Genomic DNA, 275,797 nt, shown 5'->3' with positions numbered 1-275,797 from the left:
AGCTTAAGCAAGCAACAACAGTCTGATTCACATAAAGGAGGCAAGGACAAGAGATCCTTTAAACAGCTTACAGAACATGGGAAAGGTATTAGGCAACCCTATGAGGAATACCATGTGCTAAGACTGAAAGGTAGTTTTCAATCCAGCTGCACCAAAATGACCTCACTACAACATGGGTTGTAGTCAGCATAATAGCATGCTCCCTCTTCAGTGGCCTTAACATTAGTCTCAGAGGATTGAGGAAGATCAACCCACCCACTAGAACAGAAATGAGGAACCAATAGTGCCTCAGCTTCCCTGAGTCCAGTCAACTTGGCTAATGGCTAGGGATTCAATGGAAAAGAGATTCACTCCAAACGTTAGGAAGAACTTCTTGATGCTAAGAGCTGTTAGATAGTGGAATACACTGCCTTGGAGTGAGGTGAACTATCCTTCTCTGAAGGTTTTTAATCAGAATTGATGGCTATCTGTTGGGAATGCTTTGATTGGCTATTCCTGCATGTGTGAATAGGATTGGACTGGATGACATAAGGTCTCTTTCAACTCTATGAACAAAATTAACAAGCTGAACAAGAGATATCAACTTCCATGATTCTACAGCAATCAAAGAGACCAGTGATTCACAACCTGTGGTCCGTGGAACTAAAATATGGTCCACGGTCTCACTGTTACTATACTGTTGCAATGAGAGCGACTGGTCTTGCTCATATGGGTGGCATATGTCCTGTATCAGAAACTACAGCTGATGTGGTCTATCCAATGTAATTTTCTGAATCAGCACCCCTAATAACCAAACCAGATCTAAAATGGACCAAAATCTGATTCGTAATCCTTTTGGTACTAATATTGGAGGGTGGTCCCTGGTAAAAGTGGTCCCTGGTCAAAAAAAGGCTGGGAACTATTGGTATAGATGCACTCTAGGACACTCTCCTTTTTCACTCCCACTCCTCCCCCAAATCAATGTGTTCCCACACCAGATGGGGCAGCTGGGGAAAGTTTGTCTGCAAATTGCTGCCTCACAAGCAAAGTTTTAAAAGAAAGAAGAACTGCTCCCTCTGCCAATATGGAAAGCATTTCCCACCATCTCCTTCCCCTCACTGTGTTTCCCCAAAACAAGAAACAGCAGCAGCTTTTTAAGAATCTTACACGTTTATTCAAAAAGATGTAGTACCCCCCATGGGGGAGAGGGGAGCACACATCGGGACAAAGTTGGCAAAAAAGTCAATCAAAAATACCCCCAAAAATAAAGACATCCCCTATTCCCAGGGGAGCAGAATTTTTGGTATTGAATTCTTATTGAGACATTTAAAAAAAATTACATGGCTGGGCCCTGGGGAGGTAAGCAGCCGCTGTACAGTGTCACCGCTACGCAAGACAGCCTGGGCCCCACACCTACAGCTAGGAAGGGGAACAGGCAGGGCAAGTTACTTCTTGGCTTTTGCCGAGTTGCGTGGAGGAGTGACCGGGCGCCCTCCTGGGTTCAGGCCACTGAACTGGCCATATTTGCCCTTGTTCTTGTCAGCTGGTTTCAAGATCTGCAAGTTTGGAGGAATTGGGGGAATAGAGAAGAAGAGAGGGAAGATTACACATTGGGGAGGGAGGGATGACACATCTCTTGCAACCCTACCTTGTGGAGAAAAGATCCATCTGAGCATCTTGTTGACAAAACATTCACAGTGATGAAACTCTGAGGCCCCTTCCACAAAGCTGAATAAAATCCCACATTTTCTGCTTTGAACTGGAATATATGGCAGTGTGGAGTCACGGCCCTTCCACACAGCCCTATATCCCAGAACATCAAGGCAGAAAATCCCACATTATCTGAGTGTGGACTCAGATAACCCAGTTCAAAGCAGATATTGTGGGATTTCCTGCCTTGATATTCTGTGATATAGGGTTGTGCGGAAGGGCTCTCAGATAACCCAGTTCAAAGCAAATATTGTGGGGTTTTCTGCCTTGATATTTTGGATTATATGGCTGTGTGGCAGGGCCCTGAGTCAAACCCTTTGTCATGACTGTAGCTTTTTAAAAATATCCTAGAACAAAAGCTACAACTCCATTTCAGCACCAGACTACGCCACCTGGAAAACAGCCATCAGCTTAATGCTTTAATCCTCATCCTATTATAGCCAGGCTTATTTACATGCAATTGCATTTGTCCGCATCAGTTCCTTGCTACTTTCCCCTCTCATTCCACTAGTTTTTGGTTGTACATTCCATGAAGACAGGAATCTGGATGTTTCTGAAACACTATAAATATAGGTGGCAAAAGGCCACCCGCTCCTCTACAATAAAAAGTTGCTGATTTAATTTGGGAACTTCTATTATGCTGCCTAGGTAATTTCCTGAAGATACTAAGGAAAAACAGAGGAAGCAAATAAAAATAAGGACAAACCATTAAATGGTATAGGAGGTTTGGTTTTCATAAAACAGAAAAGGGGGCCTTATTGCAGAGGCCCAATTGAAGCATTTGGAAAATCTAAGCTATGGAGGCAATTTCCAACCCTGCTTCTTCCGCACCAGATTTCTTTTCACTGACAAGGAAGAGCTCTTCAGCTGAAGGGAAAGCAAGAACTTATACCAAACGAACACAGTAATCCACATAAGCTCCACTGAGCAGAAAACCATAATGGCCCTTGGCAAAATGCACCTTTAGTTTGGCTTCACATCTTGTCTAGTAACCTGAGGAGGTCAGAGTTGGGGAAGACATGTCCATCATAGCTCTTCACCCCATTTCTCAAACCCCCAAAACAGCTTGAGTGAAATTGGCAATGCATTTTAGTAGACTTTGCTAAAGGATTATTTCATATGATGTTCTCCCTAAGATACATTTGGCATTTTACTACATTACAATAAGAGCTTTCCACTAAGATCTAAAGTTGCAATATCATTTTGAAATACGAATTATTCCCCTCTCCCCGCCTTCCCCCTTTTGCCCATCCCTCAGCATAATGAATTCAGTGGAAGTTCATTATTGTGAAAGTTTGAATAGTTTTTTCAAAAAATACAATTATAATTCTTTCGCTTTTAGATTGCACATCCAATCTCTCCTCCAATGACTTGGGATTTTGAAGAAAAAAACTGGAAAGTAAGACAAGCATGACTGATCTCCTTTGCAAGAACATTAACAAACCACATAGCAAAATACCATAATTACTGTAACTTTCCAGGACTTGGCTACTTCAGTATCCCTGTTCACCTTGTGTACAAGGACACAATTTTGATAAAGAAGCCATTGCAAAGATAAGGGATGTTCAAAGTTATATCGAAAGGGAAGTACATGTTCAGCGTTTCCACACACTCTGCAGAGTTCTCCAAAAGGATACTTCCCAGCCACACCCAACCAGAATTGCCACTGAGCATGGGATTTTAGGAGAACAAAAAGCCAACCTTTTGAGCACTATTTGGCATCTAACACAGGATACTGCATCATTGACACCTTGGCTTGTTTACTACTTTTTTCTTGCATGTGCTCTCTCTTGCTTAATCTTTAAAGGCATTTTCCTTATTGATTATAACAGAACTGGGATGGAAAGTAGGTCTGGTACTACTGATACATGCACAGGTGACTTGCAAGTAAATGGGCCAGGGCTATCTGATCCTCAGAGGTCAAAAACAACACAAAATGGCACACACCCCACCACAACAGTGTGAATGGTTGCAAACTTTGGTGAGTGATGGCATTTTCCCAGGCTAAAAATTATTTAAAATGTAATCTTAGGATGCTAGTAAACCCCAAAACAGACCCTGAAAGGATGACCTCTACACACCTTGAACTAACAACAAGAAGTGATATGGGGATGACCAAATAGGACACCCTGTTGAACAGTCTTTACCTGGAAGGAGCACATAAGAGTCTCGTCCACACTCATCATTGCACCAGCATTGTCAAATTCGCCACAGTAGTTTGGGGCAGAAAAGAGTGTCACCAGCTGCCTTTTGGCAAAAAACTCATATCCATCTTCTACGACCTACAAGCAGACATGGGGAAAGAGGAAAAGGAGGAGGAATTGTTAGTGAAGTTGCCACATAAACCCATTCACATCCTCTGCAGATCCTACTTGCCCACTGTTCAAAAACTCTAGTTTTTCCACAGAGCTTATTATTATATAAATTCTCCAAGATCAAAACTTACTTGCTCTCAGCTTTTACAACTAAAAATCTATCTTTGCTGTGCAACCACCACCAGCCCTACGTTCAGTAATAAGAAGAAAATATAGGGATTTTTTAGCAACCATGGCAAAAATTATTATGAATTTATATAGTACCAAACTTCCCAAAGAGTAACTCCACATCTATTCCAGTGCTGAATTCCCCAAGCCACACATGACGCCTGGGCACCTCCCTCATACCACAGATGTGGTTTCGCCGCCCTCCCAGTCCCCACAGCTGCTCCTGTGCTCTCACCTGATGCGCTCGACAGATCAAGTCCAGGTCATGTTTGTGGAGAAATTTGGCGACAACCTCCGAGCCAAACGTGAATGAGACCCCACGGTCATTCTCGCCCCAGCCCTGTACATCTTTATCAGGATCAGACCAGAGAAGATCACAGAGCAGACCCTGGTCGGGTACGTCTGTGGGTCTCATGATCCGCCGAATCTGTTCCATGGACTGGAGGTCAGGCGAGAGACCTGGAAGATAAGATGCCATCAGACTGCCAAGCGGGAGTAGAATGGTAGTGATGTCCCATCAACCCATCCATACAATATATTCTCAAGTAGTCCAGAGTTGTATTCCTTTGCTCAATTTGGTCCATTTCCACAGAGTATTGAAAATCTGTGTGATATAATGGGCTTTGATTTGGGAGTTCTCAAGTTCATGTCTCAACTCAATCATGAAGCTCAGTGGCTGACCTTGGGTGCAACTAACAGTCTGACCTACCTCACAATATTGTTGGGAGAAGTGAAAAGAAGGAGAACAACACAAACTCCTTGAACTCATAGGAGGAAAGGCAGGATATAAAAGTGACTGTAAAACAGCAAAAGCCTGTATGTTATGATAATTTGCTGGCCTAGGACTTTGGAGGACTACTGTTTGAATCCCGGTTCAGTCATGGAAAAGCAATGGGAGACCTTGGACAAGTCACTCTCTCTCAGCCTTAGAGACAGGCCATGGCAAATCCTTCTCTGATCAAATCTTGCCAAGAAAATGCTGTGATAGGTTCATCTTAAAATTGCGAGAAGTCAGAAAAATCTTGAAGGCTCACAGTAGCAAAAACAACGCAACAACAGTAAAAGGCCTGCATATCTATATATAATTTATTGGCTAGAGTTAGGGGTAAGTAATTTCCAGCAGTAAAATGGAACCTGATTTCCTATTCCTTCAAAACGGCAAGTAAAGGAAAATTCTCTGCAAAGGTTGGTCTTGTACTAATTGCGTCTCTGCCTGGCCTCATGCATTCCTGACCTACACAATACTAATATTAATTGGCTGCCACTGACGCAATCTTAGTGCAGCCAGGCAGGCTGGCTTTAGCAAAGTGTGCCAGAACTCTCTCTCTCAAGTAAAGCAGGTGTCTGTTCTACAGTAGTGAGTTGGCTCCCATCCATCTGATAGCCACTGTTTGCATCAGACTCCACCTATTCATTTTAAAATAAAAACAATGGAAATTGGGTAGGACTGAGGTCTACTGGTCTCTCCTTTCAATATGTGGTAAGTGGGTCCTCTGTCTTGTAGTACCAAAGCAAACTTAGAAATGTGTGGCCATCTGCATGCTGCTTTACTGAACCTTTCATGATCCCTTGCCACTTGCTTGGCTAAGGATGATTGGATTCACAGTCCAAAGACATCTGGAGGGCTATGTGACTTCTGTCACAACCTGACCTAGAACTCTGCAACAGTGTTTTGTAAAAGGATGACTCTAGGAGTCGGACATTGCAAGGGGTTGAGGGGATACTGCCCTTCTGCAGAATCCCCTTTTGAATTACAGCTTTGTGTTTCCTTGTGGAGAAAAAGTGGGATATAAACAAACAATGAGGATGATGATGATGGTGTATAGGGAGCCCTTGGCCTCCAGAGTGTTTTGAACTCAGGACAGGGCTTTTTTCTTTCAGGATATAATCTAGTTAGCATTTTAATAAATGCCAGGGAGGGAGCATTTTTAATAATAATGATGATGATGATGTTTATTTGTAACCCCGCCACCATCTACTCAAAGGGCTCACAAAAGGACTTCAAAGTAACATACGTCAAATTATACATAACCTTGTAAAACAACAATATAAATCTAAAACAACGAACACACATAAAACCCCATCTGATAAAATTGTAAAATTCATAAAACACAGTAGAACCTGCAAATAAAACTGGCTATCTACAACTAACAAACCAAAGTGCCGGAGTGAGAACAATAGCTGAGTTCTCAATCTGACTAGGATTTACACACAGTCAAAAGCCTGTCTAAAACGTTTTTAACAAAGAGTTTTTAAAATGGGGGACTCAAAATATTTTTGGTGGTCTAAAATTGTTCACAGAGAATGGCACTATGCCCTCCTTAGCACACACAGCATTTTCTTTCACCTTATCTTTTTTCAGACTTTATACTGCCCCCCAACACACAAAGGACATAAAATCAAAATCTAGAAGATCTCTAGGCCCTCCAAAATGTCACTTGCAACATTTGTTCTCTTCCTGTTTGCACAGATTGTAAGCCATTTGGAAAGGCTCTAGGACACATTAATAGCTCTGCGCGTTTTTTTCTCCAACCCACCCCCTGCCTACCCTCATAACCCTTATCTTTTCTTGGGCTGGCTTACCTCCATGGCAGCAGAAAATCTTCTCATCCACAATGGCAGCAATAGGCAGACAGTTGAAACAGTCTGTAAAGGTCTTCCAAAGCTTGATGTTATAGCGTCTTTTACCTGTGAAAAGGGGACAAGTAGGCTGTTAGGAATTGTGAAAGTTGAAGTCCAAAACACCTGGTGGGCCAAAGTTTGCCCAGGCCTGCTCTACAGTGACCAAAAACTGACATAGGGTTAACTTATATCTGCCTATGCCAATAACAGGATGGCAATCCAGGGAAACATGAGAGAAGCTTAGTCACTCAAAACGGAAAAATACAATAACCTTTTCCAAGCCAAGATTGTAGTGTTCTCTTGATGAGCAACCTACAGGTCACATGGAACCCGTGGACATTGGCTATCCCAGGTTATGCCCCGTACCCATCCCTCACCCATGTTACACCCACATTCAATCAGATTTATTATTATTAGTATTTTATGCAATTTTCCTTACAGTGAAAGAGTGAGAACAATAATTGTGGTAGAAAGTTGTAGAATTTAGACAGACAGTGTGGGATAGGTTAGAAGGGTAGGGAAGGGGAGGATATGGGGATTGGATAAAGAGGTGAGGGGTGGGTAGGGGATAGGATGTAGGGTAGACATATGTGAGTTGCACTTCCGTTCAGTCCACAGAGGTGTAATTGTCTGACTTCAATAATCTTTTTTTCTTTCTTCCCTTTTGGGGTTCTTATTCTTCTTTCCCATAGAATTTATATTTCCAACTTGATCAGGTTTAGATATGATAGCTGGGCTAGGGCAGCCAGGGAGTTCAGCAATAACTGGAGAGCTGCATGCTTCTCAAGCCTAGTATAGGGGGGAGTGTGTACATGGGCAAACCACCCAGAGGATTAGATGTGGCCCTCGGGCTATACTCATTTCTCTCCAATGTGAAGAGCCCTGACTCCTTCATAACATGGATCTCCTAAAGAGCTAGCTATCTTGCACTTACATTCATCATAGAAGCCATAGATGCGGTTGATGCTGGCACATTCGTGGTTTCCACGCAGCAGGAAGAAATTCTCGGGGTATTTAATCTTGTAGGCCAGGAGTAGGCAGATGGTCTCCAGTGACTGCTTCCCTCGGTCCACATAATCACCCAGGAAGAGGTAGTTGCTCTCTGGTGGGAAGCCTCCATATTCAAAGAGCCGGAGCAGGTCATAGTATTGGCCATGGATGTCACCTGTGGAAGGTGGAAGCAAAAGCCATGAGAAGTGAAGATGACATAAGAGTAAATAGTTTAAAACACTTAGTACCATGCCATTTTCTTCTTTGTAAAATGAGAAGAAGCTTGAAAAAGTGACCACTTTGGGACCAAAAATCCATAGTTCTTCCAACCACTGGTCATGTTGGCTAGGAGATTGTGCAGTCTTTTCATTCCAAGTGGGCAAAAGACATCCACTTACCACATATCTTGAGTGGGGCTTCCAATTCCAACAAGATGGGCTGGCTCAAGAAGATCTCCCGTGACTTCAGGCACAGACCCCGGATCTCATTTTCTGTCAGCTGTACATTCTTGCCTGGGCGTGAGCCTTGTACTGCAAAGGAAAACACAGCCATGCTTGTTGATAGTCCAAATATCACTCCTGGTGGCTGGTCCTCCACAATATTTTCCCCCTGGTGCCTTACACATATTTGTTATTTGACTCTACATCTCACCAAAGTTATCACTTTCTCAAAGACAATAACACATTTGATCCAGGAAATGACAAGAGCCATGGAAACAAACTACACTCTTTTAAGGATCTGTAGATCCAGCTCCCATTGTTAGCCCCAGCTTCTGCCAACCTAGCAGTTTGAAAACATGCAAATGTGAGTAGATCAATAGGTACCGCTTTGGCGGGAAAGTAACGACATTCCATGCATTCATGCCTGCCACATGACCTAGGAGGTGTCTATAGAGATCACCGGCTCTTTGGATTAGAAATAGAGATGAGCATCACCCACAGAGTCGGACACAACTAGACTTAATGTTGGGAGAAACCTTTACCTTTACTAGATCCAGCTCCTCAAAACTCACCTACTCATGACCATCTCCCATAAGAGAGGAAACCTCTGGGAATATTCATCACATGGAAGGTTACACTACATCTGTGCATTGTTTACTTTAGAGCTGTTATGCTTTAACGTCCATGTGACTCACTGCTGGAAGGAACGTCAGTGGTGTTCCTAATTTTATGCTCCAATTTTTTGAACAGATGAACCCCAATTCACTCAGAAACCTGTTCACAACTACGGAAAGCCTTTCTTCTCTAAGCATCCCCCAAAATGATACATTGTAGCATCCATTATTCCCAGACAGTCCCGCATATCAAAGCATCTTCTAAGGCAGGGGTCAAGATGCTGCTGGACTATATCTCCCTTCAGCTCTAGCCAAACTAGATTGATGAAGAGAGAGAGAACAAAATGTGGAGGGCCATCCTATGCCTGCCCCTCTTGAAGGAGTTTAGGCCAGTCCTTTCCCTGCTGCCCTCCTTTCAGCTATTGTGTGGTGGAAAGGGGGCAAATGCAGAAGGGGAAGAAGTTGCTGCATTTTTTAAAAACGCTTCTAAAATTACTATTTTAGAAGCTTTTTGTCTATGTTTTAGCAATATAACTTGTTTCACTGCGTGTTATTAGTAAAATTCTGTGAGACCTCGTTTAGAGATAAAGGCAGAAGAGAACCTCCAATCAATCTGCCAATAGTACAGCTATTGTTATCCCTGACCAACACGGCTATTTACAAATAGTTTTGCATATCTGGAGGATGGCCAGCCTGGCGAGACTGGCTAAACCCATTACACCGGCCAACCCAGCACCCTCCAGAGGCCTAATTAGAAATCTTATTCCCTCAAGATACTCAGTACAGCAGGAATGTTTTTGAGATAGACAACAGAATAAAGCGTGGAGAAAAACAAAACCTGATGACCTCCTCTGCTCCAGTATTCCCTGCCTTGAGCCATGTTCATGATCAAGAGCAGCTTATTGACATAAGCTGAATCAATACGCAGAGCGGGGCAGCGGGAGGGGGGGCACACGATTTCACTGATGGCTCAGTTTTCCCACTCTCCGGAAGAGTCTGACGCCGGGCCAATCTACACCGAGTATTTAATGTAGTTTGAAGCTACAGTCTACAAACTGTGGCAGCTACACAACAAGTGTCATCAAAAACATGCCAAATAAAGCCCTTAATACACATCAGTGCTCTGTAGTTTGTGTAATCACCATCTGGGCCTCAAATGGGTTCCAGAATTTCCTATATGCACAGAGAAACGACTTTCTTCAATACCAGTTTGAAACTGCATTAAATGGTCAGTGTAGTTGTCCCCACAGATAACTATAGATGTGCAGCTCCAGAGAATGAACATTTGGAGAAAACATATTCTTTCCTTTCTTGGGGTGAGGGATGGTGAGAGGGTAAAGAAAGCAAGCTGTTTTCTGAGAGCTGTAGTTTCCCAAAGCAACATCTCCAATCCATTTTTACCCTGTAATCTCAAAGAAATCGCTCTAACAAACTCGGCAAAACTATACTCCACCTTGAAGTAAACAAGGATGCCCTAACTCGAACCAAGGCTTGTCTATCTCACAGAGACCTTGGCAGATTCAAAGCTACAGAACCTCTGCAAAAACTGGACAAACTTTGGTAAGCACAACTCCGGCAGTACAACCGATGCCCATCCTCCACGCCAACAATAAGTGAATGCACAAAAATGTATAGACTTACTACAAACAAGAGAAAACTTGAATTCCTGGGTATACTAAAGCTATCAAATATTAGAAGAATTGGGGAAGGGGAAAAAGAGAGCCAAATCCAAAGGAGGTGCTTAAGAAAGAGTGCATCTACATTGCAGAATTAATGCAGTTTGACACTACTTAAACTGCCACGGCCCAATGCTATAGAACTATGGGAATTACAGCTTGGTGAGGTACCATGAAAAAATATCATTCCCTGAATTCCACAGCACTGAGACATGGGCAGCTAAACTGGTATCAAACCATTAATTAATTCTACAGTGGAAATGCACCCATTGTCACAACAGTTTTGTTTATGTATTTGTGCAGGTGCTGCAGGCTATATTTCAAAGGAAGGAACTGGCCAAACCACCCAAGTTATACCTTGCCTAAGAAAACGCTATGAAATGGATAGAGTTGACATAAGTCAAGTGATTTGAAGGCATAAACCAGGGGCCCTCAAACTGTTGGAAGGCCAGATTATAATTTGGGGGGAAAACCATGAATGAATTCCTATGCACCCTGCACATAGCTTATTTGTAGTGCACTTAAAACAATACAATAATTAAAATGAAGAACAACCTTAACAAATATAAACTTGTGTTTTAATGGGAAGTATGAGCCTGCTTTTGGCTGATGAGATAGGATTGTTGTTGTTGTTGTGTGCTTTCAAGTCATTTCAGACTTTGGTTGACTATGAGCGAGGGCTGGGTAAATGATCTTGGAGGGCCATATCTGGCCCCTGGGCCTTAGTTTGAGGACCCCTGGCATAGAGAAACATTGGTGCTCAAGGCCCTTCCCATCTATATTTACTGGGGTTGCTGTCTCCTGGGGAGCTGGCCAAAAAAGTCAAACTCAGACAAGGCCCAGCTGCACTACAGATAACTTGGACCGCACTGGTGGCAAATCATCTTTTTTTTTCCAAAAAAGTGTGCCTGAAGCAAAAGCCAAGATGCCTGTTTGCAGCACTGAGATCCCAAGAAAGGAGTTTGGAAAATAAAAGGCTGAGAGAATGGGGCACAGGAGCCATGTTTAAATACACAAGCCAACAAAATCAAGCTTTCTGTAGCCATCAGAAATTAGAGTAACACAGTTTACATCAATGTTTATATTGATTTTAAATATGTCTTTATTTTACCCCCATCATGTCAACTTTTAAAAACATGACGAATGGTACTTTACATCAGACTACTGTAAAGCCTCGTCATTTCACATCATACTCGTGTAACACAAGCCAACAAGTATTTTTCATCAGATATAATCTTAAGTGCAGTTTTTGCGATGAGGCTAATAGAATAATTGACAAATTTACACACTGATATTAATAGAATCTAATTGATATCAGTGCATAAGTGCATTATTAGCCTCATCTCAAAAACGACACGTAGTAGAGAAAAAATAAACACAGAACTGAATTCAAAGCAACTCTATAAGAATTACCTAAAATTGTATCTGATGAAAAATACTTGTTGGTTTGTGATATTTGAAAGAATGCCAGATATTAAGGGAGGGGCCAGGCTTGTTTTCTGTGGCTCTGGAGACTGAGACACAATGGAGCAATGGATTCAAATTGCAGGAAAAGGTATTCCACCTAAATAAACATCAGGAAGAGCTTCCTGGCGGTAATAGTGGAATATGCTGCAACCTGAGGGTGTGGCGGAGTTTCCTTCTCTAGGGGTTTTTCAGCATTGGGTGGATGGCCATCTGTCAGGAGTGTTTTGATTGTGTTTTTTTTTCCTGCAGGCAGAAGAAGCATGAACTGGATGGCTCAGAAAGCACCATAAAATAAATTAAGTCAATCAATTAATTAATTAATTAACTTTAGATGTTAACTAGTTACCATGTTAACTATATTTTTTGAAGCAACTTCCTATTATTAATGGCAATTTTAGTTAAGTTTAAAGAACACCTGAATATTATAGGCAGCTACTCTATGGCACAGAAGGCTATCTTACTTTCTTTTCATAGAATCATAGAGTTGGAAGAAACCTCATGGGCCACCCAGTCCAACCCCCTGCCAAGAAGCAGGAAAATTGCATTCAAAACACCCCCGACAGATGGCCATCCACCCTCTGTTTAAAAGCCTCCGAAAATGGAGCCTTCACCACACTCTGCGGCAGAGAGTTCCACTGCTGAACGGCTCTCACAGTCAGGAAGTTCTTCCTAATGTTCAGGTGGAATCTCCTTTCCTGTAGTTTGAAGCCATTGTTCCGCGTCCTAGTCTCCAAGGAAGCAGAAAACAAGCTTGCTCCCTCCTCCCTATGACTTCGCCTCACAAATTTATCCATGGCTCTCATCATATCTCCTATCAGGCTTCTCTTCTGCAAGCTAAACATGCCCAGCTCTTTAAGCCGCTCTTCATAGGGTTTGTTCTCCAGACCCTTGATCACTTTAGTCGCCCTCCTCTCTTCCATTCTTCCTGTGAAGCCCTCCTGGAGTGCAAACTTGTCCGGGGGGGGGGGCGCTTTGGCTAGGGGCAGCCCCCTTAAAGGGGCCCCTGGCTGGAGGACAGAGGGAGTGTACCCGCCCACTTCCGGCTCGCCTTAAGGCTTGGGGACCCTGGGGATCTCACCAGGCCTTTGGGCTTCTCTGCCAAAGAGGGCGACTGCCGCCTCGCCAAACTGCGACTCCTTAACACTCCAAAGCATTGGTTAAGCTGGGGCCACACCGCATGCACTCCTCTGTGTAGATGCACCCATTCCCATAGATGCGTAATACGCAGCAGCCCCTTCTTCCCCAGAGCCATGATGTTTCCCTAAGCGATGAAGAGGGCCGCCTCCACGCCCAAATCCCCCCAAACCGCCTCTGCTTTCTGTGCCTAAAGGTGGGAGTCTTAAAGGAAGCTTCACCCATACTCAAAACTCTCCTCGCCCTCCCCCCAAAATGGATGCATCGATCTACATTGTAGAATGAATCCAGTTTGATCCCACTTTTAACTGCAGTGGCTCTGGAATCCTAGGACTGGTCGTGCCGCGAGGCACTCCTTGGCAGAGGAAGCTGAGAAAGGCCTTTTGCAAGCGACGACTCCCAGAATTCCAAACCATTGCGCCATGGGCGGTTAAAGCGGGGTCAAACTGCGTTAACCCTGCAGTGCAGAGGCACAACAACAAGGAGAATGTCTGCCTCCGCCTCTCCCCCTTTTGGGGCACATTCAGGGGGCGGATGAAGCTGATAAATATGGCCTTTTCAAGCGAGGACTCCCAAGATTCCAAACCACTGAGCCCTGGTCGGCTAAAGCGGGATCAAATTGCGTTAACCCTGCAGTGTAGAGGCACCACAACAAGGGGAATGTCTGCCCCCGCCTCTCCACCTTTGGGGGCCCATTCAGGGGGCGGATGAAGCTGATAAATATGGCCTTTTCAAGCGAGAACTCCTAGGATTCCAAACCACTGAGCCCTGAGCGGTTAAAGCGAGGTCAAACTGCGTTAACCCTGCAGTGTAGAGGCACCACAACAAGGGGAATGTGTGCCCCCCCCTCCACCTTTTGGGGCCCATTCAGGGGGCGGATGAAGCTGATAAATATGGCCTTTTCCAAGCGAGGACTCCCAGGATTCCAAACCACTGAGCCTTGAGCGGTTAAAGGGGGGTCAAACTGCATTAACCCTGCAGTATAGACACACCGCAACAAAGGGGAACGTCTGTCTCCCTTTCTCCTTCTTTTGGAAGAGGATGAGGCGCCCTTTTCGTTTCCCTTTGGCCTGGAAAACTCCCCCAATCCGAGGCCCCAAATACACTTATCACACTTGAGAATGAATCCACTTAAAATCCGGTTTCTGGCTCCTGCAGAATTCTAGAGTTTGTAGTTTAGTGAGGCTGTTAAAAGCTCCTCCCTAAACTACAAACCCCAGAATTCTGCAGGAAGCAGAAACCGGGTTCAATGTGGATTCATTCTCTAGTGTGATGAGGTCTTGAGTGGCGTTTCAAACCGGTATGGAAGAAAGTGTAGAGACACGACTCCATAGGAGGAAAATCCTGGAACCAGTTTGACTGCCCGCCATGGGGAAGAAGACAGGAAAGAAGGAAGGAAGGAAGGCACAACCCAATGGAAAGAAGAGACCGCGCACCAAAGTATGGGCTTCCTACAAGAGAGAGAGAGAGAGAGAGAGAGACAGACAGACAGACAGACCCAAAGGGACTGGTGTGTGTGTGTGTGCGCGCGCAGGAAGGGCTTCCTTTCTCTCGCGGGTGGGAGCTTGTTCCCAGGCCGCCGCAGTTGGAAAGCGAGCTTGGATCCGCATTAAATATCCAGTGGAGACGGGGCTTTGGGGGAGGGACAAGGCGGCTGCTCAGTGCTCACCTTCCAAGAGGCGCCCGATGATGGAGTCCAGGTTGAGCTTCTCGCCGTCCGACATGGCGGGAGAGGAGCGTCTCGGGGCTGAGACTGAGCCTTCCTTCCTGCCTTCTTTCTTTCCTTCCTTGCTGCTGTTTCCTGGGAAAGAGGGAGCGGCCGGGGAAAAGGCAAGGGCAAAGCTTTCCGTCCGCGCCTCCTTCTCGCCGAAGAGCCTCCGCAGCCGAAGCGAGGGAAGAAGGAAGAGAAGGAAGAGAAGGAGGGAGGAAGTGGAAAGGAGTGACGCTGCTGCTCTTGCTCCTGCTGCTCCTACTCTGCCAACCACCTCCTCCTACTGGCTGGAGGGAGCAAGGCTTTCCTGCGATTGCGCCAGCATTCTCTCTCTCCGCTTCCTCCCAACACAAGGAAACAGAGACACAGGCAAACCTGGGCCCTCCAGGTGTTTTGGAATTCAACTCCCAGCCTTCCTCACAGCCTCAGGCCCTTTCCTTAAGCGGCTGGGGGGGGGGGGGGGGAAGGGCCTGAGGCTGTGAGGAAGGCTGGGAGTTGAAGTCCAAAACACCTGGAGGGCCAAAATTTACCTGCGCCTGATCTACACGGTGTAAAGAAATATAGGACCAGGCTGAGCACCACACCTGGCCCTGGGCCAGAAGGTTGCCAGCCCCATTTTGGAATGTGTTTTCAACCTGGATAGAGATGATTCACTCTGTGTGTCATTCAGAAACCATGTGGTTGTTGCAGGGCGCCTTTGAGTCAGCTGATGGGGACCCTAAGGCAAACCCATCATAGGAGTCATAGGAGTTGTGGTTTTGCAAGGTCTTCTGCTGTCTCTGCCTCACCAAACTCCCACCATTCCATAGCATGGCGGCATGGCGGTTAAAGTGGTGCCAAACTGCGTTCATTCTACAGAGTAGATAAGTTGTTCTCAACCTTCCTAATGCCCTGGCCCCTCAATACACTTCCTGATGTTGTGGTGACCCTCAACCATAACATTATTTTTATTGCGAATAATAATAATAATAATAATAATAATAATAATTGTTGTTCATTCGTTCAGTCGTCTCCGACTCTTCGTGACCTCATGGACCAGCCCACGCCAGAGCTCCCTGTCGGCCGTCACCACCCCCAGCTCCTTCAAGGTCAGTCCAGTCACTTCAAGGATGCCATCCATCCATCTTGCCCTTGGTCGGCCCCTCTTTCTTTTGCCTTCCACTTTCCCCAGCATCATTGTCTTCTCTAGGCTTTGCTGTCTCCTCATGATAATAATAATAAACATTTATACCCCGCCACCATCTCCCCAAAGGGGACTCGGAGAGGCTTACATGGGACCCAGCCCGAACAAAAATTACAATATAACAATACAAATTGCAATCAAATAAACAACATAACAGTAAAATATAAAACATCAAAGCATATAAAACAATATACACAAAACATAGGAACTAAGCATAATGACAGACAAACAAAGGGCGGGTCGCATGTACATAAAATGATTTAAAAACTCCGGGTGAGATAAGGGGGCAGAACTAATTGTAAGGGTGAACTCAGAGAGAGATAGGAAATTAAGCCAACATTCGTAGGGGGGGGGGGGGGGGACTCCTGAGATAAGAACATTGGAGGAGCGCTAGCATAAAATTATATGGCTACTCTTCAAAAGCGCAACGGCAGAGCCAGATCTTAAGACTTTTTTTAAAGTTTCCAAGGTAGGGGCTTTCCTAATCTCTCCGGGCAGTGAATTCCAGAGCCACAGAGGAGAAGGCTCTCTCCCTTGTACCCACAAGGCGAGTCTGAGAGACTGGCAAGGGCAAAAGGGGGCCTTGCCCAAGCATGAAGCCGGGGGGGGGGGGGGGCTTGAGGGGCTTCAGCCCCCCCCCCCCCCGAAATTCTCATGGTGGTTCGCAAAAAGGTGCATTATTTAAACTGTTATGTTTATTCATATCATTATCTGATCATCATGCTCAATATATCCCATATACATGGGGGTATTGGGGTAACGATACAAAAGGTTTGCTAGGGTAGACCCTCTTTCACTCAGATTCAGCCCCGCCCCCCGAAACAAACTCAGCTCCCCCCCCCCCCCCGAATCGAAATCCTGGATACGGGCCTGGCCTTGCCCGAAGATCAAAGCGTACATAATACACTTCCTGATGTTGTGTTGACCCTCAACCATAACATTATTTTCATTGCTACTTCATAACTAATTTTGCTACTGTTATGAATCTATATAAATAAAAATGTAATGTTTGTTTGTGGGATTAACAGAACTCAAAAACCACTGCACGAATTGACACCACATTTGGACACAAGACACCTAACAACCCAATGTAGGTCCTTCACCCAAAAAAATTTGATTTTGTCATTTGGGCGTTGTAGTTGCTGGGGTTTATAGTAGCATCTTGAGACTGAGAGAAAAAGATGTTATTATCAGCTTTCATAGCCCAAATATATGTAGTAGATGTAGCTTTTTAAGGTTATGCTTCCATTGTCTTTCAGTCTCAAAGGTGCTAAGATATCTGTTTGCAAAGGGATATCTGGCTGATTCAGATGGGGTTTTTGATTGTTTCATGAAGTCTCCTTTTTCTGTCGTTGATTGCAGTTTTGTTGTTGTATTTGTTCTATTTACCAAGAAAATATAGTCCAAAATATAGTCCAAAACAGAAGGAAGGAAGAAGGGCAGAGGGCTAGATAGAAATCTAATGAGTAAATAATACCTACACCAAGGTCGTGCTCCAGAAGGATGATACAGAGTGCAGCTTGTGCCGATGGGAAGAGATGGGAAGAGATGACACCATCTACCTGTTGATTCTTCCCCAGCACCTGTGAACTCAGAGACAACATCTGGTGGGGTCTCCTTGTGTGCAACCCCTTCTGGAAAGCATTGTGGGTAGTTATCCTGTGTTTTCTTTTTGGGGAGTTGTTTTCTGCTCTCTTCCACTGTGTCATGCTCCCCACCCCCTTTGCTTTCTTTACTACTACCGTCCCTTGCATCAGGAAATGGTTGCGGGAGGAAATGGCTTGCAGAGCGTGTGGGGAACTCAGTCACAGCAGCAGCAACAAGGGGCATAGTCATGGGTGCAAGGTATTGCTCGGCTCAGAGGTGATGCCCAGGCCTCAGCAGGTGGCATGAAATAAAGGACCTGTCAGCAGTAGGGTCTACAAGTAAGATTTGAAGGGGAATATGTCGGACCCCTCTCTTTCAGCAGAGCTTCCTGAGGACAATGTAAACCAAGCTTTGGCTGGACTACCAGATGCTTTTGATTTCTCCCTGCGGGACGATGCCAGCTCCCTGGGCTCTGACTCTGAGCTGAATGGGATGCCTCCTTATCGCCAGACAGATCGCTTTGGCTTTATTGGGGGCAGCAGCCTCCAAAATGGGTAAGAGAGAAACTTGGGGAAATTAATATTTTGGACTACATTTCCCAGATTTGGAAAGTTGTGGTCCAAGCTCTGGGGGCCTCTATTGCTCCCCCCCCCCCACCACCACCACTCTCAGTTTCCATGGGCTTCTATTGCAAAGACTATTGGGATGGGAGGAGTGTGTGGCTATGATGTGCACAAGACATAGCACTTGAGACGAAAAAGCTAGTGAATATTCTCCCTGCTACAGGTTGATTGTATAGTTCAGACATGGGCAAACTTCACCCCTCCAGGTGTTTTGGATTTCAACTCCTACAATTCGTAACAGCCTACCAGCCATTAGGAATTATAGAAGTTGAACTCCAAAACACCTGGAGGGCCAAAGTTTGTCCATGCCTGGTATAGTTGCATCCATCTTCTGTTTTTGGAACTGACAATGACTTAAGAAAGAGTTAGTTCTTCCATTAGAGTTCTTCAATGACTGTCCCTAATGAGATTTCATCCAAACAATTTAGACTATAACATCCATAAACTCCAGCCAGCAAGTTGGTGGTCAGTGATAATAAGATTGGGACCCAAAACAATTGCAGGATATATGGTAGACCTGACCTTGTGCTTAACCAAAGCCACGTTTCTAATAGAGATGCCAGCTTTATAACGGTTTTTATAATGATAACGTTAGGAAAGAGGGGTGCTAAAAAGAAGTGACACAACCCATAGACTTCATATATTAAGCTCCAGGAATTGCTTTAGGACTGTGTTAACTTTACATCTTTGTTTTTTAAATGTTAAGTTGGATTTGACTGGCAATTCTACAAATCAGAACCCTTCAAGACACTTTGTCATTATTAGCTCTGCACAAGTCCTGCAAACTCAGGACTTATTTAACGAAGGGTGCATATACACTGCAGAATGAATGCAATTTGATGCCACTTTAATAGCCATGGCTCAATGCTACGGATTCCTGGCATTCGTTGTTTGGTGAGGGACCAGCATTATTTGGCAGAGAAGGTTAAAGACCTTCTCAAACTACAGTTCCCTTTACTCCATAGCACTGAGCCTTGGCAGTTACTTCATCACATCTGAAGATCTTATCTAATTCTTCGTGGTTATCCTCCCAAGACCTACTGTTCATAAAAGAAATAAGTGAAAACTAGTCAGTGAAGCATTTTCACATATAGACTCAAAAGTCAGAAATGTGACAGATAAAGATTTATTGCTTGACAGAATTCATATTTTCTTGTCACAATAGCGTTCAATGATTCAAGTAGCTGTAGGAAGGAACATTCTGGTTCTGTGAAAAGCCTGTCCCTCCCTTTCTCATTTGAATATAACTCTTTTGGGTTTTCTGTACCCTTGGATATAGTATAATACAAGAACTTTTGCAGCAGCATTACGTGTGTGTGCATGCACACACACACACACACACACACATTCAAATGCTAGATTGCTTCCATACTTCTTATATCACTCAGTTCTTAACAGAGATACAAAGGCTGGGTAGGCTGAGATGGGAATGGGACCCAAGATGAAGATTTGGCTCTGCGAGACAGAAGGAGAGAGGTTCGCAGAAAGCGCCTTTGCCTACCTACTAGCTAACTCTTCCTGTTTCAGCAATCCCACGCAACCACATCCTCTCACGGTGTCTATGGTAACTGATGCACCATAGCAACAGGGGTGGTGGTTGCTGTGGTTAGAGACAACATTTTTTTTACTCTTCTGCCTACATAACATGGAAACATGCAACAGATTAAAATGTAGCCTTACCAATCCCCATCATGTTTACATCTACACGTTGTAAATCCAATTTTGCATTATGGCTCTTGCAGCTTTACCAAAAGTACTGTAGAAACTGTAGTTTACTGTGATTCCTTGGTGCCTTGGCCCCTGCTTCTTGTGGAAGTGCAGTCCTGGGTTTCTCTGGAGAAAAGAGATTGTGGACTGAGTCAATGAAAAGCTGTGGTGTGTGGGTAGTCCATGGCACGAAGAAACAAAACGTATTGCAAGCTACCTTGCATGCTTTAGGGGATCTAGACCAGAACTTGGGAAAGTTACTATTTTGGACTGCAGTTCTCAGAACTCTGCCCGCATGGCCATTTTCTATAATGGGTGAACATTCTGGAAATTGCAATCCAAAACAAAACAATGCCAAGCTGTGCTCTGAACTTGTTTGTGAATTAGAGACATACATCTTCATGGTGAAATCTACAGGCTTGAGCTAGTATCACTTTATTGGGAATACAAAGAGTTAGATTGCAATGTATTGTCGAAGGCTTTCATGGCTGGAATCACTGGGTTGTTGTAGGTTTTTCAGGCCCTATGGCCATGTTCTAGAAGCATTATCTCCTGACGCTTCACCTGCATCTATGGCAAGCATGTATGGCAAGAGACGTTACAACCACTGAGAGTGCTTGCCATAGATGCAGGTGAAATGTCAAGAGAGAATGCTTCTAGAACATGGCCATAGAGCCTGAAAAACCTACAACAACCCACTGTTAGATTTCAACTGCCCTATGTATTTAAACTCATCACACACCATCCTTAATCAGTGTTGACCAGGGGCAGATTGCAAGTTTTCAAACAATACAGTAATGCATTAATTCATGCATGAAATAAATAAATGAGGCTAGATGGTAAAAGATCATAGGATGGTACATTCAGAGATAAGAGGTGTTTTTTATTTACTTGAAAGTCACTCTAAATGAGACCAACATGAGTTCCAAATGAGCCTCCTTGGTTATTTTGTAAATAGGGCCGCTATAGCCAACTAAAACATCCCTTTTGGTTCTACCCACAAGGAAGGCATGTAGAGAAGGGCCATTTATTGTCATCAGTAAATCAGGCCAGTCTGACAAGGAGTCTGGGGCAAAACTTGGAAACATGGCTTTTTTGAAAGATAATTCTGATAATTCCTTGGCTATGGTTCCATAGGAATTTGAAGACTTGGATGTTTAAACAAGCCTTTGAGCATGTCTAGCCCCAATGGTTTGCAATTAATGATGCAGCACTGCACTTTCATCCCATGCCCTTGTTCCTTAGCTACAATTTGCAGTATTGCATTCCCTTGTCTTGTTTACACTTTGGCCATGTCTTATGGCAGTTGTCATCGTAGGTTATTGGGCATTGTTCTGAGTTTTAAATTGTTGTTTTATGTGCTATTGGTTTAACTTTTTGTATTGAACTGTGCGTTTATTTTATGAGTTGCTTTTAGGCATCTTGTGTCATATGTAAGCCTCCCCAAGTCCCTTCAGGGAAATGGAGGCGGGGTACAAAAATAAAGTTGTTGTTATTATTGTTGTTGTTTTTAGGCTGGTGGCCATGTTGTCTGGGGATTTTGGGAAATGTAGTCAAAAAGAATTTTTCCAGGACTCAAAACATAGGGAGAATCATCACAGACATCCAAGAAACTATCTGCTCAATAGCCATCAGCTCAACTTCCAATTAAAAAGTAACATTATCAGCAACATTGTAACCTGATAAATAAATCATAAGTAACATTATTGCTTGAAACACTTCCAAACTCTGGAGTCCTACTTGGCAAAGTGTTAGAAGAAAGTACCCTGGAAGAGAAAGAACGGGAAACGATTGTCTCCTAAGACAGTTCAAAGAGAAGTCTTCAACCTTGTTGTTATCTCACCCACGTGCAGCTTAGGTCAAGTCTCTGTTGAGATCATTCGGCACCGAGAGACCAAATGGCTGGAGATGACAACACACTGGGAGAAAACCATGTCCCGGCGCTACAGAAAAGTCAGTAAGGCTCAGAGATTATTTCCATAACTAGCCAATTTGCTGTACTCTGGAGCATGGATCACATTATGATCCCATTATGATTATAAAACGGCTTTAAAAAGAGCTGCTTTTTACCTATGTATATCCATCTGTCTCCCCCCCCCCCCTTCTCTCTTACACAGACATACACACATAACTCCAGCAGTTCAGCAGTGTGCATTGTATGACAGCTAATCTGTGTGATAATTTGTGGCTTAGTTGCATCCTTCCCTCCATCCCATCCTCCCTCCTTCCCTTCCATCTGTGCCTGCTGATGGCATCCATGCCAGTGGGGCAGTGATTTTGCTTTGAGTTTTACTCTGAATTTTAAAGGAACAATCCAAGGTGCTGAATCAATTTTGATTATTGGGTTCAACTCTCTGGACAACTCCTTTAAAGTTCAGGCTGAAACTTGAAACAGATTTTCCATCCTACTGACATGGAAATCACCAGCCCCTATAGCTCCCTCCCTCCTTTCCAGAAGTATACTTTTGCAGCTTGTCCCAGTCAGTAGCATAGCAGCTGCATTTTGATATAAACTAGGTACAACATATTCTAAGGTGTCAACATGAAGTTTGCTGTTGTTGAGTGCTAGCTATCCTGGGATTTTCTTGGCAAGATGTGGGTTTGCCTTTGCCGTCCTACTGGAGCATAATTATAATCATGGCCAAATTGTCTCCTCTGTCAAGAAGGTAGTGAAACTGGCATATATGGCTCAGCTAAACTAAAAGTAGGCTGTGTCATAGATGACACATGGGCATTCAGTGGCCATACAGGCATTATAAGCACCACTGCACTGTAAACCTCACCAGTTTGGCCAGGGATGGGAAGCATGAGGCCTCCAGATGGTGCAGGACTACAATTCCCAGCATTCTACACCATTGACTGTGCTGGGTCAGGTTGCTAGGATTTGCAGTCTAGTTGAATGGAAGGGCTAAACAAATCCTGCCCCTACTTCCCTACTTTACAGAGAGAGTAATGCCACACAAAACAAGCTGAATACCACTTCCCTGGTTTGAGGTCACATTGTGTTGTTTTTCTGGTCAGGGCTGGCCTTCCATTTATTGGTCTAATCCTGCCCATTACTGTTCCTGTTAACCACTTCTGCATTTCGACAGCTTCAAATCCTATAATGGAGAAACAAAACCGGGCCATCAGCATACTGACAACACTTCTGCTCAGTGGTTTAATGTGGACTTTAAAAGACATGGGGAAAAAGATGGAACTATCACATTTGTTTGTAGCCCAAATGTTGGCTGCCTTTGTGTTCATTGGGAAACTTTTTGTGATGGGAATATATGTAAGTTCAATGTTTTGTTGATAAGATTTGTTGTGTCAGGTAAAACTGCAGTGCCGAAAGGGGATCCCTTCATCTGTACGTGCCCGCTGTTGGCCTTTGTTGTGTGGAGGGCAGGCCAAAATGGAAAGGAACCCTGGAAAGTACCAGGTGAGGTCATATTTCATATATTTTTACACACCAATTATTATTTACACAATTTGTTATTTCAGCTTCTGGCTCTCTCCTGTTTAACTAAGCACTTTCCCAATAAAGCTTGATTCCTTTTAGTTTTTTTATTTTGCGGTCCACTACCATGATCTTCTTAATTGGAGTTCCCTTTATAGCTGATGTTTTTCATATTTCACATTATCGTTGCATGACTGCCCTGTGAAAATGCATTCACCCAGCCCACAAAATGGTAATTGCTCATCCATTTACTGAAGAATACTGTGCAGTAAAATTGTATGGAAACTTATTTGGGTGTTTATACGCCTGATTTAATTCAGAGGAATTTGCTTAAGTGAACATGCAAGAGATGAAGCCTGTGTACTATATTGACCAGAAGAAAACCATGGTCTTCCTTTTTATATATTCCTCTGTGTATAGCTATTTCAGAATAAAGCACTTCCAAGATAACTTTAAAATGCAACTAAAGACAAATCTTGAAGCAAGCACAAAACAGTCAGACATATAAATTGAAAGCAGCAGCAGATGAAAAGGCTAGCACAACAATTATGATAACATGTTGCATGAAACAAAACATTTGTAAAGGTCTGTGATGCAGAAAAGAGTTCTTGAGACACAAGGGCCCCTTCCAAACAGCTATATAAAATCCATATTGAACTGGATTATATGGTAGTGTGGATTCAAATAACCAAATTCAAAGCAGATATTGTGGATTATCTGCCTTAATATTCTGGGTTATATGGCTGAGTGGAAGAGCCTGTGGACTCCAATGAAAATGTATGATTACTGAGGTAGATTGGAAGGGGAAATGGGTGCAATCTCTCCTGAATCAGCAGGTCTCCTCCATACGCCACCTCAAACATGTTTTGTTGTTCTTGCAGGAACTGTGTGAGGGACCTGGTGATCCTCAGTGGGTGGAGACCATCACAAAGGACATTCACCGACAGTTTCCTTTTCACGAGATGTTCCTCTCCCCTGAGGGGCCTGGGTGAGCAAGGGCTGATGGGCTTGGATAAAGAGGCAGGTTGGTTTCTGAAGAGACTCCCATGGAGTTTGGGAGTCATCGGAATTAAGTAGTTGTCCTTCCGGCAGATCATGTTGAAAGACATTGTCTTTCATATAACATTACTGCCATTGTATGCCCTTTGAAATGAAAGGATAAAGTTGGAGTAGCCACAAGCAGGAATGTGTCCAGGGAAGGGTGATCAAAATGACCAAAGTTTCGGAAACTAAGCTTATGACAAATGGCTTAGGGAGCTGGGTATGTTTAGCATAGAGAAAAGAAGGTTGAGAGGGTAAATGATAACTATGCCTTTGACAGAAAACAACACACAAACATACATGCACTTTTCCTGTATTCCATACCCTCTAACATTTCACAGATGAAAACATGCATCCAAGCAACATCTAAGTGTGAATCACGATAGCAAAAGTTGGTGAACCACTATCCTAGAGAGTATGATTTGCTGCTTGGGCATGTTTTGAGCCTCTGCCCCAAATACCTTGGAAGTGGAAGACACTTAATACGGGGAAGAGATGTGTAGTTACATCCCTTTGAAATTCTATGAAGATAAATGTGACCTCAAGGCCTCTGGAAGCTGCCCACTCTGATGTAAATGATGGAGAAAGTAGATAGCCCTCAAATGTCACTGGAATAACATGCTACTTATGCAGTGTAATTGGCACCCCACAGGAATCCTGGAGGCAGAAACAAGTTAAATAACTATGGTAGCCCCTTATTTGTGATGGATTTATTCCAAGTCTCCTAGAAGAGGTTTGAAACCACCATGGATAGTACCAAACCCTATGTATACTATGTTTTTCTTGCTGTGCATACATATCCATGATCTACTTAACTAACAGATGTATAGCATATACACAGCTGGCCCTCCACATTTGTGAGTTTGACTTTTGTGGATTTGATTACTCGTGGATTTGATTAGAATCTCCCTAAGAATCTCTGGGTCCTTTGGTGCAATTCGAGTGGACGTTGCCCATATAATCATGTTGGAGGACTTAGAGAGCCCTAGAGAAAAGATTGGGTAGGAAAAATAGCAGTTTTTTAAAATTTGCATTTTCCCCACTTTCCTAAGGGTCCTGTGCCCCTAACCCCAGAAAATGTGGAGGACTGGCTGTATTCTTGTCCTAGGAGGAATGGTGCTAAATTTCACCACACCACTCAGAACAGGGCACAGTTGAAAACTTGCTTATTTCTGGAATTTTTCATTTCATATTTTTGTACCATCATTTATCACAAGAAACTGAAATTTCAGAAATCAAAACTGAAGGTAATGGAAATTAGTTTGTGCTTTCACTCTATAGCTGGAAAGTGGAAAACAACAGCAGCAGACCCCTGCCCCCCCCCCCCCCAAACAACTATATACAAAAATAAATATCCCTACAGCCTGTGCTACCTAGTACACAATACCAAAACTGTGCTACAACCAGATTGTGTAAATATTTCTTTGGCTTCTCTCACAGCCTCTGAACCTACTTCCCCTTGATATACAGTACTGGCATTTGAAGGTAGGCAGGGGAAGGTCACCTGCTGGAAGTGCCAAAGTTTGCAATTCTGCTTCTTCCGCTTTCTACCCAGTCTGCCAAGTACAGGAAGTGACACAACAGACCCAGTCTAATAAACAACATGTCATCTCCTTTTTGTTTCTTTTCCTCTAGAGGGAGCCAAGGCACTTTAATCCTTACACCTTTTTACAATAGATGTATACAATACTCATATTAATAATGCATTATATGCCTGATATATAATATATGTGTCACTGATCCATGTAAATTTGTTTGACTGGTTGGTTGGCTGTTTTCTAGATTGTTTCTTTGGCTGTTATTTAACAATGCTTTTGATTGATTTACTAAGGGTACAATCTGATACCATATTTTCCAGGAGTAAAAGGATTTGAACTTCACAGATCATATTCCTGAGTAGATACACATTCTGGAAATTGGTTGAATAGGAAAAGAGAACTAAATCACTGCTGGAAATCCTTCCAAATGTTATTGGACTGCAAGCTCCAACAATTCTCACTATGTTTGCTAGGGCTGGTGGGAGGTGCAGTGCAACCACATCTGGAGAGCCACACAGTTCCTTCCCATGGCCTAAATCCAATTGCTAATGCCACTTTGGACAGATTCAATGCTGAATGAAAAGTAAACATGCATGTAAATCCCATTCTATTGGGTTATGCTATGTCTGGATTTAGACCATAGGGGGACGGGAAGCTGCCCGACAGCAGCAGCTCCTCGGGATCTCATTAAGTCTTTGTCACCACCTTCTACCTAATAGTTTTATCTGGTGATGCCAAGGTTGACCCTGGCCCCTCTGGTGCAAAACAGGTGTTCAGACACTGAATGTCCATGAACATGGGAAACAATCATACCACTAGGGCCATGCGCAGAAAGCCCACACCTTTTCTCTGCCCTCATCAGGGTTGCACTTTCCCAAAACATCCATGGCAAATTGGGGCAGGGACTGGGAAGGAATTCCTTTGGCAGTTTAGTCCCATGGGAGTTGGATTCTAAGGAATGGAGGGGATATAAACCCACTTAATTACTACAGAGTTAACAGTAAGGCATGGTTTGGGCTAAGGAATTCCCCACTCCTAAAAAAATCTTGGTTGCCTTGGTCTTCTTAAATGTAAACACTGTACCTAGTAGTTCTTCCTATATCAGCCTCTCCATAACATTTTCTGCTCAGGTCCTTTTAAAGGGGTCTACCTTATTGGGAGAGGCCCTTCTCAGTGGTATCATGCCATCTTTGGAATGGAATTATGTTGGGTTCAGAATTCTTTGCTAATCTAAACATATTAATCAAATCCCTTAGTTTGCTTTCTAATTTTATCTACTGCTTATCTGCTTTCTCATCCTGCACTAAGTGTTTGACAATTAGTTATTTTTATTCTTCTGCTCTATCCTGGGATTTAATTTTATCAAGGTTGAAATTAATTAAAATGTTTTAACTAAAAATGAATGGTGGCAGTCAGAGATCCTTGTGGGATATTGAGAGTCCTACTATCTTTTTCTGACCAATACATCCTACTATCATTTTCTGACCAATACATTGAACAGATCCTTCCATGCTTTTGTGCAACTGCAAGATACCAAAGTGAAACAAAGCATCATCTGAAATGTTCCTTCTGGGTTGGTAGTACACTGCCAGGAGTTCAGCAAGCAAAGAACACCCATAGCCTTCAACTTTCAGAGTTGGCAGAGCCCGTCTTTTTTAATCCTCTGCTGTCTCGCCCTTTTCAGCTGCTTTTAAAATGTCACAGTTCTCAATCTCTTCTTCCTCCTCCTTGCATTTCCCCCCTCTCTCTTCCTCCTAGATTACTAGATTAGCTGCAAAACTGAGTTCAAATCACAAAAGTAATTCACACTGGATTGACTGAACAGACAAGAATATTCTCCTTCCCAGACAGTTCAGGCAAAAGCAAATTGCTGCAGACCAAGCACTGTGTGTTCTTCCTCCATAATAACATTTGCTATCTTGACCATACTCTGAAATTGCTTAACTCAAGTTTAATCTGTGAAATTTTGGAAACTTACAAAGTCCTATTCAGAATAGTGTGGTAGATACCCTGACACAATAAACAAACGAGTGACCCAAATTCTGCCTAGTGAATGTAAATGATACATGTAAATTATATATGTGCAGACCAGGTGCTGTAGGCTGTATTTCAGAGAAGGGAACTGACAAAACCACTTCTAAATCTTCTTTGGCCAAGAAAACCCGACAAACTTCATGGGGTCACCATAAGTTTACAGACAACTTCGAGGCATATACACACATATTTACTACCTTTGTACAAATCATTCTCTTTCAAGCTATTAAAAGATTTTGGAATAATCTAGCAAAAATTGGGTTGCAAAAGATTTTAAAGAATTGGAGGCCAAAAGGAGAAATGAAAAGCAGTAAAGCAAAAGAGCCGCAGCCAAAGCAAGTCATTACAAGGGCAGCACACATCCCTCATTCTCAGTTTTAAGTGTTCTTAAAACCGTATTTATTTTTTAATCTTCAGCATAGAAAATACACATTGAGACATCACTCATGAGCTTAAGAGCTAACACCTTTTGTGACATTTTTAAGATGCTTAATTTTCAAGTAGCTGCTTTGTAGTTTGTACTGTAACCTCACAGATATTTGGGATGCACACAATTCTGGTAAAGCAAAAAAAAGGCATTCAAGCAGGAAATAAGAAGACAGACTGGAATATTTTAAGACACTGAAGAAGAAGCTTATGTTTGCTGGTGAGGCAAGGTCACACTTTGGGTCAAATAGAGGACACACAAAAAAGAATATAATAGGGTTGCTGTTGTTTGATGTATGGTGGAGCCTTAGACAAGGACGTGTCTATTCTGGTGAGGCTGTAAAACCCTGTTCCTTTGCTTATTTGCAGGCAGCAAGGGCTTCTGCAGGTGATGAAGGCCTACACTGTCTATCGTCCCCAGGAAGGTTACTGTCAGGCCCAAGGGCCACTGGGTGCCCTGCTACTTATGCACATGCCCCCAGAGGTGAGTCTCATGCCTTTCTCTCAAGAACTCTATAGGTGTTATTATTCCTCCTTTTTACAAAACAATACCCCAGTTTTCATCTTTCTTACCAGTCAGTATTGGTTCACACTAAATCAAACAATGGGGCAACTTCAGTAGGTCTCCAGACTCATTTTTTTTTCCAGTCACTGGGACCCACAGAGGGCTAAAACTGAACTTAAAATTCCCCATTAAAATTAAAAGTGTCTGTAAATCCACTTCTGTATTTGAAAAAAAAAATGGTATTATTCTATGCTTAATAGTTTGGGGGGGGGGGGGGGCGGTGGCGGTCTATGTCCTATTTAAATGGTTGTTGTTTGATTTTGCTAGAATAGGTGCATGTAAGGGAGATTTTGCCCAACATAATCTCGGTTGTACTGTATAGTTTGTGTCTTCTCTGTTTGCCTACAAGTTTAACTGACAGTGCCTAATTTGTCCTTCGCAGCAAGCCTTCTGGTGTCTGGTGCAGATCTGTGAGCACTACCTGCCTGGATACTACAGCCCCAAAATGGTGAGAGATTCAGAGGAGGAGGAAAATTCCCCCTTTGACACAAAAACTGGGTAGCTGTTTTATTGATGTATGAGGAGTGTAGTCAAGGACATTTGACCCTGAAGAAGAGGGTGTACAGCATTCCCTAAACCAGCCCTCAATATCAATTGTGTATAGTTCCCATCAACCTCCTCCCAGAAGGCCAATGACTGCTTGTTAGAAAGGTTATAGTCCTACACGTATGGAAGGGTCCGGGTTTGGGAAAGCTGCCTTAAACCAGTCCTTTGAAGAAAGTTGTCAGATAATGGCAGGGAAGAGAACAATTTCAGATGATGGAGGGATGGGATTAGCTGGGAGGTGAGGGAGATAAGGCTTGTGTGCTTTATAAACAAGTGCAAGAAAAGGCAGAAATTCAGGTGGTTTGGTGGATGCCAGGGTCCACACACTGCCAACCCCAGAAAACCTTCTGATAGGTTTGCCTTATACCTTTGAGATGACATTAAGGAACACAACGACAAACCTTTCATCAGCATGGATAAGGGATGAAGCATCTCCTCTTGCATCTCTGTCTATATTGTTCATTCTAAAGGACATGGGAAGGGGATGGATTACCTTTGAGGATGTACAAAAACCATATTGTTTACTGAAACTGTTTCTTCCCTTCTGCAGGAGGCCCTGCTGCTGGACAGTGAGGTGTTTGTGGCCCTCCTTCGCCGCCTGTGCCCCAAGGCCTGCAAGCACTTGCAGAAGCATGGGGTGGACCCCTTCCTCTACCTGCCAGAGTGGTTCCTCTGCCTCTTCACCCGTACTCTGCCCTTCCCTGTTGTCCTCAGGATATGGGATGCCTTCCTCAGTGAGGGTGAGTCTTAGCCTGCATTAAAGCAGGAAACCAGGCGCTCAAGACAAATAATTGCTGGAATGCTTTTGGAGACATGGGAGAGGAGGAATAGGAAGGAAACGAGTAGAACGAAAAAGTGCCTTTATTTGAAGAAGTGGTTCCTGTGGGTGGAGTGTTATTTTCCAAACAGCCTCTTCTGTTGGAAAGAGGATGAGGAAGAAATAAACACTGGAATGGGTGGTGGGGTTATATGGAAAGGGTAATCACACTAAGCAGAAGGTTCTTGTAGACCAAGGGAGGAGCGCATATGGCCTGCCAGATGGTGTTGGTCCTAGCCAACAGAGCCATGGTGAGGAATGATGAGTGTTTCAATCCAACAACACCCAGGGACACATGTTCTCCAACTCAGCTTTCAGCACTCGTTTTTGGCATTAAATCATATGGATACTTGAAATAAGTAAATAGATTTACAGTTAAAATTAAATATAATTATAGGAAAACACAACATTTTCTGGGCTTTCGTTAAGCTTCTAACAGCTCAGCAATTAACCATTATAGTAGATGTTTAAGAAACTGTGCAATTTAATAAAACACTAATTCTTCTTCCTTAAAGCAGCCATAATATCAAGGATTCATATTAAAGATAGGATGTAACTCAATTTTTGCTCTTTGATTAACCAGGCTGTAATTCCACACCTCTCCATTCAGTATCACACATTATTGCTGTAAAGTAAGTTTTATAGGTTGTAGCTGATGCAACAGATGTTATATAGCAGGGAAGCATTCCAGTTCTTTTGCTGATGGGTCACAGCCAATGGTAGAACCCACCGTAACAGTAGTCCAATTTCCCATTACTGGTTAAATGGGACCCCTGAACAGGAACAAACTCTATCCAGAGGAAGTCCAAGAGAAAATATATATAGTGCTAAAACAAGTAAAGAAACAAAGTTCATGTATATGATCTATTTCTTGACTCCATAACAAGCAGGTTGATTATGGAAAATTAATTCCCCCAGTCCATTCTCAGCATTCATATCTTTTCCCAATTTCAGACTGATGAGCTAATGTAAAAATACAAAATAATGCTTTCTGTGCTACTGCACTGCTGTTCACATTTTGTCATGATGCTAACAAGGACTCCACAACCCATCTGTCTGGTGGCAGAAACCCAACACACTTCAAGTTCTAATTATTTCCATTGGTAAGGTAACAAGCCGGTTCTTGAAGTAATCAGGTAGAACTCCATACATATTCATTGTAAGGAGAATTCCACACATTCTCTTTCTGGACTGCAATAATAAGTGTTAAGCTTTTGTGCGGACAGAATAAAATAACTACTTTATTTTGTAAAGTAATATTTCTTGATTGTTATCCATAAAAAGGATCATTTCTCAGTGGGAACATATAATAAATACACAAGATTTAGTTATATGAAATAGATTCCAGGTACATTTGTATCATCTCTACCTAAAAGACTTGGATAACAACTCTGGAGAGCTGCTCCTACCAGTCAACAGACAATAATATTGAGCTAGAAGGAAATATAATGTGATGGCTGGTGTAAGGTTGCGTCCTATGGTCTTTTCATACTTTAATCTGTGTTCCTGGTGTGCCTTCTGCAGGGGTCAAGGTACTGTTTCGTGTGGGACTATTGTTAATCCGCTTGGCCCTGGGGTCCTCAGAGAAACTGCGTGGATGTGCAGGAGTAGTAGAGACCCTGGAGAAGCTGCGCAGCATCCCAGCTCACCTTTTGCAAGAAGATGCATTCATGGCTGAGGTAAAAAGGACTGAAAGGCCTGATTCCATCTCCACATATATTGGTTGCTTCTGATTGCCTGTAACACAGTTACTTGATTGCAAACTATTGTCATGTTTTCACACACTTTCACTTGATTGATGCAACAAGTAATGAGCAGTGCAGCAGGTTTCGTGTGGGACAAAGTTACAGCATTGCAGTGAGTAACAGCAATGGGTCACTTTTCAAACACTGCAAAAAGTAATTGGAATTAATTGCATTTAAAAAGTAAATTCTGGCCACTGGGAGTCAGAGAAGTCTTGCTGATCTCAAAATCTACCAGTAGATTAGCATATATCTTCTACTCGCTTCAGCCTTACATCCTGCTTTTTTTTACTGGCCTTTTTTCCCTGTTCCTTCTTTGCAACCCAGTCTTGATTCTGATACAGACAACCCTCCATATTTGTGGGTTTGAATTTTACAGATGCAATTAATATGGACTCTCTAGGAATTTCTAGGTCCCCCGGTGTGACTTCATGGTCAGCTTCCACCAAAGTTTGACCACATATTTGTGCTGGGGGACCTGGAGATTCCTAGAAAGAACATAGGAATCATATTCAAGAATAATCAAATCTGCAAAAGTCAAACCTGCAAATCTGAAGGGGTAAGTGTAGTCTGTAATTTTGTAAGCAGCCTGGAAGAAAGGTGGGATATAATAAAGGGATGGATTGATAGCTTGTGAACATTATGTGGCAGTGAGGTGGGGAGGTATATTCTTTGCTGATACCAACTCATCCTCAGCCTGCCATCCAGAAGGATAGTCGGTATGGTGAGGATCCTATTGGGATCAGGGACAGAGAAGCTAGCAGAGGAGTCCTTGGTCACCTTCTGTAACAAATGTGCTAAGCACTTCAAAGAAGCAACCACTCCTATTTTCTAACACCATAGTTATTGCAAAGTCTGGGGTGATTTTTTATTTGTGTTTTTCCACTTTTGCAAGAGTCCTGAGCTCCAAACACAAGAGAATTTGGAAGGCTGGTTGTTCTTTCCTTAGCACTGAAGATTTACAGACTATTCTACTGGAAGTACCTCTAATTTTACACCAATGTCCTCAGTTCCTAATTTTTTCAGTGTTACAGATTTGACCCCTCTTTCTGCTTTCTTCCTATATGGCAGGTTCATGATGTGCCCGTCTCAGATCGTGATCTGGAACGTGAATGTAAAGCCCAACTGGTAAAGCTACGTAAAACCCGGCCTGAATTCCAGTACAACCCAGAGTATCGACTCCCTGGTTCAAAAGCCATCTTTGATGCCCATCAACTGGAGGAGGCAACTAAAGGCACAGAAGCCAACGAAAGCCAGACCCATACTTTCTACATCCCTCAGATCAAAGTGGACCCTCCTCCTTTATCCCCCAAAGGACACAAGCAGCTGGAAAAGGCTTCTGAACTGCAGGGCCAGAATAAGCGGCAGACAAGGAAGAAGCCAGACACACGTGGAAAGACCTTCCATGTCACTGGACAGCCAGCTGTCAGAAGAGAAGAAAGGATGGACCCAAAGGGGAAGTCTTCTTTCTACTTGGAGACCTGGTTCTGAACTGAGTCACTGTGGTGGAATAGGGACTCTCACCAGTCACTGAGTCCACTTTTTTAATGTGTGGGGGAATCTGTTCATAGGGAGCATGAGATGCTTGACCTTAGAACTCATTTCTTGAAAAAAGAGACAATAAGGTTCAACACTTTTCATTTTGTAAGCCATCCATCTCCTTTAGGTCTAAGTGCTTGAAGTATTGGGGAGATAGAAACAGAGAACCCCATCTTTGGTATCTTTTATGGCATTAGGCGTATGCAAATCTAGCCCTACAGGTTTTAAAGAAGTCCTCAAACACCCTGTGAAGAACATTTTCTAGTATTAACAAACCCTCAACTCAGGTCAAGATGCACAGAACTCAAAACCATGGGACAGAGCATCTGCAAATCATCTATCCCAAGTAAAACAACAAGAGCAAGAACAAAATGACCCTTTTGCAGCATCCACAATCTGTTGCCTGAGGCTGCCACTTCATTCTCCTTAATGGTAGGACTAATTCTACAGACTTCTTTTACCTTTTGAATATGATATGGCCAAAACTGGTGAGGGTCAAAAGGTGGAAGATGTGAATTTCATTCTCAGGCTGTCCATGTTTTCACCATATAATTCACGATGACTGATATATGAGACTTCTCTTAGTGGGAAAAACATATTCTGGGCTTCCTCAGGGGCTATACTTATCCTAACTTACAAGTATCCAACCTTAGCAGTGAATAAAGGCTGCTACAGCTGAGAATAAACAAAATCCAAACAAAATCCAACTTGAAGTGCACTGTATTGCTCTCAGCAATAGCCCAGGTCTGAGGGCCTGATCCCAAGGAAGGACAGAAACAGAAATACATACAATTCTATTTCCCTGATTAGACGAGGAATAATAAACAGGCTCCAGAAATTTTAATGAGTGGTCAGGGAGCTGAGGCACCCCAAAAAATAAAACAATAAAACAACTATTCTCATATATATAATAGAATACAACTATTCCGGACTGAGTGATGTGAAGGGCATCTGTCTGGGAATGTTTGTGTCTAGGGCAGGTGTGTGCTTAAGGTAAGGCAATCTATTTGATATTTGAGCAAGGTGGGGAAAGTGGGGAGGAAACAGATAAAAGTAGGCAGGAGAGAAGAAATTAGAGCTCCCTGTGAATCACTGAAGTTGAAAATAAGGGCTTCTCCTCTGCTTGGTTGGCTCCCTGAAGACTTCCTATTTGTTTTCTTAGTTTGCTGAAGTTAATTGGATGCAAACCACTTTTGCACTTTGAACTCAGTTTGCACCAATGAAAGTAAGCTGAGGGCAAAGGAGGAAAGTGGAAATAAGAGAGAAACTGGTCTATTAATGTAGGGTGACAGAGGATTGGGTTGTTGTATGTTTTTCGGGCTGTATGCCATGTTCTAGAAGCATTCTCTCCTGACATTTCACCTGCATCTGTGGCAAGCATCCTCAGAGGTTGTGAGGCCAGTGATTCCAGCCACGAAAGCCTTCGACAATGACAGAGGATTATTCGGAACTATCCTTGCCAAGTTGGGACAGTTGGAGGATATGGGTAACAGTAGCATCATGTCCATGTAGCTATTTACTTACCAAACTAGCAGGCAGTGGCAACAGTGTCTCCAAAACAATTGGGGTTTGACCATGAAATTTGGGATCTGTAGTGAAATCTATACACCTTCATGTGATAGCACAACTGGAATACATAGAATAGCTATCTAATCTAATTAATTGCTCCAGTGCAAGGCAGCCAACCTCCTCAAAATTTCCTATTCACAAAGAATATGCAGGAAAGTACATGTTTGCTTTGAGGTAGAGCTTGGGAAATCACTTTTCAAAACATAATCACTGACAGTAATCTAATCCCCAAAAGTAGAACTTTAAAGGTCAGTCACTTTCTCATTTCATGAAGTTAACTAGAATTCTTACAGTTTCTTTAAATAGTTGTATAGCACATATATTGAAGAACTAATTATAATTAGTTATTTGTACCAAGTGAATTCAAAGGCATACTTACAGAAGAAATAAGGCCAGACCACTAGCAAGAGGAGTTGCTAGTATCACTTTTCTAAAGGAAAGAGAGCCTGCCCTAATGCACTCTGGCCTGCAAAAATGCCTTCAGGTGACCAAATACTGCAGTTACCTAAGCCCTGAGAATGATCACAAGTTATTTTATTGTCCACCTCACACCCAAGTCTTGCTGTTTTTTTTATTTTTAATTAAGTGAAAGATTGTTGTTTTGGTTGCAGCAGAAAGCTAATAAAGGACTCCAAATGTGAGAGGCCTTCACATAAGAAGACTCTTTGCAACTAAAGTAGGTGTGGGGTTCTTGTGTGTTTGTGTGTGCCTTCAAGTCACCTGATAATTTATGTCATAGCATTTTCTTAGGCAAGGAATACTCAGAAGTCAGAAGTGGTTTTGGCAGTTCCTTCTTCAGAATTATCTTAATGTACACACAGGCATGTTTCTTATTTTCTTTCCTCACCCAACTCTAAAGTCAAGCCCTGTTTAATATTATAAAGATCAAAAGAAAGGAATGATTTCAGAGAGTTCCAATTGCTTTCTAATTGTGCTTCCCTGGAGCCACCTGTGTGTCCATGGCTTCATTTTTGACAGCCCTATCAGTTTTTGGGGCTTTTAAAATGCACTGAAACAGTTCACACAGGGAGAAGGGAAGGAAAGCACGTGTTTTGCATGACTGCAGGGATATCCAGTCATGCAAAGGTGTACATTTTTGGGGTGGAATAGGGTTTTAAGCAGACCTTTTAAGGATGCTTTTCTGCTGTTAACCCGATTCTGCCCACACTTTGGCTAAAGGCCATTTAGCCCCCCCCCCCTCCTTTATCCTGGTTTCTTTTGGGTTTTTAGCCATGTGCAGAAGGGCCCCTAGCCTCTGGGTGGAAAAAAAGCAGAATACTGGAAAAATAAGCATTAATTTAAAAAATCCAGAATGATCCATCAATCAATATCCCTTCCCAACAACAGACCAGCTTCAATGGCAATGTGCTATTTAAATAGCTTTTTCCTAACAGTGGGAGGCCAGCAGTGAGGGGTCTGACCCAGCTTCTATTTTTAAAGACTGTAATAAACAATCAGTAACTAAAAAAGACAGAGAGGTACTGTAAGGCATGAGTGGAAATGCCTACTGTGGGAACAGGTTTTATAGTGTGCACTCCAAGGAATAAATGAGTAGGCAAATGGACTGTTGTGGCTAACACTCAGCGTGGCCTAAGAGACCTTGTGGCCACAGGGAAATGAGAGGGAAATGCTGCAGCTCAAATAACATGCAATATCCGTTTCTTCCAATCCATTCTCTCTCATACCAGCTGGAAGCAGTGCTCAAAAGAATTTTCCCATGTGAGCATCAGACATAATAGTTGTGGAAAGGAGAGATCTGAAAACCAGTGTAAAGTTTGTCTAAGTGTCCTACATCTGATGCATTACCTTCATAACATCCCCTGATTGAACCATTTCCTCATAGTTATTTTTAAAAGATAACCTGCAGTGGGGTAGCAAACAGGATTATTTATTTCCGCCTGCGATAATCTTCCTCTCTTCCTCCAATAATGACACCACAAAGACAATGACTGTGGTGATGCTGTTCTTTCTCCCTCTCTCTTTCAGGAGAAATGTTGATATTCTTGTCAGCAGTAACTGGTTTAGCCCCTCGTCAGATTATAGGGAAGAGAAGAGAGACTACAAAGGGCCTGCAAGGATGCCCCTCAGATAATCCCCTCCTCAGCCTGGCCTGACACCTGCACCTGTTCAATTCCCCAACAGCATTAGTGTTCAAACAGGATTAAATCCAGCCTGCAAATTACATGAGGTTTGAACATCAGTGCTCAAGCCCAAGACAGTCTGAGCATTATGTGGATAAATGAGAGGCACCCATGGCAGACTAGAGTTCCAGTTGTTCCAGTATAATAATAATCATCATCATCATCATCATCATCATCATCATCATCTGCCTCTCCTTGTGGCTCGAGGTGGATTACAGAATAATTAAAACACATAAACATTATAAAAATACCACAAATACACATATTGAAATGTATTTCTATAAGATACATATTAAAACGCATTTCTATAAGATACATATTAAAACATATTTCTATAAAATAGATATTAAAATAGACAAAACAGAGATTATACAAAAGACACGCTTTCAAAATTCATGTTTAAAAGCTAGCTGGGTAGGCCTGCTGGAAACGATAGGCCTTTAGATGGTTTTAAAATTCCAACAGCTCATTTAGCTGCTGGAGCTCCTTCGGTGGGTCATTCCCGAGTCTTGGGGTGGCTGATAAAAAGGTCCTGAGGGTGACGGTTGCCAGTCAGGTTCTGGCTGGTTGGAGCAGACACCCCCTCAGAGGACTTAAGTGTTCAGGGCTGATTGTATGTGAGAAGGCAATCCAGGAGGTAAAGCAACCCAAACCAAATAGGGCCTTAAAGGCCAAAACCAACATCTTGTACTTTGCCCGGAAACGAACTGGCAGTGGAGTACTTTAGGATAGGCGTAATATGCTCACTGCTAGATGTTCCTGTGACCAGTCTGCCTTACGTATTTTGCACCAACTGAAGTTTCCGAACTTGGTACAAAGATAGCCCACTATAAAGTCCAACCTTGAGGTTACTAGTGCGTGCACTGCCATCTTAAGATCCTTCAAATCTAGGAAGGGGCGCAGCTAAAGCTCAGTAAAATCACACAAACCATACTGTGCATACAAAGCCTCAATGCTGAACCTATTGTTGCTCCAAAACAAGGTCAAGTAAATGGACATTTCCTTTCAAGGCATTAGCCCCAGCAAACAAGTGCGGTCTTTCCTTGGCTCTCAGGAAACTACAAAAAAGGGCTTCACCTGATCTCAGAATGAGTTGAGACAATTGGACGAAAATGAACAGGGAGCATTCCCTCTGCAGAGCTGAGCTAGCACTGATTTCAGTCTGATGACTTTAGACAACTTGAACAAGAAATCACTGCTGTCAGTATGTATGTGTGTGTGGGTGTGTGTATAGACCTCACTTTTGCATACATTCAAACTATTTTATTGAAAGTGGCTCTATATCAAAAGAAAAATGTATGCACAAGAAAGATGTAGCCTCTCTCAATCCAGTTAAACTCGGTTAAGAATAATGGAGTTGTGTAATTACAGTCTTGGAAAGGAGAGTCTAGGGCTGTTTAAGTTATTTGTTAAGAGGAATAAGCATTTTTTGCCAATGCACCAAGGACCATTATTATGTTTATTTCCACTGGATATAATTGTTCTTTCTTTCCTGGAAATGTTCAACGGACTGACTTCAATCCATAGATGATCACTGAGTAGTAGCACTGATCTGGGTTGCAGTATACCATTATACTGTGATGACAGTTGCTTGGTTCCATGTTTGTCTCAGCCTTATCATACAGCATCATCATGCTCCTGATGCTGTTGTGTTTACAGTCATTGGGAATGTGATTTTTTTCATGCTGAAAATGATCAATCCTTTCTCACTATGATTTAGTAGCTGGTTAAATGGACTGGTTACCCCTCCCTTGGGGATGCCAAGGAAGTCTTCAGCAGAGAATCCTCAAACTACTCCAATGATTGGGAAAGAAGGACAAGACTTCAAAAGAAATAACTGTGGTGGCCCCTCGGCTCTGGAACGCCCTTCCCATGGAGGTAAGATCAGCCTCCTCGCTGATGGTATTCCGAAGAAGACTAAAAACTTGGATGTTCAAGCAGGCATTTGGCTAATTCGGTGCAATGAATGTGTTGATTACGGATTGGTAATATGGATGATGCAATTGGACCACGATTTTAGTTAGATGTATTGGATTGTGATTTCATGTAATATTGTGTATTATGTTTTTTATGGTTTTAATTGTATACTGTGCACTGTATATTTTGTTGTAAACCGCGTTGAGTCGCCAATTAGGCTGAGAAACGGCGGTATACAAGGACAGCAAATAAATAAATAAATAATAAATAAACTGTGTTTTCCTCTTGAAATACTTTTTATTTTTACACACACACACACACACACACATATAGTGCTGTTACAGTGCAACAGTACAGAAACCTGAACTTGTTAACCATTGAAAGTCATCATTTGATGTCTTTACTGCATGGGGTATTCTTATTCCTGTACAGTGTTGCAATAACAACAATAATAAATCATGCAACTACTTTTTTAAAGTTATGTTTAAGGTAATAGTGTAATAGTAGTATGGTATCATTCTGTAGTCTAGAAAAAAGAATTTCTGGACTCATGTTTTTTTTTTTAATGTATTCTCTTGTTCCCTGTTTCTGGAGATTCTTTATGCCCTCCTTTGTTCTGAGACTTGCATCTAAGGTGGAGGCTTGATGTGAGTCCTGTTGCTATTTAACTTCAGCATGTCCTCCCTTTAACACCTCCCTTGTAAGTGATAAGATTAGATTTCATCACAGCAGCTGATATGGTTACAGGTGGAGACTGCTGTATGTTTCAAATTTGCTAATAATTATGTGCCACTTCAGAGTTTGTGTGTGTGTGTGTGTTTGTGTGTCAGAAGCAACTTGAGAAACTGCAAGTCACTTCTGGTATGAGAGGACTGGCCATCTGCAAGGACATTGCCCAGGGGATGCCCAGATGTGTTACCATCCTGTGGGAGGCTTCTCTCATGTCCCTGCATGGGTAGAGCTAACAGATGGGAACTCACCTCGTCTCATGGATTCTAACCACCACCTTCAGGTCAGCAGTATAGCCGGTGCAAGGGTTTAACCCACTGTGCCACTGCAGTTCAGTCATTGCAGGTGATAGAATGAAGCTGGCATTTTTTTCCCTTAATGCATAATGCAAGGCAAAGCAATGTTGGCAGAAAGATTCCACAATAGAGGAAACTGACATGAAGGCTTCTAGTCCCAGCTGGGAGAAAATTCTTCAAAGATGCAGCTACCATACAACCAACACAATAAAATGATGCTCTCTCCTGTGGAGTTGTGGAAAATTTATAGACTTTCCATAATTATTGACTTCTTGTCAATATGTTTTTTTACCATGGGCTACACAACATTCTTATGTCATCCATCAAGATCATTCTTTGATTGCAAAAGGGATTGCATTTTTCAAGTAGTCAAGACATAATATTCTAAACAACACATGTTCCAGCTAGTGCAACAGTCGCTATCATGTTTCCTATGTGAAAGTAGTAGTCCTGCCATTTTAAAAGTAAAAGTATTCTGAATGCCTCCCTTTATACAAATATGTTAGCAGTTGTGTGCATTGTTTAAAGTGGACTCTTCAGGAAATGCTTCACAAAAAGGAAAATCAGTCTGTTTAGCAAGCCTTGCAAATGCCGATTTATTATCAGTAAATATTTGATTTTTATATATTGTCGAAAGCTTCCATGGCCAGAATCACTGGGTTGTTTTCCAGGCTGCATGGCCATGTCCCAGAAGCATTCTCACCTGACATTTCGCCTACATCTATGGCAGGCATCCTCAGAGGTTGTGGATTTTATTCTGTATTTTATATACCTATATACCCAGGGTCATGTAAATAAAAATCCCAGGCCGAAAGAAGTCTTGAGTGGGAAAGTTTAAGAAGCCTTAGTCTAGACAACATGTCAAAACAAAAGGGACCAAATTCCAAAAGGATGGTTGTGTTAGCTTGTGACAGCAAAGCAGTAAGCACAGAAATTATTGGGTTGTTGCAGGTTTTTTGTGCTATATGGCCATGTTCTAGAAGCATTCTCTCCTGACGTTTCGCCTGCATCTATGGCAAGCATCCTCAGAGGTTCTGAGGATGTCTGCCATAGATGCAGGCGAAACGTCAGGAGAGAATGCTTCTAGAACATGGCCATATAGCCCAAAAAAACCCTCAACAACCCAGTTATTCCAGCCATGAAAGCCTTCGACAATACACAGAAATTATTTTTGGGTGACAAAACTGGTTGCTGTTCAGGGATGCATTTAATATTTCAACCTATAGATCTACCACAAGGTGTCTCTGTCCTGTGCAGACGTGAATCGTGTTGTGGTTTTGATTTGGGTGGGGAGCTTTGCAATGGTTTAGGCCGTAGTTCTTTCCCTTATAAGGTCTTTCTGCAGCTTGCTAGGTCTCTATACCTTATTTCTTCCACTCTCTGCTATGTAGATGCCATGCTGCCAATACAGAACATTGCATTGTCACAATCCCAGTTACTGGCTCACACCTGTCATACTGAAAACTCTTCACCTGAGCCTCACATTACATCTGAAGAATGACTTGAAGGCACACAACATGCATCATCTCCCATCATACAGGAGCTCATAGAGAAGATTCTAAAGTTCTAATAATCTAGAACAGGGCTCTCCAGTTGTTTTGGACTTCAACTCCCGCAATTCTTGGCCTCAGGCCCCTTCCTTTTAAGCGGCTGAGGGGGAAAAGGAAAGGGCCTGAGGCCAGGAATTGTGGGAGTTGAAGTCCAAAACACCTGGTGTTTACCGATCTAGAACAGTGGTTCTCAAGTTCACCTTACTTCTGAATTCAATGTGCAAAGCTAGTTTGCATACAGTTAAATCAGGAGGAGGAAAGGAGAGATAGGCTCTTGCCCTTCCCCATAGGCTCAGACACTTTGAATTCAGTTTGCATCAATTGAAGTAAACTGAGGACAAAGAGGGGAGGAACAAACTGGGACCTTTTAAAAGCAGCTGAGAAAATCCGGCGATCGTGTCCGTTCCTGCCAAACTAGGATGACTGGAGACTCAGGGGTGAATGTGGGAACTTGTGGAACATGTTAGATATCCTTTATGTATGTTTCCGGATTGTAATTGAGAACAGATCTCTGCTTTTGAGAATAGGAATCAGATGGCCTCAGAAAGGGCTCAAACTATGGCACCACATCTGGCCTTTCTGATTGTGTCACCAATTCTCTGTGATTCATTGAAAAGGTCACATTCATGTCAATGGGCATCAGGTTAGATCTTCATCTGCTAAGTGGGGATAATCCCTTCTCCAAACAACAACTTGAAATGCAAAGTGTGGATTTAATAAGAGATTCACTTTAGCAATGAAGCATGTTTTTTGGACAATTTTGAACTGGACAAAAATGAGGATGCATTCCAGTGCTTTAAATCAGCTACTATCTGATTTTTGTTATTTATCTGATTAATAATTAACTATATTTTTAAAGATGCCATGTTAATCGTACATGCTATTGATATAGTCCAGTGATGTTTCTAATAGAAAGAAGTTCTTAAAATTAAACATTTAATGGAGGAATCAACAAATAGTGCTGTGGGAATTGCTATAGGTAAAGATAAAGGTTTCCAATTGACATTAAGTCTAGTTGTGTCCGACTTTGGGGGAGGGGGTGCTCATCTCCATTTCTAAGCCGAAGAGCTGCCGTTGTCCATAGACACTTCCAAGGTCATGTGGCTGGCATGACTGTATGGAGCACCATTACTTTCCTGCTGGAGTGGCACCTATTGATCTATTCACATTTGCGTGTTTTCAAACTGCTAGGTTGTCAGAAGCTGGGGCTAACTGCTGGAGCTCAACCTGCTCCCTGGATTCAAACCACTAACCTTTTGATCAGCAAGTTCAGCAGGTTTCAAAGCTTTTCTAGGAAATTATTTGAATGAAATGTCTGAAAATGGCTTAGGGTGCAATCCTGTACTGAGGATAAGCTATACTGAATATGTGGAAGTGTTGTTGTTGTATCATTCCTGAGTTATGGTGATCCTAAGGTGAGCTGTCTTGGGAGTATTTGTGGCAGAATTTGTTCAGGGTAGGTTTGCCTTTACGTTCCTCTGAAGAGTATTACTAACCCAAGGTCACCTAGTGGATTTCCAATTGAATGCGGATTTGAACCCTGGTATCTCAGGCTGCATCTACACTGCCATATAATGCAGTTTAACAGCAATGTAGATAGGGCCACATTATATGGTCAGTGTAGACTCACATAACGGTAGTTTAACGGCAGTTTAGATGGGACCTCAGTGTTCTGGTCCTGTACTCAGACTGATATAAATCTTTAAGTACAGGGCAGAACATGAATATTTCTATAAATAAATCTGAAAGTGATAAGTTAGACACAGTAGGTGAGCAGATACCATTATAAATGGTAGCTCTCATAGAGGGAGGAAACAGCTGTGACCATACAAAAGCCAAAACCTCTAGTGCAGGCATGGACAAACTTTGGCCCTCCAGGTGTTTTGGACTTCCCACCTTTCCTAACAGCCTCAGGCCCTTTCCTTTTCCCCTTCAGCCTCTTAAGTGGCTAAGGTAAAATGATGTCACATCCATCTGGCAAATGTGAATCTCCATGAACATGTGGAGACCACCTTTTGAAAACCACTAGTCAAGAAAAGCATGACTTTGTTAGAAGTCAACCCTTCCAACAAGTGATATTCATAAGCATTCATGTAATGGCACACAGGCAACTCAGCGGTTAAATTGAAGAACCATGTCTTTAAACTGCCAAGGATAAAGACATGCCACTACAAAAATATATTTGGTTAGCAGAGGATGGTTGTTTCTTTGAAGTTGAAGGTGCCCATCTACTCTCCCTTAAAAACCTCTTGTTTAAAACATGTACCCAAGAGACAAAACAAAGTAGTCTTCTTTAAAATAACATCTCAGGTTTACTAACAAACGTCTTGTATATATTCAGGATACAAGCACATAGCCCAACGTCTTTAAGCATGTAGATATAGTCCAAACTGTATAACTACTCACTGAAGTCTGAAAGGGGACAAACTACATCCACCTCCATTGAGGTCTGAAAGCATACTGTATACAAAAAATGGAGTCCTATGTCTGAAGCCCCTCCCACACCAAAGAAGAACAGTTACATTGGCAAACCAAAATGTACATGCAATATAGGTTAACAATTATAAATATTTACAGTTAGTGGAGGCTTGGAAGGTTGCTATTTCCAACATACCATGGCATGAACACACCAGACTTCTCTCGCACTGAATGCAATGTGAAAATAAATTTCAAATTACCATCTGTTACCAGTGATGAATTCAGAGCCCCCACTGTCAAAAGAATAAAGGGTAGCAAGTCAAGAGTATATTCATAGGACATCACAAAAGAAAAAAAAAAGAAAAAAATGGCTTGAGATTGTTAAAAAGAAGTTGGGACCACAGCTGTGAGGATCCTTTTATCAATATCCTCCACCCCAAATTGAGCTCCTCTTTGGACATCCTCTCAATTTTCAGAACGAAACTGGATATGTAGAATGACATTCACTAGTCCTAAACTTGGGAATACTTTTGGGGCCAATCAAAATAGGTTAAAAACAGCCATATGATTATGGATGTCAGGGTGGGAGGAGGTCTTTTCTAATTCCAGAGAGGCCAACAGAGCCAGAATTTGAAAGAGGAAGAAAAGGCCATTAGGTGGGAGGCAGAAACAGCCACTAAAGTGTCACTTTATCTGTCCACTGGTGAAGTTACAACCTGGGAAAAGTGCTAGGAAAGCTGATAAGAGCACATCATAAAGCAAAGTTCCCTCCTGTGTGGGTTTTTAAAAATCACATACTATGTTGTATACATGGAATCTGTTATCTTATCTATGCTGTTCCCCTTTATACTTCCCTTTGATAAATCTTTGAGAGAGAAGTCAGAGGAAACTGTTCAGTTCCGTGGAAAGAGCATGGCAACTGCAGAGGGACAAAGTGGCTCAGTGCTGTGTCAGGGCTCTTTTGCATCACTTGGCTCCCATACACCAGCCCCTCCTTAGCTGTCCATCAAGCTGGATCTAACTTCAGTGAAGTTATAGGGTTTGAACAGAAACAGATCTTGTCCTGGCAATGCTTAGCTACACTATCTTTTTGCAACTTCCTTCACTCTTTCTCCTTTATGCTCCCTTTTAATCCTTTCTTTAATCCATTCTGTTTTGTGAAATTCACTTTACATTTCCTAGTCCCATCACTCTTGTGATGTGAAGTTTTGTCAGTAAAATGTTACTGAAGAATCTAACATTCTCTGTCACACACACACACACAAATGTGTGCACACATCTTGTAGCAAGACATCCTATTAATTTGCCCTCCTTCAATCACCATCCAGTCTCATTCATTTAGAAACAAAAATGCCTTTACTGTTTCACAATTGATATTAATAATTGGACACTTCACTCAAAATGAATTCAACAGAGCATTTTGATTGTTTCCTGCTGTGATAGGACTCCTTCCCACTGTATGTGATCATACATGCCTCTTTTGATATGTACTTTGAAGTCATTTCTGGACTTGCAAGTAATGCAAAAGCTAACCTATTGCATGGTTTTCTTGTGTGTGTGTGTGTGTGGGGGGGGGGATATTTAGAGGGGAGATGCCTTTGCCTTCTTCTGATACTAAAAGACTGTGCCTCCCAAAGGTCGCCTGATGGATTTCCATGGCTGAGCAGGGATTTGAATTCCAGTCTCCAGAGTCATAGTCCAACACTCAAACTGGCTTCTCAGATGTGTCAGTACATAGTATAATATATTAATGCCATATTGGTGTACACACTTGATAATAAGGCAAGCCTGCATCTGAATGCATTTTTTTAAAAAAAAGTTTTAAAATACTTGTATGACTCTAGGGCAAAATAGTTCCTTGCTTCAGTGACTTCAAAAAAAGCAATTGAGTATTTGGTACTTGGCAGTCATCCTTAAATAGTATAACATGAAAGAGATGGGAAACATGCGACCTCAAAAGGCAAGCACCGTCAGGACTAAAACAAATGCCATGCAAAATAAATCTCATGAAAAATAAGAGAAACACAATAAGAATTTCACCTCTCTCTGACCCTTTCCAACATATATTTTCAATTATCAACTGCTCAGACTAGAGCAATATCTAAGCACAGCCTTCCATAAACATTGTTTTCTCATGCACTTAGGAGTAAATCATATTGAATCCATTGGTATATATTTCCGTATAAACATAATACCCCGAGGGCACCAGATCCCTTCTGATCTTGGAAGCCTAGCAGGGTCAGCCCTAGTTAACATTTGGGTGGAAGATTGCCAATGAATACTAGGCGCTGTGGGCTATGTTTTAGAGGATGGCAATGTCAAGCTATCGCTCCATGTTATCTTCCTAAGAGAACTCTACAAAGTTCATGGGGTCGCCTAAAACCAACCGGCAACTTGAAGGTACATACTTATACAGAAACATGGGCATGGATAGATTATCCAAGAATATGGGAAAGGAGAATGACTTGGTAAAAAGATCCGTGGAATGAAAAACCATGTAAAAAGGTATTGCGCAGTAGGAACTAATAATCCAGATGTTAATGCATGAAAGGAAGTAATGCCAGAAAGCATCACTAAACAATCAAAAGTTAGAGTAGTTGAAATTTTCATTTCAGTTCTAATAAGAATCAGGTAAAGCTTTTTCCTCACCTTCTGTTGAATACCTTCAAAAATGTCATGAGCAAATACTAACAAAGAAACTTCTCCAGCTCATAAGAATTCTATTGGAGATGTTTCCTACTTGGTAAATAGGAAACTGAAATTGTTCTGTTTTGGAAAATTGGTTGTTATTAAAATAAAGAAGGATGAAACAGCAAGGTTATTTAAAAAAAAACATGAAAAAAGAAGGAGGACTTCTAAGTTAAAAAAACAAACCAGGATATAAAATAGAAAAGAAAGTCAAATATTTGAGTGTTACAATGCCAAATAGTAATGCTAATCCTTTTCAACATAATTATGTTAAGATTTGGAATGAAGTGAAACAGGATTTTCAGAAATGGTCCACTCAGCTTACCGGGTGCGGCTGTTACGGCACAGAGAAGAGTAGAGTTCTTGGAGGTCCCCATTGTGTGCAGCGGCTGGTTCTGTCCTAGTGGCAGGCAACCCTGGTGGTTCAAACCCATTGGTTCCCAGGGAGATAGACCTGAAAGAAGACCTGGTCTTCCATCTGGTTGGGTGGGGGGGATAAATGCAACTTCTGGGAGCAATCCTATCTCTTGTCTTTCCTGATTGTGACACACCCAGAGCCCTGTTAGATTTGTACAATGCTTAAATGGTTGTACAGTATTTTATCTGCTAATTTTGTCACAACTATAAATGGACTGCAATGGGTCCTATATCCAGAAGTTTATTTATTTATTTATTTATTTATTTATTTATTTCGAGCACTTCTACCCCGCCCTTCTCAACCCCCTAGGGGGGACTCAGGGCGGCTTACAAAAGGCACAATTCGATGCCTAACAGTTCACAAAATACAATATACAAAATACAATATAACAACAACAATTATAACTAGTTAAAACAATCAAATTAATACAATAGCAGCAATAAAATAATCTTGTGGTCAACATTCACCAATTCATAAATTCATAGTCCATCCAGCATTATCGTAGTCCTTTCCTACTCTGGTCGTCATTGCCCTTTATCCATCTGCCAGCTTACCCAAAGTTGGAGGAAGTTGGAGTATGAGATTTAGATTTAATTTATATTATGATTTTAAAGAAACATTTTATAAATGGTGTTTAACACCAGAAAAAATGAACCAAATATATAAAGGGTTTTTTGAATATATGTTGGAAATAAGAAGGAAAAGAATGAACATTTTATCATATGTAGTGGACATGTGAAAAAGCAAAGAATTATTGGATTTTAACACACTTTATTGAGAAGATATATTATACTAAAATTCAATTTAAACCAGTTTTTTTTCCTTCATGAACTCATGGAAATCAACTGGGAAAAATATGGAAAAATTATTCAGTATACAATAGCTGCAGCTAGAATGCTTTTTGCATAGAAATTGAAAGGACACGAGATGCCAATGCGGGTGGAATGGTTGATGAAACGTCATGATTATGCAGAGATCTAACAAAGTTTTTAAGAGGGAAAAATTGTAGACATTGTAAAAAAAAGGCATTTAATTATTGAATAATGGAGTAAAAATGGAGCTTGGAATTAACTTTAGACTTTGGTTAAAATAAGTAACTGTGCTTATATGTAGAAAAAAATATTTAAAATAGAAATATGCACTGGTGTTAAAAATGTTTCTTTTTTATAAACTGGAGAGGGGAAAGTACATGTAACATCTAAACACCATGTAACACTATTTTTGTTCCTGGGATACAAATGCAATTTCCTAATTGGTTCTATCATTTAAAAACTTGGAAAAAGTTTATTAAACTGCAAAAACTTTGTTTTTGCAGGATGTCCTGCAGCACATTTTGCTATAGTTTTTCAGTGACTATTTCATAGAATCCCAATCAATTCACATAATTTGTGTCAGCCATAAAAGTGAAGTTTTTGGAGTATAACAACTACTTTCAAAATAAGTACTGCACAACTAAACAGGAATAACACTTTCAAACCAGAAACAGAATTTTTTTTCAAATTTTGTTACATAATGTAATTGCAATCTGGTAACTTAAGGCCCTTCCAGACAGGGCCCAAAATGTGGGACCTGTCGAACTTTTAACAGAGGTGTCTACACGACACCTCTGGTAAAAGAGAATTAAAAGAGAATCCAGTGGTTTATGTGTTCTGTTAATCCCACAAACGAACATTACATTCATGGATTTGAAGTTTTGAGTCTGTTTGTGGGTCCTTCCCAGAAACTGGGTACGTCTGAGTGGAATGTGGTTTGATGCGTGATTGATGGGTCCTGATGGTCCAATGCCAGTTAGACAAATGAGATGCTGGCCAATGGACAAAAGTTGTTCAAGGCACAGTTATATACAATGGAGGATTCATAGAGGGGTCCAGATAAGTACGATAGATGAGGCAACATGCCCAGGATGAACTTTTAGATAAAGGTGAGAAAGCTTTGTGTGTCTTCATGAGAAAACCCATTATGTGTTCTGGGATTTTCCCAGGGTATTGTGAGAGGATTATGGTAATTATGAAGCCATTCCCCAAGGTCCTAAGGTGTGACAGAAAACATTCTAAAACATTTCAAGAGAATTCAAGAGAATTCTTTGGAAGGCAAGGTAAAATCCAACATGTGCCAGCTGTATATCTCAATGGAGCCACTTTTGGGGTTTAATTTTTGATAACATAGTTGTATAGGCTGGGACAAAAGTCCTCTCCCTTCACACCAAACCCAGTAGAAACATGTTTAATTGACACGTGGCCTGACCGTGTCTGTATATGTTGCTGGTTCTCCTGCCCCCACCTTCTGTCGCAATGGGCACAACTACTTTGTTGTTTAAGGCTTCTGCATGCCCTCAATCAAGTCCTGTGTTGTTAAACCTTTTATATTGCCTTCGCTGAAGCAGAAATGGGGGCGGATTGCAAGTTACACAACCAGTTTGGTTTTCTTTAACCCCATTGAAATCGGATCAGAAGAATCAGATTGTGGCTTACAGACAATACTACTTTCTTTCGGCTTTCATTTGCTGGCTGAGTTGATTCTTTACAATTTTGAAACAACAAATGGCCGGGGTGTTCCACTCAAATCAATGCGGGATAATCAAACAAGAGCTTGAGCCTATATAGAGGACTTAGAAGATTTTTAGATGTCTGACAGGTGGATAAATGGTGGAATGTTAATGCCCATGTACTATCCACAATTGTCTACAGGTAATGACTAGCCAATGACCTTGGGATGTACAGTATTTTCTTGCCCTGCTGAGACATGCCTAACAACATAATAGCATAATCCTAATGCAGACACCATTCTCCATGACCCAGTGCCTCCTCCCCCACTACCCTGCCCTTGTCCGATACAGATATAATTATTACAGTCTGCCTTTATAGAGCTGCTGCAAGAAGTGCTGTTCCAGAGATCCCATTTTAAATCTCATCAAACATACTAAAGCTCTGTGGAAATGCTGTGTAGTCATGTTGTTATCTGAGGGGATTGGACCTAAGTTGCCAGATGTCTCATACTGTGAAGGTTGTATCCTTTATTTAAGGGCTGCAAAGCCTGTCCTGTATGAACAGAATGCCCCAAATCCCATAATTTGGCTATTGGTGAAACACAATATCCCCAAATAACACAATATAACAGTGGTTCTCAACCTGTGGGTCCCCAGGTGTTTTGGCCTACAACTCCCCGAAATCACAGCCAGTTTACCAGCTGTTGGAATTTCTGGGAGTTGAAGGCCAAAACATCTGGGGACCCACAGGTTGAGAACCACTGTAATATAGGGTGTGAGTGTATGGTGAATGGAGACAGTCTCTGCCCTTTCCTCTCTAGAGCTCAATGCTATGGAAACCTAGGAGGTGCAGTTTTACAAGATTTTTATATTTCCCTGCCAAAGAGTGCTGGGGCCTCACAAAAGTACAACCCCCAGGATTCCACAGCATAGAGGTAGTTAAAGTGGGATCAAACCACATTAATTCTACAATGTAGAGCCAACCTAGCAGTATGTTCAGGCTGGTGGTGGTAAAGTTCCTTCCCTTGTAATGGCTGTTGGTCTGCCATCCTGATATTTCTAGGGTTTTGAAGTCTCAATAGATTTGAGATCTCACAGGAGCACTGAACATTCAGGAGAGGCTGCCTCTTAGTATTACTTATGGCCAGCATTAGCTTAGCCTCCCCCACATGTTCTGGCTGGTTTTGACTATCCCTTGTTATTATTATTTTGAAAACTGGGCAACCCAAATTGTCCCTGTTGTCATGCGCAGGGGTGGAGTGAAGTGGTGGCGTGGTTCTGTTTTCATTGGGTACATGTGCAGGCAAGACGATGGGGCCATCCCCGGCAAGGGTTTCCTTTAATCCGCTTGCTTGTTTACAAAGCGAGAGGGGAGCAAGTGCACAAAAGCAAGAAAGGATCACAGGCTGTCAGAGCGTAAAGAAACAAATGGCAAGTGTTCCTCCAAACAAAGGATAAAGGCAGTTCCCAGCCAATGGGGCCCACAGAGCTGTCTTTGTACACAGGGCCTCAGGTGCCCCCGCACCACACACAACCGCCTGCAACAAGTGGCAGCTGCAGCACATGCTTCCCCAGGGCTACAGGCAGGAGGTGTGTGTGTGGGAGGGAGGGAGGGAGGGAGGGAGGGAGAGGGACAGGAGGAGCCTGGCTTGGATGCTAGAGCTGCAGAATCTGTAGGCAAGTCATTCAGCACTAGCAAGGGACTGTGGGGACAACAACGGCAATGAAATCAGGTTCACTTATGTGAACCGTGATGGAAATGGTTACTTATCTTTTTTAAAAAATGATCACCCACAAACATAACAAAGAAAACTTTCTACAACAGGCTAATATACAACAGTTGTATTATAAACACGCAAATTTTATGCACCAGTTTCACTTTTTCTAAGCTCTGTACCAATATAGATAGGACAGTCCCTGTTACCAGGTTCACAACTCAAAAATATGAAGAAAATGAAATTTTTGGATGCCGGGGGGTTGAGTGGGTGGGTGGAATGCTTTAGCAGAGTTCATTCTGATGGTGGGGTGTCATGGGGAACAAATTCCTGGGTGCTTTTCTAACCAATGTCACTACACTAGTGTCCTCATTCTTCTGGGTGTGGAGTCTCTCTTTGGTCCATGTTTCCCTAGACCTGGACCACTTTGGCAGGGACAAACATGATCAATTCTCTGCCACCCCACTTTTACAACTGCTGTAAAAAATGTTCCGGTTTTTCTTTCTTATTCCCACTCTCCCCATTTGTCCTCAGTTTGCTGCAATCTGATTCCAAATTACTTCAATTTCTGAAAACTATCCCCCCCCCCCGAGCCACTGTGTTATCGAGTCACGGTAAACACCCCCCCCCAAGCTTTATCATTTAGTAAGAGACTGCAAATAAATATATGTTTTTTTCCCTTTTTATTTAAAAAAATGTGAGACATATATTTCAGTTCTGCAAACTCAACTGTGAGGTTTATATTGGCAGAAGATACTTCTAATATTAGATTACAAGATGGATAAGAACCAGGGACAGATGCACATACCTTGCCTAAGCACTGAGTTCAAGTTCATGATCATACATTTTTTATTATCGCTCCTTTACCATTCCCTATTTGAGTATCACAACCATCCTCTGAATGGTAATTTGAATCAAGGTATCTGTTATATTGTGTTAATATACCAATGTGTGGTAATGATCTGAGTACCGAAGTAGAATGGCATGAAACCAGGGTCTCAGCCACAGAAACTCACTGAGTTACCTTGGAGAAGTCACACTCTCTTAGCCTCAGAGGAAAACAATAGCCAATGCACTGTGAGTAAACCCTGCCATGATGGGGGGAAGCATGAGTGTGCGTGGTGTGAGCGGCTTTCTCCCATATCATATATGGCAACATGGGAGCTGTCCTGTGTTGTTCTGCTGTCAGCATGCGCCGGCTCCGCCCTCCTTCACCCATGGAGCCGGCACGGTGTCATATGATGGGAGCTGGCTGGCTCCATGGGTGACTTAGGTTAAAACCAGCACATGCTGCTGATTTTAGCCCTTTGTGATGAGGTGGCTAATGTGATGAGGTCCTTAGATGCTCTAACCAGCATATCCAACAATGAGAATGCTAGAAGCTGAAGCAGAAGGAGGAGGAGGAGGAGGAGGAGGAGGAGGAGGAGGAGGAGGAGGAGGAGGAGTTTATTTTTCTACCCCGCCTCCATCTCCCCAAGGGGACTCGGGATGGTTTACATGGGGCCAAGCCCAGGCAACATACAATTAAAAGCAAAACAACAGCAAGTTACAAATTAAAATGACACAAAACAGCATAACAGTAATAATGGTGTAATATAGGAATTACACTACCTTTCTGGGAGCATACTTTTTTTATTTCTCCCATTAAATTATGTGTAAATACCCCGTAACTCCTTTGATCTTTGTTAGACTCTTTTTCTACCCTATTCCATTTATCTCTAATCTCACTCTTAATTTCTGGAAATGATTTTAGTTGGAATGCCTCATAATATAGCTCCAAATTTGATACTCCCCATCCTAGCTCCTCTTGAGAGGGGTGTGTGTGTGTTTTCTAGATTCTTCTCTTCAAAAATCCAATCTTTTAAATGTTTGTTCCATATATTAAGTTGAGAAGAACTTGAAATAGATACAATAATTTTGAGATTAAAAACATTTTAGCTGCTATTATTTTGCCCATAATACCCAAGTTCTTATTCTTCCATCCCTTTATTATCTTGGATATTTTCTTCCATGGTACTTTATGATTTCTTTCTACCATCTTAACTATATTTTTGTATCTCTGCTCCTAAATATTTTAATTTCTTTGTGCCCATACCTATTCCTGTCACTCTACCTATTTCCTTTTTTTCAGTCTTATTTACCTCTAAATACACGATTTCAGATTTTTTTCATGTCAACTCTCAATCCTGAGATCATTTCATAGTCTTTTAGAATAATTTTCACTTCCCTTATCCCTGATACAGGATCCATTCACTATTATATCATATGCAAAGAGATTGGTTGTAACATGTTCTCTACCTATTTCATATCCTTCTATTCTTATGTTGTTCCTGATTCTGTCTACTAAAACTTCTATGCCTAGCACAAATAGCAATGGTGAAAGCGGACAACCTTGTCTAAACCCTCTTTGCATTGGGAATTCCTCCAAGATTCCTTTATTTACTCTCACTATTGTTTTACCTTCTCTATGGATTTCCTTTATTGCCTTTATGTGTGTGTTCCCTAATCCAAATTTCCTCATTGCTTCCCTTAAGAATTCTCAATTTATTGTGTCAAATTCTTTGAATACATCCAATTTCAAGAATGCCAGTTTCTTTATTTGGCTATGTCCCAGCATGTTTATTATATTCCTAACTGGGTATCCAATATACCTACCTTTAACAAAAACCATATTGGTCCTCCTTTATAGGTTTAAGTAGCGTGTTTTCTGATCTCTTTGCTAATATTTTTGCCAAAAAATTATAATCTTGATTTATTACACTAATTGGTCTATCAGAGTCTGTGTCCAATCTTTTTCCCCCCTGTTATTTCAGTAATACTATAATTTTTGCTTTCCTCCGTGTATTAGGGGCTTTCTCTCCCCCTAGTATATTATTAAATAAGTTTTGCATTTCTGGTGCTAATATTTCTATTGTTTCTTTATTTAAAAAATGGCTGTAAAACAATTCAATCCTGATGCTTTGGCCTTTTGAAGTCCTTTCACCACCTCTTTTATTTCCTGTATTGATATTTCAGTATTTAGTAATTGTTCTCCTCATCTGTTAAAGTTATATCTATTTTTTCATCCATGTATCCTTTCTTGTGTTCTTTATATAGCTATTGATAACATTCTGCAAATATTTTTCATATCTCATTTGAATTTTTGTGGTCTTATTCCCTTATCCTTTGATTTCTTCTACCCTTTTTGTTTTTCATTCCTTTTTAACAAGATAATTTGCAAATCTTTTTGTTGAATTTATGCGAAGTATCTGAAAGTAATTTTGATTAGTATTTCTCTCTTCCATACTGATATAAGGTCCAAACTCTCAAACTTTTTTTTTCTTCTCCACCTCTATCTGAATTTTTTATTATCTTAAATTGTTGTTGATTTTGAAGGGTTCCCAATTCTGTAATTAATTCTCGTCTATTTGCATTCCATTGATTTTTCAACCACTTTTCCTTTAATGTACAGTTCCCTTATAACAGCCTTAGCTGCATCCCATACTGTACTTATTAATTCTGAGCCCTTGTTTTCATTAAAATAGTATTTAATATGCTTTTTAATATAATCCCTGTCTTCTTTCCTTGTCATGATTAAATTGTTGTATTTCCATATTCTGTTTTTCTGTTCATTATTCATTTCAAATTCTATAGTTAGTGGTGTATAATCTGATATCCATATTGCATGTGTTTGGATATTATATTATCATTATTTCATTACAATAAGTAATCTATGCACATATATTTTATGTCTTTTAGAATAAAATGTAGATCTGGGTTATTTGTTAATTGACTCAACTCTTTATTTATAAACTCTCTCTTAATATACATTTATTTATCTTAAGTTATTTATTTTGGCTTATGTTCATATTGAAATCCCCTGGTGCAGTTTTTCTTGCTCATAAAAGACTTGGAGCTTCTTAAATACTTTCTCCAGAAATTTTGCTTGACCTCAGTTTGGACAATATTTATTTGCTATTGTAAATTTCCTACTATCCAATTTAAATTTTATGAATAAATATCTCCCCTCTTTGTCTTTAATCGGGTCCAGAATCACAGAATTTAGATTCTTGTTCATTATTATAGCTACATCTCTAGTCTTATTAGTTCCTCTAGATTCTGATCTCATTTCCCATCCTGAAGAGTTCAAAAGTGGTTTTGTTTTGTTTGTTTTTTGTCTCATTTTGCTTTTTGTGATTCTTGAATGCGCGTTATATGTACCCCTTCTTTCTTGGCTAAGTCCATTAACCAATATCTTTTAATATTTGATACCAAACCATTGGTGTTTAAAGACATCAGTTTAAGCATTTTATCCATTCTCTTTCAAAGACATTTTTTATTCTGTGCCCACATATTTTTATTTAATTTGTGGTCACCCCCCCCCCTCCCAACCCGGTGAGATGTAGAGCTTGAAAAAACTCTGCTTTGTCACAAGTTATTTAGATACAACCATTAGATCCAGGCCTTCCTGAAAGACGCTGATTGTTGTATGTCAGCCTGTTCAGCCTGTGATTGTGTCTAATGGTCAGGGTTCTCTGGATGATGGGAGTGACAATGAGTTTCATGTGTCTAATGATCAGGTTGCTGTGGAGGCAGGGAATGACAATGTGGTTCATGTGTTCAATGGTCATGTTGCTGTGGATGCAGGGAATGACAATGTGGTTCAGGATCAAAGTGATTCCTCTGATGGGAATGTTCTTGAAGGGAATGGGGATGATGGTCTGTTCTCTAGGCCTGCGTTGCTACAAGAGGATTCTCAAGGCCTTGAGCCTGGGAAAGGCTCGGCACCTGGTCCAGGTGCAGAAGTTAATGAGCCCTTGCACAGAAGAAGTGTTTTTAGTCAGCAAAGACAAACAAATCAGGCTCTCAGGCGCTCAGCCAGATTGCAGCAGAGGCTAGGAGGGAACCCACTGAGAAAAAAAAAATCCTTTCTTGGCTGCTTGGGAAACACAGTAGAGATAGTAGGGATAAAAGTGCCAAGTACAGAATCTATCACCAGACGAAGCATAGTTGGATTTAGGGCAAGTGCCTTGGAATTTATTGCCTTGGAAGTTCCAGTATCTATTTTCATGGATTCTTTTGGGACTATTCTCCTGGACTATCTGTTTCTATCTACCTGCCTACCTAATTGGATTTACCATTTACTGTGGATTACTTTTTTTAACTTTTATTATCTTCAATGAACTGCTTGCTATTTTAATTCAGCTGTGTGGTGTTTGATGTCAGAGGGGATCCTATCCTGCAGTGCAACACGGGTCTACTGTTATATCGGGCCTGTGGGGACAGACTCCTGGGACTGCTTCCACAGTCCAATTCATTCCTCCCTCCTGCCTCCTGGCGCATCATTGGTACATTCCAGGAGGTCTGCAGAGAGGCATCTTGTTGTTTTTAGGGGTTTTTTTTTGGGGGGGGGGTTCTTCTGTGTCCACATGCTCTCCCAGATGGGCAAAGCCCAATGGGCAAAGCTTAATTTTTTTCCCCAGAGTAGGGGGACTTAGACCTGCTTTGTGGCAGGTTTCTTTAACAAGCTCTGAAGCAGGTTTAAATATAATCTGGAAGCGCCCTTGGAGAGAAGAGTGGCCATGGTGACTACAGCTCACACTTTTCTTATGATAAATACTTCTTAACAGTTCCTATGGGATCTCATTACGCTTCTTGGCAAGCAGGGGTGATGAGGTTGCTAGTGGCAGCTTTGCTTGCCATGATGACACTGTTTCCAAGGCTGCAGCACCTCTGTAATTGCCCTGTTTTTCTGGAAGGGTGCTTGTTTTTAACAATTGTAACATAGACAGATGTTTAAGAGTATTGTACACATGGAAGAGATTTATATATATATTTACTTATGAACTTGCAGGAAGCTGTTAAAGGTAGGGGAGCCTTGGCAAACAAAAACAAAACAAAAATAAGAAAGCTCTACCAATTAAGCCCTTGTAAGCCCAATCCAATGTATATAACATATGTTCAGTGAGACGTACTTCTAGGAAACTGCACAAAAGAAAGTCAGCATAGCGTAGTAGTTTGAGCATTGGACGATGACTCTGGAAACTACAGCACAAATACTTGCTCAGCCATGGAAATCCACTGCATGACCTTAGATAAATTATACTCAGAGGAAAGCAAGAGAAACCCCTCTCTGAACAAATCTTATCAAGAAAACCACATGTTAAGTTGGCCTTAGAGTTGCCATGTTGGAAATGACTTGAAAGCACATACGTGTGTGCGCCCAAGAAAGTAGCCTTCATCTTCACCTGATGCTTATAATTACATTAGCCCAATTTTGGACTGCAGGAACCCAAGTGAATGTTGCTCTCCTTGAACTCAAAGACATTGGGCAGTTTAATGCCATGTAAACATGCCCTGGAGTTGCCCCACATCCGATAGATTAGAGACACTTACTGGAAGTTGCTGTGAATTTTGAATAAAGCCAGATTTGCATTTGAATCCTGGTTTTTGTCAGTGTGGGCAAGCCAAATAAGTGAGTTGCTGTAAGTTATTTCACCACATCTGCAATCCCTTTCAGGAAACAAGAAGGAAAAGTTTAGTACCCTGTGGGCTAGTGTGATTCCTCATTATCATGATGTTTGTGCACAAGCCAGAAAGGTGTGCTGTGCTAATTGAACTTAATAATCCCTTCTCTCCAATTAGGGAGATATAACATAATAACACTGTAGCTTTGATACCACTGTGTTAAAAAATTCTTTCTCTCTCTTCTCCGTTGTGACAGTGAGTCAAGCAGTAACGAAATCAAGAATAATGGTTCCGGAATACTTTATACCATCCTACAAATAACTGATTAAATGATGCTTTAGTAAAAGAAAAGTAAATTTCTAGCTTAAAGGAATTCTGTGTTAAACTTCTACCCTGTAAAAGTTAGAACACGAGTAGTAAAAAAATACTGTTTTAATCTTGATTGTATATGTTTTTAAATATATGTATTTCATTGTGCAGTGGACCTTTCACATTTGCTGGGGTTAGGGATGCAGCAGTCTCACAAAGTGGAAAACCTGTGAATTAAAAAATCAGTTTTTTTTAACTCAAGAGAACACCTTTCTAGGAATCCACTAGAAATTGGCTATAGAATCACACTGGAGGACCTACAAATGCCTAGAAAAGTGACTCTAGGTATCACTAGTTCCTCCATCCCAACACTGTCACCAGAAGTTGACTATAGAATTGTGCTGGAGGACATTGAGATTCCTAGAAAGAACATATGGATCAAATCCAAGAATATCTGCAAAAGCAGAGTGGTGACTGTATTCTGTAATTTCTTGTTGTTATTGGGGGGGGGGGTTTGGGGGGAGGGGGGTTCTTCTGCGCCTGAAAGAAACGTGGGATATGAAGGTGGATGGATGAATTGTGCACATTATGTAGCAGTGAGGTTTGAGAAGTCTGTCCTTCTTTGCCTATACCAAGTAATTTCAGCTTCCCACTCAGAAGAGTTATTCTGTTTCTCTAACAGGACGCTGTTAGAGAAAGTAGCAGTGGAGTCCTTGGTCACCTGTAACAAATGTACCAGGCACTTCAAAGAGGCAGCCCCACTTATTTGTTCAGGACCTTATTTGTTTAGTTTTACATGGTCTGGGGAGATGCCCAATAATGCCATCTGCTGAGTGTTCTGGTCACCTTCAGCTGTTTTAGTCTGGTGGGAAATATCTCATCACACATGTAAGAGCTAGGAGAGGTAGACTGACTAGGTGGATCCTGGAGATAGTAAATGCCTATGTTTATTGGGGGAAAATATCTGTTGCACCATCTCTTTCAGAGGACTTCCTGGACCTAGAGGCATGTGTCAACTACCAAGCTATTGCTCATATAATGCCTTGTGCAAGGTGTTTCATCATGTGATTGCTGGGTAGCTTTGGCCATTCTTGGAGGAAACAGATTATCTAAGCCCAGTTTCAAGTAAGGATGTGATACTTAACCTTAGTTGCCCTGAGTGACAACATTCTCCAGGCGAAAGACAGGAGAGTGCCACAGTATTGATTCTTCTGGATCTCTCAGTGACCTTTGATACTATTACTGATGTGCTTCGCTGTTCTGACTGCAGGATGGAAGAATATGGCACTAGGTTACAGTGGTTCAGCTTTTATCTACAGCAGTGGATCTCAACCTGTGGGTCCCCAGATGTTTTTGCCTTCAACTCCCATAAATCCTAACAGCTGGTAAATTGGCTGGGATTTCTGGGAGTTGTAGGCCAAAACACCTGGGGACCCACAGGTTGAGAACCACTGATCTACAGGGTGATTCCAGAGTTTCAGTGGGACATTTCTGTTTAGTCCCATGACTATAACTCTTTGGTGTGCTGCAGGAGTCCTTTCTATCCCCCATGATCTTCAACATGTATATGAATCCACTGGGTGAGATCATTAGGAGAGTTTGGTGTTGATGACACTCAGCTCTACTTCTCCTTGTTTTCAGAGTCAGCTGAGGCTGGACTTCTGCCTAGATGCTGTAATGCACTGGATTGAGGCCAATAATTTGAAGCTGAATGGAGACTCTGTGGATTAGTGACCACAACCTGCCCTCTGGATGGGGCTGTACTCTCCCACAGGAGCAGGTGCAGGGTTTTGGAAAGCTCCTAGATCCATCTCTGACACTCAAAGACCAAATAAACTTCATGGCTCAGAATCTGTTATCACAAATCAACCATTTTAGCCATTCCTGAACACGGATAGTCTGTTGAGTTTATACACTGGTAATCTATCAGATAGGCTCCTGCAATGCACTGTATGTGGAGCTGTCCTTGAAAATGACAGAAATGGCAGCAAGTGCAAATTCAGCAGCTAAAATATTGCAAATAAATCATATTTCATTGGAGTATTTGGGACTTGCTTTCAACAGTTTGCCATCTTTGGCCTTTCCTGGACAAGAATAATCTGTCCAGATCATGCATTAGTACTCTCACAGTTAGACTTCTGCAGTGCACTTAATGTAGAGCTGCACATGAAAATAATTCAGATGTTGTATCTACTGGACAATGCAGCAGCTAGATATACTGTAAATGAATAGCTCCCCTTGGGCCTCATCACACTTGAGCATTTTTTCACTTCAGTCCATTTTAAATGCTGTGACTGCCTCCTGCAGAATTCTGGGGCTTGTTGTTTAGGGAGGCCTAAGGCTTCTCTGGATGAGCCGTTTAAAGGCCCCTCCCTAAACTACAAGCCCCAGAATTCTGCAGGAGGCAGTCACAGCATTTAAAATGAACTGGAGTGGGAAAATGCTCAAGTGTGATGAGGGCAAGTGAAAAATAAACCACACCTGTTCAATTTCTGTCTGCTATGTATCTATTAAAACCAGCAGAACCCTGCAAGAAAGAAAAGATGGCAACTCGGGGTTATCACATTTGCTGATCTTTTACATCGGTGGGAAATGATAGAAAAATTGGCTTTTGTCTGCATGGCAAGATCTGCTGAAATAAAGGCAATTGCCAGATGCCCTTTAAGTATTTTATGGGTCTGCTGTGAAAAATGATGTATTTGGTTGGAACTAGTGAGCAATAACAGAATATGCCTGGCTCTTTGGGCATGAAGGATCATAGATCATTAATTTACCAAGTAATCATGTGCTGACTCTACATTGCAGAATGAATGCAGTTTGATATCACATTAACTGCCATGATTTCATGCAATGGAACCCTGGGATTTGTAGTTTAATGAGGCACCAGCACTCTTTGGCAGCGAAGGCTAAAGAACTTGTAAAACTGCAATTCTCTCGATGAGCCATGGCAGTTAAAGTGGCGTCAAACTGCACTCATTCTACAGGGTAGAGGTACCATCTGTCTAATATTTGCAACAACAGTCCTGTGAGATAGCTCAGCATTTTTACAGTTTTATAGCATATAATATTGGGCAAAGTCTTTAAACCAATCATTTCCCCACTGGATCACAATAATTTAGTTGGCATATAGTGTTGTAAAATGCAATATGGAAATGTGTTTTCTATCCAGAAACTGAGCAAGGACTTGTTCAAGGTTGCTGCACACAGAGGCAAAGACAGTCTCCTGAGCCAGATAATGAAACTGAGATCTGAATTCCTTTCAGACCACTGCTGACTAATAGAGCCAACCTGCACCATACCCCTTAAACCAAGAATAGAGCTAAGGAGGCTTGGTTTGTAATTCCACTGATGCCATGAACCTGTAAGAAGAACTCAGTGCCCTTCCTCTCTGCCTCACAGTCTTCCCCCTCCCCATAGTCCTTGAGGGTCATGCTTGGGACACAGCAGTATTATATGCAATGCTGGTACTCACTGATTGTGGAGACTGTGCTTGTCTTTACCAACCAAGGCTGCCATCTAATTTTCAACCCAGTCATATGCCAAACTTCCCTCCTTCCCAAAGAGTAAGATTTGCCAAGTTTTGCCAGCATTTTGACCTATGTGGATGCTGGTCATTTTCCCCAAGAAGCAAATGTATAATTTATAATTATCAAATAATTCCTTGTTTTTCCTAATGCAGTGTTTCTCAACCTGGGGGTTGGGACCCCTGATGGAGTTGCGAGGAGGGGGGGCTGTCAGACTGGTCTCCAAAAACCATCAGAAAATACAGTATTGGATCAGAATGCTCTTTGAAGGTAGGTGAACTATAAATTCCAGAAACTACAACACCCAAATGTCAAGATCTATTTTCCCCAAACTCCATCAGTGTTCAAATTTGGGAATATTGAGTACTCATGCCAAGTTTGGTCCAGATCCATCATTGTTTGACTCCACAGTGCTCTCTGGATGTAGGTGAGTTACAACTCCAAAACTCAAGATCAATGCCCACCAAGCCTGTAGCCGGGGGGGGGGGGGGGGTGTAGGGGTACAACACCCCCCCCCACCGAAATTTTTCAGGTTAAAAAAAACCTGGTTTACTCATGAATTTTAACTGGTTAACCAAATCCCCATGCTAAGTCTATGAGATGCAAAAAATTAAGAGTCCCTCCAGAACTGCAAGCACTATCTCAAATGAATATTAACAATTTATTCACACTGTCATTACTTGCAGCAATAGCCGATGTAGCAAAGCAAACAAGTTGGGGGGCGGGTGTTGAATGCTCTCATTAAGGAGACCAGACTTGGTGGAGGTGGTTGACAGGGGCGGAGCTGCAGGCTATTGAAGGCTGCTCTGCCCCCTGCTGTGCCCTTTGCTTCAGCGTGAGCTAGGAGGCAGGTTTCAAGCCCCCCACCCCAAATTTCAACCCTCCTTCCCGAAATTTTTTTCTGGCTACGGCGCTGCTGCCCACCAAACCCTTCCAGTTTGGTTCGATTCCATCATTTGTGAAGTTCGGAATGCTCTTTGATTGTGGTGAACTATAAATCCCAGCAACTACAACTCTCAAATGACAAAATCAACCCCACCACACAACTCCACCAGTATTCAAATTTGGGTGTATCAGGTGTTTGTGCCAAATTTGGTCCAGGGAATGAAAATGCATCTGTACATCAGATATTTACATTACGATTCATAACAGTAGCAAAATTACAATTATGAAGTTGCAATGAAAATAATTTAATCCACAACATGAGGAACTGTATTAAAGGGTCACGGCATTAGGAAGGTTGAGAAACAGTACTCTAGATGGCCTGATGTGTTGCTGCATGTGCTGCTGAGACAGGAAGGGCAATTTTAAATATATTTGGGCATGTTTTCATGGTTTGAGCAAGTGCATTCCTCCAGGCTTCTTATTCCTTGCTCTTCTACAGCCTGACAAAGAAGAATAGTATCCGTTGGAATAGGATGGGAAGCAGATGGACATACAGTCTAATATGTGACAGCTTTTGCACACTTCAGTAGTTTGGCTTCTTTTCCTTATCTCAGTGGTGAAGAAATAAATTTCCACCTTTATCTTTGCTAATGCTGCCAATTTCAAAGAGTGCTAACAAAAATTCCTTGTCTGAAATTATCGGGACCAGAAGTGTTTTGGATTTCAATTCCTCCCACCCCCGCCCCAGATTTTGGAAGTTACATATACATAATGAGATATCTTGTAATGGGACCCAAGCCTAAACACAACATTAATTTATGCCTCATATACATCCTATACACATAATCTGAAGGTAATTTTATACACAATAATTGTAATAATTTTGTGCACGAAACAGAATTTTGTGTGCCATGAACAAACAGAAAGCAAAGGTTTAGCTAACTTAGCCATCCCTGTGGTCAATTTTGGATTTTGGAGTATTTCAGATTTTGGAATTCTGGATAAAAGATACTTAGCCTGTATTAATTCGTAGTATTCCAGCCACTGCAAAGAGCTATGATCATATAACAACAGCAATCTTATTTATATCCTATCTCTTCCTCAGATCTGGAACTCAAAGTTGCTGGGAATACTAAATGTCCTTCTAATTTTTACATTCAATGGGAAGTTGCAATGTCAGTTTTAAGTGAAATATAGTGCTATAATTGTGTAGTGTGGATGGGCCCAGGAACTGGACCTAATGGGACTCTAGGGGTGATATAGTTTCATCAGCTGAGCAGAAAGAAAAAAAATGTGTTGATCTTCTATGTTTAAAATAAGGTTCCATTTTAAAATTATCTCATTTGTTTATATTTAGAGTGAAATGATTGCCTGACAATTTGAAGTTCAGACCTCCTCCCATCCTTTTGACTTTAACACCCAGAAGTCCCAGGCAACATAGCCTATAATAAAGAATTGTGGGAGTTGTAGTGCAAAACATTTGGAGGGATAAAGTTTCCTCACCCAAATTATCCATTAAATTGTTAGACACAGCCTTTCTCTTAGTAATCCAGCGTGACCTACGTGGAGGTTCTCCCATTTTCTTTTCATAAGTAACCCTTTGAATAGCTCGTGGTGAAAACCCGGCCACTTGTGCAAGGTTTCCCAATGGCAGTTTTGTGGCTGAACATGATTTGCACCTAGCTGTCCCCATCTGATTCCATGTAAAGTTACTTTGTTTCTTCAGCATTAGGTTAATCATGTTATTGCATCAAAAGCTTTAGAAACATGTCCAGTTCTGTATACTTTTATCCTGTCCTATAATTCAACCTTTATGTCAAATGAGATAAAGTTTTAAAATCAGAGGATTCCCCAATTTAAGTGTTAATTCACCTAGCCAATTTTCCCTCTCTTTGCCTAGAAGTCAGGTTGGCCTTCAGCCCTCAGGTCAGGAACATTTTAGTCCTTACGATGTAAAATCATCTGTCCTATGTAACCAAAGGAATAAGAGACTTCCCTATTCACACTGAGAAGGCAGTGCAGTCTTAAATTTGAGCAGACTGCCTTTATGATGTGTCCAGATATGCAATTTGCTTTGACACTGACAGAATCCAGGGCTGGTTATAGCAGCAGAAAAATCCTAGTATAGCTAGCTTAGCTCTCCTTATTTGCTCCCCAAAGCTACCTGTGCCTGACCGCCTCTACAACTGCATTGAGGGTCATTACTAAGCTTGAAGACATTTGTCTAGAGAGCTTAGTATGTGTGCCTTGCCTGGGATTACATTCTGTTTTGGGAAAACTTTGGCTTCAAAACTTTCCATTTCCTCACAAGGAGTTTCTTGTGCTCATTGTGTATTAGGCTCTTTTGTTGTGAATGAGCTGCAAAGCAAGTGTGGATCAATGTACTGTTGGGACTGGAGAGTATCCAACCATGCAGAGAAGCAGAATCCCATTTGCAAATCTCTAAACCTTATTCCCATGGTCAAAGCATCCAGGAGGTTATATAATGGCCTTTTTCTGGAAAACTTCAGTCAGCATTTTAAAACTCCGAAAGCTGCCTCACTATCTCAGTAACCCATCTCTGACATGATCTGTATTGTGGACATTTCAGTAGAATTGTACAAAATCACAAGAAAACCATTTGTTACTTTTTGAAATCTCTGTTTCTCTAATAGTTTTTACAGGGGTAGCTAAAGCAAAGGTCTCCAAAGTGTTGCCTGTACATTTCTCTTCTGATGGTGGCGGTTGCAAGTTCGGTGACCACTTAACTGGTATTTTAAATTATTTTGTGCATAAGAAGACTGGGTCTAGCTATGCATTGAAGCAAAGCATTGGCCTTCAGCCACCGATTGTCTTTCTGCCCTGCATGTAAACCCACAGGCACATTTAGGAAGTGAAGGTGATGGAAAGCTGGAAGCTGGCACTTTACTTTGACAGCTTTTCCAGCTACACATAGTGGTGGTGAAAACTTTACTAGTACTGCCTCTTGGGGCTTAACTATAGCAGCCGGAAACCAGGATTCTGACAGCCGGACACATTCTCTATCAGGTTAGGGTGCTAAAATATAGATTATGTGGGATGCATCCATATCCTCCAACATGCCAAAGGTGTAAACTGGAGAGGTATAGCCAAGCAACATCAGATTTGGGTCAATATTGTAAATGTTACTAATGGGGAAGAACATGCAAGCAAGGAGAAGCTGCAGCAGTTTGCTGTTGCCTGAGCTTCCTAGAAATACAAGACTCTGTCAACTCTCGCCCCTGAGTTAATTGAGTGTGAACTGTTTTGGACTCAATTTGTAGCAGGTAAGCTAAAGAAAATATGGGACTTGGGAGCAACTGGGACATTTTACAAGCAGCCAAAATAGTAGGATGACAGAGGATAGTCTCTGCTGAATCAGGACTGTTGGACGGCATGTGGATGTGTTAGAGGTCTGATGTGAGAGCATGGGAGGCGCTTGGGAGTAGTTTTGTTGGAGAGCAGGCTGCACCTCAGCTTTGAACTCTAGCACTCAAGCAATTTGTCGTTTAGTAGTAGCTTACTTTCTATGAAATGAGTTCTAAAATTGGCCAATCCCCAGATCCCATTTGATCTTGGAAGCAATTTTTTTTTTTGCTATTTTGAGTTCAAGAGAGAAAAGGTTACTGGGGAGTCATGTGGTCTTTAAACTAAGAGCAATCCATTGTCAGGGTCACAAAATAAGGGCATATTTCTAAATATCAGTCAATTCGTTTTATATCAATGTGGCGATTCATTCTATAATATCAGCCTGATTTCTATTGCTAATTCTAACTAAAGAAGACCCACTTTTTGTGCCAGGAGAGACTTGAGAAACTGCAAGTCACTTCTGGTGTGAGACAATTGGCCATCTGCAAGGATGTTGTACAGGGACACCCAGATGTTTTGACATTTGCATTATGTATTTTGTTGTGTTTAATTTTCTATTGTTTTGTATATTATTCTGTTGTATTATTTCTGGGCTCAGCCTCATGTTAGCCACCCCAAGTCCGCATTGGGAAGATGGTGGCGGGGTATAAATAAAGTTTTATTATTATTATTTTACCATCCTTATCATGTGCCCGCATGGGGAGCTGGAGCTAACAGAGGGTGCTCATCTGCACTCTCCCCAAATTTGAACCTCAGACCTGTCGATCTTCAGTCTTGCTGGAACAAGGGTTTAACCCATTGCACCACTGGGGGCTCCAGTAGACCCACTGAATCAGTGGAACTAACCTATGTATTGAGTTATCATTCAATAATTAATCAAATGGGTCTTTTTAGCTGGGGCTAACCCAGCCCTCCTAATGAATGACAGTCTGTACACCAAACATGCAATCCTATCAGCAAGAAATCAAAAGATGACCTCACAACCTCTGAGGATGCCTGCCATAAACGTGCATGAAACATCAGGAGAAAATGCTTCTGGAAGATGGCCATACAGCCCAGAAAACTCACAGCAACCCAATCAAAAGATGGTTGTTCCCATTGACTCTTCCTTCTTTCTTTTTCCTTAGATTTTGACAAGTCCCAATAGCTCTTTTCCACAAAAGGCTTTGTCCTATATGCTAGATGCCATGTTCTCAAGTACTGTATTTTTGTTTATACCTAATTGTCTGATGATTGTCTAATAGCTAATGATATCACCTTGTAACTTTACCCTGGTAAGTTTACCAGAGCCTGCTCCCTGTGATGTCACAAGTCCTCAAGCCTTCAGTTAATATGGCCTGAAATCTGGTGGGCCTGGGATAGACCTATGCTGGCAACCCTAATACTCTGATATTCCTCACACTGATTTCCCAAGTGTCTGATTGTACCTCTACAAATATCCAGAAGGCATCAGATCTTACCTGATCTTGAAGGAAGGCAATGGCGTATCACATCTGCGTATGCCTTGCCCAAGAAAACCCTGTGAAATTAATGGGGTCACAATAAGTTGACAAGTGCCTTGAAAGCAACAATGAAGCACACTTCCACTGTGTACACGGATACTGACAGAATCTAATTTTAAAGAGCATAATAGTTAAAGAAGCTAAACATATTTCAGACTATTTTGCAAAAATATGTAAAGTGGTAGAATATAACTTCCTTAAAGAAAAGTCTGGATCGTCTGAGATCATATAACTGTATTAAAAATAGAACAAAGGTCCTGCTCATTACCTGTCCTTGTCATTGGCAGCTGTGTATACTAAACAAAAGAAGACAGGCTTTCCCGTATATAGCAGTGGTTAAGGCAACTGCTTATACTGTACTGACTGCCACTTCTGTTGAGCACAATTATATAAGAAGAGCTGTACTGAATCAGACCAAAAGACCATTTCATCCAGCATTCTGTTTGCACTGCGGCCAGTGAGAAAAAGCCACAGGTCACAAACGAAGGCGCACAATAACAACAAAGGACAAAGTGTGATTACACCCTCCTGCTCAAGTTTCCCAGCAGCTGGTATTCAGAGACATGCAGGCATAATGGAGCAGATGTGCTCCTTGGCTTTAATTCTTCAACAGATGATTTGGTACCAGTGGCAAAAATGACATGGACAGACTAGAGACCACCTATACTACAAGAAATAAACGCAGTCAGACATGTTTCAGTAAAACATTGTTTAAAAAAACTAGCAATATGCATATGAGAAATAAAACAACCAAGTAAACAAAAACATTTTGAACCTTCTACTGACCACTAGAAAACTTATTTCAGAAACACACCTAGGGATGATGTTTTCCTTTTACCAACCTCCACTTTTCTTACAATTTCCATTTAACAGCCAGATATATACTTTTTAAAATATGCAATGGATAGTTGGTGAGGCAGTGAATCTACTTTCCTTGCTTTCCATTTTGCTCTCCAGGCATACTCAGTAATGGATTCTGGTGGCAACAGGTTTTTATTACAGACTGCTGTCACCTGGCACTGCAAGTCTGTTTTTTTCCCCCAAACCGCCGTCATCATCCTAACAGTTCCATGATGCTAAAAACTTTCAGCAAGATAGTTTCTTTGTCAGAGGCTTTGTCAACTAAGATATATCTGTACTGCCTCTGGTACTTCAGATATTGCTTGGGGATGTATAATGTGAAAAGCAGTTATTGTGGTTTCTCAACATTGGCTTTGATGGATTGAGCAACTGACAGGTGCAATCCAAGGATCCAATGTGTGTTCTCCTTTCCAATTTAGCCTTCAAAATTAGCGCATAAATTTGTCTACTTCCACCATAAAGTTATCTAGGCTATTATGGGAAGCAAGCAGGATATGACAAACAAATGCTGATAAAGTTGAAGCAAGTACATTTATGTCCCTTACTTTTTGTTTCCTTGTTCTCCTCCTTCCTATTTTCCCAAGATACTTGATGCAGCCTCATAGCCAATATACATCTAAATTAGTCAGCCAAAGAGTTCAATAGCAAACCTTGTAGTTTGTGACTGAGTAAGTTTGACATTGATGTACCAGTGAAAATAAAATTGTTGAACTTTCAGAGAAGAAAACTGAAACAAAATGGAAATGAATAATACTTTTCTTCTAAGCAGTGTTGTGGTCATTTGCTTTCAAATCATTTATGATTTATGGCAACCTTAAGATGAACAAATCATGGGTCATTCTTGGCAATGTTTGCTTAGAGGGCATATGCCTTTATTATCCTCTGAGGCTGAGAGAGTGTGACTTGCCCAAAGTCACCTGGTGGGTTTCATGGCCATTCAGGGATTCAGAGTTTGAGTCCATGGCTCAGTCTGGTACATCAAACCAGCTCTGAAATCCTGATGCTAAAAGACTGCAATAGAGTAAACAATGGAAAAAGATTCATGCTGCACAAATCTTAAAATCTTATTTTAAAACCAAATAATAATAATAATAATAATACATAATAATGCACTTTTTAAAGTGTCAACCATTGGGTGTACATTGTAATGTTTATTTGTTTTAGCTTTTATGTCTTAACAGGTGGTTCTTGTTTTTTATTTTGATTTTGATGCTTAATTCCTTTGGTGTAAGTTTTCTGTTGTTACTCTCAATTATTCTGTATTATTTTTATGTGTCTGTACCCATTTTGAAGCATTTAATGTTTGTCCTTTTTATGTGTAACTCACCCTGACTCACAGCTTCGAACTGCTAACCTTCTGGTCAGCAGCTTTTCCTGCAGCTAGTGGTTTAACTGCTGTGCTAGCGCAGCAAAGAAGCAAAGGACTGGGTTTCTTTCTGATGGTGACATGCCAGAAACACCCCTCCCCCCCCCCCAAATTAGTAGGGGTCATAGTGAGCAAGGCCACCACACAGAGGTAGTTTTATTTTGCCATAATCATAAACATACATATACCCATCCATCTTGTCATATCTCTGTCCACACACACACTACCAGGTAACTCACAGTCATTTTCTCTTCACACATGCACAAACATATTCCACATTGCAGTTTTCTATTGTCTTCCAGGAAGGCTTTTCCCAACCCTAACTGCAATGTGGGAGTTGTGACGTGTGTATGCTAAATCTCTTCTAAACAGCTACAACCAGGTATACATCCCAGGTCACGCGCCAGTTTATGCTTGGAAGAAGGCAAGCAAACCAGCTGGATAGAAAGTCTGTGTTGATACATGCTTTAGCATGCATAAAAGAATTCATATAAGAAAGAAGTCTAATTAGTGCTCAGTGTGTTGAAAGTTGAAATGGATTTCACCTCCACAGTCACATTGAAGAATTTATATGGGAGAGTAAGTAAATTCTCAACACAAAAGGATATTTGTTACCTTACACCAGAACTTCTCAGCCTCAAATGGAGGAATGGCAACTTCTTCCTCCTAACGCGCTAGGGACTGGTAACGTATTTGTGCCCATTTGCAACAACTGTGCTTTTCTTTCCTAGAAACTCACCACGGACAGGCTGCCAACCATCACTTGATATGGCAATCATTTGAGAAGAGAGGAAACTATATTAGTGCTTAAAGTGTAGAAAGAGCCCCAGTGATGGAAGACGTCTAACGGACATACACTGGAATCTTGCAGAGGCAGCAGGAGAAAAGTGGCTGCAAGTCAAAGGGTTGGGAAGAATATCAGGCATTGGAGAAAGAGGCTTCTCAAGCTGGCAGGTTTTAGCCACCTTACCTTGCCAACATTGTTTTTCCTTGTCCATGCCCCCCCCCCCCCAAATAAATTTCCCATCTAAATGATCCATGTGTGGAAACAGTTTTGGCAGCAGCAATAACATTAATTATTTGCGTGTGTGTGTGTGTGTAAATTTTTATTGTGGTATATGAGAATAAACAGCAACATACCATCTTCAAAATTCAACACTCAAACTACAATACCTCCCCATTGCCACCTGTGAACCACCACCCATGACTTCCGATACCACACCAAATTAAACTAGTATCTAACAAAAAACTGTCCTTATCATGACACTAATTAATCCCCTGTTTGGCTATTTCAAAATCTCTTTTAAATACCCAAAGACCAATCTCAATTTTCTAGCAAATTCAATTTTGTTTCCTCCTCTTATGCCACTGGAGATCTTGGCCATTTGGATATACTCTACTATAAGTATTAAGTACGTGGTAATGCAGCATTGATTTTTTGCCAATTTTCGTGAGCTGTTCTGAGTCCCCTTCAGGGTGAGAAGAGCCGGGTAGAAATGGAGTACAGTAGTCTCACTTATCCAACATAATTGGGCCGGCGGAATGTCGGATAAATGAAAATTTCAGATACTAGAGTCTCCTACTGTTACCTGTCCAATGCTGCACTAGACACCTAGAATACTAACAATGGGGACTCAAAGACTTAAGGCAAGGCAACGCCTCAGGGCTAGAGAGGCCCAGCAGGAAGTGCCTGGATATGGAAGAGGAGCGTGGAAATCACAGAGAGAAGGAGGGAGGATGCTTCCACTTCTCATCCTGAACTCTTTCCCCCTTTTCCTCCCTCATCCTCCTTGTCTTGCCTTTTTCACTTATTGGGAATGGAGAGAGAATTGGGGAGTGCTCCTTTAATTGAAGGAGAAATGCTGGAGGAAAAGTGGGGTGCCGGATAAGAGCATTGGATAAGATGGATTGTCAGATAAGCAAAGGTCGGATAAGTGAGACTCTACTGTAAATAAATAAATAGTAATTTTATTAATTTGTAAATACTAGTGACTTTGTTATTGCTGCTGCTGTTTCTGATTTATGGGAACTCTAGGACAATGTTGTCATGGGATTTTCTTGGCAAGATTTGGTCAGAATGGGATTGCCCTCCATTTCCTCAGAGGCTGAGTGAGATTGACTTGTCTAAGGTCACCCAATTTTTTTCCATGGGCGCGAGGGGATTTGAACCCTGGTTTCTGGAATCATTATCCATTGTTCAAACCACTACAGTATGCTGGCTCTGCTAGCAACCTTGTTACTGTGTGCCTTCAAGTCCTTTTTGACTGATGATGACCCACAGGCAATCCTATCAAAAGGTGTTCTGCAGCTGAGACTGTGTGACTGTCCAAAGTCACTCAGTGGGTTTCAATGCCAGAGTGGTACTCCAGCTCTCAAACAACTACACCACACTGGTAACCTTAAATGACATCAAATACGTAATACATAAGGGGAAACCCCACAAGATAGCACAAAGAAATTCAATTGCAACTTCAACCTTACTTCCCATCAAAGAATCCACCCAGGGCAAAATTTCACAAACATTCAGGATGTGGAAAGACATGCAAATAGAATGCTCAAAAAAACCAATGGATTCCATCTCAGGAGATCCCATATAAAGATTTTTTTTCTCATTGTTACATGCAAAAGGCATTTAAAGGTATACTATAGAGTTAGTTTCCTTTTACATCTGAAAACACTGGAGATATTGGGAAGTTTAAACTGTTAATTTCCCAACGTTTACATCATACTTTTTCTGATGTTGATATACTGGGTATTTAATCTGCTGGTAAATTCATCTGAAGGACAAGGTAAAAATTTGAATAATGACTTGATGGCTCTACAAGTTGGAAAATGTTCCCTGCCGAGTTAAGATGGTTGGTGACTCATTGGTGAACCCGCAGTAGTTTATGGGTATGCCACATTTATCTAAGGTGCCTGCAGTACCTTCAAAATGATTTACGATGGTGGAGACTTTTATAGCACTTTTTAATGAGTTGGCACCCAAGAGACCAGAATCTTAAAGACCATGAAATATAAGAGCTTCTACTTGTGACATTTCTCTGCAGAGCTCAAACTGCCTTCCAACAATTTGGTAATTAGCAGTGAGCTAAATGTTGGCCAGAGATCCTGAACTCATGAAACTCAAGTTGTTTGATACATAAGCCTCTTTGGTGGTGTGGCCACAGCCTTTATAGAATCATAGAGTTGGAAGAGATCTTGTGGGCCATCCAGTCCAACCCCCTGCCAAGAAGCAGGAAAATCACACTCAAAGCACCCCTGACAAATGGCCATCTAGCCTCTTCTTAAAAGCCTCCAAAGAAGGAGCCTCCACCTCATTCCAGGGCAGAGAGTTCCACTGCTGAAAGCTCTCACAGTTAGGAAGTTCTTCCTTATGTTCAGGTGGAATCTCCTTTCCTGTAGTTTAGTCTGGTTTAAGTCTTACACAATCTCTTTCTAATCCCCTACCTAAACTGTGAGGTTCACTAAGTGAACAGGAGACCCTGGTGGCACAATGGGTTTGGCAGGAATGCTGACCAAAAGTTTGAATCCGGTGAGTGGGATGAGCTCCCATCTGTCAGCTCCAGCTTCTCATGTGGGGACATGAGAGAAGCCTCCCACAGGATGGTAAAACATCCAGGCATCCCCTGGGCAATGTCCTTGCAGACAGCCAATTGGCTCACACCAGAAGCGACTTGCAGCTTCTCAAGTCGCTCCTGACACAAACAAAAAAACTAAGTGAATCTGGGTACACCTCTATCTCCCAGTCTTATCTATCTGCCAGGATTGTTATGAGGCAAACTAAAACAGCAAAAGATTCCCTATAATAGCAGCAGGGGCAAAACTGAAAGACTGATGTTAGTATGAACTTCTGTGGATTCGAGTTTGCATTTCCAGATTCACTACTCTAATACAGACTTCAAGTTCACATACACTTACATAGCTAAATCCTTTATAAGTCTCTTCCAGAGAATTAGGCTTGGATCTGGATCCTAAATTTGGTTTTCATCTCTGCCTCTGTGAAATGGGTTTACTGGTAGTACGCAAGACAGGAGCTGTTTTAATGAGCCTCCCTAGCTTTGTGTTTTTTTCCTCCTCTATCCTGCACATTTTTAAAAAGAGGCTCCTTATTGCACCTTAATGCTGTACGGCATTATCTCCATTCCCTTTGTGCTGTTTTGGAAACTCTTCATTGCCTGTTTACATTATCTTAGATTGATGACCAGCCACTCTGCAAGTGACTCTCCTTGAACAAAAATGGAAGCTAAGTCACATACTTAGTAGGAGCCTCCTTTGTTAATCAACAATCAAGTCAATTTTGGGGAACCCGATGATTGAGAGCCTTTTAAGACACCGCTGATGAAAGTCTTGCAATCTCAAGGCAGCCAAGGCTTCCTTGAGAGCATCCAACCACCTGGAATATGGCCTTCCTTTTTTCCTTCTGCACTTCCTTCCTGACAGCAAGGCATTCTTGTATGTTCATAGAACTGAAAGAGATCACATAGGCCTTCCAGTCCAACCCCATTCTGCCACACCCAAACACCCAATAACAGATGACCATCCAGCTGTTTAAAGGTACTATGGAATAAGTTTGTTTTCTGCTGCTCTAGACACAGTGTACTGGATTTAACCTGCAGAAAAAATGATTCCACTTAAAAGTTAGGAAGACCTTCCGGACAGTTATAGCTGTTTGACAGTGTGACAGCCTTGGAGTGTGATGGGAGTCTCCTTCTCAGGAAGTTTTTAAACAAGAGGTTGGATGGCCATTGGTTGGGAGTGCTTTGTGTATTTTGGGATGGTAGAATGGGGTTGGGCTAGATGGCCCTTGGGGTCTCCTCCAACTCTGTGATTCCAATTCTATCTTGAATGTGATTTGTCCAAGGTAGGACAGACTCAGTGAAGTCAGCCTGGCTTCAAGAGAGGGTTCAGGCTTGGTTCACCCTAGGACCCACTGAATTGGTCAATGTTAAAATGTTCTGAGGGAGCCCTGGTGGCACAGTGGGTCAAACCACTGAGCTGTTGAACCTGCTGACCAAAAGGTTGGTGGTTCAAATCTGGGGAGCAGGGGGAGCTCCCACTGTTAGGCCCAGCTTCTGCCAACCTATCAGTTTGAAAACATGCATGTGTGAGTAGACCACACTGTGGAAAGGTAACAGCACTCCATGCAGTCATGCTGTCCCACATGATCTTGGAGGTGACTATGGACAACACTGGCTCTTTGGCTTAGAAATGGAGATGAGCACCCCCCCCCCCCCCCAGTCAGACATGACAAGACTTAATGTCAAGGGGAAACCTTTACCTTTACTTAAAGTGTTCTGTATATAAAAAACTCCTCACATTAACCATTTAATTCAGTTTGAAGCTGGCTTCAAACTCAGACAGCCAGACAGGAGACTCCCACAAAAGCACACAAAAGAAAGTCCATAGAGACCTCATCCCACGCTGTCTGGGCTCCATTTCCATGTGCTTTGGAAACGGAGTCCTGTGAAGGCCATTGCATGACATAAGGGCAGTTTCCGCAGAGCATGGAAATGGAGCCCAGAATGTGTTTTCAGGACTAGGTTGCTACCTGACTCCAAATGGCAAAGGATAGTTTCACCAACATGTGTGGTTGACATCTTCAGAGGATCTAAGACTGTTCTCTCCCTTTCCCTGGCTTTCCTTTCCCTGGTTGGATGAGATCCTAAGCCCCTTCCGCTCAGCTGAATAAAATCCCACATTTTCTGCTTTGAACTGGAATATATGGTTGTGTGAACTCAGATAATGATAAAGGTTTTCCCCTGATATTAAGTCTAGTTGAGTCCGACTTTGGGGGGTGGTGCTCATCTCCATTTCTAAGCCAAAGAACCTGCTGTTGTCCGTAGACACCTCCAAGGTCATGTGGCCGGAATGACTGCATGGAGTGCCATTACCTTCTCGCTGGAGTGGTACTTATTGATCTACTCACATTCGCATGTTTTCGAACTGCTAGGATTTGAACTGCTGAGCTTTCGGTCAGCAAGTTCAGCAGCTCAGCAATTTAACCAGCTGCATCACCGGGGGCTCCCCATGGAGGATACTCAGCCCCTATTCCTCTTTACCTGCCATGGCAACCTCATATGCAATCCTGGGATTTACAGTTTTGGGCAAGGGTTCTTAACGAGGAGCTCATGGACCTCAGGTGGTCCATGAGCTTGCACTGAGAAACATCATTATTTTGTCTGGCCTCTAACTGAAATCTAGTATTTCCTTCTCACCAAGGGCTCCATGGGAACTCAGGGCCCTTCCACACAGCCAGAGAACCCAGAATATCAAGGCAGGAAATCCCACAATAACTCATTTGAACTGGGTTATCTGAGTCCATACTGCCATATATTCCAGTTCAAAGTAGATATTGTGAGATTTTCTGCTTTGATATTCTGGGATACAGGGCTGTGTGGAAGGGCCCCTAGGCTTTGTGTAATCCCCATCCAGGAGCCTTTCCACCCAGTTCTATATCCCAGAATATCAAGGCAGAAAACCCCACAATATCTGCTTTGAACTGGGTTATCTGAGTCCACACTCAGATAATATGGGATTTCCAGCCTTGATATTCTGGAATATGGGGCTATGTGGAAGGGCCCCAGGTTTTCCCTTGTCACCCATCGTGGTTTGACTCTGTTTGAAATGGTCAGTGTTGAAGGCCCCTTGGTGGGGGTCCTTTGGGCTTCGAGGGAGGGCTCGGGCTTGATTCGCCCTGGGACCCAATGAATGGGTGTGTGTGTCAGGAGCGACTTGAGAAACTGCACGTCGCTTTTGGTGTGAGAGAATTGGCTGTCTGCAAGGACGTTACCCAGGGGATGTTTTGATGTTTTCCCATCCTTGTGGGAGGCTTCTCTCATGTCCCCGCACGGAGAGCTGAAGCTGACATCTGCATTCTCCCCGGATTGGAACCTCTGACCTGTCGGTCTTGACAAGGGTTTAGCCCATTGCGCCACTGGGGGCGCCTTGAATGAATGGGTGAGGGGGCGCCTTGCGTCACCCGAGAGCCCCCGACCCATCTTTCCTGGAGAGGAAACCCCGCCATCCTTCTCTTGTTCCCTATGGAGCGGGATCCCGCCCCCTCTCCCCCTCCCTTCCCCGTAGGAGGAGCGTGGACCCCCCCCCTCGCCTCGCCTCCCCTTCCCTTCGTGGGCCCATGGCCAGCGCGGGCGTCTCTGGTGCCGGCGAGTGCCTGCCCGCCTCTTGCCCCCCTCCGTCCTCCCTCCCTCCCTCCCTCCTTCCCTCGGGCTCCCCGCCCTGATGCTGGATAAGCCTCCCCGGCGCCGCTCCACTGGGCATGCCCGCGCCCTTTCTATATAAAACCCGCCGGCGCTAATCCCGGGACAGTCGCTGGGCTCCGGTCTCCCGCTTCCCCGCCCCGCCCTGCCCTTGCCGTCGGATTGGACCGGATCGCGCGGCTCCGTCCCCTCCGCATCCTCCGCCTTCGCAGCGCGACCTCGAGGTAAGAGAAAGGAGAAGAAGAAGAAGAAGGGGCCCGAGGAGGAGGAGGAGGAGGAGGAGGAGGGAGGGAGTCCGGGAGGGTCGTGCTGCGTTTCCCTCCCCTTCCCCATCCCCAGGGTCGCCTGTTGCGCGGAGAGAAAGGAGGCACCACGTGTGCGTAAGTGTGTGTGTATCTCTATCTTTCTACATACAATGGCTCGGAATGGCTTGGGAGGCTGCAAGTGCCTGCATACAAGGGGGAGGGGGAGGGGGAGGGGGCGCTGGGTTTGGAAAGAGCTCCCCCTCCTCTCCTCTCGCTTGGGAGCGGGCAACCTGTCCCGGCCCTTCCTCCTTCCCTTCTCCGGGATGCCCTCCGTGCAAGAGGCGCGCGGCGCGCGGCGCGAGGACGGACGTGCGGGAAGGCAGCGCGAGCGTGGCGCGCGGGGGGCAGGGAACGGGGGCTTCTCCGGCTCGCGGGGTCCCTGCTTGACCCGTAGCCCCGCCTCCCGGGCTCTCTCCGCCAATCCGCGGGCTCCCTCGATCTCCCACTCCTCTCCCCCGCCCTCCCTTTTTGTAAAACCTGCTGGGGAATCCAAGCATCAAGTTCCAAAGGGAAGGGTGAGACGAGGCTCCCCAGCGGCAGTGCAAGGGAAGGAGAACCTGCTGCAGGGGTTTCTTTCACACCACCACCACCACCACCACCACTACTACTGTGTTTTAGCGCGATTGTTCCACTTCGCCACTGCCATGGCAACATCCTGTTGAATTCTGGGGATTGTGGTTTCCTAAATGAGGATTCTAAGGGCCTTCTGCCTCCCAAGCAAGGCTTTCCTCGCTCTTTTGGTCCCAGGGACCCTTTCTCAGGATGTAGGTTTATGGCGCCCATCATCACCATGCCCCACAATAGTTTGTACACAGCAGGGATGTGATCACGTGTGACCTGGCGTCAGATCTTACAACTACCATCATTTCACAGTATGGATGAATGTAAAGCGATGTTGCAGGTTATACAACAAATGCCATGCATTCATAAGAGAAGGAAATGCTAGATTTTAGTTAGAGGTCAGGCAAAATAAAGATAATACGTTGATGTTTTTCAGTCCAAGCACATGGACCACCTGGGGTCTTTCTCTGGGCCCCCAAGAGGTCCATGGGTCCCTCGTTATGATCCCCTGTCCAAAACTGTAAATCCCAGCTTCAAGCTTCTGAGATCTTTCTCTGGGCCCCCAAGAGGTCCATGGGCCCCTTGTTAAGAACCTCTGCCAGCAACTAGATCCAAGGATTGCATGTGGGGTTGCCCTGGCAGGTAAAGAGGAATAGGTAGCACAGCAGGTTAAAGCACTGAGCTGCTGAACTTGAAACCTCGTGGGCCATCCAGTCCAACCCCCTGCCAACAAGCAGGAAAATTGTATTCAAAGCACCCCTGACAGATGGCCATCCAGCCTCTGCTTAAAAGCCTTCAAAGAAGGAGCCTCCACCGCACTCCAGGGCAGAGAGTTCTTGCTGACCAAAAGGTTGATGGGTTCAATCCAAGGAGCAGGGTGAGTGCCCACTGTTAGCCCCAGCTTCTGCCAACCAAGCAGTTCAAAAACATGCAAATGTGAGTAGATCAATAGATATTGCTTCTGCAGGAAGGTAACAGCGCTCCATGCAGTCATGCCAGCCACATGACCTTGGAGGCATGTACGGACAACACCGGCTCACCCCCCCCCCCCCACGCCCCTCAAGAGTTGGACACAACTAAACTTAATGTCAAGGGGAAACCTTTACCTTTACTATCCTCCATTGACTGAAAAGGATGACTACTACCAGCTGGAATAGGCTAGGGAGGGTGGCATAGATGGGCATGTAGTCTAAGGAGTGAAAGCATTTGCAGTCCAGTGAGTAAGCCTCTTTTCCTTACCATTTATCTCAAACTCTTTATGAACCATAATTGCTAATGTTGCCATCTCAAGGTGTGTTCATAAAGGTTGAGCATCCCTTGTCTGAAAAGCTTGGAACCAGAAGTGTTTGGGATCCCCCCCCCCCCCCCCCCGGTTTTGGAATCTTTGCATATGCATAATGAGATATCTTGAAAATCGGACCCAAGACTAAACACTAAATTGATGTATGTTTCAAGTATACCTTATAACAGGTACAGGCAAACTTTGGCTCTCCAGGTGTTTTGGAGATCCAAAGTTTGCCCATGCCTGCCTTAGCATGAAGGTAATTTTATATACTATTTTAATGATTTTGTGCATGAAGCAAAGTTTGTGTACATTGTACTATCAGAAGGCAAAGGTGCCACTATCTCAGCCACAGAGATAGACAGTTCCATATTTTATTATAAATAATATTTATTTATTTATTTATTTATTTATTTGCTGCATTTATTAACCGCCGCTCTCAGCCCTAGGGTGATATAATAGCACTATCACAGTGTAATGTAATATGATAACGTCCCTAGTGTTATTGTTCTTTAGAGTCTAAAGAAAGACAGGGAGGTATGCTTTAATGGGTGGATATGCACATGTTTGCCTGCATATCTGTGATCCTGACTTCCTGTCTTATCCTGAATGGGTTTGCCATTTGTCCTGCATACAGATACGTCCAGAAAAAGGAAGGGATGCCTGCATTTTCCCCATCTCCCTTACTGTGTGATAGAAAGGTAAAATGGAGGTGTACACACCATGAAGGTGAACTTGGGGTCCTCACAATATAGTTAAGAACAGTTCCCATCATGAAGGCTGCAGATGTTGGGAAATAAAAGTAAGCAACATCTCTGAGGACTTTGGATTGGGAATCAGTGGTCAAGAGCCTTTCTTCTTAAACTGTGGGCCCCAACTCCAAATGGGGTCTCATTAGTGAAATGTTGGAATCATGAAAACATTGGCCACAGTTAAAGGCTTCTGAACACCACCCAGTTACACAAATCTCTTAGCAACAACATCCAGTGTTTACAGTGGATTCTGCAGAAAATTGTTCAGCTGTACTTCATGAAAAAAGAAAATTAACCTGTTTAGCAAGCCTTGCAAATGCTGATTTATCATCGGTCAATGTTTGAATTGTATACCTGTTTTATATACCTACTAGCTTGGGGACCCAGTGGTGCCCGGGTTATTTGAGAGGGCATTGCCTGTGCTTTAAGTGTAGTCTTATGTCCAATGTTGGCTGGGTTCAATGGGTGCAGGTGAACTACAGCTTCCATTTGCAAGTCCCATTGTCCATGGTCTACCATCCTCCAAACTGCACCAGGATGTAGAATGGGTCATGGGTGCCAAGTTTGGTTTTGATCAGTCATTGGTATGCATCACAGTGGTCTCAGGAAGTGAGTGAAGGTACTGCAAGTTCCGTCCTCCACGGTTCATCGGCTCAGAAACCTTACCAGGACTAGAGTGAGTCATGGATGCTCTGTGTACCAAGTTTGCTCTTGATCAGTCATTGGTGTGAGTCACATATAGCAATATTCCTTGGAACCATGTAAAAATTAATTGGGTGGAAAGGGATTGCAAGTGGAAAAGATTTAAGAATCCTTTTTATACCTGGAAGACCGATGCCTGCATTCTTCAGCCTTGTGGCTTCTGAAAATGTAGAAGCTACCATAGAAAAGGAGAAGCAGCTGTGCACCCTAGTAGGAAGATCACTGCGGAGGTTTCACCACCTCTCCAGGCTCCGAAAACCCTACAAAAGTCATTATGATCCTTGGAAGTGGCACAAGTCAAAGTCCTGTGAAGCTATTGGAGGCTGGAATTGGTTGCTTATTTCCAAATTCAAAACAGAGCTAAATTATTCAGATGAATGAAAATATGACATTTGAATGCTTTTGCATCAACAAAATATTTTCTAAATACACCATATTGCATCCTGCCTTATTTGTCTGAATGATTTACCTGTGTTTTGAATGTTCATGCAAATAAGGAGTGAGAAATAAGCAACCAACTTCAACTTTGTTGAAAATGTGCTTTTCCCCTAAGCTAAGGCTGGAGAGAGGTCCATCTGCCAGGTGCTTTTGGACTGCAAAACCTATGAACCCCAGTGTGAATAGCCAGCGGAGAGAGGTGCCAGTAGTTAAGGCCCATAGATGACTAGCCATCCCTATGTGGTGAATTTGAGAAGGGATGGGGATTACTACTTAAAATTCTTCCCATACTTGTTGTCTAACTTTCCCAAACTGGATCAAAGTAGCTATTTGCCAATGATTAATTATGCTACCCCCTCATAGCTGCCAACTTCGAGGAAACCATTCTAGTGTTTATATATAAATGATTGTCATACAACGTTTTCTGTATATAATACATTGATATAGTGGAGAGTGGGTGGTGCTAAAGCTTAACTTCTGATGCAGAAATATTTTTAAGGGAGAACAAAATATGTCCCTTAGCTTACACAAGATAAGGCAATACACAATTTTATTATCTGTCTCATCTGATGTTATTTCAAAAATATAGAAGATGCTGCGTATTGTAAAGAGTTGAACACCTCCATATTGTAAGACTGGGTAACCTGTTATCTTCCAGGTGTGGTCAAACTATAAACCCCGCCCTCCCTGATCATTGAAAAGATGTGGTGATTAAGGGAACCAGTGCCTAAACAACTCTGAAGGGCCACCAGTTTCCATTCTGGCAGGGTAATATCAGGACCATTTACCACCTCTTTTTAAATCATATGTAAACTGGCTTTTAGTTTGAAAGTGTAGTAATGATTCAGAGAGAGAAATAGGTTGAGACAGTCAGTAGGAGTCCCCGATGACGCAGTGGGTTAAACCCTTGTGCTGGCAGGACAGATCAAATCTGGGGAGAGTGGGTTGAGCTCCCTCTGTGAGCTCCAGCTCCCCATGAAGCCTCCCACAAGGATGGTAAAACATCAAACATCTGGGCATCCCCTGGGCAACGTCCTTGCAGACGGCCAATTGTCCCACACCAGAAGTGACTTACAGTTTCTTAAGTCACTCCAGACACACGCACACACAAAACTAGTCAGCAAGGATTTGGTCAGTTGAGCACTAAACTATTGAAAAGTATTTTTGAAGCATTGTATTTACTGGATTAAAGACTACTTCAATCACCAAAAGGTCCAACACTTAGCTGTAACTAGAATCAGCAGCAGCATCTCACTTTCCCCCCTGTTTGTGTCTTAAGGAGGCTTATAACCATTTATTCTGAAATAATTATATTGTTTTTTACTCTCTCTCTCTCTCTCTCTCACACACACACACATATATAATGCATTATTATAATTTGTGTGACAGTTCTATAATAGTTACTTCCCACATATTTCTCAGCTTGAGAATCTTTTAACCAAATTACCATATGCTTTTATATCTGTCCCATTCTTTCAGTTGAACAGCGCATTCTTCCAGTTTATGCCTGGTCAGAGGCCTGAGTAAAAACTTAAACTCTCTTTGAATAACACACAGTGGAAAAGAAAAAAACAAAAAACAATTCAGTCCTAGGTACAGACCTAAATTGGAACTGTCCTTGGAAATGGAGAGGTATTACAGAATAGTCTTTTTAATTGCTGTACAAACCGGTCTGCTACTATTTCCCAAAGAAACATTGACATTGAGAGGGAGCCTTCTATATTACTTATTACTGAGAAACTGCAGCTGGCAGGTTACCTGAACATGCCGCAGGATTACAAATTGCTTCCTGTTAGCGCTTTAGATAACAGTCAAACAATTGAGCTTAGTCATAAAACAATATTCCTTTTTCTTCAAAAGGTGGTTGTAAGTAGCAGCTTTCCTGTGGAAATAAAGATATTAAAAATAATAAGACTTTATTTATATTCTGCCCTGTCTCCCTGGGGGGACGGGGGACGGGGACGATCAGTTGCAGGTGCTTTTGTAAGTTGAATGAGAGTTTCCATTCTTTTAGTGCATAGCAAATGGACATATAAAGCTGTTCTATTTATTTATTAGTTACATTAACAGCCAAAATTTCGTGAACTTGATACGGAATGTATCACTCTGTTCCACACTTCCTTTTCATAACAGCTCTATGAGCTATGTCTAGTTAGAGTGACTGGCTCAAGGTCACCCAGGAAGTTCTGTGGCAGATTTGAATTTGCATTTTCCAAAGTTTCAAGACTTTATCACAAGAGGCAGGCAAGGAGCCATTACAACTGGACATCCTGCTACATAATATGATGGGTCCTTTTCACTTCTGTGCTGGCATGCTGTCCATAACATGATGTCAGTGGGCAGGATTCTCCTCCTCTACCATCACTATTCCAAAAGTGCATTTATATATCTATGTATGTCTATAACCCTATCTATCTTTTCCAATTTCTAAAATGCTAGGATTGTGCAGATGCACTGAAAAAAAAAACACTACCAGATACGCTGAGTGGGGAGTAGTGGAGGAAGGGAACGTTTTGTGTTAATCTGATCGCAGGACAATGAAGTGGCAAACTGGCACACTTGGTACTAATGAATAACAAAGGTGCTCAACTCTATGTATCCATTATTTACATTAATGTGCTAGCTGGATTAGGTAAAGGTAAAGGTTGTCCCTTGACATGAAGTCCAGTCATGTCTGACTCTGGGTTGTGGTGCTCATCTCCATTTCTAAGCCAAAGAGCCAGCGTTGTCCATAGACACCTCCAAGGTCATGTAGCCGGCATGACTGCATGGAGCACCGTTACCTTCCCATCGGAGTGGTACCTATTGATCTACTCACATTTGCATTGTTTCGAACTGGTAGGTTGGCAGAAGCTAGGGCTGACAGCGGAATCTCAAGCTGCTCCCCGGAATAAAACCTGTGACTTTTTGGTCAACAAGCTCAGCAGCTAAGTGCTTTAACCCACTGTGCCACTGGGGTTGCAATTACAAATCCATTTTAGGACACATCTACACAGGCACTAACATCCAGCTTGAAGTCAGCTCAAGAGGTTGTGCAGACCCCTACCAACCCCAATGCAAGCTCCAACTCGCATCCAGCCAGATATAACATGATTCTTAAAAACCTCAGCAGAATTCCTGATTCCAGCTATAAAATCATCTGCATCCCTCCTGTGTATAAGCCAGGCAAATGAGCAAGCCAAATGCAATTAGGGAAAGGAATACCTCTTCCCCAGCAATGAAAGCACAGCATTCCTATGGGAATAATCATAATCATAATAATTTATTTATAATCTGCTCTATCTCCCCAAGGGGACTCAGGGCTGTTTCCAGCAGAAATAACATAGTGGTAATCATTCAGTACCAAAAACCACAAGTAACAAGTCAAACAGTGGGTAAACAAACTCAAATCAAGATTATAAAACAGCAAACTTAAATAAACATAATGCCACACACACATGTACAACATAATAAGCTCAAACTCTTAAAATAAGACTAAAACATTAAAACTAGGATGGTATGTAGAATCTAACAAGCAATGGTAGGTAGGGAATGCTAGCTTTTACAGCCTTGTCATGCTATGAAGCAAACGCCAGGGAAGCTATTTGCCAGGAGGTAAGAAAAAAAACCTTGATTTTGATTGAATCAGGAACAGAATATGGAATATAGAGATGTCACAACTCTCTGGGGACTCCTTTGCAGCTTGCAGCCAGTTTGTGTGGTGCCTCTGTAGGCACTCCAGCATGAACTGGATCTCCATAATCCACATTCTGTTCTGTTATGGATTAATTGCCAGTCTGGAAGGTTCCTTACTCAGGTCTGCCTACTCTGGGGAAAGGGGCACTTACTCCATCAGAGACATAGGATTTTAAATCCCAGAAGCACTAGCCAGCAAAGCTGGTTGTAAGATATACGAGTGATTTAGGCGCTCTTAACTGGAGGTGGTTCTATACATCTCAAGCCTGTATCTGAGGCTGAGTTATGAACTTTTCCCACTGAGATATGCATGATTTCTTGTATGTTGCCTTTCTTTCAATGTCAGGTTCAAGATGACTCCCAATCAGAATCATTTAAAAACCCTAAAAATAAAAACCTTGAAGCAATTAAAACCATCATATTAAACAGTATAACTAATTTAAAAGTTTTTAAAAATACATATCCCAGTAAGAAGCCTTGGTCAGTCGAGCTGGTAAAATATTTGATGTTCAAACATTTTCAAACTTTATTGCCCAGCTGTCTCACAGTTTGATTTGTGAGCACTCATCTTCTATTTCACTGAAGTTATCAGTTTGATTTATCAGGAGCCTCTGTACCTTTTAAGAGTTTGCTTCAGGGAAACCTGCTTGCAGTTATATCATATCTCTATTGAGAGAAGCTGAACTTCTCTGGGCTGTGTTTCTTGGGTTACTTTCGAGATAATTTACAATACAGAAACAATCCAGTCTGGTCCAGTATAAAGCAGATTATAAAAGCATCTTAAGTTTAAGCAAATGTAAAACAGCCTAGGTATAATAAAATACAGTTTGAAATACCATAAAATCATTTCATTTGGAAACCAGAGAGTATGTTTTAAAGCTTCCTCGAAAGTAGCCTCAGATGAAGCCAGTCATTCCTCTCTGTCGCTTTCCCTCTGGAGGTAATTCCATAAGGTGTGAGAGCCATCACTGAGAATGCCATTTCTGCTTCTTGTCAATATGCCAACCATATCTGTTAGAACGTCTTATGTGAGCACTTTCAAATATAGTGCAATCTCTACATGCTGATCATTTAGAAAATAATCAGGGTATCCTGACATAAGATTCTTGTTTAAATTTACTTGGCATCATTACAGAAGAGAGCTAAAATAGTTTGGGACGCCCCATAAAAGTCAATGTCGTAATACTAAAGTAAGTGATATGCATGGATTGATCCTAACTTCCACTTCAGTGTGTAAACACAGCTGGAGTTTTTGAAAGCACAAAAATGATTACCTATTGAAAAGACCAGGGGAAAAAGAAAAAAAACTAGCAACCTTCTATTTTTGAGCATCATTTGCAATTCATTATGTTCAGTATGTCTCGTGCAACAACTATGATGCATTATTTTTCCCCAGTCTCTGCATTTTTACAATGGTGGTGTGTACTTGGACTAACAGGATGTCCTAGTTTTAGCATCCTGCTATCACACTCACTATTTCTTGCAGTAAATAGAGAGCATCGCTGGTATCCTGTCTTTAGAAACAACCCACATTGTTTAAAACTTTCTGTCTATAAGGAAGAAAATAAATCCTATTGGACCCCAAACAGCTTGCCTTGGGATATCTGAAACAATGACAGGTACTTCCTGTCATTGTTTCCTGTGGGAAATCGATTGCACTTAACTGTGAACATGAGAGCAACCTGCATTTGAGTCAGATCAAAGGGTTCTGTACTCCAGTATCCTGTTTCCTACACCAGCTAAATAAGATGAATATGGTATAAGATGTTTATGTTTGCATATTAAAGAAAGGCCTCCATTCACCCCACTGCTGTGGCCCATAGAGGGAGAGCGGATCTGGTAGCACAACCCTCTCTAGCTGAGATACCAATAGCTTATGAAACTGGCCTCAGAGGGAGAGAAGAACAGACTGTACCTGCTATACTGAATCCCCCTCCCTTTCTGCCGTTCTCTTTTCCTTGTGTGTCATGTCTTATTTAGATCTTCTGAGCATGGAGAACTGTTTCACAAGCAGGAGAAGAAGAAATATCTCAGTATCTGGCACACAGAAATATATTAAAGTTGACTCCTCATAAATCTATGGATTCTACATCCACATATTCAACCATCCATGGGTGGATGATTTTGCTGTTTTATATGCAAATGTGAGTAGATCAGTAGGTACCGCTTCTGCGGGAAGGTAATGGCACTCCATGCAGTCATTCTTGGAGATGTCTATGGACAATGCCGGTTCTTCAGCTTAGAAATGGAGATTAGCACCACCCCCCCCCCCCAGAGTCGGACATGACTAGACTTCATAACAGGGGAAATCTTTACCTTATATCAGGGACACCATCTTACTTTGCCATTGGGACTTGAGCATCTACTCATTTTGGTATCCTGGATCAAACCCACTGTACTTCTAATGCTGTAGTTAGCCAAGGTTATTCTTGTCCTGGGTGAATTTGTCGAATATCCTTTTAAAATTATCCAAGACAACAGCTGTAACAATATATTGCGGCAGTAAATTCCTTAGTTTAATGATGTACTGTGTGAAAATACATGTCTTTGGTCTGTCCTGAGTTTCCCACTCAGTGAATGACCTTCGGTTCTGGAATCATGAGACAGAGCAGATCTTCTCTTTCTATGTGCAGTTTAAAAAAAAATCTAGACTGTATGAATATATTGCAAAGTTAACGCTCCAGTAGAAACACAGTTATACAGAGTTGGCAGGAACATTCGCCAGCATTTCTCTGCAACTAGTAAAGGAAACTTTCATTTCAAACTAACTTTAATCCTGCCTTATGTCATTTTTGGCATTTACTGGTAGTCATACATAGTAGACCGGAACTGGAAACTTCTGGTTTTCAGTGATTATTTAATAGCCAATTCAAACAGATACCACACCGATTTAACACAAACTTGAGATTATTTTGTAATGGATAACAACTTCCTCTGGCAGCTGGAATGGTACAGGCAAAATCAGATGTTGACAAGAAGATTAATTTCATCATGTATACATTGGCTGCAGGAATGCCTACATCAGTCCGCTCTTTGCTCATAAAGAACAGGATCTTTTAATATATTACAGGCACATTTTCTTTTCTTTTAAAATGTACTAATAAGTTAATGGAGTAATTAAATTAAACAATCAATCAATCATGTCTTACCCCTAGCTATGCAAAAATGATATTTTGCCTAAATTTGAGTAATAAATAGAGCTTCAATCTTCAATTGATTAGGGCCCTTCCACACAGCCCTATATCCCAGAATAACAAGGCAGAAATCCCATAATATCTGCTTTGAACTGGCATATATGGCAGTGTGGACTCAGATAACCCAGTTCAAAGCAGATATTGTGGGATTTTCTGCCTTGATATTCTGGGATATAGGGATGCGTGGAAGGGCCCTAATTGTTAAGATAAATCAACTAAAACATTAATTGCAATTTAAATTTTGATTCATGTTTAATTAGTGGAATGCACAGCAAGTGAAAGCTTAGGCCCCATCTACATTACCATATAATGCAGTTTGAACCAGGCATGGGCAAACACCCTCTAGGTATTTTGAAGTCCAAAACACCTGAAGGGCCACAGTTTGCCAAGCCTGTTGTAGACTCAGAAAATGTAGATTTAACTGCAGTGAACTGGATTATAAGAGTCTACACTGTCATATAATCCAGTTCAATGCAGTTAATCTGCATTCTGAAACTGGATTATATGGAAGTGTAAATGGAGCCTTAGACATTTAGTACCCAAAAAGGTGTCATGCTGTTTAAAATGTGCCAGACCTTTCTTATTGCAACATATTTGATAGAAAAAAGAAACATGACGATTTTTTTTCTAATTTGTATCCAAAAGATAGTATAAAAATTGCTTTCTGAATGGCAGGCAACTGAATTGAAAAATGATGAATGACTGTTGGTGTAAATGCTTCTGTAAAACAGATCTTGAAGTCATGATATATCCAGATATAAAAGGGAGGATTCCGTAATTCATGGATTTGATGAGGAAACGGCAAGCGTTGTTCTTCTAACAAGAAACAGGAACTTCATTAAGCCTGGTTGTTAATTGGTGCAACCAGAAATTGTGTCCCCTTCCCCAATCTGGAGATGGAGCCACAGATATGAAAGGACAAGTTCCGTTCTCTGTCCAATTACACTGACATTAGTGGACAGTAAATAGCCTTGCACCTGACAATTAAAAAATTATGCTAAGACCTTCGTGTCTGTTGGATAGGTATGCAGAGTGAAAGGGGATAAACTGAAAATTAAAGAATGATTTTAATTAATTAATTAATTAATTCATAAACCATATTTATATACTACCTTTCTCAGCCAGGAGACGACTCAGGGCAGTTTACAAACGGCAATATTCAATGCCCCCAATAACATAAAATATAATTAAAACATTAACATATAATATAAACCATATAAAAATAATAAAGACAATAAAATTAACCCGAGAAAATGCTTTTCTAGGAATCTCTATGTCCTCCAGGGCAACTCTATGATCAGCTGCTGTCAGAAGATAAGCTCATACTGAAAGAACTATTAGTATAATGCCACGGTGTTAAACTTTGTGTTTTTAAAATCATTACAACTGCACCCTTGGTTTGCTTTTGACATGATAAATAAATACTGAAGAAACTAGAGATTTCTAGAGAAAAATAGTCATTAAATCTAAGGGATTACATTTGCAAAAGTTAAACCCTCAAATGTAGATGTAAGGTGAGCCCCACCCTTAGAGCTCAGGTACAATTGCCTTCACTTATGAGCGTTGCGGTTTCCCTGGAATCAAAAGAGACCTTGGAGCCAACATTAATGCTTTGCTGATGGAAATAGCCCTTTGTGTTTGTAACCAGATTCTGAGCACTTCCCAGGGATTTATGAAGTTATATGGTGGAAAGCAGGTAATAATAGGCGGAGTGAAGAGGGAGCACAATGCAGACTCTGGGAAAGTTTGATCGGCTGAGAGCCAGCAGGTGTTTTTGCCTATCTCTTCTATAGTTCTCAAGTTGCGGAGGGAGGCCCAGAAAGGGAATGGGAATCATAGTGCGGCTAATAAGAATATACTGACATTAGGTTATTTTCAGGGCAGATATGGGAATGGTTGTTCATGCAGCTCCTATCACAGAAAAACACAGCTGGGTTTTATTTGTATGCTTGCGCAGCTTCTTATGGGTGTGTCAGAACTGTGTGTTGCCCTTACCTTATCTATAACATAATAGCACCAGGAAATAGGGAGGATCCTGCTAACTACCCAGCGCATAGCAGTGTAGCTCATCTTGCAGGCCACGTGCACCCTTCTTCATGTCTTCCTATGGAGAAGCCCAGAAAGTTTACCTGTGTAGTAGTGAAGTGAATCAGATGAATCAAGGAACACTGCTGTCTTAACTTGGGGTGCATCTAAACCAGGCATGGACAAGCTTGGACTCTTCAGGTGTTTTGGACTTCATCTCCCACCATAAGTTTTGGACTTATGGGAACCACAGTCCAAAACACCTGGAGGGCCCAAGTTGACCCATGCCTGATCTATACTGTAGAATTAATCCAGTTTAACTGCCCTGGCGCATAACTGTGGAAACATGGAGTTGTAGTTTTAGAAGGTCTTTAGCCTTCTCTGCCAAAGAGTTCTGGTGCCTCACCGAACTACACATCCCAAGATTCCAAAGTATTGAGCCAGGGCAGTTATAGTGCTGTCAAACTGCATTGTTTCTAAAGGGCACAAGCCCCTTTGAAGTGTTACGTGTACAAAAAGTATATCTGAAGAAGTGAACTGAAATCCACATAAGTGTATACTGAAAGAAATCAGTGTGTTTCTCCCGTTTGTATTCTCTCTCCACCCTTGCCTTTTTGTTTCATATTTACGGTATATTGCTGTGTTGTGCAACAATGCACAATGCTGGGAAAGGTAGTTCCACCCATTACTGGCAGTTCTGCAACATGAGAAGCTGTACCTGCTAAAATATTCCATTCTTCACCATTATTAAAGATACAAGTGGTTTGTAACATATTAAATGTATCACCTCAGGCTTAGGTGGCAGTAATGCAAGTGACGGCAGGGAATCTAAAGGATGAGAAGGCTGTCTGGGTCCCAAGCAAGAAAATGGGGGCCATGACATTACATTGGGAGCTTACAAGATAGCAACATGGCAGAGTGGAGGTAAAGGGAAAGAGAATCTCTGAAGTTCTGTAAAAACCCAAAGCCTGTAAAAGTAAGGGTTTTTGTAATTTTAAGTTCTAACCTCCTTCAGCCAGAAAAGCCACTGGCTGTGTTGTCTGAGAACTCTGAGAGCAATACGACAAAAATGTAAATTTCCAAGCTCATAGCAGTTCACTCCAAATTTGGGTAGTTGAATACTTTATGTAAGTGGAGTACTTTGCATAGAGTTACAGTAGCTTGCAACCTTCTTGTGGAAGCACATTTAAATTTGGTGGGAACAGCCAGGGCTGTGGAAGAACTAGAACTTGCAATCATTTCCATTCAGTAGTTGGGAAGAAGGTATAATAGGATTGTCAGCTTCAAGAACTGCAGTTTTTATTCTGTGTGACTGAAGGAGATGGCCATTTTTGCTACAACTATGTGGCCGAATATCTTGCTTTTTAATCAAAGCACTTTTCAGACTCAAGTAAATTCTTTAATAGAGTTTTGATTTTAAGCTTTATTCTATATTCCATATTGGAGCCCCTGGTGGCGCAGTGGGTTAAATGCTGAGCTGCTGAACTTGCTGACCGAAAGGTTGGCAGTTCAAATCCTGATAGCGGGGTGAGCTCCCGCTGTTAGCCCCAACTTCTGCCAACCTAGCAGTTCAAAAACATGCAAATGTGAGTAGATTAATAGGAACTGCTCCAATAGGAAGGTAACAGCAGTCCATGCAGCCACATGACTTTGGAGGTGTCTGCAGACAACGCCGGCTCTTCAGCTTAGAAATGGAGATGAGCACCCAGAGTTGGACATGACTGGACTTAATGTCAAGGGGAAACATTTATCTTTACCTTTGCCATATTTTCTGCTGTGGTCACATCTCTAGCATTTTAAAGCATCTCTGGAGTACTATTTAAGCAGACAACGGATGTGAATCCATAGCTCTTTATGGGGAAGGCATAGCATATTGTGTGTGTGTTTTTTTAAGTTCGTGAAGATGAGATGATCATGCCACCATCATTGCTCATAGTGTTTACTCACACTTCTTTTATTTTGCTGTCATCTCTGATCAATCAGCTTTTTTGCAGACCAACTTGCTGACTTCTTTCCTCCATCTTCCATGAAATGCTTCAAAAACCTGTAGATAGCTGGAAACAATGAACAGAGCTGTGTGCCCACATCAAGGGCAATGGGGGCTCTGTCATACCACTCTCAGCTCTCTGAAAGATCCCAGAGTGCTTGAGTTTTGCTTTGGGTATTTACATCTGTGTCTGTGTGTCTCAGGTTGGCTCTGCTCCAGCAATGCCCCAGGGCCCAGAGCAACTGTTATCTAGTGGGACAGGAAAGCCATTGACTGAACAGATAAAGGGGGCCTTGCATGAACCTTGCATGAGCCAGTATAGTAGACTGAGGCAAAGGGGAGGGAGGAGGGTGGGTAAGTATGTTAGTTTAATCCTAACCTCATTTTTTTCATCTTAATCTTCTTGAATAACTGGGAATTTCACAGTTCACTGATCCTCAGGGAATTGCTCAACAAACAGCGCAGGCTGAATACACAGAGCACGGTCTTTGCCTGGTACCCAAACCTTTTCAAAATCCAGGCACTCACCCACCGCCCACCCCGGGCATGTGCTGGCCGCAAATTGTTTTCTAACTTGTGCCATCCTTCCTGGTGGAACCACTACGGATTGCTAAGTGCACAAGTCTTGGACTGTTTAATTGCTTGTCAGCACTCCAAGGCTGCAATCCTAGACATACTTCCTAAGAGGATAAGCTGTATTGGATGGAAGGGGACTTACGTATAAGTAAATGTATATAAGATTACACTGCTAGAAATTCAAACGCTGCTCTGAGCCCTGTGGAAACAGAAAAGGAGGTTATGTATGTCACACATTTAATTAAGTGGTTCATTGAACACTTTTGTGTTCTAACCTGCTTTCAGATTGTTGTTAATTTGGCTGTTTTTATATGATGATTGGTGTGATTGTGTTTTATTGTACTGCTTTTACAGTATATATATCTGTTTTTAAATCGTGTTCTGGTTCTCCTATTCCTGGGAGAAAGGTGAGAACATAAATAAATGAGAAAAAAGATGGAATGGAAATGAATACGTCTTGAAAATGGACACCGAGTTCTCCTTCTGTGATGCATATGCATTGATACTTGTAGTCACTTCGGTTTTTTTGCAAGGTTTCCTCCAGCAACATAACTAAGATGGGCAGCTGGTTGCCTTGGGGACAGATCTTGAGTAGGAAGCAAAACAGGCATCACAGATCATGTTGTATATCAGCAGGGGTTTAAAGAGTTATGCCAACCCCACTTAGTGTTTTCCTTTCTGTGTGGGGTAAAGCATGATTTCAGTATAAAAAGTGAAGATCACAGGAACCTTCTTGCTTGTTACTTTAATTGGGGCAACAGATTAGGCGGAAGGGTTGTGCCATAATGTCTCCTTGGCTTTTGTACTAGAACATGTGTTGCTGCAGAGGCTTTGCATCATGACAGTTAAATGGCCTACTCATACAGGAACCAACTAGGGCTGAGATCTCAATCTGAATCACAATTGGTGTAAAATAACTGACTTATTTCTCTCCCCATTTCTCTTGCAGCATCTACACCCTGAACGATGGTAAGTTCAGACCTTATTATGGATTTCTTCTTTTCTTGCATTATCTGACTTTGTCTGTCTGTCTAATCATCTATCTGTCCTTCCTGATATCTAGACGGGATACCAGGGACTCAAATGTCTTCTGTCTTTAAGAACCTTACTATCCAAACTGAGATTTCTGGATCTTTAGTCTAACATATAGCAACTTCCCTCAACCCTGTGTCCTTTAGGTTAGATCACAAATTCTCTCTCCCTGACACCACAATCTAAAATCCAGCATTGGGTTTGGAAGGCTGATACAAGGAATTAGGGAAAACAATTAAAATGATGATCCTATGGATATTTCCCTGGGAAGCAATCTTTGCAAATTGCCTTGGGATGCACATGTTTGAATCCTACCTACATCTCTGTACATCCATTTACCTCACTGCTATCCAAAGGGTGCTGTGCTCCACTCTGCCGGAAAATGGAGAGGTAGTTCTGTCTCTGGTTCTTACATAAATAGTTGACATAGAAAGAGCTGGTCTTTTTGCCTTCTGATTTAGCCAAGGCTTAGTTGCGGTTTATGGAGAATGATGCACTTGGCCTTTAAATGTTTTTCAAGCAATTGTCCGACTCATTTATTTCCCTTGTATTTTCCCCTAATGGTTACCCAATACAAATGAAATTGGTAGCATAATGTTCACTGTTCCAGAAGTTGTCTAGGATCAGCTTCTATTCTATTTGAAAATAGAAGTGGGGAATTTATTTCAAATGTGCCTGAGTGGTAAGGCTGCATGTCAGCTGTTGATGTGGCCAAGGCCCAAAGTTAGCATGGCCACCTCTCACATACTACTTTCTCTTAAACACATAATTCATACAGTACATGAGCAATGGGTTCAAATTACAGGAAAGGATATTCCACCTGAACATTAGAAAGAATTTGGAGACTGTAGGAGTGGTTCAGCAGTGGAACTCTTTGCCTTAGATTGCAGTAGAAGCTCCTTCCTTAGAGGCTTTTAAGCACAGGCTGGATGGCCATCTGTCAGGGGTACTTTGATTGTGCAGGGGGTTGGACTAGATGGCCCATGTGGTTTCTTCCAACTCTATTCTAGGATTCTATATACAAATCCATACCCACTATTTATATATGGATGTGTGCGTACTTACGTAATAATAATAACTTTATTTATATTCCAGTACCATCTCCCAAAGGAGATGGTAGCTTACATGGCAAAAAAGTGCAATCCAGAACATATGAAACACACAAAAGTTTGCACAATCAATGAGCAACACCAAATAACATAAAATAGCAACCTAACAATACTTAACAGAATATGACTCAAATTCAAATAAAATAACTAGTGACAACACAACAATACATTGAAGTTAAAAAGGAGCTATACAAACCAATATTGTCCCAGCCACAACCCAGATTAAAAAATCAACATTAAAATGACAGGGGTAAAACTTTGTTCTATTTGGGTCATCCAATTTAGATGACGCCTGGCCAATTATTGAAGGCCTGTTTGGATAACCATGTCTTCATCTCCCTCCGAAAGGATGCTAATCCATTCCCTTTTTCTCTGAGCAGCTCCCTCTTTCCTTCTGTTGCAACTGTGGTGGCAAACAGGGAGTTGTTACTCATAGAGCTTGAACCTTCCCAAAGATCTCAGATCTTTTGAGCATAACACAGTTATTGTGATGTGATTCCACTTCAACATATGTGACTGCATTCTGTAGCATCCCAGGGGAGGGCGCTAGAATTATCTGACTGAAATTTCTAAACCCCTCCTCTTTGAACTGCAAATCCCAGGACCACAGTAGTCAAAGTGGAATCATAGCATTATATTTGTGTAGAGGGAAAGGACCTCCAGTTCTGTCCACCTCAGCTTCTGGGCAAAACTTCCAGGAATCATCACTGGTAAGCCAGTGCATTTCCAACCTTTAAGTCTTCTGTAGAACTGTTCTGTCGCCGCTGGAGCCAAAATTAAATGCTTCTAAAAGAGGATGCAAGGCTTGCGTCCAGCGGGAAGCCTGGGAGCCCAAGAAAGAACCTTTAGAGGAATTTCTCCTATTAAACAGGCTTTAGGAGACTTAAACTTAAATACAACAGTCTTTATTAAGGAACAAGCAGGAGTTGTAAAATTTCTAAATAGTCTATTGGCTTTTGCAGTCTTGTTTGCAGGAAACAGGCACTATCTTCAAGAATCTTTGTTTAACAGAAAAAAATTCCCTTTAAAGCTCCTCCCAGGCTGCTGTGAACTTAAACCTGACTGGTTTGAGTCTGCTACTGGCTGAACTGCGTCTCAGAACCAAACAAACGTACCAGCAGGCTTGAAATCACTTAACTGAAGATGAAGAGCTGTTATTCCCTCTGGAGGTCCTCAGGGCTGTAAAGCTGTTCCCTAGAACCCTTTGGGAATCTGTAGAGGCCTTCAATCTGTTCTTCCCCAGGAAGTCGTTCTTCCCCAGGAACTCTTTAAAAGACGAAGCTTTTGCACAGGAGGAATGTCTGTATGCATCCTCTGCCTTGGCTTCTCTTGCTGTAACTAACTAAAAATGGCCCTTTCTCTCCAAAAAGCAAAAAAGGGGGCGGGACCAGGGATCCTAACTATAATTGGCAAGTGGCTTACCCTATGATTGCAGCCTATAACAGGAAGCCACCCTGCTGCAAAATCCCAAGCCTGGGATTGCAAACAAACATTAACTGCAAAGCAAACAAAATAGGAGCTCCTGGTACAGCTGTACCAGCACAAGCACTGTAGCTCAACATCTCAGCCAGCTAAAGCAGTGATGCTCCTATATTCCTTTTTTGAACCAACTTCTTCCCTTTCCCCTTTGTACAGTTATCTCTGGATCAGATCCACACCGACCCACCTCCCACCCCCAAGGAGCTGGACTGGGCCGAGCAGGGGTTCCTACCTCCCCTGAGCCCTCTGCGCTGTGCTTGGCGCCGGGATGTGCCTCTGGACTGCAAGATCAGCCCAGAGGATGCTCAGGCACGTGCCTGGACAGCCTACTACTATGACCTCTTGCAGTGCACCCTGCAGCAGGAAGGACTCCCAGAGACCATCGATCTCACCAAGGAACCCCGAACAGGTCAGTGTTTCCAGCACAGAAGATTCTTCAAAACCTGCAGATGTTTTCCCACTTTAATCCCAGTGGTTGTTCACTCAGAATGCAAGTTATTTGTTCTCTGATAAATGCTGAAATGAACATTTGAAGAGTTTCCCTTAGTGAAGGGTTTATCTCCCCCAGACATACAAATATTATTAACAAAGCATTGCTGCACATTTCGTGCAAGTGCCACACCAGAAAAACTAGTTTGTGAGAATGAAGGGAAGGGCTAAAACTTGTGTGACAGCATGGATTCCCCCCCTCCCCCAAATAATATTAAATATATATCTACTGGGACTGAAAGCAGCAGTTATGTCAGAGCAGGGGGACCTTGGGATAATCCCCATCTCACAAGCTTTTTTGTGTGTAATTTTGGTGGTGTCATATTAAATTATGAGTTTGCAGAATATTGGATATTATGTATAATGAATATATATTGGATATAATATGTAACAGATATAATATCCAACAATGTATGAATATAATGTATAATATATTAGAAAATATTGGCATATTGGAGAAATAAATCTCCATCCTTTAGCACACTTAATGTATCACTTCTGGGAAGGAGCTGTATTCAAGCACTGGCAGCTGAGAGACACCTCTTAAGTCCCAATTCGGCCATGATGTTGCCTTGAGGCCTTCTGTAAGCCTCTCCCGCTTGCTCACTCTTCCTGTTGGGTCATTTCCTTTCTTCACAAGGTTAAAATCACATCTGTGAGAGGAAGTGTGTGCTGGGGTGCTCTCTCTGCTCCGGTGCATCGCTTTCCCCTAGTTTTTAGCCCTTGAGCTGTTGAAAGGCAACTTTTGAAGTGAGCAATCCCTTATAATCAAACCATTTCCCTGCATGACTTAGAACCCCTAGATGCAGGGCTGCATCATGTTGCCTATAGTCCCTGGATCATCCTACCAACACCAGTTTCCCAAAACCTTCCACAAGCTTTTTTTTAATGTAATCAGTGCAATTTTAAGTCATTTTTTCTTCTAAATATTCTGAAAGTCCTCCAAATTTGTGAAAATACATGAAAACACCATACCCCCACAAGCATCTCAGAGCCCCATATTACTTTGAAATATCTGTTTTCCTCTTCATTCCCTCACAAAACAACAAAAGGTAGTAATATGATGTTATTTCTTCTCACCACTTTGAGATGGCTTATAAATGGAAATTTTTGGACTTTGGATGAGTAGGTGGTTATAGTGAAGGAACTGGCCCCTGGTCCTCATGCAGCTACCCAGCCCTGCTTTAAATATAGGCATACTTCAGTTTTAAAAGCCTCTGAAAAATACATTTTTTAAAATAAAATCTTTTCACAGCTAGCCAGCCCTGTTTTTTTCTCTCCTCCTTTTTAGCAGCATCAACACTGGGAGTATGGAGAATAGGGGCTAAAGAAACAAAGGCTTACAGTGTTTGACTGCAGCAGCATATCTGTACTAAAGAATGCAACAAAGCTTGAGCTGGGAAAGAATGGGATTGTGCTCTAGCCAATCCTGTTTTAGCAGTGCGTGCCTGCCTACACAAGGCAAAGTAAACAGCAACTGCCTCCAGAATCCTTTCTAAGTATGCATGGACAGCAAAATAGAAAGAAAGAGAACAAGATAAGCTTGCCCCACCAGTCACCCTGGCTTGTTAAACAAACATGTTTTGTCCACAAAATGAAAATCATAAGAGAAGCAGAGACTGTTGAAAAAAAAAGTCATCCCTGGATGCATTTTGGAAGGAGCTTTCATTTGGTCTCTAGAAGGTTTGACATGTTTTTGTCTACTTATGTGGTTATTCATTTCACATGTATATATTTTAATTTTGAACAAAACGTTTGCTGAAACATGCCAAACTAAACTTCTTTTTTGTGGTGTTAGCACCTATCCCTATTCTTTCCATATAATTTCTGTCCCTGGTACCAAAGGTTTTGTTAAAAATCTAATGTCCAGGAACACATTGATTATGTTAACTGAAGTATGCATGTATAACATCCAGAGAGGATTCTTAGAAAGCACTGAGATGATGAATAATACTTTGGAGAGTGGAGTTTGCAGTCCATTAACATAAATATTATTTATTTTATTTATTTTATTTCCACTTCTTTCACACCACATGTCACTTCTTTTCTGTTGCTGACCATGTCACATATTCTGTATCAGAAACTAGAGTTGATGTGGTCTATCCAATGCAATTTTCTGAATCAGCAGTTGACCAAAAACTGATTTGTAACCCTTTTGGTACTAATGTTGGAGAGGGGCCCCTGGTCAAAGTGGTTCCTGGTGAAGTGGCCCTGGTCAAGTGGTCCCTGATCAAACTGGTCCCTGGTCAAGTGATCCATGGTAAAAAAAAAAAAAAAAGGTTGGGAACCACTGTGTTAGAGCATTGTCCCTCCTGCACAGTGGCATTTCACAGAACATCTATGTCCTGGGACCTTTTCACACTACGTAATTACAGCACTTTGATACCATTTCTACTGCCTGATTCTATTTTATGGAATCCTGGAATTCTGTAGGAGGGAGCCAGGGAAGTTATAGTAGTATCAAACAGGGCTGTAGCCAGAAAAAAAATTTGGGAGGGGTTGAAATTTTCGGGGGGGGGGGGTTGAAAATTTCACGGGGGGGGGGGTTGAAACCTGCCTCCTAGCTCACGCTGAAGCAAAAAGTACAGCAGGGGGCAGAGCAGCCTTCCATAGCCTGCAGCTCCGCCCCTGTCAACCACCTCCACCAAGTCTGGCCTCCTTAATGAGAACATTCAACACACACACACCCAACTTGGTTGCTTCACTATATCGGCTATTGCTGCAAGTAATGACAGTGTGAATACATTGTCAATATTTGCCTGAGATAGTGCTTGCAGTTCTGGAGGGACTCTAATTTTTTGCATCTCATAGACTTAGCATGGGGATTTGGTTAACTAGTTAAAATTCATGAGTAAACCAGGTTTTTAAAAAAATCTGAAACATTTTGGGGGGGGTTGAACCCCTAACCCCCCCCCCCCCTCGCTACAGGCCTGGTATCAAAGTGCTATAACTGTGTAGTGTTAAAAGGGCCCTAGGATGGCAGACTTAATTGCACCAGTTCTGCCTTTAAATCTTTGGATTGTGAAATTTACAGAGAGGCAACATTCAGATTTCAAGATCCAATTATAAGGAGCAGCCTGCTGATTCTACTCTTATCTTTTTCAGGGTTTGGGCCATCAGATATCACCATCTGTGTCTTGGGCTCCCCTACTTCATATCTGTCGGTACTTCTAGAAGGTGGCAACCAGTGTCCTGGTGAGTTCCATTATAAAATCATATCTGCATCAGGTGTCTTCATATTTTTCACATTAACAATACTTCTATGTAGCTGGTAAAGAGCTAAGGAGCCTTGGAGTGCCCTATACCAACTAACAGGACAACTGCAGATAGCCACAAGCAGTGTGTCCTCAAAGCTTTGTTTTCTGCTGGAGTAACTTGTCAGGAAAACAACTATTCTTTCTGTATCTCCAAATACGTGACAAAATCGCACTGTGCTCTAAACCTGGTGCTTCAGATTCATCAGTACGTTCTGTCTCCGGCATCTGCCTGGTCCAAGATGTCTATCCATGCATGCTTTCTGCAGCCTCTCTTGGGCAGCTGCTATGCCATATTCCTGGCGTTCCTCCTGTCGCTTTTCAAAGGCGGGGACAGAGCTGGCGGTAACCAGAGCTCTCATGGCAGCTGAGCTGCTCGGATTTCTTTCTGGCCAAGGTGCCTCCAGCAGCATGGGGCAGGAATGAAGCAGAAGGTCAGCCCTCCAGCCTCCCACGCTAAGGCATAATCCCCCCACCAATCAGCAGTCGCTCAGGACTCCAAATTCTTTATTCAAATCTATGAATGGGGAGCCAGCTCTTCTTCTAGAATTCTGTGAGCTACCTCCTACTCAGAGTATATGCTCAGGAATGCAGTCTTTGAGTTTCAGTGGCAAAATAATTGAATTAGCAACGGTTCTTGTATGGAGTACAGTTCTCAGAATCATCCAGCCAGCAGAGTAATCATCCAAGTGCATTAGATGTTTGTTTGTTTTTCTTTTTGCATTAAGGAGTAGGTTATAGCCTGGTTATTGATTGTTTCAATATTTATAGCACTATTCCCTGACATTAAAATGGAGGAGATGGCAACAGTTGTTTTATTTATTTTTTTACCAAACCTTGGGCTTCCTATGCAAATTATGAATGGCTTAGTTTCCCCCATGCTCTGGGAACAGTATAAAGAAATACTGATGCTGCAATGAATAATGTTGAAATGCTGTTAATGAGATAATACCTGGTGGTGGCTCTGTTTCCCTCTCCCTGCTCAGTCCCTCTCAGTTCAGTGGTGCCTTATTGGAGAGCATGGCCGAGTAACACCTTCTGGAGACCAAGAGCAGGACAGCCCCTCTTTGCTAGCTCTGAGACATTTCTCAGGGCTGATAATTAGGCTGCTGATGGGACCAAGAACCTGTGGAGTGCTACCTCTCTCAGCTGCCACCCATTATTTTGGTGCATGTATGGCACAGGCTGCTAAATTCACAAAGTAGTCTGGGAAGAATTCAAAGTACTGACTATGATCTTTCATGTCCTACACAGCTTGGGTCCAGATTATCTGAAAGATGGTGACTGTATCCACATTGCAGAATTATAGTACTTGGATGCCACATTGACTGCCAAGGCTCAATGTTATGGCATTCCAGAATTTGTAGATTATGAGACATATACCCTTCCCTGTCTGAGTTCTGGTGCAAAACAAATCACAAATCCCAGGATTCCATAGGATTGCAGTTAAAGTGGTGTTAAAGTGCTATAATTCTGCAGTGTAGATGGTTTCTGCATTTTCCTATATGAGTCTTCCCAGGTTTCGGTGATGCTCTTGTCTCACTACCAATACAAGTATGTTTCATAAGGACGTGTAAGAGAGCCTTCTCAGTGGCTACTCTAAAGTTTCCCCCCTCGTGGGAATCTCCTCTTTGCTCTCTAAATAATAAATAAGACTTTTTTAAAAAATTAGAGAAGCCTTTAGCTCTTAACTAATATGGCAGAGGCTGTCTAGTGGGATTTGCTGAGCCTTAGTCTTTTATATTTCCAGCTGTTTTAGCTTTATGCTTTTTAAAGAATCGTTTGTTTTTAACTTTTAGATAAAAAGATTTAGCTGTAATATGTTTTAATCTGTTGTACGTTGCCTTGGGTTCTGTTTTATAAGGAGTCACCCACAGGACTGTTTTTGCAAGGGGCAAGATTTTCTCTGGTGTAAGACTTCTCTCATAACACGTGTGTGGGCTTGGTCTCCTCTTTCTCTGCTCTCTAGGCAACATGCTGCTGTGCCTGTCACCAGCCTGGCTCTCCAAAGTACCCTCAGAAACCCACCCAGGAGAGTCCTCTTTGCTGGTTTTCAAGGCTGTGACCTTTGATCGTGGTGGCCGCACAATGCTAGAAGAATTTGCACCCCCACGTCACGTCACTTACTTCACAGGCTACTTTGGGCCATGCAAGGTGCAGGGCCAATCAGCAGCAGAACTCGCCCGAGACCTCGACTGCCCCACGGGGGGATCAGGAGAGCTGGCTCGCCTGCTGGAGGACAAGCTGCTGACCCGACAGCTGATGGACCAGCAAGCACAGGTGGCAGTGCCCCCCACCTTGGCCTTCACCTTCAAGCGGCCATTGCCCCTACGAAGTGTGACAGAGGAACAGCGTGTTCGCATGGTCGAGCTGAGTGGGCGTGAGGGGCAAGACAACCTGCTTCAGGAGGAAATAACTGCCTTCTTGCAAGGCACTGCCATGGAAACCTACAGCCAGGTGAGGAGCCTTGGAGAGAGATCTAGGCAGGATGGATGTTACGAAAAGCCTTGTTGCAGAGCTGGAGTAGCACACACCATACATCCCATATCTAAGGTCAGCTATGCATGTGGCTTGGCAGCTGGCTATCAGGGTGGGCAAAGTGTAGCCCTGGGGTGCCAGTGGCCCCATAGGATTGTTTTTGAGTGCAGTGGCCTCTCAATTACGTCAAACTTTGTGGGGTTTTTTTCTCACCAAAATGAAGGGGGAATTTCCTCTCCTGGGAGCTGCCATTGATTTGCCTTTGAAATGGGTTGCAAAGATGCTTGGAATAACTGAACTTTTTTAAAAATTTGGGTTTGTTTGATGTTTTGTTTTTTTGTTTTGCTATTTGCATTTTTGGAAGCCTGTGCAGTTTCTAAAGTATTTCAAGAGAGAAAGTCAGTTCCTAGACCCAATGTATTTGCCCATCCCTGCTATTGATCAATGTGGGGAATGTCTTTCAGCCTAAAGATCAGGTTCAGTGCCATAGACACTTTCAGGGGCTGCTTCCCCAGTACCCTGTTGACCAAGTCAACAGGGCAAGATTTGAAATATCAACAAATGTAAAACTATTCACAGCTTTGAGATGTGCATTCTAACCTTTTAGAGAAAGAAAAATGTACTAAACTTTGAAAATTGCAAGATAATGGAATTGGGGAAGGGACATGACCATCCAGAAAACACTATGAGGGCCAGATTTACTGCAGGGCCTGAGATTCCTCACCACTCCGTAGTTATAGATCTCTTGAAGACAGAGTTCACTTGCAAAATGACTGTCTCTGTTTAAGCCCTGTTCTCTGCTGTGCTTCCAACAGGTTGTGGTGAAGCCATCAGGTTGGCGCTGGAATGGAGCCCAAGCTGTGTCATTCCATGCCAAGGCAGAACATGGCTGTGTCCTGCAAGCTGTCCTTACACTGCTGGAGACGCTAGAGGAGGAGGAGAGCATCTTGCTGGAGGCCTTCATTCCCACAGCTCATATGGTCCAGCCTAACCCTCCCAACACAAACAACTCTCCATGTAAGGAGATCTTTTAGTTCCTCCTGAAATGTCCTCCAACCTAGGGCTCAATAACTAATAATTTTATCCTTAAACAAATGCTTCTTCTGATTGATCCCATTGCATTTCTTTGTACTCTCCTGGTCTAGAGAGCTCAAAAGAGATCATAGAATCATAGATTTGGAAGAGACCTTGTGGACCATCCAGTCCAACCCCCTTACATCTTACAACTACTTTCCTCCCTCTTGCACTTTACTCTCAGCGTGCTTTTCTGATCTATTATTTCCACCCCTTGTTCTGCCTCTGCAATTCCAGGGAGAGTTTCTCCACAGACCACTTTGGCAGTCCGGATATGTGCTGTTGTCTGCAGATCCCGAAAAGACCAGCCTCTACTGAGCAAGGTAACAAAGGGGAAGCCTTGAGTTCTGTTGGGAATTAGTGGTTGGGAGAAAGGGAAAGACAAGAGAACCAACATGGGCAAAAAACCTATATCACTTTAAGTTAGGGATGTGGAAGTCTTTTGTTCTGTCTGCAATCAGAGCTGGAAATTGAGTTGAGAGGATGAAAATGCAAGTCTTTGTCTCTAATTTTTAAATGTCTTGTGGGACAGACACCAAAAAAATAAGATTAGTAGAGTCATAGGATACAAATTATTATTATTGTTGTTGTTGTTGTTTTCTTCCTCTTCCTTTTTTATTGGAACTGGGCTAGGTTTTATCTTCAGCTGCCAAATTAGCAGCTAAATTTTGTCTAGGATTTCCACCTGGACAAGAAATCCTCTTGTAATGTTGGGTTGGATCCACACACAAAGTAGACCTACTTTAATCAATGACACTTAAAGTTGCAATGATTAGATTGCCCCAGTGATTTTTATAGGTTTCTCCCAAGCGTGTTGAACCCTTTTTGGCATCTGGACCCAAATTCAAATTTGGGAAGGGCTTCAAAAGCCATATTACAAGTGCACATAAAGTAAGGCTAAAATGGTGAGGCAAAGATTAAATTTTGAAACCATGATTTTTTTTTTCCTAGCGGTGTTATTTTTTTTAAGTGGGATTTTTTTTTTCAGGAAAAGAAAAATATGCAATATTAGCCCTCTTTATAGATTGAAAGTCATTTATTTACTTTGGAAACATGAAACGGATTATGTGGATTATGCTTTAAAAAGTGGATTATGGATTGGATTGGCATAAAAAATATCATGTCCAATTTATTAAAAGTACCATTTATTCCCTGTTGAATCAAACCTAATTATAAATTGAATTTATTTTTTAAATGTTATTTTTGTTACAAACGGAGCCACAATTTCCTGAACTATGAAAAGTACCCAAGTGATAAGAAGCCTCTTTGCTTCTGTCAGGAGCAGACAAAAATAAATAAGGAAACAAATTAAAGAGAAACCAACCACAAGCATATAACAAAGAAACCTGTTTTGTCACCTTTAGTTCTCCAAAGTGCCAAGTAATGTAAGGTACTAATCCCCAGTAGTGTCAGATACTGTACCTAGTTTTATGTAAAAGTCTACCTGTTCCATTTGTAGAAATAATGTGGGGCAAGTATAAATACAAAAACTTTTATCTTAAAAACTGTATTCATCATTCTAAAAGAAAAAAAAATGAGTCAACCTTTTCCTCCCAGTTCCCTGGAGGGAATGAAGGGCTTCTGAAAAAAATGGGAAAATGTGTGTGTTTTTTCACTGAAGGTTTCCAAGGATTTTGTGTATGTTTTGAGGCCTTCCCATTTCTAGTAGAAAGAGTAGATTGTCAAATCTCAGAGAGCAGGAGTAAAGGTAATTTTACCCAGTTTTTACATTTTTCTCCATCACACAAACAGAGTTCAATTAACTGTAATGTATATCTACTCCCAGTGCAGCAACTGCCCAGCCTATACATCATATTCCAGTTCCACTAATTTCAATAGGTTAAAAAAAAATCAAATAATTGATTAGAGACAGGAATGGGAGTTTTCTGGCTGATGGAATAATCCAGAGTATTCCCATTCGCAGGCAACTCTAAACATGACTATATCTGGGTTGTTGTAGGTTTTTTCGGGCTATATGGCATCCTCAGAGGTAGTTTGCCATAGATGCAGGCGAAACGTCAGGAGAGAATGCCTCTAGACCATGGCCATATAGCCCAAAAAAACCTACAACAACCCAGTGATTCCAGCCATGAAAGCCTTCGACAATACAATGACTATATCTGTGTACATACAATTACAATCCATTCGTAAACTTGAGACTACTGGAGATGGAAGAGACAATTGGAGGCCGCTGCTCAGAAAGATTGTATTCTTTTTTGGTTGTTTCCAGGTTGTGTGTGGTTTAGGCCGGGCAGACAAACCACTGAAGCACCAGGCCACTATACCCCAGACTCTGGAGACCAGCCTGCGGCAGTGGGGTTTGAAGGATGAGTCCCAGATTGCAGCCATCTATGTGCAGATCAAGCAGAAGGCTGAGGCAGCCATGAAAGCCTTCATGGATATGGAGGCTGGCCTGTCAGCTGAACAAAGAGGTGGTCGCCGAGCACAAACTGACATTATTGGTGAGCTTTCTGAGTCAGTCATTACAGAAAAAAATATTTTTGGATGCTGAAGTTTTGTTTCATACATGGACACAGGGCTTTCAGGGTGGCTTGGTCAACATTTCAACAGGTTCTTGAGCAAATACATTTAAGGAATCAACACTGGAGAAGTTCTTATGGTCTGTGTTCTAGGGACAGGCTCACATCAGTGTCCTTGAAGTGGTCACAAGACCTAACTGTGTGGCTGCCGCTTGCAGGAATTCACATGGAGTTCTACTTATATTGGACATTTATTTATTTGCTTAGTTACTTATTAGTCACATCTCCATGCCATTTTATGGCTTACAACAATCATATGAATTCAACCAAGCTGGGAAGTGACTGTCTCAAGGTCGGCCAGTGAGATTCATGGCTCAGTAGGACTTAAGAATATGGATTTCTCAAGTTGCTCTCCACACAATGGAATGCTCTGAAACTTCTCACTCCTGTAGGTTAGGGATCCTAAATTCCACAGCCCTGGAATCGTGCCCCTCTGGAATTTCCCTTGGAAGTAGTTATGAACCTCTCTTAAATTCTGGTTCTTCATAGCCTTCTACATATTCCTTTCGGATTACATTCTCCATCCACAAAGCTTCAAAAATCCACTTACCATGAGGGACCTCTTGACTTATTATTTTTGAAATTACTGTTTTAGCTGCTGCAAATGCCTGACATTTAGTATAGCAGTGGCAAATGCCTGAACAATATCTTTGGACTATCGGTTCCCATGGAAATTGTTTTTCTTTACACAAATGAAAGACAGATAAGACTTGGTTGCCACTTCATTTTGATCTCACAGAATGTCTCAATTTATCAGAAACTGATAAGCTCCTTCTTTGGAAGCTTTTAAACAGAGGCTGGATGGCCATCTGTCAGGGTGCTTTGTGGATTTCCTGCATGGCAGGGGCTTGGACTAGATGGCCCATGTGGTCTCTTCCAACTCTATGATTCTACGATGATTAAGAGATCCTAGGTACAAAATATCTTTCTAAACCTTGTGATTAATCTTGAGGTCTGCAGGGATCCCTCTACTTTCAGATACAGTATAGTGTCCTAATGATTAAAGTTTCTTTCTGACAACACCAGAAGAGAGCTATTGCCTTCTCACCGTACAGGCTTTGGAGGCACCTGGTATGTCACAGTGGAGAAACGAGAAGCTGGGTTTATGGAGCTTTGGGACCTATACTTTTTTTTCTTACAATAAATCCCAATTCCAGCTAGCAATGCTACTTTTGAGAGTTTATTCATTCACACACCTTCTCTTGAGATTCCTGGAAGAAGCCATGGGCTCTGATTTTGTTGCGCAGCAAGCGGATATTCACCACGTCCCATGCACAAAACTCACAGACAAGACTAGAAATGAACAGGAAAAAAAATCTTTACTCTTAATAGCAGAGATAAAATACAAACTTGCAATGTTGCATACAAAAAACAACAGTGCAAGAAACTTACATAGTCTCTGTAAGTAACACAAAATAAGGCATCTTAAGTCAAATGAGAAAGCATACAGTTATACCCTATCGGGTGTGGTCCAAGATTGCTTGTTGGCCTATATTACCAGATGCTCATAATAATTACCATCAACACACACTTTTTATTCAACACACACACACACGGTCCTGCTACAACTTACTGTAACAGATTTTGCCTGGGTTCACTAGAATGTGCATTGACACAGCTAGGCCTTGTGGGCTGACAGGATGTTTTCTTCCCTCATTTTCCCAGGTGTGGATTTTCTCCTGAGCTCAGAGGAGCAGGTGTTGCAGCTGGTGGCCCTAGAGATGAACTCGCATCTATGCCTGGAGACCTGCTCCATCTTCGAGTCCATGGGCCGGGTGGTGGGCTCCCCGCTGGGCGAGGTGGCATGCCCCCTTGTGGAGACGATGCTGCGCCGTGCACAGTGCCACCTGATGGAGGGCAAACACGTGCTGGTGATTGGGGCCGGCGGAGTCAGCAAAAAGTTCGTCTGGGAGGCAGCCAGGGACTACGGGCTAAAAGTAAGATGCGGAAACCGGACCCTTGCAGCCCCTTGCAGGCTGCAGGATGGACTAGCTAGAGAAGCACCAAACCCCCACAGCCCCTGTCCATATCATATAAGCATACCTGGTGTCACCTAAGCCCAGAGAGGGGAGAAAGCCAGAGAGACCCCTTTTACATGCTATAAAGGGCTTGCTCATTTTATTTCAGGGTGCCGGCCTGTGCCAATTCTGGCATTGGTTCTTCCCCAACCACATTTTCCAACTGTTCTTGAGGCTGGCCATCATTATCAGGATGACTTTGAGCAGGGCACTGGAGGGCCCAATCCAGAAGCAATCTTCTGATGAAAGAGTCATTGGGGATGGAAATGAGTTCTGATCAGCGCTTGTGGATTTCAGGCACAGCCACAACTGCCTCTTTAACATTTCCTCTCCACCAATAGCGCTAAGAGACAAATACAGGGCACAGCAAATGAGTCCACCTTGTAGATTCTGGATCTTTTGGATCCCTGCTTCCCTCAAGTACCAGCTATTTGTGGAATGAAACATCAGTGGGTGGTTAGTTCCCCTCTCCCACTACTTTAGTAAGGTTTCTGACCTTGAAAAGCAGCCTGAGAAGTAGAAATGGATGCTTCTCTCCCCTTGTTAAGGGCTTGTGACACAGGAACCTGATCAGGGAAACCGGGTGGGGCACCTAGTGCTGAGTAACAAAGAAATATCCAGGCTGCTTTCTCAGTAAAATCCTCTTGACTTCCCTCCATTTTCACAGTCTTCCCAAACACCTGGGTTTTTTGGCCTTTTCCAAACTCTGGATACAACAGTCCCTTTTCAAAGGGTTGGGATATTACTACATGCTGACTGTTCCCTCCTTTAAAGGAGATGAGAAGACAGTTTCAAGAATGAACTGCTTTGGGGGTCTTTCAGCCTCTACATCATATTTCTAGGGCTCACAAATAATTTAGGTTGAAGATGAAAGGAGGGCCCTTTGAGTAGATGGAAGACTACCGGGGGGAACAAATGAGGAAAGGCATCTGGGGTTGTGGTGGGAGTATGGGTATGCAATAAGAACTAAGTGGGTAGAAAGGGACAGAGAAAGATCAGCTGGTGGTTTAGGCAATGGTTGTCGCAGAAGCAATTCTCTTCATTGTCCTCGAGGCCCAATTGTGATGATGCCAGCTTTCTCCTCTGAGACTGAGGGTTGTGTTTGTCCCTCTCAACTCTGTCCTCTTAGACCCTGAAAGGGTCACATTGGCTACACATATGCCACAGTTCACATCCAACAGCCGCACCTCCACAATGGGACAGTCTGTACCTTTATCCAAGGTCCACTTGGAAAATGGCTTAGTACTTTATAAAGGGAGGGGGAAAAATCTCTATTTGAACCGACTCTGTGCTCTGAAGTTGCTGGATGTCCATGCTAAAAGGCAGCAGCAGTGAACAGTTATGCCTGTCCCACCATCCACTTGCTGCTTGGGGCTCACAAGAGCCAGTGAGCTGAATGAAGATACCTCCTTGGTCTAATGTGAATCCAGATAAGTGGGCTCAGAGGAGATGGAGAACAGAAGTATGGCCCTGCTGTCCATCCCCCCATACAACTGGCTGGCTCAATTTCTGTCTCAAGACTCTGCCCCTCCCTATCTCCCTTATACTGCCAGCCTTGGTCTTGTCCCAGCACTTCATTCCCCTCCTCCCAAATTTGGGGACAATGGATCTTCAGTTACTGCAGAACAGGGAAAGCTTAGATCCCATCTCCCCCCACCTTACCTCCCCCAAGTCTGTGGGTGGTGGAGGAATGGGCACCTTTCCCAAGGTGGGGAACAGCTGCCTGCGGACTGTGCCCTCTTTCCAGTGAGCTACTCTGATGTGCCTGGTTCGAAGGAGCTGGCCTCCTCTGAAACTGTCAGTAGTGATGCATCTCTTGATTTTTCTCCCACCTTCTCTGCATCTCTACCCTTTTGTATCTTCCCTTCCCTCTTCCCCATCCCCGTTTCCACTCCACACCCTTCTCTCCCTCCCCTCCTCCCTCTTTCTTTCTCTTTCATCTTTCCCTTCCCCAGATCCACCTGGTGGAGTCCGACCCCAATCACTTTGCCTCCCAGCTGGTGCAGACCTTCATCCACTATGACACCACAGACCACAAAAGAGACGAGGAGCATGCCCAGTATCTGCTGGGGCTTGTGCAGGAACGGGGCCTGCACCTGGATGGCTGCCTCTCCTACTGGGATGACTGCATGGTCCTGACAGCACTGATGTGTGAAGGGCTGGGTTTGCGCTGCAGCTCTCCCACTGCCATGCGTGTGGCCAAGCAGAAGAGCCGCACTCACTTGCATTTGCTGCGGCGGCGCAAAGAGGGGGCCCGTTGGCCCTCAGCAGCTCTCTATGCTGTGCCCTGCTGTCACCTGGAGAGTCATGCTGATGTGGAGCGAGCTGCCAGCCACATCAACTTTCCTGGGGTCATGAAGTTAGAGTATGGGGCAGGAGCCGTGGGGGTGAAGCTGGTGGAGGATGCACAGCAGTGCCATCTGCACTTCGACAAGATTTCCAGGGACCTGCAGGATGACTCTGACCATCCAGGCATCGGGCTGGGCTGGGGCAATGCCATGCTATTGATGGAATATGTGTCTGGAACTGAGCACGATGTGGATCTGGTGATATACGAAGGGAGGATGCTGGGGGCATTTGTGTCTGACAACGGACCCACCCGAGTACCCAATTTTACTGAGACGGCAGCCTGCATGCCCACCTGTCTGCCCCCTGACCGTGAGGCACAACTCATCCGTGCTGCTTACCAGTGCTGTTTAGGCTGTGGCCTCACTGATGGTGTCTTCAATGTGGAGCTCAAGTTGACAGCAGCTGGCCCCAAGCTCATTGAGATCAACCCCCGCATGGGTGGCTTCTATCTCCGCGACTGGATCCAAGAGATCTATGGCGCCGACATCATGCTGGCCTCTGTCATGGTTGCCTGTGGAGTGGCTCCAATCTTGCCTGCCCGCTCTCGTCCTCGCACACACCTGGTGGGAGTGATGTGCTTGGTCTCGCAGCACTTGCAAGCCCTCAAGTCCACTGCCAGTCTGGAGGCACTTCAGGCCCTGCATGAGCGTGGGGTCATCCGCCTCAACCTGCTGGATGATGAGCTAGTGTCCAGCGAGTATGAAGAGCCCTATTGCAACGTGGCCTGTGCCAGTTCTAGTCGCCAGGAGGCCTGCCTCAAGCTCCTAGGCATCTGCCAGGTGCTAGGCATCGATTCACTGCACTACCCTGTCACCCATTTCCTTTCTCATTTCAAATAGCCATGGAGAAATGGCTCCCTCAGTCTGAAGCTGCGCTTGCGCATTCTCCAGCAAGGGAGCCTTGCCTATCCCACCTGTTATCCTTCCCTTTCTCCCAACTCAACACTGGGGGTTGCACTACACAGATACCCTATATTCCTTAAGTTTTTCTCAAGTGGCTGCTGTCTCCCTCAGGAAGGAGCGTGGCACCATCTGGTGCCATCTCTGGTAAGTGCCACACCCACAACACTCCCACCTTCGAATGGGCTCATGTCCTCCTTTGTGGGGAGGCAGAAGACCCTCATAGTCCCACCGTTTTTCAGCCCTCTCTTTGAAGTCATCTTTCCTCTTTTTTCAGTTCTGGTTAATTTCTCTCCACATTAGTTCCTCAGTTGTTCCTTCCTACTGTCATTAATACAAACAAGTTCCAGTCTTTTCATCTTCTCTTTCTTCCACTGGGGAAAGAGTGTTGGTTTCTAGCAAGGCAGCCCTTGCAGCAAATGTATCTCACACTTCCAAGATGAGTGGAAGAGAGGAGCTGAGTCAGATCTTTTTCAGATCTTCCATCGACCAGTATACTTCTCCAGTGATCCTACAAGAACAAAGGAGCATGTGCTGAAATGAGCACTAGCTTTTTCCTATGTTGAAATCTGGTATGCAAATGCCATCTACTTTACAAACAAGCCCCCAAGCTTCTTGGCCAATCTATTGTAACAGAAGGACCATATGCAAGTCCTATAATAAATAGGTAGTACTTACAGAGTAGTAGAATGTAAAGCACATTAAAAGTTAGTTTTACTGGCTCAGCATTTAAAATCCCACAGCTAACTTCCACTCAAGAGCTAAAGAGCATATACAGGTCTGTGCTCATCGGATAATAAAGAGCAATAGAACAACTCTGATTAACCACTAACATACTTGCTTAGGGAGGAGAGAGGCCATGATGCAAATTATTCCTGCTTGTGAAGGGAACCTGCTATAAATAAATAATCTCTTTGCTCCTGCAATGCCCCAGAGACCCTGTAGTAGGATATCACTGTGACAACTTCCAAGCATGTTGAAATAACCTATTAACATAGACGTTCCAGAGGAAGACAACAGCACCAGCACTCTTGACTTTCCTTAAAATATAAAGCCTTCCAGTGTAACCCCAATGCCTCTGAAGACCCTACACTACAAAGAAACCATAGTGCCGGCACTCCGGACCATTTCTGCAATAACAAGCCATGACCTTGCCGCTACTGAATTGCAATGAAGTAGCCAGGCTTTGTGCTTAGTCTTAGCATCCCCAAATAAGTAATGTTACTTAGTACCAGCATCCTTAAAAATGCCTATAATTGGCATGAAGAGAGAAGCTAAAACAGTGCTCTAACTGGTATAGTGGAAGAGTCTCTGTCTTTTTAATAGCTCACAGGCTCCCTGCTTCTTCCATAACAAGTGGAAGAGAAATGGCAGGATAGGGCATCTAAAGGGCCTTGGAGGACAATCCTGAGCCTTGTGAGGCTTGAAATGACAGACTATGATCCCTTTGAGGGAGAGGGGAGGCAGGAACTGGGAACCCCAGGGTGCCCATGATTGAGTGACTAACAGCAGGACCATTAGTTAAGTATGCCCTCCTAACATGGGTTCATGACCCTGCCTGCCTTCCTGCCTATCCTTCCCCCACTTGTGTAACCAGGCAGGCATAATAGTTCCTCCCCCCAATAAAATGCCTTGTAAAAATATCCAGGCTACAGAGGTGTTATTTGCACCTGCTCCCCAGCTCACCGTCCAGCACGCAGCCATTTACAAGCAGAAAAGAAAGTTGGTGGAGAAGACTTGCTGAGCAACCAATGGAATGAAGAGAAGACCCTTCATGACCTTTGTGGACTTGTTTCCTTCAGGGAATCATCCACGCACTTCCACAAGTAACTTGCCCTAAAGGGGGTGAGGGGAGGTGGGCAGAGGGTGTTCCAGTGTGATTGCCCACCATCTTACATGAAGAACAATGGCAGTTTTCATTTAGCCCTCTGGCTTGGAAACCCTTTTAGCTTTGATTCCTGGCCTTCATAGGGTGTACGTTCCTCATTGAAGTGATTAGAGATGTTGGACTGGAAAGAACCCCATACAATTGGGAGGAAGACAAAACTATTCCCCTTTTGTCTTTGTAGACATGCAACACTTTGCAGACATATTCCCTCATTTCATCTATGGTTCTTCTCTAAGAAGGTGGGGAGTGACATTTTGCAATGTGGAAGTTAGAGATAGCTTTCCAGGCACTGCCCCCGGTTCTGCTTTATCCCACACAAGCTTAGTAAGAAATGACCTCATGGGAAGAACCAGTCTTCTCAGCTTCTTTGGATGAAGCCTGACAATTTTAGGTCGCAGAGAACCAAGACTTCATTCACCAGAACTGGCCCAAAGGTTTGCTGCCTTCTCTCCACAAAACAATCTTTTAAAGCCTAAAGTGCCTGTGAATTCTAAAGATACAAAGTGACCAGTGAAGAAAACCAGGCTATGTGAGTGGAATGGGCCAAACAAAATTGGAAGAAATTTAGGCAAACTTGCTTAATTTGCATTGCTGTCTGATCGTGAAATAGTTGCCTCATGTTGTCATGACATCTGCAGAGCTGAGGGTTGCTAAGGAGTGTGAGGAAAGTGCCTAAGCAGAGAACTGGTGGGAGAGTAAAAGCACTAAAGTGGAGAAGGGCCTCCTGGCAGAGCAAATGGAGAGGCGAGAAAAGAAGATGAAGGAATTGCCAAGCTTCTGTTGATTCAATGGGAATGCAAGAACTTCCGCACTTAGCACCCTGCAGCTTTAATCGTTTCCTTTATAAATTTGGAATTGGATGTTTCAACATCCTGGTTACTGTCATCCAATCCTTACTTCTTCCCTCATGAATGCCAACCTGATAGCTTCCTCATAATGAATGAAAACAGTTTTCTTTAATAATCTGGATATTATTCTAAATTGTCTAGCCCCATACATTTTAATAGGTATAAGAACCTCTGGTCTGCAGGTCTAATCTCACAGAGGTGCCCAATCCAACCTACAGAATGTATCCCCAAACAGCTCTTCCTGTCATGGCAGCGAAAAGACATGATTCTTTAATCTACAGCAGCGGACAGTGTGGACTGGTTAATGTCTAACCAGATGATGATTCTAGAGACATTTTCTCTTGGTTCTTGATCTCGGACTATAGTGGCATTCAGATCACAGCAGAATCTACTACGCAGCACTTGTGGATAAATCATTTTCTTAAGAGAGCTATTTGAAAGAAGATCATGATGGATAGTGGAGAAGGTTTTGCTGTCGAAAATGAGCAGTTCGCAAGTTCAGTAAACCACAGCAGCTAAATGACACCTTGGCAGGATTAATCCCAGAGGTTTCTAGTTGCTTTTCAAAAATAATGTATTAGAAAACAAATTAATTTAGAACCAACAAAAAGCTTGGAACAAAGTATAGAGTACTGACCCATGGAATCACTATGTTAGTAAGCCTCTTCCACTTCTAAAGACCTCAAATACTGTAGAGAGGGTTCTCAATTATAGGAAGAAATCTCTACCAACATCATAGTCCAACTTTCTTAGCAAGAAAATATATGGTACTATACCCCAACTTCTCTATTAAATCTGTATGGTGTGCGCACCTATGCCCTACCCTTTGGTGCTTTCAAGTCATTTCTGGCTTATGGAGGCCCTAAGGCAAGCATGTAGGGTTTTCATGACAGAATTTGTTCAAGAGAGTTTGCCCTTGCCTTCTGAGGCTAAGAAGGTGTGACATGCCTAAGGGCACCCAGGAGGCTTTCATGGCCAAAGCCTGGTCTTGCAGTGTCCTAGTCCAACATTCAAACCATAACACCTGCTGGCCCCCCTGAACTGCCAAATGCTAATTTCTATAGCTCAAAACAAGTTTTTAAGCCTTTCAAAAAGAAAAGGAATATCAAGTGACTGCAAGAGGCTGACCAATTCACAGCTCTGGGACAATTAGCTTCCGCCAGAGCTTTGACTGCCAATGTCTGATTTTGCAAAGTAAAGATACATGGAGTGAGACTAAATCTGGGCAATGACACAAAGACTAACATCAAGAAAGACAACAGCAAAGTCATGGCCAGTTCCAGGTCCTGGAAGGTTTTAAAGGTAAGTCCTAAGAATTGAATCTGGAAGATAAAAGGAAGCCAGTGCAGTGGCCTAAGCACTTGATGGGTATGTCCACTGCCTTAGCTTTCATTAGGAGATGTGCTGCACCATCTTGCCTTAGCGTCCTAGTAATCTACATGAAGAGCCCCACAGAACATTACATGTAGTCAATTCTGGAGGTTGTCAAATATTGCTTTAAAAATGCTTTTCTCAAAAACAGACTGGCTGGGAATTCCCCCCCCCCCCCCCCCACCATGACCACCATTGTTGGAATTCAGTTAAATGCAACAGTACTTTTAAGACCAGTCATCCATATTGGATGTACATCAATCTCATCACAAGCACTGCAACCCTTTCCAACAACTGGGAACTCCTTACTTGTTTCCTCTTAATCCATTCAATCAGCCTCCAGATACCAATTTAGGGACCAGTAGCCACTTCCATCGTAGCTATGAATATGTATGTTCATGTATATATACTCCAAAGGTCTCCCAATATTTTCCTATAGCTGTTTAACAGCATTACTGTTAAGTGGAAATTCACACACTAATTCCTGTAGAGTTGATAAGCACTCTCATGTCCATCCTCTGAGCATAAGCAAACAAAATGGAGCAAGACCATTTGAGACCTAGCCCTGAAAACCCAATTCCACGGGATCAGTGGTCTGAACCTTTGGTCTTCTATATGGGAATTTCAACTCCCCGAAGCCCTGGCTAGTATTGCAATGGCCATGATTCAGGCTGCTGGAAGCCGAAAATGTCTGGAGGACCAAAGATTGAGAATCCTATGTTACAATGTTATTTCAAATTAATGGTGTGATTTCCAGTATCAAAAGCTGTAGAAACATCCAGCAAGGTCCATGGGGAGCTGTGTACCTGTAGAAAGAGAATCCACCAAGCATGCTAAAAGTCTTTCCCATCCCATGACAAAATAAAAAATCTATCTGAAAATGGCCAAAAAGGGATTTTATCCAGAAATCTGTGGTCCAATTGAATGTAGAACAGGAGTATAAGAAAACAAAGCTAGAGAACACATAAATAAGCTTACTCAGGAAAAGTATGGGGGCTTTGTAGGATAAGAAGCAAATACTGGTAGCTCGTGTTACAAGAAAACTTTATTTGAGTAAGAATTGTATGAAGTAGAACAAGTTGTCTGGAGAAATGATGAAAGATGCACCTCTAAACTAAGGAGGCACAAGCGATGCATATTATAGTCTAGAGGAATCCAGTTCTTGCAACGTTATCATTTTTGTAGTTACATCTGTGTGTTTTAATTAAGTTTTTCAAAGGAGATCAAATCAAAATACTGTCTTATACGACAGTTCTAAACACATCTACTTAAGATTTTCTAGAAAGCATCATGAAGCAGACATAAATCTTTTTGAAATAGGATGTTAATGTGATATCCCTCAGGTTATTCACCTGATCTTGGATTTGGAGGATATCTTGTTTTTTGAAGCATTTACTATACATGTACCTCCACTTGATGGTTCTAACATCCTGTGTTGCTAGGAATGTTTTATCATATTTCACCTTTAAGGAGGTAAAAAAAGAGAGGGTGTGAAAATGACTAGAACTGAGTCCCATGCAAAAACACGCCAAGGCTGTAGGGCTGAGCTTAGTTACATCCAATAGCTTCCTACTTTTAACCAGTCTCTTGTCTCTGATCATAGTTTGGTGGTATTAGTACAAGTATCAGATGCAGAACCCCTATGGGATGCATCGTTCACATGCTGCTCTAATGTTAATAGCTGTCTTCAAAAATGCAGAAAACATCACATCACGTGTTATGTGAACATGTGCATGTCTTCAAGTTGACTTATGGCAACCCCATGAATTCCTTAGGCAAGGAATACTCAGAAGTGGTTTTCCCAGCTCCTGCCTCTGAAATAATATCACTGAGATTCAAGGAAGCTTTCAAATATAAAGACTAATATTAAAACTAATGTGTTGCCGAAGCCTTTCATGGTCAGAATCACTGGGTTGCTGTGAGTTTTCCGGGCTGTATGACCATATTCCAGAAGCATACTTGTCAGGAGATATTGCTTCTGGAAGATGGCCATACATCCAAGAAAATTCACAGCAACTCATTAAGAGTAACATTCTTAAAATTAAAACATAGTTGGCATGAATTAAAAGGTAAGAAATCAAACCAAGAAAGCACATGCTATTATTTACATTATTATTACTTTACATCACCAAGGATCAGAAGAGCTGTAAGCAGTTGAAAGCAACTGAAGCACAAAGAGAGTATTGATGGAATTTTACAGCACTAGACATAGCTATGAAAATTCACTTCCCACCTTGTTGATGATTAAAAACAGCTCAAATATCACTGCCACGTTCTACAAATGGCAAAGACTAATAAGAATTGATTCAGCTAAATTCCTGTTTATTGTGCCTTTCAAGTATAGTAATTTGGAATGCATTTCTCTGTGACAGAGAATGTCTAGGGTTTCTGCTTGTTGAAATCTTGTGAACAACCACCCAGGGTCTTTCCTATGGGGCTGGAATACTATACCTAAGTAATCTGCCACACCTGCATAGCTGCCTCAGTCATGTATAGTTCCTGGTCTGAGGAACTATTACCTTGCAGAAATAGATCCCCTGTGGAATTCTACCTATGTTATAAACACTGCTTATATCTTATTATTGCTTGTGAAAATATATAGCACGCAGCATCTCAAGGGTAGAATCATATACAATCACATCTCAGTTAAGGAAGTAGATTATATTCCAGGGCATTACTTCTTTGATAGAAACTTGGTACCAGACTCAGAAATATGGAATGAATAGCAATAGGTACCTATACCATCCGACAGCTGAAACTATGTACATGTGAAATGAAGCAATGTGAAGAGGGTTCAATAAGTCAAGAAAAACATTTTGAACTTTCCAGAGAGCATTTAAAAGCTTCCAAAGTGCACCCAGGGAATGGAATTGGGTTTTTTCCCCCTAGCTTCTACTTTTTTGTGCCATTTTGGTAAAAGAGATCTATGTTTCTTTAACATGCTGGGAGTAGCGAGTGAGGCAGTCTTATCTACTCTGTCCTTTTTCTCTCTGTTTTGTCATGCATACTCAACAAGGGATTCTGGAGGCAATGCTGTTTAGCTTGTCTGTTGTGGGCAGGCATACGTGGCTACAGTAGGATGGGCCTAAGCAAAATCCTCTTTCTCAACTCAAACTTTTTATTGTATTGTTTACTGCAGTCAGGCTACTGGAACCTGGTACTGGAAGTCAGTGTTTCTCTAGCTTTAAAAAAAAGCATCCAACTAAACAGATAACAAGAGGAAAAAGTGCCCAGAATTAAAACTTTGTCAAAAGAAGTTTCTTATGTCAGAAGCTTTAATTGATGTATACTTGTAGCCCTCTAGATCTTGAGAAACTGAACTCTCAGAAGCCAATTCACCACAGCCAAGAGTAAGGGATGCTGAAAAGTGCAGTGCAACAATAACAACCCCAACCACTGAATTACACTATCATCTTTCACTGAAAATCTAACACATGCTAGTCCATCGACTATGTAGACATTCGCTTGCATATAGTGCTAATCATTCACATGACCAGTTCCAAATCTCACTTCTCTAACACAAAAGGTAAGCCTCTACCACTGCCCCACATCTTAAACATGATCAGAATCCAAACACTTTCTAAACTTCTGACTGACAGCCAAATGCAAACTTCATTCACCTGTAACCCTCTGGTGACTTTAAAATAAAACACAATATTTTTCTAATTTTTTTCAAGCAAGTTCAAACTACTTGGTCTGAGGCCAAGTTTTGTGAGCACTGGTGTGATAAGCTTATGCACACAAATGGAGGTTTAAGAGTGGTGAGAATTCCCAGCAAACTTGTACATGGTGCAGAAAGGAGACAAGAAGAAACTAGAGGTTTATGTGTAAGACAACAAAGAAGACGGAGGAGTTTCAGGAAGTATGTGGCTGCAAGGCATGGCCTGAGGAGCAAGAGTATAAATCTTTGCATAGGCCAAGATTGAAACACCATTGAGCGCTATAATAGAGGAATGCATGGGATACAAATGTAAAACACAGCGCTTTCAAAGTACCATAATATGTGGCCATGGTATCAACTTCAGCATTCATGAATAAACCATTGCTCCTGCTTCATGGCAGCCTGATTTCATGGACTATAAGAGTACAAATGTCATTCAAAACTGAAGCCTAAAGAAATAAATTCCTTGTTAAGTCTACAAGATTGATTTAGTGTTTCTCTATTATATCTTTTGAAACGTATCCTCATTACTGCTGCTTTTGACCTTAGAAATTGTCTCTGGGCAAAATAGTCAAAGCAACTCAAAAACCAATGTGATTCTAGGTTGCATGAATACCTAGGAAGTTTAGGAAGCTACATTCCCACTTTATTTAGCTTTGGTCAGACCTCACCTGGAATTCCGTGTCCAGTTCTGAGCACTGCAATTCAAGAAGGATATTAACAATCTGGAATGTGTCTACAGAAGGGTAACCAAAATGGAAAAGGGTCTAGAAGCCAAGCCCTATGAGGAGTGGTTTAGGTAATTACGTTTAACACAGAGAAGATAAAGTTGAGAGGCAGCTATGTTTAAATATGTGTCACACTGAGAAGAGGGCAAGCTTGTTTTCTGCTGCTCTGAAGACTGGGAGACGGAGCAATGCATTTAGACAGAGGGAAAATAAACTCCTAAACTTTAGAAAGAACTTCCTGAGGATAAGAGCTGTTCAGCAGAAGAATATGATGCTGCCTCGGGAATGTGGTGGGAGTCTCCTTCTCTGGAGGTATTTATTCAGAAGCCGGTTGACTTTAATTATGTATGTTCCTGCATGGCAGGGAGTTGGACTAGATCAGTGGTTCCCAACCTTTTTTTGACCAGGGACCACTAGACCAGGAACCACTTTGACCAGGGACTACTCTCCAACATTAGTACCAAAAGGGTCATGAATCGGTTTTTGGTCAACTTTAGATTCGGTTTGGTTATTTTGGGTGCTGATTCAGAACATTGCATTGGATAGACCACATCAACTCTAGTTTCTGATACAGAACATATGCCGCCCAGTAGTTGCCATCTGCTCGCCCACAGAAAATCATATTTAATAAGCCTTGGCACTATAAGATGGTTTTGCAAGACCAGTTGCTCTTGATGCAACAGTGTAGTAACAGTGAGGCCATGAACCATATTTTAGTTCTTACAGGCCACTGGTGGTCCACGGACCACAGGTTGGGAACCACTGAACTAGATAGTCGTTATGGTCTCTTCCATACCTATAAGTATATTATTACTCAGAAATAATCTTCAGTAAATTTAATGGGGGTTATGTCAAGTTGTGTATAGAACCAGAACCTTAAAGTACTTACGCTTATTCTGGCTCTAGTACAACTCCACTAAATCCATTCAATCAATTGCTGAATTGTAAATCAACAATAATTATCAAGATCCTATCAACTTACTCATTTTCACATGTTTGCAGAACTGCAGCAAACTGTTCTCACATATCCTCAATGGGACTGGACCTGTTAACAGCGTTTAGAGCAGGGGTCCTAAAACTTTTTAAACAGAGGACCAAGTCACAGTCCCTCAAACTGTTGGAGGGCTGGATTATAACTTGAAAATAATATGAATGAATTCCTATGCGTACTGCACATATCTTATTTGTAGTGCAAAACCCACTACAAATAAGTTTGAGGACCCCTGGTTTAGAGAAACAATACAATAATTAAAATGAAGAACAATTTTAAAAAATATAAACTTATCAGTATTTCAATGGGAAGTGTGGGCCTGCTTTTGGCTGATGAGGTAGGATGATTGTTGTTGTGTGCCTTCAAGTCATTTCAGACTTAGGTTGACCCTGAGTGAGGGCCAGGTAAATGACCTTGGAGGGCCATATCTGGCCCCCGGGCCTTAGTTTGAGGACCCCTGGTTTAGAGAATCACAGAATAATAGAGTTGGAAGTGACTTCATGGGCCATCGAGTCCAATCCCCTGCCATGCAGAAAAACCTACATGAGAGGTTCGGTTGTTTATAGAATCATAGAATCATACAGTTGGAAGAGACCTTGTGGGTTATCCAGTCCAACCCCCTGCCAACAGGAAAACTGCATTCAAAGCACCCCCAACACATGGCCATCCAGCCTCTGTTTAAAAGCCTCCAAAGGACACACTATCACACTCCAGGGCAGAGAGTTCCACTGCTTAACCAATTACTAATCCACTTAATAGTAGCATTGCCTAGCCCACATTTGACTAGTTTGTTTACAAGAAGGTCATGGGGGACCTTGTCGAAGGCTTTACTGAAATCAACATATGCTACATTCACAGCATTCCCTGCATCTTAGGATCCTTGTCCCCCCTCCCTCCCCTCCCCTTTCCCCCCTAGTATTCTTCCATTCTGGAGTGTCCTTAACTCCCCGGGGTACGCAGTCCAGTAGTTGGTCAAGTTTCTTGTTAATTTCCCCTAGGTGGTTAACACCTAGGTGGTTAAGAATAACTTATACTGTGTTTCATAAGCTTGCACATATGGTGGGAATGGTGAGAGTTGAAGTCCAAAACACTGGAGGGCCCAAGTTTGCCCATGCCTGTTCTATAGTACTTTACTTAGGTGATCCCTCATTGTCTGAATAGGATAGTCTTCCAAGATTAGTGTACTGGTGGTGGGTCCGCAGGTGACTGTGGAGCCCTATTCTTGATCTGCATGTTCTCCCGCAGTGAGGGCATTCGTTTCCAGGTGGAAAATGGTCCTGGTCGGGGTTGGCTTGACACGTCTTCCTCTTGGCATGTTTCTTTTGCCCTCCATTTGTGCCTCTTCAAATTCTACAGCACTGCTGGTCAAAGCTGATCTCCAACTGGAGCACTCAAGGGCCAAGGCTTCCCAGTTCTCAGTGTCTATGCCAGACTTATTAAGGTTGGCATCTTTAAATCTCTTTTCCTGTCCACCAACATTTCGTTTTCCATTCTTGAGTTCAGAGTAGAGCAACTGCTTTGGGAGATGGTGGTCAGGCATCCGGACAATGTGGCCGGTCCAGTCGTGTTGACATTTGTCAATGCTGGTGGTTTTTGCTTCTTCCAGCACGCTGACATTTGTCCGCTTGTCTACCCAAGAGATTTGCAGGATTTTTTGGAGTTAGCGCTGATGTGACGTCTGTAGACAGCCCACGTCTCGCAGGCATATAGCATGGTTGGGAAGACAATTGCTTTATAAACAAGCACCTTGGTATCCCTACGGATGTCCCGGACCTCAAACACTCTCTGCTTCATTCGGAAAAAAGCGGCACTCGCAGAGCTCAGGTGGTGTTGTATTTCAGTGTCAATGTTGACTTTTGTGGAGAGGTGGCTGACTAGGTAGCGGAAATGGTCAACATTTTCTAATGTTACATCATTAAGCTGTATTTCTGGCATTGGAGAGGGATTGGCTAATATAAAAATGGCATAATCAAGGTTTGATTTTTGCATTGTTACCATATATATAGACTAGCCGTCCCCTGCCACACATTGCTGTGGCCCAGTCTGGTGATCTGGAAAATAAAGTAATGTGAAAGTGTTGGTTTCTAATATATGTAATTTCATTATGCTTGTGGGTAAACAGTATTTGATTATATTTTCTCACCCTGATGACGAGAGTTGGATTGGATGGCCGTAAGTATTTTCTATTGGTCATAGGGGTTCTGTGTGGGAAGTTTGGCCCAATTCTATCGCTTGTGGGGTTCAGCATGCTCTTTGATTGTAGGTGAACTATAAATCCCAGTAACTACAACTCCCAAATGTCAAGGTCTATTTCCCCCAAACTCCATTTGTGTTTCTAGTTGGGCATATGGAATATTTGTGCCAAGTTTGGTCCAGATCCATCATTGTTTGAGTCCACAGTGCTCTCTGGATGTAGGTGTACTACAACTCCCAAACTCAAGGTCAATGCCCACCAAACTCTTTTAGTATTTTCTGTTTGTCATGGAAGTCCTGTGTGCCACGTTTGGTTCAGTTCCATCAACCCTTTGGGGGAGATAGAGAAGAACAGAAATAAAGTTTTATATTATTATCATCATCATCATCATCATCATCATCATTGGTGGAGTTCAGAATGCTCTTTGATTGTAGATGAACTATAAATCCCAGCAACTACAACTCCCAAATGACAAACTCAATTTTTTGAGTGCTTGTCACTCCTTGGGTTAGTAGGTGTCTTGAGGCCAAATTTGGTGTCAATTCGCCCAGTGGTTTTTGTTATTCTAGTCCCACAAACGAATACTACATTTTTATTTATATAGACTAGCCATCCCCTGTGGCCCTCATGGGGGTTTCTGTATGGGAGGTTTGGTCCATTTCTATCATTGGTGGGGTTTGGAATGCTCTGTGATTGTAGGTGAACTATAAATCCCAGCAACTACAATTCCCAAATGTCAAGATTCTATTTTCCCCAAACTCCGCCAGTGTTCACATTTGGGCACATTGAGTATTTGTGTAGTTTGGTCCAGATCCATCATTGTTTGAGTCCACAGTGATGTAGGTGAACTACAACTCCAAAACTGAAGGTCAATGGCCCACCAAACCCTTCCAGTATTTTTTGTTGGTCATGGGAGTTCTGTGTGCCAAGTTTGGTTCAATTCCATTGTTGGTGGGGTTCAGAATGCTCTTTGCTTGTAGGTGAACTATAAATCCCAGCAACTACAACTCCCAAATGACAAAATCAATTTTTGGAGTGAACGACATACATACATTGGGTTGTTAGATGTCTTGTGTCCAAATTTGGTGTCAATTCATCCAGTGGTTTTTGAGTTATGTTAGTCTCACAAACGAACCTTACATTGTATTGTCGAAGGCTTTCATGGCTGGAATTACTCAGTTCTTGTGGGTTTTTTCGGGCTATATGGCCATGTTCTAGAAGCATTTCTCCTGACGTTTCGCCTGCATCTATGGCAAGCTTCCATTGTATTGTCGAAGACTTTCATGGCTGGAATCACTAGGTTCTTGTGGGTTTTTTCGGGCTATAGGGCCATGTTCTAGAGGCATTTCTCCTGACGTTTCGCCTGCATCTATGGCAAGCATCCTCAGAGGTAGTGAGGTCTGTTGGAAATAGGAAAATGGGTTTATATATCTGTGGAATGGCTGGGGTGGGGCACAGAGCTCCTCCCTGCTGGAGCTAGGTGTGAATGTTTCAGCTGACCACCTTCATTAGCATTTGAAGGCCTGGCTGAGCCTGGGAAAATCTTTTGTGGAGAGGTGTTAAGATGTGCCTGGTTGTTTCCTCTCTGCTGTTTTGCTGTTGTAATTTTAGAGTTTTTAAATACTGGTAGCCAGATTTTGTTCATTTTCATGGTCTCTTCCTTTCTGTTGAAATGCCTCTAGAACATGGCCCTATAGCCCGAAAAAACCCACAAGAACCTAGAACCTTACATTTTTATGTATACGGCTTCCCAAGCCGTGGGTGGTGGGATCCGTGGATACCGGGGCCTGGCTGCAAACCGGAAGCTGGTGGCGCGCGAGAGCCCCGCCTCCTCCTCTTCCCTCTTTCTGATCCGCGATTCCAAAATGGTGGCGCCTGCTGCCGGGGCGTGGGCGGGGCCAAGCGTCCTGGGCGGGGCCTGGGAGTGGTGACGTAGAGAGGGGCGGGGCCGGGCGCGCCGCGGGGGCAGCCGGGGTTCCCTCGCGATGGCCGGCGTCTTCGACCTCGACCTGGAGACGGAGGAGGGCAGCGACGGGGAGGAGCAGACTGAACTGGGGGGCCTGGTGAGCCGAAGGGAGGGGGGGAGGGAGGGAGGGGGGGAGGGGGGGCCTTGGCTCCAGAGGCAGCAATGGGGCTTCCTCCGGAGGAAGTGGGCTGCCCGGGGAAAGTTACTGACCCTCCTTTTCCTTGGCGCTGATCTCTCCCTCTCTCCCTCTCTCTCTCTCTCTCCCCATCTCCGCCTTCCAGGACGTGGACCCAGATCTCCGCTGCAGTGGCTCCGAGTGAGTACACCTTTGCTTCCCCTTGGGGTGCATCTGCACTGTAGAATTGATGCGGTTCCACAACACTTTACATACCGTGGTTCCAAACTATGGAATCGTGGGAGTTAGTTTGATGAGATCTTTAGCCTTCTCTGCCAAAGCCTTCTGGTGGCCTCACCAAACTACAACTCCCACAACTCCATAGCATTTGAGACATGGTAGTTCAAAGTGCTGTCAAACTACACCAAAGGCCTCATCACACTAGAGAAAAAGTCCACTTTAAATCTGCTTTCTGCCTCCAGCGGGATTTTGGGGTTTGTAGTTTAGGGAGGAGCCTTTAACAGCCTCGCCAAACTACAAATCCCAGAATTCTGCAGGAAGCAGAAACCGAATTTTAAGTGGATTTTTTCTCAAGTGCAGTGGTTCTCAACCTGTATGTCCCCAGGTGTTTTGGCCTTCAACTCCCATAAATCCTAACAGCTGCTAAACTGGCTGGGATTTCTGGGAGTTGTAGGCCAAAACACCTGGGGACCCACAGGTTGAGAACCACTGCTCTAGTGTGATGGAGAAGCTAATCTATAGTGTAGATGCACCCACACTGGAAATCGTCTATACACCACTAGATCTTCCTATCTAGACGTACTTGGTGGCGGGAATCTCAGACTTCTCTAGGATGATGTCAAGGCAGTTCAAGAGGTTTTGAACTAGTTTAACTGTGTAGTGGAGATATGCTTTGAGCTCCTGTCCAGAGAGGGAAATGTACCCCCAATTCCTTTAGCAGCAAATGCATATTTTTTAAAATACAATGGATGTCACTGTGAGATAATGGCACTTTAAATTGTTGCATAAGCCAGATGATGGGTCAGCACTGAGAAGGAAGGGAAACAAAAACAGGATGGAATGGGGAGAGGCCGGGAGTAATTAGGAGCATCATCATCATCAGCGCCTCACTGTGTTACTCACTAAGGCTCCTCTGTTTTATTTGTTTGGGTATTTAATGCCCTAGCTTTCTTTCGGTATAGGACTCCATGGCATGTTAAAATATAATTAAAACCAAAATAGATATACAGTGTTCCTTCACTTATGCGGGTGTTATGTTCCAGGACCACCCGCGAAAAGTGAAAATCCACGAAGTAGGGACGCTACATATGTATATCAAGTTCCGAGGGTGAGGCAGAAGCAAGGAGAGATTTAAAGACCCCGCGCACCTTTTTTTTGCTAGCTATTTCTGCTTTGCTTTGCAATGTATAAATTGTATAAATATGTGAGAGGAAGCCACAGGGAGGAGGGAGCAAGCTTGTTTTCTGCTTCCTTGGAGACTAGGACACGGAACAATGGCTTCAAACTACAAGAGAGGAGATTCCATCTGAACATGAGGAAGAACTTCCTGACTGTGAGAGCCGTTCAGCAGTGGAACTCTCTGCCCCGGAGTGTGGTGGAGGCTCCTTCTTTGGAAACTTTTAAGCAGAGGCTGGATGGCCATTTGTCAGGGGTGATTTGAATGCAATATTCCTGCTTCTTGGCAGGGGGTTGGACTGGATGGCCCATGAGGTCTCTTCCAACTCTTTGATTCTATGATTCTATCTCTCTTGATTGGCTGCCTCTCTCCCAAGGGGGACGGTGAACCCCCTTCCACACTCCATCGTTGCCCAGAGGCAGGATTAGAACGCCACTCTGGGCAACGGCAACCATTCATAAACTGGGAGGCAAAAACCCGCGAAACAGTGAGTCCACGAAAAGTGAAGTAGCGAGGGAACACTGTAGATATAGCTATAGATAGATAGATGCTTCTAGTCCATCAGATTGCCATGGAGTTAGTGGATTTTTTTAAAAAAAACTCTATAAACAACATGGTTTGCATTCCAGATAGCTATAGGAAGAAAGTTAATAGAAATGTTTCCTATCAACATATCCTCCCACTAGCCCCTCACACACACACGCCTCATCACACTATGTTCAGAAGGTGATCCTTTGTTTCAGGAAGTCTTTTCAGAGATCAATAGGATTTTTAGGAAAAGGGGAAGGATAGGGAGCTTTATTCCCAGAATTTTACTACCTTCATGTGGATTTTAAGTGCTTGGATGCCACAAATGTGTGCTATCAATCTCCTGCCCTTTGAAAACCCCAAAGGCCTCCTTTCAGGGGGCACCTCCATGTCTTGCCCAGTTCCCTTTTCAGTTTCCTTGTCTTCTTTCCTACCTTCAGCCTGGTGCCAGGATATTATGAAGAAATTGAAATCTCTGAGCACATTGTCAACCATGGCCCAGAGCGCATTGGACCCCACTGCTTCGAGCTGCTGCGTGTTTTGGGCAAGGGCGGCTATGGCAAGGTGAGGAATGGACTGAAGGGGTAGGAATGGGAAACTGTACCACATTAAAGGTGCCCAAGATCCCATTGCCATTCGGGATGTGCAACTCTGTCGCTTTAAAGCAGGTGTCCTCAAACTTTTTAAGCCAGAGGCCAGTTAACAGTCACTCAAACTATTGGGGGCGGGGGCGGGGGGTGGACTATAGTTTGAAAAAAACTTGAACTGATTCCTTTGCACGCTGCAGATATCTTATTTTTAGTGCAAAAATAAAAAACACGAAAGAACAATACAATATGTAGAATGAAGAACAATTTTAACCAACATAAAATCACCAGTATTTCAAGTGTGGGCCTGCTTTTGGCTGATGAGATAGTCAAGTTAATGAGGATTGTTGTTACTGCGTGCCTTTAAGTCATTTCAGACTTAGGGTGACCCCAAGTCTAAAGTTTAGGGAGGGTGGCGGGTAAATAACCTTGGAGGGCTGCATCTGGCCCGTTGGCCTTAGTTTGAGAACCCTTGCTTTAAAGCCTTCAGTGCAATGGACTAGTTCAGCAGGAAGGTAAAGGGGGCACCTTGACATGGAAAAATGGAACAAGAGCACCTCCTCATGGCCGGAATTGAGCATTGCCTCCAGATGCCAGAGATGAAAAGGGCAAGGCCTTTACCTTGTCTATGTATTGTATGTCATCGTTTGTTCATTGTGTATAATGGACTTATATGTGTACTGTAATCCACTCTGAGTCCCTCCGGGGAGATAAAGAAGAATATAAATAAAGTGTATTATTATTAACTGTGCTCCTCCAGGTGTTTTGGACTTCAACTCCAAGAAATCCCAGACAGCTTACCAGCTGTTAGGAATTGTGGGATCTGAAGTCCAAAACATATGGAGGAGCTCACTTTGAGAAACTCTGGTTAGATGCAGACAAAGGATTTAAGATGCCAGACTTTCTGGAGACTTCCAAACTTTTCTCATTCACAGAATATAATATAGTCAATGTCAGGCAGCAAATAGAGGTTCACATGCTGGTAGGCTCTTTCATGAAAAAAGATTTCTGTACATATACAGCAGAAGGCTCAGCCAGAACACTCTTTTTTCAGTGTGGAGGCAGTGTTTTATATAAGGGTGTTTGCCACCCGAGGCTGTTTTTGCAATAATTGGAAGTCTCCTAAGGCTCCCTGGTCTCTTCCACCCTCAAACAAAATGGTGAAAAGGGGGATTTTCTACTTCTTAAACTTTCCAGTTGTGGTAGTTGTGCTGTGTGTATTTTAGGATCACAGCCCTCCTAAAACCCAGTTTGAAATAATCATAAAATGCATGCCTTGCTATGTCCATTATTTATTGATTTATTGATTTATTTTCAGATTGGTGTCTAGTGAGCCTATGCAGGTTCCTGAAAGCTGAAAAGTAGCCCCAGAAGCAATATAAAATCCCACCCTCATTTTTGTTCATACTTGTTCATATTGAGGTGCATTCAGTCCATCCCATAGCATAGACATGTGTCTTACCTTAGCAAAAAGTAGGCCAGAGCACTTCTCTGTCAAATAACAGATTAGCCAATACCACCAGCACTGAAACTACCAGTTACCAGTTGTGTCACAAATTGTCCTCATTTAAGAAGGAAGTGAGGCAGACAAAATAAGAAAAGGGGGAACAGAGAGAGAATTGGACGTGTTGGCTAATTCAAACACAGATTGGCTGCACCACAGTGATGAAGATATTTATTCTATTTCCACTCATTCTGTAAAAATAGAAGGACTCATTGTATGCCCACAGTGACAGTTTTGCCACCAGTTTTGCAGATCAAATTGCTTGTGTCTGGTATAAACAAGACCTTATGTGTTTATGGCTCTCATTTTAAGCTTGGCATTTAAGGACCCAGAGGTGTCTGGTTTTATTTGGGTTTATTCCAGTCAGTGTGGAAAGCACAGTGAGGCATGTAGCAACCACCATTTGCAGCTGAGAGTTCTGTGAAAACCAGCTGGATCTTTAACTAAATGGGATTATATGTGCATAATTGAGGAAGAGCGTTGTGCCAGGTGGCTTAAAGTCACAGCCATTTGATCTTGACTTCCACCACCAAACCTGGGTGTGAGTGATAACTGGATGATCCTGTTACTATCATGTTTTCAAGCTTCCTTTTTAGATAATCAACCCGCAAGTTGTCAGTATGCTTGGGATATTGTTGATAATCTGGATCTCTGTTAATGCAGATTTCATCCTAGACATGACTTTGTAACTTTGGCAAGTAATCTCTACTTAAAAATTAGTAGATGAGTTTGCACATAGATTATCAGGTTACATCTTTTAGACTCCTCCATATCAGTGACAGTGGAGAGAGTGCTCCTTAAGTGGCACCATTCTTATTAAGGACGTTCCAGCATATGACCAAATGCCCAGAGCTGGCCATGCCATGCTGAAGTATCCTTCTCAATACTTCTACATTAGATTCACAGAGACACAATGTGGTGCAGTTGATCTGTTGATGACATCTGGTTCTACTCCTCATTGAGCATCTCTGCTTACTTGTATCTGACTGTTCCTGGGCCTGGCTGTGAGCAGTCAGAAAGAAGCTAGATCTAGACATGACCAAGGGTTCATCTACACCAGTGGTTCTCAACCTGTGGGTCCCCAGAAGTTTTGGCCTTCAACTCCCAGAAGGAGGCGAAAACACCTAAGGACCCACAGGTTGAGAACCACTGCTGTACACTGTAGAATTAATTCACCCTGACCCAACTTCAACTGCCATGACCCAATGCTATGGAATCCTGGGAATTGTAGTTTGGTGAAGCACCAGCAGACTTAGGCAGAGAAGGCTGAAGGCTTTGTCAAACTATGCCCCCATGATTCCCTAGCATTGAGCCATGGCACTTAAAGTGGTGTGAAATTGTTTTAATTCTACAGTGTAGATGCCAACCCGCCACTTTTCTGTTATGAAATACTGAGATGAATGGCTCCAAATGACTCCAATATTCTCACAGATAGATAGAATACTGCACTTTGGGATTGCCTTTTGCTGAAATTACTCTTGCATTGAAAGTTATGCAAGGAAAAGTAACTGGTGATTGGGAAATTGGCAAGATTGGTGCCTATAGTTGAGTATTTATGGATTCTTCTCCAAGAATTATTTAGTACATGGGTGTTATGACTAGATGTCTACACTGGGGCAACTATGGATAGAATGTACAGGATCAAGTCTCTTTAATTTAGATCCATGACATACTGATGCATTATGGATTGGTTCTGATAACTGATGGATCTATCAGAGGTTGAAGAGGCGATTATTGAAAAAATCTAAATACACAACAGGACCTTCAGGTATACTAGTACTTGACTTCTGTGGCAAATAGCTGCTCTTTTCTTATTTTAGTGGCTGAGCTAAAGGGGGAGGGGTGCAGCTGTTTTGCACTATTGATTTTATACTAGCCAGAAAATATTCCATAAAATCTGTCTTATGATCCTGATCTTGCTGCCTTCCTTGGTTTCCGTTGTAGGTATTCCAAGTACGGAAGGTGCAAGGCACAAATGCTGGGAAGATCTTTGCTATGAAAGTGTTAAGGAAGGTAAGTTGTTTGTCCTGCTGTTGGTATGTGTTTTTCTTGTTACGTACCCGACCTTGAATATCAGTGATTTCAATGGCTCAGGGTAGTCCCGACAGATGCAGATCAACAGATTATATCCTTATGTTCATGGTTGCTATGGCAGTGTAGTGATCAATCTTCAGCCAAAAAGCTTCTAATCGTCAGATGGCAAATTCAGCACTACCTCTACCATTCCACTACCATGGCCTTTGAAAGTCTTATGAAGGGTCAACAGAATCAGATTTTGTTGACCGTTGTTTCTTCCCCTGTAGGCCAAGATTGCCTGTAATGCCAAGGACACGGCCCACACAAAGGCTGAGAGAAATATCTTGGAGGCCATCAAGCACCCATTCATAGTGGACCTCATGTATGCCTTCCAAACTGGTGGCAAGCTCTACCTCATCTTGGAATGCCTCAGCGGTATGGAAGCCAAGTCCTCTTTACTTCAAGGAGAGGGGTGGGACTCTTCTGGTGCTTTCATTCAACAGGCTGGAATTTCTGCCTTTTTATTGTTGAAGGTGGGAGGACAGACTGCCCTCAAGCAAGCTGATGTTGTCTCTTTTCTGTGTGTTTACTAGGAGGGGAACTGTTCATGCAGCTGGAGCGCGAAGGCATCTTTATGGAGGACACAGCCTGGTCAGTGAAAATGCTACCATTGTCTGTACAGGGATAGTCAGGATAACTGGAGCTTAGCTGCAGGCTTTCACTCTAGTATTTTGCACTCACCAGAGCTGGGAAAAGATGATAAGGGAGGTAGTTGGGAAATGTTAAGAATCCACCTCTTTGCAAGCTGATCCTTATATGCCAATTGCACCACCTCCATTGAGTTTGGATTAACTAACGTTGCTGATATAAATAGTTCCCAAAACAGTGTGAATGCTTTAACAGCCAGTATTCTTGATAGAAGGAATCCATTGGCTCAAACTGATTAAATAAGTAGCAGCCAAGGGAGGGGGATTCTTAGATGTGAGAAGCCTGTTCACGTGATCTTTTTGGCCTTTTCAATATAAGATGGGAAGGTAAACCAGAAATGGTTACTCTTTCCATCTTTTCTTCTAGTGTGGATTGCTTGTTTGAATAATAATAATAATGATAATGATAATAATCTTTGTTTATATTCTGCTCTATCTCACCCAAGGGGTCTCAGGGCGGATTACAGAACACATATACAGCAAACATTCAATGCCATTATACAATTAATCATCTAGCTTTGCTAGACTACTAACTTTAAAGATAGTTAAATTAAAGTCATAACTGTAGTCCCTCCATTCTTTTTTTAACACCGAATGTACATAATTTTGTAGTTAAGAGAGATGTCAAAGGATGCTGGTCATCTTGTCTTTGTTACATTGCTGAATTACCTATAGTCTTACATGTATTTATTTAAAAGTCAATTCCACTGGATTTACCAGGGTTTGTTTGCAACTGTGTGTGAATTGCAGGCTGCACAGATTTTATTTGTGCTTGAATACCTTTCTAAAGTATATTCTTAAGCACTGCAACTTCACTGTATGAGCTTCTTTTTCATGGGTTCGACACAGAACTTGAAAAAGTGGCCATTATGTATGGGGAATTCTGGGAGTTGTTGAAAAAGTAACTTTGCTAAGGCAGAAATGATGTTCTGTTGTTCTATTGGAAAGGCCAAATCTGAGCAATGGTTTTGTGTTATCCCCACAATTTGCCTGACTTAGATGGTTGCAGGCCTTTGATTATCAACTGCACTACAAGATAGAAAAGCTACTGTGTGGAGATTGTAATGCAACCAGGCACAAAGTGCAGCCTATAACCATATGTCACTCTTGAAACCCCCTCAAATCCCTAAAAAAATAGATTTTTTTCTCAGGAGGTTTTTGCCACTCAACTGTATTTTACTTAGGAAGACAAATTGAAAAGCCATCACCAACCAGGGAATGGAAGAAAAGAAAACATTCCCAAGTAAGGCAGCTCTGCCCACTGTTGTTGACCAGTGAAAGAGGGTCATTGTATTTGTGTACAGGAGCATGTTGTTATTTCTTCCTTGGGCCTGATAGGGAGGAGTTACAGCTCTTACTAATGCATGTAGTTGTTCTCATGCAGCTGATTCCTCTGCAGAACATCCAGAAATTTGAATGGTGCTGAATGTGGAATGGTGTTTGGTGATCCTGGACATGCTAGTCTGAAAATCAGATTGCTAAAAATGCATGACCTTATCTAAAGACACAAGTCCATTAAATTCATAAGGGATTTGTAGGAGCTACATTGGGTTGAAGTATGAGAAATGAAAAAGGTTAGTCTTTTTTTAACTACAGTGCCCAAACTCTTCAGAACAATGGCTTCAAACTACAAGAAAGGAGATTCCACTTGAACATTAGGAAGAACTTCCTAACTGTGAGAGCCATTCAGCAGTGGAACTCTCTGCCCCGGAGTGTGGTGGAGGCTCCTTCTTTGGAGGCTTTTAAACAGAGGCTGGATGGCCATCTGTTGGGGGTGCTTTGAATTTGATTTTCCTGCTTCTTGGTTGGACTGGACGGCCCATGAGGTCTCTTCCAACTCTATGATTCTATGGTTCTATGATCTGAAAGGCATGGGTGCCTTGCCCTCACTGGTTCACATTCCTGTGATCATCATAGGTTTTCCTCTTTCTGAAGCTGAAACTAACTTTGAATTATGAAACAGGTATTTTCCCCCTATAGCTAAAGTTATGATAGCCCTTTGTTCCAGTCCCTCTTTTTTGAGAGCTGGTTGCTTCATTCCCATACCCCCCCCCCCTTTGGAATACTCTCCATTCCCAGACCTTTTTTGATGGATGTCAGGTTTTCTACCATTGCAGGACTGCAAGCACATTCAGCACTACATGGGTTGCTTGTGCACATGCTGTTGACCAACACTTTCCCCTTTCATCCCCATTCTTCCAGTTTCTATCTGGGCGAGATCACTTTGGCCCTTGGCCACCTCCATTCAAATGGCATCATCTACCGAGATCTCAAGCCGGAGAACATAATGTTAAACAGCCAAGGTATGAAAGCCCGATTTGCAAAGGGCAGTGGAATACTTTGGATTGAGTGTGGCCTTTCCTTCTCTGTGTCCTTAGCCAAAGCAGCAACAGCATCTCATCTTTCTTGCTTCCTCCCTCACAGGACATATTAAGCTAACGGACTTTGGCCTGTGCAAGGAGTCTATTCACGATGGAGCTGTCACCCACACCTTTTGTGGCACCATAGAGTACATGTACGTGTCATGGGCTCCTGAACGTCCTTGGCAAATTGACACTGGTTTTCTCATTGTTGGAGATTAGTGGAGGTTATCTGTGAATTGATGGTTATCTCCTCCTTCTCTCTGTTTTGCCTCATTTTAAATCCAGGGCCCCAGAGATACTGATGCGCAGTGGTCACAATCGTGCAGTGGACTGGTGGAGCCTCGGTGCTCTGATGTACGACATGCTCACTGGCTCGGCAAGTCTCAGTTGTGTTGCGTTTGAAAACAGAGAGGGAAGCAACAAATTGCAGAAATGAAGCCGTACAGTGGTGTGTGCCTGGGGCAGGGAGAGACTCTAGATCAGCAGCTCCCATTGGATCAATGACTCAGCTTTAGCAGCCAGTTTTCTGTGTGGGTCAGCTGGCCTCTCTTAAATCGAAGTGCAAATAATGTTGTCCCAGCGTTCTTATCAAGAGTATGTACATATTGTGAACAAAGGCAACATATCACTGCTTGCCTGAAAAAAAAGGTGGTGTACTGCTCTAAAAGCAATGTTTAGCTATTACTTCCTTGATCTTGTGAAAGACACCTTTCTGGAACACAGCTTTCAGAATTCCCTCAGTCAGTATGGTCCAGTTATGAAAATTGCAGTGCATAATCCAAAACAGACACTTTTCCAAGCTTGGGCCTTACTGTGCCTAGCTCTGGGCCCAGCAAAACCCAATGGCTACACATAGTATTCTTTAGAGATAAAAAGTAAAGGTTTCCCCTGACATTAAGCCTAGTCATGTCCAACTCTGGGGGGTGGTGCTCTTCTCCATTTCTAAGACAAAAAACTGGCGTTGTCCCTAGATGCCTCCAAGGTTATGGGGCTGCATGACTGCATGAAGTGGCATTACCTTCTCGCCGGAGCAGTTCCTATTGACATTTGCATGTTTTCAAACTGCTAAGTTGGCAGAAGCTAGAGCTAACAGTGGGAGCTCACCCCGCTCCTCAGATTTGAACCACTGACTTTTTGTTCAGCAAGTTCAGTAGCTCAGCGGTTTAACCCACTGCGCCACCGGGGGCTCCCAAGAGATAGAGATAACATAATAGCTCTCTAGAGATAACATTCCTTTATCTCTAAGTCTATGCTGAACCCTTTGTGTCCTTGCAGCCTCCATTTACGGCTGAAAACCGCAAGAAGACAATTGACAAAATTCTGAAGGGGAAGCTGGTGTTTCCACCCTACTTGACACCAGATGCTCGTGACTTGATTAAAAAGGTATGATTCTGTCTGTTGCTTGACTTGACTGCACTGGGCAAATTAAGATTTTTACTTTGTCAATTCTATTCCTAATTCTCATTTTTGGGCATTTTACTTTTTCTATAAAACCATGGATGGGCAGTCTTTGTACAATCTCAGCTAAAGTAATGGTTCATCTTCAGTTAACAGACATTTTGTATAAATCATTAATATCTTCCTACATGGCTTCTTTTTGTGACCATATTTGTGGCATTTAGGATGCTGGCAGAAGTTGATCTTAAGAGTCACACTAAAGGACCTAAAGATTCCTGGAGAGACCATCTTAATCAAATCTGCAAATAATCAGATTCACTAAAGTTAAACCTACAAATGTGAAGGGTCAAGGTAGTTTAATGTAGACATCTTATACTGGAATTCAAAAGAGAGATCCAGTAACTCCTTGCACATCTCTCCCTGCCTCCATGGCATAACCACAGTCTGATGCACTAAGCTGCATCTCCACAGCCAATCAGTGGCTATAGGTAGAGTGTCCAGGCATCATTCAGCTGTGGTCACACACTAGGAAAAAGAAACAGTTTTCATCCTTTAGGACAGGGGTCCACAAACTAAGACCTGGGGGCCGGATACGGACATTTACCTGGCCCTCACTCAGGGTCAACCTTAGTCTGAAACGACTTGAAAGCACACAACAACAATCCTATCTCATCTGCCAAAATCAGGCCAACATTTCCCATTAAAATATTAATAAGCTTATATTTGTTAAAATTGTTCTTCATTTTAATTATTGTAGTGTTTTTAAGTGTTTCTGCACTACAAATAAGATATGTGCAATGTGCATAGGAATTCATTCATTTTTTTTTTCAAATTATAATCCGACCCTACAACAGTTTGAGGGAGTGTGACCTGGCCCTCTGTTTAAAAAGTTTGAGGACCCCTGCTTTAGGACCTCCATCAGTTTCTCTGGAAGTGTGAATCAGATCTTTTGGATGCTGTTGTCTTCGGCCATTAGGATCATGCCCAAATGCAACAGAGCCCCTTTAGTCCCAGTGCAGTCAGGTTGTCATAATGAAACTCTAAAAAAAGAGAAAGCCGCATCACCAGCATACTGAAACTTTATGCAACACCAGAATATTTTGTAACATTGGCCATTTAGTGCACATGTTGGCACCAAGTAGTATTTATTTATTTATTTATTTATTTATTTATTGTATTTATATACCACCTTTCTCACCTCTGGGGGGACTCAAGTTGGTTTACAACATATGAATCACAAAAATTCAATGCCAACATACAGTAACACAAAGAAATCATAATAACTAATTACGACATGTAAACTTTGACTTAAAATCATTAAAACCATTAAACATAAGACATAAAATATAAACGACCAGAGAAAGCATTAAAATAATCCTAGTATAAATATTAAAATTACATAATCCAAAAAAAACCAAACAAAAAAACCAAACGTACACTATAGCCATTTTGATTGTCATTCCACATGTTACTGATTTATTCTTTGTATGTGGGCAGACACACTCCACGACTTGGTGCATGTTGTTGCCTTGTCTTCATTGCTAGAGAGGACAGTGATATTTGCATACTTTGCGTAAATTTATGGACACCTGTATATGTTAGAAGGGTCACAGAGAGATTCAGGCTATTCCTACATTGAATAACTCCGATCAGATTATAATGAAAATTATCGTGATGTGGTCAGGTGTGAAAATTTGGCTTTAATCTAGGCTACTGAAGAGTCTCTAATTGTATGGCTTACCCAAGGCAATATTTCCACACTGTGTCCTTTCCTTTTCCCAGTTCCTCAAAAGGAATCCCAGTCAGAGAATCGGAGGTGGACCAGGTGATGCTGCAGATGTTCAGGTAAAGTGGAAGTGGGAGCAAGGAAAGGAAAAATGGGATTTGCTCTGGAGGGATATTGTCCAAACAAAGTAGGGAAAAATACAGCCATGACCAGGTATGTGTGTTTCCTGCAGGAACTGAAAACATTTTAGAATCCTGAACTTTTCCTGGCTTTTTTAGAAAGCATGATTCTATTTCTCATGGCGATAGAGCTGGCTTTAAAGTATGTGAGCAACAACCTTTATGGTGTCTGCCTAAATACTTTAGAAGTAGTTCATGTGCAATTCACAGCAGCTTATTTCCTTAGCCTTATATGGTATTCTGTTGCTTGAGGCTCCCATCTAATCTGAGGTCACTCAGAAGAAAATTACATGCTTTGAACAAGCACATAGCAAAACTCTCCATGGACTGTAGAGCTAAAACTGTTCTGCATAACATGTTACAGTTTTACCACAAAAGGAGTTTTGTACCTTAGAATATAAACACTCATACATCTGATCCAGTATCTCTGTGGTGAAGTAGGAGCAGATCACATTGTCTGAAATGTGCAGGTAGGCCTTGATTGTATACTTGAAAAAGTGCTGATTTGTCTTTGGTCAATGAAATACTAATAGAGTGGTCTTGGAATAAACCAACCTTCTGCTTTGCATTCACTACCTATTTAATAATGGTAGGCTCCGTGCAGCCTTTCACGTTTGTTTGGCTGCTCCAGCTGTTAGGCAGCAAAGAGAATATACAGGGACAAAGCTGAAGTTTGCTTTTCCAAATCTCTGGAAGATAGCTTTTCTGTCTGGAAATGGATAGTTATGTGCACCATCTTACAGACCTTCAGGGATAAGTGCAGCTGGTGGCTGAAGAGATCTGTGCATTTCAGCCCTCATTGATCTTGTTTACCTTTCAGAGGCACCCATTCTTCCGACACATTAACTGGGAAGACTTGCTGGCGAAGACCACTGATCCACCCTTCCGGCCATCCCTGGTATGGCCACCACCCTCATTCTCCTCTCCTTCCACCCTATCTTTAGAATATCCTGTATTTCAACCCAGCTGTTGACTGCATAGGTCTTTCAGGCTCTTTTAATCATGTTTTCAATTTGGCTAATTGTTGTGGTTTATAAAGCTGAGATTAAGTAATACTTACATTCTACCCTATTTTATTTTATTTATTTACGACATTTCTACCCTGCCTTTCCCACCCCGAAGGGGACTCAAGGTGGCTTTACATAAAAGCAACAATTAGATGCCCTAAAACACAATGTACATGTAAATAAATATTAAAATAGATTTTACCTCCATGTTACCCAGAATACACTAAGTCATTATGCCTGCTCCCTTTTATGCCTTTGCAGCCTGCATTTTCCCCTTCCCTGCTGCTTCAAGTTGGCCTTATTTCGGTACTGTGCTTAGTCCCACTATCAGTACGCATGAAAAAATGAAGAATCCCGCACTGAAAAACATTATTGATGTTAGTAAATAGCTTTGAGGGCCTCCTGGTGGCGCAGCAGGTTAAATTACTGAGCTTCTGAACTTGCTGACCAAAAGGTTGGCAGTTTGAATCCGGGAGCAGGGTGAGCTCCTGCTGTTAGCCCCAGGTTCTGACTACCCATCAGTTTGAAAACAAGCAAATGTGAGTAGATCAATAGGTACCGCTTCTGTGTTCCATGCAGTCATACTGGCCACAGGACCTAGGAGGCGTCTTCAGACAACACCGGCTCTTCAGCTTAGAAATGGAGATGAGCACCACTCCCTAGAGTCGGACATGACTAGAGTTAATGTCAAGGGGGAAACTTTACCTTTACTTAAATAGCTTTGACTCTTAAACCTTTTTTTCAACACCTTATTTTGTTTGCTATATTTAGCGCTACCCACTGTCCCTTATTTCATATTGCCTTCCTACATGGTTCATGTCATACTTGGTTAATTTTGTCCTCCAATCATTACCTGGTAGTCTAATTTTGATGGACAGTAGTGCAGCTTGTTTCACCATCTGTAGCCAAGAGAACATCTCACTGGTTTACAGGTAGTTATTAAATTGGGCTACAGTTTCCAATTAGTTCAAAATGAGTGGGTGAAAAGGTAGTGTGCTTGATGAGTCTGCATGGAGTGATCTTTAAGGTGTCAAGGGAGTCGTCTAAACTGGAATTGTGGCGGATTAAAAAAAATCTGGTGCCTCTACATCCCTGATGTGTCTGTTTACCAGTTCCACTTGCCGGTTCAGCAGTTAAGACAGTACAGTACCTCCCTCCTCTACCTTGGCACAATTGCAGGTTTACTTCCTCATTATATACTGATTTCCTCTTTCTCCTTCCCATTCACAGCAATCTGATGATGATGTTAGTCAGTTTGACACCCGTTTTACCCGTCAGACTCCTGTGGATAGTCCGGATGATGGCTCCCTCAGTGAGAGTGCCAATCAAGCCTTCTTGGTAAGAGATGCTCACAGGAGGGCATCCCTGACAAGGAAAAGTGGCAGCGGGGGGGGGGGGGGGGGTGGCGGCAGCAGAGATCTCTTTTCCATCATGATTTGTGTGTGTGTGTCAGTAGCAACTTGAGAAACTGCAAGTCGCTTCTGGTGTTAGAGAATTGGCCGTCTGCATGGATGTTGTCCAGGGGACGCCCAGGTGTTTTGATATTTTCCCATCCTTGTGGGAGGCTTCTCTCATGCCCCTACCTGGGGAGCTGAAGCTGACAGAGGGAGCTCATCCGTTCTCTCCCTGGATTCGAATCCCCAACCTATCGGTCTTCAGTCCTGCTGGCACAAGGGTTTAACCCATTGCACCACCAGGGACTCCTCATGACATCCATCATGATATAAAGCAAAGATGGATAACCCTTTTTAAATTGAAGAACTGGATGTTTTGATAGCTGATCTTTTAGTGAGTGTTTGCCAACAATGGTCGAGGCAAAAAAATGGGTGGGTCATACAAACACATTCTGGCTGGAATGCTGTTAATAAGGATGATGTTACATTAGGGTTCTAAAGCAAAGGCTCCAGTTTCCTATCATGTGGCTGGCTCCTGCAGAATTCTGGGAAATGTAGTTTAGGGAAGCTGAGGACCTTTGTGGCTGAGAATTCCAAAGGCCCTGCCATAAACTACATTTCCCAGAATTCTGCAGGAGGCAGCCATGTAATAGGTGAATGGGAGCACTCGCTTTAATAATACTAATGAAATATCGTCCGATGACATAGACTTCCAAAGCCTTCAGTTGTTGTTGAGTGTTTGTCCTTTTTGTCCTAGGTTGAGAAGTAAGTATTAAATACCTCTTGGTATCTATTGCTGAAGTCATTTCCTGGCTGTGGTAGTGAGACAGTAAGTCTAAGGAGGTTCATAGAAAATGTCCCCCTGCATCTCTGATTCCTCTGTATGGAGGGAAGAGGGGCAGAAATAGGCAAACCTGTCCATGTGATGTAAGAACCTGCCTATATATGTGTGTAGGTATCCTGAATCAATGACGTGATTCAAGGTATCTACAATTTATGTTTTCTGACAGTACAGCCAGCCATACAGCCCAGAAAACCCACAGCAACCCAGTGATTCTGGCCATGAAAGCTTTTGACAACATCCTGAATCAAGCTTGAAAAGACTGACATTTAGAGCCAGTTTCAAACCTGAGGCTTGTCTTTATCACAAGGAGGATCAAGCCCCTTCCCTCCACTGTACAAGATCAAAGGCCTGCTCCTTCCAATGCTACTTGGGGAGGGCAGGAAGCTTCTTTCAAAAGCAGGATTGCCTTGCAGATATGGTGGCATTTTGGGATAGACCCAGCAGCCCTACATGCTGGATCTAATTCTTGTGGTTCCTGCTCTAATGTAAAGGGCTGTAGTGTGACCAAGGCAGGACAAGATTTAAAACGACTCACGAGCTGTAGTCCTGCAGGGTTGTAGCTGTGTTGACCAGATGTTTCTCCTGCAGGGATTTACTTACGTAGCCCCATCGGTGTTGGAGAGCATTAAGGAAGGTTTCTCCTTTCAGCCCAAGCTGCGATCACCACGGCGACTCAACAGCAGCCCCCGCACACCTGTCAGGTAATCCTCAAGTGAAGATGAGCCAGGAAGCAGTCTAGACCCTTGAGACATATTTTTTACGGGATTGGCACTTGGCAGGTTGAAAGCAAAGGCAGCTGCATCCTTGTTTATCAAAATAAATGACTAGTATCTTACCTCTAAGCGATTTTCTGGGCCATTTCTGGGCTGTCACAGAGGTACAGGACAGGGAGGTGTGTAAGTGGCTACATGTATTTTCCACCTAACTCCATAATATGTGTTTGTTTGTTTGTTTTTACAGCCCATTAAAGTTCTCACCTTTTGAGGCCTTCAAGCCAAGCACAGCAGTGGAACTCATGGAGCTGTCGGCGCCCCCTCTTGTGCCTATAACAGAAGTCACCGCCCCATTACCCATCAAAACACCTTCTGGCAACAAGAAGAAGAAAGGGCGAGGGCGGGCAAGGTAGTTGGCATGCCAAAGAGACCATTGGATGGACTGCTTGCCTGCCAACCTTGCGGAGTGGGACTCTCTCTCCTTGCATGGGGTGGGGGATAGTGCTGTTCCAGAGTGTATGCAAATCCTGATGGGGAGCACATTTCCTCACCATCCACACGCGCACAGTGCTAGGGCCCACTCCCCACCCCAGCTGCCAAGGTCTGTGTGGCATTGGTACTTCATCCATATAAGGAATAATCTACACTGAACTGGATTAATGAACTAATCCAGCTCAGTATTTATTTTTTTTGTCATGTCTGGAGCGACTTGAGAAAATGCAAGTCGCTTCTGGTGTGAGAGAATTGGCCGTCTGCAAGGACGTTGCCCAGGGGATGCCCCGATATTTTGATGGCTTATCATATGATAAATTATGATAAGAACCAAAGGATCTTAGGACACATAAAGGAGGCTAGCAATAGTCTCTTGCTGTCATTATAAGAAGGTGAGTGGGGCTAGGGAGCTCTTGGCTTTTTTAGTCACAGCAAGGACATCGTTTGGTTTCCCTCGTTGCTGCTGTCTCTCTGCCAGTTCAAGGTTTAACAGCTTGTCAGGCAAAAAAGAATAATGCTGGCAGAGCAAAAGGATCCAATTGGATGCTTCTGTGTAGAATTTGGACCCCCTCTGGGAAACATTTTTGCTTGCCTTGCTTTTTTCCAGCATCCACCCAAGTGCCAAAAAGGACATTTCCCTCCCTTTACATCTCTCTGCTGCAAGATACTGTAATCCAGACCCCTCTTTATTTGGCCTTTTTTCTTCACCTCCTCAGTACGTCTGAATCTGAACTTGTTACAAAGGAAATCATGGTGTCTCAGAAAAGGAGCAGCTTCTTGCACATCTTAAGTGACTTCTCACAAGAATGGCTCCTGTGATTTGCATGAGGACAAAGTAGTATAATCACAATGAAAGAGCCATGGCCCATGCTCATATGCTTCATTCATCTATCATCTCTTCTATTGCAATCGTCCTTTCACCTCTGCTTTATTGTTCTAGAGCAAAAACAACACCATCAACAATGAGTTAGGGGGTCAGTTGTTTTGATTCAGATTAACAAGCCAGTGACAAGAAATGGGAATTAAACCAAGCGAGGAGAGCAGCCCTGCTTTCTCAATGGGGCTGCAGTCAAGCACAACCTGAGTTCATCGTTGTCTGTGGAGGAATCCAACTTTTTTTTAGAGAGCTGTGACATGTGCAGGCTTGCCACTGTCTTCCCAAGTTGCAGTCCCGGAGAAAGAATGCAGATCACTGAGCAGGGTTTCTGCTCTGCCTTCTGTTGCCTTGGAGGCCTTGTCCTTCTCCTCCTCCTCCTCTTCCTCCTCGGACTCCAATTCCACTTTCTTTTCAGGTGTTTCAGGGGTGGCACTCTTGTCGAGCTTTTCCTGTTTTTCTTCCTCACGTTCACTGCCTGCCCTCTGGAGGAGCAACTCATTCCACTCCTCCTCCTCCTCATCATCATCATCATCATCACCGTGCTGCTCCCTAGACTCTTCATCACTCTGATTCTCCTCTTGGTAGCCATGGATCAGCTCCTCACTGTGTGCCTGCCCCCAAAACTCCTGCCAGCGGAGGACCAGGGCCCTCATCAGTCGTTGGGGGTGATACTGTCCTTCTGACTTGCGGTTCAGGTACCGCCATGCTAGAAACAGCAAGATAAGAAGTAGCAGGAGCAAGCAGACCAGAAGACTCACAGTGATGTTATCCCTTTTGTTGCCATTGCCACTTTTCTGTGCGATTGCACTCCCGGCCTCCCCAGGAATCAGCAGGAAGACAGCCAAGAGAGCATGGGTGAAACTGAGCCTCTGCAGAAAGAGTTGAGTCAGGATGAATCACTGTTCTGCAAACTGGAGCTATTTGCTCCCTATCTATCTAATGATAACACTATGTAACACAATTTTTGTTCTTGGGTATAGATGTCATTTCCTAATTGGTTCTATCATACAAACATGGAACAAGTTTATTAAACTGCAAAAACTTCATTTTTGTGGTACATCCTGCAGCACATTTTGCTATAGTTTTTTGATGACTATCTCCTCGAGTCTCAACCAATTCACCAGTTTGTGGCAGCCACAAAAATAAGGTTTCTAGAGTATAACACCGCACAATTAAACAGGAATAACACTTTCAAACCAGAAACAGGTTTTCTTTTATTTAGTATAATTGGTGTCTGCTACCACATAGCAGAAAGATGGGATAGCAGAGCCTTGTGACTGCTTGGAAGAAATCTTTATTAAAAAGCAGCTAATTTCTTGAAGCATAAATGGAAAGGAAAAGTGAATGTGGCAGCCACCTTTAGGACTAATTGGTTCTCATGTGAATGTGAGCCCACTTCTTCAGATGCAGTACAGAGTTACATTAAAGACTGAAAAGCATATTTGAGTGGGAAGGTGAGAAATTACTTTTAATTTTTTAATTACTCTTTTATTTTAATGTAAGGGGGAAGGGATAATTTAGTGGGATTTTTAGAGGAAAACTTGAGTATGTTTAGTACTGTTTATTATATGAAAATATATGTGTGTGGAGAGGGGATTGTGTAAAGTAAAATTCTTATACTCCATGGAAATTATTGTAAAAGCAACACATATTTGTACAGTTGTAGGAATGGGATATAATATAATACTATTCAGAAAGATGCAAATCATACTTTGTGTTTGACAATACAGCTCTTCAGATCTTTACAGTGGTTAGTGGGGATGTGTGAAAGTAATACATCTGCTTACATCTCTGGGCTCAAAACTGAATGAAAGATGTATAAAACACCAACCGTTACAAAATGTAGAGCAAGGGACGTGATCTGCACCTCTCTGGATCCTATTATATCGTATCCCACTCTCACTACTGTATAAAGATGCTTTTCACCTAGATACTTTAATGTCAATGTGTACTGCATCTGGAGAACTGGCTTTATGTCTATAAAAGTTCGTGCTAAAATTAAAACTAAATTAGTCTTAAAGGTGCTGCAAGGTTCCCTTTCTCCTTTCAACCTCTTTCCACCTTTTTATGTTGGAAGCAATCTGGTTTTTACCTCTTCCCCACCTAGTTGCTGATGCTAAGCAGAGCTCCAGTTACAAAAAATAGTAATGAAAGAAATTCCAAATGTTTTGCCCTTTCTGAGATGTTTATTGAGCTGATCTTAGAGGCTTTGCAACATCCCTCCAGAGCACCATGTTTGCGAGTTGTGATTATTTAAGAGGAGAGCGAGTGTATCCTGACACAAACTCCATCTTTCTGGTTGTATCCCGTAATACACAATAACCCTATGACACTCAGGTCTATTAGTGCACTAACAAAAGGTGTCCCAAGAAAAGCTTAATTATATGATAAATTATGGAGACAAAGACTCAGAATGTGTTTATTGGGGGGGGGGGGGGGGGTTGCATTATTTTGTTAGTTCTGAGGAGGAACATAGTGCTCTGTAGAGCCTTAAAGTCACATCTCTAGTCACGAAAAGTCTTCTTTAAGATGGCATTGGTTCCTGAAAACACAGGAAATATGTGAAATTTGTATTTTTTTTCTCACTGCTATAATTGTAAAGAGATGGAAAATTATGTTCTCTGAAGAATAAAAATCAAGATTCTCAGGAAATTGCATTTGTGTTGCAAAAAGCTAGATTTCCTGTTCTCTCCATGGAAAATAGTATCAACTTATGCTTCAATAACCTAGGTGGGGGTGGGGGTTGGAAGGGTTGGGATATTTTGGCTTTTGCTGGATGAACCAGCAATACAAGGCTCAATGAGAACAGACTGTTACCATTAATGTCACAACATCCAAATGCATCATGACCCTCTAGGTTGGAGAGGTTCATGTTGTGTCAGCTGGGATGCTTGGACAACCTACGGCAGTGGTCCTCAACCTGTGGGTCCCCAGATGTTTTGGTCTTCAACTCCCAGAAATCCTAGCAGGTAAACTGGCTTGGATTTCTGCGATGCACAGGTTGAGAACCACTGACCTAGGGGGATAAGTCTCTTCACACTACACAGTTACAGTGCTATGAAGCAATTGTAACTACCATGACAACATCCTATAGAATCCTGGGATTTGCATCTTTTTTTCCAGAGAGCACCTCATCCTATTACCAACTGCAGAATTGCATGCAATATTGACATGGATATTGAAAGTGCTGCCAGAGTTTTACATCAGTGCAGTGTGAAAGTGCTTCACATGTGGAAACACAAGGGTAGAACAGTGCCATGCCGATCTGCTGGAATAGAGAAGCAGGGACTATCATGGCAGATGTTGCCATGATATCACTCATTTTATGGAGACCTTGGTGGCTGCTTACACTGGCATTAAGGGGAGTCTCCTTTGGTTTTATCTTCAATACTTTATCTATCCTTCCATACTTTATTTTCCAAATAACCCAATGCTTGCTAAATTGAGTGTCAGTGTTGAAAGCAAAATCAATCTGTAGATAGGAATGCAATCTACCTAGAAGCTTCACAAATTGCTTGGTATCTTAGTTATCCATACACTTTGGCATATATTGATCTCTCTCCCCCCCCCCCCCCCACTCAGTATGGTAAAAGCTGTTTCCACTCATTCTGAAGAAAGTGTCAACATTTGAGCTGTTTTTGTGTTGCAGGACCTTCAGTCTTACTAATGTTCAGTACTTTTCCGCAGTAGAAAAGATTGTTGTGGTATGTCAGGCACCTTGCATTAGCAAATGAGTAACTCCTCTTTTGTAAGGCACAAGCACACCAAAGCCCCAGTGCTAAAATATTTTTTCTTTGCCTAATTCCACACCCTGTTAGCAGATTAAAAACTCCAAGAAAGCAGTTAGCTGTACAAGACCCAATCTCTTATCTCAAAGCTGTGTGAAAGTGCCCCATTCAGTCTCTGCTACATTTGCTGCACCATGGAGGCTAGGAAGAATGTTAAATTGCTCATCTCTCTTGCTTTTTCTTCCTTTGCAGCAACTACCTTCTTCCTTCACTGTGTTTTAGCATCTTGAGGCTCAGCTGCAGTGTGTGCTTTAGCATACACTCACATGAATGAGATGGTCTGACTGATTCACGTAGCCCGACATGAACTACAGTTCTTCCCACTTGAACATTGGGAAGAACTTCCTGACTGTGAGAGCTGTTCCGCAGTGGAACTCTCTGCCCTGGAGTGTGGTGGAGGCTCCTTCTTTGGAGGCATCTGTCGGGGGTGCTTTGAATTCAATTTTCTTGCTTCTTGGCAGGGGGTTGGACTGGATGGCCCATGGGTTCTCTTCCAACTCAATGATTCTATAATTAATCCTATATTATTGGTTTAGACGAGATAGGTCTTTTGCGTGAACGTTGTCTCTTCCCACTAGTAGTTCAGGAAGAATGCTTTGGCACCTTCTCAACCAAGGTGTTTTCTTACCTCTGGCTATAGTAGATGGCAGAATTGCAAGATGTACTTCCTTACAAACCTAAGTGGTAGCATGCTCAAGACAGGACAGGTGAGCAGCCCTAGTCTTTTCCTGACAAGGGCCACATTTACATAGTGCAAGTTGTTGAAGGGCTTCTGACAGATGCACCTGATGCCCATGATGGACGGAAATAGAGAAAGGAGCTAGTCAAGCTGTTTCTTTTGTTGTTTCTGCCATCCTCTCACTCTCATCCCTCCTTTCTGGGACACGATCCAATCATCTGTGTGGGCCTTTTAAAAAATACCCTTGAGAAATCAGTTGAAAGGCTAAAGCTTGGAAGGCAAACAGAAACCTACTGGCAAAGGGAATAAGGATTGAAGAGTTGTTGTTTTTTTCCTATTGAAGGCAGAATTCCAAAGCAAAAATGTCTAATCTTATCACACAAAGGAAACAGGATGCAGTGTGTGTGTTTTAGGAGCTCACTGCTTCCACACACAGGAATTAAGACTATGCAGTGCCTAAATGTATTTCTATTGTATTAAGTATTCTTCATGCTGCCTTAAATCTTAAGAATGGTCAGAAGTAACAGATTTCCCTCCATGGTAGCAAAAAGAAATCTTCTATAAATCACGACTGTGCTATAAAAACCACTGCGTATTTTTTTTCTCATGTTATCTTAAGATAAGGGGCTGAGTTAGCCAAGATAAAAGGAACAGTACTTACTAACTAACCAGGAATGATGCCAGCATCTTAAGACTTTAGGAACATTCATCAGCCGTTTCTTAGTTCTTATCAGTTCTTCTGCACCATAGCCCTTCTTAAGCTTTCCCTACCTACCTACTAAGGAGAAGAGAGGCTTGGCATACCTTCTACTTGAAACCAAAGAACCTGAAGTAAGAGCCAGGTAGAGAGAGGCTAGAGGACTCAAAAGGCTTAACCAGATGTTGGTTCATTGTTGGCAACTACTTGTGGGGCGATAGTTTCTTTCCCTTGGATGTCTTTCCCTTGGATGCACCACAACCTGCCTTTGCTGCATCAAACAAATTTCTCTTCCTTCCTCTAAATCCCTCCCGTTTTCAAATTCTCCCAACTGCTTGAGACCCGGTCACTTACCATCATCGAGAGGGATGTGCTTTTCTTGCTGTCGTACTGCCTGAAGCCTCGAACAAAATGAATCTTTGCAAGTGTGCGTGTGTGTGTGTGTGCAGAAAGGTGTGTGTGCACGCTTCCTGCTTGTGCTCATCACACCATGCAGGGGATCTGATGCAAAAGTTTGCTTAGCACCTTATACTAAGAACTACTTACCTATCATCTTGGGAATACTTCAGAAACTATTTAGGGAGCAGAATAATGTATCTAGTTTAGCCTGAGTTTCACTAGTAGAACAACTCAGATGAGTTATTGAGATAAGCCTTAATTGAAAAAGGGAGTATTAAAGGAAGAGGCAGGTTGACTAAGAGAATCAAATAAAAACTCAAGGAATAAAATTGTCTACACAGTACCTATTTTGTTTAAATACAAAAGATGTCAGAGAATACAAAAAAAGACTTTGGATAGCAACTAATGTTTAGTCCACCTTAGTATTAGGCTTACGTTATAACATTTGTTTCAATGTCCCTCCCTGAACTGTGCTAGTATAATTAGAATAAAGGAGGTAGTAGGTATCATGGTAGTAGTGGTTTGAGCATTTGGATTACAACTCTTGAGAGCAGAGTTTGAATCCTTATTGGGCTATGAAAAACTAGTAGGTGACGTTGGGAAAGCCACACATTCTCAATCTCAGAAGACCTTGTGACAATGTTGCCTGAGAATCATCATAGGTCAGAAATGATTTAAAGGAACACAACAACAACAACAACAACAACAACAACAACAACAACAACAACAGGTAGTGAGTAGTACTTCAACTAATGACAGCACCAAAAAGGGAACTAGTACTTTATTCCTTCCAAACCCCATGGGGACAATTGTAAGGGGCAGATGGGAAACTGTGTCTATAGAAAAAACTAATCTAAGCACTGTAGCAACTGCTCAGGAAGACAGAGTCTAGAACAGGAGTCCTCAAACTTTTTAAACAGAGGGCCAGGTCACAGTCTTTTAAACTGTTGGAGGGCCGGGTTATAATTTGAAAAAAAAAAAAGAATGAAATCCTATGAACACTGCACATATCTTATTTGTAGTGCAATAAAATAAAATAAATACAATAATTGAAATGAAGAACAAATTTAACAAATATAAATGTATTAGTATTTCAATGGGAAGTGTGGGCCTGCTTTGGCTGATGAGATAGGATTGCTGTTGTGTGCTTTCAAGTCATTTCAGACTTAGGTTGACCCTGAGTGAGGGCCGGGTATTCGGCCCTCGGGCCTTAATTTGAGGACCCCTGGTCTAGAACCAAAAGGGGTAAGAGAAGCCATTAAACAAACCCACAAGGGGTGGTCAGATGCTATAAAAATAATGATTGCTAGTTTCTCACCATGGTTTCATATGCAAACAATAGAATCAGAAAGTGGTATTCTACTGAGATTGTGGGGGCTCTCTGCTCACATTTGCATTCACTCGGCAGTGCAGTTTCCTGCAGGCTCGGCATCACAGATGAATAGCACCAACCGCAAACTTCCTGCCGCCCCCAAAACAACCAGTTCTTGCTGCTTTTGCTCAGGACTGAAAGAGCACTGCACCTGCCACTTGCGCTCCTGTGGAAATTACAGCCTGCTCTTTGTATCCATTTTGTTAAGAACTCATAAAGGATACTGCAAGAAGCTGGACGCCAGAAAAGGCATGAATCTCTATGCATTTTTGCCATGCTGACACACACACGCATGTACACACTCCTCACATAGAGGGCTGTTGTGAGATTCTAATTCAGGGTAAGGTGGAATATTTCCACTTTCCAGGAACAGCTCCTGAAGCAGGACACAAATCATGTTTTAGCTGTTTTTATAAAGAGCACAAAACAAACAAAACAGCAGACACAAGAACACAGGAAGGAATACAATAGACAATGGAGGTAAAAACAATCAATGCAGCAGTAGCTAATTTGATTCAAATTGACTGCTAGCCAGAACAGGTGCTCTTCAGCAGCTTAAAAAGCATTAAAATGAGTGGGCAAAACATGACCCAAGGGTTGTTTTTGCAATTTCCAAATCCCCATACTCCAAAAGTAAAAAGATGACACTATACACAATAGAACATCTCAAAACACTAATTTTGTAAAACCACAAGTAAACTTCTGACCACTTCCAGATTTCTATTTTCCTGAAATCTATTTCCCTAGAATTTGAAGAGGAAGAAGGATCACGGGGGAACCATGCAGTTTTTCAAGTACCCCAGGCTCAAAACATGATGGATTGTAAAATAAATAAATAATAATAACCCATACTTTCATCTGAGTTCAGAAATATAGTTGGGGCCAGTACAGACCAAACAGCACTGAAGCTCCATTCTTCCATCAAACCAATGTATGCAGGTAGATATGGCTTAATGTATGCACATGCACATACACAAGAACAAACACAGAGTCAACATCCTGTAGCAGCATCTTGAACCTAGTAAAGTTTCCAAACACTTTGTAAAGAGGTAGCCAGGAAAAGAAAGCATTTCGCAATAGCTTAAGCAAAATATGGCCAGGTTACGTGCAACAGCTGCCACATCTGCTTTCTCAGCCACCATCTGATCAGCTAAGCTCAGTGTTAGCCTCCAGGCTGCAAAACTAATTTTTCAGACAAAAGAGTTCCCTACAAAACAAACAACATCCTGCCCGAATGGACAGGGATTCTGCTTGTAGCTCAGTCCACGATTCTCATTGGTTTTCTGGAATCTAACAAAAGAAAGAGTTGGGCATCACCCATGACTTGCACAAATGCTAAGAAAAACCAGCATGTTAAACATCAAGGGTCAAAGGTTGATGAGCGCAGTTTTATTGAGTCTTAGTAGATGTTTTATATTCATATGTTTTACTTATTGTACTGTGTTTATGTTTTGTTTTTAAGGACCTTGTGCCATGTGTAAGCCGCCCCGAGTCCCTTGAGATGGTGGTAGGATACAAGAATAAAGCCTTCTGGGTCTTAGAAGCAAACTAGGAATCACTTAGAATGACAATGTCCAAAGGAGTCCTCTTCCAATGACAGTCTCACTGCAATCAGCTGCTGAATGTAGAAAACAAGTAGATATGCAGTCACTTGTTGGACCGCCACCCCCATTTTCCTAATGTGGCATATAGCAAGTTGTGAAGGGTTATAGGAGCTGTGGGCAACATTTGGAAGGGAACACACTTCCTCTTCCTTTAGAACCAATGGAATCTCCCTTTTAAAAAAACCACAACTTCTCCAGAGAACCATTATAGAACAAAGAATATCACATTACACAGAAATTTTTTTTACAAACAAATAGAATACAGCTTGTTATGAAGCATTCGTAAATTTTCCCAACTCAGTTTTGCAGTTCAAACTCAGGCTATTTTAATCAAATCAGAATAGGCAAGAATTAAAACATGTTGTCCCTATCCTCTGAGTGTACAAATGGAAATATATCAATTAAAAGGGTGAAATCAAGCTGAAATCTGGAGCACACTCACAGCTCACCAGTCAACCTGGAGTCCAAGTTAAAACAGATCCAAGTGATTATTATTAACTGCCAAGAATTTCACTTCATTGGTCACAACAAACATCTGACATCTAACCCTGTTGAACTCCAAAACACCTGGAGGGCCGAAGTTTGCCCATGTCTGTTATAGACTGTACTATAATACGGTTTCATCTCCATGTCTTTAACTTTACTTATGTTCCAAATCTGACACAGCGGAAGAACACTTAGAACATTCTAGAAATTTCCAACCTCAATGTCCATTAGCCCCTGCCAGAATGGCTAACATTCAGGGTGATGGTTGTTGGAGGACACATTTGGAGGACACACGATTGCCTACCCCACCAAAAGTGCAACTCTCCCCCATCCCTGTTTATTAACGCAATCTGCTTTTGAAAACAAATCTGGGAAGGGTTTTTTCTGCTGAATAAAGGAGCTTTTCAGCAACACTGTCTCCTGGCCAGCAACACAATGGAGGACTGCTTATTTCATTCAAAAACAGCAACATGCCTGTTAAGTCAGATTAAAAGTAGTGGAGGAGAGGCTTATTTTCAAGAACAACACGAACAGCCAATAGGAAATCTTGAATGATTACACGTTTTGAGGAAATGCAAACCACTGCATTGAAGCAAAGCGAGCCAAGCAATTTTCCAAGTAAAGAAAGTGAATAATAGAAATTCAGGTCAGAAAACCATGTTGTTTATTACATACATGCAATGGTTCACATAAAAGCCCGATTTCCTGCAAACATACAAAAATGTCTATGTACCTCCTGACGTGACAGTGGGAAAGAGGTCTGGTTTCTTCGGGCAGTTTATCTGCTGCATAGCGCACCGTGTGCTTCCCATGTCATGACAATGTCGGTGGAAGTGTGATTCGTGGTTTGGGAGGAGGCAAATGTTCCAGCTAGGGGCCTCTGCTTACCTCGCATTCATCTCCAGGTCAGTGGGAAGCAAGGAGAGGGCAGCAAGAGACTTCTGCACAGACCTGTGGCTTTATAAAGACTTTTATTTGGAATGAAAATATAGATATCAACCCTGAACAGTTCCTCCCCCCCCACACCCCTCACCCTCTTTAATTTAGTTAGAGCCTGCTTCACTTTAAGGGCTGTGGAGAGGGCTGGAGGAAATGGGGGAGAGAAAGAGAAGGAAAGAGAAGTGTGGTCCCAGAGGCAACAGGCTTCGGACTGTGACTGGATGGCAAGTTTCTTTCACAGTCGCGGCCCAATGGTCATCTCTGTGGTCTCTTTTGCAACAAATGAGGTTGAGAAATCAAAGTGGAAGAAGCCTCCACAGGATCTTAGTGGCCCTAGCAAGGGAAAGGAGACGAGAAGAGGCATGCCCACCCCCCAGCACTGAATCATAGGAGGCACTCGCTTCTAACAACCATGCCCACCTGCCCCAAGTGATTGGGAAGGGGGGATGCCAGCCTTCTCCCCAGTGGAGGGGCACAGGCATAGCAGACTGGGCCACGAGCCAGTCCTGATCCCCACTGGGAGGACATGCAGGCCAACTGTAACTGTGGAAATGGGACAGCATACAGGGATTCTGACAAATAAGGCAAAGGGGCAGATGTGGGGAGACCAGCACATTGCCCCTTGGATAGTATGTGGTGGAAGGGTGACCATAGGAAGAGGAGATTTGGTCCCAGACAAAAGCCAAGATAACAGTCCCGGTAGCAGCAAGAGAGGGCGCTGTCCCAGTCTCACACCACAGGGCACAGAGGATGAGGCAGTGTAATGGGATTACTGGCAGCTCAAATAATGGGGGGGGGGGTGAAGCAGGAATGAAGATCCATGTTGATGAGGTCTCCTCCTCCGTGGTAGGCAAGGCCCCTAGACATCACCATTCTCAATGCGGCTCAACTGCTCTTCTAGCCGTGCAATGCGTTCACCCTGGGCAACCACGAGCACTCGTAGGGACGCCACCTCACGCAGTACTTCTTCCATAAGATGCCCTCCATCCTGCAAATAGGAAAGTAGTGTCATGCAGATCTTTTAGCTGACCCATAGTCCCACCTGCTCAGCTCAAGCCTGAAGCATGGGGTTTCAACTGGCAAAATTCCACCAAGTCAATATACCCTATATACTCGAGTATGCTGCATTTCCCATCCTCGGTTTATACTCAAGTCAATATGTTTTCCCAGTTTTTTGTGGTAAAATTAGGTGCCTTGGCTTATATTCAGGTTGACGAATACTCGAGTATATATAGCTCTCAGTTTCATGCTCAGGGAAGAAGAGGGGAAGAAAGCCAAGCTAGCAAACTTGATCAACACTATGATGCACCCTGTACTTGAATCACACAGAAACTATAGGAAGGAAGGAGGCTGGTGTTATTTATATCTTCAAACAACACACACCTCTCCAGACATACTTAATGTACACACGGTTCTCTGCCTCCAAAAACCTGGCCTACCAGGCTCTGGTGTCAACATTGACAAGAATACCTTGGTGAATGTGGCAAGTTTACCCATGCAGGGCAATAGAGGTGCACACTCTAAGTTATAGAAGCCTAAACCAGTTTCCTTCTGGCAACCAAAATTACATCACAAACAAGCAGCATGAGCACAACTCTGTTCCACACTGCTTCTGATACTTGGTGCTACTCAATCACTTTTGCTTCCATGCCCATTTTCAACCCCTTTGGAACCCCATGTTTGGCATGACAGAGAAGCCCCCACCATCCCTGGAAACTCTGAGGCCCAGGCCAGCCCTGAACGTACCCCACTGGCAGCACTCATGTTAACGGCAGGCGTGGCAGCAGACTGAGACATGGCACTGGGGTGTGTGGCACTCAGCCCGGCGCTAGGGGTGGCAGCAGGGCGGTTCTCCTGCAACAAGCTCCTCCGGTTGACTTTGAAGTCCCGTTGCTTTGTGGGCACATAGGCTTCGCGCAGCGAGATGAGGATGGGCCCTGCAGTCTTGCCTGACACCCACTCCTCCGCTTCCATAGCCGCTTCAGGCCCGGCTGTGTCAGGATACAAGTCATCTTGGAACAGATCTGACTGCAAAGAAATTGCAAAGTTAGCACATCGTTTGTTTGATCTCCATGCGCAGATTGAGGAAAGATGGGTTTTTGGACAACATCCACAATTCCCTAGATAGCATGGCAATGATTCTAGGAGATGTGACACACACACACACACACTTTCCCAAAACTTTGCTTCCTTCTGGTGAAATACAGGAAGCAAGGTAAGGTACCAACAAATTTGCAAGGAGATTATTCACTAGGACTAAAACTGCTAGCCAATCATAAGTGTTCAAGGAGAGATCTAGTGTGCAGATATAACGCATAGACTGATATAATGCAGTTTCACAATGCAGATTAACTGCATTGAATTGGCATACATTTTTATTTATTTATTGAAACATTTATATTCCGCCCTTCTCACCCCACAGGGGACTCAGGGCAGAGCACAACATATATATGGCTGATCTAATATTGCCATAACCGAGGGGCAATCACTGAGAAAGCCCTGTCTCTCGTTCCCGCCAAGCACGCGTGTGACTGTGATGGGACTGAGAGCAGGGCCTCCCCAGAAGATCTTAGTCTTCATGGTGGTTCATAAACAGAAATGCGTTCAGACAGGTAAACTGGGCCAGGGCCATTTAGGGCTTTAGAAGCCAAAGCAAACAGGCAGCCAGTGGAGCTGATGTAATATGGGAGTTGTGTGCTCCCTGTATGCTGCCCCAGTTATTAACCTGGCTTCCTCTCGTTGGACTATTTGAAGCTTCCGAACCGTCTTCAAAGGCAACCCCACATACAGAGTAGTGCATCGAGAGTGTGGTCCACCATGGCCCAAAATGTTCCCAAAATGACTAGAAAAATTATGATATCAAGCCCTTGGAGAATGAAATAGCTGAATGAAATCTGGTGTTCATATTCAAGGAACTTTCATATTCAGGAAATGTAAAACTCAACCATTAAAAAACATAATAATCTTATATTGAGCATATGAAGTACACCTATCAAATGCTGTGCTTTAAACAGCATGTCCTGTAGCAGTTATTATATAATGAGATTGGAATATCCCAGTTCAAATCGTAAGCTTTCTTTTAGATAGCTTGAAGGAAGGCAGCCTATGGATACACAGGAAGATTTAAAATGGGGGTTTGTATGTTTTGGTTTTCCATACGCAACAGAATAAATGAATAGATTAATATATATCTTTGCCTGTATATCTATCTGTGTTTTATTTTCATTTCTCTCTCTCTTTTCTCTCAGTGAAAAACTTCTCAAATAAATCCACTCATGTACATTACAGAATGGTGGGGATAGTGTACATTAGGCAGTCTGACTATACTATTCAACTGCCAAGTGTTATTTCTAAATTCACTCAGATAAATACAATGAAGAGCAGGGTGAGGCCCCACCCTGGGTCCACAAGCTTCATGCACACATTCACTGAGCCTGGTTAGTCACGTCACCCTACTGCCTGCAAAATGATTCACAATGTTTTTACAAATTGTGGAAACACTCACACACACCACCTAGGGGTCACCGGGGCAATTTCACCATGTTTTGAGGGCATCTGGGTTTGTTTTTGAAGGCTTTTTCCAACTAGGAAATGACCAGAACTTTCCAATTCAGAGAAAAGGCCACACTTCATTCTAAACAGGTCAAGTTCCCCCAAAAGTGAGACTGTTCTCCACAAATGGCACTGGGGAAAGTTTTTCCTAAAGTTTAACTAAAAATTGACTGCTCTTGATCTTCTGCAGAGTCTCAGTTCTGATACGGTATGTAAAAAAACACACACACAGACATAGATATGAAGCTTGCAATCCCAACACCCTGACCCAGCAAGAAGCTGCAGAAAGAGGCCCTGGGTGGGGAAACCAAATTATTCTTTCAAACAGGCACAGCAACCTCTCCTGAAATCAGGAGTAATGTGTTCAGTATTCCTTGGTTTGTGGGGAATATATGTGAATGAGGCTGTATGCTCCATCCCAAATTTTGTTGACTGCACAGAGTGGCAATGACTTTTGTTTCATGATTCTCACAGAGAACTGTCAAACCAAGCCAAAGATTTCTTTACAGCCACTTGTAAGTACATGGATCTCTGCTCCCAAACAGTGGCAAATGAATACGATGTAACTGAACAGGAAAGGTAAGCCATTCCTTTCCTACAAGGACTCACCTTTCTTGGCACTGTCATGATAATGGGTTCACACTTGCGCTCATGGAGTTTGTAGAACCTGGAGAAACAGAGAGAAAGATTGGTAAGTAAAGCATTGAGTTGGTGAAACAGGAACTACAGAAAGCACACCATCAGTTACTTGGCCTTTGGCTGCCAGTTATTTTGGCACCTACGTGCTTCTTATCCTCCAACATCTCACTGCAAATACCTGGCAATCTCACACTTGTTGACATCCAGACTCCGCTTGGGCATCCATCCCATGCCGCGCTGTGGATCTTTGCTCGTGAAGGTGTTCAGGAAGTGGATGTAGGGTGCTTCCGAAGTGATCTCAAAGTATCTGATACTCGAGTCTCCCTGGAAAGAAATGGCTTTTATTGCAGCTGATAAAGGGTGTTGTTGAGCAGAACGGAGCATCAGTGTGAATATGTCAGGAGAAAGCAACTCTGGCAGGGAAAACACACAAAATAGCAAAAATGCCAAACAAATCCAGAAGTGACTTGTAAGTATTTTCTGGTTTTGAAAAAGTGTGGTATTTGTTTGTTTTTTTTAATGATATGACACTTAGGAGAACCTGAAACTCTGGAGCTAGGCATCTACCTAGCTCCAGAAAGGCCAGTCCAGGGGATTCAGGGGACATGAGCCCAAAGGTTTCAAAACATCCATCCCTGCCTCAGATCTTGGCCAAGACTTCATTGGAAGCTCAGCCAACATAGAAAACACAGTTTCTCAAGGTCAAGAAAAAACTACTCAGATGCCAACAGAAATGGGAGTGAAAATATTCAACACCATTTTCAGAAGTGATAATTATATGATACTAACAAAAAGAATACCTCTGCAGCTTCCCCCATCAGCCTCCCCATGAGAAAGCATACCTTGCCACAGACATAGACGATATTGGTATCAGGATCATAGAAGGGCAGAAGGGCCCCATTGCTTGAGTCCAGCTCCTGCAATGCCATGGGCTCCTCTAGATTTTCCTGCAGCACACACACACAAACACACACACCAAAGAACAATTATGCACATTACACAAGTGTGGAAAAAGTATTTGTAAGTCTAAAAATCCATTCTAAATTTGACAAGAGTCTTGGGCACAACCATGACAGAGACTAGTCAAAGTTCAATCTATAGGCGACCACTCGTAGCCGAGTATGATTGTCTTCTAAGGGTAGACAGTCTTGGTGATGGGTCCATAACTGACTGTAGAGACCTATTCTGGATCCTCATGGATTTTTGACGTTTGTAGACAATCCATGTTTTGCAGATGTACAAGATCTTTATAAACAAGCATCTTGGTATCCCTACGAATGTCCCGGTCCACAAACACTCTCTGCTTCATTAAAAAAACATGCTGCGCTCACAGAGCTGAAATGGTGTTGTATTTCGGCACTGACGCCAACTTTTGTGAAGAGGTATCTGCCTAGCTAGAATTGTCAACATTTTCTAACGTTACGCCATTAAACTTTAGTTCTAGCATTGCAGAGGGATTGGTTGTTGCCTGCTGGTAGAGCACTTTGGTAGAGCCAAGCTTTTCATATGTTACTGCAAAGGTTATTAAGTGACTTATAGGTCTTTCCTCTGAATGAGTACAGACTACATTATCATCAGCATGTTGGAGTTCTATAACAAAGTTGTGACCTTACTTTTGGCTTTCAACCTGCTGAGGTTAAAGAGTTTGCCATCCATCCGATATGTCATTTAAACCCCAGTGGGAAGCTTTCCATCAACAAAGTGTAAAATTATAGGTATTAAGGCGGGGTTAGAATTGGGGCAATAATGCATCCCTATTTGACAGAAAAAAAATAGTAAAGGATTTCTGGGTGCTACTTATTTACACAAATCTGTTAACAATAACATGCAGTGCTTATAATGGACTGTGCAAAAAATGTTTCAGCTGTATTTCATTAAAATAATAAAACCAGCCTTTTTGGCAAGCTTTGCAAATGCTGATATCCATGAATGTTTTATTTTTTTACCTATTTAATGAACCTATATACCAAGGGTTGCTTAAACAATTATTGGGTAGAAAGGGGTTTGTTGTTGTTCATTTGTTCAGTCGTTTCCAACTCTTCGTGACCTCATGAACCAGCCCAGGGCAGAGCTCCCTGTCGGCCATCACCACCCCCAGCTCCTTCAAGGTGAAGCCAGTCACATCAAAGATACCCTCCATCCATCTTGCCCTTGGTCGGCCCACTCTTCCTAAGAAGCCCTGGTATTTTCCCTGGTATTGGGGCTAGGTCGACTGGTCTGTGACTTCTGGAGATTCTTCCTCTTTTTGGCCTTTTTTTTCTTTTGAAGAGCAAGGCAGAAGAAACTAGTCTGGGAATCCTCGAAGGCCACATTCAAGCCACAGGTTTCACATCCTTGCTTCATAGCCACTTCCAGGCAGTATCTGCTAAACTATCACTGTCACAATCAGAAAAATACTGGAAGCATCTATTAATCTGGCCAACCCACCATTCATTGTTCTAAATCATGGGATAAACCTCTCCAAACACAGAGAACAGAGGCTTTCTCTCTTCGGTCATTCCATCCAGCTCCATGCATGGATGGATGATGCAGCAGGAACATCACATTAAAAGCAACCCTGTTCTTGTCCTCCAGATTATTACATTTGAGCTGATACCACCCGAGGTTATTCTTTAAGCCATTACTATTTTCTTCAACCTCGGTTTCTAAGAGAACCATCCCACTGCAAGGAGGGAAAGATAATGTAATTATACCACTTCCTTTCCATAGTGGAATAGCAGGAAGAGCCAGGAACAAAGAGGGAGGTTCACTTCCATGCTTAACAGTGAGGCCCTTCCTGCAGAATAAAGCACCTCAGGAGATCCTAGCCAAATTTCCCACTCACCGGGTCCCAGAGTGCCAATTGCCGTTCACTCATCCGGCTGAAGCCTGTGGTGAAGATCTTTCCATCAGCCAAGAAAATAGCCCTCATGGGGCGTGCTCCATCATGGGCTCTCTCCTTTTCCTGTAGAGTGAAATGGATACACAAGAGGTGAAGCAGGCTCCCTAAGCGGCATAGCTTTTCCACAGGGCTTTTTTGCTCCAGTATTCGCCACACTGCAAGATCCAAACAGGGTTATCTACCAAAAAAAGGAGCCCACCACCATATTTTCAAATCCGCAAGATTCAAGGATATCCTTGCCCAAAAAGAGATTGCAACCACACATGTTAAGCTTTCAGCCTTCTCAGGAGGAACCAAGAGTGAGTCAAGGTAGATCCAGGAGTAAATCCCAGTAAAAATAAAGATGACCTTCCAGGATACAAAACTGTAGTTCAAAATAGTAAATTCTCTACAACTATGTACAGAAGATGCTATCAATCAAGGACTGGCTGGAGGAAATGTTACCTTCTATATGAGTGAACATGTGGAATAGTGGGGCTGGGCTTAGCACAGCAGACTAAACGGTTGTGCTGCAGAAAAATCTTGTCAATTGGAAGGTCGGCAGCTTGAACCCAGGTGGGTCGAGCACCCACCATTAGTCCTACCTCATCTGTCCACCTAGCAGGTTGAAAGCAGAAATTTGAGTAGATAAAATAGGTACCGCTTTTAGCAGGGAGGTAATAAAGGCAGCCTTAAAAAGACATAGATCAAAGCAAAGCTCCTCAGCATGTAAGAAGGAGCGACACCACACACATACACTCACACACACACCTGGTGGCCAGAGTCAAGCACAGCCTCCAAGATGCCAGAAATAAGATAGGAAAACACTGCCTTTACCTCTCTTTGTGTTGTCTGTCCTTGTTAATTGTATAATCTGCATTGAATGTTTGCCATATGTGTGTTCTGTAAGCTGCTCTGAGTCCCCTTTGGGGTGAGAAGGGTGGGGTATAAAGACTGTAAATAATAAATATAACATCTTATATTCCTTCGAAAACAGCCGCTGTGGGAGAGGGAAGCAGGCTTGGAAGGATCTAGTGCAGCACTTGTGACATAAACCAGTATTTCCCTACACCCAGGATTTCTACCAAGAAAATTCTCAGATGCTGCAATGTTGTCCTCATTTTTATGGTTTCCATTTTGATGGACGTGCTTACATATCTGTTTTTTTAACATGCTGCAGGGAGCTAATGAAGCTGGCTTGTCCACTTTCTCCTTTTGTCTCAGTTTTGCAGTTTAAACATAATCAGTAATGGATTCCAAAGGCAGCTGCGATTTACCTTGCCTGTTGCAGGCAGGCCCACACAACTACAGTAGAATCCAAATGCTTTTTCAACACTATTGAATGGTATATTGCAGACACATTGCTATAATCAGACACCAAAATGACAGTGTTACTCCAGTCCTCCTTCACCATCATCCCAGTGCCAATACCACTTTTAAAAAAAACCCTTCCAGCTAAACAGGAAAAGGAGGAAAAGGTGGGCACTGGTCAGGTGGAAAAAAAGACTGTGAAAAGCAATTTATTTATGAGAGGCCTTGTTAAATGAGATATGCCTGTAATGAATTCTGATGCTGGGGTGATATATAGCCATCCGAACAGGTCACCACTCATAGCCCTCACCTCCATGAATTAATCTAATCCTCTTTTAAAGCCATCCAAGTTGGCAACCATTGCAAGCTTTCACAGCAGGGAATTCCACAGTTTAAATTACATGCACCATGACTCACTTTTATCTGTTCTCAAACTCCCACCATTCATCTTCAGTGCATGATCTCAGCTTTTTGTATTATTCCATGGAGAAAAACTCCTCCCTGTCCCCTTGTCTTCATACCATGCATACATTTATACACCCATAGTTCTCCTTATATGTTCTTTTCTAAGTTGTACTGTTTCATAGGGGACCACTGGACTTTTCAACATCTCTTTTCAGATCACTGGTTTATAGTCTGATCTGGCCACAGTGTTCCACGCTCTTGTTACATCCCGTATAGACTACTGCAACGCACTCTACGTGGGGTTGCCCTTGAAGACTGTTCGGAAACTTCAACTGGTCCAACGAGAGGCAGCCAGACTGCTCACCGGAGCGACATACAGGGAACACACAACTCCCTTGTTGTGTCAGCTCCACTGGCTGCCAATCCAGTTCCGAGCACAATTCAAGGTGTTGGTTTTGACCTACAAAACCCTTTACGGTTCCGGTCCAGCGTATCTGTCCGAACGTATCTCCCTCTACGTCCCACCCCGGAATTTGAGATCATCTGGGGAGGCCCTGCTCTCGACCCCACCACTATCACAAGTGAGGCTGGTGGGGACGAGGAGCAGGGCCTTCTCAGTGGTGGCCCCCCACCTGTGGAACTCACTCCCGGGGGAAATCAGGACATCAACATCCCTCCTTGCCTTCAGGAGAAAGGTAAAAACGTGGCTATGGGACCAGGCCTTTGGGCGTCCTGACAATTAGATATGGAATCCAGATGGATAGGACTGACTGTGCGGAAAGTAGAACCTAAACTATGAGTCTGTTAAACGCTGACCAGCAATGAGGTTTGTATTGCTTTTATTGTTTTAATTGCTTTTACGAGTTTTTTGGATGTTTTGCCGATAATAATGATTACTTATGTTAATTGTTATCATTGCTATAATTGCTATGTTACTGATGTTATGTTTTTGTTGTCATGTAATATGGGCATCAAATTGTGCCTTGTTTGTGTAAGCCGCCCTGAGTCCCCCCCCCCCCCCCCCCGGGGTGAGAAGGGCGGGGTATAAGCGACCGTAATAAATAATAAATAAATAAATAAAAAATAGTCCTCCATATCTGTGCAGGACAGATTGATCCAAATCGAGGTGATTCAAATAAATGATTCAAGTCACCAAGAAAGAGTGCAGATTTAAATTGGTGGTTTCATTAAGTTTTCCCCTAATACTTTTTCACATTATTATTATTGTTATTGTTGTTATTATTATTATATTTATTTATACCCTGCTTTATCTCTGTTGCAGGAGACTCAAAGCTGCTTAATATAAAAGCACCAGCATAAAACTTCAAATATACAAATATGTAAACATTCGAACAGGATTAAATATAAACAATATTAAACATTTCCAGTTAAAAACCATTCCAACATATTCAAGGTTAAAAACCACAGCACCCTAATACAACTGTAATCAGTAAAATCCATGAATTTGCAACTCAGAGTATCTTATTAGATAATTAAATCAGAAAGCAGCATGTCAAACTCCATCTTCTGTATCAATACATTAGGCAGAACAAAAAGTAAATTCCTTACATCAACATAGCAGTGCTTAGGCTGAAATTGAATTGTTATTCCTTACTGAATTAGGTCCACTTAGCCACTGAGAACTTGCTAAATAAGCATTTAATGTAAGTTCCACGCGTTCCATAGGTCTACTCATATTGGGACAGACAATGCCATAGTTTATTAAGTTAAACCAATGTTATATAAACAACTACTAATAGTGGCCCCTCGGATGTGGAACTCCCTCCCCAGTGATATTAGAGCAGCTCCCTCCCTCTTAGTCTTCAAAAGGAAAGTGAAAACCTGGCTCTGGGGTCAAGCCTTTGGAGATTATAGTGAAATAATAGCCTCGAAATATGTGCAATTGATCTTTGGAACGGCCCTGGACTTTGATTGAGGATGGCGTGATTTTAATAGTGAATGCAATGTTTTATATGTTTTAATGTGCATTTAATGTGTATTCTGTTTGTTGTCCAAAGGCATTGAATAGTTGAGATATGTAAAGCTGCCTTAAGTCCCCTTCGAGGTAGAGAAAGGCAGGATACAAATAGAGTAAATAATAGATAATATTACTGGCTTATGGCTATCCTGATAATACATAGATCTTTCTGTAACTATCCCAACTGTTGTCTTCTAAGTGTTATATATATATAAAGATTGGGAAAGTCCCCGCAGTGGTTCCCAACTTTTGTTCCTCCATATGTTTTGGAGTTCAGCTCCCAGAATTCCTGACTGTCACTCAAGTTGGCCAAGGCTTCTGGAAACTGAAGCCAGAAAACTCTGGAGGAGCAAAAGTTGCAACCTAGCAGGACAAAGAGGACAGCAGGCAGCAGAGAGGGTAGGAATCCAAAAGGCACCCACAGGACAGAGTTTACAGTACTTGCCATCACACTATTCTATTAAAATCATTTTAAATGTTTTCCTCCCCTATATACTGTGCTTATAACTTCTTCTATGAGATCACATCTTCCATAACTCCTGCTGTTGGTGGACAGGAGACAGAGCAGCATAGTTACTGCTACACAACCAGACCAAGAGAATTGTATAAGAATGTACTAGACACCTCCTTACACAATGCCTATAAAATAATGAACAGGTATAAGCAAGGCTTATGCTGACATATGACATTTGCAATACTTATGCTAATGCATTTAAGTATGACATAGTAGTAGTAGTATACCTTGAAGGCTTTTTTTCTTTGTGTCAGGAGCAACTTGAGAAACTTCCAAGTCACTTCTGGTGTGAGAGAATTGGCTGTCTGCAAGGACGTTGCCCAGGGGACGCCTGGATGTTTTACCATCCTTTGGGAGGCTTCTCTCATGTCCCCCCATGGGAAGCTGGAGCTGACAGATGAGAAATCACCCTGCTCCCCAGATTCAAACTGCTGACCTATCTGTCAGCAGTCCTGCTAGCACAAAGGTTTAACCCAGTGCGCCATGGGGGGGCTTGAAGTATTTTCTCACTTGCGACAACTCTTAAGACAAATTTATCACAGGGTTTTTTTGTTTGTTTGTTTTGCAAGATTTGATTAGAGGCGATTATTCCTTTGCCTCCCTCTGAGGCTGAGGAAGTATGACTTGCCCAAGGTCAGCCAGTAGTTTCCACGGCCAAATGAGGATTTGGAAACCAGACTACAGAGATATAGTCCATTGCTCAAACCACTATGATATACTGACCAGAGACATTAATAAATTTCATGAGACTATAACTAATATATCTATGACAAGATTTTGCTTATCTGTTATTTTTAAATGAAACCTAAGAGAAATTTAGTATCTTATTTATATCTAATTCATTTTTAAAGAGCTTTTTTATATTTTTATAGAAAACGCTTCTAAAATCTGATGTATATTGAATTTTTTGTGTACTCTGCCCCTGGAGTTCCTGTAGGTTAATTAAACTTTGCATCCCAACATAAATATATTTAGGAACCCCTCTGCCAAATCTCTAAATATATATATATTCGTCCTTCTTTTTCCAGTTTTCAAACCAACCAGCCAACCATCTCAGCAGAGGGGGAAAGGGATAGCTTTGCATTACACAGGCCTGGGACTGAGGCCAGGCACAAATGGGAGATTAGATATGGGAAAGCAAACCAAACTCACTGATGCAGAAAACACCGATTCAATAGAAATCACTCTCCCAATCCTATACAATGATGTTCCCTTATAGTTACAAATAAAAACTAGGAGCTAGGTTGGAAATAAATGTGTCACAATTCCACCAAAGGAATATAGAAAAAACCCAAGGAAATGTTTCTGCTACATTTTTGTGGAATTTGCATATATAGCCAGAGCTTGGATTTATTTTATTTTAATTTTTTTTATTTTATTTTTTGCTTTCAAAAGCTAGATATCAGGAAAAGCTTTAAGAAAGGAAAGAGCAGGGAGATAAGCAAAGAGCATTGCGAAAGATCAGAAGAATTCTGGAAAAGTTTCTGCCATCTCCTCCCTGTAAACTGGCGAATGCACTTCCCTTCAGCTGTCCCCGCATAGGCTGTGAAAGGTTGGAACTGATGGGATTTGTAGTCCAACAACATCTGGAAAGCTATACAGAGTTTGTTCTGCAGATTTCCCTACTTTCTATTCTGTATCAGAAATGCTTGACTTTTCAATATGTGGAGCTTCTTTCCAAAAGATACCCAAGCCATCTGAACAAATTTTATAGAAATTGAAAAAAAGTGCTGTAAAATGCACCCACTCCGGGTATTAGCCCCAGCTTCTGCCAATCTAGCAGTTCAAAAACATGCAAATCTGAATAGATCAATAGATACCGCTTCTCCAAGAAAATAACGGCGCTCCGTGCAGTCATGCAGGCCACACAACCTTGGTGTCTACAGACAACGCTGGCTCTTCGGCTACCACCTTCCAGAGTCAGACATGACTAGACTTCATGTCAAGGGAATACGTTTACTTTACTTAAAAGGCAACTTTTGCTATAAAATGCAACTTTCCAAGCCCTGTACCGAACTGATTTGATACATTTTGATAGCTTTGACCTGTGCATAACAGCCAACAATGTGCTGCCACCTATGATCTGTTTTTCATTATTTGGGGATTTGGTAACTTTTGGAAACAAACTCCACATATATTTTGCCATTAACACAATATTTCCAGCATAAAAATGATGGCAGTGTCTTCATTTCTTAGTGAGGAAAGGAAAAGTGTTCACATACAAACAAGCAAATCTATGTTGTTTATTTGAATACAGGCACGCCTCCATACTACTGAAAATTTAATTTTCAAATCATGGAAAATCTATTTGCTAAAACCCAGCACCTCTTTCTAAAGCACATTCCACATACATTCTTGCATTTTCCAGGATGTGGTTGAAAATAAGCTTCTCCAAATGCTTTCTTTCAAGCACAACCAATCCAAGGTAAACACCGCTATGCATCAAAGACTGTATTAAAATGCAGATTTCTGAACAATTGACCGACATGTTCACCGCATAAAGATAAGCCCCATGCACGCAGACACTTACATCAGAAAGCAAGTATGAGCTTGCAGTCACCAAATTGCTGCAAGCTTAACCCAGGCTGGATCACAGACAGGCAAGATCAATATGCAAGCGGTTAGGCCAGAAAAGCAAACGGAGCCAAAGAGAGAGTGAGAGGCAGCTATTCAGGTAACAGGATGAGAAGGACTCACTGAGACATACTATTATAGGGTGGAAACTTTGAGGATGCTTTGGCCCCCACTGAGACTGCATTTTGCAGCACACTTTTGGTAACACTGCTTTTATGTATGTAAGCAAGGTGTGTGAGGGCTACAAGAAACACGATTCACCTGAAAAACAAGTCAGCAAACTCACATCCCATCCACCCATATACAAGCAAAAAGATAGTAAATTTGCACCCTCACAACAAATTCATTACGGGGTTGGTGGAAGTTGGCTGGAAGACATCCCATCCACAGACCACATTGCCCACTTGACCTACTAAAATATCCCCAAAGGACAAGGCTTTCAAAAGATGATAATGAAAATGCAGCTTGAAGTTGCATACAACCCAATTCCCTTTTTACAGTCACAAGCCACATATTTTTACCCTCAAATTGGGGAGGACGGGATGCAAAAATGGCTGAAATTGGCTAATTGTTGTTCCTGGAAATCTGCAGTAGTACTGCTTCTGTTTAAAATACTTCCCCCAGCTGCCCTCTGGTAAACCTGGAAGTCACAACTCGAACTGACTTTGGGACACAATTTACAATCCAAAATAGACATGCGTTCCACTGTAAGTACTTCCAGTGTATTCTCTTTAAAATTGAAGAGGTCAGAACTTCCTCAGAAGTAGCAGCAAAAAAGAAGTTATAAGAGAGGGAGCTCCTGCATAATGGCCAAATGGTAAGTCCATAGATATTGCAGCAATGAAGACAGACTCTGTGCCAAAGGAATAGAGGTGGACACCTACCGCTACAACCTGCCCACGACGGGGGTCAATGATGCGCATACTCTTGTCCTTGCAGGTTGAGCAAAAGAGGCTGCCGTCACGGTTCCAGCAGACATTATAAATGAGGTCAGGATGGATGTCATCAAGGCGGTAAAGCTCCTCGGTTGTGCCCACATTCCACACAATGACTACATTGTCACAGCCTGAAAAGGAAAAGGTGCACGTGAAATCAGATGTGCTCATGGAGTCCTGCCCCGTCCCATCATTACTCCAGTCCACAAAGCTTTGCAGCGGAAGCTTTAAAGACTTTGCTTCCTTCATTATCACAGTGGGCACCTGCACTCAGAAGGACGTTGCGGGCCGTCGGATGCCAAGTGATGATGCCCACACGCTTGGAGTGCCCTTCGAGGACCACCACTGGCTCCGTCAGAGGCAGTGTCAGTCCATTGTCTGGGATTTGCCATACCTGACGAGAAAGACAGGAATGTGAGATTCTCATTCATTATGATTCTCCTTCCAGCATCATATCCTACCACATACTCCTTATTTACTCACTCGGTCACTCACTCTCCTCACTTTCTGCCCTAAACATCTAAGAGCAACCAATCATCACACAAACACTTCATTTACCCTACTGCAAACATCTATGTATCTTGTAACCCTGAGAGCAAAGGAAAAAAGAAACACTATTTCAAAAATTGCCCACTGAAAACCGAGTGTCCCCTTAGAGCTGGGGCTCTCAATCTGTGGGTCCCCAGGTATTTTAGCCTACAACTTTCAGAAATCCCAGCCATTTTACCAACTGTTAGGATTTCTAGAAGTTGAAGGTCGAAACATCTGGGGACCCACAGGTTGAGAACCGCTGCCTTAGGGAATACAATTAGACATTAAGGCCAAGACTCTCACTCTGGTCTATTTTAGTTTTGTAAATATATTTTGGGCCTATATTTTGGTGATAAGAAATTGGTGGCCATTAAACAGCCTAGTGGTTTCTGGGAGTGAAACTGGCAATAACAATAACAGCAACAATATCAATAACAACAATAATGTGGGTGTCTTGCCAAGGTTCACTGGAGGGAAGAAATGTCTTTGGGGCACTCCAAAGTTGAAAACTTATGCAATAAAGCTAGGGTTCTCCCAAGTGTCACTTCTCTTCCTAAAAGTAAAGTATATGTGTCTTTGTGTGTGTGTGTGTGTGTATCTCCTCTATTATAAGGGAGGCAGTTTGGGAAAGGGCATCCTCTGATATCCCAGTATCTCCGCAGGCCAAACCGAAGCCTTATGTAAGCTATCAGAGACTGTCAGCCATATGTTCTCCACCTGGCAATAAGGGTTCTCTTCTAGCAGCTCCTACCCTTTCCAAGATGACAGGAACATACATCACTCCTACAATGCCTCCAATTCATAATAGATAAAGTTGTGTACATACTAAAATTGGGTTGGTGTGGAGGGGTAATCGAAATCCTATACTCAAACATTTTTGAGCTTTGCCTTTTATGTATTACACAGATGGATAACTTTGCACCTTTTTTCCATAATTTCTTCTGCCAATATTAATCATGAGAAGAGACTGAGAACTATATGGGGCAATGAATTCCTCCCTTGTTCCCACGCATATACACAATGCTGGAAATCCTCCCCAGCTATGCTCCCATATAAAAATAAAGTTAAAAAAAAGATTTCACACAGTTTCAAGTCCTTATAATTTTGAGGAGCAGATACATGGTTAAAAATAGAACCTTGCAATCCTCAGCATGCTAAACTGCTTGATCATGGAATATGTACAATCTCAATCTTCTGCATGTATCACCCCGAGACCTTTGGGTCCTGACGGACACCTCTCATGCTGTCACACCCAGTCCCTTTTCCCATCTCCCCCTTACCATAATAGTGCAATCCTCAGAGGCACTGGCAATGATATTATCATTGTGTGGGCACCAATCGATGTCCAAAACTGGGCCTGTGTGTCCGCATACTGTAGGGTAGGACTTATCAATTCGCCCAGTCTGGAGGGAAAAGGCAAAGTAGAAAAGAATCAGTAAGGGCTTAAATGTCTGGTTGCACAGATTTCCTATCTACCCTACCAGAATAACTTCCTACTCCCAGTATAACTCCTCTGACCCATCACTGACAACATGTCAAAGCTGTGTTTACCAACACAGAGCAGAAGATGCAAAATAAATCTTTTAAAATGTAGAGATGATTTAATATACTAGTAAAAAATTGGGGAAATCCCAGCTTTCAGTCCTTAAGATTGGAAAAAATATTCAATCTTCCTTCTCAGCCTAACCATTGGATTGTTGGGAGGCTATGTTATGTTGTCTTTAACTTACTGGTGGAAAAGCAGATTATACATTCAATGAACAAACAGTTTGTTATGAATTTTCTGGGCCCAAAAAACAAACAGTCCCATGCACATTTTCTCCAACAGTAGTCAATTTTCTGCCTTTGGGAACCTCCAAGGTGGCCAGAAATCTATTTCTAGTCTTGAAAGGCTATTTTTTTCAATGTACAACAAAGTTGGGGCTGCAATTAGTAAGCTGAAGAAGTCTCTTGAAAAGGCAATTCTCTTTTTTTTCCCCCTTTTGGTGATCTAGAGCAAGCTTCTTAATTTTTTTTTGACTTGGGAACCCTTTCACACGAGTATATCAAATAGATATAAAAACATTAAACATTGACTGATAATAAATCAATGTTTGGAAGGCTGTTTTTATTAATTTTGTATCGAAAACATTGCATATGTAAGTATAAAACTGATAAAAATAGAAGGAGCACAAGCAGCTAAATAATTTTTGACCAAAACCAGGCAACAGCGACCGTATTGCCTGTAACTTTAAACATGTGGATTTCCTTTTTATGAAGTACAGCTTGAAGCATTTTCTGCAGAGTCCATGGTAAACACTGCATGTTGTTGCTAACAAATTTGTGTAAACCACCAAGTGGTGTTCAGAACCCTTTTACTGTTGCCTAAATTTTGTGATCCTATCATTGACCTAAGGGGGCCACTTTTGGGGTTTGGAGCCCTAGTTTAGGAAGAAGTGATCTAAGGAGCCTTTAGAAATCAAGGGTCACAGTCACAGGTGGCTCTTGACTTCTCCGGGCTTCCTAGATCACTGCTTCCTAAACTATGGGTACCAACCCCAAATATTTTATACTTATGTATGTAATTCATTTTTGGGCTGCACCTTGGTCATCTACATCCTCACCCTTTGACCATACACTTGCAACATACCCCTCACCTTCTGTAGTGGAAGGACCATAAAAGCTCCTCCTCCACTGGCCTCTATGATCACAGCAACAAACTTGGGGTTGACGGCACAAAAGGTGCTATCCCAAGTGACCCGCGAGACCCGGATGTCATCGTAGCACTGGTCGTTCTTGACGGGTTGCCCAAAGACATGGCGGAATTTGCTCTGGCGGACAACCTTCCGGAAGGACATGACTGGGGAGACTAGGGAAGAAAAATAAATCCAAGTCACACACCTTGGTTGGCAGGCTCACATACAATGCAGTATACTCAATCTGGCAGTACTGTGGGGTGTGAGTCTCTTACCAAGGTGATTTTAATAAGTTGACAACTAATCTATTTTTTGAGCCTAAGACGTCATCAATTGTAAGAAGAACACTAATTTCAGTCCCACCAACACACCAACAGAAAAAAGCTTTATTTATATATATTTATATAATATTGAGATAAATGTTTTTAATGTTTATGTATGCGTATATGAATTTGTGTTCCGGCATTGAATGTTTGCTGTATATATGCCCTAAGTCCCCTTTGGGGTGAGAAGGGCAAAATATAAATGTTTTAAATAAACAAATAAAATATTAGTATATACTCTGTGCGTCAGTGTGCGTATACCATATATATCTGAGTATAAGCCCACCCGAATATAAGCGAAGGCATCTAATTTTACCACAAAAAACTGGGTAAAACCTATTGGCTCAACTTAAGCCAAACTTAAGCCAAGGAGGGGAAATGCAGCAGCTACTGATAAATTTAAAAATAAAATAGATACCAATAAAACTACATTAATTGAGGCATCCATAGAGTCAATGTCTTTGAATATTTACATAAAACTGTAATTTAGATGTCCAACTCTGATTAAACCATTATTTTAACCTACTTCAATGTAAATGTGCTTACGTATCCTTCCAATAATCGCCATAGTTTATTTTAAGTATAGATTTTGGGGAAAATGCTGAGAGTATATAATGAGGGAAAGTGAGAAAGACTGGTGCCGAAAGGAAGGCGCACACTGTGCCAAGAGAGTAGAAGAGGAAGGCACACGATGCGCGAGAGAGGAAGGAGAGCTGGGTTGCTGTGCAGAGAGGTGAGAGTCCTGGCAGGAAGGCATGGGGCTGAAAGAAGCCCTTCTTTCAGCCCCATGCCTACCCGCCAGGGTCCTCACCTGAGTATAAGCTGAAGGGGGCTTTTTCAACCTAAATAAAGGGGTGAAAAACTAAGCTTATACTCGAATATGTACAGTATATAATATTAAAACATACACATATATATATAAACACCTGCAATTCTAAGTCACACTCCATTTCAGAGATATTTATATGGGGGGAAAGTGTGTCTTAGAATTGAAGAAATGCAGTAAAACCAGGTGATTTCAACCCTACCAATGTAATATTAATTCAGGTGTTTTGAATGCATTTTTCCTTCTTCTTGGCAGGAGATTGGACTGGATGGCCCACGAGGTCTCTTCCAACTCTATGATTCTATGAAATGTGGAAAACACATTCCAAGCTGAGGAGCATGACTAAATAGCTTCCTAGATTAGGGACGGGAGGCTAAACATTTATATCGAGAATTTCAATTGATTTATCCAATTCATGTCCTGCATGTCAATCACAGAAAGTGTATGCATTGCCGTTGGGTCTCATATGATTCGGAAGAAACTAAGAACATCAGATTCTTCCTTTTCCTTGTTCCGATTTATACGGAAGTCAATGCAAATGGCTTCAAACCTACACAAGTGAAAAAAGCATGTGAACGTATTTTTCTCAGTAGGGAACTGCATAAAAATGATTACACTGAAAAAAATGCATGAGAAAGGCACGCATTTGGGAAAGTGACTTGCCAAAATACACACCAATTTCCATACAGAAGGTAGGTGGGGAGAGATTGTGCAAATTCAATACGGAAGTTGGATAGGAGAAGAATGCTGATGGGTTTCTGAGAAACAGGAACACAGTGAGACTGACCAATTTTCACATCCCTGTCCCAAATTGTAACTGGCTGGCAAGTTGATGTTAACAAGTCTCATTTGCCTCTCGATAGTTGGAGGCACTGTTGATCCAACTCAGATCCCTCACTGTGTATTACATTTTGGGCCTTCCTTTGCAGTTATATCCATACCCAGATTTCCTTTCTGCTTCACAGAATCACAGAATCATAGAATCAAAGGGTTGGAAGAGACCTCATGATCCATCCAGTCCAACCCCCTGCCAAGAAGCAGGAACATTGCATTCAAATCACCCTTGACAGATGGCCATCCAGCCTCTGCTTAAAAGCTTCCAAAGAAGGAGCCTCCACCACACTCCGGGGCAGAGAGTTCCACTGCCGAATGGCAGGAAGTCAGGAAGTTCTTCCTAATGTTCAGATAGAATCTCCTCTCTTGTAGTTTGAAGCCTAGTCTGCAAGGAAGCAGAAAACAAGCTTGCTCCCTCCTCTCTGTGGCTTCCTCTCACATATTTATACATGGCTATCATATCTCCTCTCAGCCTTCTCTTCTTCAGGCTAAACATGCCCAGTTCCCTAAGCCGCTCCTCGTAGGGCTTGTTCTCCAGACCCTTGATCATCTTAGTCACCCTCCTCTGGACACATTCCAGCTTGTCAATATCTCAGAAACTAACCTTTTCTGTTTGCTTGAACAGAGATACAACAATTGTGTGCACCTTGATAACTGGATCTAGCCTGGACCTCTAGCAACATCAGGAGTTTTATTGCATTAGTCCATGCAATCAAAACCTTGGGCCCTCCAGGTGTTTTGGACTTCAACTCCCAGCATTTCTAACAGCCTCAAGTCCTTTCCTTTCCCCCCTCTGCTGCTTAAGCGGAAAGGAAGGGGCCTGAGGCTATAGGAATGGTGGGAATTGAAGTCCAACACACCTGGAGAGCTGAAGTTAGCCCATGCCTGCTTTAGACCCTCAACTAGTATACACCTATTAAATCACACCTGACCTCTTTATTGCAAGGGCCACAGTTGGAGTGGGGGGGGGGGAGGCAAAGCAAAAGAGTGAACTCACATCCTGCTCCCCAGCAAATCCTACAGCATTAATGCAGCAGTTGCCTAATCCATTCCTTCAAAGAGGTCAGTGTCTAGCACTAAATACATCCCCTCTAAATGCAACAGTGATATCAATCATGCAATCTAGTACACGGGAACTAGAGCTCTCGGAATACATCTACACCAGGCATGGGCCAAGCTGGGCCCTCCAGGTGTTTTGGACCAACTCCCACAATTCCTAACAGCCTCAGGCCCCTTCCTTTTCCCCCTCAGCTGCTTAAGGGGCCTGAGGCTGTTAGGAATTGTGGGCGCTGAAGTCCAAAACACCTGGAGGGCTGAAGTTTGCCCATGCCTCATCTACATTATAGAAGTAATGCAGATTGACACTACTTTAACTGCTATGGCTCAATGCTGTGGAATTATGGAAACTGTAGTTTTATAATGTCTTTAGCCTTCTTTGCCACAGAGTGCTGGCACCTCCCCAAACTACAACTCCCAGGAATCCACATTGAGTCATGGCAGTTAAAGCAGTTTACAACTACAACAATTCTATGGTGTAGATACATAGATGCACCCTCTGGTTGAGAATACTAAATATTTCACTGATCTACAAATCCCAAGATTCCATAGCATGGAGCCACGTCACTTAAAAGTGAAATCACAGTACTGTAGAGCTGACCTTCTGTATCCATCCACAGCTCAAATTTTTTAAATTCCAAAACAACAAAACATTGATTTAGGCATTTTATATAAGGGACACCGTGTTATTATGGAATTGCATTATTATTATTATTATTTGAATATAATGGGACTTGAGTGTTTATAGGTATTGGTATCCACGGGGTCCTGAAACAAGTGGATCCTGAAGGCCCACTGTAGTGTGCAAGAGACATTAGAGTATCACATACATACATATAAACCAGGCGTGTGTAAACTTGGTCCCTCCCTCCAGGTGTTTTGGACTCCCACAATTCCTAACAGCCTCAGTCCCTTTCCTTTCTCCCCTCAGCCCCTTAAGGAAGGGGCCTGAGGCTATTAGGAATTGTGGGAGTTGAAGTCCAAAACACCTGGAGGGAGGGCCCATGTTTGCCCATGCCAGATATAAACCTAACCAAGATCATCAGTCCACTCAATACAAATTCCACACCCACTTTGGGGAGAGGAACTCCCAATAATCACTGGTGGCCAATTCCTCTTCTCTCTCCAGCCTCCTGGTCTCCTCATTCATCCATAGTTACCAGGTTTGGGTGCCAAGGCTGCCCAAATCCTTGTTACAATGCCCCACAATACAGGAGGCGGCAACCATATATGGCCCCACATTTGAGAGGAAGACAGGAGGGGCTGCAAGAGAGGGGAGAAAACTGCCCTCATTTTAGGGCCCTTCCACACAGCCACATAACCCAGAAAATCAAGGCAGAAAATCCCACAGTATCTGCTTTGAACTGGGTTATCTGAGCCCACACTGCCATATATCCTAGTTCAAAGCAGAAAATGTGGGATTTTATTCAGCTGTGTGGAAGGGGCCCGAGTTCACACTGTCATATATTCCAGTTCAAAGCAGAAAATGTGGGATTTTATTCATCTGCGTGGAAGGGCCCATAGAAACCGCAGAACCTCCAAACCCGGATTCGCTCGCTGACTATTTGGGGAACACGAAGCAAGAGGGGAAACGGAGCAGAGGAGCAAGATCCCAGCCTTTGGAAAGGAAACGCTCTCTCGAGCTGTGCCTCTCTCCCAGCCCAGCGTAAATCCCAACGAGGTGACTTCATAGGGAAGGGCTACCGGATGTGCTGGGGAAATTTCGCAACTGCAGCTCTAGCTGGGCGGCAGAGGAAATCTGGACCCTACAGATTTGCCCCACAGAAAAAGGGGAGCCCTGGGGGGCGTGTCCCCCCTCCCCTTCCTCATCTCCCCCTACAATACTGCTTGGGGGGCCCTGGGGATTATATGGGTTATATAACCGCTCCCAAAAGGGCAGTTACACCCTCAATAAGAGGCTGAGGCTTGTAGGAGTGGGTCCCCATCAGGAAGCCTCTGGGCAGGTGCAAAGTGGTTTTTTTTTTTCTTTTTCCTCCCTCGCCTGGGCTAACGAGGAGGAAGAAAAAGAGGAGGGGGGCTCACTGCAGTCCCCCTACTCCCTCCCTGTCGATGACTCTCTAGCTCTGAGCTATGGCAGTTCAAGTGGGGTCCAACTGCATTAATTCCACAGTGTAGGTGCAGCATGATTGATAGGCAGATAGACAGATAGATTTTGCAAATACCCATCTATCTATCCCGGTTTTGGAAATATGTGTGTGTAGCATATATGTGTGTAGCGTATATGGGGGTGGATTCCGGATTTGCAAAACCTATCTATCTTGGTTTCGCAAATACCTCTCTATCAGGGTTTTGTAAACATGTGTGTGTCTGTGTGTCCTGGATTCGTAAATATCGATAGATAGGTTTTGCAAATACCTATCTATCTGGGTTTTGTAAATATGTGTGTGTGTGTTCTGGATTCGTAAATATCAATAGATAGGTTTTGCAAACACCTATCTAGGTTTTGTAAACGTGTGTGTGTGTGTGTCTATTCGGGACTCGCAAATATCGACAGATAGGTTTTGCAAACATCTCATAAATATCGATAGATAGGTTTTGCAAACACCTCTCTATCTGGGTTTTGTAAATGTGTGTGTGTGTATATTCCGGATTCACAAATATCGATAGATCGATTTTGCAAACACCTCTCTATCTGGGTTTTGTAAATGTGTGTGTGCATTCCGGATTCGTAAATATGGATAGGTTTTGCAACTATCTATCAAGGTTTTGCAAATATGTGTATGTGTATCCCGGATTTGCAAAGTGAGAGGGAGGAGAGAGGGAGCTTTCCCCTGGCAGGGAGAGCAGGGAGGGACCCCCACCCACAAGCCGAGGGAAGGAAGGCAAGAGGGAGGGAGGGAGGGAGGGAGCGGCGGGATGGGCGCGACCCCTCTCGCCTGCTTTGCCCCCGCTTCGTCCCCTCCTCTCTCTCTCTCCCCCTCCCTGGAAGGCAGCGTCTGGGGCCCGGAGCTGCCATGCAAGCCGCCCTCCCTGCCTTGGCCAACCTCCGGACTCACCCACTGCCTGGGAGGAAAGGGGGGATCGCCGCTCGCGTTCGCGCTCTCCGCCGCCGCCTCCTCTTGCTCTGCCGCCTGTGCCTCGCGCGCTGCCCGGGGCGGTGCCAGGCGCTGTGCTGGAGGAGGGTCCGCGGCTGGGCGGGGCTGCGCTCCCGGCTCCCACAGGAAGTGACCCAGGCAGCCGGGCGGGCGGGACCAGGAAGGAGACTCCGACGCTGCTGCTGCTGCTCCACCGAGAGAGAGAGAAAGGAAGGAGGGAGGGAGGGAAGGAGGAGAGGCTGCCCTCGCCCGGGGTCAGCACCAGGGCGCCCAGCCCAAGAGCCTCCCCCGCCGCCACACTGGAGAATCAATGCAGTTTGACACCATTTGTCAGTGCTAGGGAATCCTGGGAGTTGCAGTTTGGGAAGGCACCAGCACTCTTGGCCAGAAGAGGCCAAAGGCCCTGGAGAGGAAGCACACCCCCCCCCCCCCCATGATTCCCTAGCACGGAGCCATGGCCTTTCATTTGGTCTCAAGTTGCATTAATCAATAAATCAATATGATAATATAATGTGATATATTGTATATACATATAATATTTATAATATTATAATGTAATGCAATATCATAATAATATTATTGTAAATGTGTGTAGTCAGGACTCGCAAATATCGATAGATAGTTTTTGCAAACATGTATCTATCTGGGTTTTGTATATATAATTAATTATATATATTTTGTGTAAATACATTATACATAACTGTTGCTCTGGCCAGAGTGAAGACAGAGGAGAGCAGAAGACAGCTCCATCTTGTCTCTACTAATAATATAATATAGTATATTGTATATACATATAATATTTATCATGTTATAATGTAATACAATATAATGCTAGTAGTAATAATACAAAATTATAATTATATATTTACATTACATGTAATGTTAATAATATTACAATATAATAGTATAGTTTTGTTTTTTGTCGTGTCAGGAGCGACTTGAGAAACTGCAAGTCGCTTCTGGTGTGACAGAATTGGCCGTCTGCAAGGACGTTGCCCAGGGGACATTGCCCAGGGGACGTGCGGATGATTTGATGTTTTTATCATCCTTGTGGGAGGCATCTCTCATGTCCCCGTATGAGGAGCTGGAGCTGATAGAGGGAGCTCATCCGCCTCTCTCCGGATTCGAACCTGCGACCTGTCAGTCTTCAGTCCTGCTGGCACACGGGGTTAACCCACTGCACCACCGGGGGCTAAATGGTATAGTGCAATATAGTAATATATAATACTGATATTGTACTATGCTAATAATATAATATATTGTATGAAAATATATCTTGTAAGCCGCTCTGAGTCCCGTTCGGGGTGAGAAGGGCAGCATATAAATGCTGTAAATAAATGAATAAATAAATAGTACAATATAGTAATATATAATACTGATATTGTACTATGGTAATAATATTGTGTGTGTGTGTGTGTGTGTGTGTGTATATATATATATATATATATATATATATCTTCTACGCTGTTCTGAGTCCCCTTCGAGGTGAGAAGGGTGGCATATAAATGTCTTAAATAAATAATTGGTCTTAAGCTGCTTCACACTAGTGCAGGCCTGGGCCAACTTGGGCCCTTCAGGTGTTTTGGACTTCAACTCCCACCATTCCCAACAGCCTCAGGCCCCTTCCTTCTCCCCCTCGGCCACTTAAGCGGAAAAGGAAAAGGAAGGGGCCTGAGGCTGTTAGTAATGGTGGGAGTTGAAGCCCAAAGCACCTACTGCTTCATCACACTAGAGCAGTGGTTCACCTGTGGGTCCCCAGGAATTTTGGACTACAACTCCCAGTAATCCCAGCTAGTTTACCAGCTGTTAAGATTTCTGGGAGTTGAAGACCAAAACACCTGGGTTTGAGAACCACCGCACTAGAGCGTGAATTCACTTTAAATCTGGTTGCTGCCTCCTGCAGCATTCTGGGGTTTGCAATTTAGTGAGTGAAAGGACCAAGGCAGTGATATCTAAGGACCATCCCCTGTCTGGATATCGGCCATCATGCCAATGCCTTAAATCATGAAATTGTTTTCTAAGATCTACAGAGATACTCGCAGGAACACCTCAGCAAGCAAGAGTCCAAAAGTGGCAGGGTAAAACCCAGAAACCTGAATCCATGGCTGATACCAAATGAGAGACTCCCCACCGGGCACACAGAAAACAGGACGACTTGGAAGGTGTTGAACAGACTGTGCTCTGGCACCACGAGGTGCAGAGCCAACCTTAAGAAATGGGGCCACAAAGTGGAGTCCACGACGTGAGTGTGGAGAAGAGCAAACCACAGACCACCTGTTAAAATGCAGCCTGATCCCTGCCACATGCACAGTGTCCCGCTTCTGGTCAAAGGACATTCAGTACAATGCCAAGTTTTTAACTTTGTGTTTTTAAACACGATATAACTGTACCCTTGGCTCACTTCTTGTACAATAAATCAATAGTTTAGTGAGGCCCAGGATCTGCCCGGCTGAGCATTTTAAAGGCTCCTCCCCTAAACTACAAGCCCCAGAATGCTACAGGAGGCAGCAACCAGATTTAAAGTAGATCCATTCTCTAGTGTGATGAGGTCCCAGTTTTCTCCATGCCTGGACTAGAGCATCTATCCACTTTTAATCCAGTTGCTGCCTCCTGCAGAATTCTGGGGTTTGTCATTTAGGGAGGGGGCTTTAAACTGCTCAGCCAGAGCCAGCTAGGGAAACAAGCAACAAGCAGGCAGTCCCCAAGTTACAAATGATGACTCATAGGTATGAATGGGGGGTGAGATAACAGGCAGTGAGAAAAATCTGCCCGCAGGAATGGAAATTCACTCTCGAAAGAGTTTTCATGGGGAAAAGGTGTCCCCACTGAAGCTTTTTCACCAATCCTTGTTTCCACCACAAGCCCAAATTTTCAAAATCCAACTATCAAGGGACAGAAAGTGAGGTGAAATCCTCTGAACATGGACATAGACAGAAAAACAAAGTTTACAAGGGTGTTCAGCCTTCCCTATGCTATGCAAAATTACAAGATGGTATATGTTTGGCTGGAGTTACACTTAAAAATGTACCTGTTCTGACTTACATACAAATTCAACCTCAGAACAAACTAGAGAACCTACCTTGTTTGTAACTTGGGGACTGCCTGTAAAGGAAAGGTTCATGACATATGCAGTGTGTAATTCCAATGTAATTACAATTTACATTTGTGTCCGTAGCTCTTATAAGGGGTTGGTTTCACCTCCGGTCTGCTAGTAAAACTGGATTACTGTGTCCCAAAATGATGCATGTCTAAAAATGTGTGTCGTTGACATGAAATGTTTGGAAAGCTCTGATCTAAACTGTAGAATTGATGGAGTTTGCCATGGCTCAAATGCTGTAGAATTCAAGAAATAGTAGTTTTTCAAGGTATTTCACCTTCTCTGCCAAATGGTACTGTGGTTGTTTTTTTTTTTAAATTGTGTCAGAAGCTACTTGAGAAACTGCAAGTCACTTCTGGTGTGAGAGAATTGGCCATCTGCAAGAACATTGCTTAGGGGGACACCTGTAGGAGGCTTGTAGGAGCTGAAACTGACAGGCGGGAGCTCGCCCTGTCTTGCGGATTCAAATTGCTGACCTTCCGGTCAGCAGTTTCAGCTGGCACAAGGTCAGCATCTTCAGGTCAGCAGTTCAGCCAGCTCCTAATGGTACTGGTGCCTCACCAAACTTCAAATCCCAGAATACCCTAGCATTGAGCCATGGCAGCTAAGGTGGGGCCAGTCTGCATTCATTACAAAGGGAGATACACTCCCTTGCTGTGGCTCAGTGGGGAAATCTGATTTTGGGCTGGCAGTGTGAATCCCAGCACTTAAACGGTGGCTTGGACTGTGATATCCTACACCAGTTTGTTCTTTCACATTGATCCCTTAAGTGGATGTTCGGCCAGCAGAGAAGGAATGTGTTTCATTATGCTTATGATTACGGTTCTAAGCTAGCCTGGAGAGGCTAGCCTAGAACCGGTTCCAGGATCTGCAGTCTCTTCAGTTTTACAACTGTGGAGGAATCCGTTTTTTTCCACCTCCCCCATCACCATGCACAATGCATAGATGCAGACTTAGTTTAAAACCCTGAATGCATGTTGCTGCATGCATTTACAGCAGATGTCATCTAAGCACCACACTGTCAAGCTGCCTATATACTACATTACATGGTCAGCATAGTATCTAAAGTGCTACAAGATCCCTTTATATATAAATATTCCAGAATAATCTGACTATACCTTTGCAGAGGAAAAGAGTGCCTCAAAGTATGTGCCAAGTACTTTTTCCCCAGTCATATACTGTCTGTTGCAGGGAGGAAATGCTCCAGATTGTTTGTGGGGATCGCATTTCTTCCAGGGAGGAAGTCAGGCTCTGAATCAGAAGCTAACAGTTGTCAAGCTAAACCAAACACCAGGAAGCTTAGAATAATGTCAGGCCGAATACAGAACAGGTTGAGTATCTCTTATCGAAAATTATTGGGAATAGAAGTGTTTTGGATGTTTTGATTTGAATATAGATACATAATAAGACCAACTCTGAACATTACGTAAATTCATTTATGTTTCATAGACTCCTTATATGCTGTTTTAATAACTGTGTGCCTGAAACATCGTTTGTGTACATTGAGCCATCAGAAAGCAAGAATATCACTATTTCAGACATTCATGTCTATGTGAATTATTTTAATTGCATGTATTGTTATTGTTATTGCTTGTATTGTTGTATTGTGGGCTCGGCCTCATGTAAGCTGCACCGAGTCCCTTGGGGAGATGGTAGTGGGGTATAAATAAAGTATTATTATTATTATTATTCATGTGGACCATTTTTTTATTTTAGAGTCTTTTGGATTCTGGAATTTATTTATTTATTTACCACACTTTTATCCCGCCCTTCTCAGCCCGAAGGCGACTTAGGGCGGCATACAGACTGGCAACAATTAGATGCCCAACACACATAAATACATCGTTTAAAACAGGTTAAATCACATAATAAAATTCATATTAAAAACAATTTAAAACTATAAAAATCAATGACTTCCAGGTTTAAATCTATGTCCATTTGCCAAAAAGAGATTTTCAATCTGTGCTAGCCTTATCTCACTCCAAGTTTCATCCGCTTCAGATAACAAGACCAGTGGCTAGGGATGATAGGAGTGAAGTGAGCACCAGACTGGGCAGTTATTGATGTTATTAATGAAAATATTGATATGAGTCAGCAACAGTTTCTATGCACTGCTTCTTTAAGCTGCAGAGCGTGCACTTGTACGGCGGCCATCCTCCTGCCTTGGTTTGCAAGCAAGGACTGTCCTTTGGCTGGCACCTGGCAGCTTGAATCTATTCTGAGCACATACCCCCCTGTGGGCTGACCTGGACTGGAGTGGACTGGCATCAGGCAGACAGCTGTTTCAGGCAGAATAGGCTTGGGTGGCATTTAGTTCTACTGTACTCTTTATATAGACCCATCACTTAGAGTGTCAAGAAAGGAAGAAAAAAGTGGGAGGAGAAAGTAGGGTCCCTGCCACAAAGTTTAGATTCTAAATTTGGAACGGGATAAAACGTATTTCCATAGTTGTTTAATCACTCCAGCTGTGTGCAAGGAAACATGCTGTACACCAGTGGTTCTCAACCTGCGGATTCCCAGATGTTTTGGTCTTCAACTCCCAGAAATCCTAACGGCTGGTAACCTGGCTGGGATTTCTGGGAGTTGTAGGCCAAAATACCTTGGGATCCACAGATTGAGAGCCACTGCTGTAGGCTATATTTCAGAAGCAGAAAGTGGTAAAACCACCTCTTGAGTATTCCTTGCCTATGAAAACTATGAAATTTGTGGGGTCACCATAAGTCAACAAGTGAATTGAAGGCACATACATACAACAAAAGTTTGGTCCTGTATGTGTATACTCAGAAGTAACTTCTAAATAATTCAGTTGCATTTACAGCAAAGTCAGTGATTATAGGATTAGTTTATTTATTTATATCCCACCTTCTCCCCAGTATTGAGACTCTGGGCAATTTACATAAAATAATGACAACAATAATTTAGGATCGCAGCCTCAGCAATGTCAACAGCTGATGTCATAGCACTGAAGTCACTAAGGGCAACATTGGCAAGAAAAGCAAGTCAAGCTGGGTTGTGTGTGTACACGTATGTGTGCTAGCAGCCTCTTTTGGCAGGCAGAAAACTAATAACATCTTCTTACTGTTTGTAAAATAAGAGATAACTAACAATTGTTTTTCCATGACTTCCCAAATCTCTTGTCTGCTGCAGCTGTTTAATTGGGCTTAATGCCAGGGCAGCCCAGGCCTTGTTTGTTGCACACGTGTAATGTCATAAATCTTTATCCTTCTACCTTTGAAGTTCTTTTGCTGAAGCATGGGCACTTTAAACAAATGAGATAAAAGTTTCAAGGTTTTAGCAAGCTGTTTCGGTTTTGCTCCATAATGTGTCCTTGGTCCTCTTTTCTGTTTATAAAGTTTTCCTCACTTAAGAGTGAAGTTTGTCATATGTAGATGTTATCTAAAATGGTTCAATAAAAAGCCACAGAAAACATTTTAAAGAGCTCTCTGAAGTATTTACTTTGCCAATGTGAAGTTTGTGTTCCTAAAGGCTGCAGTTCTCAAGCATTATCTGGCAGCTGAGCCTTCTTGAATTTAGTGGTATTTACTTCTGTGTGGGCTCCCTGGTGGCACAGCTGAACTGCTGAACTTGCTGATTGAATGGTTGGTGGTTCGAATCCGGGGAGCAGGATGAGCTCCTGCTGTTAGCCTCAGCTTCTGCCAACCTAACCATTAAAAAACATGCAATTGTAAGTAGATCAATAGGTACAACTTCTGCGAGAACGTAGCAGCACTCCATGTAGTCATGCTGGACACATGACCTTGGAGTTGTCTACGGACAGCGCCGGCTCTTCGGCTAAGAAATGGAGATGAGCACCCCACCCCGAGTCAGACACGACTAGACTTAATGTCAGGGGAAACCTTTACCTTTACTTCTGAGTAGGTACATGAACCGCCTGGTCTATTATTCTGAGAGACCAGGGTTCAAATTCCTCTTGGCCATGCAAGCCCATAGGGTGGCCTTGGGCAAATCACATTATCTCAGTCTCAGAGGAGGGCAATGGCAATAGCAACCTACTCTGAATAAACCTTGCCCAGAATAGGTAGCCACCATAGTCAAAATTACTTGAGGACATACAACCATGAGACACATGGGATTGCACTATACACTATGCATTTATTATGTCAAACTATTATTTAAAATGGGCTAGAATGAAGGAGAATATGCTTCCCAGAACTGCTATAACTGATTGCAGTATGAAAACTAAAATGCAGGAGCTGGAGTCCAAAGCCAAATCCAGAAGGCATTATGCATGTGGTAATATTTGAATGAGAAAATAATTTCAACCACCTGTTTAAAACAAACAGGAGCAATATGTAACAAGTAGGCCATTTGTGAAATAAATATTGTATACTGTGCTGACATTTGAATGTACTTTTAAAAATTACTTTGCATTCCTGAAAGTGATTCCACTTCCTTCAGAATTTCCCTTTTGTACTTTATACACTTCACGGTGAGTTGTCAGTTGAACAATAAAGCAATAAACTTAATAGAACCAGAATTGTACATAAGCTGAAAATTTGCATGCAGTTGCAATAATGAAACCAATACTTATACAAGTATCTTCCCTGTTTCACTTTCACTTGATTCTTTTGTGGTTTCTCCAATAGTTCAACTGTGGTTTCTCCAGTGGTTCAAAGGGGTGTGTGCTGTGCATTTGTTTCCTTCTGTGATTTTTTCCCCCACTTCTGACTCCAGGATAATAGGGAAGAGGCATCACGTGATACTAAAACTGCATTCCTCTTCACCCTTTCCTGGGAGTTATGGGAACTCATAGGGAAGGGTGAGAAGAATGCAGTTGCCTCCATACCTCCAAGGAAGAAGGGTGCTTCCCATTAAGAGTCTGCCCACATTGCTGTGCACATTTATCAAAGCCTAGTTTCAGAAGAACTCCAAAGCAAGCATTTCCGATATCTGGTATGAGTGATCTGATCCCTCTTGGTAGACTGGGAAGATAAGAGCAGAAAACATAGGGAAGAGTTGCTCTCATTTGCCACACAGCATCTGCTTCTCTCAACACATTACTTTCATCTTTTAACTAAAAAGAGATGAGGCAAGAAGTTCCCTATCCCTGTCCTTAGAATGAGTTGTGTTAAACTCTCTGCAGTTAATACACTCCCACTGCACTGCATCTTTCCTCCAGGGTTGAACAATTAGCCACTGTGTGGGGCTAGAGGCAAAGAAATGTGGAGAAGGATTGAAACTCCATTTAGAGGGTCACCATGAGTTAGTACATATCTCAGAACAGCAGTTAACAACAACAATCACATAGGCTTTTTGGTGTGATGAACTGAACTCAGATTCCAGAAATCTAAAGGTGATACACGAACCCTTTGGGCTGAAATGATGTTTTGGATGTCTTGGTAATGCCTTTTAAAACTGTATTAGTGCAGGTCTTTTCTAGCTAGTTCATGCATATCCCAGATTAACAAATGGATATAGACAAAATTTGATGTTGAAAAGGCTTTTGAGACTCAAGCCTCAAGTACTGAAATCTCTGATAGCTGCAAAGCAATGGGCCAATTAAAAGGAAGGCACATTTTAGAAGGGGAAAGGATTGGCCTCCTTTCCCCCTCCAAAATTAGTCTGTTGTTGCTTGATGCTTGTTTATTATTGTTATGCTGTTTTATGCTATTTAAAATTGTAATTTGTTATTCTGTTTTAATTGTATGTTGCCTGGGTTTGGCCGCCCTGAGTCCCTTTGGGGAGAGGGAGGCAAGGTAGAAAAATAAAGTTGTTGTTGTTGTTGTTGTTGTTCTTCTTCTTCTTCTTCTTCTTCTTCAGTAAGAGCCATGCAAAAAATAAGTTTGTATAAGGAAAAGCTATGAAATGGGGGGAAATGGCTGTGCAGTTTAACCATGTATTGAGAGGCATTTGAAAAGAAAGGAAGCAAGTTCTCTAGGCACAATAAGGGTTCACATTAAATTGTTCGCTCTCTTGTGTGCAGTTCTGCAGTTTTTACCAAGACTGAGTGTCCCACTAGGTATAGTGAAGCAACTTCTTTCAATTGGAAGAAGCTATAGTGGAATGGAAGCAGCAATGCTAGCTTTCTGACTTTTCCTCCAGAAACCCCAGGCCTTCCTCCTCTATTGAAGGACAGAACTGTGCATGCCAAATCATAGAATCATAGAACTGGAAGAGACCTCATGGGCCATCCGGTCCAACCCCCTGCCAAGAACCAGAAAAATCGCATTCAAAGCACCCTTGACAGATGCCCTTTTTCTGTCCCCTGAAAGTGTTCTGTTGCCCTTGGTGGCAATGGAGGATGCTATCACCAGCAATGACGTATCCTTCTATACCCAGTTCAGTGGAAAGCAAGGGGCATATTTGCTTTTTGTGTCTTCTGTTTCAGAAGAAAGGACCATTCTCTTGGTCAAAGTTGCCCTTGTCTAACATGTAGACGCTCATTGCATGCGCCACCTCTTGGCTATGGCCTCTCCTACATGAGGACAAGGAGAGACGGGCGATTTAAGAGGGTCCTGTGATAGAAGTCATGGGTGCGAGCAGCTCTAACAGGCTGAAGCCAGCAGTGGTGTCTCTGTGATAATCCCCACTAATTGGCTTCCCTCTTACCCAGCTTCTCCAGGGGGTGGGGGTGAGTATAAGAGGATTGCTTAGGTGCTTCTTCTTAAGCCTTTACATTACAAGTCTTCCAGTGGGTGCCCATCTCCGAGAGACCTACCTGTCCCATGCCACGCAAACAGTCTGCGGAAGTGGAGGGCCCAGCCAAGGGCAAAGCAGAGGAAGGAGAACAGCCCCCCAAAGGAGACGGCGAACCCAAAGGCAACAGAAGCCCTGGCTCGGAGTCACGCCGAAGCAACCAGTCCAGCGGGGGGCGAAAGCAGGGCAAGAAGAGTCAAGCTGACCCCTATGCCGCTGCTATTAAGACCTACTCGCCTTTCCTCAATACCGTCTTTGGCAAGGTGAGCCCATGTCTGTAGAGTTTGGGTGAACAAAATGGGCCCCATCAAAGGTTGCTGCTGGGCTACAGCTCCCAATAGCTTTATTAGTGCAGTCAGTGATGAGGAATGCTGGGACTTCCAGTCCAACAGCTCCTGGAGGGCCGCGTGATTCCCATCTCTAGTGTAGAGGGAGAGAAGGAGGGAGGGAAGTGGTAGAACTAAGCCCCCAATGTCCTATTTACTAATAGCAAATTCAGTGTGACCCTGTTTGGGGCCAAAATGGTACCAGAGCACAGAAGGAACAAGTTAAAAGTAGCACAGCTGCCTGCAACTAATTAACTCTTTTTTCTCCCGATGACAGTGTGATGAAATAACATTTCAAAAGTAAAACTGTAAGAAAATGACGTTATTTTACAAGTGTAATGACAAACTGTTTCTGATCCCTTTCAATTATTACTGTTAAAGGAAGCATTATAGGAAAGCATTCTGAGTTGAATTTTTCTAGTGCCATGTTATTCTCTTCTCTTTCCCTCAGAAAAGTAAAAAAATGAGAAAGTAAGAGCAATGTAAAAAAATGCAACTCTATAGTAGTTAGCAACAATGAATTATTTTTCACACAGTGTCATGAATCATAGAAACAAACTACTTTTTAAAAATTACCATTGAAAAGTAAATTATAAAACACACATACAAACATGCAGGTTCACACACATCTGCACACACTCTTCTCCAGGTGGAATTATCATTAGTAGACAATACCAAGATTTGCAGAATAGAAAAAAAAACATAAGAATCCTTCAAAATTAACATATAAGGTAAAGGGAAAGGTTTCCCCTTGACATTAAGTCTAGTCATGTCCGACTCTGTAGGATGGTGCTTAACTCCATTTCTAAGCCGAAGAGCCAGCGTTGTCGGCTAGCATGCAATCATGTGGCTAGCATGACTGCATGGAGCGCCATTACACATGCACAAAATATTACCTTATTGTTGGACCATTCCAAATCAGTCGGAGATAAATCCTGTGTGGATTTTAATCTGGCAAAAGAGACAAACTCTGTTTCTTCATCTGGATTCAGAACCTTGGATAGGATCTTTACAGTTTGAATGAAAGCAAGAATGAATTTACTACCCAACTGACATGGAAGTAACTGGATGCTACAGGATGCAATGGCTTGATATCCTGAAAGAGAGGGTGTCTTTGTGGAACTCTGAATGGGACTCCACCTAACAACATGTTGGTGCAGGCCCAGTTGTGGAGTCTAAGGGTGCATCTAAGCTGTAGAATTACTGAGACATGATACCACTTTAACTGCCATGGCTCAATGCTGTGGAATGGCAGAAGCTGCAGTTTTTAAAGATCTTTAGCCTTCTCTGCAGCCCTCGGTGGTGCAATGGGTTAAACCCTTGTGCCGACAGGGCTGCTGATGGAAAGGTTGGCAATTCGAATCTGGGGAGCGGGGAGAGCTCCTTTCTGTCAGCTCCAGCTCCCCATACGGGGACATGAGAGAAGCCTCCCACAAGGATGGTAAAACATCAATACATCTGGGCATACCCTGGGCAATGTCTTTGCAGATGGCCAATTCTCTCACACCAGAAGCAACTTGCAGTTTCTCAAGTCACTCCTGAAACAAAAAAGGTCTTCTCTGTGAAAAAGTGCCAGTGTTTCATAAAACTTGAATTCCTATGATTCCTGAACATTGAGCCATGGCAGTTGAAAGTGGTGTCGAACTGCTTTCATTCTACAGTATAGATAACTATGTAATAAAGCCTGAAAGCTAAGTGAAGATAGTGGTTTAGATGAGCAAGGATAAGCTTATGGTTATGCAACACAGTGTTGAGTTCTCAATGAGAGGAAAAAGATATACCCCTAACATTCGAATAAAAGTTAAAACAATGTCATCTCCCAGGAAATTAATATGACATCATGTTGAGAGGCTCAATCCAGTCTTCAGTGTCTACCAGAGTGATCCTGATTCAGCAACCTCTAATACAAGGGAGCGGGTTTGAAGCATTTAGCTCTTGAGCTGTTTAAATTATTTGTGTGGGGTTTTTGTTTGTTTACTGTCTTATTAAAATAAGTAAATAACAGTTCATTTAAAATTCATTTCGAAACCACTTCAGGGAAGGGAGGTTGCTGAGTTTATGACATCGCAAACGCCATTTGCCAACCTTTTTGCTGCGTGCAGCTGGCTTTCACTGAAAAACACGTGGAACCAGTTTTCCATCATCTTTGACCCCAGAGAGAAAAATGCTTTGTTTGAACACACTGTGTTTTCAGGACAGCCCTATTACTCATGTGACATAAAGTCTATTATTATAGGCAACCTTTGCAGTGTTGCCAGGGTTTCAGAATGGCAATAAGAGGCAGGCAGGGATGACAAGCAGGAAGACGCTATTGGCAAGTTCGTGTTCTTCCTAAATATCAAGTGAAAGTCTTCACTTCAGTTAGTTTAGTATTTCTCTGTGAAGTCAACATGTCCACATAAATTACAAAATGCACACCTTGAAAGAACCTCACTCAAAAATACTGAATTTTGGTGTTGTTGGCAGCTTGATCAGCATATACTGTATAACCCAGTGGTTCTCAACCTGTGCATCCCCAGATGTTTTGGCCTTCAACCCCCTAAAATCCTAACAGCTGGTAAACTGGCTAGGATTTCTGGGAGTTGTAGGCCACAACACCTGGGGACCCACAGGTTGAGAACCAGTGGATAACCCCTCAAACATAAGCTATGCCTTATAATAAGGGACACCTAAACTGTGTGGAAACAGCAGGAGTAGAGAACATAACAGGCCAGGCACTATTACCCAATAGCTCCCATCCTCCCTGAGTACTAGCCATGCTATTGGGGTTGGTGCGAGTAAAATTCGAACAACCTCCATTTCTCATCATCTCCCTCTCTTGCTTTCATTCCTCTGCCATACCTTGATTAAGGACTATTTATCATGACTGTTTCATATTGGTGGGTACAGCAAGAGGTACTGCTGTCAGAATTTTCTGTTGAGACGTGATAGATTTACAAAACTTTAGGGCAGAAGCTGACTTTGTTTCCGGAGCCCATTGTTTAATGGGAGGGTGGTGGTTAATGAAGTAAAGGGCTGGAACTGCTTGGCTTCTAAGCAGCAATGGGGTGGCATCATGCCAACCAAGATTATCATTAGCCCAGAACAGCATCTTCCTAGCCCTTGCTTGACTAACTCATATAAATAGCCCAGGTCTCTTGCCCTGCTGTGAGGCAGGAAATCCCATTAGCCAGAGGGAAATATAGATGAGGAAAATATCAGGAGAAATGGGAGCCTATCTCTTTTTGGAGGCTTCCTCCTATTTATGAATGGATCCCAGAGATGTCCATTGAGGAAAGGATGGACAGACAGCTCCGCAGCAGCATTTCAACCCTCCAGGTTTAGTAAAAAAGCCGTGTGAAGAGCTGCTTTCTTTTCACACAGGGGTGGCACAGATAAAACTCGCAGAGCTGTTACATGACCTCCAATCCATTTAATCCAACCTTCGGCAGGTTAATTTGGGAAGCGATTTTTTACTGGGGTGGAAGTGGGAAGGATTGTTATAAGCACTAGGTGGTTCATTATGCAAGCTTCACTCTGTGTTAATCAGCTTCCTTCAAAGAGATGAGACTTCTTAGAGGACATTGTTAGGAGATGATTTCCTTCTAGTCATGCAAGATAAAACACTGTAGAATGGCTGTCCTCTTATAGAAGGACTGCTGCTTTCAAGGTCCCAGCCATGCCCAGTCCACCTCCTCCTTCCATACACACACATTTAAAATTTCATTTAAAAAAACTAACTCTAAACATGTTGTACTTACAAACATGCTCAGTTCTCATTAGGTTGATTTGTGGGGAGAACTCTGTGGCATAATGTAAAATAAACCACGTGTAGTTCACATTGCATCAGGCCACACACTGCCTTGCCAGAGAAAGAAAATATGCCAAGCAGATGAACAATGAAGGACAAGTGGTTTACTCTTCAGTATTCAGGACAACATATGTACAATGTGATCAGCTGCACCAACTCACATAATGTCCTCTTATGAGAGATTTAAAATGGTCTTTCTTTTGTCCTTGTGGATAAACTCCCCCAGCAGCTCATGAAGCGAGAGCACACGCCAAACGCTGTCTCTCTCTGCTTCTCCCTCTTTTCTTCCCTGCAAGCACCTACATAGCTCAAGCCTGAAAAATGTAACAATATCGAAAAGTCCCAGGCTCAGCCTGCTCCCCGGCCATGGCCCAACCAATCAGCTTCATGCATCTTATTTTATATTTGGCACACACACACTAACTGATCTCTTGTAACTCCAGAAAACTCTGCCTCCTTAGGTGTAAAAAGGGGGTTGTAATTCTGTTTACCACAAATGCTGGAACTTTCATCTTGCTTCACACTGTCCTCATTTTGATTCAATTTCTCACTCATCATCTAAGTTCTCTATCTGAAGGACAAAGATACTGAGAACAGATATCCTGATCATATTGGTATATTTGTCTGTTTTAAATGCTGTGCTAACGTTTTTATGTTAAGCCACTTTGAGTATTACTATATAAATAAATAAATATAATAATAAATAATAATAACCAGTGGGGATTGACTGGCCGAAAAAGGATCCAAAGGAATCTCATTTCATAGCTTCTGGAATTCCATTCAGTCTGTCTATTTCAGACAACATTTGGTTTCTTAGTGTTGTTCTTTGTTATTAATTTTAAGTTGCTGTTAAGGAGTTCTAAAACCCATTGATTGACAGCACATACAGATTCCTGGTTCCCCCATCCCACCTCTAGGTCTGCTGGGTCTGATTAACCTTTAACTGAGGGAAATGGGGGGATCAGTAGGTTTCCCTCTAGGTTTTGATCATTGAGGTCCATCATTATTTGTAATCTTCGGCTAATGAAGTCCAAAATTCTACATACCCCAAATAAGAGTTGCTTCCCCCTACCTCTGCTGAACTGTGACACACACACACACACACAACATACAGACACACACACACACAAGTACAAACATTTATAATGCCAATGCTCCTTTAACATTCTGACAGCCCATCCTTGAGGCACTATAATTTTCATAGAACATACAACTGGCTGTATAATCTTTCCCCTGATAGAGAAGGAGCATGTAGGGGTTGATGATGATGTATGTCAGTGTTACCAACAAATCCAATCTTTTTACAGCTTTTCATAATGATAGCAAGCTTCACAAGTTAATTATATCTGAACAAAGTGCCAGTCAGATGTAGAGAGCAATTGCTAAATGGTAGTACATTTATACAAAGGAAAAAAAATTAAGAGATGCAGCCCTTTGGATGTTGTTGAACTCCAGCCCCATGTACTCTCACTACCATAGCCATGTATGAAGAATGCTGAGTCCAGCAACCTCTCGGGTGCCTGCCATATGACCCTTGCTGTAGTATAGGAGGTAATTTTATTTACCTTGTGTACTATAGGGATACATGGCCACATAGATAAGAATAATAAATACAGTGCTTTTAGTGGAAGCCTATGTGGTGTCAGGGAGATACAAAGAGGCAGATCTACTTATCTTTCTATCGGCTTGCAATACCCAGTAGAGAAGGTAAGTAGGGGGATGTTTAGATGCTGGGTTTTTCAGTCTGGCCAAAAACATTACATTTTAGCTATTTGCCCCATTGAAAGCAATGGGAGTATTAATGATGTCAGCCTCCAGGAGGAAGACCCTACCCCACACCTGGAATTCCCTCTTTGAGGATCTTGCTCTTGCTATAAACCTCTGTATGGGTGCAGAGGGAGTACACTGGTGGAGTCCTTTGTCACTAACACAAGTTGATGGAAGGGCGTCTTCACCCATTTCTGACTAATTTCCAGTCTGCTGGATATGAGAGGACAAAATGTTTTGGCCAGAACTAATGGATGGCATATGGTTAGTGACATACAGATATATAACTTGTGCTACATATGCAGAGTAATGTGTACAGTTGTTATATCCAACTAATGCTTACATAAATGGACTTGAACAAGTGGCATCATTGCATCTGTGGTAGCACTCTAAAGTATGTAGAGTAGTGTGTGACTGTGCATTGCCTCTAGGCACTGCTTTGTGGCAATACCATGAGGTGCCAGCTATGCACATTGGCCATTGATCCACATATGTCACACTACATAGGGACTCAGTATAGGGATTGTCAAAGGCTTTCATGGCCAGAATCACTGGATTGTTGTGAGTTTTCCAGGCTGTATGGCCATGTTCCAGAAGCATTCTCTCCTGATGTTTCACCTGCATCTATGGCAGGCATCCTCAGAGGTTGTAAGGTGGCCATACAGCTTGCAAAATTCACAACAGTATAGGGAATGTTTAACAAAAACTGTACAAGCAAATATTTGCAATACAATCTTTCTTACCCTCTCATCTTGGTCATGTCTCTTAGGAAATTTCCTCCTGTGTTGCTTCATCTATTCCCAAATTCTATTCTAGGCAATTTGTTTATAGTTATACTACAATGTAAAAGGCTGGACTCTAACTCCCTCCTCCCTTTTTTCTTTCTTTTGCCAGGAGAGGGAGCTTTCCCCGCTAGAACTGGATGGTGAGTTGCCATTGACCTGGGGAGATGGTAATGATGAATTTGGATCTTGGTAGAGGTGGGCCTTCTCTCTGGGCAAGTAGGACATTGTCCATATCCTCCTTCTCTCAAATACTCAACCCACACAGGGATGCAAGAGACACAGGCTTTGCAAGGGAGGAGGTTAGGTGCCAAACGTCTTGGCTCTGCCGATGCTGATCTTATACTTTGCCCCATTAATGTAAGCAGTCATTAGCTGTCCTGGATTGATGGAAGCGGGAAGAAGGAAATTATCTGAACAAGTATCAATAAAAAGGACTGTTTGCACAGCTCCTCCCTTTTTTTTTTTTTTTTGTATTGCTAAGATATATTTCCTGTATCCATTTTGGAAGGCATCTGAGATGCTGAGGATGAGAAGGACAACAACGAAAGCAAAGGAAATACAATACAATCCAAATATCTGTGCAGGATATGTTCCAAGAATTCATGTGGATACGTGAAAATGTGAATCCTAGAGACTCTATTATTTTCAATAGAACAAATTATGGTGGTACTGAGAAGAGGGTGTAGTCTGCACATGAGGTCCTAAGTGAATAGATGAATACGTGAAACTGTGGTTAAGTGAAACTATAAGACCTCACCTGGAATAATGTGTCTAATTCTGGACACCACAGTTTAAAAGAGATAGTGACAAACTGGAAGGTGTCCAGAGGAGGGTGACTAAAATGATCAAAGATCTAGAGACCAGGCTGTATGAAGAGTGTCTTAAAGAACTGAGTATGTTTAGCCTGCAGAAGAGAAGGTTGAGAGGAGACATAATAGCCATGTATAAATATGTGAAAGGATGTCATAAGGAGGAGAGGCTTGTTTTTGGCTACCCTGGAGCCTAGGACTCGGAGCAAGGGGTTCAAATTAAAGAAAAGAGATTCCACCTGAACATGAGGAGGAATTTCCTGACTGCGAGAGCTGTTCAACAGTGCAACTCGCTGCCCCGGAGTGTGGTGGAGGCTTCTTTTTTGGAGGCTGGATGGCTATCTGTTGGGAGTGCTTTAATTGTGCTTTTCCTGCATGGGTAGGGGTTAGACTAGATGGCCCATGTGGTCACTTTCAACTCTATGATTCTATGATTCTAATGTTTTTCCACAAAGAGATTATTTAAAATCACACACACAACATTCATTTCTGTCTTTTGTTGATTTTAAAAATCACATAATTAGTATTTTCTTTTATTTATTGCTGAGATCTTTGCCATAATTGTAAGAGGGATAAGAATGATGCCCTGGGGTAGTGGCCACCTGTTCCAGCTATTTTTTCTCTATTCTCATCCTACATATAGGCTAATTCAAGTAAGAAATTTAGCATGTCAGTTTTTTTAAAAAAAAAAAAACCTCACAAACCAGCTATACTTCTCAAAAGCATGTGTAGTTGTGCACACATAGATACAGTAGAGTCTAACTTACCCAACATAAATGTTGGATAAGCAAAAATGTTGGATAATGAGGGGTTAAGGAAAAGCTTATTAAACATCACATTACATCATAATTTTACAAATTAAGCACCAAAATATCATGTTATACAACAAATAGACAGAAAAAGCAGTTCAGTACACAATAATGTCATGTAGTAATTGCTGTATTTACGAATTTAGCACCAAAACATCACAATGTATTGAAACAGCTGTGGATCCAGGCAGGAGGCAGACTGCGTTGGATAATACAGAATGTTGGATGAGCAAGACTCTACTGCATAAAGAAATAAACAGAAAAATGTCAAGCTGTCGTTAAAACAGGAATATTTGTGTAGTGTCTGGAAACTACTCTTGAATCTTTCCTGGCAGAACTGCTAGATGCCTTCAAGGAGTTTGACACTGACCAGGATGGCTACATCAGTTACAAGGACCTAGGAGAGTGCATGCGAACCATGGGCTACATGCCCACTGAAATGGAGCTTATTGAGATCTCCCAACATATCAAAATGCGCAGTGAGTTGGGAGTTTATGTTCTTCTTTCCCATAACCACACCCAAAGTAGTAAGAAGAAGCACCAGCCGATCCCTTTCCCTTCCTCTTAGAACTGCATAAACCTCTGCATCATTGTCCCTAAATATCAAGAAAACGAAGTTCAAACTTTTTGCCATTCTACTCAGTGGTGATAGAGCTAAGGTACAGTACGCACATTGACTCATATTTTTTGGGTTGATTTTTTAAAATTAAAACTTCTAGATTTATACACAAGTGTATAGGGTAATCCAACAAAAGTAAATATATATATATATATGCATAGACCTAAAATCATCCATGAAGGCACCTCATACCTGAAGTTTTTACAAAAGAGAATAGGGCCTTATCATATGTAGCACTCCAGTAATGGTATGCTGGAGGTGCCAATGACGCCAATGATGCAGGTGTTTCAGCAGAAGCTCATGCTCTCCTTGTTTGCTAAAACAATCAAACTGAAATGGAGCTTTATTTTAATTCTGATGATGTGGCTAGGTGTTTTTATTGTTTAAATTATATTTTCTATTGTATTATAACTTTCATTATATTTGCTAAACATGCCAGCATCCATAAGGATGAAAAGCAGTTTTTAAAGTGTTTTAATAAAACAAATAAATGGATTAAGGCGTCCTTTCTGCTGCAGTTGTGTTATTCCAGCAGTCATGTGGCATAAGTGGTCACCACCACTCCTCCTCTTCTCCTCGCAATTCCCAACCAGTGTGAAGTTGCTTTTACTCAGTGTGTGTGTATGTGCATGCGTGTGTGTGTGTGTGTGTATAGTTTGCACAGTTGTTGCAAAAATAAGTGTGAATATTTAAATATACAAATGCGATAGGTAGGGCATATGTAGCCAGAAACGTGTTAGTAAAATCCCACTAACCAGAGTTCCAGAAATGTAACAAAAAAGAGTTAGTGAGTAGGAGTTTCAAATCATATAAGCATGGGAATATTAAGCAAGAATAAGAATACCCAATGGGATGATGGAAAGGAAGGTCTAGCCTTGAATCTCAAGTCCTGGACATTCATCTTCAATTCTCAGAGCAAAGGGGAGGAATCTCAGGGTGAGAACACTGCTTTTAAAAGGTGTGTGTGTATAGATATATATATCCCTAATTAGTTAGACTTGATATTTTCATTTAAATAACATACTCAATGTAATTGGATCTGATGCTTAATGCATCACCAGGACTTGCCCTTTACAACAGCATCTCGCAACATCACCTGGGCACAAGTATCAGATTTTGGCCCTAATATCTCAAGGCCTGGAATAATCTTGACCTGGTGACATTCATATGTACATATGTGAAATTTCAGACAGTATGAAATTGGACTCCCTACTGTATGGTTCAGGAAGACAGAAAGCTGAAGTATATTTAATTAGAATGCTAACATAATTTTCTAACTCATTCAGCAGTGTTCCTAAGTTTGACTACCTTCTTCTTCCATTTCACCTCTCTTTCCTCACAGTGGGTGGGCGTGTGGACTTTGACGACTTTGTAGAAATGATGGGTCCAAAGCTGCGTGAGGAAACTGCTCATATGGTGGGCGTAAGGGAACTCAAAATCGCCTTCCGTGAGGTACGATGGGGGAAAAAGAAACGGAAGAGACTCAGCAATTTGCCAAATTCCTTGTGTTATGTGTTATGTAGTGTCCTGTTTAAACCTCCACATTATATTTTCATAATCCCTGCCACTAGACTGAATAGTAAAACATAGAGAAGAATAAAAACTTTGCAGTTAGGTGAAGCGTTAGAGCTCCCTGACGCTGGATCTTCCTCTAAAGACATGCTGATGTCAAAAATCCTGAAAATCCAGGACAGCTCTCAGAAACTAACACAAAATGTTCTGGTTGGCATCCTGTTATAAAATTATGTCATTGTAAACCCACTTACAATTGTGTACGATATAATTGTGCCATTGTCCAATGTTCATATTCTCCAGAGAGGAGGCATCACTATGTTATTAGGGCCATTGCACAACAGTCCAAATAGACAACATATCCCAATGTGCAATGTGACTTGTTATACAATAGGAGCCCCCATTATACAACAAAACATTTTGTGTGATACCGTTGTGCATTGTCATAATTTACTATCATCAGTGCATGATGCATCAGCAACATGGTTCTGTTATTGTAAAGGTGCCCACTGTAATCTCTGGTGCAGGATCCCAACCCTTGTTTCTAAACTGTGCTGGTTTGAGACTCTGGAAGTTTAGCTATTTAACATAACATTAATTTAAACAAAAATGCTAGATATTCTGAAGCAAACTTGGTCCTTGTATAAAGTACTATGTGTTGGTCAGATTCTGGTCTGAAAATACATTAGAGCAAGCCCTTGGTATGCACTGAGGTTTGTTTCCAGGAGTCCCCTATATACAAAAAATCATTGAGTCCCATTATTTACAATGACACAGTGAAATAATGTCTTTTCTACAAATGGCAGATCAAGGTTTGTTTTTTGGAATTGTTTTGTTTAGAATATTTCCACGCCATGGCTGGTTGAATCCATGAATATGGAGGACTGATTGTAATCATAAATCTGGCCTTATTTTGGTTAGAGTCCTTGCAGTCCTACTGGTTCAGTAGAATTAGTAATTACAGCATGAAAAATGACTATGATGGATCTCTTGCTATGGTGAAATAATGAACTCATTTGAGGTATGAAAACACTGCCCTCTGGTTTTCATGCATGGAAATGTCAATTCCTTTTGGCAGCGGGGATTATTAACTTTCAGGCTGTGTGGAGAACGGTGGAGGGATGTTCCCAGGTTTAGGCTCAGTAAAATGGCACAGAGACAGCTGGCATGTGTTCAGAAATGTGCTTTTTGTCCTTGTTCTGCATCTGTGATCTTATTTGTGCAGCTGTGAGTCTCTAAATGTAAAGGCACCTTCTTAGAATTTTAATTTTACCGAAGAGGACCATTAGGTAAAGGGGAACTGTTGGCCTTCTTGTGGTATAATAAGAAGATCTGGTACACCTTGTGTCAAAAACAAGGCCTGTGTGCAAATCCAGCCTGCCACATCATTTTGTGAAGTCCGCAAGGCTTTCAGTCTCAGGTCAACATAGTTAAATTTATACAGTTCTACAATTATAATTAGCCAATTTGTTGCTGTTGCTTATTTGTTCAGTTGCTTCCAACTCATGGACCAGCCCACGCTAGAGCTCCCTGTCGGCTGTCACCACCCCCAGCTCCCCAGTCAAGCCAGTCACTTCAAGGATGCCATCCATCCATCTTGCCCTTGGTCGGCCCCTTTTTCCTTCCATTTTCCCCAGCATAATTGTCTTCTCCAAGCTTTCCTGTCTTCTCATTATGTGGCCAAAGTACTTCATCTTTGCCTCTACTATCCTTCCCTCCAATGAACAATCGGGATTTATTTCCTGGAGGATGAACTGGTTTGATCTTCTTGCAGTCCAAGGCACTTTCAGAACTTTCCTCCAGCACCACAGTTCAAAAGCATCTAGCTTCCTTTGCTCAGCCTTCCCTATGATCCAGCTCTCATATCCATAGGTGGGGAATACCATTGCTTTAACTATGCGGATCTTGTTTGCCAGTGTGATGTCTCTACTTTTCACTATTTTATCGAGATTGGTCATTGCTCTCCTCCCAAGAAGTAAGCGTCTTCTGATTTCCTGGCTGCAGTCTGTGTCTGCAGTAATCTTTCATCTAGAAATACAAAGTCTGTCACGGCCTCCACATTTTCTCCCTCTATTTGCCAGTTATCAATCAGTCCGGTTGCCATAATCCTGGATTTTTTTAATGTTTAATTGCAACCCAGCTTTTGCACTTTCTTCTTTCACCTTGATTAGAAGGCTCTTCAGCTCCTCCTCGCTTTCAGCCATCAAAGTGGTATCATCTGCATATCTAAGGTTGTTAATGTTTCATTCAGAAATTTTAACCCAGCCTTGCATTTGTTAAGCCCTTTTAAAATTCATCAGCCATTTTAAGGAAACCATAAGGCTGACGTGGCCCTTGGTGAAAATGAGTTTGACACCCCCGAGACACAGTCTGCCTTCACACCAGGGCCAGCCTCTCAAAAACTACAGGAGAGGTTGATACCATTTTTCTTGATATGTGCCACTTGCAACATTGCCTCACTGCCTAAAGCTAGGACTAACCCAGCTTCACATCCATAAGTACTGCATTATGAGAGCTGCTTTCCCTTTGCTGGATGCCCATTATATGGAGGGAAAGGACAGAGAAACATTTTGAGTGACCAATTGTATGGGTCTCCCCCTGCATGAGTCATCCCTCACCAGGAGAGAAAATACTAGTGGAGCAGGAAAGATGCACATGATTGATCCAGACCACACAGATGGTTCAATATATCACAGAGGAAAAGTTGACTTGTATTGTGCTGTGAGCACCCAAATACAACACCAAATGGTATGTCAGGATAGGGGAGAAAACTGTAGAGATGGGGACAGTTGAGCAAAGTAGGTTGATCTGAAAAGAAGAGGTAGAATAAGCTGAAAAACGTAAAGAAAAATAAGGATTGGGGTTAGACATAAAGCCACATAAACTGACCTTTTCATATTTCCTTTTTTTCTCAAGTTCGACACAGATGGAGATGGCTCCATCAGTGGGACAGAGCTGCGCCAGGCTGTGACTGCCCTACTGGGAGAGCAACTCAATACCCAGGAGGTGGATGAGATGCTACATGATGTGGATCTCAATGGGGATGGAACTGTGGACTTTGATGGTGAGAAAATTGTGCCTTCCCTCCTTCCATAAACCCTGAACTTTCTCCTGGCTGTAATATTCTGCCTCAGCAACACAGAGGCTAGGAACTGGCTCCTTATGCAGTGTGACTCCATGACCCAAAGAAGGTGGACACAGGAGTGTATGTCTGTCTTTCCACCATTTTCCACTACAGTCCATTGGCTCTGTTGGGTAAAGTCCATGTGTGTCCTGGGTCTTTCCTCTCCCAGTCATCCCCATCCGAAACCATGACTCGAGGCTTTTCTCTGCTATCCACATACTTTTCTATCTTAAGAAATGCACAAACCTCTCAGTTTTACTTTTTATAATGTTTATCTTTTTCAATCACGTATTCTTTCAATACTGTTTATAGATCCATTCTTTTTTTTAAAAAAAATAGCTATTAATATTATGTCCTTAAAAGTATACATTAAAATGTTAATGCCTGTTTCTGTGTGCTTTTCTACACACAACAATCACAATGCATTTTTATATCCAGTTTCTCAAAACATGTGCAATTTTTAAGCAAGCAATCTTGCCAAAGGTGTGCATATTAGTATACTTGCTTCGACTGCGAAAACGTTGTATTGCAAAATTAGGAAGGATAATTGAATTATTGTGTACATTGGAATATGTTTCCTTCTAATGTGGTGGAGTCTCCTTCTTTGGAAGTGTTTAAACAGAGGGTGAATAGCCAACTGTCCGGGGGGCTTTGATTATGTATTCCTTGCGTGGCAGGGAGCTGGGCCAGATGGCCCTTGTGGCCTCTTCCAATTCTTATGATTTTATGATATCATTTTGACAAATGCAACTTAGCTCAATTTGTTGGCCAGAATCACTGGGTTGCTGTGAGTTTATGGTCATGATCCAGAAGCATTCTCTTCTGACATTTCACCCACATCTATGGCAGGCATCCTCAGAGGATGTGAGGTGTGTTGAAACTATATATATAAACCCCACTTGCCTAGTTTCCAACAGACCCCTCAACCTCTGAGGATGTCTGCCATAGATGTGGGCAAAATGTCAGGAAAGAATGCATCTGGAACATGGCCATACAGCCCAGAAAACTCACAGCAACCCAACTTAGATCAGTTTATAGGGAAAACAAACAAATGTTTCCTTCATTAATTGGTCCTGGGAAAGTGGGTAATCAGGCAATGAGAAGGAGATCTACGAACTGGTGACAATATAACTGTTTGAGATGCAAGGCCCCTGGTGGTACCTAACCACCCTGTCAGCATTGTCTGCTCCACTGGCACATGAAAAAATGCCAAGGAGAACCTGGATAAGGAACTCACGACTGGGGACTGAATCACCTCTTCACATTTCTTTCAGAATTTGTGATGATGCTGTCAAGCAGGTAACCAGATCTGGAAAGAAAGGAGCTGTGTCGTCATGCCCAGTACTACTAATCTTTTCAGGTGACCAGAAGAGAAATTGCTGCCCTTTTATGGCTCTTCTCCTCCTGGGAACTGTGGAAGATCACCTCACAGAAGACTGAATTGTCTTCGCTGAAGCTTGGATCCTTCAAAGGCTTCCTTGGAAATCATGTAAAAAGCATATTTACAAGTGTAAGTCTACCTCCAAGAGGTACAAAGTATCTTACAAGTGGTGACCAAGAGAAATTGTCCTGCCTTGAAACAAATGGGCTGAGCCAGACCTTGGGACTTCTTCCAGGAATCTCTTCACCCTTTAATTAAGTAGTATCCAACATCTTTATGGGTGGACGTGGGGGGGAAATCCCCAGGCGTACTCACTCCATAATTCCAACCATAATCAAAGATAAACAACACTGGATATTATTTTTTTTGCATCCAGGTTTTTGTATGATTCGAGGCCTTCTTCGTGAGCTCAGAATTCTTCAAGGATACTACTAAAATAATTAGCATTCACTGCATCAATTCCAATATTCTCCTGAACTGTGTGGCAAAATCTGTCTCTCTCTGGGATAAAACTAATAAATGGCTGATAGTCCTCTTTGTGGGGGCTTTAGGACGGAAAGGAGCCCTTCTATTAATCCCATCCACAACTTATCATCATTGTGGACTGTAGGAATGCATGTACAATATCAGGTGAACCGAAGTCAAACTAACTTTTGCTGAACAGAGCAATCTCATGCCAGAAAGAAATGTCTGTGAGTAGCCCATTTGCTATGTATTCCCACTAAACAGAAAAGGCTCCTCCAGGATCTCATTCCTGAAGCCCCAACTTCATAACTTATGTAAGCACTATTTAAATCCTGCTGTCCCCAATGCCAAGAGCTATCTGGGCTCTGTGCTGTAAAGCAGAAAGGGTGATGAACCACAGTCCATAGCAGCAGAGTGCATAGCCTTCACATAGATGTCCCCAGACCAAGTCATCAGCTTCTCCAAATCAGAAAGGTCCCAATTAGCAATAGGGACCATGATACTTGGAGCATCAGAAGCAGAGCAGTCAGCAATGGGCCTTGCTTAATTGGTCTGAGCATAGAATAATCTCATATGTAAGCTATTGAAGGAAGAATAAGGAACAACATAAGCTACTTATTTCCTCTTCTTTTCCTCCCTGGAGCAATATTAGGGTGTGCTGTTTTCACATCCACATGCAGAATCAGACCTCATCTAAACTCTTTCTGCCTCAGAGGAAGGCAGAGGCAAACTTCCTTTGAACAAATGTTGCCAAAGACCCTGTTATAGGGTCACCATAATTTGAAAATGACTTGAAAACACACAACAATGACAATTCTCGGTGTCCAAACCTGTTTCTTGAAGACAACTAATGCCACCGATTGTATTCAGACTCCATTCCATTTGTTATGAATGTAATATGTATTACTGTCATGTCCTTTCCTGTTTTGCCAGAAGGAAAAATTCTCCAAAATATGTGGCATTCCACAAACGTGTAACAGCTTTTGTTAGGAACAGAAGATGAAGCATATTATCAGAGAGTGGAATCCCATCCAAAAGCACTGAAATAATAATTGTCCAGTGCTGGAGGAAGACTTCTACGTCTATTCTTGTTTTCTCTACAGCCAGAAAGGAACAGAGTAAGAATAGCAAATACAGCTAGAAAGAGGCAAAGCCTCAAAATGTTTTTCCCTGCCCCCTGAAGCTTTGAAATGCTTGAGAGACTCTTTTGGGTTCATTCCCAAATCTTGCCTGCAGGATCTGAAGGGAAAATTCCAGTTAACAATGAGTCAACTAGAATCTGGCAGGATTAAAGTGCTGTTTGAGAGCTAAGAAAAATCCCCTCCCCCTCTCTCTCTCACACACACCACAAAAGATTATAATCTTATCCTTCCTGATAGCCCTGGTAGGGAGCTATTTGGGGAGAGGCTGTACTAAAAACATGGTCAGATTGCAGAATGCAAATCTAGATCTGTGCAGTTTACCTTCACACTACTGGAATACCATCACTTTCTCAAAGGCACTCAACTGGCATCAAAAAGTAAATCTCAAAACTATCCTGCAGACCAGCCCAGTGCAAGTTCCTTGGCTGAAAGCTCTGAAAACTAATGCTGCTTACAAGAATTAAGGATCACATGGCATCAACATTAGATAAAAGCTACCTTCAGCTATAAACTGTGGGCTGATTAAATTGATTGAGTGACTGATCAAGTGACTCGACAATAGATCAAGTGATTGATCGCATAGGGATACTAAGTAGGTCATTCAACAGAGGCTTATGGATTTAAATTTGCTCTCTATGATATTGTAGCTTATTCACAACTTCTTCTGCAGTGCAGGTTGGGAAAATGTCTTTTTCTCTGTCTTGAAAAAAGCTGCTTTCTTCTCATAGTAGGCTGCCTCGTTGATGAAAGCCGGGTAGGTGGTGTTATCACCCTCATATAGAATATCCTCCCCATCAAGAGTCTGGAAAATGGGGTGCCCAGGCTGCAGGGGCTGGAAATCTTTATCCTAAAATGAATGGTTTAGGTATCAGTAAAAAATAATATATTTAAAAAAAAGCCATAAGCCCCACCCACGGCAAGCACTTCAGTGTGTTCAATGCAGCATCTTATGAAGAAGCAACAATGAGTGTCATTCTAATGAGAGTTCGCCACTACCTCAAGGAATAGTATCAGAATTACCATTGGTTCAGGTACTAGAGGCAAACTCGTGTTCAGCTTCAACCCAATGTTATTGAACTATGACTCTAAGCCAGCATAGTAGCTGGTTACTGCGGAGGATGATGGGAGCCAGGCTCAAAATCATATGGCAATCCAAAGTTGGGAAAGGCTGCACAAAGAGAACAGTTAATGGACGTTGGGCAATTGTTCGGAGTGCAATTTTGGCACATACAGTTTTTCTCTCTCAGTGTTATGCTACCTGATGTATCTTCCCAAACTTTCATTTTTGCCATGTTATAGAAGTCCTGATTCTTGTTAAAGTGCAGCAGTTACATGAATGCATATCAAATTACCAGGTTTTCCTCCTACACATATGCACACAGGTTTTTACCTCTTTTTTTCTTCCCTTCCTTGATACTTACCTGCAGTTTTGGGTGCACCATAGCAGAAATCTCACCAGTGGGATCACGAGGGAAGTCTACACGTCCAGTTACCTTGTATGCTTCACTTTCAAAGGAAGGGAACAAAGTACCTAACAAAAGGAGGTGGAAAGAGCTGGATTCCCTCTTGTGTCTCAGTCTTCACAGCAAGGAATACAGTAGGACAAGGGAATCCTTGCAGTTGGATTCTACTCATCCCAGCATTCCTTGCTGTCACTGATGGAAGTTCTGGTCCAGCCACATCTAATGGGATATATGATTCCCACTCCGGCATTACCGCAAAAGCCAGCTTCTACCCTCTACTATTTACAGTCACAGCCTAAATACCCTAAAAGCACCAGATACCTTCTGGTCTTGGAAGCTAAGCAGAATCAGTCCTGGTTTGTACTTGGATGGGAGACTACCAACCAATACCAGGTACTGTAGGCTGTATTTCAGAAGAAGTAACTGGCCTTCTGTAAGAAAAAACTATAAAATCCAGTGGTTTGCCATGCATTGACAAAAAGTTTGCAGGCACATTATTGTAGGCACACACACAGAGAATGTAATAGATTTTAAAATCATACTGGCTTCTTCATCAAGTTCATATAAAGGAATTACAGCGATAAAGCGTCACAGGTCTTGCTTTAGATATTTGCTCATTTGTTATGATGCTCTCAAGGCGCAGATGGAGGCCATTCCTTTTATTGGTCTTAAGGGGATTTGAAACAAAAGCTGTAAAAGCAATTCAATAAAATGGCTTCTCCATTAGCAACAATAAAGTATGATATTATCAGGATATTTTGTTTTTCTGTTGTATTCAATGTATAGCCAACCTGACTACCTTTATAATTTAATGGAAATATATGTCAGTTATGCAGCTAAGTATTAATCAAGACTTAGGTAAAAGTTTTCCCCTGACATTTCCCGTGTCTGACTCTGGGGGTTAGTGCTCATCTCCATTTCTAAGCCAAAGAGCTGGCATTGTCCATAGACACCTCCAAGTTCATGTGGCTGGCATATGGCTGGCATGACTGCATGGAGCGCCATTGCCTTCCCACCAGAGCAGTACCTATTGATCTACTCACATTTGCAGATTTTCAAATTGCTAAGTTGGCAGAAGCTGGGGCTACCAGTGGGAGCTCACCTGCAACCTTTTGGTCAGCAAGTTCAGCAGCTCAGCACTTTAACCCACTGTGCCACCAGGGGCTTAGTTTGATATTAAAGTTAATACCAACCTTTACGCCTTCTGTAAAGAGCACTAGGAAGAATATTTGATGCAATAGGCTCATATCTTCAATTAATTATGGAGTGATATATGATGGCTGACTGATCAATCAGTCTGCCTGGCTATTGGTATCTGTCTTGTTAAAAAAACCCTGGGTTTTTAAGTATTCTCAAAGAAGCAGCAGAGGCAATATCGATTCTCTTCAGTATTTCAGTAGCCACCAATCTATCTCAAATTCATGCAGCCCAAAATCCTTTCACAAGAATCAATGAGACATAATGGGATAAATCACCTTTGTTAAACAGCTCTATGAAGTCCAGAGCATAGGCCACAGTGGATCTCATTTCAGCAAGTATCTCAGCTCGTGCCACTCCCTGGGGTTGTGGGCCCATTTCTATCCCTGTAAGAAATCACATAAATATGGCTATATTGACTGAAGCATCTGCAAAATGATCATGCAGGACTTCCTCCCTCCCCCCACTCACACATATGGATATAATACATTAACAACGTACATTAACTTCTGGAGAGCTTCCACTCTACCACAGAAGCATGAATCTACTTGGGGAGACAGAAAACATTAAGACAGAAGAGCCAACATGGTGAGTGTTGGGCTAAGTCTGGATTTACACAGTCAAATAATGTGATTTGAACTGCATTATATGGTCAATGTAGACCCATACAATGTTGTTTGAACTGCATTGAACTGTATTATATGGGTCTACATTGTAAATCCACCCCAAGACATTGAGAGACCAGAGTCCAAATCCCCTACTTAGCTGTGACTTTTCCCAGCCTCAGAGAAAAGCAATGGCAAACCTCTTCTGAATAAATCTTGCCAAGAAATTCAAGGATAGGCTTATCATAAGTCAGAATGAGTTTGAAAGAACAAAGCAAATGAGCCATGTTTCCAAGTTCTTGACCTCCAAGTAGGAGAGATGTTTGAGAACCGAATGAAGGAGGCACATGTATTATAGCTTTATTTATTATTATTTGCTGTATTTATATACCACCTTTCTCACCCCAGGGGGACTCAAGGCAGTTTACAACATACTAATTGCAAAAAATCAAGGCCAACATACAGTACAATACAGTACAGCTTTGGAACATTTTGCTATATAGCATGTTTAAAATTTGCTCCTTCTGAATTTAGACAAATTCTAATCTGTCTCTGTCCTTCACAACAAAATAGGGAACCACTGAAATACAGTATTCTAAAATCCAAATAAATATGGTAAAGTTGTAGTTACTTCGGATACAAATATAAAGGTTAAACAGCATACATGGAACAGATAATAGTAGAAGGAAAAAGGGTGCATATAGGCAAAGCAAATCTGTCTCAAAATACGTACTGCCTTAAGAAACTTCACTATGCACATTCTGAACAGAGCAGCATATTTATTTAGGTTGTGTGCTTCATTTTGGGGGTAATTTGCATGGTCTAAACTGAAGCTGGGCCCTGGCATCATTTGCAGTTTTACAAGGAATAGTGCACTTCTTTCAAACAGATTGCTTATGTTTTCTTGGTATTCTGAGAGAAAAATCACAATTCACTTCAAATAACAGCTTGAGTGCCTGGCTCAGTTGAGCTGATCAGCTTCCAAAAATGCTTGCAGAAGAACAGCCAGTGAGAGTTTTCTGCTACCAAGAATGTCCACACCTTACCCAGCCCAGCTTTGGCCACAGAAGCAATGGTATTTATTTCCTGTCCTGGTTGCTGATGGAGCAAGATAGGGCAGTGGCTCCTTTTGGACCGCTTCTGTGGAGTCAAGAAGAAAGGAAGTTACCTGGACAACCCCAGCCTGAGTCAGGTGAAGATGTGAGCTGGAGCATGTTCTCACCTGAATGTAATTGCACATGTGCAGGGACAATAGGCTCTGCTCAGAAGGCAGTATGAGGCAGCAGCCCATGTTGGCAGTGGTGTTGTGTAGGTCGATCATGAAGTCGTAGGCGTCTAATGAACCCTTGGGTCCAAAGGCCTGGTTGACCTCCTGAGCACGCTGACATTCATAGGAGTCAGGGTCCTTAGAACTGAGAGAGAGAGAGAGATACTTAAAGCAAATGACCAAGATACAGCTGGCCTCCATAGATAGCATACATCTCCACCAGTGACAGAAGGGCTTTTTGGAAGGGGGTGAAGACTCCTTTGTTGTTTCCAAATGAGCAAGGGTAGTCAGATGTCTTCTGGGCAAAACTCTAATGGCTGCAGCAAATTTGGTCTCTGTCATCTCCATCATGGCCAAACATTAACAGTTGTACAGTGGCACAGAAAGAGCTAATTTATATATAATGGTTTTGTTAGCCACATTTTCCAAAGACGAAACTATATGAAGGCTAGAAGCAAAGTCAGGGAGCGAAGTTTCTATTTTAACAACCTACTTGAACAGTCCTCATAGCTATGGGCAGGGGATATGGGTCATGCTTCTGTATTATATATAACCCTTGGGAACCCTTCTTCTGTCAGCCACGCTGGGAGTGGCAAACCCCAGTTTAAGAGCCTCTGTTTAGCCGGCCACAGAGAGTTGGACTGACATTCATGTGATAGTATGAATTGAATTTAGGAACTGAATTATCCATTTAGGGACCCAGTTCTACAACTGACTGAGGGGGTGCTGGACCACATCAGCGAAAATATTGAAAAATAGGAAGATATCCTCCCCCCCCCCCTCCTTCCTGGTTATTCATGGACTCAATATCCATGGTTTCACTTATGCACACTTCAAGAAAACATTATTCCCTGGAAGTATTTATGGGCCTTTCTGGTTCCCCTAGTGTGATTCTATGGTATACTTCTGGTCCAAGTACAAAATATAGCGTTCATTCTTATCCACAGTTTCAGGTATCCATGGGGGGGGGGGTGTCTTGGAACATATTTTCCTGCAAATACAGGGATTGTTCTGCATTTCTCTGCTGTGTCTTCTGCTGCAATGTTTAGTCCACAAATAAACTTATATTAGTGACATACACAGGGGTTTTTTTTAGAACCAAACGAAGTGTGAGGCAGACTAGGAACTATAACCACTTTCAGAACAGAACACAGGCCATAAGAATATAACTCAAGTGTTGTCTGGGCAGCCAGACAATGAAACGAAAACATTCATACAAAGTCCATTTCTTCTTGTCCAAGTGCATGAAGACAGACAGGAATCACTGAGATGCAGGACTTACTGCCCATGATGGTCCATCACAGTGATGGGGGATAGAACTAAACCAAGGTGCTATCTGGCCACTCTTTCATGCCCCAGGGTAAAAAAAATGTGGAAGGAGACACTAGGAAACTCCTTTCTACAGTGCCACACAAGGTTATATAAGAATAATTAATTTTGGGGCACTGCAAGTAGGAGTCATATTACATTAGGGTAACCAGGGGTTAGGAGAACCAGTATGGTATAGTGATGTGAGCATTGGACTACGATTCTGGAGACTAGGTTCATTTCCTCACTCAGACATTAAAATCTGCCAGGTAACCTTGCACACACTCTCAGTCCTAGAGAACCCATAACACAATGTAACAAAATTAGAAAAAAAAATCTGTTCCAGGTTTGAAAGTGTTATTCCTCTTTAATTGTGCAGTATTTACTTTGGAAGTAGTTGTTATACTCCAGAAACTTTGGGTTTGTGGCTGCCACAAATTGTGTTGAATTGGTTGATACTCGATGAGCTATTCACAGAAAAACTATAGCAAAATGTGCAGGAGGATGTTTTAGCAGTTTAATAACCTTTTCCCACGTCTTTATGTTAGAACCAATTAGGAAATGACATTTATAACCCAGGTACAAAAATAGTGTTACGCATTGTAACATGGTATGTTGGAAACAACTTGAAGGCATACAACAATAACAACCAAAAGTTATGCTAGCATAAGCAAACATTGAATTCTGAACAATGTGAACAGATTTCCTATGCCTTCAAAAAGATTTGATTCACCATTGGAGCAACCATGAAGACAACTCAAAGGTGGCACATCTGGAGGCTTAGCATGAAAGTTAAAATAAGAACATCCTCTAATCTTGCTCCATCCCCTAATCTTGTGGAAGTTCTGCAAAGTGGTACAATACTGTGTGGTACTCACGTGAGCATATCAGCTGCGAATGCACGATTCAGGTCTGTTCCAATGTAGCGGACACACTGCTCAACTGCCTGTGGGTTGCCTAGGAAGGGGGTGGCACAGAAGGTTCCCCGCTGCAGCTCGGAGGGGTTGCGCAACCAGTGCTTGACCAGGTACACTCCAGACATCTCATTCCCATGTGTGCCCCCACATACCGCCACACGCTTCAGGGAAGGAAGGTGCTGCAGGGCTGCCATGTTTCTCTTGTGTTTAGACCCTGTTACAATAAAGAGGCCTAGGTGGGACTGTCACTTTTTTGGAAATGCTGGAAAGACAAATGCCCCCATCTGCAGTTCAACTAGTTCAACCAGCCAAACTGCGTTTCTCATTTTCAGATTATTACTGAGTACGAATTTTTGAAAAGAGGGTAAAGACAATTTAGAGATAAAGGGTTGTCAAGAGTGAAAACTGGAGTCATTTTCTGTACCATTGACACAGCCTTGTGTAGAAGATTATAATAAGCAAAATGTGCTAAAATGACCTCTGGCAATCCTAGGTGATAATTACAAATATTTTTAGTCAATATCACTAAGGGTTGGGGCAGAAATAGTTTGGTATCACGTTTTGAAAAAGTTTTCCAGATTCAGTGAGGTTTACTTTGGGCATCTGAAGCAGAATCAGCAGATTTACTATCTGTTGACTAAATTGTTTCCAATGTTATTATCATAATGACACTGGGGACAATTACCGTACACATTCCAGAAGGCTTGCAGCCAGGGCCAAGTTAAGATCTTTAGAGGACATAAAAGAACTCAGTGCTAATTCAAAATATAAACAATAAACCATAACATTTATTTTTCAAAATGAAACAAAAATTAAAAGATGGAAAATAATGTTTTATACTTCCACTTTATATATATTTTCCTCCTTTTTTGCAATTTTTTAAATTGTGGGAGCCCTGTTTTGTGGAACTTGTTTCTGCTGCACCATTTGCAGTTTGGGTCCATGGTAAATCTGGCAATAGAACATTTCTGTGGTGCCTGCCTTCCCTTGATACCCTAAGCATGTACTTATTTTGCTTAAGTCAGATTTGTTTGCAATCTTTACTGATGCTTGTGATCTTTACTATATATACACTGAATTTTCAGCTTCAGCCACCAAAATTTCACTTTCTGTTTCTGTGGCTCAAGCAGATACAAAAAGCACCACTGGAGATTTTTGCAATATGTCTAGTTGCTGCTCTGTAATGGTATCCACGTGTGCTTGCCCACCTGTTTCCAGTTGTGAGAATAGTCTTTATGAGAACCAAATTCTTCTTCGCCTCTTGAAACAAATTAAAGGTAAGGCGGTGAACCTTCTCAGTGAATATTTCACAGAAGTAGAGTTTTAATACTAATGTCTAGGACTCTGTACAAGACCTCTTGCTCCCACCAAGTTAAACTGTTAAAAAATAGACAAAAGCATTGCTAAGAACTTTAAAATGCCTGATCTTTTAAAAGCAAAGCAACAGGACCTGACTTCTAGGGTCCCATGGCCCCTTGGATTCTGGTCTATGAATGATTTGCTTTCTCATTTCCTCTATAATAATAGAGACCACTCCTATCAGGCCCGTAGCCAGGATTTTGATTCGGGGGGGGGGGGGGGGGTTGAGTCTGAGTGAAAGAGGGTCTACCCTTACAAACCTTTTGTATTGTTACCCCAATACCCCCAAGCCAGGCCCGTAGCCAGGATTTTGATTCGGGGGGGGGGGGGGGGGGGCTGAGTTTGGTTTGGGGGGGGGCTGAGTCTGAGATAAAGAGGGTCTACCCTAGTATACCTTTTGTATCGTTACCCCAATACCCCCATGCATATGGGATATATTGAGCATAGTGATCAGATCAGGAAATGAATAAACATAACAGTTTAAATAATGTACCAGTAAGGCCTTTTTGCAGACCACCATGAGAATTTCGGGGGGAGGGGGTGAATCCCCCAAAGCCCCCACCCACCCACATGCTACATGCCTGACTCCTATGAATACTATGTACAGCTTTCCCTGAGTCTTGCTGTTTGCTCCCATTTTACAATGTCTGGGTTAATCAATTATTTGGTGGTTCTCTGTTCAAATCTCTCACAATCAGAGATACACATATGTTGTAGAGCTTGCATACATCTGCAAAAGATTCATGCTGCCAGAGAACAGTGTATAAGACAGAAATGGCAAATATTCACGCCTCCAAATAGATGACCAAAATGTAAGACAAAGGAAAACAACAATTTTTTAAAAAGCTCTGTTGAATAAGCATTGGGGCTCTATGGTAAATAGTGACAATGAACAGAAAGAGGGAAAACTTACCACGTAGAACCTCCAGTAGCCTTTCAAGGGGCCCACAGTGTTCTTAGATCAGGAAGTATCTGCTAGTTTGCCACATTACAGACCGACACCTACAGAGTTAGGAATGTGAACGCTTGATCTTAACCTCTTGCTTTCTGTGGTTTGGTGAATGATTTTCTTGTTGTAATTCTGGAGTGACCTATGGACCACGCTGCACCAAACTGTTGTCACGTCTCCTTGGGTAGGATCACCAGAGCTGACAATGGGTACAATTAAAGAGAGGCTGTGGACGACACTATCCTGCTTTCTTTTGGAAAAGAAGATAATGCCAAAGTTTAGAAACAACATTACTGTACTTTTTGCAGTACATTCTATATTGTTTTTGTATTGTGAGCCACTCCAAGTCCCTTTGGGGAGAGGGGGCGGAAGATAAATAAAGTTTATTAGTTTATTATTATTATTATTTGTGACTGTGTAGAAGAGTGAATTTCAGGAGATGGTGCTCATCACGCAACCAGGTAACCAGCACCAACTTCTGAAATTCTCTCTTCTACACAACCATTAAGGCGCAGAAGCCTCTGATGGCCCTAGTACAGTGTTTCTCAGCCTGTAGGCCGGGACTCCGAAGGGGGGGGGGGGGTCACAAGGGGATGTCAGAGGGGTCGCCAAAGGCCATCAGAAAACACAGTCTTTTCTGTTGGTCATGGGGATTCTGTATGGGAAGTTTGACCAAATTCTATCAGTGTGGTTCAGAATATTCTTTGACTGTAGGTGAACTATAAATCCCAGCAACTACAACTCCCAAATGTCAAGGTCTATTTCCCTCAAATTCCACCAGTGTTCAAATTTGGACATATTGAGTATTTCTGCCAAGTTTGGTCCATATCTATCATTGTTTGAGTCTACAGTGCTCTCTGGATGTAGATGATCTACAACTCCAAAACTCAAGGTCAGTGCCCACCAAACCCTTCCAGTATTCCCCCTAGGGGTGAGAAAAGTTGTATATAAATACTGTAAATAAATAAATGATTTTCTGCTTTTCATGGGAGTTCTGGGTGTCAAATTTGGTTCAATTCCATCGTTGGTGGAATTCAGAATGTTCTTTGATTGTAGGTGAACTATAAATCCCAGCAACTACAACTCCCAAATGACAAAATCTATTCCCCCCCCCCCCCCCAACCCCACCAGTATTCAAATTTGGGCATATCGGGTGTTTGTGCCAAATTTGGTCCAGTGAATGAAAATACATTACAATTCATAACAATAGCAAAATTACAGTTATGAAGCAGCAACGAAAATAATTTTATGGTTGGGAGTCACCACAACATGACGAACTGTATTAAGGGGTCGCGGCATTAGGAAGATTGAGAACCACTGCCCTAGTAGATTCATTCATTCAATGGGATTTACTTACACATTACCTCATCATTTGACAATTGATTGGATAAGCCCAGCCTATTTGGGACTAAATAACAGGGTGCCAGGTGAGGTTACAGACCAGACATGGATATTTCTGAAGAATAATCTCTTTGGGTTGCTGTGCGTTTTCTGAGCTGTATGGCCATGTTCCAGAAGCATTTTCTACAGACGTTTCTATGGCAGGCATCCTCAAAGGTTGTGAAGTCTGTTGGAAACTATGCAAGTGGGGTTTATATATCTGTGTAATGTCCAGGGTGGGAGAAAGAACTTTTTTCTGTGTTAGAGAAAACTACCCTGAAATGTACAGCAGAGCATCCATAAACATGGGGGAAGTGAAATCCTCAGACTATACTAAGCTAACTAAACTGTTCCTTCCTCATTGAGAACTTTAGACTTGGGCAGTGTGGGGTTGAATCCTTACAGTCTGGGAATTCCACAGATATATAAATCTCACTTGCCTAGTTTCCAACAAACCTTTCAATCTCTGAGGATGCCTGCCATAGATGAGGGTGAAATGTCAGGAGAGAATGCTTCTGGAACATGGCCATACACTCTGGAAAACTCACAGCAACCCAGGGATTCCAGCCATGAAAGCCTTCGGCAACATAATAATTTCATTTCTGCCTTTGAGGTATAAAAGGGAATGCATCGAAGGACTGCATGCATGAGAATGTGTTTTTGCCTTTTCATTTTGTATATATTTCTCAGCACAAGATTCTTTTGACAATAGCACTTTTCTGGTATATCTTGCCTGCTGGTCTCCTGCTCCCACTGCTCAGGCTTCTCTCCCTCCTGGTGACAGAAATAGCTCCCAACCCCAGATCTGGCTTCCCCCTGTCTTACTACCATGGGGGTATCTTTTTCGGTGGCCCATTTATCTCCCTCTGTCACCAACAGTGGCAGCTCTAATAATTCCTAGGCAGGTATTGAGCGGCAAGATGAGGAGGTGTGAGAAAGCGCAAGGCGTAACTGTCAGTGGCTTGGCAGGAGGAAGAAGATGGATGGGAGTGAGAAAGAAAAGGCCATATCGCAGTGCCTGAGGGCTGAACATGGAAAAGAAAGTTGACATCCCTACACACAGATCTCTTCAACTTAAAGTTACTTAATAAAATCTCCTGGAACACAGACTTTCAGGAGACACAACCACTAAAGTAAAATAGAGATAGGATTGGCTCCCATTTTCTCTTCCATTTTGGATGCTACCTTAGGTAACTAGCAGTAACACATCCTAATTGGTCTCCTTCATTTAGTCTTTGTGAGATCCGTCATCTGAATTGGGTTGCCAGAATGAACACTGGAGAGTTCCTGTATACCTGTAATGGTTGCATAGAAGAGAAAAATCCAGGTGTCTACCACACCTAGTTAGGGCATGTAAAATAATCAGTTGGTGAGTGTGTTAACTGAAAATGCAAAGCACGAAGCTGATTGGGTGGGCCATGCCCAAGGAGCTAGCTGAGCCTGGGAGTTTTGGCAACAGTTACAGGTCTACGCTTTAACTGTACGGGAGGGTTCACAGAGAGAGACAGTTCTTGCTTCATGAGCTGCTGGAAGAATATTTTATTTTATTTTATTTACAACATTTGTATGCCGCCCTTCTCACCCCGAAGGGGACTCAGAGCGGCTTACAAGATATATATACATACAATATAAAAATACATACAATGCCTTCCACATGAGCACCTAAAGACCATTTGAATCTCTCTCAAAGTACATTTTGTGATTCAATGCAACTGTTCACATGATTGTATATATGTTGGTCTGCATTACAGAGAGTGAACTCCTTGTTGTTTAGTGATCATCTGTGTGGCATTTTTTTTTATTTCTCTGGAAAGACAGCCACACACTCTCAGGCCCCATCTACATTGCCATATAATGCAGTTTCATAATGCAGTTATGGTAGTGTAGACTCATATAATGTAGTTCAGTGCATTATATGAGTCTATCTGCATTCTGAAACTGCATTATATATCAGTGTAGATGGAACCTAAGGCAAAGGCAAAACAACAACAACAACAACTTTGAACAAACCTTGCCAAGAAAACTACCATGATATGTTACCCCTTAGAGTCACCATAGATCAAAAAGCATATAGCAGCAGGAGCAATGGTGTCACCACAATCTTCAGTAAACCCACAGAGATCTTCATTACCATAAGGAACAAAAATCAACATTTTGCCAACTTTGTTGTTACTTGTTACAATGTTTACAGAGTGATTAAATAGCTACTTGATGTTTTTCATTACTTTTCTGTACTTAGTAACTTTAATGTAATGGGTAACACATGAAAATATATATATAAAAGATACAAAACTTGACTAATTTTATTCAAAATACCTTAAAATGTGCTTCAGTAGTAAAAGGGGAAAAGCACAGAAAATGTTGCTGCTCACCCTTAATAGCATCATCTCTACTTGCTGTTTTGTTTGAATATGCCTTTCTTATAACCTCAAGAAAAGGGCAATTGGTTGTATATTATTATTATTATTATTATTATTATTATTATTATTATTATCTTTATTTATACCCTGCTAGCATCTCCCAAAGGACTCGATGCGGCTTACAAAGGCCAAGGCCTCAAAAACATAGCATAACAAATACACAACTCAAAGCAAATCAAAACAATTAAAGCAATATCAAAAACAACAGAACAACAAAACAATACACCAAACACAATAAAACTGGGCCGGGCCAAATGTAATGGGTACAGATTAAAAGTGCTGATGTGACAGGTGGTATGTCGGATTTTAGGGTAAGTGCAGTGTGCAAGCAATCTTAAAGTCTAATAAAGTGCTTCTGGGACAGGTTGTTTGAATTTTCCTATTCTGGAAATATTATGTTATTTATAACTAATTACTTCCAGGTTCTTTTTCTAATAATGGACCTGGTAAAGAAACTGCCCTTGAAACATACAGAGGCTTGAATGAATAGATAGAAAGAAGACAGGAAGGCCTGCGATGCTCCTGTACTTTAGCAGTAGAAGAAGTGATTTTAGGGACATCTCACTCAGGGTAGCCAGGAAATCAGAAGATGTTTACTTCTTGGGAGGAGAGCAATGGCCAATCTTGATAAAATAGTGAGTAGAGACATCACACTGGCAACAAAGATCTGCATAGTTAAAGCAATGGTATTCCCCGTAGTAACCTATGGAATCCACAACATGCGAGTGTGGAGAAGAGCAAACAACAGACCACTTGCTGCAATGCAACCTGAGCCCTGCCACATGCACAGTGGAGGACCTCCTTGCAGCAACACCAGAGGCACTCCAAGTGGCCAGCTACTGGTCAAAGGACATTTAATCAACTACCAAGCTTGCAAACTCTGTTTTGTCTGTTTGTTAAAAATTTGTTTAAAATGTAATACAATTGTCTGGTTGATACTGACACAATAAATAAATAACCTATGGATGTGAGATCTGGACCATAAGGAAGGCTGAGTGAAGGAAGATAGATGCTTTTGAACCGTGGTGATGGAGGAAAATTCTGAGAGTGCCTTGGACCGCGAGAAGATCCAACCAGTCCATAGTCCAGGAAATAAAGCCTGACTGCTCACTGGAGGGAAGGATATTAGTGGCAAAGATGAAGTACTTTGGCCACATCATGAGAAGATAGAAAAGCTTGGAAAAGAGAATGATGCTGGGGGAAATTGAAGGAAGAAGGAAGAGGGGCCGACCAAGGACAAGATGGATGGATGGTATCCTTGAATTAACTAGCTTGACTTTGAAGGAGCTGAGGGTGGCCACAACTGACAGGGAGCTCTGGCATGGGCTGGTCCATGAGGTCACAAAAGGTTGGAAGTGATTGAATGAGTAAACAACAACACTAAGGATGCATCTACATTGTAGAAATAATGCAGTTTGACACCACTTTAATTGCCATGGCTCAATACTATGGAATAATGGGAGTTGCCATTTGGTGAGGCACCAGTGTTATTTGGTAAGAAAAGCTAAAAATCTTGCAAAACTATTAATTCCAGGATTTCATAGCACTGAGCCATGACGGTTAAAGTTGTGTCAAATGCTATTATTTCCACAGTTCAGATATATCCTTCATTGTTAAAACTACCATGTCTAAGAAAAATGACACCTATCAAAATCCCATCTTCTGTAACACATATTATGTCTTCAGAAATTCTGTGTTGACATCTGTTATTCCTATTCCAGATTTGGCCTCTTCCATCAAAGCCTCCATCACTGACCTTTGGGGGGATTACTTCGAAATACTAACTGCAAATTAAAGCTGTTGCATCCACTGTCCCTTTTAGCCCTCTGGCTTTGGCAATATTGTCTCATCCCAGGATGCAGTCCCAGGGCTGCTGCCCTCAGTCACCTGCTCACCCTGGATTTATAGCATGGATGTGAATATACCCAACTGCCTCCAGCAAGCACTGATGATATTGCTGTATCACCCAAGCAAGCTTCCTCCTGATTTACCCAATCCCTTGCTTTGTTTCTCATTGGAGGGAAGAGACGCCTCTCTTTCCACGTATCCTCCTTTGCCCCTCAGCCCTGCCATGAAGGAAGATAAAATTGCTTGCACCATCCCAGAGATCCAGTTCCAAACATTACAGAGAGGGGCAAAGGAACACTTGAGAGGGGTGAAACTAAACAACCCAGAACCTGCCAACCATCCAGCTCTCCACAATGTCAGGTAAAGTCTACTGGGAATGGCTTGGGACAGGTATGCTCTGGACCTGGGCAATTTGGTCTTCAGGCATTTTATTTCTTCAGTGTAGGTAATTCCATGTCTTGGTGAGGGGCAGAAGCAGAACTCAGAAACATTACTTTTATTGTACTACAATATACAAAATCTCCAAGCTTCATGACTGGGCACTCTGGGAACTGTAATTCATATCAGTAACATTTCCCCATCTCTGGCTAAGACATATTCTACTCAAGGCTACATGTTGTCATTGCATTACCATTCAGTGTGATTGTGTAGTTGGTTGTATGGTGAGCTAAACCCTTTTTGGGTTAATATTCTGTCTCCTGTAGAGCACTTCAATCCTAAAGATGTTGGTTCTTGGGTGACCAGTATGGAAAGATGGAGAACTGCAGAGGCTAGAATGCGTGTCTGATTTGTATAATACCTAAACACTTATGTACCTAAACCCTTACGTAGCTTCCATAAAGGTTTATATTACAGTTGTCTAGGGTTCCCTCACTCCAACAGTTCAGGGTGAGTTCTTCTCAGCGAAGTCCAAGAGTTACTCCTGCTATTTGGACTGCTCCTGGTAAGCTGCTCCCAAGTCATCATTCAGAGATCTTTCAGCAGATCCAAAGGTACCTTTTGCTCAATCCTGATTCACAGCTAGAAAAGTGCAATCATACTGGTGTTCGGGAGAATGGATTGAAATGGTTAGGAGTTTTGAAGAAATTTTCAGAAGCTTCTTTAAAGTGCTACATACAATTAATTTGTAAAGTACTAGAGTTTTGCCTTTGGCTTTTACAAATTCTGGTGGGGCTGCTTCCGCCATGTAAAGTGAGGCACTCAGCTACATACATTACTTTAGGAGTGGGAGGAATCTTAGAGCCCATTCACACACAGGGATAAAAAATCAGGGGCAACACTCAAATATCAGTAGTAACTAATGAGTATTTATTGCTAATTATTATTTATTAATAACTAAGACATTTGATTGATTGTTGTTGTTGTGTGCCTTCAAGATGTTTTTGACTTCTGGCAGACACTAAGGCAACCCTATTATGGGGTTTTCTGAGACTGGGACTGTGTGACTTGCCCAAGGTCACCCAGTGGGTTTCTATGGCTATGTGGGGCTTCAAACTCAAAAACTTCAAATAATATTATCAAGAAGATTTTGAAAATGAATTTGCAGTTAAAACTAGAATTGTCTCTATTAGGATAATTGGATCGTCAACTGGAAAAGAACATGGGGAAATATATGATTACGGTTGTGAGACTGTTGCATGCTCAGAAATTGGAAAATAGACACCAACACAAGATGATTGGTTAATGAAATGATGAACAGCAGAAATAGATAAATTACACTATGTAACAAAATTTGAAAAATCTTCTGTTCTTAGTTTGAAAGTATTATTTCCTGTTTAACTGTGTGTTACTTACTTTGAAAGTAGTTGTTATACTCCAGAAACTTTATTTTTGTGGCTGCCACAAAATATATTGAATTGTTTGAGACTCTATGAGATATTCATTAAAAAACCTTCACAAAATGTGCTGTAGGATGTGCTGCAAAAACGAAGTTTTTGCAGTTTAATAAACCTTTTCCGTTATAGAACCAATTAGGAAATGTCATAAATAACCCAGGAACAAAAACAGTTTTACATGGCGTTATCTATTTTGTTAAGGGAAAAGTCTTTGGGAACTGTTAATTCCCACTCCCCAGAAGATAAGATTATAAATATTGTGGTTGACCGGTTTATGTTAATTGCTGTGCTGTAATTGTTCTTTGTCGGCATCTAATGATTGCCAATTATAAGCAGCTCTGAGTCCCTCTTTGGGGGTTGAGAAGGATGGGATAGAAATGTTTTAAATAAATAAATACATACATACATACATACATACATACATACATACATACATAGTACCTGTTAATAATAATAATAATTAGGGTAATAATTAGGGTTCTTAAAGTGTAGAAGAAATATTGACAGGTAAGGAAATTAATGCTATATATTCCATTGGTGGAAAGGTGAAAGTGAATGCTTTTTTCTTTTTGTATTTGTTATTATATAATAGCTTCTGATTTATTTTTGTTTTGTTCATATATTCTGTTCATTTAAACTTTAATTTTTTTAAAAAATGTGACGAGGATGTGCACTGCAGGAAGGTTGCTTGAAGCAACAACCAAATTGTCTTCCCCATACATTCATTTCTCATTAGTGTCCCTATTTGTCCTGTGACAGAAGCACATAGTCTTTGTAATATTTTTGACACTTCTTAATCTGTTGTCCCTCAAACTGAGGCCGTAGTTAAGTCATGTTTCTTTTCCTTTCCAATACTGGCAACATCAGATCTTTTCCTTTGGCTCCCTCAGTTGAAGCTTAGTTCATGCCTTAGTTATTTCCTGCCTTGATTACTATAATCTTCTGTTATCTCAGTCTTAGCTCATTGGTTCCATTCAATATCCCACTGCCAATTTTTTTTAATTGGCATTTTCGTCTTTTGGCATCATGCCATTGACTGCCTGTTTCTTTCAGAATTCAGTAAAAGTTTCTTCTTTTGATTTTAAAATCTCTAAATGACCTAGAATTTCCCTAACCTTTATCTCTCGTTTCTTTTGGGATCTATGTTCTAGGAACTCTAACTTCTTATTCAACCAAGGGTTTCTTCTTCATTGGTTCAGCTTCATCCGTTCTCACTCTATATTCCTGCTCTATACTTTTTGAATTTGTTGTGCAGGCAGGAAACAACACTGGCATATTAGTAAAATATTTATTTTTGTAACATTTTTTAGATAACTTAGGATGCTTTTTTCCTCCCTCATTAAGCCTTCAATAATTAACAAAGGGTTCATGCTCCAAAGTTGTTGTTTTTTATCATGTCAGAAGCAACTTGAGAACACATTGCAAGTTGCTTCTGGTATGAGAGAATTGGGTGTCTACAGAGACGTTGCCCAGGGGACACGCAGATGTGTTACCATCCTGCTGGGAGGCTTCTCTTATGTCCCCACAAGCTCGAGTTGACAGACAGGAGCTCACTCTGTCTCGTAGATTTGGACTGGCAACCCTCAGGTCAGCAACCCAACATTCAAGTCAGCAGTCCAGCTGGCACATGGGTTTAACCCATTGTGCCACCACCGCTCCATACAAGCCAAAGTGAAGACATGTGGGGGCTTGAGGCTTGTCTGTGTCAAACAAAATGATAAGAGGGATAGTTCTAAGGCTGGGACTTCTTCACCACATTTTCACAATAACAACGGGGGCATTTATCAAATAGGGGACATATGAAGTAGTTCATTCCTAAAGTATGATTACATTATTGTTTAAAGCAGTGATTCTCAACCTTCCTAATGCTGCAACCCTTTAATACATTTAATACAATTTCTCATGTTGTGGTGACCTCCCCAATCATGAAATTATTTTCATTGCTACTTCATAACTGTAATTTTACTACTGTTATGAATAGCAATGTAAATATCTGATATGCCGAATGGATTTTCATTCATTGGACCAAATTTGGCACAAATACGCGATACGCCCAAATTTGAATATGGTGGGGTTGGGAGGGGGATTGATTTCGTCATTTGGGAGTTGCAGTTACTGGGATTTATAGTTCATCTACAATCAAAGAGCATTGTGTACTCCACCACTGATGGAATTGAACCAATCTTGATACACAGAACTCCCATGACCAAGAGGAAATACTGGAAGGGATTGGTGGGCATTTACCTTGAGTTTGGGAGTTGTAGTTCACCTACATCCAGAGAGCACTGTGGATATAGGAGAGCACTGTGGATTCAAACAACGATGGCTCTGGACCAAACTCGGCTCGAATCCTCAATATGCCCAAATGTGAACACTGGTGGAGTTTGGGGAAAACAGACTTTAACATTTGGGAATTGTAATTGCTGGGATTTATAGTTCACCTACAATTAAAGAGAATTCTGAATTCCACCAACAATTGAATTGGGCCAGACTTCCCACACAGATCCCTCATGACCAACGGAAAATACTGTATTTTCTGATGGTCTTCGTCGACCCCTGTTATCCCCTTGCAATTCCCCCAGGGGTCCCGTCCCACAGGTTGAGAAATGCTGGTTTAAAGGGAATCAATAAGAGATTGGGAAGTCTGTGGAAACCATGAGCGACTGGGAAGTTTGTAGGGCTTCTTCGTATTTCTTTAGTTGTTGTAGATAATGTGTAGTTTATAGTTTTGGAAGTTTTACATATCTAAAATGCTTGTCTGTGTGATTTATTTAGTCTCTTTTTGAATAGAAAATATTTTAAAATATGATTTTGGGGTAGCAATAAAGACATCTATGCTTTCAGGGGCTGTGCTGCCCCTGGATTTATGGTCCTTGAGATATTGTGCCAGTTGTCTTTCTTTCCTTTCTTAGCCTTTATTGCGGCCAGCCTCAGTGTCTTGACATCTGACGGCTGCCCCTTTTCATCCAACCCCATGAGGGCACCGTGTCTCTTGGGGACAACACCGGAGTTTGAGCAGTATGAAGGCGAGGGAGCAACAAAGCAAGGAGGCGGCACTTTTTCGGCTAGAAAAAACCAGTGCGTGTCTGGTGTCACGGTTCAGTTGGAGATGAGGAGCCTTTGGGAGGAATTCAACAGCCTTGGCACTGAAATGATTGTCACCAAGGCAGGGCGGTAAGTATGATATCTCAAGATCCAGAGGGGCTGAGTTAAAAGCCACAAAGACTGGGAAAATGTAGCTTTGATTTCAAAAGTGTCAAAAATGTCCAAATAGGAACTACAGGTGTCCTTAGCTCTTTTCAATCTAACAATCCACTGTGAAGATTCAGGGATTACAGTGGCATCACTAAAAAAGTGCAGGTGAGAATAATAATAATAATAATAATAATAATAATAATAATAATAATACTTTATTTATATCCCGCTCCATCTCCCGCAAGGGGACCCGGTGCGGCTTACATGAAGGCTACGTCCATCAGTACAATACACAGCAATATAACACAAAACATAATAAAACCAAAAAATAAAATACAATGAAATGCAGGGCCAAATTCAGGATAAAATTTTAAAACACTGGGAGATAGGACAATGTCAAACGTCTGGAGGAGGATCCGGTATGAGGAGGGATTTAATTGCACGAACCATAAAATAAAGTGCTATTGAGGTCATTTTGAGAAAAAAAATAGTCAGGGAGTATCTTACATTCAGTCACTAAAGGCACATTGGAATAACCAGGTTTTCAGATTCCTCCTGAAGATTGCCAGCATAGGGGCTTGCCTAATATCTCTGGGGAGTGAGTTCAAGAACCAAGGGGCCACCACAGAGAAGGCCCTCTCTCTCATCCCCACAAGTTGCACTTGTGATGTAGATGAGAGCGAGAGAAGAGCCTCTCCGGAAAATCGAAGAGATTGTGTGGGATCGTAAATGGAAATGCGGTCGCGAAGGTAGGCGGGTCCCAAACCATTTAGGGCTTTGTAGGTCAAAACCTGTACCTTGAATTGGGCCCGGAAGATAAACAGCTATGGGTGAAGCCATCATAAGAGGTGACCAAAATTATTGTCTATAAAAAAAAATTGTGAATGTCTCAGCAAAAACATTCAGCCCCTGGTGGCGCAATGGGTTAAACTCTTGTGCCGGCAGAATTGAAGACCAACAGGTTGGAGGTTTAAATCCGGGGAGAGCGTGGATGAGCTCCCTCTGTCAGCTCCAGCTCTCCACGAGGGACAAGAGAGAAGCTTCCCACAAGGATGGTAAAATATCAAAAACATCCGGGTGTCCCCGGGCAACATCCTTGCAGATGACCAATTCTCTCACACCAAAAGTGACTTGCAGTTTCTCAAGTTGTTCCTGACACGAAAAAAGAGCAAAAATGGATTGCTTTTTATAAAAATGTCCCTGTGTTCAGATACAACCACAAAAATGTTTTTGTGAATCCAGTTTACATTTATTGTATCCATCAGCCTATGCTGATTTACTTTTTGAACTTTTTAATATGCATGTACTCCAGTCAGAGTGGATGTTATTAACCAGTTACTATGATGTTTCAAATCACATGGCTTCATATGCCCACACTACAAATATGCACTGTTGTTTTAGAAGCTGCTGGTTTTTATAGTCACTGATTTTGTCAAAACTTTTGGTATTTTGGCAACAATATTGGGTGACATCATTAGTTACTACACTGGAGATTAACACTACTTTTGTCCTTACAACCCTCAGGTCAACCACATGATCCCTTGAACACCACTTTACAATGTTGTTAATGCTGATGATAGCCTTTCCATAGAAAGGCTTTAGCTTAATATATAAGCAACTAATCTCAGGGGACACCTCGGCTTGACACAACACCTGCTGCTAACTTTGACTAAACATTTGTGCTTATCTGGGGAAACTTTTCCTTTGATCATCAAAGAGGAACCCTACAGATGTCGGATTGCAAATTCCATCAAGCCTCACATCTGGTCCTACTTCTAGGGCTGAGTTTACAGATTTCCTTTCTCCTTGTTCCAGGAGGATGTTCCCTACTTTCCAGGTCAAGATATCCGGCATGGACCCCTTGGCTGACTATGTGCTACTCATGGACTTCGTGCCTTTGGATGACAAAAGATACCGGTATGTGCCCAGTTCTGGAATAGTGAACTTGAAACTCTTTCTAATGTCTTCGGTTTACCAAACATGTAATAAGCCCCAGAAAGATTCAGAAGACAAAACCACATGCAGACCCTCGCAACAAAAAAGTTACACACCATAAGTAACTTTTAGTAATTTTCTTCCCTAGAAACAGGCATATTAATTTGTAATCATAAGGTTATTTACTGATATAACAAAATAACCTTAGGATTGCATCTTAATGAAAATATATCTTAATTATAATATATCTTTTGTGGTATAACTGTAATTTTCCAGTTACCATTTTAGTTCTATAAAGAGTGACTTCACTGAATGGTAGTGAGAGAATATCACAAGGCTCAAGTGTTGACTTGTCTTCTGGTGTCAGGATTGAGAAGGCCAAAGGGCAAAGAGTATATAAACCTCACTTGCCTAGTTTCCAACAGACCTCGCAACCTCTGAGGAGGCCTGCCATATATGTGGGTGAAACGTCAGGAGAGAACGCTTCTGGAACATGGCCATACAACCTGGAAAACTCACAGCAACCCAGTGATTCTGGCCCTGAAAGCCTTCGACACCACATCAGTCCTAATATAAATTAATTAGTGGTCACCAAGCTGATCTTTAGATTTGATGAACAGGCAAATTTTAATATAGTGCATTACATAGAGCAGTTCAGTGTACTCTTCTTTTACCTTCTGACCTTTTGCTTTCCTAGAAATTAGGCCTGTAGCTCCCTGTAGAGAAACTTAAGTGTGGGTGTAATCTCACAACACAGTTATACTACTTTGATATTACTTTAACATTCCATGTCTTCATTGTGTACAATCCTGAGAGCTGTAATTTGGTAAGAGATATTTAGAATTTTCACCCAGAAAGCTTCAGAATTGTAGTTCGGCAGAAGCTATAGAAACAAAACTTCAAATTCCATGATTCAACAGATCAGAGTCTGGCCGTTAACGTGGTGTCACTCTCAAGCATTCTGTCAATAAAGATGGGAAAGGGACAGGCTCAAGAAAGAACCTCTCTGCCCTACAGGTACGCATTTCACAACTCTGCTTGGTTGGTAGCTGGCAAGGCAGATCCTGCTACACCTGGCCGGGTTCATTTCCACCCTGACTCTCCAGCCAAGGGAGGCCAGTGGATGAGGCAAATCGTCTCCTTTGACAAGCTCAAACTCACCAACAACTTGATGGATGACAACGGCCATGTAAGTTACTGTGGGACTGGCTTGTGAATAATGTCATTTTAGAGCAGTGGTTCTTAATCTGTGGGTCCCCAGGTGTTTTGGCCTACAACTTCCAGAAATCCCAGCCAGTTTACCAGCTGTTAGAATTCCTGGGATTTGAAGGCCAAAACATCTGGGGACCCAAAGGTTGAGAACCACAGAGCATTAGGGGACACTAGATCTAGTTCTGTTGGGTGGAAGTCTTGACTGACATGTTCTTGTCTACTGGAGTGATACCTCCTTTAAGCATCACAATACAACATTCAGAAAGCTTAAATTATAAAATGCAGTAATTGAAAGATGACTAAAATCCAAGCCAGGCAATCTTTAACCCATTTAATTTAATCGCAAATTCTCTCACACAAACTTTTACTGTCAGAGTCTGAGGAAACGAGAGGTTTTCGCTCTGGAATGCATCATCCATTAACAACCCATGATTTGTCATGTTCTAGAAGCATTCTCTCCTGACATTTCACCTGTATCTATGGCAGGCATTCTCAGAGCAACCTCTGAGGATGCCTGCCATAGATGCAGGCGAAATGTCAGGAGAGAATCCTTCTAGAACATGACCATATAGCCCGAAAAACCTACAACAACCCAGAGTAAATGTACATGGTTAAGCAGACACTAATATTCCTAGGCCTCTGTGAATAGGTCTTTCTTCTTGATCAAACAGATCATCCTGAATTCCATGCACAGATACCAGCCCCGATTCCACGTGGTGGTGGTAGATCCACGCCCAGACTGTGAGCGTTATGCCCAGGAGAATTTCAAATCCTTCATTTTCACTGAAACTCAGTTCATGGCAGTGACAGCTTATCAGAACCACCGGGTAAGAGAACAGTATTACTGTAACAATGGTAGTCAAGATAATACATAGGGGTGACCCATAGAAGAGCAGACAGGGTTGCTGCAATACAGTATCTCACTAGATTAAAAAGGTAAAGGTTTCTCCTGACATTAAGTCTAGGTGTGTTGGACTCTGGGGGTGGTGGGAGGGGGTGCTTATCTTCATTTCTAAGCAGAAGAGCTGGCATTGTCCGTAGACACCTCCAAGGTCATGGGGCCAATATGACTGCATGGAGTGCCATTCTAGTCTCACTATATTAGAACATGGAAAATTTATTCTTAGAATTATCATGCTGAAATGGTCAAAATTCAATTGATTTGTTACAAATGTATAAGCCCCTTCTCCATGAGTTGTGTGGTGTACTTGCAATTTTCAGCAGTGGTGCCTCTTTCGAGCTCAGTAGCTGCCTCAACAATGGTGACGGGACCACTGGGATAGGTGCCATCCCTCAGTCTCCGCAGCATAGAGCCTGATGAAAGCAGAATGTTATGTAAACAAGAGGCCCTATTTATATATCTTTAAAGTGCGGGGCTGCTCCAGAGTATCAGGAAAGCGCCAGAGCATTCGCTAGCTTTGGCTAATGCAAGGCAAACCTGTATTTAGGGATCTTGGGTGATAAGGCTTATTTGTCATGTGGACATCACAGACTGATTCTTGTCTACTTTGGGTTATACAGTTTGTATAGATGCACCTGCTGTATATTTTTAGCGCCACAAAGTGGTAACATCAGGAGGATGCTTTCCACCTCATACAGCACCACAATGCTTACACTGGCTCTGGTGTTGTCCCTTCAATAAAAGAACTACAACCAGCATAGCAAAGAAAGAAAGTGGCAGGAAGGATGCTAACTTCTTGACAATTTCCTCACTCTCTTGGCAGATCACACAGTTGAAAATTGCTAGTAACCCATTTGCAAAAGGGTTCCGAGAATGTGAACCAGATGAGTGGTAAGTCTCCTTGGCCCCACTACTGTCAGGTAAGAGTGAAAGGACCAGTCTTTAGGTTTGCAAATAGGGCAAATACTTTGTAGGCCTATTCAGGAAAATGTATCATTGAGTTCAATAAAAGTTACTCCTGTGTGTGAGATCACACTCTTAGATATACTGAGGCAAAGTATTAACTTTTATACAGTGCACTGCTAAATCCACATCTGAATAAGACTGACTTCTTACATATTGTTTTGATATGAGTGTCTCTCACATCCTGCTGTACTCAAAGGTAAGACTTCCTAATGGCTTAATCTCATACTTTTAGAATTATCTACATCAGTAGTTCTTAATCCACATCCTGCAGATGTTTTAGACATCAGCTGTCATAATCCCTGATGTTTTGTGTAACTGACTTGGGCTTTGAGAGTTGAACTCCAAATCACTTGCTGGAGGGACTAAAGTTGGAGAATCACTGATCTTCTCTTTCCTGATCTCTTAGTCCCAATTAAACAAGCAAGAGAGTGCCCAGAGTATTAGCAGTCGTCTTTGCTCAGCTCAATATCTTTCAGACTTCTATTTGTAAGTAGCCCAAAAATGTTGTTTTCTATGAATTGCTGGATAGGTAGGTTGTGCGTTAGCAGCTTCTGCACTTAACCAAACACAAAAGGAAAAATGAATGGAAGTAAATGGAAACAGAAAGAAGGCAGCTTGAGGCTTCAGCAGGTGTAAGGAACCTTTAACTTCCAAGATGTTCTGGACTTCAAATTTCTTAGTCCCTTACCATTAGCATTAGTAAAGAAGGGCTGATAGGAATCCTACATCAATGGAGCTGGAGGATCAAAGTTTCCATGAAGAGAACAGGCCCTATGAGGAGCCTGTTCAAGAGTTCGGCATGTTTAGCCTTCAGAAGAGAAGGCTGAGAGGAGACATGATAGCCATGTATAAATATGTGAGGGGTTATCATAGGGAGGAGGGAGAAAATTTGTTTTCTGCTGCCCTGGAGACCAGGGTGCAGAGCAATGCCACCAAACTACAAGAATGGAGATTCCACATGAATATTAGGAAGAACTTCCTGACTGTGAGAGCTGTTCAGCAGTAGAACTCTCTTCCCCGGAGTATGGTGGAAGCTCCTTCTTTGGAGGCTTTTAAGCAGAGGCTGGATGGCCATCTGTCAGGGGTGCTTTGATTGCGATTTTCCTGCTTGGACTGGATGGCCCATGAGGTCTCTTCCAGCTCTAGGATTCTATGGCCTTTCTTCATGAAGTCCATCAGCAATTAGTTTTTGCATCTTAATGGTGTCTCTTTCTTTATATATCTAGGCCAGGTTCACCAGGACAACTACTTGGCTGCTTATCTCGGAATGGCAGTACAACTACTTTAGCCCAGTTGCAGGAGATCCCAGAGAAAGGTAAGATGGAAGCAAAAATTAAGCCATTGTTTCCAGAGAACTTCTCTGGAAGACACACTCCGTTACTCAGTGCACGTGAGGTGGCGGTGGGGGTAATGCTTAAGGTATCATGTCAGACATCAAGGCTGTGATTAATGCTTCCACATAACAGATTTGTAGTTCATGTATTTTTTTTTTCTTGATGGACAACACAAGAATTCCTTTTTCAAACTGCAGTGCATAACCAACACTGGTCACAATCATGTGATGTTAAGCTTTTTAGGCCTAACTACATTAGTGTTTGGCAAAACCTGTGATAAACTCAGGACTTTTTGGCACAGTACTAAATCATACAAATAAGCAGTGTGCAGTTAAGGCATGTTCATTTCCCCTACTAATGCTGTGTGTAGCCAGTAGGGAAGGGTCTGACTGGAGAATCAAATAAGCAAAAGTGTCACAATGCCGCATGGTGTCAGGAAAGAGGTTCTGTGCACTATATCTCACTTCTTTCTTTCTAGGATTTACAAGCAGCCATCATCTCCCTCCTCCCCTCCTCAGAGAAACTTCTCAGCTCCAGCATCCACCCCTGGTGACACCTGCCGGTCTCCCAGATATGTGCATTGCTCGAAGGCCCTTGAACGAAGCACCCGGGGCCTTGCCCTATAAGCACCTCTCCTATCACAGCATTTATGTGGGAGCCCGCTCACGGGGAACACCGTATGCGCTCCCCAGCAACCGGGCTACTAGTTTCCACACTCTCAACATCTACACAGCTGGTGGCTATGAACAATGAAAGAAAAGGCATAGTGGGAATATCAGGCAGGTACCTCCCTAGATCAGATTTAATCCACAAGGATCAAACGTTGTGCCCACTTTCCACTCATCATCCAGTTCCTTGAATTGGCCCTCCCATTGCATAGCTTATATACTACTGAGGATGTGAACATGTTACCTTCAAGGCATCCTGAAAAATGTGCCCATTCTACCCAAGGCACACAGTGTTCCTCTCACTAGTTGTTCCTTGGTCTGTGTATACTGTTATGTGCCTTCATGTTTATGATGCCGTTGCCTTCCTCCAACCTGGGAAAGTATGACTTGCAGGGTTTCCACAGCTGAGTAAGGATCTGAACCCTAGCTTGCTACACTCCCACTCCAACACTCAAAACCACTACAGTGGTTCTCAACCTGTGGGTGCCCAGGTGTTTTGTCCTACAACTCCCAGAAATCCCAACCAGTTTACCAGCTGTTGGGATTTCTGGGGGTTGAAGGCCAAAATATCTGGGGACCCACAGATTGAGAACCACTGCATTACACCATGTTGAACCATTCAAGAGACCAAGGTTCAGATCTCTGCTCAAGCATGAAACCCCACTGAATAAATATTTCCAAACAATCTCCATGTTAATCATGCCGTAAGTTGGAGTTGACTTGATGGAACATAACCAGACATTAATCAAAACACAGGACTTAGTGCACAATTAGTCTCCTATCAGAGGCAAGACAGAGCCCAGAAAAGCAGGAAACGCATTTCAGGGACATCCTGGTCTTCAGTTCCCAAACAATGCCATGCTGTTTCTCTTTATAATAGTCTACACTGTAGAGTCCACATTTATGAAGAATTCAACTCAAACATGGACACTTGGGAATTACATTCCAGTATATACTACATTAAACTCACCCACACAAGCTTTGCAACAAAAATAAACTTGACAGGCAAATATTTAAAAAATTATGCAGGGAGAAGCATGTTTTTATTGTAGGATTTGGTGTTTACAGTGATTGAAGGATTTTAGAGCAAAAATTCTGGACCGCTTGATTACAGAAGCTCTCTTTCTCTAAAAATGAAGGACTCCACAGGACTCCTGGTTGCTGCTAAAAGCCCTTTGTCCACAGTAGAAAGAAATCTTTATTATTCAGTTCAAAGCAGGAGTAGTATTTTTCTTGTCTTTGGAAAAGCAGCCTGCAAGTTTGGACGATACAACACTCCTGGGGCTTACTATTTGCTCTTCCTGCTAGCAGTTGGCATCAAGGGACACAAAGCCCTCTGCCTTGCATAAGTTAGCCACCAGTATGGCAACTGGTGAGTTAGCATGGGCAGATGGAGCCTTCACATCAGGCACGTTGCAAGAGCACATGCTTGCAGCTCCACGTCATGTACGGGCCTCTCTCAAAACAAGCTCTTTGGGACAAACTCAGATGTGGAAATCAACACCAACCAAAATATCTAGTGTAAATTTCCAAAGTACTTTCTCTCTGAGCATGTCAGGAGCCTGGAATACATTTCTTGTCTCCTAATGTGATAGCCAAAATCCACTGATGAATAACAAAGACCAGGTCCCACGTGACAGACCTGCCAAATAATGTTGTCCCTATGTTGGTGTTCTTGAGGTCAGGTACAACTTTTCCAGAAACATCATCAAGGCTACACAGATGAGCCCAAAGCAGTTCATTTCAGGTGCGGAATGGATGTAACATGGCATGGAGCAGGGGGCAGTTTCCTGTAAAACTTTTCCTTAATTTTGGAATGTCTCCCCCAACATCCTTGCAGCGAAGCAGTGTCGAACCTTATCTTCAATGTAACAGCTGGGGATAGGATGGCAGCTCCGTTTCCAAAGAGAGGAAAGGGCTAAAGGATGCTGTCGTACCATCTGGTAGGACATGAGGCACAACCGGCAGAAAGGAAGAAGCAAGGGACAGTTGCTCAAGTAAGGAAATGCAGCATAAGCCAATTAACTTTCCCCACTGGCTCATGAGGGCATATACAGTACATCTGCTCTCTGAGGAGAAAAGCCTTGCTCTTCCTCTTAGTCCCAGGTGCTGGCAGTGAAAGTGAACGGGTTGAACCGATACCCAGCACCTGCATAGAATTTGTTCTGGAATTCCACCCTGAAAAATATATATATACAAGAGTAAAGAACATTTCTCACGGGACTAATTCACAGCTTGCAATGTCCTTCTACCCCAATATGCAAATCCAAGATCCACAACCCTTGAAACAGATTCAAACTCAATTAGCAGAAGGTGAGAGGGAAGAAGTTATTGTTGTTGATGTGTACCTTCAAGTTAAATCTGTCTAATGGTGACCCTATCCGAGGGTTTTCTTGGCAAAATTTATCCAGAGGAGGTTTACCATTGCTATTCCCGAACGGTTGACAGAGTGTGACTTGCCCAAGGTCAGACATAGGTTTCTACCCAGGAGATTCAAACCCTGGTCTCCTGGAGTGCTAGTTCCACACTCAAACCTCTACACCGCTAAAGGTTTGTAAGGGAGTTTGTTTATTTATTTATTTACTTCACTTGTATACCACTTTTCTCACCCAAGGGGGACTCAAAGCAGTTTCCTGACTGTTCAGCAGTGGAACTCTCTGCCCCAGAGTGTGGTGGAGGCTCCTTCTTTGGAGACTTTTAAGCAGAGGCTGGATGGCCATCTGTCGGGGGTGCTTTGAATGCGATTTTCCTGCTTCTTGGCAGGGGGTTGGACTGCATGGCCCACAAGATCTCTTCCAACTAAATGATTCTATGATTCTATATTTATGGAAAAATGTAATGCTTCACATACTTATGAAACCTAACATAAAACAACAATAACATATAACTATCAATTAGATCATAAAAACCTAACAATGTTTAAACATTAAAACATCATCCAAACCCGTTCCAGGGCTTGCTCTCCCTTTCATCCTGAGAAGAGGGCTTCTTTAGTGTCCCCATTTGAGTCTGATAGAAGAGGCAACAGGCCACCAAAGTCAAGTGAGGTGATAGTACCTCTCCCAAAGGGCATAATTATACAATACGATAATGGTCAATGTTTTACAAAGAGGGTTCTCACCAGTGCAGACGGAGAGCATGCAGGAAAGCGGACAATCCTTCCATTACTAGCAGGATGGCCACAGTCAGTACCGCAAAAAAAGCAAACACTGGTACAAGGATGACACCACCCTTGTAGCCCTTCATCCAAAAGCCATTCCTCATCACCATGGTCCACAGGACTTCTGAAAGTTCTATGTACAGAGATGGGTAGGGGAGTTGTCAGAGAATGAGTGGTGTGATCCAGGAGTCACCTTGCCCACCAGAAACCTGGGCAGAGGCAGGCTGAACAGAGACAGCAAAGCATGCATTTACACTCTCTCTTTTTTAACATATGCACACAGGCCAGTACCACTCTGCCTTCCCCAACAAATTCAAACATCTGCTTCCCACTCAAGCACAAATGGCTATGGCCAAGGTTCTTGCCAAGTCTCATATTCCCAGTGCCCTCACCTCCCGCCTCCAAGAACAAACTCACGTGCATGGGCCAAGCTGAGGGCCCAGAGACGCAGGTAGGAAGCTGTGTTTGAGACACACCCCAGGCAATATTCAATGGTATGGATGGCTTGATGCATGAACACTTCGGAGAACTCAAACTGAAGGAGAGACAAGCAAAAGTCAAAGTCACAGCAAGCATTACTGTAAATGGCAGCTGAAGGTCCAGCCAGGATCTGAAAGGAAAGTTCTCTGAAGCCCAACTTACAAAAGCCCTTTGTCTCACCCTGGTCATTCCACAGATATATAAACCCCTTTTTCCCCAGTTCCAGCAGACCTCACCTCTGAGGATGCTTGCCATAGATGCAGGCGAAACGTCAGGAGAAATGCCTCTAGAACATGGCCATATAGCCAGAAAAAACCCATAAGAACTTCTCTGAAGCTGCTTCCAGAGATTAAAGTTGAGGGCTTACCACATAGTTAGCCATATCCGCATATTCAGGGGCTGCACACATACACACACTGATCTAGGAAAACCATGGATTCCTAGAAATATCACCCTTTTAAAAAAAAATCCTGAAAAAGCCTCTCTTCACCCACATCCTGCCAATTTATTTTGAAAGGTTTAGAGGTCTTCCTGGATTGCTTTGAGAGGCCTTTTCCCAACCAGAAATTGACTATAATTCACCTCTAGTTTTAGAATAAGTCTAAAGGCTTGTAAACTGGCAAAATTCCACCCAGTCCCCAGTGGGTGCATTTTTTAAGGGTCAAAAAGGAAGGAGGGGTGGGTCTGGATGGGTCATATATTTTTGATGTTACCTCTGGCTCTTGCTTGGGCTGGGCACGCTCTACATCATCTTCAGCAACGTTCACTGATCTGCCTGGACCAGAGTTTAGCAGGGACTGGCGCTCTTCTGCACTGGAAGGTTCACGCTGTAACATCCCAGAATGGATCACTCATCAGAAAGAAAGGGACCACAGACAAAAAAGCTCTCTCTCTCTCTTCCAAAGAAACACATTGCATCCCAATTGCCTTACCTTCTTTCAATCCTGATTCCACACCCTAGAAACTTCATATAAGTCACTAATCGCCATAGCCCTGGAGCCCCCAGTTGCGCAATGGGTTAAACCCTTGTGCCAGCAGAACTGAAGACCAAAAAGGTCGGAGGCTTGAATCCAGGGAGAGTGTGGAAGAGCTCCCTCTGTCAACTCCAGCTCCCCATGTGTGGACATGAGAGAAGCCTCCCACAAGGATGGTAAAATATTTGGGCATTCCCTGGGCAACGTCCTTGCAGACGGCCAATTCTCTCACCCCAGAAATGACTTGCAGTTTCTCAAGTTGCTCCTGACATTAAAAAAAAACAACCATAACTCTCTTCTTGCTCCTGTTTTCCTCACTCCAGTGTGTGTCAAGTGTTCTTCAAGTTATAGTTCCATCAGCCCTGGTCAGCACAACCAATGGTGAAGAGTGATAGGAGCTACAGTTCAGTGACATTTGGAGGCCACAAGTCTCCTGCGTCTTTCCTTCCCATCCACAGATTACATATTGCCCAGGCCACACAAACACATCTTCAAGCTGGGATGCCACTACAGGACAAACCCAGGTATAGTCCTTGAGCCATTCTAGTGGGGTCCCAGGGCTTCATGTCACTGAATTCAAACAGCAGCACTGACCCTTCATGATCAAGAAGGTCTGGGCAGGAAGGTCCAGGTCTTACCTGGATCTGGAAGGCCTTTCTCTGCGAATGCTGGCACCAGAGGTATAAGGGTGTCCCCAGCAGCAGGATAGGCACAGAGGCAAGAGCCACCACCACCAACACTGTTTGCACTGTCGTCTGCCAAGAAAAGTTGCAAGCCTTTCAGTCCTAACCGAGGACAACCACAAGTCAAGGTGAGGCACAAAAATGGATGTTTGCATTTTTGGATGCAAACATCACTTTATCCTCACAAGAATAAAATGAAACTATAGTTTTCTATGGGATTCTAGGCCCAATTTTAACACAAGAGAATTGGAAAAATTTAATGTTCTCTCTCACATTAATCTCCTTCTCACTTTCCGTGGAGATTTGTTTGTGAGGATTTTCTTGCAATCCAATTACTGTTTTTGCTGTTGCGTTTCAAGCCCGATAGTATCCCAAGTTTCCACCATACCTCGAAACTATGTTGATATGGCCAGCAAAATGGTGATGATTATAATATTTTTAAATCTAAAGCATGACTAAGTACAGGATGAGAAGGTTAAGATAAAAATGGAAAAATTCCAACCCCCAAGTTGTTGTCGAAGGCTTTCATGGCTGGAATTACTGGGTTGCTATGAGTTTTCCATGCTGTATGGCCATGTTCCAGAAGCATTCTCTCCTGATGCTTTGCCCACATCTATGGCAGGCATCCTCAGAGGTTGAGGAGTCTCTAAAAAACTCTAAAATCAAGACAGCGAATAAAGAGCAACACTCAAAAATGCAGGGGAATTCCAGACAAGAATCAATCAGAGCCAGCTAACACCTCCTAACAAAGGATTCCTCCAGGCAGCAATCAGCCAGGCTTTGAAGCTGTAAGGCTATTAAATGTTAATCAATGTGGCCAATTGCAACATTCACACTTGCCTCAAGCAGACAAGAGCTCTTTCTCACACCCTGGATATTCCATTTAGGTGATCCCTCGTTGTCCGAGTAAGATTGTCCTCCAAGTGTGGTGTCCTGGTGGTGGGTACGTAGGTGTCTGTGGAGCCCTATTCTTGACCCACATGTTCTCCTGCAGTGAAGGCATCAGTTTCCAGGTGGAAGGCGGTCCCAGTCTGGGTTGGCTTGACGCGTCTTCCTCTTGGCACGTTTCTCTCTTTTGCCCTCCATTCGTGCTTCTTCAGACCACAGATATATAAACCTCACTTGCCTAGTGTTCAACAGACCCCTCAATCTCTAAGAATGCCTGCCATAGATGTGGGCGAAACGCCAGGAGAGAATGCTTCTGGAACATGGTCATACAGTCCGGAAAACTCACAGCAACCTCCTTAAATTGTTTCCATTTTCTCCAAAGCCTTTTTTCCAGGAAAAATTGATTATGGATTTATTTTTCTTTTAGACTGATGAATAAAATATGACCATGTGTTTATTGAACCATAGTCATTTTTTAAAAACATGTCAAAGGACAATTTTTTTTGTATCAGATCATTGCACTTCCTGATCTTGGTTTTCTTTTTTCAATTTTTTAAAATGGGAATGAGATTTTTTTAATCTCCTTGGCAGTGTGAAATAGAGGACAAAGTAATTTTCTCTGAGGATGCTTACCTCTGAGGATGCTTGCCATAGATGCAGGCGAAATGTCAGGAGAGAATGCCTCTAGAACATGGCCATATAGCCCGAAAAACCTACAACAACCCAGTGATTCCAGCCATGAAAGCCTTCGACGATAATTTTCTTTGTTTTGCTAATGTTGAGGAGGAGGGAATGCTTCCTAAGAAAGAAGTTGAACAGACATGGTATATGGGACCCTGAAGTATTACCTGGTGCTTATAGAGTGGAATGTTGTCAGCATTCTCTGTAAACAGGAACATATCGATGAAATGGATGAGAATGCTAGGTGCAAATTGGGAAGTGGAAGCATCGAACACCAGCCACTTATAGAAGACCAGGATTATAAGATAGCCAAAGAGTGCCAGCAGGAAGATGATCTCCGGAAGGAAAACCAGTAGGATCTTGTACATTTGTTTGAAGTGACTGCAGCCAGACAGAAGAGAGCAACCATCAACAAAGAGTTCTAGAGCAGCATTTCTCAACCTGGGGATCAGGACGCAAGGGGTCACGAGGGGGGTGTTGGAGGGGTCACCAAAGACCATCAGAAAACACAGTATTTTCTCTTGGTCATGGGAGTTCTGTGTGGGAAGGTTTGGCCCAATTCTATCATTGGTGAGGTTCAGAATGCTCTTTGATTGTTGGTGAACTATAAATCCCAGCAATTACAACTCCAAAATGTCAAGATATATTTTCTCCAAATTCCAACAGTGTTCACATTTGGGCATATTGAGAATTCATGCTAAGTTTGGGCCAGATCCATCATTGTTTGAGTCCACAGTGCTCTTTAGATGTAGATGAACTACAATTCCCAAACTCAAGGTCAATGCCCAACAAACCCTTCCAGTATTATCTCTTGGTCATGAGAGTTCTGTGTGCCAGGTTTGGTTCAATTCCATCATTGGTGGAGTTCAGAATGCTCTTTGATTTTAGGTGAACTATACATCCCAGCAATGACAACTCTCAAATGGCAAAATTAATCCCCCCCCCCCCAACCCCACCAGTATTCAAATTTGGGCATATTGGGTATTTGTGTCAAATTTGGTCCAGTGAATGAAAATACATCCTGCATATCAGATATTTACATGGCGATTCATTGCAGTAGCAAAATTACAGTTATGAAGTAGCAATGAAAATAATGTTATGGTTGGGGGTCACCACAACATGAGGAACTGTATTAAGGGGTCGCGGCATTAGGAAGGTTGAGAATCACTGTCCTAGAGAACCACCACAAAAAGCCCAGCTTGATCAGACCAAAGGATCACAGGGGCTACCTACATGTCTTACAAGTGCAAGCAGCCCCTGAGGGCAAAAGCATCCTCCTTCTTGTATTCCTCCAGTAGCATATATCAAAAGCATGGTGACTAAAGGCTAATGACCCCAGATAGCTTCATGCTCCATGGAGACATCAAATCCCCCTTCAGTGCCTTCTTTGCTAACGTCAAGAAAGATGGGATTCCCGCAGTAGAATATAACATGGATGGAATGGCTTCTGAGGACTTCTTAACCCCCTTGACTGGAACAAACTTAGATAGGGAATAGTAGTCATGGACTTACACAAAGTTGAAGATGCCAAGGAACACCCCAAAGCTCATGTGCACAATGCCCAAAATCACAGACATCTTCATCTTGAAAGAGTTCAAGAAGGTGAGATGGTTGACGGCCAGACTCCAAATCTGATTCAACAGAAAGAATAATCACATACACAAAATAGATAAAGAGCATGAACCTCTTTCAGAGGTGAACAGAACAAAACAAGGATAAGGGGAAGTCCAATTATCATATATGCTTGTGTATACGTTGATCTCATGTATAAATCAAGGACAGATTTGAGGGCTGGAAACTCAGATTTTGATATGACACATAGATAAGTTGAGGAGAAAAGATAGGGACACATAGTAAAGGATGGAAGCAAATGAAAACAATGCCAAAACACTCACTTCTTAACCATTATTTTACATTTCTTCACGCTGATTTGCTCTTTCAGTACTTACCGGGTCTATCCCAAAGGGGTAGGGGCCATTAAAGACTCCAGTGACGTTAGGAACCAGGACAAGAACAGGGTTTTCAGTGATATATTCCAAGCTGCAATAAAAGGGACAGGAGTATTATTTGGCCCAGAAAAAAAAAACAGAAAAGAAAGAGGGTGACACTGGCATGAGCTGGCTGGTACCTCCATCCTGACTGGTTAGCCATGGCAGCAATACTCCAGGCAGATGGAAAGATGGTGGTAGCTCTGCTGAAGCATTCATTGTAAATGAAGCCAGTGTATATAGAGAAGGCGCCCATTAGGAGAATGAGATAGCGGCCTTCAAAGAACATCTGCCAGATCTGGAGAGAAAACAAAGCAGTTTTAATATTTTTTGTGTGTGTTAGGAGCGACTTGAGAAACTGCAAGTCGCTTCCAACGTGAGAGAGTTGGCTGTCTGCAAGGACGTTGCCCGGGGACACATGGATGTTTTGACATTTTATCATCCTTGTGGAAGGTTTCTCTCAGGTCCCTGCATGGGGAGCTGGAGCTAACAGAGGGAACTCATCCACGCTCTCACCAGATTTGAACCTCCAACCTGTCGGTCTTCAGTCCTGCTGGCACAAGGGTTTAACCCATTGCACCACCGGGGGCTCCTAGTTTTAATAATGAGTTTGAAAGACAGTACAGTGGTTAGAGCATATGTGTCAAAGGCAAGGCCCATCTGGCCCATCATGTCATTTTATGTGGCTTTCCAGTTGTTGGACTATAACTCCTGTAACATCCTTAGACATCATGATTAGAGCTGATGGGAGTTGTAATACAGTCACATCTGTTCTGTTTAGTCAGGATAGTGGGGTCTGAATTTAGATACAAAGCTTGTAGAGATGATGTCTGACATTAAAATGTCCTTTAACCTTTTCCAAACTTCAGAGCCACAAGTGCTGTTGTGTTGCAATTCCCATTATCCCCAGCCCACATGGCAGATAATCAAAAGTGATGGGCATTGTCATTCCATGGCATCTGGGGACCCAAAATAGGTAAAAATGAAATGGCACCAACCACTATGTAAACATGTTCTAGAAGCATTCTCTCCTGATGTTTCACCTGCACCTACGGCAAGCATCCTCAGAGGTTGTGAGGTCTCACAACCTCTGAGGATGCTTGCCCTAGATGCAGGTGAAATGTCAGGAGAGAATGCTTCTAGAATATGGCCATATAGCCTGAAAGACCTACAACAACTCAGTGATTCCAGCCATGAAAGCCTTCGACAATACACTATGTAAACACCTTATAGCTGACCCTCCGTATCCACTGATTTAGTGGCCCTTTGAAGACAACCATAAGGCTGATGTGGCCCTTGATGAAAATGATTTTGATACCCATGGATTAGATGTTAGAACAAATATAGGTAGAAAAAAGGTTGTCAAGATCTGTGCTGTCCTCCTTCCCCACTTGAAATGTCTTTCTCCAGAATGGCCTCCTTCTCAGCCTGGGTCTCACCTCATTTTCCACCTTCTTCATGCCAGGACTGTTCTCTAACATCACCATCCACAGAGCAAAGAGAAACATCAGCAGACCATGGCCGACATCCCCAAACATGACAGCAAAAAGGAACGGGAAAGTGATGATGGTGTAGGGAGCTGCAAAGGAGACCCAATGTCAGATGTAGAGCTCAGGGAACCTTCTAAGCAAAACACATGGCTTTCACCACACCCTTTGCCTAATCTGTCTCAAACCCATATTTATTCCTTCTTCTTCCTTTTAACTGGTACGTTATTGGTTAGGCAGAATATAAAGACAATATCATTACTTCTCAGTGAACACAATTCTAACCATAATAATCAGTGCACATTTTTTTCTTCATGCCACAGCCAGTCTGTCCACAGCACTTGCCCCGTCCCACAGCTGAGTAGCAATGTCTCCAGCATCAATGGTTAATACCCTTGTTGTTAAGTTGACATGCCATTAAGATTGAGGCAGGGATGGGACCAATGGAAACAAGATGAGGTGGGCCCAACAAATCTCCTCACCTGGGTTCACCTCTTGATAGCTGGCCACCCCATAAGCATCAACAATGTTCTGGAAGCCAGCAGTGAACTTATTGGTACGGATGAGAGTAGGAGGGTTCTCAGTGCTGGAGATTCGATGCACAAAGGATTCGACTGTGGAACCACTGAGGCGCTGCAAGGGCACAAGGGGGACAGAAGAGCAGGTTAAAAACAGACTGAGAAAACCAACAGCAACTAAAAGTGATGTGTGGAGGCAGCCCAGTGTGTCAATCATCAATTTCCCTTTTCCTCTGAATAGGGTATATCATCTTAATATATAAAAAGCTTCTGTGCGTCTTAAGTAGGCTAAAAACAAGCAAACTATGGGGCCAACTGACATCAAATTTGGTCTCCAAACATCTCATACCCCAAGGTATGACCATCAATTAAAAAAAATCCCAAAACCGTGAAAACAGCTTTAAAATTCTTTAAAAATAAGAAATACCTTACAACGCATGCGCAAAACAAACAGCCATCCTTAGCAAAGCAGCTGGCCATCCCTGCTTCGGGAGCCAAGCCAGCAGTCCTGCAAACAGCAAGCCAAGAAGCCAGTGAAGTGGAGGAGAGAAAAGCCCCGCAAGAAAGGAACAGCCCGGCAAAGCTGCTCTGTAAAGCAGCCTTTAGAGCCTCCTTGGAGAGGGAGGGAGGGAGGGAGAGGGAGAGGGAGAAGGACACAAGGAGGGACAAAAGAAGCAAGCAAGGAAGGAAGGGGAGGCCTTTTGCAGGCAAGGAAGGCTAGAGGAAAAGGGGAGGGAGGGAGGGGGGAGGAGCCACGCCAGGAGGAGGCTGCATAGGCCTCGAAAGGAGCTGTAAGGAATTGTGGAAACTGAAGTCCAAAATTTCTGGAGGGCCCAAGTAGGCCCAGGCCTGCACACATATACAAACAACACACACATGCACATATAAACACACACACATATACACTCATATATATATACACATATATACACACATAAATATATATATACACATACATAACACACACACACACATATATATACGCATGCACACACATATACACAAACATATACACACATACATATACACATACATTGCCCACCTTCATAACTTTTGAAAAGCCTTGCAGCTTAAAAGCCTGGCTTCTTCCTGCCTACAGGAAACCTTTGAGGGGAGGTGTTCCTAGCCCAGATTGTTTCATGTCCGGGATTCCTGTTTTCTGAGGGCCACAGCAACGCGTGGCCAGGGTGTAGCTAGTACTTTATATGCAGCTCAGCTTCCAGAATATAGAGCAGCGCAATTCAGAGATAAAAAGGACATTACAAGCTTGGGATAAGAGAAAGGTGTACTATGATTTCAGACCTACATGAAGTACAAATGTGATTATTCCTTCTAAGAGGCCTCTAGGTCAGCCCACGCGCCAATAGAATCATAGAATCCTAGAGCTGGAAGAGACCTTATGGGCCATCCAGTCCAACCTCCTGCCAAGAAACAGGAAAATCACATTCAAAGCACTCCCAACAGATGGCCATCCAGCCTCGATTTAAAAGCCTCCAATGGAGGAGCCTCCATCCCATTCTTTCTACTACAGTGTGCAAGGGAACATCCTGGAAAAGGGCACTATTCAAGCCAGCAATGAACTTTTGCTGCAGGGACCACATGTCAAATTGAGTCACAGCCTGCCTGAGAGAAATGGGGAAGACCTGCTACATGGCATCATAACAATAACAACAAAAGGATTTGAGAGTAGAGTGAACCCTTCACATTTGCAGGTTTGGTTATTCACAGATTTGATTAATCGTACAATCCCTCTAGGAATTTCTAGGTCATTCAGTATGACTCTATGTGCAACCACAGGTAAAATAAATGGGTTTTTAAATACATTTCCCCCCATTTTGATGGGGATCCTACACCCCCAGCCCCAGCAACTATGGAGGGCTGACTGTATATCCAAAGAACCAGCAGAAAGCTCCAACACAAAGTCCATGCGGTGCAGAAGGAAGAATGGCAGAAGGGGGTGGGCAAGGAGCAGATGTGTGTTGGCACTTACCGATCCCTCCCTCAGGGCTTGCTGTACAGCTGGAAGATCATGTACAGGGCACCACACTTCACCAATAAGGCACTTGTCCGTGATATTGAAGCTGCACTGATTGAGGATGAAGTAGATGGCTTTCATCTTCTGGATCCGCACTTGCCAAGCAGGAAGCAGCATCAGCACCTTTTGCAGCATCTGGTCCAAACAGTGCTCTGACCGGCCCAAGACCTGTTTGCAGAAGGAATATGGGGATACCATCACAGGCTTTCAGGCGTAAGGGAGAATTGTATATTATGAAGTATTTATTGGCACAGAAGAGGCACTTAGCTGTGGCATGAGCTGCTCAGAATAATGGCTCTCTAAGTAGCATATAGATGTTACATTGAGCTACTAAATTAAAAAAAATAAATTTATATGTGATCAGGAGCCCCTGGTGGCACAGCAGGTTAAACTTGCTGACCGAAAGGTTGGTGGTTCGAATCCGGGGAGCAGGGTGAGGTCCCACTGTTAGCCTTAGCTTCTGCCAACCTAGTAATTCGAAAACATGCAAAATGTGAGTAGATTTATAGGTACCACTTCAGTGGGAAGGTAATGGAATGCCATGCAGTCATGCTGGCCACATGACCTAGGAGGTGTCTATGGACAACACCAGCTCTTCAGCTTAGGAGCCCCCGTGGCGCAGTGGGTTAAACCCCTGTGCCGGCAGGAATGAAGACCGACAGGTCGCAGGTTTGAATCCAGGGAGAGCGCGGATGAGCTCCCTCTGTCAGCTCCAGCTCCTCATGCAGGGACATGAGAGAAACCTCCCACAAGGATAGTAAAAACATCAAAACATCCGGCTGTCCCCTGGGCAACGTCCCTGCAGGTGGCAAATTCTCTGACACCAGAAGCGACTTGCAGTTTCTCAAGTCACTCCTGACACGACAAAAAAAAAAGCTTAGAAACGGAGATGAGTACCATTCCCATAGTCAAAAATGACTAGACTTAATGTCATGGGAAACCTTTACTTTTACTTATGTGATCATGTTTAACAACCTGCATCAAGAACATATAGGATGCTTCCTCTCTCTGACATCTTTTCTGATTCTCCCATTTGTCAAATGCATGGCAATTGCTATGCCTCAAGATGTTCTGATGCCACAACAGCACTTTCTACAGGTCAGGGGGTCACACGCTCCACTAAGTAGCACAGGAAAAGGGGACAGGACTGTTAAAAGTGGTAACGATGGATAAGGAGAAGAGGCTAGCACCTCCAGCCCCAAAACGTGGCTAGGCAGTAAGTCAACCAAAATGCAAACACTAAATTTAATTTCTTTTGGGCATTTTTTGAAAACTGAAAATATGATTTTTACACACACACGCACACATAAACACACCACACACCAGAACACCTCAAGTAATCTGCTTTTTCGCCTCAGATCTCTGGATCTCTCAATGGCTCTCTTCTAGCTTCCCTGAGATCTACTATCACAAACCAACCCAAACACCCCCCCAGTGCCTTACGATGGTCAACTCTTCTATTTGGGTGCGCAATTGACGCAAGGTGTCCCCACGCTCGGCCTCATCATCAGCATACGGATACATGTGGCAATGAAAACTAAAGAGAAAAATGACACAGAATAGGCATGAGGATGCAAATATATACACAGAGGGAAGCCGCTGCAGGGAAAAACAGAGGCTCGGAAAGTGAGGAGGCGGGGGGTTAAGAAGGGTTAGTACCTCCATTTGTTGAATGAAAATGAACAGGCCTATGGAAAATGCTCTGGAACTTATAGAAGGCCCACAACATCCAACTACTGGCTGAGGCCTGTTGTTTTATTTCGTCGGAGTGAGGGACATATCAGAGAAACAACTTTACAGTATGCATGTATGGGAAGAGCTGGCAACAAATCTGAGTAAGTAAGAAGGGCCTCCTGATGGCACAGTGGGTTAAACCATTGAGCTGCACAACTTGCTGACTGAAAGGTCAGCAGCTCTAATCCAGGGAGTGAGGTGAGCTCCCACTGTCATCCCCAGCTTTTACCAACCTAGCAGTTCAAATGTTAGTAGATCAATAGGTACCACTTCTGCGGGAAGGTAACAGCACTCCATGCAGTCATGTCAGCCACATGACCTTGGATGCATCTACGCACAACGCGGGCTCTTTGGCTTAGAAATGGAGATGAGCGCCACCCTCCAGAGTTGGACATGATTAGCTTAATGTCAAGGGGAAACCTTTACTTTTTAAGAAGACACATCATGTGTCAAGTAATGACAAAAAATGTCAGCTGACATCTTTGGAAGTGTACAGCACTAAAAAGTAGAAGTACCTTCCAGAAGAAAAACAGCAGACCAAAGGAGATCGCAGGAGAAGGAAACATGATAAATAGACAGCAGAAGCTTGCATGCATTGCCCCCAGCACTCACCAGCTGGCGATCTTGCGGATTTTCTGTCCAATTTGTTCGCCCCAGTAGGAGATGATGAAGATGACACAGGTGACACTCTCACCCTACACATGAGAAGAGAGGTTTCCCAGATGTCTCTGATCTTAGGAGACATACATGGGGGAGGGGGTTCATCCTGAGCTCGACCATAAAAAGTACTTGTAGCTTCCTCCGCTACACTATCTCCCTGCTTTATCTCGTCTTCAGTCTCAGACCCCCTGGGTAGCCTGTCCACCCTCTCCTTGTAAACTCAACAGGGTGGTGACATTAACCCCTTCTCCAGCACCATTCCTATTGTCTTTACTCCAACTCACCGTGGCTGGATTTATGACAGGCTCTGGCATCTCTGTGAAATGAGCAACTAGGTAGCCACGGCACGCACGCCACAGCAGCCGTTCAAAGGAACTTACTCGCCATGGGTGGATCACTCCTGCCACAAAGCTTGGGGACGAGAGGAAGAAAATACGAAGTGCATGTTCAGATTACACATGTAAGGCTGCTGTTCCAGGACAATTTAAATAACTCTTACCATTTGCAAAGTGTTCAAGAGAACTTCATAAACAATATCATAATAACTCTTACAAGATGGAGAAAAAGCAAACTATGCAATGCTTGTCATCTTTGGGTTCCTGTTTTCTGGCCTCTAAAATCTCCCTTTTTCAGATGAAAAAAGACCCTAAACCACCCATCCTGCCACTAAAACATGGAAGTTTGAGTACCCTTCCTCCACATTACTCCATATAATTTACAACATTCCTCATGTCTGGAAAACCAGCCATTTTTTGGCTGAAATCTTGAGCCAGACATAATGCTAACTCACTTACTGGGGTGGGTAAATTACATGAAGGGGAAAAGGTTCCCACTTCCTTCATAGTTGTCCTGCCTTGCCTTAGGATAACCCTAAAAAGTAGGTAATAATAATAATAATAATAATAATAATAATAATAATAATAATTTATTTGTATACCACTCTATCTCCCCAAAGGGACTGAGGGCGGTTTCCAACATGTAAGGCAAACATTCAATTGCCAGAAAGAAACCATACAGAAAATTACAACAAGATAAACACATTCAACAATATAACACAACCTAATTAAACTTAATAGACAAAAAAACAACCAAAATACAAAATAAAAACCTTCTAAAACACACCAAAGCTAAAAATATTAAAAACCCATTTCATTGTAGCTTCATCAGTAGAGGTTCAACAAAACCAATGGCCAGGGTTACAAATGGATGTATCCAACTATAAAAGGGCTGGGCATGGCATGGCGCAAACAGGAATTCATAGGGTCGGGGAAGTGGATGAAGTGCAGGATGGGGTGCTATCTGGGTACTTGGGAACTGTGCCTAGAAACTCATCACTTGCTGGACCATCCCACTTTTCAAATCCCTGTGAAAGAAGGACAGTGTGGGGACTTGCCTAATCTCCTGGGGAGGGAGTTCCAGAATTGGGGAGCCACGACCGAGAAGGCCATCTCCCTCATCCCCACCAACCGTGCTTGTGACAGTGGTAGAAGCGAGAGGAGAGCCTGCGCTGGTTCATAGGGCTTTGCAGTTCATAACCTGCACCTTGAATTATGACCAGAAACTTATCGGCAGCCAGTGCAGCTGCTTTAATAAGGGCATCATGCATAAGCAGTGTCCCCCAAAATGGAGGGGAAGGGGAGGCAACTGAAGTAACAGCACTTTGCCTATGTCCACTCACAATGTTCAGGGATCAGTTCTGTACCCTCCACCTATAAAGTGAGAAAACTGAATTTAAAAAACACTATTTTTTAAGTTCTTGTGGGTTTTTTCGGGCTATATGGCCATGTTCTAGAGGCATTTCTCCTGACGTTTCGCCTGCATCTATGGCAAGCATCCTCAGACCTCTGAGGATGCTTGCCATAGATGCAGGCGAAACGTCAGGAGAAATGCCTCTAGAACATGGCCATATAGCCCGAAAAAACCCACAAGAACTGAGTGATTCCGGCCATGAAAGCCTTCGACAATACTATTTTTTAAACCTTAGAAAGTACTTTTCTTGAAATCTCTACATTCTTAATTTGTAAGCTGCCTGCAGAGTTGCAATGAAGGGCCTAGCGGTTCCTAGAGAGAACATATTACTCAAATCTGCAATCAAAATAAAAAAAAGGTAAACCCACAAATGAAGAGGGATAATTATTGATTTAAACTAAGGATTTCTCACCCCCATAATTTTAATAATTTGACTGCACCATGTCTCACACAGAGGCCACAGCCTTTGTTTGCCCTACCAGCTCTGTCCCTCTCACAGAAGTGTTACACTGCCCAGTCCAAGAGCCTCAACCTCATGACTCACTTTATTCTCAGGTCAATCCGCTGTGCCATGGATGGGTCGAGCAGAGGTTCTCTCTCTGAGAAGGCGCGTGGGCGGAAGGGAGATCCCATTGGTGCCTGCTGGCAGGAAAAGAGTCTGTGAGAAAAGCAGTGTACAGCAGAGGAGCACGAGGGGCCTGGGAACTACATACTATGAGAATGGTTGAGGGAGCTGGGCATGTTTACCCTGGAGAAGAGAAGATGGGAGGCAGCAGGATATTACAAGTATATGAATATATGTTCTCCTGTAGCAAACTTGCTTTCTTTTGCTCCAAAAAGCAAGACACATGGCAATAGGCTCAAGTTACAAAAAAGAGCAATTATTAGGAAGTGTTTTGCTCAGAAAAGGCTGTTTGGCAGTCGAACAGATTGTCTTTGAAGGGGGAGAATTCTTTCCACTATAGGTTTTAAAGCAGAAATTGGACATTTCCTGGAGATACTTTAGTTATAGATTTCCTACTTTGGCAAGGACTGAATAAGATGACCTCCAAAGCTCCTTCCAGTTCTTAACTCTACAGTCATACTCTTGAATCTTTGTACGTAACTCTCGTAGCCACCCACATTCATTCAGCGTTATATATTTCAAGCTGGCTGCTTGTAATACTTAAAATTCAGGGTAAAAGAATTTCCCAGAGCCAAATAAGATGCAACTGAGGTAGCTACTTTTGTTTTTGATATTTGGGCAGTCCTCAAGTTACAAACATCTGACTCATAGTTAAGAACGGGGGCGAGACAACCGGAAGTGGGAGGAATCTACTCTTCATAAGGGAAATTCACTCCTGAAAGAGTTATTGTGGGGCAAAGGTATCTCCACTAAAGTTTTTTTCACTCATCATTGTTTCCGCAACAAGCCAAATTGTTCATAATTCAATTGCCACAGGGACATAAAGTGAGGTTGAGTCTTCTGAATGGAGCACAGACAGCACAACAAATGCCACATGGCAACTATATATATATAGAGAGAGGGGGGTGGCATTACACTTTAACCTATTTCGACTTACATACAAATTCAGCTTAAGAACAAACGTACAGAACCTATCTTGTTCATAATTTGGGGACTGCCTGTTTTTCCCCCATTCATGTACAAAGTAAGGGGTGAAACATGGAAATGTGTTAAAATAAGTGCACCTCTATTCAAAATTAACTACTTTTTGTTTGCTTAGGACCACATACTAAACTACGGTTAAATTAAATTGGGAACAAAAAATTCTGCACTCCTTGCAAGATACATTGATGGAGTTGAGGGTAGGCAACAAAACACACACCTTGTTTCGGCTCAAATCTAAACTATCATTCAAGTGTAGTGTCTGAATGTGGCCAATGCTAATATAAAAGAAATAAAGAAAGATGAAACAGACAATAGGGTGTCCATAACAGCAGGGCATTAGAAGCCACTTCCTTTAATATGGTTGGATACCATATCTACCATTAAAGAGACCAGGATGGATATTAGTAACGTACATTGTGCTCTAGCCTGATAGAAATCTAAGCAAGCAATAACTCATCTGTTAATTTCTGAAAACATGACAGCATATTTCACTTCAAGAATGTGCAAATATCTGTACGTGATAAACAATTTTTTTCTCCTTGGAAACACTCTCATTCTCCTCGCCATTTCCTTCAGTGCTCATATTACCTCTTCACATCTGCACCTCTTCCTCCATGGGTACTCAAACACCAGCATGTCATTCACTTTCAGCCCCATTTGCACCCCTTTCCCTTGAAAGCATCATGACAACCTCTGGCTGGCCAAAGGAGCAAGTATGAAAAAGGAAGTGTGTGTGTTGTGTGTGTGTGTGTGTGTGTGTGAGGGGGTACGTACCAGCTGACCAGTGAAGTGCTGTCCTTCCTGTAACACCTGAATATGCTCTTGCATGTCCCGTAGCCGAGTGAGGAGCTCCTCTCGGTTGTGGTTCACCTCCCGCAACTCCCGTGCCAGGGTCTCTGACTCCTCTTGGATCTGCAGGGCATCACGAGACTGTGGAGCTGGCAGGTTGTCCTCAGGGGGTGTCAGGGACAGCCCTGCCTTCCGCACCTCCTGGGCCAAGAAAGCTGGAGAAAGAGAGGCGGGTCAGGAGGAGCACCAGAAACTGAGGTTTCTTTTCAGGTTCATGGAAAATCAGGCTCAGACACATAGAGATCCACAACATAAAATACCAGATAATGCAGGAGGCTAGGATTGGGGAACTTGTATCCAAGTACTATGGAGCCACCAATAGTGCAGTGGGTTAAACCGCTGAGCTGCTGAACTTATTGACCGAAAGGCCGCAGGTTCGAATCTGGGGAGCTGCAAGAGCTCCCGCTGTTAGCCCCAGCTTCTGCCAACCTAGCAGTTCAAAAACATGCAAATGTGAGTAGATCAATAGGTACCACTCCGGCGGAAGGTAATGGCACTCCATACAGTCATGACCTTGGAGGTGTTTATGGATGTTGGCTCTTCAGCTTAGAAATGGAGATGAGCACCAACCCCCAGAGTCGGATACAACTGAACTTAATGTCAGGGAAAAACCTTTATCTAACTTTACCTACTGAGTTCCTTTACTCCTGACCACTGGCTATGCTGACTAGGGCTGATAGGAACTGAAGTCTAACATCATATAGATGGCCACATGTTCTCATGCATCTACTAGCTTTACAAATTTCCTGCTGCTGTTGGGTGCCTGGGTCTGCATAAGCAGGAGAAGCTGCTAAGGACTCATACCTGGCAGAATATCTTTGGCCAAGCTGGTCAACACTCAGGGGCCTGAGGTACAGGGATTTCAATAATAATGATATATGCGGTTATATTTATGCTTATTTATATGATTTATGTTATAGTGTTTTATGCAATGTGTTGATTTATTGTTTATATGTCAGATGGGGGGGGGGTGATGCCGTGTCTGTATCATGTACTTTTGTTTTTTCCATTTTGTTAGCCGCTTTGAGTCCCTTCCATGGGAGAAAAGCAAGAGAAAAGCAAATAAATAAATAAACAAATAATAAAGGTCTATCAGAAGTATGACTAGAATAATTCTTACTTCTGGAGTCTTGTGAAAGTAAGGAATTTTCTAAAAGTACAAGACGCTAACATTTTGGATATTACATGATTATGAAATCCTTCCTGTGCAGAAGAATTAATGAAGAATCACTATTTTTGTACTGCTTGCAACACTGTCCAGAAACCTCAGTAGAATCCAGAAATGTACTCTTAATAAGGAAGTGAATTACTGGAGTACATTTTACCATTCTCCATAATGTGTTATAGAACACTTTCATAAAATGAAAGCCTTTCATTACTGTTTTTCAATAGAAAATTGTTCCTATTTTAAAATGCATTGCTTCCCCAAAATTACAATAGTAGTGACAGGTAAAACATTTTGAGCTAGCCATGCATCATATAAAATAACATAGCATGCTTTTTTAAAAGCCTTGATAACAGTATGTAACAAAATTTTGAAAAATTATGTTTCTGGTTTGAAAGTGTTATTTCCAATTTAATTTTGCAGTACTTACTTTGAAAGTAGTTGCTACACTCCATAAACTTCATTATTGTGGCTGCCACAAACTATGCTGAACTGCTTGAGGCTCTATGGGGTATTTATTGGAAAAACTATAGCAAAATGTGCTGCAGGATATCCCTCAAAAACAAAGTTTTTGCTGTTCAATAAACGTTTCCCATGTTTTTATGATAAAACCAATTAGGAAGTGATATGTATAACCCAGGAACAAAAATTATGTTAGATAGTGTAATTAAATATACACAATACAGTACATTTTAATATATAACTTCATCAATTTAGGGTATTAGGATTCTTTTCCTCACAAAATGCCTTTCAGATCACTGACATTACTGTGATCTCATGAGAAGAAAAGAGGAAACAAGAAATTGCAACAGGCAGTGGGATTCCAGGAAGCATACATTATAGCAACCGGTAACCTAGACGGCTAACATACTGGTTGCCAAACCGCATTCCTATTCATGAAGGTTTGACTTTTGAACAAGCCACAAAAAGCAAGCTGCGTGAGAAAGCATACCTACCACTAGTCAGAAACAGGAAATTACATTAAGACCGATAAGGCATGATGTTGTTCATAACAAAGAAGACTCATGACTTTGCTAATTCAATTTTGTTTCTGGAGCAGGGCCTGGCACCAAGTTTCAAAATGCCATGTTCTAGAACCTTTGTCCAACCTTCTGATTGCTTTTGGATGATCCAGGAAGCTTATATCAACGAGCCTGGCCTGTTGTTTGGAAAGGCTTCATTATCACATCTACTCCAGAAGACACAATTTTTAGGTCACCATAAGTTACAGACAGACTGAAACTGCTCTCTTCATCACAGAAGTCACTTACTGAAGGTTTTTTCCATGTCTTCACATCGTCGCACCTCACCCACATAACGTCGCTGGAAGGCATTAACATGGGGGTTCAACTGAAAATAAAAGAAGCACATTGCTAGTGAAAAACCTACTTAGGACAGAGCATAGGAGATTGCCCTGTTCGAAATAGCAACCTCTTCAAGACCCCATGCCTTGCATGAGTACTAGTGGATATTTACCACTAGGGAGAAGGTTGATTCAAATGAGTTTTTAACTCTCCCCAGGGAGATTCCTGAATTTCCCAAATGATAATGAATACAATTTTCAAAAAGGTTATGGAGATTTCCATTTCCCAAAAGTTTACGGCATCATATTTCCAAAATGCCCGGGAAACAGGCAACCTGGATTTCCACTGTTTGCTCACCTATGCCCATTCTTCCTAAGAACTGCACAACTTCCTGGCCCACTCTCCAGGGAAAAGACCCCACCAAAATGCTATTCTTTCCTTAAATTTCTCTGTCCATTTAGCTGGGGCCTTAGTATACATTAAAAATCACTGTATCATAGTCAAATTTCTTCAGAACTGGGGTATGGGTATTTATCTCTCTGTATGCAGCCAAAATGTTCTTCATCCTTGAAAAAGACAATATTAGCCATTTTATCTCCCCCAGAATGCATCACTGTATAGTGCAAAGTACAAAATTTTGCTTACTTTCATGGTTATGATGGGAAAATATATTTAATGTTTGAAAGAGTGCTACAGGTAAACCACATACCAACTGCCTCTACATATCAAACCATGTACCCAATGTTTGAGGATGCTGTTTATCTACAAATACTCCCACAAGAGCTAAACTATTCTTTTGGGGTCTTCCCACAGTGGATTCCTCAAACTCTTTTGCACTTACATCACGGAACTCCACAAGTCCCCGTTCGCCAAGTTCACTGACACAAGCATATGCAGAACTTGACTGCAAAAAGAGCTGGGCTAGGCAGACCTCTTCGCTGCGGAACATGGATCCCATGTTGCTAGATAGGACCAAAAGAGAAAATCATCATCATAATTATCATCATTATTATATTTATGTATATTCTGCTTTTTATCTCTTCATTGACACACAAAGCAGTTGGTGAGGCAGGGGAGGCTGACAGGACATTAACATACACTAATCCCCTAATGCCTTGGACAGCAAGAAGATCCAACCAGTCCATATTTCAAGAAATAAAGCCTGACTGCTCATTGGAGGGAAGAATAGTAGAGACCAAGATGAAGTACTTTGGCCACATCATGAGAAGAAAGGAAAGCTTAGAGAAGACAATGATGCTGGGGAAAATGGAAGGAAAAAGGAAGAGGGGCCAACCAAGGGCAAGATAAATGGATGGTATCCTTGCAGTGACTGGATTGACCTTGAAGGAGCTGGGGGTGGTGACGGCCGACAGGGAGCTCTGGCGTGGGCTGGTCCATGAAGTCACGAAGAGTCGGAAACGACTGAACGAATGAACAACAACAATCCCCTAATAGGCCAGCAACAATTTACATCTGCAAGAGTCTGAGGACTGTTGCTGAGGTTTGAGTTTGGATTACAATTCTAAAGACCAGGGTTTGAACCTCTGCTTGGCCACAGAAACGCACTTGGTGTCCCTGGGGGAGTCACACTCTCTCAGTCTCACAGCAAAGGCAAACCTCCTCTGAACAAATATTGCAAAGAAAAAACCTTTACAATGCCACCTTGATTTGGATATGACTTGAACGCTCATAACAACTTACTATGATAACACAGGAGGGCCGCAATGGGAACTGGAACTGGCAAGGGAAAGTGAGTGGCAACAAAGCGTTAGCAGGGACAGACTATTAGAAGAAAATCACAAGGGTGGCTTCTGTATTCAGTCCTATCCAGAATTTGCAAACGTGACTTCTGGACTAAAATTCTTCAAATCTGCCACTGCTGGCGGATAGAGCTTTTTTTGAGAAATTTGAGAAACTGCAAGTCACTTCTGGTGTGAGAGAATTGGCCGTCTGCAAGGATGTTACCCAAGGGACACCCACATGTTTTACTATCCTGTGGGAGGTTTCTCTCATATCCCTGCATGGGAAGCTGGAGCTTACAGACGGGAGTTCACCCCCTCCCCGGATTGGAACCACCAACCTTTCAGTCAGCAGTCCTGCTAGAACAAAGGTTTAACACCTTGCACCATTGGGGGAAATGGAGGTTGGAGGTAGTAATCCAAAAAGCAACATTTAGATGCTCTGGTCTTGCCAATTTGGAAAGTTCATTGCCTGGGAAATAATGAGGTAGACATCTCACCAAAAGGAAAGCTCCCCAAATCCTGACATAAAGGTTATGAAAAATGATATGCAGTGGCTGCACTAGTCTATTGAGTTTGGCCAAGAACTTACCTCCAAGTGCTCCACAGAGGACAAGAAGCTGAAAGGGGGAGTTATCCTGGGGCTGCCGTCTCTTCAAAGCTCCTGGACTTTGCTGCAATTGACTCCCAAGCTTTGGCTACTGACTCACGTGGGTATTTTCCCCCTTCTTAGCTCTGGGGATTGCGACAGAGTTTCCAAGCCAAGCTAGGACCATCCGTTTCACAATGTGTGCCTGAGTCAGGACCTGTTCATCATGGGATTAAAAATGTCCTGAGACGACAAATCTGGGACCGAAGTTGGAGAAAACAGCAAAGGGATCCTTGCAGGTATTAGCTTGACATGCCAGATGTTGTCCTTTTGTGGCAGGGAGAGAAAGAGGAACAGACAGAAGCAAGATTCAACTATTAGACGATTACTCAAATTGTCATTCCCAACAACCTCCCTCTGAACTATGAGAAGTGAAACAGTTGCAACCACAGTTTGAAACAATTTTTGACTACTGCTCTCAGAATTTCCCAGCTCTCATGGCCAGTGACCACACTGCTTGGGGATTCTGAAAGCTGCAGTCCAAAAATGTCTTCTAAGCTTTGGTGGCAACTCGTTGGCAGACCACGTACAATGGGCATAAAGTCATGATGACAACAAATGCTAACCCAAAACAATTTGTTGCCTGAGGCTACCATCAAACGACACCTCTCATTCTCTCAAGCCAAAGCTCTTTTGTCAGCCATCAATCAATCAAATCATTTATTTCGGTCATGGACCAACACAGGAAATGTCAGCCATGTTATTTTGGCATAACAGGCGGTCCCAGAGTCTTGCTTGCTGTTCCTGATGGTAAAAATCCAATATTAAAAAATAATTTGCTTTCCTTGAATGACACCCCAAATCTACTGCCTGGGGTAATAAAGAATGCCCTACTTATAGTTGAATTAGTAGACTTGGGAAACCACAGTGTCTTTGCAATAGCCGCAGGAACCACACACAGAACAAGTATCTAGACCAGTCAGTCATTGCTGAGAGATTAGTCTTAATACAATTGATATCTCAGATGATAACAGCTCCTCAGGCCACTTCCTGTGGTAGAAACTGTACTTTTAAAAAAGGGCACTTTGCAACCTTATCAAATGAAACTGGGCATACTTGGCACTCCTGACCCCAAAATGATTCTGAGTAGGATTCTGCTGAATTGAATATCCCTATTTCATTCAGGATAGGGTATTTGTTACAGTTTGATCAATGCTCAGGTACCAAAACTGCAACTTCTCCCAACCCAATTTTGCCCTCTAAGAAATGAACATGCCCGAGTGGAGCAAACTCTGCCTTGCTTGCCTCCAAGATCTCTAGATGACAGAAAGCCTTTCCTCAAAGCAGAGGAAGGGATTCCTCACTGTGGATTATGCATTGCAAGAGGTCTTATATCTCTCTTTCTAAGCTCTAGGATTTCACATTGCTTTGAAAAAGAAAAAGGCAACCCTGTGAGACAGTGTCAAGAATTTTCCCTATTGTCTTTATTTTTTAATTTTAATTTATGCACACTTAAAAAATTAATAAACACTATTTTAAAAAGAATGTTAAAAATGGTGTGTCCACCTACGAAGGCTAAACTGTGGAATGATCTGTCGGAAGAGATCGAACCGCTAAATGAGCTGTCAGAATTCAAGACACTACTGAAGATCTGTTTCTTCCGGCAGGCCTACCCAGTCAATTTTGAATTGTGAATTTGAAATTTGCATTCTCTTAGTATTATATTTTAATCTTTGTACTATGTATTGTGATATATGGGTTTGGGCTATGCTGTTCCCCTCCTTGAGCCATGAGGAGACATAGATAACAAATACATTTATAATAATAATAATAATAATAATAATAATAATAATAATAGGTTGTTGTGAGTTTTCTGAGCTGTATGGACATGTTCCAGAAGCATTCTCCCCTGATGTTTCACTCACATCTGTGGCAATGGCTGGAATAACTGGAATGACTGTTGGAAACTAGGCAAGTGAGGTTTGTGTATCTGTGGAATGTCCAAGGTTGGAGAAAGAACTCTTGTCTGCTTGAGGCAAGTATGAATGTTGTTACTGGACACCTTGATTAGTCTTGAATGGTCTTGCAGCTTTAAAGTCTGGGGGCTTCCTGCCTGGGGGAAGAGGTGTTAGCATGCTCTGATTGTTTCTTGACTGGAATTCCCCTGTTTTAGTGTTCCTCTTTATTAACTGTCCTGATTTTAGCGTTTTTAAATACTGGTAGCCAGATTTTGTTCATTTTCATGGTTTCCTCCTTTTTGTTGAAATTGTCCACATGCTTGGGAACAGCCAGGCTTTGAAGCTGCAAGGCCATTCAGTGCTAACCAAGGTGGTCAACTGCAACATTCACACTTGCCTCAAGCAGACAAAAGTTCTTTCTCCCACCCTGGACATTACACAGATATATAAACCTCACTTGCCAAGTTTCCAACAGACTTCACAGCCTCTGAGGATGCCTGCCATAGATGTGAGCGAAACATCAGGGGAGAATGCTTCTGGAAAATGGTCATACAGCCTGGATAACTCACAACCCAGTGAATCCGGCCATGAAAGCCTTCGACCACACAATAATAATAATAATCATCATCATCATCATCATCTTAGTAACTATCCTGTGCTTAGATCTGATTGTAGCCCACCCCCCAATCTGCAATAAGACTTCTTCTTACCTGCCACGAGAAACTGCAGGTGTGTATTAGTCAAACATGGCAAAAATCCATGAAGGGTATGAATGGCGGGGGGGGGGGGGGGGGGATCAATTCACAATTGTCTGCTAGGGAAAGCTCTTCAACGTGCAGCAACATGAATGCTGACATCAATGCCGCTACAAGCTAAACAGTTTGGAGGGGCATTCCTGGATCTAGACTAGGCTGAGCTAGGCTGTGCCATGCTTCAACGACAAGCAAATTTCCCCGGCGTACAAATGAAAACTTTTTGAAGTAGCAAGTATGTTTGTAGCACTCTTAAAATAAAGTTGGCAGGGGCTCTGCTGTTTTTTCTTAACATCAACAAGTCTCAGGTGCGGGCAAACGAGCTGTAGCTGCCATGAGCCTTCTTCAGTAGGACAGTAACTTGATTTATCCCTTGGTCTCTCCAGAAATCTCAATATAGATCAGGCATGAGCAAACTTTGGCCCTCCAGGTGTTTTGGACTTCAACTCCCACCATTCCTCACAGCCTCAGGCCCTTTCCTTTCCCCCCTCAGCTGCTTAAGCGGCTGAGGGGGAAAAGGAAAGGACCTGAGGCTGTGAGGAATGGTGGGAGTTGAAGTCCAAAACACCTGGAGGGCCAAAGTTTGCCCATGCCTGATCTAGATCCTCCAGCAAGACTGGAGAAAAGTGATCATAGAGATTCCTAGAGAGAGCATGTTTAATCAAATCTGCAAACAATCAAATCCACAAAAGTAAAACCTGCAAATGTGGAGGGATGACTGTATATCATTAACTCTCAGTTAACTGGAACACTCAAGGAGCCGGGAAAAAGCTTATTGACTGCCATTTAACTAAAATGGCATACTGCATTCACAAAACTGCACTACATTGTGTTTGTCTTTATTTACTTTTTAGTGTTGCATTTTAACATTAATATCAAGTCAGTATGGATTTTATGGTAGGGTATAATATGGGGTATAGGATTCATTTCGCCTATTTCAATAATAATAATAATACTTTATTTATTTATTTATTTATTTATTTATTATTTACGTCACTTTTATCCCGCCCATATCAGCCCAAAGGCTACTCAGGGCAGTGTACAAATTGACACAATTAGATGCCATATAAAATACATACATCGGTTAAAAGCAAAAAAATCACATTAAAATAACAATAAAAATTATAAAAACGATGTCTTCTTGTTCAAATCCTCAACCATTCCATCATCTTAGCCGTTCCTAGTTCATATTCCAATATGAGTTTATCTGGTCATGTTGAAGTTCCAAACGCTTGCTCAAAGAACCAGGTTTTCACTCTTTTTCAAAAGGTCTTTTTTTTAAAAGTTTATTTGTATTCCGTGCTATCTCCCTTATATGCAAATTCCAGCTTATACAGACACAAGGCCTTGAAGATTCAATGCCTCGAAACAATTAAACACAGATACACATCTCCAGCCCTGGGGGGGTAGTGCTCATCTCCATTTCTAAGCCGAAGAGCCGGCGTTGTACATAGACACCTCCTAGGTCATGTGGCTGGCATGACTGTATGGGGCGCCGTTTACCTTCCGGCCCCAAATGATAACTCTCAAGCAACCAGAAACTACATTTACATGGAAGCTACCATCCCCGTAGTAAAGGTAAAGGTTGTCCCCTGACATTAAGTCCAGTCATGTTCGACTCTAGAGGTCGGTGCTAATCTCCATTTCTAAACTGAAGAGCCGGCGTGGTCCACAGACAACTCCAAGGTCATGTGGCCTCATGACCGCATGGAGTACCATAGGTGCCCATTGACTGAGAGTCTACTTTGTTATGGTATATTATAGGTATTTCTTTTCTATTTTATTATACATACGCATTATAAACTATAAACACTATAAAGCTATCACATATTAAAATCAGAGACAGGCAGATATGTAGTATATTAGGCTGTAGAAAAGTGAAAGAAGCTCTGCAAAGGGAGTGCCATAACACACCCTTTGCACTGGGGAAAAAAACTATTCTTAAGGAAATACACCACTTTGCCTTCTCCTTATAGAGACATGCAGCATTTCTTGCGGCATCTGTGGAAAAACAAGCCTTGCTCTCTGACCTCTCAGGGCTGCCTTTGTAAACCCAGCTGACTCTGAAATCTTATCACTTCCAGGTTCCAAAATCCACAATGAAGAGATGGAGCGCCTGTGTAAACTCCTCCAAAGAGGGATCTCTAATCTCTTTATTGACATGGAAAAGAAGGGGGTGGGGTGGGGTGGTAACCCATCCCTTACCAGGTTCATCTACACTAGAGAATTAATGCAGTTTGACAATACTTTTTTGCATTAATTAATTAAATGCTATAGAACTGTGGGAGTTGTAGTTTCACAAGAGCACTGGTGTCTTGCTAAACCACAACCCAAGGATTCCCTAGCACTGAGCCAGGGCAGAAAAAGCTACATAAAGCAGATAAAACTACATTAATTCCACTGTATAGATCAGGAATGGGAAAGCTTGGGCCCTCCAGGTGTTTTTGGACTCCAACTCCCACAATTCCAAACAGCCTCCCGGCTGTTAGGAATTGTGGGGAGTTGGAGTCCAAAACACTTGGAGGGTCCAAGCTTGCCCATGCCTGGTGTAGATGCACCACCCAGACTGCGAGGTCATATTTCCCAGCACCTTTCCCATCTTTCCCAACACCTTAAAGCCACAGCTCAAGTGAGACCATGGCAAAGGCAAGATGGAGATGCGCGTGCTCTTTCCAGACGTGCAAAAAGACACGCGAATGAAAAGTCCATTCAGGGGAAGAGGGAGATCAGGAGCAAAATGATTCCTGAAAAGGCAGGACCGAACCCTCCACATTGCCTCCAGAGCAGGCCTGGGCAAACCTGGGCCCTCCAGGTGTTTTGGATTTCAACTCCCACAATTCCTAACAGCCGGTAGGCTGTTAGGAATTGTGGGAGTTGAAGTCCAAAGCACCTGGAGGGTCCAAGTTTGCCCAGGCCTGCTCTGGAGGCACAGACACAACATTTGCATCAGCCTCAAGAAGCAACCCCGTTCCCAACCCGCAATCACTGCTACACTCTGTGGGATGAATGCGGTTTGGCCCCACTTTAACTGAATGCGATGGAAGGATGGGATAGTGCAGGGAAACTGCAACTCCCATGATCCCATAAGCATAGTAGTGATAAAGCGGGGCCAAACCGCGTTCATTCCACAGTGCAGAGGCGCCCTGGGCTCCATAAGGAAACTGACCGCAGGGCGGAAGGATAAAGGGGCCAAAAAGAGAAGAGAGGACTGCAGGAAGGAAGGAAGGAAGGAAAGAGAGAAAAGACAAGGCGCGCGCCTGGATGGAAGAGGCTCGAGCCTGGATGGAAGCGGCGCGCGCCCCGTTGAAAGCGGAAAGAGGACGCGGCCCAGGCTTGGAGCAGAAGAGCAGCTCCGGAAAGGAGGGAGGCCGAGAGGGAAGTGGGCGCAGGAGAGGGGCCAGGCATACCTCCTTCCCCGCGATGCAGCCGGAGAAGAAGCAGGAGGAGGAGCAGCAGCAGCAGCGAGCTCCAGAGCCGGGCCGAGGCGTCTTCCTGCTCTCTGCCAGGAAGGAGGCCGGGCCTCCCGCCCCTTTGGACTTCCCCGCTCGCTCGCTCACTCGCCCGCCGCTGGCACTTCCTGCCCCCCATCGAGGCCTCGGGGCCAGGCAGCCGCAATGGAGAACCAACACCGCTTGGACTCCCGCGGCTCAAGGCTGTGAGGTCCTCGCCAAGCTGCAACCCTCCCAGGATCCTCTAGCATTGAGCCATGGCAGTTAAAGTAGTGCCAAGCTGCCTTTCCATATTCTCCAGTGTAGATCAGGCATAGGCAAACTTCAGCCTTCCAGGTGTTTTGGACTTCAACTCCCACCATTCCTAACAGCCGGTACGCTGTTCCTCTAGAATCAGGACAGCAAATAAAGAGGAACACTCAAACAACTCAAAAAGGAAACAATCAAGGCTAACTAACCACCTCCCAACAAAGGATTCCCCTGGGCAGTAAGAAGCCAGACCTTGAAACTGCTAGGCCATTAAAAGCTAATCAAGGTGGCCAACTGCAACATTCACACTTGCCTCCAGCAGACAAAAAATCTTTTTCCCCACGCTGGACATTCCCTAAAAGTTGCCCAATGTTGCCATAGATCAAGGGTGGGAAGTGTACCACTTTCTAAATGCCGCCGCAATACAACTCCAGGAGCCACTGCCACCATAGTAAAGAATGATGGGAGATTGCCATTTCATCACACTACAGAGAAAAAAATCACTTAAAATCTGCTTTCGACCTCCTGCAGAATTTTGGGGTTTATAGTTTAGTGAGGCTGTTAAAGACTTCTCCCTAAACTACAAAGCCCAGAATTCTGCAGGAGAAAGAAAGCAGATTTTAAGTGGATTTTTTCTCTAGTGTGATGAGGCCCCAACAGTCTAGTAACATTTTAAGGGCTGCATGCTCCCACCCTGGGAGGAAATCCTAAATTAGTTCCAGCCTCCGCCTTGAAATATAATACTTCCTTCTTTAGACTCCCTGCATATATTAAAAATTCAATTCCTTTCACTTGCACTTAAGTATGCATATTCTACCTCCGGTCATTATTTTACTGCATAATGCAGTGGTTCTCAACCTGGGGTCCCCGGATGTTTTTGGCCTTCAACTCCCAGAAATCCTAAAAGCTGGTAAACTGAATGGGATTTCTGGGAGTTGTAGGCAAAAAACATCTGGGAACCCCAGGTTGAGAACCACTGGAATGGATTATTTCTTAAGCCAGTGTAAAAATGAGTATCAGTCAAGCACCCAAGAGTGAAAGTGTTGTGATAAAACAACCTCAACTAGCCTTGCACAGATTGGAAAGAAGTGTGTTCTGTTTACCACACATTTTTGATGTATTAAAAAGGTGGTTTCCCCCAGAAGAGAGAGTTACAGAACTGACCAGACAGAGGGATCCAAAATCCTAAACCCAAGTAGCATCCATGGGAAATGTGTTATTAAAGGGAATGGAAGCAGTGAGTAATGGTATCAGATTCAACATAAGACTTCAACAGACAACTGCCAATGAAGTCCCACACTTCACTAAAGTGAGGAGAGCAGGAAATAAACGTGGAAAAGCCAAGTTATCCAGAAGGTGCAGGAAGGTGTAATTCAAAACCATAATAATATACTTTGTACTACTGGGCCATGGTGGTGCAGCAGGTTAAACCACTAAGCTGCAGAACTTGCTGATTGGAAAGTCACCGGTTCAAATTTGTGGATAGGATGAGCTCCCATTGTTAGCCCCAGCTTCTGCTAACCTAGCAGTTCAAAAACATGCAAAGGTACCACTCCGGTGGGAAGGTAACAGCACTCCTGGCCACATAACCTAGATGTCTACAGACAACACTGGCTCTTCGGCTTAGAAATGGAGATGAGCACCACCTCTCAGAGTCGGACACAACTAGACTCAATGTCAAGGGGAAACCTTTACCTACCATTGGAAATATATCATAAAGTCCAAAAGGCCAGCTGAATGGCAAAAGGGCAATGCCAATTAATCAGAAGAGAAAGAGCTTCTTGCATTAATTCCTTTCTCCTCCTCTTTCATATAGGATCATTTCATACCTAGAAAAAAAACCCCATGCTGTTCATCTGGACTTCATTCTGAATATGACTTAGAGATACTAAATGCAGTAATTTTAATTTGAAAAGTTAAATGTTTGGAAATTGCCAGTTGGCTTTGACAGACTTGACTCAGTATCAACCGCCTGCTGTGTAAGTTTCATTTTCCATCCCAAAGCATCACACACAGCATTACTTCCTATTTTCCTACACAGTATTTTTAGTCAAACTGACAATACTGACTCATTCTGACTCAAATGTGAGTAGGAAAGGGAAGATATGGTTAATGGCAGTGCCATTAACTTCCCATATTTTTGGAGGAGCATAATCTTATAGGCCCGTCTGCCTCTTCTGTCAAGAGGAAGCCAGCAGCTAAAGCCCCATCTACATTGCCATATAATGCTGTTTCATAATGCAGTTTAACTGCAATGAACTGCACTATATGGGCCTACACTGCCAGTCCTCAATACAGCTAAAATGCATTATATGGCAGTGTAGACAGTCTATGTCTCATGCACTCACTGCCTTCTCCTTGCTTTTCAGTTTTCTCCCTCACCCTTGAGCAACTGCTTCACTTACGCAGAGTGAAGTGTCCTTCTGCAAACTAGGCAAGGTGTACATAGTAAGTAAAGAAAGCAAACAAAGAAAGAATCATAAGTTTTTGCAAATTACCAGATTACTCGCTAAAGAATTATGCAGGCTAGACGAGACATGCCATAAAACCTTCATGCAGCCAAACAGACACAGTCCCTCCTAGCTTGTCAATCATCATAAAATAATAGAATCACAGAGTTGGAAGATATCTCCTGGGTCATCCAGTCCAACTCCTTGCCAAGAAGCAGGAAAATTGCATTAAAAAAAACCCTGACACATGGCCTCTGTTTAAAACCCTTCGAAGGAGCCTCCACCACAGTCCGGGGCAGAGAGTTCCACTGCTGAACAGCTCTCACAGTCAGGAAGTTCTTCCTAGTATTCAGGTGGAATCTCCTTTTCTGTAGTTTGAGGCCATTGTTCTGTGTCCTAGTTTCCAGGGCAGCAGAAAACAAGCTTGCTTCCTAGTGCTCTAGAAAGGAATCTCTATTGTAAACATACCTTAATTAGACTTTTAGAACTTATTGAGATAATATTCAGAATACAGTGACACATGCAAATCCTTGTTCTTTCATTCTTTGAATCATAAAAGCTTTATTCTGACCCTCTCCTTATCCCATCTGAAACATATGTTTTGTTTTCTAAATGCAGAAAATTTTTAAAAATGTGTTGAAAGAAGGCACATATAAGTGCTATAGCAGTGCAGAATGAATGAATCCTAAATTTCTATAGTCAAGAAGAGCTATTTGACAGGAGAATCAGTACACTGGAAGAAAGCTGGCCCTCACTGGTTCAAGATACAGCACAGTTACTCTGACCCTCTTCAACAGCAGACTAAATCAACACCTCACTTTTTTTTTAAACTATGGAGACCTTTATCTGTTAAAGCTTAAACCAGGGGTCCTCAAACTAAGGCCTGGGGGCTGAATACGGCCCTCCAAGGTCATTTACCCGGCCCACAATCAGGGTCAATCTAAGTCTGAAACGACATGAAAGCACACAACAACAACAAGAACAAGAACAAGAAGAATCCTATCTCACCAGCAAAAAACAGGCCAACACTTCCCATTGCAATACTAATAAGTTTATATTTGTTAAAATTGTTCTTCATTTTAATTATTGATTGTTTTTAAGGGTTTTTTTTGCACTACAAATAAGATATATGCAGTGTGCATAGGAATTCATGCATTTTTTTCCCCAAATTATAATCTGGCCCTCCAACAGTTCGAGGGACTGTGACCTGGCCCTCTGTTTAAAAAGTTTGAGGACCCCTGGCTTAAACTATCAGAATTGAGAAAAATGTAGTCTGTCGCCCAAAAAACCTACTGTACAGTAAAACTCCACTGTGTCATACACCAGCATGAATAAAGAGAAATCCCACCCTCTAACCCAGACATGGGCAAACTTCAATCCCTCCAGGTGTTTTGGACTTCAACTCCCAAAATTCCTAAGTCTACCAGCTGTTAGGAATTATGGGAGTGGAAGGCCAAAACACCTGGAGGGACGAAGTTTGCCCATGTCTGCTCTATCCAAACACCTGGATTTTGTCCTATCAAAAATTGAGTGTCCAAAGAGTTTAGGATAAGAGGCTGTACTGATTTTTCAAAAGACCAAATGCTTATGCATTAAGTTCCTTCTTTATCCACTCAAGTTTATCTTACACAAACACACTTCTGAAAAACTTTCATTTCAGACTACACAAGAGTCTTATCTTGGTTCTAAAGGATGCTTATCTTCAAGTTGATTCTATTCAAAGGTGACTTAACATTTAGGGAGGAAAGCATGTGGCATACCCTTCCCACAGTTGTAGGATGGTAATGGAGAAGAGTGTTACATCTCTGAACGCCTATATCAACAACAAGCTGTATAAAGAAGTTCATAGTATGTGTAGAAAGTCCAAGTTTATCCGGGGTATTTCTTTACCTGCATCATAGTTATGATTCAACAGAAATACTCCTGGTAATAATAACATCTGTTGAATGGAAAGACTAAAGTTTCTCTGAACCTGAACCGACTCTGCAACAAAAGCCAGCAAAGAGGATATTAGTTTCACAAGGGTGCCTTCAAACAAAAAAAGCCTCTTCAACACAGAGAGTATAGAAGAGCATGTGTCCCCATAGTTCCCTTTAACTACCATCTTCTCCTTTTGTCATACTTTAATTTTGCCCTTCATACAACAATCAGAAGCCTTGTCCTAAAAGAAAATACAGGTGATTTTCCTGTCTCCACCCCTATAAGTATAAGTTAAGTATTCCTTCCACCTCTAGCAAAGCTCTACTTTTCATACCTAATTGAATTGAAGGTGAGGAGGCCCTCTTGCTCCCACCACCATCACAAGCACGGCTGGTGGAGATGAGGGAGAGGGCCTTCTTGGTGGTGACCTCACAACTTTGGAACACCCTCCTCAGGGAAATTAGGCAAGTCCCCACACTGTCCTCTTTTTGCAGGGATCTGAAAACCTGGATGTTTTGGCAAGCATTTCAGAATAACTAGTCCCTAGGTTACCAGATAATGCTATGTTCTCTGCACTTCATCCAATTCCCCGGCCTGTGGTACACTGCTTTGCACTATCTGATACCTGGCCCTTTTACAGCCTGGTCACACCTATTTTAGTAATTCTGGTTATTGACTTCTGTCGAGCATTGCTTTGATGGAGTTTCAATGCTGCTGTTTTATACTCTTTATGTTTTATTTAATTGTGTTTTTATTTTGGATTGTTACATTTTATTATGTTCTTAATTGTGGTTTTGTTTAATGGATTGTCTCGCTTTTATGTCTTGTGGACATTCTGTCCCATATGTAAGCCACCTCAAGTCCCTTCAAGGAGATGGTGGCGGGGTATAAGAATAAAGTTACATTACATTACATAAGCATGGCTGCATTCCAAAATATCCCCAATAAAGTTTTATCTACTATTTCTCCTTTAAAACTCAGCAAAACAAACAATGGGTGCGTGTCCTTTATTGCAGGTTTGGATTCTGATGAACTGGCTGGTTAGGATGTGTGAAGGTTGAAGTAAGTGCTCCATCATCGATACAAATAGTCAGCTTGGATATTAGCAGCAATCTCAGCTTCCCACTTGTCACCATTGTTGAGCAACTTTTCCTTGTTGTAGAGAAGCTCTTCATGTGTTTCAGTAGAGAACTCAAAGTTCGGACCCTGCAAAAAAAAACAGGGGAAAAGGGATGTTGTCAGATCAGACTGCATTTCCCATGAGAGTGTTGACTCTCAGTAGCTCCACCTTCCAGATGCGAATCCAGAGTGGGCAACTTCAAAATGGTAACCTCAACACATTCATTCCACCCTAATCACCTCCACGATGGCATCAACAGGGCAGGCCTCCTGACAGAATCCACAATAAATGCACTTGGTCATGTCTATGTCATAGCGTGTAGTTCTGCGGCTGCCATCAGCACGGGGTTCTGCCTCAATTGTTATTGCCTGTGAGGAAGAAAGAGGCACAGCTCACTACCAGGGAGCATTCCACAGTAGTAATAATAATAAACTTTATTTTTAGACACCCCCTTTCTCCCCAGGGAACTCAGGGCAGTTTACACTTGCAGAGGCAAACATTCAATGCCTGACATATATCAAAACATTACAGCAATAGAACATAATACAAAATAATAACAGCATTATACTAATCAAATAAAATTAAATATCAAAATAAAAACATAGAACAGCTAATCAATAAACAAATGCATTTAAAAGCATAGTGATCAATAAGACATCTAACATAGCACTATTAAAAATGGGTGAAACATTGACTGTTATAGTTGTTCTTAACTGTACCATAATGGCCACACAGTACAGCCTGCTTTCCAATGGCGTTGCTAAAGTGCCAGAAGACTGATCTCAAAGACCTGGAGAGGTGAGTGAATGGAAGACAGAAGGTAGAATTTAACCGTATTGATACTGTGGATGAGAAGGGACTGGCGGGAAGTCTCCAATGAAAGAACTCTGACAGAAAGGAGAAGTTGCTCTTTAGCAAGCACACAACCCCGCTGCACTGAAAGAGCACTGTTTCAAACATCCACAATGAACATTATTAAGGGGAACAAACATGGGATTGTGTCACTGAATTTAGCATTTAGCAGCAAGAAGCTTGTAGCAAATACAGGAGAAATAATTCACATATCAACCAGGGATACACATACTCTCTCAGCTTAGAAGGAGAGCATCACAGAAGTCACAGGGACTATGCACAAGAGCATTTGCAGGTCAGCGAAGTTTATGACTCCGTTAAGAATAACAGTGTGCCTCCCAGGTGAATTGCAAGCTTCTAAATGCTTTCAAGAAATTAATTTTAAAATTTGCACTAAATTCCTTTATTGTGTATAGACACCTCTAACAGATCACGGAAGGAGGAAGGGAACAACAAGGATCTCACCTGAGCAGGGCATACAGCTTCACAGAGCTTGCAAGCAATACACCTCTCCTCTCCAGATGGGTATCTGCGCAGGGCATGCTCCCCTCGGAAACGGGGGCTCAAGGGACCCTTCTCAAAGGGATAGTTGATAGTGGCAGGTTCCCTGAACAAGTAGCTCATGGTCATAGCCAAACCTGGGAGAGGAGGGGGGATGACACAGCAAAACAAAATATATTTATTGCAATGTTCATTTCACCACAAAGCTCTGGGTAGACCAGTTACCTAGCTAGTGTCCAAACAAAAATGCCGGAACTGAGAAGATTAAATATTTACAGCTGTTTCCAGGAGTTCTACAATTGGCTGCTTGCCTTTGTTCACCTTGGGTAAACTACAATCATTTCTAGGGGATACGCTCTGTCATAATCTGCACTGTTGCTATTATTTTCCATGGATCAGTCTGCAAATACCAGAAAAACATCCGCTGCCCTCACATCATTTGTTTTCTTTTTTCTTTTTAAATTGAGTGACAATGCATGAATTTTACTAAGATAACATAGCATATTCTCATAGCTGCCAGTTCAGGACTTCTATTAGAAAATGGAAAAGGAGCACTGAGGATTATCACTATGGTGTTGAGATGTATTTCCCCTGCAGCAGCAGCACATAATACCAAAATAAACAATACCATGTCTGGCTTTGAAAGAATAGGACAGAATTTTAGAATGCATCTGCAATGACAGTAGTACAACAGTAGTAACAAAGACCTCTGGTTAGTCTAGAGTTAAAAGTTATATATAAAACTATCTGGCAGCAATAGGAAGGGGCAGCAAGTTAATGAAGACTGCCTACATTATTTCAGAGAATGGTAAGCTACCTATAGCATTATTTCTAAGGATATTCAATTACTGAGATGGAATTGGTACTGCAAAATTATTAGTTGCAGTGACTCATGACAAGGACACAGTCTCATTCTCAGTTCCTCCATGAGAGAACCTCTCGAGGGTGTGGGGACAGGAGGAGGTAGTCAGGCATTTCTGCATATTAGATTCTTCCCTTTAATGTTCACTCAGTCAGTTTACTCAATCCCACAAGACAGACATTCCTCTTTTTATCCCGTAAGCACCTGCACCATTGTCCTCACCTCGGATAAGTTCTGTCCATAGGAGTGTCTGTGCAGCCTTATCAGTGATTGATTTAAAATCTGTTGGCTCCTCCTTTGCATTCACATATTCTGTTGGGCAAAAAGTCAGATGCCTTGAGCTGTTGCTTCATTGAAGTCTCAAACATTTAAATGTACAACAGATGATGATGATAATAATAATTATGATAGTATTTTTATTTCTTGCCCACCTCTCCTCATAGCTCAAAGCAGGTTACAACACTGTTAAACACACATTCACGTAAAAACATTCCTGAATATATATATATTAAAACATATTCCCACAAAATACGTATTAAAATACACAAAACAGAGATTAAACATTAAATGCACATTAAAAAATTGTCAGTAAAACTATCTGGGTAAGCCTGCCAAAAGAGATAGGTCTTCACTTGTATCTTAAATTGTGAAAACAGATCTAGCTATCGGAGCTTTTCTGGCAGGTCATTCCACAGTCTTGGGGTGGCTGATGAAAAGGTCCTCTGGGTGGCGGTTGCTTGCCAGGTTCTGGCAGACTGGAGCAGACGTCCCCCATAGGACCAGGGACATAGCCGGGGGGGGGGGGGTAGTTAAAGGTTCAACCCTGCCCTGAAATGTGTCAGGTTAGAAAAGAAACCTTGTTTACTCATAAATTGGTTAACCAGTTAAAATTAATGACTAAACCAGATTTGGGGGTGGGCTGTTAAAACCCTTAACCTCCACCCCACCCCCTGGCTACGGCCCTGCATAGGACCTTAGTGTTCGGGGTGGATTGTACAGAAGAAAGTAGGTAACCTGGGCCCAAACCATATAGGGCTTAAAGATCAAAACCAAGATTTTGTACTTTGCCTGGAAACTGACTGGCAGCCAGTAGAGTGACTTTAGGACAGGTGTGTTATGTTTACTCCTAAATATTCCTGTAACCAATCTAGCTGCTGTATTTTGAACCAACTGGAGTTTCCAAACTTGTTACAAACATAGCTCAATGTAAAGCACATTGCAGAAGCCAAACATTGAGGTTACCAGTGAATGTACTATCATCTTAAAGTCCTCCAAATCTTGGAAGAGTGCAGTTGGTGGATCAGCTGATGTTGATAGTAAGGACTCCTGACTGTTGCATCTACCTGGGCTGACATTTGGAGAGACGGATCCAGGAGTACTCCCAAGCTGCGAACACAGTCTTTCAGAGGGAGTATAATCCCATCCAGAACTGGTTGACACACCTCCATCCCAGATTAGAACCCTTGATGGCAAGCACCTCTGTTTTGTCTGGATTTAGTTTCAATTTGTCTTTCCTCATCTAGCCCTTTACCTCCTCCAGACATTTATTCATTCACACATTCATGTCATTAACAACAAACTGCAGAAAGTATACAGACAAGGACTACTCGTGAATGTTCATGGAAACAAACTTTCGTTTTGAAGCAAAAATGATGATACTCTTGATTATTGGTGGGCAATTCTGAGCCATTTTATTTATTTCATTTATATGCCACCTTTATCCCGGAGTTGGACCCAAGATGGATCACAAAAACAATTAATTAAAATTTAATAATAAAATAGAATTAAGCCCATTAAAACAAGCACATGAAAATATCACAAAATCATTTTAAAAGAATTCAAAGAAGCCTTCCTGCGTGGAATTAAAAGCTTGATACCCATTCCCAGATGTATTTGTATATTTTCTTTGGATGAGTGTCCTGTGTTATATTTGCATGGTGTCCCTTCTCAAGAGACACAGAAGGAAGGCATTGAAAGTAGGAACACAAACTGAATTCTGTGCCTCTAAGAAGAACCTCTAAGACATGGTTTTACAAGTAGACTAAAAAATGAACACAACAAAGCTTTTCTCTGTGACAACACCTGCTATACTCCTAGAAAAAAAAGATCCGATTGCATATAGTTCAGCTAGATAAATGGACTTGATTATGTACTTACTGTAGGATGCTCTGGGGGCTGTGCTGCTGAGATGTCGGGAAAGACTCAGATACACTGGAGTCCCTAAGAAGTAACACACAAAATGGGCAATGTACCAGAGAAACAGAGATGCTAGTTCTAAATGTCCAAAACAGCACGGGGTGTACAGGAACAGTTCAATCAAGAATGTGGGTATTGTCAAAACATACACATATTCATGTTGTTCTCCAACCCAGAGGCAACAAGGAATTACACACAACTGGGTGCATAAAACGAGTGGGGCACCTGTCAGCCCACCAGATTCTTTGGCCCACAACCCCCATGAGTCCCATCCAAGTTAGCCAATACCAAGGAATTGAGTTGTTGTTTATTCATTCAGTCACTTCTGACTCTTCCTGACCTCATAGACCAGCCCACGCCAGAGCTCCCTGTCGGCTGTCACCACCCCCAGCTCTACCTCTGTCATAGAATTGAATGCAGATGAATAAGAAGGGTAATAACACAAAATCAAACAGGTTCCCCATGAAGCCCCCTTTCACCACCCGTTTGGGAAACTGTAAAGACCAAAAGAGTTCTCCATCCCTATTCTACTAGCTCCCAGCAGTTTAATTTAAAAAGAATTATCTGGTTTTCAAAATATTGCAACGTTGGTTTAGAAAAACACTGTCAAGCAATCAGCAGAAGAAATTAATACTAGAGCCAAGCTGCTCACTGTGAAAGATAATCAATAAAGTCAGGAGACAGAAAACATAGCATGAGCTTGATTGTGACACTAATAATATGGAGGAGATAATAAAAGATGAAATGTGTTGGATGAAACTGAAGGCTTACCTATTCCTCAAAATTATTTCCACAGTGGTAAGCCTAATGGCTTTGGGAAAATCTACACTTAGGTCAAGAACACAATAACTGTCACTTATTTTTTATTCTCTACCACTTCTGATTATTAAATGCAATAATGGCCATCTGGCAATCATGACTAGTAACCATGAATATATCAATTATCATTTTAAAGCCATCCAGCATGTTGGTTATCATGGCATTCTAGGAAACAAATTCTAGCCTGATCATGCAAATATGTGGGGCAGCACTCCCTTTGATCTGTTTTGAACCTCATGGGGTTTATTATTATTATTGTATTATTATTAGATTTCCGCTCATGGTGCAGCGGGTTAAACTGCAGAGCTGCTGAACTTGCTGATCAAAAGGTTGTCAGATTGAATTCAGGGAGTGGGGTGAGCTCCTGCTGTTAGCCCCAGCTTCTGTCAACCGAGCAGTTCGAAAACATGCAAATGTGAGTAGCTTAATAGCTACCGCTGCAGCAGGAAGGTAACAACACTCCATACCAACCACATGACCTTGGAGGCATCTTCGGATAATGCCGGCTTTTCAACTTAGAAATGGATATGAGCACCACCCCCCAGTCAGACACAACTAAACTTAATGTCAAAGGGAAACCTTTACCTTTACTTTACACTATATGTGGTTTAATACATCTCTATCAAGTCAGAAGATTCACACATGCAATTTGGAATAAAACTATGACATTGATCCTACAGAGAAATTGCTATATGTACTTTCAATACTATACTCTACTGACAGTATATTTACTGTATGCTGAAACATTTTTAAACCACCCTTCATTTTTCCAGATATCAAGGCAATATGCTAATATAATTAAAGCAATGAGAACATGTCATTGTAGGAAACATAGAGGTTTTTACACATAACAAAGTCAATAAATTTGGGTGAGGACTTTAGGGGTAATCTTAGGGAAATATAACAAACAACTCAAATTCCACTTGACTTTCTTTAAGACTTGCATGAAGGTGATATCCTTCACTGTGCACTAATATGAACAAAGTCTGCCACCATTCTCATAGACTCTGCTGTCACTATATTTAATACTTAGAATAGTAGAGGGCTACCCAAAGCAGATGAGGTTACCATCATAAGATGCTTCAGAGATGCTATTCAAAATTCCACCAAGATGTTCACCTTTATCATTCACTGACATACACTGACATACATCTGTTGCAGTATTTTTAAGTCTACAAAAGCTTGTGCTACCAACTTCTCCCTCTCAGTCTCAAAGGTGCTACAAAATCCCTTTGCATACTGATTCAGACCAACACAGCTATATCCTTGACTCTGACATACAGGATGCTCTCTAATAAACCAATATTCATTTGTTCTTGAATCCAGATCCTAGTTTTTCATCTCAAGTGTGAAAGTAGTAAAACAAAGACAAAAAAAAAGTACACACACACACAAAGCTTGCAAAGGAGAGAAATGTACCAAATCAACATGATTTGATAAAGCTTAGCAGTTATTTCTATTATATTGATGTAGATGCTGGCATGACATGAAAATTATAAATTTGCTGCCTAGCTATGAGGCCCATGTATACAGTACTAGCAGAAGTCAAAGGACCATTCTACACTGCCATATAATCCACATTATCAAAGCAGGTAAGACACATTATCTGGTTTGAACTGGATTATATGGGTCTACACTGCTATATAACCCAGTTCAAACAAGATAACCTGGATTTTATATGTTGGTGTAGAAGGCACCTAAGTATATTTCCCAAGTACTTCACCAAGGTCTAATAACTGTTAATGATATAGAGTCCACCAAATAGCATCATCATTTGCTGAGAATTAGGAAGTGCATTGACTTCACATGTGAAGCCCGATCTTTTGCATGAATAAGTATTGCATGAATAAATCTTATTTGGGTTTGCTTCCCAAATAAGTAAGTCCAGTTTTGAAGTCTCACTACTTTCTCATCCAACATTTATGTAACTCCTGGAAATAGTATTGTATAACACACTTTACCATTCTTGTTTATTCACACAATGCAGATATTAGTGACTTGCAAATAATATAACTGTAAATTTTGTGGCTTGAAAATAACTTTTCCACAGGAAAGCTAAGTACTATGTTCACGTTATCACAAGTGTTATTTATACAAATGTTTCCGTGTAAACTGCTTCTTAAAGATCTAACTCTTAAACCTCACTAATATAGTTCAGTAACATTCCCATTTTACACATGCAAAGCAGTAACCAACAACTAATGATAGACCCAGGCTAAGGCCAACACCAAACTCAAGATGTCTTTTTGTTGTAGGCTACCTGTTCGGGAGGCCTGGCGCATCAGCCACAGGACAGGCATTTTCAGCTTGAACCTGGGATTCCTATGAAAAGAAAAGAAAAAATATTGATTATCTTTTATTGGGTCATTTTAAAAAATCCAGGAGCAGTAAACAGCAGGAATCCTATTGGTCATCCAAACAGAAGTAGATCCACAAAATGAGCTACTGAATTGTAAGCCAATGGTTATGTAAATCCAACTGGTTCGACAGATCAATTCTAGTTGGGACTGAAAACTGAATCCTGGCTAATGTGTTTAAATATGATCCACTAAAGCAGGGGTCCTCAAACTATGGCCTGGGGGCCGGATGTGGCCCTCCAAGGTCATTTACCTGGCCCTCGCTCAGGGTCAACCTAAGTCTGTAACGATTTGAAAGCACACAACAACAACAACAACAACAATGCTATCTCATCAGCCAAAAGCAGGCCCACACTTCCCATTGAAATACTAATACATTGATTTAAAGTGTTGTTTGCACTACAATGTGCCGTGTGCATAGGAATTCATTCATGCTTTTTTTCAATTTATAATCCGGCCCTCCAACAGTTTGAGGGACTGTGACCTGGCCCTCTGTTTAAAGGTTTGAGGACCCCTGCACTAAAGCATCAAAAGCTTTTGAGTTCACAAATATTCCAACAAGCCATGGGCGCATCTATACTGCAGAATTAATGTAGTTTGACACACTTTAACTGCCATGGCTCAATGCAACAGAATTATGGGGCCTGCAGTTTGGTGAAGAAGGCTAAAGCCCTGTGGAACTTCCAGGATTCCAGTAAAAGTGGTGTCAAGCTGCATTAATTCTACAATACAGATGCACCTCCCACATTCCAGTTTTTTGGACTTCAGATCCCAGAATCCCTAGCGATTGGCCAAAGTGGCTGAGGCTTCTGGGAGTTGAAGGGCATTCCAGTCTGACCCCAAGCCTTCTAGACCACAGCAGCTCTCTAAAAGACAGAAGCAATGATCAAGCTGCACTCCTCCCCCCATCCCTTCTATTTCAGGCCTAAAACCACTCTACAAGCGTCTATTGGAGTGTGTGCTTTGAAAAAGACTAGCTTACGTTCAACCTGACCAGGAAGGGCACAGCATGAAGAGAAGCCCTTTGGGAGCAGGGATGGAACTTTGGAGAGCGCAGCCCTCACTTGGGCGGAGCTAACCGGGCCTCTGGCCTACGGGAATGGCAAAGCGCATGCGTACAACCCTGCGCCTCTGCCCAATTCGCCCTCGAAACCCCAGCGGGCGCATGCGCCTTCAGGAATCCGACGCATGCGCACTCCAGTGTCCTCTGCAGTGCCCTAGGAAGGTCCCCGCGAGGAGATGTGGAGAGGGAAGAATTTCCAAGGGTGTTGGTGGGACGGGCGCGTGACCCGCGTGGCGTCACGCTCAGTAAAAAAAAAAGAGAGAGAGGGATAAAAAGGACTCACCCGCGGAAAGGGCGACGGAGAGCCGCGCGCCGCTCGGAGCCGCCGGCGAGCAGGAGTGACGAGGGGGAAAACCAATCAGCGCTAGCCTAGGCATTGATTGGTTGAGGATTGCCCAGCGAGAGGCGGGACTTTCTTTTTGGTTCGATAGAAGGCTGGGAAAGCTTCGAATGTTTTGAAGGGAAAGGAGGGGCGGGGGTAGCGGAGATCTAGAATAGCAGTGGGTGATTGGTTGTGCGGGAGAGTCAAGTCCACGCTGATTGGCGCAAGCAATTCGTGGAAGAGTCGTAGTATTCGGCTTCTGTGTTGAGCTCGTGGCTTCGAGTCTTCCTGTTCTTCTTGATTGGCTGGAAGGCCATCGTTAATTGTGCGAAGAAGATTCTTTCGTACTGACAACCACCAGCGTTAAGAGCGTGTGTACATGTCTACCTAGAACAGGCATGGGCACACTTTGTTGGACCATGCAAGAAACCAGTTAGTGTGTGTGTCAAATGTAAAATAAGATGCATGAAGCTGATTGGTCGGGCTATGCTAGCCTGGGACTTTTGGATACTGTTACATTTTCTAGGTTTGAGTTATGCAGTGCTTGCAGAGATACAAGGTTTGAAGTGTGCTCTCACTTCATGATCTGCTGAAGGAGTTTATCCACATGGAGAAAGAAAGACCATTTTAAATCTCTCATAAAAGGACATTATGTGAGGTGATACAACTAATCACATGATTGTAAATATGTTGTTCTGAATTACAAAGAGTAAACTACTTGTTCTTTATTGTTCCATCTGCGTGGCATATTTTCTTTATCTGGCAAGGCAGTTTATTTTACATTACTCCACAAACTTTGGCCCTCCAGGTGT

General features: G+C 42.4%; 11 protein-coding genes across 14 annotated transcripts; 5 read left to right on the top strand and 6 right to left on the bottom strand.

The window, feature by feature from the left end:
• Positions 1 to 1,130: 1,130 nt before the first annotated feature.
• On the bottom strand, positions 1,131 to 15,063 carry PPP1CA (protein phosphatase 1 catalytic subunit alpha). Its single transcript, XM_060772355.2, has 7 exons — positions 14,785 to 15,063; positions 8,183 to 8,314; positions 7,729 to 7,959; positions 6,756 to 6,860; positions 4,408 to 4,631; positions 3,837 to 3,971; positions 1,131 to 1,535 (listed from the first exon to the last, which is right to left on the bottom strand). The coding sequence occupies exons 1-7, from the start codon at positions 14,837 to 14,839 to the stop codon at positions 1,425 to 1,427; spliced, it is 993 nt and encodes a 330-aa protein (XP_060628338.1). The 5' UTR covers positions 14,840 to 15,063; the 3' UTR covers positions 1,131 to 1,424.
• Positions 15,064 to 17,682: 2,619 nt separating this feature from the next.
• Positions 17,683 to 34,315, top strand: TBC1D10C (TBC1 domain family member 10C). The gene is given in 11 exon segments (XM_060772369.2): positions 17,683 to 17,877; positions 17,879 to 17,937; positions 17,940 to 18,150; positions 21,780 to 21,879; positions 23,240 to 23,347; positions 24,247 to 24,353; positions 28,774 to 28,888; positions 29,352 to 29,417; positions 30,066 to 30,255; positions 31,857 to 32,011; positions 33,146 to 34,315. Coding segments are annotated over 11 exon segments (1,692 nt in total). The 5' UTR covers positions 17,683 to 17,716; the 3' UTR covers positions 33,566 to 34,315.
• Positions 34,316 to 76,939: 42,624 nt separating this feature from the next.
• On the top strand, positions 76,940 to 112,877 carry CARNS1 (carnosine synthase 1). Its single transcript, XM_060772382.2, has 10 exons — positions 76,940 to 77,240; positions 93,463 to 93,482; positions 96,290 to 96,542; positions 99,728 to 99,817; positions 101,846 to 102,333; positions 103,170 to 103,371; positions 103,666 to 103,751; positions 105,659 to 105,890; positions 107,634 to 107,905; positions 109,942 to 112,877. Exons 2-10 carry the CDS (start codon positions 93,480 to 93,482, stop codon positions 111,172 to 111,174), a joined length of 2,859 nt encoding a protein of 952 aa, XP_060628365.2. The 5' UTR covers positions 76,940 to 77,240; positions 93,463 to 93,479; the 3' UTR covers positions 111,175 to 112,877.
• Positions 112,878 to 112,974: 97 nt separating this feature from the next.
• RPS6KB2 (ribosomal protein S6 kinase B2) lies at positions 112,975 to 145,400 on the top strand. 2 transcript variants are annotated; one of them, XM_067461249.1, is made up of 15 exons: positions 112,975 to 115,272; positions 125,163 to 125,197; positions 127,382 to 127,505; positions 130,977 to 131,045; positions 131,336 to 131,483; positions 131,642 to 131,699; positions 133,958 to 134,058; positions 134,180 to 134,270; positions 134,404 to 134,494; positions 135,394 to 135,501; positions 137,299 to 137,361; positions 138,242 to 138,319; positions 139,659 to 139,766; positions 141,255 to 141,367; positions 141,627 to 145,400. In XM_067461249.1, exons 1-15 carry the CDS (start codon positions 115,240 to 115,242, stop codon positions 141,790 to 141,792), a joined length of 1,386 nt encoding a protein of 461 aa, XP_067317350.1. In that variant the 5' UTR covers positions 112,975 to 115,239; the 3' UTR covers positions 141,793 to 145,400. The 2 variants fall into 2 exon arrangements, with proteins under 2 accessions (XP_067317350.1, XP_060628399.2); XM_060772416.2 differs by lacking the exon at positions 112,975 to 115,272 and adding an exon at positions 124,862 to 124,978.
• PTPRCAP (protein tyrosine phosphatase receptor type C associated protein) lies at positions 142,986 to 148,352 on the bottom strand. Its single transcript, XM_060772428.2, has 2 exons — positions 148,267 to 148,352; positions 142,986 to 143,617 (listed from the first exon to the last, which is right to left on the bottom strand). Exons 1-2 carry the CDS (start codon positions 148,270 to 148,272, stop codon positions 142,991 to 142,993), a joined length of 633 nt encoding a protein of 210 aa, XP_060628411.2. The 5' UTR covers positions 148,273 to 148,352; the 3' UTR covers positions 142,986 to 142,990.
• A 4,062-nt stretch (positions 148,353 to 152,414) lies between these two features.
• On the bottom strand, positions 152,415 to 176,899 carry CORO1B (coronin 1B). The gene is made up of 11 exons (XM_060772441.2): positions 176,743 to 176,899; positions 170,648 to 170,859; positions 169,292 to 169,414; positions 167,745 to 167,874; positions 167,430 to 167,611; positions 159,728 to 159,847; positions 157,746 to 157,850; positions 157,082 to 157,227; positions 156,874 to 156,931; positions 154,459 to 154,740; positions 152,415 to 153,700 (listed from the first exon to the last, which is right to left on the bottom strand). Exons 2-11 carry the CDS (start codon positions 170,846 to 170,848, stop codon positions 153,572 to 153,574), a joined length of 1,476 nt encoding a protein of 491 aa, XP_060628424.1. The 5' UTR covers positions 170,849 to 170,859; positions 176,743 to 176,899; the 3' UTR covers positions 152,415 to 153,571.
• An 8,959-nt stretch (positions 176,900 to 185,858) lies between these two features.
• On the top strand, positions 185,859 to 205,281 carry CABP4 (calcium binding protein 4). The gene is made up of 6 exons (XM_060772452.2): positions 185,859 to 186,798; positions 193,313 to 193,343; positions 195,157 to 195,300; positions 196,783 to 196,892; positions 199,869 to 200,016; positions 201,351 to 205,281. Exons 1-6 carry the CDS (start codon positions 186,565 to 186,567, stop codon positions 201,377 to 201,379), a joined length of 696 nt encoding a protein of 231 aa, XP_060628435.2. The 5' UTR covers positions 185,859 to 186,564; the 3' UTR covers positions 201,380 to 205,281.
• ACY3 (aminoacylase 3) lies at positions 202,731 to 212,256 on the bottom strand. Its single transcript, XM_060772467.2, has 7 exons — positions 212,094 to 212,256; positions 209,783 to 210,035; positions 207,552 to 207,741; positions 207,376 to 207,469; positions 206,003 to 206,110; positions 204,486 to 204,595; positions 202,731 to 203,911 (listed from the first exon to the last, which is right to left on the bottom strand). Exons 2-7 carry the CDS (start codon positions 210,013 to 210,015, stop codon positions 203,717 to 203,719), a joined length of 930 nt encoding a protein of 309 aa, XP_060628450.2. The 5' UTR covers positions 210,016 to 210,035; positions 212,094 to 212,256; the 3' UTR covers positions 202,731 to 203,716.
• Positions 212,257 to 218,130: 5,874 nt separating this feature from the next.
• Positions 218,131 to 229,908, top strand: TBX10 (T-box transcription factor 10). Its single transcript, XM_067465522.1, has 8 exons — positions 218,131 to 218,137; positions 222,525 to 222,786; positions 224,623 to 224,724; positions 225,760 to 225,931; positions 226,626 to 226,781; positions 227,679 to 227,746; positions 229,048 to 229,136; positions 229,634 to 229,908. Exons 1-8 carry the CDS (start codon positions 218,131 to 218,133, stop codon positions 229,906 to 229,908), a joined length of 1,131 nt encoding a protein of 376 aa, XP_067321623.1.
• Positions 229,909 to 231,581: 1,673 nt separating this feature from the next.
• TCIRG1 (T cell immune regulator 1, ATPase H+ transporting V0 subunit a3) lies at positions 231,582 to 260,611 on the bottom strand. The gene is made up of 21 exons (XM_060772480.2): positions 260,233 to 260,611; positions 254,119 to 254,442; positions 252,629 to 252,749; positions 251,755 to 251,833; positions 249,244 to 249,473; positions 247,405 to 247,499; positions 245,396 to 245,522; positions 245,064 to 245,146; positions 244,161 to 244,254; positions 242,673 to 242,885; positions 240,647 to 240,797; positions 240,117 to 240,256; positions 238,818 to 238,975; positions 238,639 to 238,729; positions 238,202 to 238,320; positions 236,857 to 237,070; positions 235,076 to 235,192; positions 234,177 to 234,290; positions 233,401 to 233,518; positions 232,945 to 233,116; positions 231,582 to 232,001 (listed from the first exon to the last, which is right to left on the bottom strand). Exons 3-21 carry the CDS (start codon positions 252,743 to 252,745, stop codon positions 231,920 to 231,922), a joined length of 2,514 nt encoding a protein of 837 aa, XP_060628463.2. The 5' UTR covers positions 252,746 to 252,749; positions 254,119 to 254,442; positions 260,233 to 260,611; the 3' UTR covers positions 231,582 to 231,919.
• Positions 260,612 to 265,885: 5,274 nt separating this feature from the next.
• NDUFS8 (NADH:ubiquinone oxidoreductase core subunit S8) lies at positions 265,886 to 275,049 on the bottom strand. 3 transcript variants are annotated; one of them, XM_060772493.2, is made up of 7 exons: positions 274,947 to 275,049; positions 273,504 to 273,565; positions 270,386 to 270,448; positions 268,451 to 268,540; positions 267,331 to 267,503; positions 266,253 to 266,381; positions 265,886 to 266,099 (listed from the first exon to the last, which is right to left on the bottom strand). In XM_060772493.2, exons 2-7 carry the CDS (start codon positions 273,541 to 273,543, stop codon positions 265,968 to 265,970), a joined length of 627 nt encoding a protein of 208 aa, XP_060628476.2. In that variant the 5' UTR covers positions 273,544 to 273,565; positions 274,947 to 275,049; the 3' UTR covers positions 265,886 to 265,967. The 3 variants fall into 3 exon arrangements, with proteins under 3 accessions (XP_060628476.2, XP_060628485.2, XP_067317320.1); XM_060772502.2 differs by lacking the exon at positions 274,947 to 275,049 and adding an exon at positions 274,583 to 274,686; XM_067461219.1 differs by lacking the exon at positions 274,947 to 275,049 and adding an exon at positions 274,595 to 274,686.
• Positions 275,050 to 275,797: the final 748 nt, after the last annotated feature.

This window comes from Anolis sagrei, chromosome 1, assembly GCF_037176765.1.
Source record: "Anolis sagrei isolate rAnoSag1 chromosome 1, rAnoSag1.mat, whole genome shotgun sequence".
NCBI lineage: Eukaryota > Metazoa > Chordata > Lepidosauria > Squamata > Dactyloidae > Anolis > Anolis sagrei.
The sequence above is the reverse complement of the archived record's forward strand: the minus strand, read 5'-3'. Positions and strand labels throughout refer to the sequence as shown.

What these genes read in the sequence shown, in the direction of transcription:
- PPP1CA (XM_060772355.2), bottom strand. Translation starts at nt 14,839, where the DNA reads ATGTCGGACGGCGAGAAGCTCAACCTGGACTCCATCATCGGGCGCCTC. An exon ending in AGCCCCACTCAAGATATGTG is followed by an intron (nt 7,960 to 8,182) that starts GTAAGTGGATGT and finishes CACCTTCCACAG; the next exon opens with GTGACATCCATGGCCAATAC. An exon ending in CTCTTATGTGCTCCTTCCAG is followed by an intron (nt 1,536 to 3,836) that starts GTAAAGACTGTT and finishes CCAAACTTGCAG; the next exon opens with ATCTTGAAACCAGCTGACAA.
- CARNS1 (XM_060772382.2), top strand. An exon ending in CAACACAAACAACTCTCCAT is followed by an intron (nt 103,372 to 103,665) that starts GTAAGGAGATCT and finishes CTGCAATTCCAG; the next exon opens with GGAGAGTTTCTCCACAGACC. An exon ending in ACCAGCCTCTACTGAGCAAG is followed by an intron (nt 103,752 to 105,658) that starts GTAACAAAGGGG and finishes GGTTGTTTCCAG; the next exon opens with GTTGTGTGTGGTTTAGGCCG.
- RPS6KB2 (XM_060772416.2), top strand. Translation starts at nt 124,901, where the DNA reads ATGGCCGGCGTCTTCGACCTCGACCTGGAGACGGAGGAGGGCAGCGAC. An exon ending in CTCCGCTGCAGTGGCTCCGA is followed by an intron (nt 125,198 to 127,381) that starts GTGAGTACACCT and finishes TCCTACCTTCAG; the next exon opens with CCTGGTGCCAGGATATTATG. An exon ending in ACGACATGCTCACTGGCTCG is followed by an intron (nt 134,495 to 135,393) that starts GCAAGTCTCAGT and finishes GTGTCCTTGCAG; the next exon opens with CCTCCATTTACGGCTGAAAA.
- CORO1B (XM_060772441.2), bottom strand. Translation starts at nt 170,848, where the DNA reads ATGTCCTTCCGGAAGGTTGTCCGCCAGAGCAAATTCCGCCATGTCTTT. An exon ending in GTCGTGGGCAGGTTGTAGCG is followed by an intron (nt 159,848 to 167,429) that starts GTAGGTGTCCAC and finishes TTCACTCTACAG; the next exon opens with GAAAAGGAGAGAGCCCATGA. An exon ending in AACAAGTGTGAGATTGCCAG is followed by an intron (nt 156,932 to 157,081) that starts GTATTTGCAGTG and finishes CTGTTTCTCCAG; the next exon opens with GTTCTACAAACTCCATGAGC.
- CABP4 (XM_060772452.2), top strand. Translation starts at nt 186,565, where the DNA reads ATGCCACGCAAACAGTCTGCGGAAGTGGAGGGCCCAGCCAAGGGCAAA. An exon ending in CCAACATATCAAAATGCGCA is followed by an intron (nt 195,301 to 196,782) that starts GTGAGTTGGGAG and finishes CTTTCCTCACAG; the next exon opens with TGGGTGGGCGTGTGGACTTT. An exon ending in TCAAAATCGCCTTCCGTGAG is followed by an intron (nt 196,893 to 199,868) that starts GTACGATGGGGG and finishes TTTTTTCTCAAG; the next exon opens with TTCGACACAGATGGAGATGG.
- ACY3 (XM_060772467.2), bottom strand. Translation starts at nt 210,015, where the DNA reads ATGGCAGCCCTGCAGCACCTTCCTTCCCTGAAGCGTGTGGCGGTATGT. An exon ending in ACATGTGCAATTACATTCAG is followed by an intron (nt 207,470 to 207,551) that starts GTGAGAACATGC and finishes TTGACTCCACAG; the next exon opens with AAGCGGTCCAAAAGGAGCCA. An exon ending in TGTGGCCAAAGCTGGGCTGG is followed by an intron (nt 206,111 to 207,375) that starts GTAAGGTGTGGA and finishes GATTTCTTACAG; the next exon opens with GGATAGAAATGGGCCCACAA.
- TBX10 (XM_067465522.1), top strand. An exon ending in ATTGTCACCAAGGCAGGGCG is followed by an intron (nt 222,787 to 224,622) that starts GTAAGTATGATA and finishes TCCTTGTTCCAG; the next exon opens with GAGGATGTTCCCTACTTTCC. An exon ending in TGATGGATGACAACGGCCAT is followed by an intron (nt 225,932 to 226,625) that starts GTAAGTTACTGT and finishes TTGATCAAACAG; the next exon opens with ATCATCCTGAATTCCATGCA.
- TCIRG1 (XM_060772480.2), bottom strand. Translation starts at nt 252,745, where the DNA reads ATGGGATCCATGTTCCGCAGCGAAGAGGTCTGCCTAGCCCAGCTCTTT. An exon ending in ATCCGCAAGATCGCCAGCTG is followed by an intron (nt 244,255 to 245,063) that starts GTGAGTGCTGGG and finishes TTTTCTCTTTAG; the next exon opens with TTTTCATTGCCACATGTATC. An exon ending in CATGCTCTCCGTCTGCACTG is followed by an intron (nt 232,002 to 232,944) that starts GTGAGAACCCTC and finishes TATATTTTTCAG; the next exon opens with GGTGGAATTCCAGAACAAAT.
- NDUFS8 (XM_067461219.1), bottom strand. An exon ending in GCGCCAGGCCTCCCGAACAG is followed by an intron (nt 270,449 to 273,503) that starts GTAGCCTACAAC and finishes GTTACTTCTTAG; the next exon opens with GGACTCCAGTGTATCTGAGT. An exon ending in ATGGACAGAACTTATCCGAG is followed by an intron (nt 267,504 to 268,450) that starts GTGAGGACAATG and finishes CTCCTCTCCCAG; the next exon opens with GTTTGGCTATGACCATGAGC.